This window comes from Solea solea, chromosome 3, assembly GCF_958295425.1.
Source record: "Solea solea chromosome 3, fSolSol10.1, whole genome shotgun sequence".
In the NCBI taxonomy this organism is placed as follows: Eukaryota; Metazoa; Chordata; class Actinopteri; order Pleuronectiformes; family Soleidae; genus Solea; species Solea solea.
In genome coordinates, this window is record NC_081136.1 from 5,356,851 (window position 1) to 5,583,174 (window position 226,324).

At 40.3% G+C, this 226,324-nt stretch overlaps 20 protein-coding genes and 3 long non-coding RNA genes across 42 annotated transcripts; 6 read left to right on the forward strand and 17 right to left on the reverse strand.

Annotated features, from left to right (window-relative positions):
• Positions 1–3,203: 3,203 nt before the first annotated feature.
• Positions 3,204–15,952, reverse strand: LOC131456667 (heterogeneous nuclear ribonucleoprotein C). 6 transcript variants are annotated; one of them, XM_058625181.1, is made up of 10 exons: positions 15,825–15,952; positions 14,333–14,366; positions 10,927–10,986; positions 8,717–8,994; positions 7,937–8,009; positions 7,789–7,836; positions 6,792–6,949; positions 6,484–6,702; positions 5,961–6,106; positions 3,204–5,124 (listed from the first exon to the last, which is right to left on the reverse strand). In XM_058625181.1, the coding sequence occupies exons 3-10, from the start codon at positions 10,929–10,931 to the stop codon at positions 5,023–5,025; spliced, it is 1,029 nt and encodes a 342-aa protein (XP_058481164.1). In that variant the 5' UTR covers positions 10,932–10,986; positions 14,333–14,366; positions 15,825–15,952; the 3' UTR covers positions 3,204–5,022. The 6 variants fall into 6 exon arrangements, with proteins under 6 accessions (XP_058481164.1, XP_058481168.1, XP_058481163.1 ...); XM_058625185.1 differs by having other exon boundaries at positions 6,589–6,702; positions 10,927–10,989; XM_058625180.1 differs by having other exon boundaries at positions 10,927–10,989.
• An 828-nt stretch (positions 15,953–16,780) lies between these two features.
• On the reverse strand, positions 16,781–17,322 carry LOC131456911 (uncharacterized). The gene is made up of 3 exons (XR_009239956.1): positions 17,235–17,322; positions 17,033–17,144; positions 16,781–16,938 (listed from the first exon to the last, which is right to left on the reverse strand). It is a non-coding gene; the product is annotated as an uncharacterized LOC131456911 (long non-coding RNA).
• Positions 17,323–23,712: 6,390 nt separating this feature from the next.
• si:ch211-63p21.1 (uncharacterized) lies at positions 23,713–31,399 on the forward strand. The gene is made up of 7 exons (XM_058623583.1): positions 23,713–23,953; positions 25,266–25,347; positions 26,973–27,065; positions 27,254–27,328; positions 27,860–27,930; positions 28,033–28,204; positions 28,909–31,399. Exons 2-7 carry the CDS (start codon positions 25,276–25,278, stop codon positions 29,128–29,130), a joined length of 705 nt encoding a protein of 234 aa, XP_058479566.1. The 5' UTR covers positions 23,713–23,953; positions 25,266–25,275; the 3' UTR covers positions 29,131–31,399.
• A 2,135-nt stretch (positions 31,400–33,534) lies between these two features.
• On the forward strand, positions 33,535–38,947 carry LOC131456730 (kelch-like protein 22). Its single transcript, XM_058625291.1, has 4 exons — positions 33,535–35,434; positions 35,618–36,557; positions 36,646–36,813; positions 37,284–38,947. The coding sequence occupies exons 1-4, from the start codon at positions 33,835–33,837 to the stop codon at positions 37,804–37,806; spliced, it is 3,231 nt and encodes a 1,076-aa protein (XP_058481274.1). The 5' UTR covers positions 33,535–33,834; the 3' UTR covers positions 37,807–38,947.
• A 451-nt stretch (positions 38,948–39,398) lies between these two features.
• On the reverse strand, positions 39,399–41,163 carry LOC131456823 (complement C1q-like protein 2). Its single transcript, XM_058625475.1, has 4 exons — positions 40,846–41,163; positions 40,702–40,764; positions 39,907–40,038; positions 39,399–39,783 (listed from the first exon to the last, which is right to left on the reverse strand). The coding sequence occupies exons 1-4, from the start codon at positions 41,102–41,104 to the stop codon at positions 39,503–39,505; spliced, it is 735 nt and encodes a 244-aa protein (XP_058481458.1). The 5' UTR covers positions 41,105–41,163; the 3' UTR covers positions 39,399–39,502.
• Positions 41,164–42,113: 950 nt separating this feature from the next.
• On the reverse strand, positions 42,114–49,303 carry si:ch211-63p21.8 (kelch-like protein 33). The gene is made up of 4 exons (XM_058625474.1): positions 45,689–49,303; positions 44,625–45,573; positions 44,341–44,511; positions 42,114–43,923 (listed from the first exon to the last, which is right to left on the reverse strand). Exons 1-4 carry the CDS (start codon positions 46,500–46,502, stop codon positions 43,404–43,406), a joined length of 2,454 nt encoding a protein of 817 aa, XP_058481457.1. The 5' UTR covers positions 46,503–49,303; the 3' UTR covers positions 42,114–43,403.
• A 1,661-nt stretch (positions 49,304–50,964) lies between these two features.
• LOC131456824 (protein mono-ADP-ribosyltransferase PARP14-like) lies at positions 50,965–61,339 on the reverse strand. Its single transcript, XM_058625476.1, has 15 exons — positions 61,055–61,339; positions 59,673–59,827; positions 57,290–59,413; positions 56,964–57,200; positions 56,634–56,858; positions 56,348–56,414; positions 55,994–56,140; positions 55,839–55,898; positions 55,527–55,703; positions 54,606–54,744; positions 54,466–54,518; positions 52,912–53,610; positions 52,638–52,771; positions 52,365–52,542; positions 50,965–51,881 (listed from the first exon to the last, which is right to left on the reverse strand). Exons 1-15 carry the CDS (start codon positions 61,236–61,238, stop codon positions 51,601–51,603), a joined length of 4,860 nt encoding a protein of 1,619 aa, XP_058481459.1. The 5' UTR covers positions 61,239–61,339; the 3' UTR covers positions 50,965–51,600.
• Positions 61,340–61,948: 609 nt separating this feature from the next.
• LOC131456925 (C-type mannose receptor 2-like) lies at positions 61,949–66,313 on the reverse strand. The gene is made up of 6 exons (XM_058625619.1): positions 66,140–66,313; positions 65,590–65,659; positions 64,972–65,325; positions 64,261–64,483; positions 63,687–63,784; positions 61,949–62,858 (listed from the first exon to the last, which is right to left on the reverse strand). The coding sequence occupies exons 2-6, from the start codon at positions 65,621–65,623 to the stop codon at positions 62,494–62,496; spliced, it is 1,074 nt and encodes a 357-aa protein (XP_058481602.1). The 5' UTR covers positions 65,624–65,659; positions 66,140–66,313; the 3' UTR covers positions 61,949–62,493.
• A 129-nt stretch (positions 66,314–66,442) lies between these two features.
• LOC131456403 (solute carrier family 12 member 3-like) lies at positions 66,443–80,602 on the reverse strand. 2 transcript variants are annotated; one of them, XM_058624702.1, is made up of 27 exons: positions 80,422–80,602; positions 79,499–79,655; positions 78,927–79,052; positions 78,763–78,838; positions 77,819–77,914; positions 77,571–77,710; positions 77,130–77,240; positions 76,916–77,030; positions 76,708–76,838; positions 76,524–76,608; positions 75,677–75,834; positions 75,426–75,533; positions 74,943–75,066; positions 74,764–74,865; positions 73,759–73,914; positions 73,569–73,668; positions 73,362–73,473; positions 73,112–73,240; positions 72,402–72,508; positions 72,134–72,216; positions 71,965–72,033; positions 71,647–71,751; positions 71,404–71,515; positions 70,600–70,686; positions 69,861–69,996; positions 69,703–69,770; positions 66,443–67,870 (listed from the first exon to the last, which is right to left on the reverse strand). In XM_058624702.1, exons 1-27 carry the CDS (start codon positions 80,586–80,588, stop codon positions 67,732–67,734), a joined length of 3,099 nt encoding a protein of 1,032 aa, XP_058480685.1. In that variant the 5' UTR covers positions 80,589–80,602; the 3' UTR covers positions 66,443–67,731. The 2 variants fall into 2 exon arrangements, with proteins under 2 accessions (XP_058480685.1, XP_058480684.1); XM_058624701.1 differs by having other exon boundaries at positions 73,112–73,246.
• A 3,181-nt stretch (positions 80,603–83,783) lies between these two features.
• On the reverse strand, positions 83,784–88,899 carry ltb4r (leukotriene B4 receptor). The gene is made up of 4 exons (XM_058624703.1): positions 88,607–88,899; positions 86,374–86,919; positions 84,827–85,103; positions 83,784–84,449 (listed from the first exon to the last, which is right to left on the reverse strand). The coding sequence occupies exons 2-4, from the start codon at positions 86,856–86,858 to the stop codon at positions 84,084–84,086; spliced, it is 1,128 nt and encodes a 375-aa protein (XP_058480686.1). The 5' UTR covers positions 86,859–86,919; positions 88,607–88,899; the 3' UTR covers positions 83,784–84,083.
• Positions 88,900–89,568: 669 nt separating this feature from the next.
• On the reverse strand, positions 89,569–107,225 carry ltb4r2a (leukotriene B4 receptor 2a). The gene is made up of 11 exons (XM_058624692.1): positions 106,844–107,225; positions 105,339–105,487; positions 103,171–105,159; positions 102,738–102,977; positions 102,381–102,608; positions 102,082–102,124; positions 101,281–101,927; positions 93,096–93,641; positions 92,023–92,223; positions 91,890–91,930; positions 89,569–91,141 (listed from the first exon to the last, which is right to left on the reverse strand). Exons 1-11 carry the CDS (start codon positions 107,019–107,021, stop codon positions 90,841–90,843), a joined length of 4,563 nt encoding a protein of 1,520 aa, XP_058480675.1. The 5' UTR covers positions 107,022–107,225; the 3' UTR covers positions 89,569–90,840.
• A 2,261-nt stretch (positions 107,226–109,486) lies between these two features.
• Positions 109,487–121,987, reverse strand: LOC131456406 (myeloid-associated differentiation marker homolog). 2 transcript variants are annotated; one of them, XM_058624705.1, is made up of 2 exons: positions 121,899–121,987; positions 109,487–111,662 (listed from the first exon to the last, which is right to left on the reverse strand). In XM_058624705.1, the coding sequence occupies exon 2, from the start codon at positions 111,545–111,547 to the stop codon at positions 110,696–110,698; it is 852 nt and encodes a 283-aa protein (XP_058480688.1). In that variant the 5' UTR covers positions 111,548–111,662; positions 121,899–121,987; the 3' UTR covers positions 109,487–110,695. The 2 variants fall into 2 exon arrangements, with proteins under 2 accessions (XP_058480688.1, XP_058480687.1); XM_058624704.1 differs by lacking the exon at positions 121,899–121,987 and adding an exon at positions 114,422–114,621.
• On the forward strand, positions 115,790–139,813 carry arhgef11 (Rho guanine nucleotide exchange factor (GEF) 11). Of its 7 annotated transcripts, XM_058624693.1 has the most exons (42): positions 115,790–117,335; positions 119,703–119,717; positions 119,948–120,039; positions 120,130–120,234; positions 121,181–121,230; positions 121,307–121,364; positions 121,458–121,657; positions 121,747–121,818; positions 121,960–122,067; positions 123,351–123,399; positions 123,524–123,561; positions 123,706–123,798; positions 124,509–124,574; positions 124,675–124,779; positions 125,346–125,444; positions 125,707–125,749; positions 125,841–125,937; positions 126,048–126,170; positions 126,818–126,841; positions 127,037–127,163; positions 127,732–127,825; positions 128,297–128,326; positions 128,453–128,582; positions 128,761–128,970; positions 129,656–129,703; positions 129,925–130,073; positions 130,155–130,295; positions 130,726–130,802; positions 130,906–131,031; positions 131,359–131,476; positions 131,550–131,698; positions 131,791–131,866; positions 131,959–132,141; positions 132,446–132,527; positions 132,621–132,701; positions 132,836–132,891; positions 132,990–133,142; positions 133,760–133,990; positions 134,305–134,427; positions 134,564–134,853; positions 135,314–135,446; positions 135,534–139,813. In XM_058624693.1, the coding sequence occupies exons 1-42, from the start codon at positions 117,301–117,303 to the stop codon at positions 135,581–135,583; spliced, it is 4,329 nt and encodes a 1,442-aa protein (XP_058480676.1). In that variant the 5' UTR covers positions 115,790–117,300; the 3' UTR covers positions 135,584–139,813. The 7 variants fall into 7 exon arrangements, with proteins under 7 accessions (XP_058480676.1, XP_058480682.1, XP_058480680.1 ...); XM_058624699.1 differs by lacking the exon at positions 134,305–134,427; XM_058624697.1 differs by lacking the exon at positions 129,656–129,703.
• A 1,074-nt stretch (positions 139,814–140,887) lies between these two features.
• vangl2 (VANGL planar cell polarity protein 2) lies at positions 140,888–149,850 on the forward strand. Its single transcript, XM_058626049.1, has 8 exons — positions 140,888–141,149; positions 144,640–144,881; positions 144,988–145,111; positions 145,322–145,929; positions 146,927–147,063; positions 147,161–147,296; positions 147,880–148,123; positions 148,250–149,850. The coding sequence occupies exons 2-8, from the start codon at positions 144,811–144,813 to the stop codon at positions 148,505–148,507; spliced, it is 1,578 nt and encodes a 525-aa protein (XP_058482032.1). The 5' UTR covers positions 140,888–141,149; positions 144,640–144,810; the 3' UTR covers positions 148,508–149,850.
• A 1,507-nt stretch (positions 149,851–151,357) lies between these two features.
• si:cabz01074946.1 (uncharacterized) lies at positions 151,358–154,616 on the forward strand. The gene is made up of 4 exons (XM_058623784.1): positions 151,358–152,386; positions 152,695–152,901; positions 153,999–154,109; positions 154,477–154,616. Exons 1-4 carry the CDS (start codon positions 152,350–152,352, stop codon positions 154,614–154,616), a joined length of 495 nt encoding a protein of 164 aa, XP_058479767.1. The 5' UTR covers positions 151,358–152,349.
• Positions 154,617–154,864: 248 nt separating this feature from the next.
• LOC131456594 (uncharacterized) lies at positions 154,865–157,165 on the forward strand. The gene is made up of 3 exons (XR_009239917.1): positions 154,865–155,075; positions 155,826–155,930; positions 156,908–157,165. It is a non-coding gene; the product is annotated as an uncharacterized LOC131456594 (long non-coding RNA).
• Positions 157,166–157,191: 26 nt separating this feature from the next.
• Positions 157,192–162,583, reverse strand: si:cabz01074944.1 (SLAM family member 9). Of its 4 annotated transcripts, none has more exons than XM_058625062.1 (7): positions 162,370–162,583; positions 159,474–159,776; positions 158,925–159,206; positions 158,348–158,467; positions 158,206–158,255; positions 158,014–158,082; positions 157,192–157,464 (listed from the first exon to the last, which is right to left on the reverse strand). In XM_058625062.1, the coding sequence occupies exons 1-7, from the start codon at positions 162,461–162,463 to the stop codon at positions 157,390–157,392; spliced, it is 993 nt and encodes a 330-aa protein (XP_058481045.1). In that variant the 5' UTR covers positions 162,464–162,583; the 3' UTR covers positions 157,192–157,389. The 4 variants fall into 4 exon arrangements, with proteins under 4 accessions (XP_058481045.1, XP_058481043.1, XP_058481044.1 ...); XM_058625060.1 differs by lacking the exon at positions 162,370–162,583 and adding an exon at positions 161,587–161,978 and having other exon boundaries at positions 158,206–158,252; XM_058625061.1 differs by lacking the exon at positions 162,370–162,583 and adding an exon at positions 161,587–161,976 and having other exon boundaries at positions 158,348–158,466; positions 158,942–159,206.
• Positions 162,584–162,635: 52 nt separating this feature from the next.
• LOC131456593 (signaling lymphocytic activation molecule-like) lies at positions 162,636–169,866 on the reverse strand. Of its 3 annotated transcripts, none has more exons than XM_058625064.1 (7): positions 169,419–169,866; positions 168,538–168,834; positions 167,912–168,181; positions 166,980–167,090; positions 166,289–166,304; positions 166,111–166,178; positions 162,636–162,718 (listed from the first exon to the last, which is right to left on the reverse strand). In XM_058625064.1, exons 1-7 carry the CDS (start codon positions 169,495–169,497, stop codon positions 162,696–162,698), a joined length of 864 nt encoding a protein of 287 aa, XP_058481047.1. In that variant the 5' UTR covers positions 169,498–169,866; the 3' UTR covers positions 162,636–162,695. The 3 variants fall into 3 exon arrangements, 2 of the variants coding, with proteins under 2 accessions (XP_058481047.1, XP_058481046.1); XM_058625063.1 differs by lacking the exon at positions 162,636–162,718 and adding an exon at positions 164,623–166,032; XR_009239916.1 differs by lacking the exons at positions 162,636–162,718; positions 166,289–166,304 and adding an exon at positions 166,021–166,032.
• Positions 169,867–170,069: 203 nt separating this feature from the next.
• On the reverse strand, positions 170,070–182,130 carry LOC131455914 (uncharacterized). Its single transcript, XM_058623789.1, has 18 exons — positions 181,884–182,130; positions 180,175–180,423; positions 179,696–180,016; positions 178,420–178,680; positions 177,062–177,310; positions 176,377–176,487; positions 176,207–176,273; positions 176,072–176,157; positions 175,909–175,959; positions 174,473–174,568; positions 172,911–173,186; positions 171,927–172,217; positions 171,724–171,762; positions 171,475–171,585; positions 171,165–171,180; positions 171,003–171,070; positions 170,448–170,498; positions 170,070–170,351 (listed from the first exon to the last, which is right to left on the reverse strand). The coding sequence occupies exons 1-18, from the start codon at positions 182,128–182,130 to the stop codon at positions 170,308–170,310; spliced, it is 2,634 nt and encodes an 877-aa protein (XP_058479772.1). The 3' UTR covers positions 170,070–170,307.
• Positions 182,131–192,994: 10,864 nt separating this feature from the next.
• LOC131456595 (uncharacterized) lies at positions 192,995–193,417 on the reverse strand. The gene is made up of 3 exons (XR_009239918.1): positions 193,291–193,417; positions 193,127–193,189; positions 192,995–193,040 (listed from the first exon to the last, which is right to left on the reverse strand). It is a non-coding gene; the product is annotated as an uncharacterized LOC131456595 (long non-coding RNA).
• A 699-nt stretch (positions 193,418–194,116) lies between these two features.
• Positions 194,117–199,362, reverse strand: LOC131455915 (uncharacterized). Its single transcript, XM_058623791.1, has 9 exons — positions 199,326–199,362; positions 199,191–199,226; positions 198,172–198,288; positions 197,268–197,522; positions 196,961–197,158; positions 195,787–195,999; positions 194,942–195,208; positions 194,384–194,638; positions 194,117–194,313 (listed from the first exon to the last, which is right to left on the reverse strand). Exons 1-9 carry the CDS (start codon positions 199,360–199,362, stop codon positions 194,138–194,140), a joined length of 1,554 nt encoding a protein of 517 aa, XP_058479774.1. The 3' UTR covers positions 194,117–194,137.
• Positions 199,363–204,184: 4,822 nt separating this feature from the next.
• Positions 204,185–214,779, reverse strand: LOC131456590 (uncharacterized). 2 transcript variants are annotated; one of them, XM_058625055.1, is made up of 18 exons: positions 214,466–214,779; positions 214,330–214,365; positions 213,183–213,416; positions 212,430–212,684; positions 212,063–212,320; positions 210,820–211,119; positions 210,070–210,339; positions 209,519–209,773; positions 209,323–209,448; positions 208,308–208,352; positions 208,169–208,219; positions 207,384–207,428; positions 207,201–207,251; positions 207,021–207,080; positions 206,857–206,919; positions 206,711–206,770; positions 205,950–206,015; positions 204,185–205,856 (listed from the first exon to the last, which is right to left on the reverse strand). In XM_058625055.1, the coding sequence occupies exons 1-18, from the start codon at positions 214,500–214,502 to the stop codon at positions 205,849–205,851; spliced, it is 2,220 nt and encodes a 739-aa protein (XP_058481038.1). In that variant the 5' UTR covers positions 214,503–214,779; the 3' UTR covers positions 204,185–205,848. The 2 variants fall into 2 exon arrangements, with proteins under 2 accessions (XP_058481038.1, XP_058481039.1); XM_058625056.1 differs by lacking the exons at positions 208,169–208,219; positions 208,308–208,352.
• Positions 214,780–217,488: 2,709 nt separating this feature from the next.
• Positions 217,489–224,571, reverse strand: LOC131456591 (hemicentin-1-like). The gene is made up of 12 exons (XM_058625057.1): positions 224,429–224,571; positions 224,294–224,329; positions 222,414–222,668; positions 222,044–222,304; positions 220,823–221,116; positions 220,226–220,492; positions 219,669–219,923; positions 219,485–219,598; positions 219,344–219,359; positions 219,143–219,216; positions 218,673–218,723; positions 217,489–217,955 (listed from the first exon to the last, which is right to left on the reverse strand). Exons 1-12 carry the CDS (start codon positions 224,463–224,465, stop codon positions 217,855–217,857), a joined length of 1,761 nt encoding a protein of 586 aa, XP_058481040.1. The 5' UTR covers positions 224,466–224,571; the 3' UTR covers positions 217,489–217,854.
• Positions 224,572–226,324: the final 1,753 nt, after the last annotated feature.

The window sequence follows — 226,324 nt, forward strand, 5'->3', positions numbered from 1 at the left end:
ACCCTGTGATTCCTCCTAGACAAAATGCATTCCCTAGCCCCCTTACCCTAACCTTAACCATCACATCTAAGTGCCTAACCCTTAAACCTAAACCCCAAAAAACAGGTCTTAAACCCGAAAAAGCCCCTTAAAGTTGTGGCGCCCAGACAAAGTGTCGCCACATGGATAGGTTTATGTGTTTTTTGGACCTCACAAAGACAGAAATACAAGTAAAAAACCAGGTCCTAACACAGAAAAAACCCTTCAAAGTGATGAGGACCAAACAAAATGTCCCCACAAAGACAGGTTTATGTTTTTTGGACCTCACAAAGATATAAATAGAAGTAAATACACACACGCAGTGACAGTGAAAGGCCTAACTATAGGGACAGGAGTTGCTAACAGCTATAATCTCTATGTGCAAAACCATCAGTAATGTACGTGGCAGTGTGAACTACTGCTGTGGTTACATAAATAAAATAAATAAATTTGTCTCACGGGTGGAACTAATCACATGATTAATGTCTTCAGCAGTGGAGCCAGCAGGGACACAGCAGGTCCAGCTGGTTCATTTCACACCAGTGAAGCTACACCTCAGGTAACTGAGGCTTTGCCTTGACGCGACGAGACGTTTCTGACGACCGCGACAAACGTCTGGGTCGACTGCGGGACAGAAATAACAGAAAACAGGCTTTTTCTTTTATTAAATTGTTATTGCACTTGACTAGGACTTCCTGTTTCGCCACCTGAGCAGCAGATTCTGCTGCAGTTCCTCAAAATGTCTGTGAATGTGTGTGGCAGAGTCAGAAAGGAAGAGAATCGGTGTGTGTGTGTGTGTGTGTGTGTATGTGATCCCTGCGTAATGAAGGAAAATAACTGCTTTTTTTGTTTATCAAAATAGTTGGCAATTCATTTAGCAATTGATTAATAATCATTAAATGCAGTCCGGGTGATGTCTGATTCCAGTATAAGCTTTGTTACTGTTATGTTATTTCATAGCAATGCAATTTTACACTTCACTATACATTTAATAACTTTCATGTGTATTTGTTAATGTCGTCTTCTTATTTATGCTTACAAATATATTGTTCTTTATTAATCTTTGTAAAAAATCTGACTTATTTCCAGCATTAAAGAAGTCTAAAATACCTTCAGACTATGTTCACTGCTTTATCTTAGAATTTTCCCACGAGAAAATGAAGTTTGTAAACCACTCACTCTCCTGCACCAAAGGCCAAAGAAATCTTGAAAACGCTGCCTCATTTTTTTTCACTTTGGTAAATCAGAGCAAAGTATTTCAAACCCCGAAATCACAGAAAGACACATTTGAAGTTACATATGGAGGCAGCAGTGGATCAACAACTCCTGTGTGCTATGATGTAAAGAAAATGATGATTTTCTCTATGGGATTAGTTGTGGGGAGTAAAAGGTTTACCAAAAGGTGGCAGGTTTTTCCTTGTGGGCACAGTACATGATACGATCACACTTAACTATGACTTTAAGTAAAATACCTTGAGCATGAGTTTAGATAATGTTTTGCCAAATGTATACAAAGCTGTCTTGACTCAGTTTAACAGCACTTTCCACAATCCTCATCCTCCCGGGCCACAAAACCTTCTCCACTCATCCCTGCCATATCTCCATCTGCCAGGCTTTCTTCCATCTGTCTTCTGTGGCCCGGTCATCCGTCCACCCTGTCTCCATGTTTCACTTACTCTCATTATCCATGTCCCTGAGCCCGTGTCTCTTGTCCCTGTGTCAATCTCAGTTCACCCTGAGTACTGCTGCTCGTTATTGATTAGTGATCCCTCTTCATTCATGCCACTTCTCTTCATCTACTGACCTCCCAGGCCTCAGCAGACTGACTCCCAGCAGGATAATGTATTTTAATAAGGAAGCTTGGTCATCGGTAATGGAGTTGTGCACAAACAAGCCTGTTAGCTGAAGAGGATTTATCTTAATATCCTTCTATAACCATGCCTGTATTGTCCATTATCATGCTATTAGCCGAATGCATAGGTAGTAAAAACAGTATTTACTTTGTTTAAAGAAGGAACTCTTTAATTATGTCTTATATTTTCAACCGTTTGAGACAAAATCGCACATACTTTTATATTAACTGACCAGATGTGTTGCATTCAGGAGAAAATTGTGTATTAGCAGCTGCCGAAATGAAAATTATCCGAAAACTCTACCGAGCCTGGTTTTTAGCACATAGCCTTAAATCTCTCACCGTTCTCACGGGAGTAACTCAGTCACGTATGATGACACAGAGCTCATTCATATATCTTCATGTTCAGTGTGACTTACCCTTTCAGGTGATAGCAAGTCATCCGATGTCCAGTGCGAACAAACGCCCATAAATCCGCTTAGAAAAGTGGCGCTTCATGTTACTCCAAAACTCGCCTGGGAAAAACCACGTTTTTAACTTTTCTTCGATGTCAAACTAGTCCAGTGACAGCTGCGTGGAAAAAAAATACTACACCGCAAATATGGAGTACCAACAGCTATTTCGGCATTGTCTTCATATCTGAAATATGTCTAAATATGAACAGTTTACACGCTTAAAGAAACGTTGAGCTTGTATTACACAGGGACCCCATAGCGAGATTGTATTCCCCGCCGGGTTAGAGCTCCCAAAGCATTATGGGATATGTTGTTCTGAAATCAAGAATCAAGTTATCCCCAGATTTAAAGACAGGATTATGTCAGGTTTAATGAAATATTAAAGTGTCTCACGTTGTAATGACTCAGACTATGTTTATTTATTTTTATATACCGAATTAAATCTGAATAAGGTCATACTTGGAATAATAATCAAGTATCTTAATCGTCTTACTCTGACTAAACTCTGTGCCATGTATTATTTTTACCGACATAATCTGAATGTCTTAATTAGAATTAAGCCTCAATGAGGTTACACTTGGAGTAAGAAATACTCAGATTAAAGTACTCTTTTAACTCTAAAGTACTTATTTTGTTCTTATATTTTATTCTAATTTTTTATAGCTATTACTTCATTTTTAACTGGTGCCCATCTATCTATGAATGGATTTTAATCAGATTGTAACATCGTATTGGAGTTCTGACAGCAGCTGCCATAGTAATAATAATATTATAATAATAATAATAAGTAATAATAATTATTAAAATATTGTTTTACTCCAATTAAAGTCACTGTAATCTGATTATTAGTGCCCACATAAACACATGTCACACACACGTTGTAGATGGAGGGATTTATTTTTACAGAAATATTAGAGAAAAGCATCATAATCAGTTGAAATAACAGTAAAAGTAACAACATGGACGTCTTAAAGGCAGGAGAGAAACTGACGCAGTAAAAGTTTATGACAAGACAATAAAAAAAAAAAACACTTTAATCCAGCCTCGACCCGTCTGTCCAACAATAAAAAACTACATCTACAGCACGATCACCCCCTTTTATGTCGTTCTCCACTGCACCTGAACCTGGTTTATGAGCCAAACGCATCCAGATGGGCTGTTTCCAAAGATGGACGTGAAAAAACAACAACAAAAAACATGTTTGTTTTTAACCTCAGAATTACAAACTGAAAACAAACATGGTGTAGCCCTGCATGAGGTCCATTAACGTCATAAGTAAGAGTTGTACGAGACACAAAGTGAGGATTTTGCTCAGTCCAACAACATGTTTTCTACACATTTGCTAAAAGGTGAACAGAGATGTGGTTGTCCGGTTGTTGGGACACGCTGCCACCTGCTGGTTAGGAAGCAGCTGCACAACCGTGGGATTAAGAAAGGAAATCTACCATGTCTGGTATTTTGTCTCTTTTCTTACTTTTATTATTTAAAATGTCTGCCAATGTAAATTTGAAATGTGTTAAGATTTTGGCAACAAATCATAACTCACTTGCTTAAAATGTTGTATTTTTTTTTATGCTGTAAAGGCTCCGAGTCCTGAGTTCAAATGCATGTCGCTTTTTCATTATACAGTTCGAGCTCGGCTCTACTCCCTTGTTTTGCTTTTCCATTAGCGTTAGTACCAGGTACCGATACTAAAATGTGACGTCAACAGACTGACAGCCACTGATGGGTCAGAGAGTCTGACACAAGAATCAAGCCGAACAATGCCGAACTGTAGATCAGTTAAAACGACTTAAAAATCCCAAAAACATGCGTTAATCTCCAACGTTTAGCAAAGGAAATGTCTAAAATCTCAGTATTTAACAGAGGAGTCTGGTGTAGTTAGCAACAGCACTACTGAAAGCTGGACGGAGTCTGCGCTCCGGGTCATGCAGGAAGTCCTGAACGATTCTGTGACGGATCTTTTGTGACCGTCATTATAATCAGGCCACCTGGATTTATTTAGATTTTATGGCTGGAGAATTGTCAAAAAAAATGTCAATGAGTGAGTGCTTCTGCCCCCTTTATCCAAGATAACTCATTATCTTGGAAAACCCTTTAGGGATTACAGTACTGAGAAGATGATGTCACAAACGGGCTTTCATGTAGGTCCTTAGGTTCTACCGTAATGACAAGTATATTTCTCTGCTTTCCGGTATCCATCCATCCATCTTCTACCGCTTTATCCTCTACATAGTTTTTGAATTTTCTAGATATCACAAACGGTCTAGGAGTTACGGTAATGATGACAAGATGGTAACAGAACGGGTAATCAACAGATTCTAATGATTCAATACACTGAAAACAACTGCTTGGAAAACAAAGTGACTGATATCAAGTTGAGAGTCAGGCCAAGAAGAGCAAGAACTATATAATGGAAAAGTTTTCCTACATGAGCACTTAATCTAAAAAAAAAAAAAATACTGCATTAATCCAGTGTCAGGAAAAGTCTAAAAAAAAAAAAGCATGAGGAAAAAAAACGAGTAAATAAAAAAAAATGAGTAAAAGAGACATATTAATGAATCTGTGCATCTACAGTTTCACTGTATACAAGTGTCCAGTCATCAGCTTGGAAATGTGCTACCACCGTGTACCAGTGTGCTGTGGGGGGGGAAAAAACCAAAAACGTGATGTGACACGTCATCTGCATGTGTAGCTTTAGGACTCGTCTCCATTGGCGCTGTCTCCGTCGTCCTCTCCTTCCTCATGCTCGCCTTCCTCCTCCTCCTCCTCGTCCTCGTCTCGCCCTCTGCTTTTCATCTGTCGGAAAGAAAACAGACAAATGAAACCTGGATATAAAAGAAAACCTTTAAAAAAATGACCATCAGGGGGCGACTTCATTCGTTTTCATGCAAGTCTATGAGGAAATTTGCTTCTTCTCACTTGATTTATGATATCCGCAAACATTTTCCTGAGAAGTAAATGGTCTGAAACATTAGTTTTGTAAATTACGAGTCCATCTCAAGACAAAAAGACTCTTCTTCTTTCCTAGCTCTACCTTCCCATCCAAATATGGTGTCTTCTGGTTTCAGAACACCATGAAGTGTCAGACAAACTGCAAAACTCTTTGTTACATGCTATGTAATGTTATTGTTATTAATTGCTCCTGGAAGAAACAGATTTTTCATTCATTTATTCATTGTCTGCCCCGCTTTATCCTCAATTCCAGCTGACAGTAAATCTAAATCTAAATATCTTGACTTGTGAGATCAGGACAGGATTCTTTTATTAGCCCTTTATTTTACGTTATATGAAGAACTGATTTATCGAAAAAATGCCTAAAAAAACACAGCAACATGCATACTTTTGAAAAAGCTGCTGCAAAATTGGGCGTTTTTGTTTGCAACAATGATTTAGATAAATTAATTAGATTACAGAGACCGACTGAATTTGGGAACTTTAACTGAATTCACCGAGGTGAGTCAGTCTGTGCTACTGCTGAGTGGAGCGGAAATGAACACCCGTAACCACGGCGACCGTACACAATCGTGACGACAGTTGTCGCCTGGAAGCGCACTGACGACATTAGCGCTAATAAAACGAGGTGACTCAGTCAGTGACCGCTCCTTCCTCCTCCTCCTCCTCCTCCTCCTCACCTCGTCTTCGTCCTCTAGCAGATCTCCGTCATCCTCGGAGTCGTTCAGCTCTCTGTCTCGCTTCATCAGGCCGTCGTCCTTCTTGCTGGAGGTGGACGAGTGGAGCGGGGACACCTCGCCGGGCTCGGGCTTGGAGCTCTTCATGTCTGGATAAGCAGAAAGACAGAAGGAGTCGTCTGAGTGGATCACATTGAATTTAATGAGTAAACTATGATTGATTCATTCATTTAGTCTACAAGCCACTTCATAACCCATTTGGAGTTAAAGGTCCACTGTGTAACATTTATTTTTTTTAGAAAAAAAATGAATAAAACTACCCATAAGTATGGTGGTAAAAGTGTAAAATCACTTCTAAATAGAAGTTGTTTGGTTTTAAGCCTGAGAATAAGCCTCATATTATGTTCTTTTAGCAATATATAGTGTCACACATTCAAGCGAAAGATTACTACAGGATCTAAGAACGACATCCTTTCTGGTAAACAAAGGCCTCCATAGTTCCCCTTGTTGCCATCTGCGGTCTCACCATTAGATATCGCCATGTAACTGCTCTCTTTGCTTTTTATTGCAATGTCCCTTCTTGAACCGTAAACATTCCGGTTTACGATCATCTGTCTTCGTTGAGGCTCACCCGACTTCTTGCTGTGGTCCTTCTCCATGCGCTCCAAGCTCTCCAGCAGGTCGTCCACCTTGTGTTTGATCTGCGTGAGCTCTCTCTTGATGTTCTGCAGATCGTCTACCCTCACTGCGGACACGGAGGCAGAGGGGGAGGAAAAACACGTCACACGAGGGCGTCTTCAGTGTGGACGTTGGGACGACAGATGAGGGACTTACTTGTGCGTGAGGTCCTCTGGTTGCCTTTGGAGGAGGAGCTGGTTTTGGTTCGCCTGCTCACTCCTCCACTCACGCTGACTCTGGGACGCTTTGAGGGGATGACGGCGCGGGACAGAGGTGGAGGTGGAGGAGGAACGCGGGACTGGTATGAGTACATCCTGACATGGAACATTCAGAACATACTTAATGACTTCACTATGAACAGATCCTTTGCTTCAGATTTGTATTTGCATTTATTCAACTATAACACTCTAGTGAAATACTTTGGTTAAATAACTCTATATTCAGACAACCATCATTGATCTACTGCTCTTGCTTTGTCGTGATCATGTATCCCACATTTTAATGAAAGAAAATGAGCATTTACGTGTGTTTCGATTCACGGCTGTGACCAAAATATTAGGATGCATGTTCAATGTGGTAAGCAGTAGGTGGCGCAAAAGCCAATATCTACTCTTGTAGAACTTTTTACTTTTTGCACTAAGTCGAGGAAGGTTGGGTTGTCCACGCATTTCTCCTCTTGTTCCCCTTTTAGAACAATTTTTAAATTGTAGCGAAACATGAGCTAGCGTGATTTTTTTTCCGCATTTTATCAATTCACCAACTTTTCTACCTCTATCAAGTGTAAAAAGCCTATTTTCTGTGTTTCCATTTCCAATTTTTCCGCAATATTTGCATAAAAAAACAGGTGGGTGAAAACCCAGCTAGTGAATGCGTCTCTCAGTTTCACAGCTCTGACAGTTGTTCCCCACATTGTATCCAACCAGGAGTCTAAACTACACAAAGAGACAGCAGAGACTGCATAAGATGTTAAGCCGTTTGTCTTTTCATAAAATTCTACTTTTACAATGCATGTTTATGAGGTGACAAAGGGAGCAGGAGGAGGGATGCTAACAGTGGCAACGGACGGAAGTTAGCTAATAAGCGGGATAACTGAAAGCTGCTTCAGTTTTATACGTAAGCTAAGAATTAAACACTTAATCTAGAGAGACCTTACCTGTCATAGTAATCTCTTTGAAAGTCATAGTCCAGATCAAAAGATGAACTGTGGGACAAAAAAAAAGGAGGAATGGAGGAGAAAGATTAGCATGAACATCACTATGACACAGCACTGTGTGACTTACGTGTTGCTACGGTAAACACACCTGTACATGTCTCCCGCTGAGCGCTTCCCCGTCTTCGATCTGTGAGGCTTCGGCTCACCTGCCAGGTTTATGTCTGAGGCAGGATAAAAGAAGAGTTAGAGCCTTTTTGACACTAAAATAAGCTGTTAGACCTGCTGTTTTTTATGGATTTCAACTGGGTGAACCCGTTACAAAAAGGTGATTAACGACGTTGCCATTGCCAAGAAGAGGAATTAAACACCAATAGAGAGTTGTTACTTTTTAGTATCTTTTACCCCATTCAATTCCAATGGTGAGTGAACAATTTTAAGGTGCTAATATAATGAAATGACAATAAAAACCCTGAATACTGTCCTTGTTGTATTAAAGTTAGCTAAAAAAACATTCTTGGCTAATGGCTAACAGCTATGATAACTATATTGGGTCTAATTGAGAATACTCTGCATTTACGACTATTTTTGTTCTGGGTTTTATTTGCAAAAAAATTAGAAATCAATATTTAAGTTGAAATTCAGGAAAGAATTTGAATTATTTAGCAGAAAAAAAACAAAAAAACAAACTGACACCTATTTGGGGTGGGTATCGCCAGAGACACCACAATACAATTATCATGATATTGAAGTAATGATACTATATATATAGTATATATAGTATATATATATATATATATATATATATATATATATATATATATATATATATATATATGTACACACACACACACACTTTTAACTGACTTTTTTTAGCATACCAAATCTCTAACATTAACTACAGTTCTGTCGCTGCAGTTTCATTCCTCACCTAGAACCTGTCCCACGATCATGCGTCCATCCTCGCCGGTCACAGCAGAGCGGGCGTTCCTCTCATTGGCGAACTGGACGAAGGCGTAGCCCTTGTGGACGGAGCAGCCCACGATCTTGCCATACTTGGAGAAGATGGCCTCCACGTCGCCCTTGGTGACCAGCAGGGTGTTGAGGTTGCCGATGAAGACGCGGGAGTTGAGGGAGCGCGGGTCCGTCTTGTTGGTCACGTTGCTGCTGGCCATGAGGCTGGAGGTGGTGGAGGAGGACGACGACCAACTGGAGAGAGATGGAGAGAGAGGAGGCGGGCGTGGAGGACGGGTGAGGACACAGGGAGGTAGATGAGGAGGAGATCCATGTTTAGAGGAAGAACATGGTAATATCTAAATTATTCTACATCAGCTTTGAAATTTGCTCATTTGCTTAATTTATGCACCATTTTCATCAGTTAACTGAGGTTTGTGGCTTAACCACAAAGCTAAAAGTGTCTCTCTCCATGATAAATAAACAATAAATCACAATTTAATTAATTAATTATTAAATCCTAGTTTTTTTTATCTTTAACACACAAGACAAGCAACTAACACCCCTTACCTTAAATGTATGATAAAACACTTCCAACATATTTATTTAAATGTTAAATTTGGCATTTATACTTATACCAACCAACAATTTAGGCATTACTTAACGTAATGTCCCTAATACTTGAAATCCGAGTCATCAAAGTTAAGTCTGAGTCAAGTTTTGAAATGGCCTCCAGTGTCTCATTTAGAACTTTCAGATAAATAAAAGATCAAATGACACGTATCACAGTTTTTATTAAGTTTATTAACTGTGTGACTGGAATTTTGAGTAAAATCTGTAAAATCCTTAATGTCCTCAACTTTTGAGTCCAAATGCAGTCAAGTTGTTGAGAAGAACACAAACGTTCTTAGACGTGGGTGCGTTGAGTGGTAGAAAGTTCAGTTTTGGTCTCTTCATATCGTTGTTAAATTGTTGAATTAATGAGTTGTGATAAAGGAAGAAGAGTGAGTGGGCTATTATGTTCCTGTAGTCCAAAGAAGTTTGAGTCATTCAAACTCAAGTCCACATAGTCTTAAAATAGTGTTTCACATACACTGTTACTCAAAAATACCTTTTCCCTAAATCTCATCCTTCTGTTAAAGGTGCAGTGTGTAGAATCTACTTTAAAATACTTTCTTTTGGCGGAAATAGAAGACAAAATTATTGTAATTAGAGTGTATAATCAACTAACTTGGATTGGAACTCGGATTGTTGGGTTTTATTACACCAGATTGAGCCGGGTCGGCTCTTTGTAGACGGCCATGATTTTACAGTAGTCCACAACGGACAAATTACAAATTAACCCTTTTAAGTTGTGCCATAATACAGGGAGCGTCACCTTTTACTAAAATCTAATGTGCTCCTTTTCTTCCAGTCAGTTGTCACTACTGGAAAACATGGGACTTTGTACCCATTAAAAAAAAAGTGATTAACGACATTCCCGTTGACCAGTGACAATTTTAAATTTGTTACTCTTCAGTCACTTTTACTTTGTTCTCCAATTCATTTTCAATGGTGGGTGAACAATTTTAAGGAGCTAATATAATGAAATGACAGTAAAAACTCAGAATACTGACGTAGTTGTATAAATGTTAGCTAAAAACATTCCGGGCTAACAGCTAACAACTATGCTAACAGTATTATTATAATCAACATTAAAGTTGAAATTAAGAAAAACAATTGGTGAGCACTTGGCACCATCTAGTGGACTGGAACGTTAACTGATAAACTTGGGACTTTTTAAATGTAACGTTACGATTACACTTGATTTTAACATGGCCTGAAATGAAAATAGCGTTCAATTTTCAGTGTTGTGAGTGGACAAAGGGGTCAGCTAAACACTTAACTTGTCTCTCAACTTTTATTTACCGTAAATATTCGGACTGGATTATTGACAACCACCAATGAATTTTGCCAAATTGTCGTACCATACCTTTAACGACATACTATTGTACTCATAATTCTGCACAGAAGCATATTTAACACTGTCATCTGTAGAGGAAGATTCAGTTAATAAGGGTGTTTTTCTACAATAACAGTACACAAACACACAAACACTTGGGTTTATAAAAGGGAGACCGGAGCCTCTACAGTCAGACATGAGAAATCAGAACAGTGTAATCGGGTCATGAAGCTTCCAGCACTCACTCCATTGTCTGTACTCGGCTCGGTGAAGGTCTGCCTGCCTGTCTGTCTGTCTGTCTGACTCTGCTGGAGAGAAGAGGGTTGTCGAGGGACTATGAGAGATGGAGTCAGTGACTGAGGAAACATCTACTACACCTCCAGGCCTGGCTGTACACCAACTTCACCAAATATATATATATATATATATATATATATATATATATATATATTTATATTTATATATATATATATATATATATATATATATATACATGTATATGTATATATATATATATATTTATATATATATATGTATACATGTATATGTATATATATATATATATATATATATATATAGATATATATATATACATACACACATATACATATATACGTACATACATATATATATACACATACATATAAAAAACATTTTATATATATCATTTTCTGGCTTTATTTTCAAATCATAGCAGAACCAAGCCTGTGGAGTTCCAAAAAAATGTGATTTCTGAAGGTTAAGAGGTGAGTAAGAGGTGGTACACTGCAAAATATTATATATATATATGATATTCCAGAAAGTAAAATAAGCCTCATTTTAGGGAAATTCTAATATTTTGCCACAAATATTTGGCGTATTTCTAGCAGTGCTGTTTTTGCAGTGTGAATAACATGATTCAGCAAGAAAGTGGGTGTCCAAAAAAAAATACCAAAAAACCCCTGTGGATAAATGGTGGTTCATTATGACAAAAAACAAATATTGTTTTAAGAGTTTTTTTGGAAATTGAAAAAACAAGGTGAAGACGATAATAATAAACGGTGTTGACGCAATAGAACCACATGGATGAAGCTTATGGAGACCAGCAGAAATATTCCTCGCATAAAGTAGTTTTACATTTTGTACAAATGTCCTCTCATTCAGTAATTGACTATTGCCATTTGTTTTGATCATAAATAAATCAATTAATGATTTAATCATATTATTTTTGCTATTTTGTTAGTTTGTCATTTTAAGGCTTAGGGAAGTAAAAATTAATTACTAAAACATTTTCACAATTTTAATGGGCCGCACAAGTAAACAGTTCATCAAAGAAATATCCAAAATAACCATTAAACGGTATAAACAGTTTTTTGGCTATTCTTGGAGATTTCAGAGGTGTTTTTCAGTGTCAAGTTGCACTTTTTATATTTATTTTTGGAGATATTGATCCTTCATCTGCTTTGGTACTTTTTGTGCCAATTGTGTGTTCCGTGTTTTTTCCACATAATTTGTGAAGATTGCAGCGGGAAAATCAGACGTCGGCAGCGGCTTCTTTCATGCGAGTCTAGACTGCGGCTGAATTGGGTTATGTAACGTTGCAGTCTTTCACGATAATCCAAACAGAGGGACTCGTTGTCCGTGTGTGAAGCACACCGCGTCATTACACTTAGATTTCATGACGTCAGAGGGGAGAAATACAACATTTCAGGGTCGTTTTCTTGAGCGTTTTGTGGATTTATTTGTCCACCAATGTCCTTTTTCTGTCTTTTAACAAGCTCTTCTTCTTCATATCAAACACTTCTTCGAGCCACACATCTACTGCCGTCTGGACTCTGACCAGTCCGCCACTGTGAGCAGGGATTACATGGTTTACAGCAGAATATCTGGACAAAGCTCTCTGTGCTCTCCTCGGCATAATTTGGCCCCAGGTTTTTATAACCTTGGACAGCTGAAGTGTTCAGGGACATCGGAGGGGAATATCCAGGATTTAGTGAAATCCTGGATATTCCCCTATCAATTAAATATTAATATTATATTAGAGTAGAGTATATTAGAGTATATTTCATTATTTTAATAACGATATTTTTCAGTTCAAGGAGGTTTATTCAGATATTTCATTGGGTTTTTTTTTTGCCTTTAAACATTATTGTATGACTTGTAGAGCTATACAGACGCATAGATTACTAATCAGTAACTGTTGTTATACACAATTATTCCGTTTGGGTGTTTTTATTGGTATTTTATTAGTCCTTTTTGCCTCAACTTAATCAGTGTATGATATGTAGAGCTACATAAACTGATCAGTTATCCATTGCAAACTATATTAATAAAAAATATTATTCTGCTTTGAGGAGTTTTGATGATGAAGATCATGTTTGTTTGTTCTGTATGTTCGGTTTCTTGAATGTGAAGATGGCCTGGATTCTAGTTTGAGGACAAAACAAGACATTTGAGGACGTTCTTCTGTACATAACACTTATTTTGTGACGATTCAAGGAAGAAACTGATTGATTGATAAGTAAATAAGGGGGAAAAAATCCCATAATAATTAAAAAAAACTATCATTAATGGCATCCCTGATACTAAATATGCAGAAATATCTCTTTCTGGAAGTGGAAAAGTAGCCAAAACATGAGTTTGTAATAATCTTAACCATCAGAACATAAGCTTCACACAGGCGGTGTTTATTGCCAGGCTGTTAACACTGTATGGCTTTATATTGTAAAGTCATTAATGTGTAAGTATGTGTGTGTGTGTTGGGGAGGGGCTCCATGCTCCTCACATTAAGAACAATCACTGCAGTGTGGATTTTTTTATATAGCACTTCCACTTTATCCTCTGCCTCATCTGGGCCTCATAGTGTGACAGATGTAGTTTTATTTTATTCTGTCTCGCTGGTGGTTTTACAGCAGGACGGACAATCGTGCCAGTGAATGATTGTGCTTGAACTGTGAAAGACACTGCTCCTGCAGTTCAATCAAAACATTTTAAAAATTGTAAAAAAAAAAAGAAAAAGAAAAAAAAGAGCAGCGTTGCAGTGGGAACACAAGGACGTCCCAAGGAAAAAGTGCTTTAACTTGATTTTAAAGGTCACATTGCTACTGACAGTGAGTGTATTTAATAAAAAAGGGAACAAAAATCACTGTAAATGTGAATAAAATTGATTCCATATTAGTGATTACTGTGGATTACTTAGGAATAATGATACTCGTGCTGGTTTAATGTGTCTCAAATTAGAGGGTGTGTTGTTGTTTATTTCAAATAGATACAAAAATATTTCCTTGATGCAGGTAATGGAACAAATCTGACTTCATCTAATCACATGCAAATACGAAAAAAAAGTCTGGATTCATTTTAGCTTTGTCGTCAGAGTAAGTCCTAAAATGATTTAGTGAAAAAAATGTCACGTAAAAAAAAAAAAAGGAAGAAAAAAATAAGGGGGCCACTACTTCCTCACAGTTTGAAGAAGAAGCAGGCGAATTTCTACTTTCACAGCACAAAATGTGATATAACATAAAACTCATGCTACTTCATTAAGGGGAAAGGGGGGGGGGGGGGTCACAAAGGGGTGAAAACAAAAGTGGAGTATTAAAAGAAAAACAATGCTAAAGTTGAGTTGAAAAATAAACCCAAAAAAAGAGAAAAAAAAAAAGATTGAGACCAACTTACGATTTGCCGCAGTTCAAAAAAGTGGCTTCAAAAACTAAACGGGGGGAAACAAAATGGTAAAAATTAGAAAAACAAATGCTTTTAAAATGAATGTCAATCTGTCACACAACAAGCAGGAGAAGGTGGTGGGAGGAAAATGTATTAAAAAGAAAGTAATAATAGGGAAAAATATATAAGACTCTCCTGTTCTTTATGTCTCCTATGACTCTGCTCATACATCCTCAGTCTCTCAAATTTGACTTATTTTCAAGTTAAGGTTTAAACAAACAAAAAAATTATAATTCTCTTCAGCAAACAGATACATATATGGTTTTGTGTCTTGTAAAAAAACAAAAATGTATACACATTAAATACATTTGACAGAAAAAATGTAATTGTCAATGTTTTCAAAATAAAAGCATTTAAGGCTGGTGCCAAATTACAAAAAGACTTTACTTGTTTTATGTCTTTTTAAAACGACTACATTGGTTTATCAAAGTTAACCACATTTTTCCTTCACCAGCAGCTGGCACCAGATCATCAGAGGTTGCAGAAGAGCACCCCCTGCAGTCTGGAGGAACACGGAAACTTCATCACACCCACTTCCTGTACACTGTACCTCCAATTTTGGGGATGTGAATTTGGCCCAGTTAAATTTGAGCACTTTAAATACTCTGATACTATTTTAATGTTTTGAAAAGGAACATTTTTAAGATTGAAAAATCAAAGAGATGTGAAAAATAGTTCAACTGAGAGGTACACTTTTGATTAAGCACTGTCCAGGCCATAATACTAAAGGTTTAAGAAATGGAAAAAGGTGATTTACTTCCAAAGTCCTGTGGCTTCTCAGGTATTTCAGCACAAATAATAATAACTAACTAACTGAGAAACCCAATGCAAAAGAAGTGAATTTCAATTCTGTATGAATCCCAGAAATAGACAACGAAATACATCAAAAAATGTGTTCATTGTCCTCTTTTCATGTATAAAAAACGCACCCACTTCTCCTTTTGAGGTAAAAACATCTTGCCTGAAAAATAACATCATTCCTCTGAGTTCAGCTGCGGATAATACGCAGTCACGTCACAGAAAATCTTATGAAAAATGGAAAAACCGGGAGCCTTTTTTTTTTTTTCTTTTTTACAAAACCCTGCAAAAACAGATTCCCAGAAAAAAGGCTTAACCGTCGGAAACACAGTCCAGAAACGACCGACATGGTCTTCCATAGCAAAGCAGACACACAACAACACAGCAGCCCTGTAAGGAAAAACCAGTCTTATTCGGAAAAATAAGAGCAAAAACATTGCTTTGTTAGCTACGTCATACTAGTTCCTGTGCCACAACAAAATATACGCCACTACAGCCAAACACAGTCTCAGGTATAATACCAGCCAGGAAAAAAACGCATTAAAAATAAAAACAAAAAACAAAAAAATCCACAGCCGATTAAAAGTCAGGAAAAAAAGAAAAAAAATATGGGGAAAAATAAAATCTCTCGTTTAAAAATACTCACCGGGAGCTTAATACTAAAAACGAGTAAAAGTCAACGCTGTTTTAACTTGAGTAGGAAACAATCCACTCGTTGCTCCGCAGCCTGATTCTATCACCTTGAAACCAGCGAACACAAAATGGCGACTACGGCACCGAGACAACACAAGCGACACGCCCACTCATGCGTCACAACGTCTTATTGGTCAGTAGCGCCGCCTCCCGTGGGTGTTCGCTTCAGCGATTGGTTGCGGCGATTGTCGATCCGGCTCGTGAATGACGTCAGCCGTCTGATGCCTATGAATGAGGCAGTCAGGGACATTGGAAAGACACTCGCCGCCCACTTTATTAGGTACAGTTAGCTAGTTGCGGATTTTGGAGTGTTTATTGGCAGAAATTGAATATATTACTGATTTCTACAAGTGTATAAACACTTTGAATTACAAAAGCGCTTGGTTTTTGTAGCCCTAGATTATGCATTGGATACACTGGCCATGTTACAACCCATAGAAACCAACTCCAGTGTGTATTTTGCGTTTATAAGTCAATGTTTACGACGTAAACTGAGAAGTAAGGCATGTTTTTTGGTATGTGTGGTGGAGCTGACGTCTTGTAGGTTCTATTGGAGTCAAACCCTGATAACCTGGATGTTGGAGCTATATTTTATGCATCCAAGTGAAGCACACGTTAAAATAAAATGAGAAGCCTGTTGAGACGGATTAATTTCCATAGATGGATTGACAGTCAAATAGTCAATTTGTGTTCACTTTTGGCGCTCTTCCACTGAACAGTTCTAACACGACTCGTCTCAGCACTACTCGTTTGTTTTTATTTTTCCATTAGTGATAGTACCTGATTAGAGTAGAGCCGAGTAGTGCCAAGAACTGTATCATGGAAAAGCATTGATTAGAGCATACAAAGACACAGCCGTTTAGCACGTTTCCTATTAAAACAGATTTTTAATACATCTTTGCTTTCAAAAATAATTTTTTACCATTAAACTAGTAAAGAAAAAAAAACAAACAGTCAGTCTAACAACCTATTCATTCATTTATTCCCCAGTGATTCTGTAATTGAACGGCGTCATATACAGGACGTCGGTCAACAGGGTCACCACTTCATTTTCCGAGAGAGAGGACCTGAGGAGTGAACAAATGTGGGTTCAGTATAACACATGTGATAGACTAAAAGATGAAGAATTAAGGGAGAGGTTAAATTTAAAACGTAAATCACCTTGGGTGTCAGCCATCCTCCTGCGGTTTCGAGGCAGAGTGGCGTCCGGCCTCGGCATGGATTCTGGCGTCCTTAGAACTTCCTCCAACTGACACTGCTCCTCACTTTTCTCCTGGTGAAAGAGAGGTATTTTATTTTTTTTTTAATTAAAATACTACATGTATTTTACACATCATCGTAAAAGCATTGTATATTAAAAAACCTGTATGGGAGTTTGTTGGCGTTTCCTCCAGCCGGTGGGAGTGTTGGGAGCTGGGCTTTCAGACCCATTTTTTTGTTGCTCCCGCTCTCTCTGGAGCAGAATGCTCTGCCGTGTGGATCTGTACTCCAGAGAAAAGTTACTAATGGTTTTACAGAAGTCTTCGGCTTTGGTGTCTCGCACCATAGTTCGGGAGTAGCCCAGGAATAACAGGAACGAGTGGAACCTAGAAATGCAAATACGAAACGTTTTAGGAATGCATCTAGATTCATCTGAGGAGTAACTGCGACGTGTTATTGCTTTAACTAAAACACCTGTTGATAACCCGACGGTGAACCGCACTGAGGACTTTCAGCTTCCCCTCACACTCTTTCAAAGTGTTCGGCAGCTGGTGACGGAGTGAACCCTCTGGGACTTCATCTCCTCCCCCTCCTCTCCATTTCTCCCCCTTCCCCACTTTCCTCTTTTCCTCAGCTTTATTCAGCATCTTCAGCTGCTCCCATGATGCTTTGCACGTGGCTTCTAGCTGAGAAAGGTTGGACTGGACTTGGGAGTAGTCGCACTGTGGAAAAAAAAAAAAAGCACAGGAGATGTTTGTGCACTTTGATGTGACTTGGTTTGAACACCACACACGTGCATATACGCACCTTTCCAGCTTTAGTGACAGAACTGATGTCGGAGTAGAGATCCGAGGATTGTGGGTAGAGCTGCAGGAGTAGCACACAGACGTGGTGCAGCAGAGGCTGGCGGGAGTGTGTGTCTCTCACCTGGGACAATTTGCCCAGGTAACTCAGCTCAAACCCGCGAGCCTTGACAAATACATTTTGTGGAAAAAACACTTAGTCATGTCGAAGACTGCACTGAGGAAGGCATACAGTATGAGGTCACAACACACCCACCTTACATCCGTTTAGAAAGTTACCGATCGCTAACACAGTTGCCAGAATACATCTGAATGTGTGGCTCGCTGCGAGCTGTTCCATAGCCAGCTTCAGATGGAAGAGAGGTTCCGCAATTTCCTGGTAGGACAGATATTTCATAATGTTTGTTTTGGGAACATTTTAGTCATGTTTACATTCTACCAATACTTATGTAACTATATCTTATCATTTAAAGGCACATTTCTACGTGACATATATTGTTCCACAGTGTTGTAGATAATGATTTCAATAAAGACCATTGTTCTGTGCCTATCAAATGTACCCATCTACCTTCTTCCCTACTTACCTACCAACCAACCAATCTTGTAACCTACCTTCTTGTTATCTACCTACCAACCTACCTACTTACCTTCTTGTCTGCCTGCCTAACTACCTACATTCTTGCCTCCTACTTTCCAACCTACCTACCTTTCAATTGCTTGCCTATCTACCTGCCTACAAACCTACGTTCATGCTATCAACCCTACAACCCACCTACCTACCTACCTACCTTCTTGCTTCCTACCTACCTTCTTGCTACCTACCTACCTTTCACTTTCTTGCCAATCTACCTGCCAACATACCGACCTTCTTGCTATCGACCCTACTACCTACCTACTGATGTTTTTGCCATCTACCTGCCTACCTACCTACCTACCTACCTAAAAACTACCTTCTTGCCTATCTATTTGCCTACTTCACCATCCAGGTTATCCAACAAAGGTTACATTTCTTTTTACTAGGTCAGTTTTTCAAATTTAAATGTGTTTTTTCTATTGTATATTTGTATTATATGCAGGTAAAACCCTGTGTCTGATTTTCTTTCAGCCTTGAAGTACTTGAAGTGTCTTCATGTGTAATTACCTCTGTATTCTGTTCTCTATTACTCTTTAATCCATGGCACTTACCCTCTCTAAGGAATCATAGTCCAGAGCGAAGGCCCACAGCTGAAGCCTGGAGCTCAGGTGAGAGATTCCCCCTAATGTGAGCAGGCACAACTCAGCCTGGGCTAGCGATGCCTGAGGGTTCTGGGCCTTGGCCTCCTTGATCAGAGAGAGCTCCTCTTCTGTTGGGATTAATGTTTCAAGACGCTGTTTTAGAAAGAAATGAGATTAGAGTGTTAACTGGTGTGGGACCCTCTGCTGCCTCTGCTCTCCCACAGTGTCCCGCTCAGGTTTCATTTTTCCATAATAGAGATACCATACACGGACAATAACCTGCCTATGCCCGGCAGAAGCAAATTTGACAAGGTTAATCGAATGCTGACTCTCAAATAAACTCCGGAGGACATGATGTCGGCTGTACCTGAACGTCCTCTCTGTCTAGCACGCTGCTGTCCATGCTGTAGATGGCAGGCGGGAGGAGGCGGGGTGGGGGCAGTCTGCTCAGTGCAATGGTTATGATGTTACTGCGCTTCATCCCCAACACTGAGAGAGATGGTTGCTTCTGTGTTGAGATGCAAAGACAAATATGAGGCATTTAAATCAGGTTGTTTTATGTAAATGATTTCAAACGTTTTAAAATCACATAGATTAAGCATTCTGCCACCGTTTCCATGTATCCATGGATGTACCACTCTATCTGGTCTGTCACACTTACCCTTTGGAGGATTGGGGGTGGGTGGATGGAGTGGACTTAATGCATATCTGTATGTGAAGTATAAGATGCAAAATAAGCAAGGTTTTTGTTCTAAATTCAGTTTTATTTTTAGGTTGGGAGGTGCCATTCTGTCCCGGGATTTGAGATGGACCTTCAGGGTCTACACTCATCCCAACGTAACCTATATTGATCATATAAACTTGAACTCTGCTATTGTACTGGAAGATTATTGGTCAGACTGTCTGCATGTGAGCTGCATTACAGTCCCTACAGTCCCTGAAGATCCATGCAGGCTACATCCTGGACCAGTTGCCAACCTATCACATGGTCTAAAAGGGCCAAATTACCATTTACACTCACATCCACACTAATAGGTGATTTAGTCTCTGATTAACTGAACCGGGAGCCACATCTTTGGACTTTGTGTGTGGACACTGACAGTTAGTGGTGGTTTACTAAGTGCCCAGTGTGTCAAAACTGTGGTTCCTTACCTGCCGCCAGGCTCCATTAAAGCAGGTGCTACTGCCTTTAGACTCAAAAAGGTACTCCAGTCGGTTTTTGTCTAAATGGACTGGTTCCAGAGCAGCCCAAATAGTTTGAGTCCCAAAGCGTGTCATCCGAGGAAGGGGTGTCAAACTCTCCATTTCCCTCCAGTGGAGCTTTAAGGTGCGAGATTTGTTTGCACATTTAAGGGACTGAGAGGACAAAGCTGGGGCAAGAGGAGGAGGAGGGGGAGGAAGAGGAGGTGGTGGAGGTGGGCATTGGAGACATGTTGATGAATCATTGAGTGAAGCTGTCCCCTCGTCCTCTGTGCTATCTTCCTCGTCCCAGAGGTCAGAGAAGTCCAAAGTGTTAAGGCACAGACGGGCTGCGGGTTTCAAGATTGAACTCCAGGGTTGGTCGAAATCCCACATCAGTGGGTTATCCTTGCTTTGATCTGCCTCCTTCATCGGCCCTTCACAGTTGCCTCCGACTCAATAAACAGACGTGATGATATTCAATGGCACTGCCATGACAAATAAGGCTATGGTCTCTTTTTTGAACTGAAGAAAAAGTCACTGCAAAACAAATACACTGCTTCTTTAGCGTAATAAATATAAAATTCCTATTCTGATCTGATCAAACGAAAGACATCTGAGTCCTGATGCGCCGTGCAGAAGCAAAACTTCCATCCTCGTCTCTTCTTCTCACTGAGCAGTCCCCACCACCTCACACAGCCTCTGAATTTCTGTGGATGCACTGCCTCACTTGTTGGCCACAGGAGCACATACCTCACACGACCAAATCACAATCTCCGAACCACCTCTGGGTGTTCTCGCTTCAGCGTACCCTGCAATTGCCTTGGGTGCAGCGTTTGTTCCCTTAAATCTAAAATGACGGAGCCGTATTTTTTAATCCAAAAGTCGCCCCGTAGCCCAGCTCGTGCGCCAGAGACCTGTGACCTCAGAGAAACATTTCATGTGAGCTGTGAAGGGTTGTGTTTAGTCTTGCATCCAAGTCTGATGGGAAAAAATCCAAGGAACGCATTTGCTCTTCCAGAAAATCCAAATGACAAGCTTCTGCAGCTATCCCTCCACTTTCATCCCCCCTCGCTCTCTTTCTGTGATAGTGAGTGAGGGATTCAGAGTCAAACTGGACCGTTGGTGCATCAGATTCGCTTTATTTGAGTTGCACCCTTTCCCTTAATTTCCTTATCGAGCCTTCATCTCCTGTTGGTATTGCTACTTGTGTATACACAAACCTCTCCATCTGCCCCTAATGATCTGTTACTTCCCTCTTCTGCTGCCTTTCCTTCTCCCCTGTGAGCACATAAAACAGCACAAGTGACCACATTTCACCCTGCGTCCCATTTTCCCCCACTCCTTCACTGCAGTCAGCAAAGGCGCCTTGATGAGCCAATACATGTTACAATGCTGAACTTCACGAAGAAACATTACTCTGCAGAGCTCATAAAGTAGCGCAGAGAACAATTATGGAGGGAGGTGTGGTGCAACGTCTTATAAAGGCCGAAACGCTGCAGCCTAACTTGGTAAAACGATAAAAAGGAGGAAACGTCATTTTGTCCAAAGCCTTTAGTATAGCGTACGTGATCAGAGGGGTCATTTGCATGGTCCACATGCAGCCATAATGAGGATCCCTCCCTTGGCCATTAGTCCTCCCCCTAATTATACTTTATCTCGTTCAGTGGCCCTGCCGTCTGCAGGCGGCAGCGGGGCTCATGGGACATTTAGGCTAAAATGTGCTTGTTTGGACTCTATTTGACATTCATTTATTGATCAACAGAAAGGATTTAAACATGTAGTTTCTGTAAATAAACACATTTCTTTGTATTCTTTTGAACTTGAAAGTTATATCCATGTGCTAAAACGACAGTATGCTGTAAAACAAAGTGTCTTTCGTTAGTTTTAATATATTGCAGATGGATTGTATTTGTATAATATTATTTTTTTTTATGCAGTATACATGAATGTCATCAACTTTTGAGATTTCTGATTTGAGATTTTTGGTTGCGAAATGAGTATATTCGAGGGACAGCTCAGGTTTTTGTTGGATGACAACGACGACGTTGTCGGCTTTCAGCAGCGCTGTCACCACACGTTGAGATTCTTAGAGATTCTTAGACATCTCCTGTTAAATGTTGGAGATTAACGCACGTTGTGCAGGAGGACATGAGGACACAAAGTAAGAGGACAAGATGGAGGCAGATGATCTGCTGTGGCGACCCCTGAAGGGAGAAGCCGGAAGAAGAAGAAGAAGAAGATATAAATGTCCTCAACCTACCAGGGAGGTGAAAATGAACCTGTATGAACCTGAAAGTTCATGCCAATAATGTAGACTAAAGAAAACTACAGTTAATATGGTGAGACAAACAGGTTTGAGACCTTATTTATGGCCTTCAAAGAAGAAGAATTGTGTTTTTTTTCGTAGAGTGACTTCAAGTTTCCTTCTTCCTGTGTACGTGCGGGTGTTTTTTGTATGTGCAAACATGTGCATCTCTTCTCATCTGTCTGTCTGTCTGTCTGTCTGTCTGTCCCACCATAACTGCTGAGTGCATCTCAACTCTGTCTCGGCCCCGGCAGCGCGAGATAACGATCAGAGAGAACATTACGCATAATCGCTACCAGTTTGCTTTGAGAATGTCGAGGCTTTTAAGTTGCTGGACAAACTAGAGCTTCTGCTTGTCCACTATGAGCTGAATTTTGCGCTGGAGGTTAAGGTAGGGGCATGCACATCTGACGAGGCAGCATTCAAGGCTCCAACTCTTGAATTCAATTTAATCAGTGCACATCTTCAAAATTTGTGTACCAATCTTCTCAGCTAAACGTCTCATTTCCCGAAAGACGAAAACATACTTGTGTACCACACATTCTGTGCAACAATGCAGTGGCAGACGGGATTTGTCATTGTCTGAATGATGATAATTGGTGGGTTAACAAAACCACTCACAGATTATAATCCAGCGTTAGAATCCTGTCTGGGGTAGAACAATATGAAGAGTCAACTCCAGGAACCCTGGAAACGCCAGAATCAATTTATGAACCTATGAATCAAAGTCCCAACAGATGTGATTTGGTCCATCAATTGCGTGTGCACTCAATTTTCAAATATATTAAATATGTAGAGTTAGATTTAGGGTGTAGCGATGGTGCGTTTCTCAGAAATCCGAGCTCAAGACCTCCAAAAGACCCCCAAAAAAATCAAAATCCAAAAATACAACAAATGTGGTATTTACGGTAAAAGTAGCAGCCATTTTGGAATCCTAACTCCGGGTATTTGAGGTTGCTCTGTTTCCAAGTTGAAAGTTTTCAGCAGGTTTAGATTTCATTGCGTCAAACCAGAACTACCCTTTTGACCTCACGCGCTTCAAAGACGCTTTTATTTTGAAGGTAAGTCTCAAACGGAAATTCTCCCCCCCCCCCCCCACCGCCCTTTTCCGCCGCTCGTGTCCGCGCTCCTGCCTTTTTCCCTCGGGAACACAGGGGCACGCGCGCGGACTCCCTCCGCGTGTCATCCGCTCGCGCTGACGTCACGTCACACTCGGGATCCGCTACAATGTCAAACATCCACACGAAGCAGCGGCGCGAGCTCATGGCTCCTTCATCTTCCTCTTCTTCCTCGCGCTACAATGAGCGTCGGCGGCGCGTGCTGCTCCTCATCCTTTAAGACACTCGGATCCATGTTCCCGCACAGGATGCGTTAAAGGTACGTCACTGTTTATTTTATTTATTCATAATATGAGTAATTATTTTTTATTTATTTGGACTTTTTTTTCCAATTCTTTTCTTCTCCACATTTATACAGAATAACCATATATTTATACATATATATGTATAAATATGATATGTTTATATTTGAACAACAGAAAATTCCTGTTTAAATCCTTCACTTCATCTTTTCCCTTGATGTGAAAAGTTGTCTGTTGTCGTAGGCTGTTACGTAACACACACACACACACACACACACACACACACACACACACACAGATGTTGCAGAGGTGGTGATGATGCTGCTGCTGCTGCTGATGATGATGATGCTGACAAATCTCTTTTTACAGCATCATCGCCAAACACTCAGCACTTCACTGATTCACCACCAGAGGAAAAAATAACATCACATGAAATAACTATCCTTCATAGTTCAGGGGGAAAAAAGACGTTACAATTGAAATTGTACGAATTTCATAAATAAAAAATATAATTTATTTCCCTCAAACGTTGTCTCAAAGTATCAAACCTTTGTTATATTCCTATTAAAGACATGTTTTTTTAATCGTTTTTTATATATTGTTGAATTATTATAATATATAATTAATAAATGTACTTAAATTTGTACCTTTTAATGACATTTTAAAATAACATAATAGTTGAATTCACTCGAGAACAGTGTTAAATATGGCTCTTTTAGTGTCATTTTAACATCAAAAGAGTTAAATACCCTTATAAATATTATAAACTTTGACTCTTTTGTGTAAATTTAACATGAAAAAAGATAAATACATTCAATAATAGTGTTAATTTGTACTTTTTTAGTGTAAATTTAACATAAAAAAGATAAATACACTTGAGAATATTGTTAAATTTGACTTATAGTGTACATTTAACATAAAAAAGCTAAATACACGCGAGAATAGTGTCAAATTGGACTTTTTTAGTGTAACTTTAGCACTAAAAGAGTGAAATGTTAACGTGTTAAATCTGACTCATATGATGTAAATCCAATATTAAAACAGCTCTATACACTCAAGAATAGTGTGAAATTATAGTACCGGTACATTTAACATTATTGCAAAGAGCATTTGGTTCTAATCATATCTTTAACCAAAATTTGGTGTTAAATTGACTTTTTCAGGGTTACTTCACTTTCAAGTTGAGTTACAAGGATATACACAGTTACAAAGCCATGACTTGAAATATAGAATAATACGTTAATTTGCTCATGTGTTGCAGTGTGAATAGTGAAATGATTAATTGTTTGTAAACAGGTGTGTGTGTGTGTGTGTGTGTGTGTGATCTAGCTCAGACGTCATGATGCTACAGAGAGAATCTGACTCCCGCCGCCTCTTCTCCTCCGGAGAGACGTTCGCCAACGACTGTGAGGTGAACTTATCGATTTCTGCTCAGATCAATAGTCTGTACGACGGGAAATGACACAATCTACATTCTTTTTTGATAAATCGTGACTAATGTGGGAAAGTCGAGGTGTAATTATGGCTCTGGTGTTTGTGACGTCTTTGCCTGAGTCACTTCAGGCTGCTCCATCACTCCTTCACTTCTCAGCAGTTTAAAAATGTGAGTAGGAGGAAAAGTTACAAAGCCACAAATGTCATTAGAATCCACTGAACCGGGATATTTTATTACATTTGATTTACGATCTTTCTTTTTTTTTAGTGCAGATTACTGCAGCCATTTTTAGACACTCTTCAACATTGTTAAATTTGATTCTTTAACTGTAAATTGAACATGAAAATAGTTCAGTTGACCCGAGAATATTGTAAAAAAGTGAGTCTTTTACTGTAAATTTACCTTGAAAAGATTTAAATATACTCGAGAGTGGTGTTAGAGTCGACTACTTTTGTCTTATTTTAACACTAATTATTAGTCTTGGATCATTGGTTTTATGTCATGATAACTCATTTAAGTTTTTATTGTCACGTTTAAATCGTTTATAGTCAATTGTATTGACTAGCGACTCCAATTTTAGTCGATTAACTTGCCTTAGATTAACACTGAACTCAATGGTAACCGCTACAGATATACATGCAGAGGTCATTAAGTTTCCTCTGTCTGTAGTTGAAATGTACATAATAAACAATAATAGTTAGAGAAGGGTCAAGGATGTAGCAGCCAGTTCAACCTACTGTTGTAATCGTTCGTCATATTTGGGGGATCTTGGTCTGTTTGCCGAAATACGATAATTAAATTAGTCCTTTATCAGAACCCGTAGGGTAAGTTTCCTTTCTGCTTTTAACCCATCCTCTACTAGAAACCCTCCCAAATTAGGAAGGTTGAGTACCTTGCTCAGGGACCTGTGGGAATTCGAACCGGCAACCCTTCGGTTACAAGCCAAGATCCGCTTTCCACTTGGCCATGGGCTGCCCGTCTGTTCAATGCATTTCAAAGCCAGTTTTATTGCTGACAAACCATATCGCAACGAGAGCAAAACAGTGATTCCCAAAGACTGGGTCGGGACCCACAAATAGGTCACGGCAGAATTTTTTGGGTCCCCTTCTTCAAACTTTTAGTCAGGGTTTTTTTGGTGCATATGTTTCAAATAACATGCATAAAAATTATTACGGTACGTTTAAATGAATTTACCAAACATTTCTTGGAAATGATTAATTTTCAAAAATGCAAAATTATCTATTTTAAGAAAAACTGGCGTTATGTCCATCAACAATATACAGTTTTTCTTTGTAATTGAAACAGATGCTTAAAATATGCTGCCATCTAGTGGTGTGAGGCCTTCATACAACATAAAACCACTGTCAAGAATATCTCCAAAGATAGTATCAAGCCAATATGTTTGTGTGTAGCCATTTTTTGAACCCTGATATTTTTTTTAATAGATGAATCAGCCATTTTGTGCATTTTAAATAATAATTAAAAAAAGTTGTAAAACAAATGCTTGGTAGGAAACAAAAGGAGGACAATAATCTTGTTGTTTATCCTCTCTCTCTCTCTCTCTGTCTCTCTCTGTGCCTCTGTGTTTTTTGTTCTCTCAGATGGGGGCGAGCTGTGTCGAGGTGGATGTGGTGTGTCTGTGCAAGGCCGGTCCCTGTACACTTTACTCAGAAGCACACACGCCGCCCACGGCGGTGAGTGCTCCGTCTTCCCACTTCAGCGTCTGAGGCCACAGAGTGTTCCTCCGTCTGTAATTGTGCTCTAAATACGCGCCTTTAACGTCCAACCGACCTGTCTGTGCGAATCAAAGGAAATGTCCAAAGTGTTTGTCAAATGATGATTTCTTACCCGTCTCCCCCTGACCTTTTTCCTCCCTCCTCAGGACACACTGCTGTGTGAACACTGTGGAAAGAGCAGAGTGACGGTAACCAGGTTCTCTGAGGGATACGGCACAGAGGTAACGTGTGCGTTACCTGTAGCCTGTTTTATCCTCGCCGTGCCACGTCTTTAACGACATGTTTTGCAGCTTCGTCCCACTGTTGGCCTTTAAACGGAAGTGAGCAAACCACGCTCTCACCTGTGCCAAACCCCATTGAGAAAATCATCATTTTTAGCACGTTGGAATGCAGGAGCTGCTGGTCTACTGCTGCATCGTTTGGTACGTTTTTGTCACTTGGGTCAATCAGAATGAAGGACTTAAAATGCCGAAGTTACAAGACGACATAGTTAAACCTACTGGTGGAAGTAACAGTGGATCAGCAACTCCTGTGTGTTGTGACGTAAAATTGATGATTTTCTCTATGGATTTTGGTGCAGGGAGAGAGTGACTTACAGAGTTTAGTTTCCAGCTATAAAAGGCTGTTTAACAGCAAAAAAAAGCTGCAAACTGCTCCTATAAGCACAATATATTTGTCACAACAGCTTGTGCGTTCACATGTGTTATATTTAATTATATATCATTTATGTTTCTGTCTAAATTCCTCTGCAGGAAGAGTGTTTGTTATCGGATCCTCAGGGGGAGAGTGACGCAGATGCAGATATAGAGGATACAGACTGCAGGTGTGGTGTGACGCGCTCATTAACACGTGAATGTTGTGGGTGCAGTGAATCTGGTGACGCCCTCTAACCCCTCGTACCTTTGCGATTTCAAAACCGGCTCAGACTCCACGAGCCTGGCTCTCTGCAGCGGATCAGCTCGCGGCGGCGCAAGCGGCCACGGGTGGCGCGGCAGGACACGACGGAGAGCGAGGACGACGGCGGGAGGAGCCACACGTCCCATCGCTGGAACCTGAGGCTGAGTCCTGACAGAGCACACAGCAGGACAATCCTGGAGGTAAAAGAAAAAGAGAGTCATGAGAAGGCCTTTGCCCTCTTTCCTGTCAAGCTTACTGACAGACGGATTGGATTGCCCCCTGGTGACTGGCTGCAGTATTGGTCATAAACCCAGAGTTTTACTTTGCTCTCCGCAACATTTTCCGTCACTTTGAGGCACATTTTCACGCCCGTATACTCTTTGACTTTGTCTGAGTAAATGTAATGATAAATACAATAAATGAAAATGGATATTTGAGCTAAAATAACATTAAAATGCGGACCAATGTATCCGTCAATTGCAGGGAAGTTGGAATTAAAGAGCACAATGAGACTTTTTCAGATGAAACTGCGACCCCTCTACTGTTGAAAAGTTTTTTCTAAGTTGTTTTACATATCTTACATACAAGTTCCAAATTCCAATTTTATAACCTTCATGGTCGACGGAGCCTTTAAACCCCGCCTCCTTTCCTAGAGGGGGGCGTGCCCTTTGACTTTTCAGGCGTGACTAAAAAGCGGAGTTGGCGATCATTTTCGTTCATTGCAGTCAAAAGGTTAGGTATCATTAAAGGGACACTGTGGTGTATTTTTACCACTAGGGGTGCTATAACAATATAAATGGTGTCGACGACTGACACGACGCCTTATCTAAATAAACAGTAGGAGGCAGTGTTTGGGGGGCGGGGGCTCAGTTTTTGTTTACAAAATGTTCTCTGTGTGTTTCAGGAGAGCATATCACAGGTCAGGCCGTTGATCATCTGCCGGCCAAACGCCGAGCGGCAGAGGAGCGAAGGGGACCTTCAGCGAGGCTCCAAACTGACGTCCCTGTGGCCGCCATCGCTCTCTCTTCCTCTCATCCTCCTCCTCCTCCTCTCTCTGCTGCTCTCCCTCTCCCTCATCATCATCCTCGTCCTGTCTTTCCTCCTGCCGTCCTGGGCCAGCGCTTGACCCCAAAATTCAATGAGAAACACATCCACAGTTTATTTCTTCCTAAAAAAAAGTCGCATCGAGATTAAAATCTTTTACAGGTAAGACATAGCTGCGACGCGAGAAGATGAAGAACAAAGCACAAGGCAGCAATAATACTTCATTCATTTATCTATTGATTAGTGGCTACTACCACTTCCTTTATTCTATGTTTTTTTTTAAAAAAGGTCTGGACCGGAGTAAGAGACATAGTACACTTTAAACTTAGGCCTCGTAAGAAGTCAACGCAAGGACGTGAATAAACGCGAAAAACTAAATGTTCAAAAAAAGTCGTTCAATTTACAATATTTGAATTTAGCGAGCGAGAACGGCGGTTTAGTTCACGCAAATATTCCGCACCGTCCACAGTTGCGCGTTAATTGGGTCGCACTTTCTGCTGCTTTGCACAAAGTCTAGACTGTGTTTAAAAAAATGGACACGGTCTTCCGGTTTAAAATGTGAAGCCGAGGAAAGTTCGACGAAAGGAGCAGTTAGCCACCAGGGGGCGACACCACCGGTTTCAATAAGAGCTCTGTTTGAAATGGAGGTCTAAGTTCCACTTAGGGTTATAGCACATATGAGTAGTGAGGTGGTGTTGTCCAACAGAAGGCTGGTTTCAGGTGACATCTGCTACTAGCGTTCCTCACACGAGTCCTCGATCTCAAATTCTAGCGATTTCTTGCCAGGAGATCGGCCTCACATGTCCTTCAGTTCTTTGAGCGACCAATTGTAGACGCGTGGGTCCCAGTGGACCTTCGAACAGAAACTCAAGTTGCCATGTTGCCTGAGTTCATTCCAGAACCAGGGACTGGAGTAAGAAAGGCTCAATTTGTGGGTCTCTGTTCTGACATAAGGCACTTTAAACCGAAGCCGACTGTGAGACTTCGCGACATCGGTGAGAAATCGCCACCGGGGAGTGCGGATTCTCTAAATGTGGGAAAAGATTTGAAGAATTGGAGCCAAATATTACTTTTTCAGACCATAACAACCTCGGTGTAATTATAGCTTTTTTTTTTTACTTCCTTCCAGAAGATATTAAACCACAATTCAGACGGATTTTAAACTTCTCGCCGCGTGTGAGTCGTTGCTCTCTATAAATTTACATCCACAGTGTTTCCATAATGAGCCTCAACTCGTCAAATCTCGCCTTCCGTCACACTTCCTCACCCCCTCGCTTGTATAAATAGACCTCTCATCTCGCTCCTTTTTATAAACGAGCGACGCGTGGAGGCGGAGAATGTTTCAGAGCCGCGCAGGTACACTCACCACAACCCCACAGCAGCCTCAATATGAAAACACGATACCACCCAACTATGCAACTCCTCTGCTCCTACTGTCTCCCGTGTCCTTGGCACTGTCGCCACCTTCTTGGCCACTATTCTCTCTCATGAATTTACTTCACAAATGCAGGGACTTCTAAAATAGAGCATGACCCAATTAGAAAAAGCAATATCAGGAGGGATGTGATATTGAGCCTGCGGTGTTAGATCTACCGTACATCTGCTACTTTTAATGAAGGGACTACTTGTGTTTTCTTAAAAACCGGTGGATCCTCTGTAGTCTTTGTCTTCTCTCTGGCTCTCTCACGTGCTTGTTTTTAGTCAAACACTGGCTCCCAGTCTTACACGTTGTGCTTGTGTTTTTAGCGGCACGTCCGTGTTTACGAATTATTATTTGAGAAGAGGCTTGACAATCAGTCATGTAACTTTAAAATACAAACAACATGTCCCGTTACATTCAAACCACAGTCAAATACGTCTCACCAGCTCTCTGTTTCTCAGTATGGCAGGGTTTAGCTCTCGTGTCGCCCGGCTACACAGGAGGCGAGTTGTTTACTGTTAAGACAGACGGCGGCAACAGAAACACTGTGTAAGCAAAGCAAGACGCGTTCTACTGCAGTCACAGACACTCCCTCGTTCAGGTCTGATAGTATTGCCTGACAGAGACAGCAATACAAGCATTCTTACGTCGATAATAGTATAAAAACATCAACAACAAAGCTCAATGAAGGTCAGGCACTGCAGCTTTAAGCTGAAATAACCCTAAAAAGCCATTTCCTCGTACTTTAGAAACAACCACAGCCATGCTCATTTCTAAAATGAACACCATTGAAATAATTGGGTTAATGTTCAGGAATGTTTTTCTTTTCCCTTTTGTTTCGTCTGTTGTTTTATTTCCACTTGTGTGTGTGTGTTTTTGTTTGCCTCTGTTTCATGAAAGTTCAATAAAACTAGATTGTATTTTGACAAAAGGTGTCCCTATTCCTTTAAGTCTATCTTCTTTAAACCAAAGTGGGAGTAAATGCTCAAATCAACAACGACGACACGGCGCTCGCTGCTCTTGAGGAACCGCTCGCTCCCCACTCCTCTCTTCAGCATTGGTGCGTTGTCACGGTAACCGTCACAAGTGCGGAGGAGAGCGACTTTTCATCTGCTGAGTGATTGCGTGACTTAGTCACATAATAGCATAACTCAGGATGCGTATGTAAAAATGAGATGCATTGCTAGGAAAGACAAACCAAACCAAACCATTTCACCAACAGGGACTGTAATGACGTATTCAAGTACTTATAGAGTACTTTAATATGGAGTTGTTCCAGACTTTTGCACCGATAACAGCTTCCACACTTCTTGGAAGACTTTCCTCAAGATTTTGAAGGGTTTCTCTGTGAATTTGTGTCCATTCAACAGGTGTGGCTTCTTTCCGGCATATTCAGAATTTTGTACCAGGTTTTCCTTTGCACACAACACACAACTGTACTTTGTCTTCAGTAGAGCAAACAAGGAGGATTCAAATAGGCTTGAAGGCCTCATACGAGCCAGGAGGCAGATCTCTACATGTACATGTTATGTTACAGTTTAAGTCGCCGCAGTGACTTCCTCTTTCCAAAACTGTCAGGTATGAAGCCAGTTGCTATTTCTGACAGTGTCAACACAAAGGGAGAGCATATCTGCGACGGGTCAGCTGCTTGAGACCCATGAAGCCATTCTCTGTTAAGTCAAGGTTACAGTGTGACCGAGCTGTTTGCTTTGTCTGTCGGCACAAAAGCCTGTAGACGTTGTTGTTTTGTCGGATCCCCTCCTCAGCCTCTTAACACTTGACCCAGATACCACTGTGTTTGGCCGTGGAGGAGTAACGTTATCACACTGTTGACCCTCAAGGCATTTAATACTGATCCCTGTGTCATATGGCTCTGGTTACAGATGCCTGCCAAGGCCTCTCCAGAGGTCTTGAGGCACTTGTATTGGTGCCTCGGGGGATTATTTTCTTGTTTATTACATGCTTGAGTCAAAACTTTACAGCATGAATTACAGAAACAGAAAGTGCAGTAACCACATCTTGGGCTTCACCTGACTCGGCATCACATGCATGGCCCATTGCCTTGCATATCCTCTCTCTATTGGCCCAACTGTCATGAAAGTTAGCAAAGGCCTCTGGTTTTTGATAAGGCAAGAGTTCGATGGGGCACTGTACGAGAGATGGGGCTGATTTAGCAGTTTATTTCGACCGATATCTCTTGCGTTCTTGCATTCTGCACTCTTGCAGCAAACGGCTGGACGGTTCTGCGGTTAACAGGTGGACGGACATCGAGAGATGTACAACAAAGTACGATATCTCAACTTTGAGTGTCTACCAATACCGTTATCAGTATGTTACAGTCTTCCCTCCAGTTTTAAACGACAGTAAATGTCACAGTTTCATCGATATACTTAACAACAAACTCAAACAAGGTTGAGCTGTGGTTGGCACAGCTCCTCCCCCACGACCCTCCTGTGGAGGATAAAAGTGGTAGAGAATGGATGGATAATACTCCAACCACAGGATAGACATGTGCAGCTCATCCCAAATCTCTACGATACAATACGATATGATACGATACACACTTTTAGTACTAGTCTGATACTTTCCAATTCGCAGGATCACATATTGGAAAAGAGGCAACACGTCGTATCTGTTATGATCCAAAAGTGCGAAGATTCCATTTACACAGTTATGTGGCTATATGGTTAAAAAAAACAAACCTGAATGTATTGGAGTGAGATTGGTATCTACCCTAAGCGGACAATGTCTTCACTACACTGCCAGACTGTGACACTAAACCGTTTCAGAACATGCAAGTTAAGTTAAAAGGAAATAAATTAAACAAGCATGGAAACTTAATTTTTAAGTGCTTGACCTCCACAAACCAATGTCATTTACTCACTGAAAAAACATTTACCTTATATGGACAATAGAGTCTCTAACCATCCATGTAAATAGTTGGGTGTTAGGCCGACACCCCCAAAACTGGCAAGAATTTCAAGTACTTAGTGACACAGAACACTGCATTACATCACGTTTGGTTATACAAGGATTTATGGGCACTCTGGCCCCTCTTAAACTTTCTAGAGGAGAGGGAGACAGAAAGAGAGAAGGAAAGAGAGAAATCAGAGATAGATAGAGAGAGAGAGAGACAGTGAGAGGTGGAGGAGAAAAAAACAGATGACACAGCTGGTGTCTGAGGAGAGGATAAAAAGTGGAGCTGCTTACACCAATAACTGCAAAGTGGATTAACTTTGGACACACATGATTTTCTCAGTGCAAAACAAAGTAAGTTGCTCAACAATCCTTTGTCCTCCAAGACTTGTTAATGTGTTAAGATTCAGGATTAGAGGGATAAGTAGAGGTTAAAGTAAACCGGTCAGTATGGCAGTAGCTAACCCATGCTTCCAGAAGGAAGGGTATGAAGTTAAGAACAAGAGGAGGGGGCGATGGAGGGAGAGGGTGAGCCAGAGGGCAAACTTGGAGGTGAATGGGGAAGATGGAGAAGAGGTGGAGGAGGGTGATGGGGAGGAAATGGAGGAGGATACAGGCAGTGAGGAAGTGAGAGAGGAGGCAAATGAAGCAGGTAGGAATGGAGAAGAAGAAGGGGGAAAAGAAGGGAAGAAGGTAAAGATGGAGGCAATAGTAAATGAGAAGGAGAAAGGGGAGGGGGGAGACAAGGGAGTGAAGACAGTTAAGGAAAAGCAGGTGGATTCAGAGGAGGAGAGTGAGGTGTCAGAGGCTGAAGAAATTGAGACAAAGAGTGAGGAGGTCGAGCAGGAGGATGGAGAGGAAGCCAGAGAAAATGAGGCAGAGATTGAGGTTTGGGTGGACAGGGTCGAGAGGGAGGTTGGAGGGAGTCAGGAAGGGCTTGATAAAGAGCTATGGGAGGAAGAAGGGGAAATGGAGGAAGAGGTAGAGATGAATGTGGACAAGGAAGAAGAAGAGGAGGAGACAATAGAGGGAGAGCAGGAAGAAGATGACCCAAATGAGCAAAATGTAGAAGACAGTGCAGCTCAAAGAGATGAAACAGTAGATGAAGAAAACCTTTTAGATTCAGCAAAATCTGATCATGAGGCTTTTGACTGGAGATCTGAGGGTGACAGTGATGATTCTGAAAGTGATGATGATGATCATGAAGAAGAAGAAAAAGCTTCAGAGAAACAGAGCGATGACCTGAAGGAACTGGACGATTTGCAGGAACACAGTACAAATGAAAGCAGTATCCGAGAAGCATGGACTTCCACTGAGGAAGATGTGAGTGAGAAGCTGCTGGATGAGGAAGAAACAGTGACAAGATCATGTTCAACGCATGAAGAACACTTTCTGGACTATCAGGAGGAAGAGGAAGACTCTACAGATGATGAGGAAGCAGAACATTCATTGTATGAAGACGTGGATTGTAGTGACGAAGGTGCCATGATGAAGATATTCCATGAAGATGATTATCCCACGGATATATTCCGGACTTTGACAGAGTTCAAGGACTCTTTCCTTCTCACTGACCTAATTTTTAGCACAAATGACGGGAAGACTTTCCAAGTACACTCCCTCGTTCTGGCAGCTGTCAGCTCCCTCATCTGGGAAACTCTGAGTAGAGGCAATATGGAAACTGATAACGTTGATGGCATAAAAGCCAGGGATACAATTAGTGTTGGAATCAACAGGTGGTCTCTCTGTCTGGGCCCAGAGGTGGACCATGTTGGGTTGGAGGCAATTGTGGAATTTGCCTATTCTGGACATGTATCTCAACTAAACAAGGACACCATGGAACAGATAAAGGCTGCAGCTCAAGCACTTGGTGCCCACAGGGTGATGGACCTCTGTCCTGAAGAAGGGTCCACACATACTGGAGAGAAGAAGAAAGAAAAAAGAATCTCTGCTGCGGAACAAATGAGGATCAGCCTTCAGTCCATCAGACAGATGTGGATGGACGGGGTAGGCTGCGATGTTATTTTGGACGGTATCGGGAAATCACTTCATGGTGAGTATCGTCCACCGATGTGTTTGTTTGGATCAACAACTTCAATGTGACATGATGTAAAATAGATGATTTTCTCTGTGGAATTTGGTGCGGGGAGTAAGTGGTTTACAAAGTGATGCTAACTTAAGTTTACGGTCAGAAAAGACGTATCCTTTTCTTGACATAATGTCATCCACTGTCCAGTCCACAGAATCATCCTTGCAGCAAGCAGTGACTATTTCCGTGGCATGTTCACCTTGGGAATGAAGGAGTCCTACCAGCCTCGCATAAACCTGCCCTTCTTGTTGGCTTCCGAGCTGGAGACTCTGATTGGCTGCTCCTATAGTGGGGCTTTGTCCCTCAGCTGGAGGTGTGTCTTTGAGCTCACCAGCACTGCTCTCCAGCTCCAATATCAACCAGCCCTCTCCTTATGTCTCAGCTTCCTGCAAAAGGAAATCAATCCCCAATCCTGCCTGGATGTGGCATCTTTTGCCGCAGCTTATGAGATGGCACACTTACTCGAAGTTGCGGACGATTATGTGTTGCGACAATTCCAAAAGGTTGCGTGCACCTTGAAGTTCAAGGATCTGCCAGCCCGACAACTTCTTAAGTACTTGAACAGTCGCTCACTCTGTGTCCAATCCGAGCTTGTTGTATTCAAAGCAGTGGTAGCATGGATTCAAGCTAAGCCCAAGACAAGGATTAGACTTACCAAGGAATTAATGAAAACAATCAATTTTCCCCTAATGACATTCAAGGAATTCAATGAGGTGCACTCTTTGAACATGTGGTCAGAGCACAGCCTAGATGAACTCTACAAAACAATTTTTGAGAATTTCTGTTCCTATGAGACTGCACCACATAGCCAATACCGCATCTATCTCCCAAAAGAGAGTCTGGTGTTGATTGGAGGTGACCAGATCACTGAAGACTTCGGAAGGCGAACAATCAGTAGGGAACTCTGGTTTGGGAATTCCCTTAGGAACCATACAGGAGTAAAAAAGGCCATGGAGTGGAGAAGGTTGGGAGAAATGCCAGAACCAGCTAGGTTCAGTCATGAGGTGGCGGTGATCAAAGGACAACTGTATGTGTTTGGGGGAAAGAAGTATTACGGCCTTGGTGACACACTGAATTCTGTTTTAAGGTAAAATATGGTTTTATTGAATTCCACATGAACATTCATGCACAGTGTTAAATATATGTTGTGTATCATTATTTCTACACATTTGTAGGTACAACCCCAATGAAAGCAGCTGGGAGAGTCTTCCTGAAATGCAGGAGAAGAGATGCTTTTTCTCTGTGGTTGTGCTGGATGGACAGATATACGCCATTGGTGGCCACTGTGAGCCAGAGTATAGGGATAGTGTGGAAAGATACTGCCCTGCTACAAACTCTTGGAGGTATGTATGTGTGTACAGGATATTTATTTTCAAAATAAGGTCCGCAAAAGTTTCCTCCTAACTGCCTACCAGTCCAGCAACTACCTTGTGCCATGTGCCAAATTCAATGTTTCCACAATCCAACACTGAGAACTCTGGACTGAAAGTTGTTTTAGAATGAAATTGTCCAGGATGTCTTTGTTTAAAGTGGCAGAACAAGAAAAACAATTTACTGGTTTGATCCAATATTTGGCTACCTTCAGTCGCTTTAAGTAAGATGTTTATATTTGAGCAAAAAAATGTGCACAATGACAGAATGAGAGAATGAAGGAGGAGAAAACTTGCTTGAAAGTGAGTGAGGAAGTCGTACCACTTTATTCTAACTGTTGGTTGAATGTTGGGACTTGGCTTTAGCATTAGCCCAAGGGGAAAATGGTCTCAGGTTGCACCATTAGTTTAAATATTGTACTCACTCCTGTTTTGTCCTTCAGCTTCACCCGGCCTTTGGACCTACCTCTGACTGGACATGTGGCAAAGGTTTCACAGGGGCAGATCTTCATCTCAGGAGGGGTGAACGATGACTACAGGTGTCTTGCAACCATGTTTCGTTACCATCCAGAAACAGGAAGCACACACCTCGCAAACATGACAAGACCTCGGGCTTATCACTGCATGGAGGCGCTGGGTGACTGCCTTTATGTCGCAGGTGGAAACACCATCGACGACCACATGACTGTTGTGGACCAGCTCACCTGTGAAGTGTACAGTCCAGCCGTGAACACGTGGACCGCCTTCATGTCTCTGCCGGTGCCACATGTCGGAGCAGGAAGTGCAGTTTTGGAGGGAAAGTTTTACGTGTTGGGTGGATACAGCCAGGAAGATTACAGCGACACTAAAATGGTGCACCGCTACGACCCTACCACACAGAGATGGGAGAACATTGGCAAGATGCCTGGGCCGAACAATGACATTCGAGCATGTGTGCTGTCCCTGCCGGAGCATTTAAGATTGTAAGAGCTGTTCTCATAAAATATCTGTACTATTGAGTTCAGATCATAGACAAGGATTTTTCTATTTTTTTATGAGGCAAGGCACATTTTTGAACAATTGCAGACAGTGACTACTTTATATAAGATGGATATAGTCTTCCATTTTGAAAACTAAAGAGCAGGAAGTTGGACGGAAGTAGTAGTTAGCCACCAGTTTGACTCCTCAGTTTGAATGGAAGCTTCTACTTTTCGTTATTCAATTGTAACAACAGTATACATTTTCCAGAGGAGTAAATGGTCTTGAATACCAGTTTTACATCTGTGAATTTCTGGTTTCAAAAACTGCCTGTCGAATTGTCCCGAGTCCCGAGGCCTCCCGATGGGAGTTCATTTTGCAACATTTTGCATTTTCCAGACTGTTACTGTTTGTATAAACATCAGACAGAAGAGAGTGATTCATACATGTTCACAACAGTTGGACTATTTCTGGAATATTTAAGCAAGGAGTGGTGCCTGGGTTGAGGAAGAAGATTCGCCCATAAATGACTTCGAATTTTGATATTTTCCCATAGTATTCTTATGTGTGTTTCACTGGGAAATTTGCCTGACATTTGAGGAGGTGACCAGCATGATAGTTTACGGAAAATATCCAGACAAAACATCTACGGTGAGATACAGTGTGTCAACTATTGCTTGATTATAACATGCAGTTATGAATTTCAGGCTTACTGCTAGGATGAGTATTAAGAATTCACTGCCACAATTGATATTGTTGTTTATTTTAGCTTTGCTAGAGTTTTCAAACCATTTCCTAATGATTGCATCAGGTAATGTAGGTGTTTAACTTGAGCGTTGTCGACACCAAATTATAGTCTATGTTGATAAATAAGAGTATCGGTATCAATTATCAGTACCTATATAAGTATCGGTATGGATATAATCCTAATGATACCCATCCCTACTCGGTGCATAATATTACAAGATTAAATCGTTGTAATATCATATTTAACAACCAAATGATGTGTATCTTGGAAAATGAATTGTATACTGGATTGACTTGAGAGGCGCCTTTAGCTGTGCCAAATGATAGAATATAAATATATTGTGATTTTTAGTGCTTTATGTGAATTGAAAAGGTGTTGGAATAAAAGTGCTAAATAACTCTTTTTTTTACGAGTAGTGCATTTTTACACTTGTACCACAGGGATCTGATTTAGGCCCCATCCTATTTTCTTTGTATATGCTGCCTCTAGGGTCAGTATTTAAAAAGAAATATAAACATTTTCAACCTTTATTTTTTGAGATTGAAATCTCTTTTCCAAGGGTGACCTAACCAAGTGGTCAGCAGCACACATCATAATAAATCCATCCATCCTCTACCGCTTTATCCTCCACTCACGGGGGGTGTGCCAATTTCAGCTGACATGAGGTGATTGGCGGGGTACACCCTGGACAGTTCGCTAGTTGATTGCAGGGCCACAAATAGAGACAAACAACCATTCACTCTCACACCTGCGGTCAATTTAGAGTGTCCAATTTACCTAATCCCCATTTTGCTTGTTTGCAACTGTGGAAGGAAAGGTGATGGAAGGTTGAACCACAGAGAACAGGAGCAGATGCAATGAAGACAAGGTCGTGAGTTTATTGTTTTTCCACTTCTTTGATAGACTATAAAACTTTTCCTAAAAGACTTTTAGGAAAGAACCACAGAGTTTGATCATCTACAGTGGGAAGAGGAGAAATCCGGTGAAGGTCGTGTGTCCGTTCATGTTATCAAACACTCGGCTGTTATCCCACAGTTCGACGTGCACCTTGTCTCCTGCAGCCAGTTGCAGAACAGCAGTGTTGCTGCCGCTGTCGGAGCCGTCAGTCGACGGGTAATCGTAGGTGGAAATTTGACGGACAGCGTTCTTCACTAATATGGCCCCCACTATATGAGTGTTGTAGCCGTAGGTGTTGAAGCTGAAGAAGTAGAGACCGTTTACTGGTGCTGTGAAGATTCCTGCAACACGGGAATAACAAAAACATTTTGACTTGAGCTTTTCAGAACCTGAAAAGAAACTCAAACTTTTAAAATACTAGAAGCAGGTGTTAAGCCTCAATTTACGGTGTAAAAGTGGCCTACCTGTGTTGTGATTGTAAGCATTGCCAACGTTTGAGAAGATCCTTTTAAAAATGAGTGTCTTGTCAGTGCAGGGCCCTTGGTAAATTTCACCAGAGTTTACCAAAGACACAGAGAAAGCGACCCGAGGAGCAGCTGTAGGTAAGAATATAGAATATATAATGTTAATGTGGTAGCAAATCACAGATATTGATGATCCACATCACTGAACCACCGATTACTTCAATGCAAAAATGTTTTACATGTAGAAATGCAAAGTCTCTTGACATGAAAATGTCAATTTTATCATTCTTTTCTAACATACTGGTAAAATGTAAGACTTATTTTAGTATGATACCATCAACTTTATTAAAATTATCAATTTCATGGTTTATTGTGCAATCGTATTTTGGAAATTGTGTCTTCTTTTAAAGTTTTTAAAGGATAATGTGTGTAATTTCTAACTTCTAACTTAAAAAAGTTTGTAACTGCATTGTCACACAATTGTTTGTTGGTTGAACCTATTTCTTGTTTGTAATCATAACACAATAACTTTCTTTTCTTTAAGTTCAATCAACTAAAAATTGTCTGACAAAAGTCAGTGAAAACAACGACTATTTTATTTACAGTGTATTTCAGCATCACTTCAAACCACAACATCAAATTCCCTAAATTGGGGGAATTGTTTTGCAGTACAGTTGGACCATTTTTGTCTTTTTATTGTTTAGGTCTTTACAGACTCATGTTAGTTCAATCACATCAATATATTTTGAACATTGTTAACACCTAAGAGTTTGTAAGTCATTTTATCTTACTTACCTTTGCTACTACGTTTCAGTTTATCAATCTCTCCCCCTGAGGCACTCAGTCTTGTTTGCAGGTCTGTACAAAAGACAAAAAACAACATGCATGACTTGATGTAGTACAGTGTATGTAGAACTAGTGACTTGATTATCTGGTAACCTTGGTTCTCTTTCTTCAGTTTGTCCATCTCGTCCTTCTGCCTCTCCAGCTCGTCCACAGTTGCGTTGAGTCTGGCCTCCAGAGCCAGGAGATCACTCTGTTGCCTTTCCACATCTTTCTGATTGCCCTGCAGTGTGTTGATCAACTTCTCCTGAGCTTTCATCCACTCACTCAGGTCCGTGTCGCCTCTTTGTCCAAACCCGGGCTCCACAAACAGGAATCCAAGAAGGGTGAACAGAACCAAAGCCTTTGAATCCATGTCTTTGTTTCTTTCCTCTCAGTTTGTGAAAGGAGATTTCCCTCTGAGGGTTATATATATATACACCTGCTCTTCTCACCTCATTTCATGTCCCAACAGGCCTATAGGTATGTAGGAGCATTATGCAACTACGTACATTTCTGGCAATTTCATGCAACGTAAATGCAGGCATTTAACTGTGTGAATATAAATGGTGAGTAAAAATGATTGAATATTGGTCCCATAATGCCCTCTCCATGAGGTATGATCAGTGTGTGAATTGGGCTGGTACTGTTTGGTTACGCAGTACTGTTGTGTTGTAATGTTACTGTTGTGAGAACCAGCACAGTTCTCTGTTTATCTGTCCAATTTGTTATTGCATCTCAGAATAACAATAATCCCAGGATGCACTATGTGACAGTCACCCACATTACCCAGATATTTCAGGCATGCAGGGAAATCAGGGTCACGAGATACTATCAGTGAAAAGCGCCCCGAGGCGACATGACTCATCACAGTCGGTCCAGTAAGACAGAATGATGACGCACAGAGGTGACCTTTCTGACATCTCAGTGTGACTCTGCCTTTTATGAATTTAGTTTCACTTGATTTTTTTTTTTTTTTTTTTGAACAGACCCAATACAGCTTTTACCCTACCATTTAAAAAATTAAATGCACTGTGCATTGTAAACATTACAAATGAGGTCCAGGTTGTATTTGTATAAAACAATAGGAAGCAAATTAAAGTGTTACTAAATTAATTACTAAATGCATCAAGACAAGCAAAACTACACTATATTATAAGTTGAATAAAGAAAATGTGCCATGATAGTTCAATAGGTTCAACTTAAATATTCAGTGACGCACAGAAAAAAATGTAAAAGAAATTAAGAGTCGTGTGGGTGTGCGTTCCATATATGGTGGACACAAACTGAAAGCTGCCTCAGCATGTGTTTAGTCTCAAAGACGAGTCCCAGACATTCTTGTGGAGACTGTGGAGATTCGAGTATTCAGAGCAGAAACAAAAATGTACACTCACAGGACACTTTATTAGGTACACTGGTTCAACTAGTCCATCCATGACATAAGGGTCGCTGTGCCAATCTCAGCTGACAAAGGGCAAAAGGCGGGTTTACACCCTGGACAGATCGCCAGTCCATCACAGGGGACACATAGAGACAAACAACCATTCACTCTCATGGTGAATTTAGAGTGTCCAATTTGTCTAAATCCCAAATGTGCATGTTTTTTGGACTGTGGGTGAGAACATGCAAACTCCATGCGGAAAGGCCCTTGAACAAGAGCCCTGGCACACGAGCACTACGGATAGTATTCCTTAACTTCCAACAAACTTCTGATGATCAAACCGGGCATCAGAATGAGAGAGAAAGGTGAGTTAAGTGACAAGCTTGGAAACTGCTGATCTACTGCGATATTCACGCCTAACCATGACCTAGGGTTCACAGATAATGGTGTGAAATAGAGGGGGGAAAAAACAGTGAGCAGCAACAAATTGATTTGAGGTGATAGAAAGTCAACAGGAACTCAAATGAGCGTGCGTTGCAACCAAAGTATGAAGAAGACCTTCTTTGAAAATGTCAAATGTACACTCCTGCCACTTTATTAGGCATCCTATTCATCTACACAAATGACAGGTCAGTGTATACTGTTATTATTGAGGACTTGTTCTATGACAGTAGCACACAAACCTATATTGAGCTCTTGAAGTAACACCATTATCACCAACCTTAAAATATATGATAACTTGCTCACTCCTCATCCTCCTCTTCCTAGCACTCTTCACACACTGGTATAGTAATATTAGATTAAGATGGAGCCAAAGATAAGGTGACTCTAATTATTATTATTTGTATTATTTTCTATGCACTCCGGTCAAAATTCCTCAGCTCTGCTCCGATCACATACCCTGGTATATACAGCAGAACAGCATTTCTGATTTAAAGTACCACCAAAGGAAGCTCACGTACCACAGTTTGAGAACCAGATACATCTGCAATCCACACTACCCCAAGCTCCAAAGACAAAGAAATCAGTCGTCTGGATGGGGAAAAACTAAGTCTTTTGAAAAGGATGAAGCACTTACCCACATTCACTTCCTGGTAGGCTCTCATTACCACCTCTCTGACGTGGAACTGAAACTCGAAGTGAGTCTGCACTGAGCTTTTTGTTTACAGCTAATAGTTGGGTTGAGGCCAATAAGAGCCAATCAGGAAGTCTTAGTTTTTGCCCATCCACACTACTGCCATCTTTGTCTTAATAGTGTGGATGGCAGATGTATCTGGAGCAGGAGCATGTAGCCTTAGTTCCTGAAGTGTTCAGGCAGTCGGAGCAGACATGCCCTAATGTCAGTAACAGCTGAAGGAAGTTTGCCCATGGTCTGCCATCGCTGTGTGCTGGTATCAAACCTGTGGACCAATCCAGACTCACTGTAATCCTCCTGGCAATATCCACCCAATATGTAGATCTTTTCTTCCAGGATGGCTGAGGCTGCGCCCACATGGGGCACAGGGAGTGAAGCAAAAGCAGTCCAGATATCAGTCACAGGATCATAAACCTCACAGGCTTGTTGATCAGTGTAATATGTCCTGAGGTTGCATACTCCACCACTGACGTAAAGGTGGCCACGCAGGGCCTCCATGCAATGCTGGGCCCGGTCATGGGCCATGTCCGCCAGGTAAGTGGTTCCCCTCTCTGGGTGGTACAGGAACATGGAAACAAGACACACATACTTACAGTCGAAACCTCCGGAAATGAAGATTCTCCCATCTACAGCAGTGGCAGCAAACCCACTCAGAGTCTGGTCTAGGGGCTTGACAAAGCTGAGGAAATCATAGCATCATCAACATCAGTTCATGATTCCTGAGCTCAGGTACTGAAATACACTTTGTAAATTTTTGTTGAAGTAAAAACCAAGAATCAAACAATCAGATGGTTAAGCAGGTACGCTAGCAGGTGATAAATGTTGAAATCTGGCTTTTAACCTGACAAATAAAGTCCTTCGATTGATAATGTCTTGTCCAAAATAATTAAGAAAATTCCAATTCTTTAGTGAAACCCAACATCATAATTGTGTAACTGCCCCATACTGGCATGGAATGTTAATTCTCGAAAAAACTAAAATCTAACAAAAGTCAGATATTTTACATTTCTGGTAAAGTAGTATTGTGTCAATATATTTTTCTATTTGCAGTTCTATTCGAAAATACATTAAAATATTTGTAACATAAATGTTGTACCTCCAGGAATCAGTGTCTGGGTTGTACATCTCAACACTATCTACGTTGGTGTTGATTTCTTTATCTCCACCAATAGCGTAGAAACGGCCACCATGTGCCACGACAGAGAAGTTGCTTCTTAACTCCTGCATGTCAGCCAGTCTCTTCCAGCTGTTCGGCACTGGGTCATAACTAGTAAAAAGGTAAAGATTGAGAAAAATTAGACCACAGTTTTGCATATGTGTAACAATTTGGGTTAATGACAGCATGAAGAAGACATGTGGGCAATGACTGTCTCATTTTACCTGTATGCAGATTTCATTATGTCATCCTTGGCATAGAAGTGACATCCTCCAAACACATATAACCTTCCATCCATTGCTGCAACTCCATGCCTGAACCTAGGCCTGCCTGGCATTTCCCCAAGACTCCTCCATTCGATATCCTTCACCAACCCTGTACCACTGCGTAGGGAGTTTGCAAACCAAAGTTCCCTGCTTGGTATATGCTGACCCATATCTTGATTCAGCTGATCTCCCCCGACCAGAACCAGAGCATCCTTGGGTCGCCTGATTCTCCACTGATCCAGGGTTTGTGAAAAGCTAAAACCAAATTCTTTCAGTGCTGAACTATAGAGTTCAACATCTTTGTTTCCAAAGCACTCCAGTCGCAGGTTAATAGCCCTAACCTCTCTGAACTCTCGAAATGTCATGAGGGGAAACCGGACTGCAGTCATCAATTGGCCAGCCTGGTCCAATCTCTTCTCAGGATCAGATTCAATCCATGAGATTACAGCTCGAAATACAGCCAACTCTGAGGGCACACACAGACCATCACAGCGGAGGAAATCCATAAGCTTCTCTGTTGGTAGGTCTTGAAACTTCTCTGTGGATGACACTTCCCAGAAGTTCCTCAGTACAAAGTCATTAGCTTCTTCAAGGAGTGCCGGTATCCCATACGCTTCAGCAAAAGACGCAATGTCCAGGCACGATCTTGCTTCCATTTCCTGACGCATGAAGTCGAGGCAAAGTGAGAGGGCCGGTTGGAACTGAAGCTGCATGGCAGTGCAGGTAATCTCAAAGACACAGTTCCAGTTGAGTAAGAGGTTCCCACCATATGAGTAGTCGATAAGTGCCTCTAATTCAGATGCTAACAGGAATGGAAGGGAAACACAGACCTGAAGGGATTCCTTCATTCCACAGGTGAACATGCTACGGAAGTAGTCACTGTTTGCTGCCAGGATAACTTTGTGAACTTCAGAGAGAGAGAGAGAGACGGAGAGAGAAGAAGATATAAAAACTGGACCACAATTAAATAATCAACACAATAATTAACCATTGCAGTTGTAGGCGTAATAGTGTCTACTCACCATGAAATAAAGTGCCATCCACATCCAAAATCACATCACATCCCACTCTGTCTGCCCACAGTTGCTCAACAGACTTAAGAGTTATCTTCATCTCTTCTAAAGCAGAAATATTTTTCTCTTCCATCTCGGTAGTTCCATTTTTCTTCATCCTTTCCTCTTTGTTGCAGAGATCCAGCAGTCTAGGGACCCCCAGTAGTTGAGCTGCAGCCTTGATCGGAGCCATGTTGTTCTCGTTTAAGGAAAATATAACCCCTTTGTAAGCAAACCCCACAATTGCCTGAATCCCGACACGATCCACCTCAGGTCCCAGGGAAAGTGACCACCCATATATTTGTATATCCTTATCCCCTTGTGATTGTTCTCCATTTTTCTCCCCAAGTTTCTCCAGGATGAAGGAGCTGATAGAAGCGAGGATAATGGAATGCACATGGAAGCTACTCCCGTCGTCAGTGGTCAGAGTCAGGTCTGTGAGAAGAGATGAATCCCAGAGTTCCTTCAGGGCCTTAACTATCTGTTTAGAAGATGTTTCGCTGTGGTAAACATGGATATCATCAACGTGTTCTTTCTCCTCAAATGTTTCCTCACTCGTATGCGGCGTGATTCCTTGCATGCTACTCATTTGGACCTCTGTCTCTTCTTTCTTACCCCTACTACTCAAAAGGCCCATCCTGGAGTCATTGTAAGCAACAATCCACCTCAGCTCCCGGTTGTCCTGCTCTATTCCTTCTTCTTCAGTCAGTCTTCTCCTCCTTTCCTTTTCTTTCCTCCATCGCTCTTCCCATTCCATTGGCAAGTAACGCCTGGTAAACTCCATGTCAGTAACTAGAACTTAAGTTTCCCTTTGATTTACTACTTACAGTTCTGTGGCACTGGTGATAGCTGATCTGTTAAAACCCTTATACCTTTGCCTTGAATTCATTACATATTTTCACATTTGTTATTTCTGCCTTTCATAATCTTTCTCTCTCCTTCAAATCCTATCTTTCCCCCCCACACAACTTTACTCACTGCACAAACAAGTAGCTATTTATAGCTACTGGGCCACAGACATTAAGTATCAGTTGCACCTTGGCACAAGCTCCTTGGTTAAGTTTATCAAGAAAACAAATGGAGATAAAACGCCTCACACGTGAAATGAAATAAAGGAGCCAGATTAAAATGTACCACCTAAGAATCTAGTTTTACCACTTTGACTGAAGAGTGGTTAAAGGTGTACAGCAACACAAACCAGCTAAAGTTGTACAGGAAAGTAGGGATTCCAAACTTTTAATCCTAAACGAATGAGATGGTGGGTGTATCTTTGTTTTGTTGTTGCTATCAAGATGTAAAGATGATTTCAAAATGAAATGAACATTTGGTCAAATTAGCCTTAGAATAACCTTTTTACGTGTTCTTTAGGGAAGACAAGGTCCTTACTTTACGGGCGATCATATTGCTCTGCCATGAATATATGCGGACCGTAAAGGACAACAGACTTGCAGGTCTGTCTGAATGCCAGACTGAAGGTGAAGTCATGTTCCACATCAGTTCCACATCACTGAGCTGACCCGTGAGGACCTGGTAGACCAGGACCTGCCAAGGTAGAGGACAACAAATGCAATTGCAGATGGATTTTAACTTGCTTTCTTGTTTGTCTGTGTGCAGCAAAACCTTAAACAGCAATGGATTTGGATGACATTTTCTGGATACTTTAGGTTATGGCACAAGGAAGAAAGGATTAGATTTTAGTGGCGATTCAGATCTGGATTTGGGAGTGTACTGATTCTGTTGGAAACTGAGTGGCCTTGATAAAGTTTGGTCTCACTGAGTGCCAAACATAAAACAACTGCCAGCAGGCCAAACAAAAACAAGATACAGTTTATTACAGTGCTTTATCACTATATATTATCACTTTATGTTGTTGTTGTTGTACCTGTGTTTGTTCAACACAGACTATCCTTGAAGCACGGACAATAATTAACCTGGGCTTTCTTATAAATAACGAGCTCTGTTCATGGTTGGCACACCGTCTTAGATATGCTGAAGCCTCAAAGGTTAAGAATGATGAGACTATCAATTGTGATGCTTTTGTATTTGCTCGCAGGTCTGTCTGAAGGCCAGGCTAAAGGTGAAGGCAATGAGATCCACATGTATGACCTGACACATGAGGACCTAGCAGACACCAAGGTAGAGGACAACAGTGGTTTGACAAAGAGTGCAACAACGGTCAACCAAAGCTGTGAACCACCCATCTACTCGGTACTGATGGAGCTGGGGGCTCTGCGAGAGAGGCTTTCAGCTACAGTGAGAGCATTGGAGGAAACCAACAAAAAGTTGGAGGCTAGTGAGAAGAATCTCTTTGCTCTAAACAAGACAGTTACTGAACTAACCAAAGTGGATCAAGGTAATTCAATTTACCATACTAAATTATTCCACAATGAGCACAGACTCTATGTTTTTAAAATCTGAAGAACAGGCAGTGTTGAATTCATTCTCTTGATAAACATGAAAGTGCTTTGTGTGTCCATTATTGGTCTACTACTTGGGCTGAGCTGATAGTAGATTGGTCTGATACTGGTCAAAATCAGTGAAGGGCTAGAATTGTTCATGTGTTGTTTTTTTTTAAACATTTTTCAGGCCAGTCCAAGGTTGCATTTTCTGTTGCACAGCCATTAGATGGAACCATTGGTCCTGTAAATGTTCTTCACCCTCTGGTGTACAAACGTGTTCTGTCCAATGTTGGAGGACATTACAACCAACATACAGGTCAGTATTCACTGTACCGTAATGCTATGTCTTCACTGGTAACTGTTATTTCACAACTAACAAATTCATTTCAATACAACTTCGGCTTTGTTTTATTTGTGCTTGTTAAATGCAGGTTACTTTACAGCGCCAGCGAGAGGAGTCTTCTATTTCACATTTACTTCTTTCTGCTGGGGAGGCAGTGAGGAATGTGGTGGTAGTCTGTACCACAATGGAAACCACCAAGTGTCATGGTACGGCAGTAGTCCAAATCACCCACTCTCTGCCTCTAACAGTGCTATCTTGTTGCTACAAGTTGGAGACAAGGTCAATGTTCATCTTTGGCGTAATATGAGGATCAGTGATAATGGACACTTGTACTCTTCGTTTAGTGGGTTTTTGATTTCCCATTTGTAATGTGTGTGAAAAATGACAATGGCTAACAAAATCACCTGCTCAGTGACCATGCTGGTTCTACACACTAAAAAATGATGGGTTAAAATAACCCAATTTGCTTTGTTTTTAACCCAATCACTGGGTCACTATTGCACCAGCCCATCAGTAGTTATTTTGACCCAGCAAGATGGGTTGTCCATTTTAACCCACCAGATGAGTTAAAATAATCTACCCAAATGCTGGGTCAAATTAACTATAATTATGGGTTGTCTTAACTACATATATTAGTTATATTCTACCCAAATGCTGGGTCAAATTAACTACAATTATGGGTTGTCTTAATACATATATTAGTTATATATTCTACCCAAATGCTGGGTCAAATATACCATATTAATTCTAACACATTACAGTACAATCTATAAGAAAATAAATTGCAATGCCAATATCTATAAAACTGTTAAACTACAAACCTATAACAAAATACATGCTAGATTTGGTCATGCAAAGCATATATTATGCAATAAACACTTAAACAATACTGGAATCTTGGATTTTTTTTTATTAATATCCACAATATATATGTTTTATAATTCAGTTAAAATCAGTGTCTTTCTTTGTCAATGCCCTCCTCTGAAAGACAAAAATAGAAAAAAAAGACATCTTTGTTTTTACAACAGAGGAGCAGAAAACAAAAATGTAACATGGCAGCTGCATATTCCATAATTTATTAATAAGAAATAGAATGAAGCACTGAAAGCCTACAAAAGGCATGTGCCCTCATTTATTCGAGTCACTTTAACACATTACATGGAGGCTATTGAAAAAATTACGAAATTATATTTCATAAGACTTTATACAAAAAGGAATGCAGTCAACTCAATGACTATCCAAATTATCACTATAAATAGCAATGTAGACATTGATATGCTGGGGATGGGGGAAAAAAATGTCTTACCTTTAAAGCTTTCAGTAAGGTCTGTCAGTTGCCACTCTGTCAAAATATTGGTGACAAAATGTCCATTGATCTGAAACAAACACAAAAAGAGCTTAAGCAAAAATAAAAGTGCTATTGTATTAACTATTCAGATATCATTATGCCAAAAGCAATGCAGAGAAGCAGCAGCATGTAATCCAATGACAACGAGCGTGAACAGTGAACTAATCCTCCCTCTCTCCCTATATATATATATATATATATATATATATGTATATATACATATACATATATATACACACACATACATACACACACACATATACATACATAGCGCAAAAACAGCCACATTATTACTGCCTAAAAACTTAAATTAGCGTTATAAATGAAACATAAATAGCATTGTTAGCTAGAATACATGTCAGAGAACAGCATATATTAAGAGTTTGACCGTAAACTGTACAATGACAGAGAAATGCATACCTGCAGAAGTACAGGCACAATAAATCTCAACATCGTCACGTAGCAACGAGTGGGGCAATTAAGCTAACTCGCGCCAAAACCGCCACATTAAAAGTGCCTATAAAACTTAAATTAGAGGTATAAATGACACATAAATAACATGGTTAGCGAGTATACATGTCAGAGAACAGCATACATTAAGAGTTTAACCGTAACTGTACAATGACAACCTAAAACAGTGCAAATGTGAAGCAGCATTGCAGCAGCACAACTTACTTACCCTCATCAATGCTCACAACACTGTGAGGGAGGGAGGGAGATATATAGATATATATACATACACATATATATATGTGTGACATGTAGTGTGTACAAACCTTTTATCATCTGCTTCACTAAGAAGATGCTGAGTCCAGGTTCTAGAGTTTTGAGCGCTTGGTGCTTGGCGTGTGGACCTTCGATCAACGTCACAAACAACCCAGGTGCTGAGTTAACCGATGTATGTTGGGTTGATAGATTTTGACCCACCACATGAGTCGCACAAAATAACCCCAAAAACATATAAATAACCCAAAATGGGTAAAACATTTCATAACCCAGCAGTTGGGTTGTTGAAATAACCCAGCATTTTTTAGGGTGTAGCCTCTGATGTGTGCTTTGGTTAATTTTAGGCATAAAAACCAATCATGTTGTAGGGAAAGACCAAGTTTTGTGTGCAATTATTAGTTAAGGTTGCTGTGGTCATGGATAAGAAAATAACATGATTACTGTTTTTCCTTCAGATTGTTTTATTGTTTGGATTATGATTATTTTAGATTCTAATATGTCACAGAAATCAAAATCTACATACAATTTATTACCTCATTTAACTGCATTGAGAAAAAAACACTTATAAATTATCAGCAAACCCTTACATTGACCCTTGTGCAAGTGTATTTTTTTCCTGTAAAAGTAATTTAAAATCAATATAATGGCTTTTTGACATCACAATAATCAATACAAAGAGTTCCATTCTAAAGGACAAATTTAGGTAAAACACACTGAATTATAAAGTGCAGTTATGGGATGTGGCTTAATTGGCTAACAAGCAAACCCAGCATCAGCACCATTCATTATATGAATCAACACTTTTGGGCACACCAAAAACATCTACCGGGAGTAGAATTTGGAAGTAAACACGTTCTACACGTATTCTTGTCACAGCACCTGATGTGATGGGGTGGAGTGGCTCAGTGGTTAAGACCGGTACCCTGTGTGTGAAAGACATCATGGTCGCAAGTCCGACTCCACCCCTGGCTGATTGTACTCAATTCCATTGTAAGCCGCTTTGGATAAAAGCATCTGCTAAATGACATGTAATGTAATGTAATGTAATGTGATCATGACTTCGCCCTCAGGTGAAAGTGACCAGGTATTCTGGGTAAGCCTGATCATCGCGGAAGATCACAAACATGGTGGGATGCTGCTGGTTGTCCACTAAACTGTCGAAGCAGTCCGTGTGGTCTGTGCCTCGAGGAGGGGGGGACTTCATGTTGGCATTACCGCGTGTGAACCGGCCAGTCAGGACACGAGCCACAAACAACCGCTTCACGCCTGAGGCGTCTGCTTGGGAAAATCTACTGGCCGAATACTGTGCATTTACAGCAAAGTAAACTCCATTTCCATACATGGCACCTGCGATAGAAATGCATAAAATAAGTCAACTTTTAAGCCATAATTCAACATTTCCAGATCTTGTACCAACGTGTACCAATGGTTCTTAGGTGTCTTCAGGTGGTTGTTGTCAGTTGTTGATATAATTCAGGAGCAAGTGATTTAAAATGAACTTTTACTTAAAGGATGACAGGAGCACAAGACATGGAGGTGGCACTGCAACATCATGGATGCAAGCTGCTGTTACATCAAGTAGAAGAAGAAGAAAGCTACAGGGAGAAGATGTTTTGGTCTGATAGCAACAAATCCTATTCGCTTTTTGAGAATTCTACAGATGCTCCAAATTAGACTATACTGATAAACTGCAGTAAGTATAGTAAGAGTTGGACATGGTGGTGGTGTAGGAAAATCCAGATGTGGCTTCTGGATTGGAATACATTTAAGACAAACAATTTTGCCTGTTTTTGTACATTTGAATGGCTTTTATACAACAGAACTCCTTACCATGTGTTCCTACAAAGCTCCGGTCAAATCTGTCCTTTTCTATAGATTTGCATGACTTTTCTGAGGTGCCGTGGTAGAGGATCTTCTCTCCAAGCTCATTTAGACCATTTTTGGAAAGTAGGCGCTGCTTACAGACACTAAAGGCTTGCCATAGGAAGTTGTTCTGCACTCGCTCAATCTGTCATCAGAAAACAAGCAATTTATTAGTCTACACGTTAGGTTTGAAATGCTTACACAGCTATGAAAAAGTGTGTTTTCATTTGCCAGACTCACCTTTTGAATCCTGTATTTAGCGGTTGCGAGGAAAGCCTGGGCTACAGACTTGTACTCATTTGTGTTTGGGTGTAGTTCAACCTTTTTAAAGGTTTCGTCTTGCATAGGTTCCCAGTATGCTGGATACTCAAATGCTGCAAAGTAGAAATTACACAAATAATTGCTGTGGTAACGTCAGTGTACTTAAACTTAAAAAGTAGCTTAAAAATAGAGAGGATTAAGTTTTACATAAAACATTTTAAGAAATAACTGGGAAGTATAAAATGTGACATACTTGCTCCCGTCTCCTTCCGTCTCACATTGTATTTGATCCCAGTTTGCAAATTTGTGGCCTTCAGTGTCCTGAGGTTTACACTTGCTATTGTTGCATCTGGTGCTGTGATGTCAACTAACAACTGTTTCATCCTATGAGCTTCCTCCAGCACGTAGTTGTCATGCTGGCTCAGCTCCTGCCAGACTTCATGAACATCCTGAATGGACCACTGGACAGCCAGGGACGTCATTGCTTCGTTTTTGTCTTGGATGTCTTCACACAGTGAATTGTGGATGGCTTTGCTGATTAGTTCAGTGACGCTCAAGACATCTTCTTTCAGGCCTCTCAGCACGCAGACCTCGTCTCCTGTACCTGACTGATCCCTGGCATTGGCTCTACCTGTGTCTCCTGCTCGCTTGCCTTTGGCAGGTTCATCACTTTGGCGCCTCTCGCGTTCCAGGCTTATTCCCAGGACTCTGACTTTCGATAGCACTGCCTCCAGCTCCATCTCTTCAAGCCTGGAAAAGTCATGCACATCCACCTCTCGCTGAATCAGCTGCTTCTGCAGGATCCCCTCGAAATCTCTCTTGATGGTCATGACGACGCCTGGACCACAGCAAATCACATTCAACACAGCCGGCTGAGGCTTTGAGGACATGAAGGTTTTGTCTTGTAGTGCTGAAGAGGGTCTTAAACTCTTCAACAACTCTTTAGCTTTTTCTAAAAAAAACAAAAAGCAAAGGCAGCTGATGATGCGACACCTTTTGACGTCAATGACTTCAGTCCAAATTGTCAAACAAATAATAAGGTGTAGAGGTCCTAACTGATGGTTCCATTAATATATCCGTTTCCATATCTAATGGCCACTACACTGTTTAAGGTCCACTGAGTCTTGGGCTGAGAGACATGATTATAAACGATACTGTAACACCACCTTGTGGCTGAAATGTATACTTCATGATGTAAAGAATAGAAGATCTAGTTGTTTGGGACCAGACTGAAACACTGTACATCAACTATTTAATTAAAACTGGTGGGTTTCTGGAGGATATAAGTGGTTGTCTATATTTTTCTATAGTAATACAAAAAAGCTGAGATTTATGCTTTACATCCATTGGATCAAGTGGGTTTCTGTCACATATATTTGAGTTCTCTGAAAAATAAAATGTATTAACCGTGACAATCCTCTCTCTGCCCTTTTGACTTTGAGAAGTAACACATTATTAATTAAGATGTATGACTATATAACTGCAAAAACATCGTTCCCCCCCCATCAGGGTTTCCCAAAGACTTAATTCAAAATGGTGGTCGCAAGATTTCATGCTACGCTACGCTACGCGAAAGAGTAAAAATACTTTAAGTTTGATAAGGAAACTGTGAACCTCATTTATTCTGTATTTAGTTTTTTTTTTTGTATTTTTTAAAAACACGCTAACACACAAGATCAATGCACAATGTTAGCATGATGATGTAGGCTTCAATCGAGGCTGTCTATGTGCAGCCTCAATTCATCCAAAAAGAAATACGACCACGAAGTGTTCATGAGGCGCACGTGAAGCAATTGTGATAACAAACCTCCAAGGGTGCGTTGAGGGGCGATTTGACCAAAGCGACTCTCCAGCTCTGATCTGCAAAGACACAGCTAGGCGATTAATATCCACACTTAGACCACTACTTTCCCTTTTGCTGTGTGGAAACGTTTCTTTACTACTGACCTGAAAATCTGGAAGATAGGTTGTTGCAGGATTACGATGCGGATGAGTGAGAGGGAGTTCGGCTTCAAGTCCCTAATTGCCGCTGCCATGCCGTCTAGCATGGCTTTACACACTCTAACGGAGTCCATACCGCCCAAACCTGTTGGGATATATTAGACAATGGGTTTGACTCCAGATGTCCCAATGGTCCGTAGCAGAAATGAACATTAAAGATCAGTAAAACACCTGAAAATATATAATTTGACCATTGCTACTTGGCAGATTTTTTTGCATCGGCATTTTTGGCTTTGTACCAGAAAGTTCTACCGCTGAGAAACAACAATGGTGACAAGTAAGTAAGAATTTCTGTTACGAGACCAATGGCAAAGGGTACGGTAGAGTTTGGTACAGTACGGTAAAGTTTGGAATATTCACACCTATCACAAGGGAGTGACTTTTTTCTGTCGCCCCAATCTGCTGACCACACCGAACCATTTTATTCTGATACTGCAAGGGAAGGGTGCCAAAAAAAATGGAACAGTTGGGGCCGATTATTTTGGTACCAGAAATTAGAAATGCAAAAAAATACAAGCTGCACTGTACCAGACCAAACTGTTTAATGGAGCTTCTCTTTCTTAGCCAATTGTCATGTGTTGGTCAGTACCAAGAAGTAAATGTGGGTAGTTGACCGTTTAGGCCACACCGGGCAACAATCAGGCCCCTGAGTTTATAAAGTTTGAGTGAAAAAACCTGTGAATCAAAAACACTGAGGTAGTGAGGACAACAGGCATTTTCATTTCATGTTTTTTTTTATCCTAGATTGGATTAGTACATATGCAGCTTTAGGAAGTAGAGTCCTATACTTTGTTATTGGATATTGTGTAAATGATATTTTTCATTAAACTTGAACAGTGAATGCAACCACATGTGTTCAGTACAAACCGGTATTGACGGCTGGGAAGGCCACTGACTGGTAGCCTTTGCTCTCACACTGCTTCAGTATCTTCTTGCAATTCTTCTGAATCACCTTTGGATCACAGCTGAAACTAGCATGGATGATTTCTCGGCAACTGAGCAACCCAGGTCCTGTGGTGCACATGTGGTCTGCTGGAGTGCCCACTGGCCAAAAAAAAAGCAAATGTAAGGAGAGAAAGAGATTTTTTTCACCTTGCAGCAATCACAATCCTATGAATATCACCCCATTTTTAAAGTGGTTTCACTGTGTTTTTTTAGTACATTTCTCAGGTGGCTTACGTTGTTTTAACTCTGCTTCAATAGAAGGTCCTGCTGCAGTCAGAATAGCTTTGGAAACACCTGTGGAGTTTGGGAATACACATAGACACAGACATGTGTTTGTGTTTAATGTGTAAATGAATCAAACATATGAATTAAATAATAAAAATGAGTACCAGAGTGATTGTTGGAGAAATCCGTTGTATTGACAAGGACATCAGTGCCCGCATTTACAATGTCTCCACAGAGCATTTGAAGTTTCACTCCACCCAGCATGGCTGTACTGTCAATATTAGACCTTGAGACATGGCGGTAAAAGGTAGCTATTAGAAAAAAACAACATTTATTAGCATTGAGCACTAATTAAAGAGCTGCTGAAAGTGACAACACCAAATAAAAATAAACCAGAATGTATTAAATTGAACAGACACAAGGTTTTAGCACTTTCTGTATAGCTATATAGGGATAGCTATATGTTTTTAGAGTTTTTGCATTAAACCTGAAAATTAAAAGGAAATATTCCCGCTGACCTTGATCAGGGTTGGCATCATTTGTGAATCCTTTGAGATGCAATGTTTGCTGAGCAGACTGGAACGCCTATAAAGACAAAAGTGAAGGATTTAAAGATAATTTATTATACAAAAATACAAGTAAAACGTGGTTTTTGTTTTCTGATGTATATGTCCAACAATTGTTATGTCTAGAGTAAAACTCCAGAAATCGTAGACAGAGGAAATAAACGGCAGTTAAGAATATTAACTTTATACTGCAGATTTGATTCTGCTCTCTTGTTTTGTACTGATGAATTAGTAGTACCTTGCTGGATTTTTTGTCTGTGGGGTGAATAACAATGCGAACCAGGAAAGGTAGCCCGCTGACTCGGTTCTGTTCAAAGTCATGGAGCTCCTCGAGTAGAACCCTGGTTGCTGTGGTGTGAGGAAACTGCAGGACAGCACCGGTCCCGAGGACAGGGAGAGCAAGTGAGGTAAAGACTCTAATCTCACAGGATGCAAGAATTTTTCTTATTCCTTGTCTCAGGGCCTGGCAAATTCAAGGATTATCAAGATTACAATATATTAAAAAAACATCCAAATTTGGTTGCATGCAAGTCAAAACCAAAATCATTAATCAATACACAAAAATCACCTGTACTGCAGTTCCATGTTCGTTGTTATCCCAGGGGAGAAGATTGAGGAAGAACACTGCTTTTGATGGGAGAGGAGCCAAGCCAACGAGCAGAACTATGTCCCCAGGCAGTGAAGCTCCACCTGCTTCTTTATGAAACTTGGCATTTAGCTGAGGCCCTACAATGTTGGACAAATCACATCCAATGCGGCTGGAGAGATGATCATGGCCAGACATGGGACATACCAAGCCATCAACCTATAGGAAATAACATAATTCCACATTGTCCAAACTGATACATGTAGACAAATCATCAGAATCTATAAAAAATATACAAAGATTCTCACCAGCTGGGTCTCAATTGTGCCCTCAACAAGCTCAACTTTAACTTCAGGGGGTCCACCAGTGGCTCCTCTTGCTGTGTCTTGGGCGGTAGCGTCCAACTGGAGCCCCAAATTACTAGGTGTACCTAATGTTGTGCCTGTTCCTTGGAAAAGCCGGTCACATGCTCCCTGCATGGCTCTCACCACCTCTTCTCTGTTATCAATCAAGGTTATTCTTCTCAGACTCCGACCTCCTTGACTACCAAACACTTTCACAGCAGTCACTATAGCCTCAGAGCACACAGTGACAGGGACACCAAACACACCAGAGCTGATACATGGTATTGCTATAGAGCTGATCTCCATCGATTCAGCCATATTCAGAGTAGAGTGCACAGCTTTTTCCAACAAGAACCTTTCATTGCCACCTGATTTCTTAGCTACAGGCCCAACAGCATGCAGCAGTGTCTTACAGCGCAAGCTCCCGCCTGTGGTCACGACCACATCACCTGTACGAATTTTCCCAGTTTGCTTGACAATCGCATTACTCTCCTTCTGTATTTTGGGTCCACCTGCTTTACTCAGAGCAGCAGCAACACCTCCACAGTGGTCCAGATCTTCATTAGCAGCGTTAACCAGGGCATCAGCATGCTGTTTGGTAATGTCACCCAGACACACCACTACCTGGAGTCCGTCACAAAGTGTGTAGCTGGCAACTGTGTTCCCTCCATTACTCAGTGTTGCACCAGATGTGAAAGTCCGACTAGCTTGAAGTTCTTCACAAAGCTTTATGAGACACTTCTGGGAACGGGCAACTTTTAAAATGGACTCTTGTCCTAAGGGACTTTCAAAATACCTCAATGCACCTGGCAGGTTGATGGTGACGTTGTCCTGAACGAGGGAATCTAGAAATGGACCCAGTCTGTTCCTAACCTCAGTCACCTTTCTGGATGGACCTTCCAGACACACCATGGACTTAGTGGAAAACGTTAGAGGATGGAAAGTAACCCCTGAATAATCAAACTTATGCAGCTGCAGCAGTTCTGGTAAGAGTTGTACTAACTCTGGAAAAGGGACAATTACTTTGCTGTTGATGCTTGTTTGGTCTAAAATGCATTCTTCAACAGTTTCATTTAGGTCTTCAACCTCTTTGGTGTGGCCCACTAAGCACACTGTGTTGGCTGGGCCAAACAGGACCTGAGCCCTATATTGTCCTTGGTTCAACTCATGTGACTTGAACTGAAGCTTGTTCCGAAGCTCTGGTGGAACAGTGGTGCAATGGGGCAGAAAAATCTTGATTTCCGTGAACTTTTCTTTCATTTTTTTTGCCGAGTCATCCAGGTTATCTGCAGACAGGGAGAGGAAACAGATCTCCGTGTCTCGTAACTCAATTTCAACCGCATCACCAACCCCTAAGATGTCACTTAGCATCCCCGGGCCTCCATAGGTTTTCCTTAGAAAGGCCAAAAGTTGTGGGCTCATGTCAGAAACTGTCCTTTTTGACACCAGACTCCCTGCTTTAGCGATCAATTCATCAGCCTCAACCATGTCCAACACAGCACCTTCCAAAACAACCTGACCTGCATCTCCCTGTGTGACCTTAATGCCTGGGCATTTTTGTCCCAAATCATGCTCAATTTTTTTCCAGAGGAGGCGCAGTTTTGCCTCACCAAGGCGTCGAGTGCAAGTTTCCTTCTTACAAAAACTTTGAGGTTTCACAACCAAGCCCTCAATGTCTGTCAGCCTGGCATTAACCTGGACACGTTTCCCAACCACGACAGCCATACCAACTTCATTGTAAACCTTCACCTGATCTAAGTCTTTGTGAGAGCTAGGAGGCTGAAGCAAAGCCTTGACTTTGTGGGGGTCCACCTCAAAGTGGCACAGGTAGCCATCGAAGAGCTTGTTCACCTCAGATTTCCACTTTGTGCCTTCATCTGCAGCATCAGGTTGAGCTAATCTCCTGACCAAAACCCTGCCCTCCTCTGGGTAAAACTGAGCAGTGCAGGCCATTGAGGCAAGTTCTGTCTCTAGCTCTTTCCCAGCCTTGTCACATTCCTTAAGATAATTCTGTAGGTAAGTATCACACTGTAGTTCATACTCCTCACCACTTGATGGAGGTATTGAGGCAGGAGTAGACTGTGAGCTCTGTCGGTGCAAACACATGAAATCAAATGTCAGTTTATAAGGAACACTGAGACAAAACAGTCTGTTACAGATGTTCTAAAGCAACCTTCGGGAATATTATAATGTTGACTTGTTTGCATTATTAAATGTTTCTATTTTGAACCGACCCCTTTCAAAATAACAAAAAAAATACAACTTTGTAATCCACATTCAGTGAGCTATGGGTATATTGCGCAACAGTTAGCGACTCTTGAAGCATTGGACAGGTTTCCATGCTGACCTGTGATGAGGTCAAGCTCAGTTTTGCACCAACTGATGTGGAGATGGAGGTGGGAGCTGAGCTGGGAGATCCTGGGCTGCTCTGGATGGTGAGGACCAGAGGACCATCTGCCAACTCCAACACATGTTCTGGCCTCTGCAGGACTCTTTGCTGAGCTAAAACACACACAAAAAAACACCATATTTGTTGGGGACTTCTTGCCTTCCCATAATATACCCTTTACCTTTCTGACTGGATGAAGAAGAAGAGTCGCTGAGGGCATCCAGATAAAATCTGCATCAGCTGAAGTCTATTATGTCTTTAAAGGCATGTTTGCTGCTTTATTGTTGCTGTTGGATAGGTAAACTCAACTTTGTGAACCACTTACTCTCACACACCAAAGTCCATAGAGAAAATCAGCATTTTAAGCTACTGTGGACACAGGGGCTGCTGATCTACTGCTGCCTCTTATGGTAAATGTGTGTACTTTCAGTAAAAGTGAACAAAAGGAAGTCACAAAATAACATCTTTGGACTCTTTTCTCTGGAATTTGGTGTGCGGGGAGTGAGCAGTTCAAACATTTTAGGTTCCAGCCAAAAGGAGGCTGTCTAACTGTGAGTAAACACATTAAACATGTTATTAAGACACCACAGGCATAAGTAAGGCGAGATTCTATAAGGCGAGCTTTTAGCAAAGTGGCTTTAAAATCTGTTTTCTCTTTCTGTCCCCACTGGCAGCCATGTCTTCAGTATCAACACCTCATCCAACACTGTCACCATCCCTTTAAAACCAACTTCCTGCTTTCATCATCAGCATGTACTAGAAATAGACCATATTTTCTTAATATGTCTTATATTGTGTCATCAATGTTATTTTCTACACACAGACAAGCACACAAAGCCACAGCTGCACTAAAATGTTTTAAACCCCTGAACAAATTATAGTTATTTACTCGCATTCCCTAAAGAGAATAATGTGTTTTAGTGGCTGAATGTTATTAACAAACATTTTATAGTTTGACTCAAGTTTTTGAAAGATGTTCTCGTGTTTAAGACAGGTGATCTAATACATGTGTTATTTATGGGGCCCTAAGGAGATTTTTATTTGCCCCACCTGTGGGGATCACTGTGAAAAGTGAAAGTGAAAGCAGCCAGTGAAACAGTAGGTTTCTGCCTTTTTTCTCTCCTTTTCAACAACAAACACACACAAAAAAGGTAATTTAGAACATAAATATATGAACAAACAAATAAATACATACGTACATAAATAAATAAATAAATAAAGGTAAATGAGGTAAAGCTGTTTTCAGTGCAGGCATACTTTCACTTTCACCAGTTACACAGCAACATAATAAGGAGACATTCAGGGGACAGACCCGCTCCTAAAGACACTTTCTGTCTCACCTTCTCGCTCTTTAAACGCGATGCTGTAAACTTTGTCGCCGACTTCGCTCACGGAGCCGCACTCTCCTCCACCGGACTTGCGGCGAATTTGGAAATAGTTTTCGACCCTGCGGACTTCTTGTCCGTCCAGACTGCGGCACTGGAAGACAACGACGTGCTGGTGCCGACGAGCCGCAGAGTCCATGGCGTGAGCGGCTTTAAAAATCAACCCGTGAATGAACTGAAGACGCGGGTTTCCGTGCGTCCTGACACGCAGAGTGCTGGTGGTGGACGAGGGTGGCGTTGTGGCTGTTGCCGGCTCAGGTGCGCCCTCTGGTGCTCATGCCTTGACATCTCTCAAACACACATACTTGTTTGTATCCCTCAGTGAGGACTCTCATAGACATAATGCAGTCCCCAGCCCCTTACCCTAACCTTAACCAACACAACAAAGTGACTAAACTTAAACTTTAACATACCCCTAACCTTAACTTAATTCTAACCCTTAACCCTTAAACATGGTCTTAACCCTGAAAAAGACAGGTTTGTAAGTTCTGGACCTGACACAGGCACACAACATCAGAGGACATTACATTCATTTCCTGGAGACGTACTCTCACCTTAACCATAACCTCACCTTAAAAAAATTAACGTGTCTTTACCTTAAAATGTAATAATTTATGCTATGGAGCCTTGATTTTTGTCCCCATTGACCGTGTTGACAGATTTAGGTCCCCACAACATGAGCTATACCTGGAAAACACACACACACACACCACAGTCTGCCCTCCAGTGATCACACCAGGGAAAAACAAAACAACATCAGCAGACATTTTAATGAGCTTTATTTTTTTTTTTTTTTTTTACTAATCTTTTACATTTTTTTTTATTTCTGTAAATAAAACACTTTGAATGACACCTTGGTATGATCATGTGATGCACAGACAAATTGTAAAGCCACCATATGTAACTCGTTATTTGAAAATGTGATCGATGTTGCCACCTTTTGTCACGACACACTTGTGTACGCTGTGTATGTTTTAAACAGAAATGTAACAAATAATTAGGCACGCTGCGTAAAAATCCACTAAAAACAATTCTCACAATAACAATACAACAATTTCTCACATTTATCGGCACTATTCTAGCATGAGTCTTGACTAAGAATAATAGAAAAACTGTTATTTAAGGTGATTAAATAAGTACACCAAGTGTAATTGTATTCAACAACAGAGGAACGTGTATGTGAGTGTTTTACACTGACTCAAACATTGGTGCACTGAAATGTCAGGAGACAGAAACACATGTAATCATGTAAAGCAAAGTGGACAAAAACAACAACAGACAAATATTATAGATTACATCTGTGCCCAGTAACATATATGAACGACCACATTTTGTATTAAACCACTGCAATACGTTATAAAATCTTACAAAATGTGGAAAAAGCTTTTAAAAGCTTAACGTTTTTTGACACAGATGACATTGAACTTGTCCTCATCAGGCATACGAAACCACTGATGGCCATTTCCTTTCTTCATGGCTACAGCAGTGTGACAAACGTCAGCGTCTAAATCCGGGGCCCAGTTTTCATAGGTCAGGTCCTCACCGGTGACCCAGAACCAGAACCCCAGAGTGCAGGTGTAGCGCAGTCCCAGCCAGATGTAGTCTGTGTCGGCTTCGTCAACTCGCTTTTGGACCCACCTCTGGTCGTGGAGGTTAGTGATGGAAACCATGTCCTCATATTTGTCTCTGCAGTGATCCAAGGCCTCCTGCCAGGTTTTGGTCTCCTTGGTCTCCTTGCTCTCCACTAGGGTCAACTTATCTGGCACAAAAAATGCAATGAAAAATGTAATAAATCACAACTATGCAGGATTTGTATCCTAATGTAACAGCTTCAGTGTCATTGTGATGGTTCAATAGAGATCGGGGACTGCCTCCACTGCCCCCTACTGGCTGTCAGTAGAAACCGAGTACAAATACTTTGTTACTGTACTTAAGTACAAAAATCACACACCTGTACTGTACTTTGTTTCTTTGTACTTCCAGCAACCTTTACTTTTACTCCAGCACATTTCCTCTAACTGGGGTATTGATTCTTTAGTACAGTGAAGGTCATATACTTTAAGACTTTTACCGAAGAAACATTAGGAAAAAAAAGAAGTGACTTCAACTTCTACCAAAGTCATTTTCTAGTAACATACTTGTACTTTTACTCAAGTATCCCTTTACGGTACTTGATACAAGACTGGAGTCTTGTAGTTTCTCGAAGTGAGAAACGAGGAAGGGGAAACGACAAGCTTTTTCCAAATAGCAAAAAAAAAAAACCTGGCATGGACACGTCATGTTCGCAGGCTCCGATGAAAACAAATGCACAAGGCCAGGAGAGGGGGAAGGGAGGGCGGAGCATCAGCGGGGAGTTTTTACAACAGTGGGGATAAAAGTGTATAGACAATACATGGACGTGCTGTAAACATAGGTACTGTCGAGAAAAAGGCGACCAGACTCGCACAATTCCGCTTCAATATATGGCACTAACAACACAACGATGAAATATTTGTTGTATAAACTCATAAAGTAAATAATTACACAATCTCAGCTCCATTTTCTAACTTGAACGCTGACGGTGACGCTCGATTGTCACAATACTCACCTTCGTAGCAGAAGAAGGTTTTGTTGTTTTTGCATTCATCACACATCCATTCTCCTGACTGAGTCATGTAAGCACAGTTCCGGTTATTACCAATTTCACTGAAAGAGAAATAGCTCCCACATGATTCACATAAAGACAAATTGTATTCCCTTTTTTTTTTTTTAAATGTGCAAGGTAACACTGAGTCCATTCAGTCAAATCACTAAAAACAAACGCAGTTGAAGAGAAGAGCGCTCCATGTGAAGCTACAAATGAAAAAGCTCAGACCCTGTGACTTTTATATGACACTGAACAAAGAGTCTGCGGGTTTTGGATCAGTGCTTGAGCAAATTCTTGACTTTTTAAAGAAATGTTTTTATCAAGGATCGTTTAGAAATTGACAACAAAATACACATATCTGTACTTTTTTATTTGCTCTTCATCCACCTGTGTGCAGCTGTCGGGCTTCTGCGTGGCCTCCGTCTATTGTGATGCACAGTGTGTGCGGGAAATGCAGCGCACGACACAAACACAGACACTGCTACGCTGAGAGAGAGAGAGACAGACACACACACACACACACACACAAACTCACCCGCAGGGACAACGCCAGTGTCTAAAAGAGAAAGTCCGTCCATCTGACCACTGCCAAAGATTTTTGAAGAGGCCAATCCAGAAGTGTTGATAACTCGGATTGAATGTTAAGTTTTTTAACTGATCGTGTCCACTGACGAGGTCTGTGTAGTTTGCTCTACAGTATTTCTGGGCATTGTACCAGTTCAATGTATAATTTATTGGGATGACTGTTTGGTTTCGTTCTGTAGAAAACACACACAAACAAGAATCATGTGAATTACAATTTTACAAAATGTGTGTGTGTACCAGTAGCGACAGCTTCCACTGTTCTCTATGGGACGACACAGACTAGGTTTTTTGTTTTGGTGAGCTCGACGCTGATTGAATAAATGCGGCATAAACGTCGTCACTTCCGCGGAAGCTCAGCGTCCCTGAAAGGCGGAGCCGTTTTTTTTGACTGACAGCGTTGCAGGGACATATGCTCCGGTTTTAAACTTCATGCGGGACCTCGTACCTCGGATTGCGACGCTTCACTAGCAGGATTCATGGATCGCCAGTAGAACAAAAACAACACACTATGCATTTATTGCAACGTCTAAATGTTCAATGGAGCATTATAAGGGTGAGTCTGCCGAGTTTAATGAGACTTCCAGAACTCTATGGAAGGCATGGAAGACTTTGAACAGGTGAACACATGCTTACAGTGTAAGAGGTTTTAAACTTAACTCACCGTTATAGCAGAAAAATGGGAACTTGCAATCGCTACAGTGCTTTGTATTTTTGTTGTTGTCTTTGTCAATCGTCACACAATGTTCAACATCAGCCAAATTCAATTGAGTTTCATTATACTCCACTCCAGGCAGAGACCAGTGCCACGTCCTGTTCTTCTTTCTGCTGAGCCCAATCCAGCTGTCTTGATGTTTATACCCTTCAGAAAGATTCAGTCTCTTGATGTCCGTCATGTTGTACACTGTGGCCAGGTCTGTGTGATGCTCTCGACAGTAATTCTGAGCATTTGTCCACGTCTTACTTATGTTAATGAATTTGTACTCATAGAGATCACACGTGAAGAGAGAGAACCCACCTTAACAGGCAGAATAAAGTACAGCGTTAGAGCAGTCAGTTTATTTACCCAATTTCTTTCATGAATCCAACATAGGCTTTGACTACATGGAGCGCTATATTCGGATGTAAACAACTGTCCAAATAAAACCCAGTGCATTCATCTGAATAAAAAGGATCGGATCTGGAGGATTGTGATGCGAGTCACATCCTGTGTAACCATCTTTGTCGGATCACATGATGCCATTTCTTTTGCCACTGGAGTTTCTGCCGAGTTGTCACTTACCCATCAGCAGAATGAGCAGAAACAGACTCAGCATCGTCGCTCTGTTGGATGAGACTTCTATCAACTTCCTCTGTGAGCATAAAACACAGGTTGTGCTCGTTATAATTTATCCATCATCAATGTGATAGCCTTTACTCTCATTAAAGTTGAAAAATAATTACAATTACAACGTGACATCGGGAGAAAAAAACTCCAATTAGTGGCCACGAAATACTAAGGAATAAGCAAAAATTTTGCATAAGCAAAAACAGCGTAAGAGGGCTAAAGCTGCACGATGGACAGAGATTATAGTGTGAGTGGGTTTTATTTTAGGTTGGGAATCTACATTTCATAGCCATTTCTACACCATAAACCATTTTTAATCATCGATAAATGAACACAACAAGCTGCTTGTCTACAAACATAAATACCAATAATACAAATATGGCTTAAAAGGCTGTCATTTCAAATTCATTCGTACATTAGCAGGTTAATTAACGCTAGAGTGGTTACAGATCATGTAAAATACTGCATTTGCTGGAGGAAATATGTAGTAAATGATGCAACTCACATCTATCAATGTTCCTTCCTCGGCTGCTCGCTGGTGATCGTCCTCGACAAGTACTGAAACTCGCAGCAGGTGGACGCTGCTTTGTAGCCGCCTTCAAGGTCAGAATTTCAATATTTAAAAACAGAGAGAATAGTGTCGATTCATGGTCAGGGTACGATTTACATACTGCAACAGAAAACAGACGTGTGAGGCCTGTTGAGAGAGAAGGATGCCACCCAAATACTAAGTAAATAAAACTCTATATCTATAACTAAAAAATTCAGCCATAATCTCACCACATGGATTAAGAAAAACGCTGTCATACTAAATTCCTTTTACTTTAATTTCATTTTATTTGGAGCAGGATTTCAGACATGGTTATCGTGAATATCTATATTATATGGACCTTTAGTTTCATGAGAAAATAAAACATAATAAAAATACTTTAATATTTTGTATTTAGTGAATATTTAAACACATTTAACCACTTTAACTACTTTTATATCCAAGACATAAAAAGTAACAAAGTACATTTATGTATTTATGTACATTATGTCAATTAAATTTGCGTCATCAATAACCAATGGGTTTACAGTAGAGTGAGTTCTCGTGAATATTTTCTTGCATATACAAATAAAAAAATAGGCTCTGACATTTTTTTTATATCATCTAAGTTACATTTCTTAGCATTAATCACCATGACTGATGTGCATTAACCTCTAAATGTCCAATGAAGGGGTTGATAAACGCCAAAATGGAATATGGACTTAACTATTTAAATCCCATTTACATTAACAATCCTTTTTAATTACAATAATGAAAATATCAACGTCAATATATTGCATTCATCTCACAAAAAAACAACGTTGTTTTTCAAAACAAAGGGGATCAAGTACAGAGCCTTGTGGGACACCATACAAATGTGGTTCAGACCCATTGAAAACTGTGAGTTCTACCAAAGGGAGAGTCATAAAATAAAAGTATGAACTGTGTATCTAGTCCTTCCAGGCCAATGTTTGAACTTCATGTCATCAAACCCTGGGGCTTTTTCCTCCTCAGTAAGACTTCTTTGAATGTAGTCCGAGACTTCTGATGCGGATCAGACAACCGAAGTCTGGTCTGGTTGAAAGAAGAGGTCTCACACCGCTTGCAAGTGAACTCTGAATCCGCACCTTTCACTGGAAGCGTAGTATTTATGGCTGACGCCTCATAGTTCTTTCTCATCCACGTCTGTAAGTGATGAGAAGGGAGGACCGTGATAGACGGAACTCAACTTGTCCTCCTCTGCTGGTAAACCAGCGCGTTTCCAAGGCGAGGCGGCTTCTCTCCTCTTCAATGGGAAACATGGATGAGAGTTCGGACCGGCCTTCAGGGTGCTGCTCATCACCAGAACAGATAAAGATAAACCTGCCAATGCTCCTTAACATAAACATCCAGAGAGATTTGAGTTTTTACTACATGTCTATATTATGTCTGACCTTTGACCGAGCGGTCACATGACTTTATAGTGTTTGAGATTTGCCTTTGTCAGTTGAACCGAACCAGCTGAAAAATGAATTTTCCCTCAGCTGAACTTTTATTGGGTGTGAATGCACCCTCAAATATTTTTTTTTTTACTGGCAGTAGAAAGTGAGGACGTCCTGCTGGTTTCCTCGTATCAGCACTGCGGGACAGTGGAGGCCGCAGGTCAGAGTGTCCAGCCAGGCCATGTACAGAGCACTGGGGCAGCCACACTGTGGTACGGGAAGGCTCCTATAAATAAATATATACAAAAATAAAAAAAACCATCTCATTTACATGCATCGAAGCACAGCGACACATCAGGAACAAACGCTGCTTGTTAACAGCACATTTATTCAAAACAAAAGCAAATAAGTTCTGGAGAACAAGAACACTGCTCAGAGATAGGACATTGATGCAGGATGCAAATATTTGCAGTCGAGTTCCAGGAAGAAAAAAATAAAAATAAACGCAATATATATTTTCTTAGTTTTATGTTGTCATAAATGATCTGATTATGGACAATAATATCATCCTAGCCTTGTCTGGATCCAGGCATCTTGAAAAACTATAGGCCAATTTCAAAACTTCTGTTCCTGTCAAACGTTCTGTAGCAGAGCAGCTCACTTCTTTTTTAGAGAAACACCAAATTTTAGATAAACGGCAGTCAGGGCCATTTTTTTTCCCCGCAAAATGCACTGGACAGAAACTGCTTGACTTAGGGTCTTTCGCGAGATTATTCGATCTCTCCGCCCCTTTTGACACTGTTGACCATAAGATTCTAATAAAGAGACTTGGAGATGTGGTTGGGCTTTTACAATGTTTCTCCTCAGACCTGTTTTTATAAATCAGTCTGAATCAAGACATCTTACATGTGGGGGTACCTCAGGGTTCTGTCTTGAGCCCAATACTCTACCCTACTTTTGAATTTTCTTCCTTTAAGACAGATAAATAGCAAGTACAGTGATGTTTCTCAATCTATCTTCGTTCACAAACTGCTTGTCGAACATCAGTCAATGGTTAAGTGATCCATTTTACAATTGAACCCTTATCGTTGCACATTGACAGTGTCAGTCGGCCCTTTAGCTATTTCTGTCCAGCCCTACGTTCGGAACCTTGTGTTATCATTGACTCCATGTTCCTTTGAGCAAGATTCTAAACAGTTTAATAAATTGCATCGCCAAACAAATGAAGTAAAAAGGTTAAATGGCAATTTAGACAGAAAGAAAACCCAAGGGCATAGATTTATTTCATCTTGCTGACTTCTTTCTGGAGAAATTCTCACAACTAGAGGACTTCCCCCATTCATTTGAATGGGACACATACACAAGGTGAATGGTGTACAGTCTGGTGTCTTGTGGATTAAAGTTTAAATAAAGCCTCTATAGTTTTAGAGGATTTGGAGCATTTGCCCCATTTATTCGAATGGAGCACATAAAGCTGCATATTCTTTTAAAAAGCTCAAAAGTCCCAAACAAGCAGAATTTTCTGACATTTAAATGTAAAATCTGTAGCTGAAAGTGTGAAGGAGGTGAATCTGGAGGATTTCCCCCATTCATTTGAATGGGACACGAGAAGCTGAACAGCGTATGGTCTTGTGGCAGGATTAATAAATTAAGTATTTTGAAGAAGTAGCGCTCAAAATATGTACACATTTAAGAGGATTTAAAGATTTAATCCATTCATTTGAATGGGACATAAAAGACAGAATTTTTTAAGTTCTGGAAAGTCGAAGTAAGTTGAATTTATTTTGATATTTAAATGGTTTCTGTTGCTGAGGTGAATATTCAAATAATAATCAAAGTTTAAATCAAGTCTCTAGCTCAAATAATTCTGCAGTAGTAGCGCTTAAAATATGTACAAGTTTTGGACGCTTTGCAGATTCCATCCATCCATTTAAATGGAGCAGATAAAGCTAAGTCTTTTAAAAGCTGAAGAGTCAAAATAAGTTGAATTTCCTGATATTCATTGAAAGTATGAAGGGGGTCGATTCTGGAGGATTTTCCGCCGAAACACAAACAGCAGAATCTTTAAAGAGAAGCTGAACAGTCTGATATATAAGAGTGGATGTAAAGTGTACTCACACAAGCACGAGTGCAGCGTGTTGTGAATTCCTGCGGATGATTTCATTCAGCCTCACTTTCCTCTCAGACTGACAGGGAAGAAAATCAAAGTGAGAACCTGACACCGAGTCACATTAAACAACAACAGCGACAACAAAAAGGTCCAGGTTTCCACGCACCCTCAGCTGGAAGGCCTCAAACTCCTTGTCTGACATTTTCCACGGCTCTCTTTGTCTCAGCTCATCGATCGAGACGTCTTCCTGTTGTTCATCATGCAGTCGGAAGGGGGCGACATTGTCCATAAACCTGCTCAGGCTGAGGAGTGGAAAACCCAGAGAAATTTGAATTTCAAGTTTGAATTTGGTGTTTTTTCGGCAATATTTCCCCAGCAGGGCCGGCCCAAGCCTTTATGGGGCCCTAAGCTCCAACCTTGGTTTTTAAAACATTACGTACAAAAATAAAACAAAATAACTCAAATAATATTTTAATTACATAAATGTATCTAAAGATTATTTTTAACATGTCACATCTCCATTTTTAATCTGATAATCATTAAAAGGGGGAACGAGAGTCAACTATGTGAACGGTAGATTTAAAAGTCACTCATCACTTTTCAGGGTGTGGTCTAAAGAGTTTTAAAGACACAGTACGTCATTTAAGAACTTGTTTGGTTCCCTGTGAGAAAGATTCTGTAAACTTGAAAAGACATATGGATTTCCATGACGGATTTGAAAGGGTGTTAAGAGACATTCTGGCTAGAGTTACTACTGAACAAATCTTATATACTCGATACTTGAAGTACATGTTGAAGAAATGTTACATATTATATCTTTATAAATCCTCATGGTCAAACTGTGTGAGTACAACATGACGAGTGACCGCATTTGTGGAAAAAAACGGACAATTGTGTGGACGTACTTTTTCGCATGTGGGTTCCTCTCGCTGTCTGTTAGGACTATGACGTCATCAAAGTCCAGACGGAACCTCTTCAGCAGAGCGATCATCCTAAAAGACAACAAAAATAATATTATGAGTAAAAAATTAGTTTAGGTAATATTTCGTGTAAGTGTGGATATGATGAAACACAGTATTGGCTTGTAAGGTATTTATAAGCACAAATAAATAAAATAAATAAATATATTATTATGTTTAGTTTTTTAACGAGACGGTTAGTAAAACGACTTAAGCATATATATTAAGGCCGAATAAAGGCTAATAAACCTTTTATTATGCAGTTAATAACAGTTAACAACGCCCCAATGCAAATACTTAATCTAAAGTGTTTTATTAACGTTATTAAACACTTTATTATGCACTTATTAACATTAATAAACACTTTATTATGTACTTATTAACAGTTGAAAAAAGCTAATTTGCAGCTAGTTAATCTAAAGAGGGAACAGTGTCTTATTGACGTTATCAAACACTTTATTATGCACTTATTAACAGTTAAAAAAGCTAATTTGCAGCTACTTAATCTGAAGAGGGAACAGTGTATTATTAGCGTTAATAAATACTTCACACTAAACACCACAGATCAAAGATAATGTGTTTCCAAAAAAAGATTATTGTTATCTATTAACTATAGAAGACCTTCACAACATTATCTTAGATCATATAGTTGTACATTTATTCACACTTGTATGAACTAATTCACGTTTATGAGAATCTTATAAAGTCTTATAAGCGGCTTGTTGTTGATTTTTCTGGTCAAAAACCTACTTGTTGCGTCCTTCCTCCATGTTGTGCTCGTCTCCCAAGATGAAGACCCTGACTTTGCTGTGGCGCCAGCATTTTCTCCTGGTGAGCAGGTGCGGCACGAGCAGGGTCAGACCTAAAAAGAAGAAGAAGAGCAGAGAGAGAGAGAGAGACGACAGTTTAGGAGGAGGAGGAGGAAACTCAAGCATCAGTGTATCGGGAGTGAATTAACCGGTGCTCGTTTGGTCAGGTCTAATTTGGACTCACCTCCATCGTCAGCTACCCAGTAGACGTCGATGGTCTTCTTCCCCTGGTCGTTCTGAAACACCGTCCTGACCTGGTCACCGTCACCTTGAGTGGGAATGTTGTCGACTGCAAAACAAGCAATTTTTGAAAAATAGCTATTCATAAAAAACTGTCACAACTCATATTCGGTCAAATAGATAGGTGCTCAACATTAAGATGATTATTATAATTTTATAATGATAGTAGAGTGTTGTCGATGTAAGACAGGGATTAAGAGGTGAATAAGAGGAAACCCAGAGTCATCAGATCATTTACGTGTGCATCCACGGGGGGGCTCACCTGATTCTATGTCAGGAAGTTGGTGTTTGTCGTCTGTCACAGTGTTGTCGGGTTCAAAGCCGTGGTTCACTGGAGGAAACGCGAGACATTCGGAATGACGCCATAGTTCAATTAATCAAATGAATATGTAGGATATGTAGGAACACGCGTATTTGTTTGGATTTTGCACCTTCAAAGTCAAAAGGATCGGAGATATCCAGGCCGTCCATCATCCTCAAGACACATACGCAGTGACTGGAGTCGAAGGTGTCACTGGAGAAAATTGAGGGAGACTGTGATTGGTGGATTTAAAGAAGATTCTGTAATATTTTATATATATATGTAGCTCTAATTGAAAAAGGGCTTGAAAGATCGTAAAAACAACATCGACTTTCAAGTGAATGCTATACGCTTCTGTAAGTATCAATACCGATGAGTTTTTTTAAATGTACACTTACTATAATGTGTTGGTATAATCTTCGATGCTTTCTGGAGAACTTTCCCTCCAGTTTGTCTTGAAGCCCAGGACCAGAGTGTTCGGCTTTAATTTGCCAAGACCTGAAGCCTTTGGAGTGGTGTAAAAAAAAAGAATAAGTCATATTTGAACAATTTTCAAAAAATAAAAATGAAAGTTACTTAATATAGATACACTATATTGAACAAAAGTATTTGGCCACACCTGTTATGTATTGAATTCAGGTGTTTCAATCACACTTTGGGCTCTAGGCCGCTTATCTCCAATTGAAGGACAATCTCACCGCTTCAGCAAACCAAGACATTTTGGACAATGGACAATAGTTTGAGGAAGACATGATTTGACTTGACTGGCCTAGCACAGAACCCTGATCTCAACCCCATCGAGCACCTTTGATATGAACTGGAACCAGAGATCGTGAGCCAGACCTTCTCGTCCAACATCAGTGCCTGACCTCATAAATGCTCTACAGAATGAATGGACACAAATCCCCATAGAAACCCTTTCAAATCTTGAGGAAAGTCTCCAAGAGGGGGATCAACTCCGTCATTACAGGCCCTGCTGGTCAGGCGTCCCAATTCTTTTGCCCATACACATATTTTCCCCAGATCATTAAATATATCAATGCATACATTAGATATCATTTTTCTGCACTCATTGGATGGAATGGGACAAAATTTACCGATTTTATACCTGCATTAGTTGTCGAGCGCCAACTCTGAGGCCGTCCGCACTGAAAGGAGTATAAAACGAGCGCACCCTCCTCCTGTTCAACCACTTCACCAGCCACTCAGTGGCATCCGGCAGCCGAGTCTGTCTGTCCTGCTCCTTAGGACATCAAGGACATAAACAAATAACAATAAAGTGTTTTTTTTAGCCCTTTGATTGGAAGATATTGGAAGATTTAATGTCAAGATCAAAATTTCAGCACTGATCAACTGACCATGATGATGTCTCCACAGATCATGAGGCTCATGTTCTTGGTGAAGGAGCTGACAAAGTCCACCAGAGCCGGTCGCTGGTTTGGTGGACCAGTCATGACGAGACACTGCGGTCTGAGAAATAAATGCAAGAATAGAAAAAAAATAATTACTATTTCTGAGAGACAGTATGTGTATAAATAAATATGTGGAGACATTTGACTGCTCACCTGAAGTTCTTGACATGATCCTCCACATCAGAGAGAGAGACAGAGTAGGACAAGGCCATGTTGTATATACTTGCCTGGACCGACGAGCCCCAATTCACCTCTGTGTATTTTAACACATAACACAAAGTCATTCTCCACGTCTGTACAGGAGGCATCACACTTTCAAAACGTCGTTTTTGTTCATGCTCACTTGGCTTGTTGTAGTTGACATATCCAAACAGGAAGAAGATAACACAGGCGGTGGTGAGAGCAGCCCACCAAGTGAACAGGAACATCAGCACCACAGAGCTCACTGCCCCAAACAAGGCCGTCCACTTTGTGTAATAGTGAAATGATGGCCTCCAACCTGAAGGGGGTGAGAGTGAGACTTCAGGAAACCACAGTGTATATATGTGAAATGGATAGAGACTTCCACTTTGAAAAGAAAAGCCAAGGAAGTAGGCAAGGCATAGCGGATAGCCAGAGGCAGTGAGAGGACGCCCAACTTTTTTCAAATGTTTCAAAGAAGGTTTTGTGGAATTAGTAGCCTCAATGATATCATAAGATAAAATAATTCCATGTTTAATAGTATTGGTCTAGGTGTCAAACTCACGGCCCTCCAATCCATTTCATGTGGCCCTCCAAGCAAAGTTTTTTTTTGGATCATAAGTATGTTCACTGAGCACCAGAGTAGGTGCTCAGTGGCCCCCAGGTCACTTGAGTTCAACACCCTTGATTTAAACCAGAGGTCTCAAACTTGTGGCCCTCCGATCCATTTCATGTGGCCCGCCACTTAATAGTAGTAGTATATTTTTTTAGTGAAGAGAGATTAGTTTTGCATCACTTTCACATTTTTATCCTGCGATAAATATTGTTCCATGTCAACACAGACACTTTTATTTTGAAATTCTGTGAACTATCAATCACTGCAATATCAGTGTCAAAAAAAGTTTTTCACTTGACTGGCCCCCTACTGGCCAGACTAGATGCTCAGTGGCCCCCAATTTCAGAAAATTCAGACTCATTGCTAACAGACTTAAATGAAGTAGAAACATCTAGAATGCTAGCACCAACCATGAAATGTCAATGTTCAGAAGAGTGAAATGGGTATTAACAAAAAGCTCGTCCAAAACAGTAACGTTTAATCAGTTACCCTTGGAAATCTAGTAAATCGGACTATAATTGATAAACTTTTAATAAAAAGCAGGTCACTCACCAGGTGAGTTGGTGATTGAAGCGTGAAAGCAGCTGAAGTTGATGAGGCAGTACGAACACAGGAAGAAGTTAGAGATCAAGACGGCGATTGTGTTCAGCTCAGCTGTGGAGATTGAAAAATCAGGAACCTTATGACCAATATTTAACTCTCAAACATCTGTCATGTTCGCCGGCACTCACCAATGAGTATGAAGGCCATAGCAACAAAGTAGCAAAGGATGTAGGCGCGAAGTGGCTTGTCATTTTTCCCATAACCCTTCGCAAAGAATCCAATGTATGGGTATAAGTTGTCTCTGCACAGATGCTGGCAAATAAAGAAGAAATAAAAAAGTCTTAATTTTATATACCGTTCTCATGAATACTTAAATCTGAAACACAAGCTTTAGGTGAAAGTTACATGAGAGTATAGTTAAATAAAAGACATATAATACCAGTATTTCAGTCTACTGAAAGTCTTTTTTGTATAAAAATTGCAAAGGTGTTTCTCACACAAACATAAAAAAGCAAATGTTAACGTTAACATTCATTTCATGCATACTGATGTGCTGAACTACAATCACCGTATCAAATCAAATATGAACTCTTCATTCATATTTGATGTATATTTGTTTATGACAATTAAAGTGACATTTACATCAATGCAAAATACACATGGTTTCTCACCTGAAAGATTTTAGGCGCCGAGACAAAAAAGCCAAGGGCAGACGACAAACTGGCCACAAAGATACCGGCTGTGCCGAGGTAGGAGTAACCTGACGCTTGCCCCAGTACCTGGTTACAAAGTCAAGAGGAAATCCAATTTATTTCATATACAAATTCCAGGTCTGTCAAGGCTGGTTATAAACATGCGTCAGGCGAAAAAGCTTTGCACATCAATGTGTCAGTGTTCAGTCAGAGGTTCTCTCCACTATTACCTTTAAACTGTTGGCCAGACCATATTTACAAGACTGCGACTCGATGCACGCCGTAAAGTTCCATCCCAGGTTACATCCCAGATCCACGCAGACATCGGTATTGTTTCCAGGCAGAATATCACTGATATTCCCGGAAGCATCTCGTATGACAAATGACCCTGGTGCCAGAGGAAGATCCAGATATTTAAGCAATGATTTGTTTTCATTTTTACTTTTTCATAGATTAATATGACTGGTAACATAATATGCACTTAAAACTACGACACGCCAAACATGTCGAGACCACAAGGACAAAACAAAAAGCAGCAGACTACATATATGTGATTTATGACATGTTTAAATCCAGATTTGGGGATTAGGCAAATTAGACACTCTAAATTGACCGTGAGAGTGAATGATTGTTTGTCTCTATGTGACCTGTCCAGGGTGTATGCCGACTTTTGCTGTATGTCAGCGGGGATTGGCCCCCCGCGACCCTCATGTGAAGGATAAAGCGGTAGAAGATTCATAATATTCATTGGCTGACACAGTATGCAGATGACACTGCTCTTTATATGAAAGATCAATTGGAACTAAGCTGTGTTCAGATGATTTACCAGTGAAATAATGGGAAAATCCAAACAATATATGACCATATTAAAAATGAATAGCACTCAATTTAGCACCATGTTTTTGATTTTCCCTGTAAACCAGATCCATAAAGAACACTTTCCCGCTGTGGACTATGGACCATACCGCCCATTATGTTTGATGCCAATCAGTTTTTCACTTTTAGCATATTCTTGCTAACAAATAAACAAACATGGGTAAAAGAAAAACACCTTGGTACAGATAATTAGCAACTTACCTGCAGTTGCAGAAATAGCTAAGTAGCTGATTGTGGTCCAGAAAATGGCCATGAGGCTGCCTTTGGGGATAGCAGTACTAGAGTCCTGCAAAAGTTAACAATACATCACAACAATACAACATATGTTCTGTTTGCAGCTGTCACGTTAGTCATACAGTACATCTCTCATTCTTTCCTGTCATACTTTGAGGTTTTCACAGATGTTTGCTCCACACAGGATGCCAATGGTGGAGGGGAAGAAAACGGCAAACATCTGGAAAAAGGTGCCTTCAGGTCCCCGCCAGTCTGGTTTCAGGTTTGATATGAAGACTTCACCTGTTGACAGGCAACGTTAAATGTATGCTGACGATGTTTAAAACTGACATTTACATTGCTTCCATCAGTAAACTCACTGCGATAACCAAAGATGCCCTGGGCCTGTTTCTCTTGACTGGGTGGAATGAATGTGCCCACAAAGTAGTTGGAAAAAGAGACTATATATACAAACATAAAAGCCAAAATATATGTCTAAAGGGGAAGAAATAAGAATGTAGGATTTAGAGTCAAACTTAGACAACTTGGACAACTCCAAAAACGAAAGAACGACATGTATCAGTATGTGCTCACCTTAGAATCCCACTTTATTCCAGCAAATGAAATGAGCAGAAGAGCCGTCACAGTGATAACACCCACAATTCGCACGTCATTGGTGGGGTCGACTATTGTGACACCAAACTCCTGCAAACATACATTTAAATAATTCATGTGAAATCCAAACATTATTTGTCATGTATATAAAAGCTATGTATGTTTTAATAATTGTACATTTAAACTCCTGGACACATGTACATATATATATATACATATATATGTGTTACACAGCAATGTGACACTGTTGTTTGTATTTAAATTCCCATTAATTTAATAAGTATAATAAGTGCAGCAAAAACAACAACACAAATTCACACCGTGATATCTGAACTTCTTGTCTTTTCAGAGACAAAGTTGATTTCTTGTTCTATGGATTATCTACACCCTCAAGAGTGTGAATGGATGAATTATCATTACCTGCATTAATTCACTGACCACTTCTGCAAATCCAACTGTGCTGAGCGCACAAGCCAGAGTGTTCGCGAATGAGAAGATCATCCCAACCGGGCCGCCAATTTCAGGACCCAGAGAGCGTGAGATCATGACGTAGGTTCCACCTTGAATTGTGCAGATTATTTTGTTTTATTATTATTATTATTGTTCTGAGTTTAATTCTTCTTTTTTTTAACACTAGATTGAAAGTGTTGACGCAGGAAGAGACTCACCTGAGGTCACTCTCCCGTTGGTGGCTATGGCAGAGATGGAGAGAGCTGTTACTGAGGTCACCATCATAGACAAGAGGATAATCAGCCAGGTCAATACTGAAACCACAAAAGAAAGGCAGAAATCATTATTAAAAAACAGTTTTTATTGTTCTGTAACAAGTTCTGCACACGGCTCTGAGTTCAGATAATGTGAATCTGTTATTTCATGTAGCCCATCCTTGACAATGGCTCGCTAACTTAGGTTCGTTGGACAAGATATATCTTTTTGAGAAACATATGAACATGCTGAAGAAAACTGCATCAATTACACCATGTTTTTAGCTGTGTGTCCATTGCAGTTCTTGCTAATCTCATCTCACCTCATGCAAGAGCTAGTACACGGTATGCGCAAGAAAATGAACACAGCTTATAGCTCAGAGGCTAAAGTGGACATTTAAGTGTGCTGTTTCAAGTAGAATTTGAGTGTTGTGGTTTTCAAACACTTTCTTAAATCTCTCTAAATAGATTTTGTGTCTGGGGAAAAAAAACAGGGACATTTTTATTACACAATATCCACCTCCAGTTTAGTTGGCCGCTAGTTGTTAGCATGTCGAGCACTATAAGCCAAGTCTTGCTACCGTCATTAAACTTAAAAATACTCAATTCTTTAAGATACTAGTGCATAAAATCAGTCTTCTTGACAGTCTAAAAATATGAACTGACATGGATTTTGATATGTCTTATTTCCAGGTTTAAGGTGGTGAGTTGGGAACTGTGGCACATGCTAACAATTGTGTTTAAATGTGTACATGTTTGTACTACTACTCGTGTATTTATTCACTTATTTTACAGTATATATTTTTCTACGAGAACAACCATCCTTGCATTTATTAAATGGATAATGTGCTTCTTTTTTTTAGTACCTTTTTTTTTTTTTTAAAGAAAACAAGAATGCAACAACTCACAGATTCCAGCCTGGGACGTGATCCACGACAGCCGGAGAAGCAGGATGACCCCCCACATATTCAACATGCAACGAAGCTGAAACAAGTTTTTATATATATCTGGTGTTAAAATCTAACAAAGCAACTCCTGGGTATGTTTTGGCGCCTGTGTGCCGACCACTTACCATGACCCCGATCACCCAACCAAACTGAACGGGAGCTTTCCCCTGGTGACCCTGTGATTCATTTCCACTGTCTGGCTGACTGCTCCCTGAGTCCGTGGTGGCGTTTGCTCTGCCTGCTTCCACCTCCTGCAGTCACATTTGTAATTTTTAACATCAGTGGCTCAGTTCAGACATGCTATTGACATCTGTCCTCAATGATCCGATCACATGTGGACAGCATTACGCAAGACTAGCATTAAAACACATCCCAGGTGCGTCTCCGGTGACCACATGAGATTGAATCTGGCTTTCCCCACCCCCATACTAGAATACAAAATTACGCCATGTGTGTTTGTAACTGTGAATCGAAGCACTACTTGTGCTGCTGTAACATGAAATAAGACTTTAACTACCTTCTGCAAATGTAGGATAGTTTGAGGACTTTCAGACCTGATTTGCATTAAATCAGTAACATATCCAGAGGAATTATTGACAAAACATCCATTTCAGCCAAGAATATTTAATGCTATTTCAAACACACCCACAAAGATATCTAGATAGAGAGATGCTGTGTTGAGAAGTTAAACACTTACATCAAATGTCTTGCGGAGAGCTACCAGAGAAGGTCGACTTATACGCTGCTGGCGCGGCAGCGTGCTAGCATAATACTCCAGCTGTGGCACCAGGTCTAAAGTGCTGTAGATAGAGGATCTGCGCAACTCCGCCCTCGAGCCCCGGCGCTCCAATTCACTAGCAAAAAGGAAGGTCACAAAAATCAGTGCAGCAAATATCACTTTAATGTCACGACCAACAGAATTGAATTGTGCATGCAACAAGAACAAAGTAATAGAGGAACGTTCGGCCTTGCCGTACTGCATCGTGGGTTCATACTTATCAGTTAAATATGCCAACTGACATGGTTCTAAGTACAGGGGAGCGAAGGGGAGTCCTGAGTAGGAGACAAGCTTCCCTAAACCCCTAAAATAAAGAACTCAATAACAGTAAAATACGCCAATATACGCCCATGGCCAAGCGGAAAGGGAACTTGGCGTATGACGGTTTGTGTCCCCACGATTGTATAGATGTGAGATGTTTAGTTGCATAGCCAACTGAAAATAGGGCTCCTCTAAATGTCACGGTTTAAAATAAACACTGCCAACAGGTGCTAGCCAATGAAATTATGCTTAAACCCTCAACCTTGGCTCACACAGAGACAAGGTTCTGCCTTCTGCAGGGGTTTACTGGTGGACAAAGTGCACCCAACAATGTGGGACATCACCATCACTTGAGCAAAAAATGTTCAACTCTTGTTAGCCATGACAGACACTCTTCTGCTAATCTCTGACAGCTGCTTCCAGAACTAAAGTGTCAGACCTGCCCACCATCAAGCATTAACGCCGTCATCTGCGATTAAAGATTCCTAAAGATCTACGGATACAGCAATTTTTACTGTGGTCTAATTTGGTTTGAGTTGAACTAGAAGAAAGGTAGAAGATTGTGATTTGGAAGCACCAACCTTGACTCCACGTTCATGACAGAAATGGGTGGAGGAATCGGGAAGTCACTGTCCCGTCTACTGCTAAAGTCCAGGTTGTTTGGAGGTTTGCCCTCGTTGAAGGAGAAATTAACCTGTCGGCGATTGCCTGAGCCCATCCTGTCACGTTTGGATGTGAACTGTCCCATGGCTGGATCTTATCTGACTCCTATATGAAATAATCATGAATGAACTTCAACATGAGACAGTGTATGAGAAGCCCTATAATACACGAGTAACTGTTTTACTTCTTTTCAAACAGTGAAACAATCAGAAAAGACAACATTTTACATAATATAATCAACTGTATTGTATCAAACAAATAATGAACGTTGAGTATTGTCGACTGATTCACCAGCTCTGATCGAAACCAGATATCTGACAACTAGGTTGTGATATAACAACTTTTACTTTACAGAACAAATTATTTCATATCATTACACTAAAAGACAAGTAGTAACACCTAAATTTAGTTAAAATAAAAGTAAATAAATATATTTCATTTGTATTTTGTAGTAATTTATACTTTTATAAATTAACTTTAGGGTAAACCATAAAATACCCAACCTCAATAAAAGCTTGAAACTGTTATTGTTCTGTATATATATATATATGTACACATATATATGTATATATATATATATTTATATATATACATATATATATAAACAATTGCAATTAAAATGTACATTATGGTCCTAAAGAGTTTAAAATCGCGTTAAGTAAATGAGATGATTTAAAAAATAATATGACTTTCTATTATGTATTTAGTAGAATGTTAAACAATTCAATTTCAAGGTTTTGGTACTCACTGTTGCAGCTGATGTCAGCAGATTTTCACACAGCGACTCTTTATATAGGTACTTTTAGTGAGGTGGGAGATGTCCCCACCCATCAACACACCCCAACAACAACACCCCCACCCCCCAGCTACACACACACACACACACACACACACACACACACACACATACAAACAGCCACCCTTTGAATTAATTAATTACTTCATAAGCTTCATTCTTACTGGTTCTCTTAAGTAATGATTTACTCTCGTGATAAAGAGAAATGAAGGAAATTACTCAAATTGAATCTTTTTCCAATTATTTTTTTTACAAGCATTAGAAAAAGGAAATTAAGTCCATCACAAATGTCAACTCTAAAAGTGTTAATTTGTTAAATATTGTGTTTTGCTTGTCCACTCTCCGCATCTGTTGGGAAAATAAATACATGACACGCTACTCACGACATGTGGCACGTTTTAACAATGGAGGTGTTTGGAGTAAACGAAGGCAAGTGTGGGTGGTCTGGAGTCGTCAGCCGGGTGAAAACACACTCCAAAAAAAGTGAAAGTACTTCACAGTGTACTCTAACTTCTCTCCTATTTCCCCCAAAGCCAGAAAATGTATTTATAAAAATGCACAAAATATAAAAATCTTTTTTTTACAATTGCCACATATAGCTTTTAACTACATGTGTCCTTACTGAACGCTGTAAAAACCAACAAACAATAAAAATAAACATGCAAGTACAACAGAAAACAACACACTAAAAGTATCATATTGTCCAAACAAATATAACTATTTAAAAAAAAGAGAATAAAAGAGAATTACTTTCTGGACAAAATTTAATTTTAATTTTAAGGCCATAAAAATCATATACCACTTTTTTTGAATTGCAATTTAAGTTGTTTTCAAAAAGAAGAAGTGTGTGAGAAAACAATAACTATTAGACAGGACATTTCAATAAAACTGGCACCACCTATTGTATGAATAGCAGTAACATTTGTTTTATTCTTATGGTTAAAAATTGGAGTATATAAATATCTAAATATAATATATTTACTGTGATTTTTATCCTTGAAATAACAAACTGGAGACTGTGCACTGACTCATTGACATTCATTTCACCTAAAGCCAAAGGCATCCATTACAAAGCCACTGTTGACACTTGATTTTGTAAACCCAAAAGTCCCCTCAGGGGCCACAAGGGCGTGCCCACACTGCCTCTTCTGTAAGTCCCTGCTCTTCCCTGTTTGTCCTTTCCCCAATATTTATTGACATAAAACTTAAAAGGTCATATTTTCTCACTAAACACATATTTCTTATGTTTATTTTTCACAATATTGTGTTCTTCTTAATAAAATAACTGACTCCTTCTCTTGTTTCCTGAGCTAATTTTGATTCCGAATACTACAAACTCGAGTATCTGCAGATACCACTATCAGCCCGATACAGTCATTTCAGACTTCTCAAACTAACACATTTGTGCCATTTCAAGCTCTTTCAAAGACATACCTTTTACACGTCTGTCATTTGTGACGACAAACAAGATCACAAACACTTTTGTCCTATTTGTCCGTAATGTAACAGCACATTCCCAAACAGCTTCCTGTCATCGGCATAGAGGTTGACTCCAGAAAAGACAACACGCACTTCGCCACACAGTCCCATCTAATCTCAGATATTTTACACCATTTATTGACCATCTCTATCATGTCATTTGTCTCTGATGTTGATTCAAACAAAGTCATTGACCCATGTGACACTGTTTTGACCTGCGGACGTTCAGTTTTTTTGTTTTTTTCTGGTTTATTTCATCAGCGAGCAGGAAACTGTTTAGATCAACAAACGGCTGCCACAGCATGGTTTCCTGCTTCCTCTACTGGGTGTAGCCTCATACACGATCATGGTTACCTTTAGTTTCCTCGGAACCACATACATTTACGTTATACTGTACGGGCCGAGATAAACAGCAAGCGAACTAATCATGTCTAATTACGTACATTCACTGTTGGATATATTAGATGTACTGTATATATACAGTATATACTGTGTATATACTGAATTTATTCTACTTATATCCACACGTTGCTGTCCTCCTTATTCCCACCAACATAAAGTGCTTAAATTGTAATACACAGCTGTTTAATAAAAAACAACAACCTTCTATTCTGTTTGAGAGCAGATACAGAAGTGTCACTATCTCAGATCACTCGATTTACATCTCACTATAATGTTATTATGGAACAATTGATGGGTAACCATGGAAATGATCCTGTCGACTGTAGCTGTATTGAACCTGAAGTGAGTTTACGCGCTCGCACAGCTGGTGAAATTGATCTTCACCGTGCAAAGTTTCCTGTAAATGATAACATCAAGCAAGAGCTGCAGATGTGACTATTTGTCATCTCAAGTATTCTCACACAGAAAGAAAAAAGAATCCGGCTTGTTTGACTGTTTGAATGTGATGAAATACACCTCATGCAATGTTCCATTTATGCTGCTGAACATTGCCTCAGCATCCGTACAGAGACAGACATTTCATAACCACTTTGAGTGCTTGTGTGAAAGTTTTATTAAATTGTAGTAGTTGCTTTTTGGCTAAATCCTCACCATTTTAGGACAATTAAAAGATTACAAATGATTTGTTATTATTTACACTGCTTTACATGACCAGGTCTTATAAATACAGAAACTGATTCAGTCATTATTTTTCTGTGTATTACTTTTCATTTCCGTGTTGGATTCAGATTTCGAACCATTTTTTGTTTCATGGCAGGCTTTTCTGTTTAATTCCAACAGTCATAAAACTTATATTTAAAGCAAAGTTTGAAATGATTTCACAAATATTGTCCGAGGTGAACTCTACTGGAGCGGCTCGACACCGGCCAGAGTCTCGACTGCGTTTCCCGCCTCGCTGTCGCTCCTCGCCTTCTTGCTCTTGAAAGGCTTGGTGAGTTTGACGGACAGCGAGTGCAGGGCAGTGCTCTCGTCCGGACAGCTGCTGCGGCCGCTGCGGCTGAAGGTGGACGTGCTCCTGCTCTCCGAGTTGGTGCCCTCAAACAGTTTACCCATGAAGCTGAGGCCGGCCTGGCGGATGTGGGAGCTGCCGGCGAACACGTAGAGGATGGGATTGACTGCGCTGCTGAAGTAGGCGAAGGCCGTGACGTTTGGTCGAGCGACTTTAGCCGCCACGATCAACGATTTGTTGTCTTGTAAAAGACCGACCACCTTAGGAAAGAGAGGAAAGAAGGCTGAATAAATGAGGGAAGGAAGGAAACCAGTGAGTAAGGCTATTATTGTTAGCATTAGTATTGCTTGTAATACTTTGTAATACTATAAAAATATCACGACTAGAGATGGCAAGATACCACTTTTCCTTGTATGATACCAATACCACAAACTTGAGTATCTACCAATACCGATATGTGTCCGGTACAGTCATTTTAGACCTTTCAAACTAAAAAGTGGTGTTAAAATGGTTTGTCGTAGCATCATTATAATTATTAGTGAAGTCAGTCATTTTGATTCAACATGTTTCAATCTCCGATGGTCGTTTTATCCCTTAAAAAAAATTGCCCTTGTCACAACAGTAACTCAAGCCAAACCTCTATGATGTTGACGATGTGATACGGCAGCCAGAACACGACAAAGGCACTAATGATCATCAGGATGAGGCGAGTGCCTCGGCCTTTGCGCTGGAACATGGCGCTCTGCAGGCGGCAGATGACGGAGGTGTAGCAGGTATTGATGAGGGTGAAGGGCACCACGCAGCCCATGATGGTCTCAAACAGGTACTGGAAGACTTTGTGACCGACGCTCTGCCAGTGGTAGGGAGCGCAGATGACCACAGTCATGTTGTTTGGTAGCTGCACCTTAAGGACGCTGTCGCCAAAAGGAAATGTTTGGACACAGTGGTTTGTTAGGTATTTATATAAGGAGAGTTGACCCAAAAAATGAAAATTCACTCATTATCTAGAGTACATACGGCGGAGTAGTGGTTATTGCACATCAAACTGCACATTTTTGAGTTTCAGAATTTGACTTGAAAGAGTGTTTATTTACACTAGGAATGGGTTCCAGGTTACATTAAATTAAATCCAGTGTGTCTCCACTGTCTAATATGTGGTACAGGTATTGCCACAAGGAGGCAGCAACAAGCATTTAGTTGGTGAACTGAGAAAATATACAGCTACTGACTTTGCACAGGAAGATAATTCACTCTCTCATCATCCTCCTCTTCCTCACATTTACACTGGTATATTGCAATTAGATTAAGATATAAGATAGAGATACAGTAAGGTGACTATTTTTATAAGTATTTATTTTTATTTGTTTTTCTTTTCCACACACTCTGACCAAAATTCCTCAGCTCCACTCCGATCACATATCCTGGTATACACCGGAGAACAGTATTTCTGATTGACCACCGGAGGAAGCTGACGTACCACTGGTGGTACACGTACCACAGTTTGAGAACCATGGATGAAAACGACGCTGTTTTGAGTCGGATTTGAATGCCAGCTCCTTTGGACACTTGGACGAAGACCTACATTTGGCGTCCACATTAATGGCAGCCCATGGCCAAGTGGAAGGGAATAAGGTTTGTAAGCGGAGGGTCAAATCAGTTCAAATCCCGCGACAGGTTGAGAGCTGGGGTGCCCCTGAGCAAAGTACCCAACCACCCTTGCTCTTGGACCCAGTTTGTGTGTGTGTGTTCACTGCTGGTGTGTAATCGGAATGAGTTAAATCAGAGGTCATACTATAGCTATCACTAATTCTTAGGGTGGCAACTCCATTGTGGTGCACAGTGGTGAGAACATCCCACTTTAAAAACACTTTCATTCCATTGCAATACACATTCTCCACTCTGAACACCCCTCAACAAGCACATGACATACATATTTTAACGCTTTATGCACGAGGCCTAAAGTGTTGTTTGTGTTGTGATGTTTAATGCTATTTAGTGTTGGAACCTGCTCAGGAAAAAAAGATCTATACTGAAAACAAATTCCACCAGCGTGGCTGTGGGGTCATTACAGAATCAATCAATTGATCTAAAACATGCAGGGCAGGGGTCCCTGAGGACCTGTATAGGGAAACACTGCCTTAAATATTACAGGCTCAAAGCTAAAAAAAGAGGTTTTCATCTCACCTGCGGTAAAAAGGCATCGGCAGAGCCAGGATGAACGCCACAGTCCACAACCCGAGCAGGAGAAACAGCAGTGAGCGCTTGGTCCGCATTCTCTGGGAGATGAAGGGCCTTGTGACAGCCAGCCATCGGTCCATGCTCATCAGGCAGATGAGGTAAATGGATACATACATGTTCACGTTCGACAGGTAGTGCACCAGCTTGCACGGCGCCGACCCAAACTCCCAGCCCCGGCCTCCGGCCAGGTACCGCAGGAGCATGGGCGCGCTGAGCAGCACAAAGGCGTCCGCCATTGCCAGGTTCAGAACCAACAAACAGGTTACTGAGCGCTTCTTCACTTTACAGAACACCGACCAAGCCACAAACAGGTTCCCGGGGAAGCCCAGCACGAACGCCAGGGTCAGGATGGCGATGCCGACCTGGGCCGAGACGCTGATGGGCAACGCCTGGGCGGCGGAGGTGGTGGTGGTGGTGATATTAGTCACCATCTCGAAACAAACCGTTCGAACGCTATCAGCTTGTCTCCCTTACAAGTGAAACAGAGTCAACCTTTCAAAAGACAAAAAGGAAGGAAACAGGATATGTCGTTTAAACATTTTTGCAAGCGTTGCACAACATACCCTCATTTTTATTTCTTTATCCACACAACGGAGAACACTCTTGCAAACGTCTTAAAATGATACGTTTACCGTTGTCACTGCATACACACAAAAAAAATGGGTTTCTGTTTTTTGTCATTTTGGTAACACAACTTTATGATTTCTCTCTGCCGTTTAACCCTTTGACACCTAAGCCTCAAGATGTCTATCCGAACGTTTTTGTGTGAGTAAGTGCTTTTGCCCATTTTTGTCCAGAAAAAAATTGTCGTTTTACAACATTTGTTTGAGTCAAAAAAGGCACATTATTCCATAGAATATTGCGTTTCGTGGTTCAAACAAAAACCTGAAACCTGCTCAGTACTTAACACAAAAACAAAGCCCAGCGACAGCACTGAGCAGTAACAATAGACCAAAATGTATGTCTTTTGCCTAAAAACACAAGAGCAATCGATGACGAACTATCTCTGATAATATGCCGATGACATGTTCACATCCTGTGCCAATTTTACAAAAAGAAAAACTGCTTTAAAAGAGGAAAATCCACGAAAGACACGGGCCTACACGCATGAAATGTGCTTTGTCTATTATTGTACATTCAAAATCAAGTGCGTCAAAAAAGGCACATTATTGCACAGGTGTTCCAATGCTTTCCTCTCTGGTGGCAAACACACAAGCAATAGTGGGAGTGAAATTAGGTAATGCAAAGTGTGCTTGTGCAAACGTGTCGTCTGCAATAAGCTCGGTGTTAAAGGGTTATTGTTCTACATGTTGAATGACAGAAAAATTGCCTGTTGGCTTTAATTTTCAGCGTTGTTTATTAATGTGTGCTGTCCTTGTTACAACTAAACCAATAAGCTTAACAATAAATCTAGTTTCAAAGTGATATCCTGGTATTAGTGCGGTAAAACTAAACTGAAATAGGCAAATGAAAATTTTTCATCCTAGATACCATGTGTCAAACTCCAGGCTTGTGGGCCCCATTCGGCCCGCCATCCAATCACATCATCGGCCCACAAGATTTCTTGCTTTCCTTCTCCCCCGATGAATACACTGATTAATAGTACACATCAAGGTACTACTATAAATCATAAAAGAAACAAAGAAATTAAATACGGACTTTAAAAACACAGAGCTGTAACCATTATTTTTGTACGCCAAATTAAAGATACACGTGACTACAGGCCTGCATGTGCTGTTCTATGGTTCATAAATGATCTACCACATTGGGAAAATCAAGTAGTTTCTTCATTTAATGAAAAATGTATTCACTAATTTTAACATTACGCATTTAAATTCGACCCCCCGAATGGTTACTAGGCAGAAATGAGCACAATACCTCTCTCAATAAAGTGGTATACCATAGTATCGCCTCCCTATTACATACTGTTAACATGTTATCAGAGTGTCACCATGAAAAAAAATACATTTTACGTTTTAGAGGTCAGTGTTCAGAGATATAAACATGTGCTGAAAAGTTATTTTTGGAAAATAAGCGTCAATTTTATAATTTCACAAAACTAATTCACAAATCCTGCTCTTGTGGGCACCTGCTTTCATAATTGAACAAACATAATTGTGACTAAAATCAAAACAGTACCCATTTCCAAACAGCTGTATCAAATAAAAATAAAACTGACCTTTAATTCCAGTTCTCTGTGTAAACCCGACACAATAAATCCACTTCACTCCACAGATTTGCCACTTCCGGAGTATTTTACACTGTATCTGTTACATCTTCAGCTTCCCCCTTTGATTTAAAGACTGTGTGGAGAGAAAAACACACAGAAAAATGATATTGTGAAAGAGTGAGGGGAAACCCAGTGACTACAGGAAACCAGAGTTTTCACACATCCTTTTGCATATCATACCACTGCATTATATCCTCAGTAGTAGAGGTGTGTGCAATCTCTTCTCAGGAAACTTTAATGATGTGGCATTCATTCCTTCATTCATGCAGCAAACTGAAACTTTGTTTCAAAACGTTGTGAAACTGTTGGCAACATAATTTGGGAAGACCAACACTTCATCATACTGTCATGGCGGTGAATAAGTGAGGGAAGCGGGGTGGGGAATGTTCCGGTAAAAAGCAACGAAAGACCTTGTTGGTACATGACATTAAATCCGTACCTTGATCGTGTTGCACCAGACCTCTTTTTCATCATATTTCCTCATAACTCAAGTGAAGAACACGACGTATTGAGTTGCAAAAACAACCTAACAAAACTCAGAGGTTTCAGGAAAAATATTGCCTGTATCTGCTTGTCGAATAATCACAAAAAAAAAAAAAAAAAAAAGTTTAAAGCTATAATTACTCATATCTTCAAGTTAAAGGGATGGTCTAATGGCACTGGGACTCAGACAGACACTTGCACCAAAGTCCATTTGTGCCATTGACTGAATCTGAACAACACATTTTAAAACACCATAGTGACAAGATGACATGACATGATCTTACTGATGGAGGCAGCAGTGGCTCGTTGATTTCCTCTATGAACTAAGGTGACAGGAGAAAGTGATGAACAAACAATTTCAATTTCCAGCCAGAGAAGGCGATCTATAGCCCCAAGAAAAAGCAGCAAAAGAATTCCCTAAGATGTCGAAGACTTACAAAGGTGTAGATTTTATTTAGTGAGCCTTTGGTCAAGTGATTACAACATCGTTATGTCCCCCTGCGAGCAGTCATTTTATCAGTGTGAGCAGGTGTCCAGGTCCCTGCTGGTTCAATGATAAGATGTTTTTTTTTGTAAAGTGACCAAATGACAATATTCTGCATGATTAATCATCATCCAAGTCTTTTCTTCCCATTAACACTTATGGACAATTTCCTGGCCCAGATTTTTCCACATACTGGTTCAAGTGCTTTCATGCGAGCCGGGCTACTATGACAGAACTTCTGACCTCCTTCTTGTACACTCAAAGTACCACCAGTAACAAGTCTTGGTACCTTGGTATAGATAACCACTGAACATCTCTTAATGCCCCTCCCCCATGTCAGCGTGTTCTAAAAGTTGCATTTTTTCATGTTTGTATTTCTATTCGCCTCGCACACTCCCTTTCCATAGAATATTTCGAGCGTTTCGTGTTCAAACAAAAACCTGAAACCTGCTCAGTACTTAACACAAAAACAAAGCCCAGCGACAGCACTGAGCAGTAACAATAGACCAAAATGTATGTCTTTTGCCTAAAAACACAAGAGCAATCGATGACGAACTATCTCTGATAATATGCCGATGACATGTTCACATCCTGTGCCAATTTTACAAAAAGAAAAACTGCTTTAAAAGAGGAAAATCCATGAAAGACACGTGCCTACACGCATGAAATGTGCTTTGTCTATTATTGTACATTCAAAATCAAGTGCCTTTGTCAACATTGAACTCTCAACTTCACTCACTCATTCAAGTCATCACCGAGATATAACAGCATGTTGCCGTTGCAGTTCAATTTAAACATTTCGCTTATGTTATGCGTTTTTTATAACATTACACAAAGAATATTACACACACAGTAAAAACAGAGTTCCCACTCTCTTTGGATGGATGTCCTAGTAAATGTACTTCTTATGAAGTTGAGTGATAAAATGTCCATAGTTTGTCTTTATGAGCTGTTCGAGGCTCTTTTCTCTTTATGCATGTTCACCACAAACAAAACAGTGTGATTTAGTGGTGCCTCGGGCAGCTAGCTGTCCCAGGAGCAGCGTGCCAGGTCACGTTTCTCCCCGTTTTCAAAAGTCTGTCTGAATTCATGTTCTGCTGCAGCAACAGAACATGTCAAAGAACCACTCTTCTTGAAATTGAAAGTTGAAATTTGCTTGTGACCCAGAGGAGGAGTAATTTACATTTTCCGTCCAGAGGAACACCAAACCAGTCCCCTACTTGCCGTTGTTCACCGGTTTGACATTAGAGCCGGAGTTGGTGAGAGAGTTTTTCTCCTTTAGCATGACAGAATCTGCTTCTTTGTCCTTGTCTTTGTCGCGACTGTTCTGGCTGCTCCGGCTCTTCCTGGTGCCTGGGTCTATCCCCGCGCCCTCAAACAAGCGCGCCATAAACGCCAGCCCCTCTCTGCGAATGTACGACTTTCCAGCGAAGAAGTAAAGCACTGGGTTCACACTGCTGCTGATGAAGGCGATGGAGGCGGTGACAGCGCGGCTGCTGTGCCATATTTTACTCAGCCTGATGAATGAAAACATGTTTTTCATCGTGATACACTTAAAGACCTAGCTTAGGCTTAGCATAGCATAAAACAGTGGATGGAAAGGGAAGCTTCTAGCTTGCTTTTATGAATTCAAAAACATACCTAGCACTTGAGGCTAGCATAGCATAAAAAAGTAGATGGAAAGGGAAGCTTCTAGCTTGCTTTTTTGAAATTAAAAAACATACCTAGCACTTGAACTTAGCATAGCATAAAAAAGTAGATGGAAAGGGAAGCAGCTAGGTTGCTTTTACAAATTGAAATACACTTAATTTTAGCATAGCATAAAACATGGATGAAAAGGGAAACAGCTTGTTTTAATTAATTAAATGCATCTAGCACTTTAGCGCTAATTTAGCCCCAAGGTAACAGAAAACACACATTTACACTCAATATTATATGGATAAAAGACTCTGCTTTCCTTTTTTATGTATGGATGAAACTAAAACCACTGAAAATCATGAGACTAGGAGATTGTAAGTAAATAAACAAGGACAGCTACATTAGCTGATTTCTTTAGAGGTAGAAACACATCATCCTCTATGACTGTCATGTTTGTAAGAAACTGCTGACTTTAGAGCAAGTCAGGCTACCACTTTCTAAGTGCTATCTGTATGCTAAAATAAAATAATCCCCAGATTTATAGTAAACAACCAGGATTAGGATTAGAATTAAAATTATCTTCAACAATTACAACATATGGACCAAATGGGTACAATCATCACTTACGTGTTTTTCACTGCACCTTCAGGACACAAGGCCCATGAAACCTGAGAGCAAATCAAAATGACTGGATTAATAACAGTGAAAAACAGTTTCTCTTGTTTTACTTTTGTAGGGTTAGACAAGATACTCAGCATACTTGCACCATGTTGATGAGATGGTAGGGCAACCAGAGGAGGCAGAAAGTCAGCACAATGGCCAGGATGAGCTTCTCGCTCCGAATTCGACGGCGGAACTTGGTCTGTCGTATCCGACGTAAGATGCACAGGTAGCTGACTAAAATGACGCTGTAGGGGATGAAACAGCCCAACACGAGCTCCAGCGAGTACTGCAGGATCGTCTGTGAAGGTTAAGATAGAGCCACACAGAGGTGAATTAGTTATGTAGTTGACACCTTGTATGACCTTGTTGATTAATTGTGATGACACCTTCCACTGGTCAGAAAATCTGGTCGTTTAGCAGTTTGATCGAAAATTGCTTCCCTGTGCCCGCTCGCTCCTGCGCTACAGGTATATACACACAAACCTTCCTCATCAGGTCTGATAATATTGCTTTACAATGCCCATTTTTCATTTGGTAAAAATGATTTGTTGCCCACTCAGTAGCGAGCTTATCCTCTGCAGGTGGTTTTCACACCCTCAGCACTTCTGAAACCTTTCATGGGTTCATCTTTAGCAGTGTTTCCACAGAGTGAAACGGTTCCATTTGGTAAGGTACATATTTCTTTTTTGCCTTTCCGTATAGGTAGATCCATGACAGTAGGCTGATTGTGCAACAGAAAAGTATCACTCCCTTGCGACCAGCGTGTCTTCAATGCCATCGGGCAAGTAACGGTACTGTTTTCAGTCCAAACCATGACTGAACCATACCATGACGTGTTTTCAGTTATACCTTCTGTCCAACCTGTTTACAGTCCTCTTTGCTTTACTAGCACAGTGTTTCCATTGTCTGTCTTAACATAAAACAAATCCCTTCCTGCGTGCAGCGCAGGAATGTCTCAGGATGACAGGAGGTCCAAAGTCTGCTACAGTAAGAAACACAGTCCTGTGAAGCTGACTCAGTATTGTGTGAACAGATCTAACATATATGAAAATGTTATGCACTACAGCTTTAATTAGAAATGAATCTTGCTCAGTTAAAGGTTTGAGGACTGAAGAGCCTCAATGGCCTACTTTTAAAGACTTTTTAAGACAATGTACAATGTTCACTCACATCCTTGGCTTTCAGGTGGAATGAGTCGCACACCACAGTTTTCCCCATAGTCTTCGTTTCTCTGTAGATAACTGCCGGAATGGAGGCGACGATCACTACCACCCACACCCCCGCCAGCACCCGCAGCACAGTCCTCCGTCCAGTGATGACACTGATGCGCTGTGGCCACAGGATGGCCACAAACCTGTAGAGGCTCATCAGCATGATGAGATGAATGGAGGCATACATGTTGGCCAGGCACAGATAGAAAAGGATCTTGCACATTGTTCTCTGGAACACCCATTTCTTCAGAGCCAGGTAGACAATGAAGAATGGCGTGAGAGCCATAAGGGAGCCATCGGCGATGGCGAGGTTGAGGATGAGGAGAGTGGTGATAGACTGCTTTCGAGCGCGGGCGAGGATGCTCCAGATGACAAAGACGTTTCCGGGGAGTCCCACGAGGAAGACGAGGCTCAGGATGAGGGCGCCTGTGGTGGTTCCGACTCTGTCATCCACGATGGTGTCGTTGACGGATGGAGTGGTGCTGTTCTGGGCCATTTTTGTTACCTGTCAAAGAGAGAAAAATAGTGAATGGTCTTTTTCAAAATGTCCAGGGTCTTACTGCTGCATAAGCAATGTCATCTTTTAGCCAGCTTTTGGCTAGCTTTGGCTTTTCTCTACCCCTTCATGTTGTTTCTGCACAAGCCTCAGTCTGACAATGCAAGTTTGTATTTCTGGAAAAGCGTGGTGCAAGCGTAACAGGTCGTGACGAGGGTTTTAATTCCTGAGCGACGAGACCAGGCATGAGAGGAGAACAAGAGTCACCATGTTGTATTATCCAAACACCAAACCAATGGAATATAATACGTCATATCACATGGCAACGACATGATGTTTGAGACAGAATAACATGAACTAAAATGTAAGTACAAGAACAAAAGACAAGAAACACAGAATTAACCACACATATGTGTAGCCTACTCCATTCAAATATTTCCTTTTACAGTTATTTTTCACTTGTTTAAATACAAAATATCACCTCATTATTCAGTAAAATACCACGTACACAACGTAACAACACAAATGGTAGCAGTTACAATCACAGCTCGGCAGAAAATGCTACATTCACTTTGCAGAACAATTGGTTGATTTTTTTATCACGTAAAACGCGTAAAAAGCCTTGGTACGCTTCTTAAACATGTCGCCGTGGATACTTTTCTACAGGGCGGGGAAACAAAACTATTGTCTAACCATTATTGTCATCTCATTTCATCATCTGATAATTCAAAGCCGCTACTTCACTTTCACTTTCAATCGCCGCCTATTGCTGGCACACTAAAATTAACCAAACTGGTTTTACATACACTATATGGACAAAAGTATTTGGCCACACCTGTTACAGTAAGCATTAAAATCTGTTTCAATCAGGCTTTGGGCTCTAGGGCCCTTATCTCCAATAAAGGACAATCTTAATGCTTCAGCAAACCAGGACATTTTGGACCATGCTATGCTTCCAACTTTGTTTTGCAACAGTTTGAGGAAGTCCCTTTTCTATTCCGACATGACTATGTCCCAGTGCACAAAACAAGGACGATAAAGATATGGTTTGACGTGGGGTTTGGTGTGGGTGAACTTAACTGACCCGCACAGACACCCAACCTCAACCCTATTGAGCGCCTTTGGGACAAACTGGAACAGAGATTGTGGGCCAGGCCTTCTCGTCCAACATCAGTGTCTGACCTCATCAAACTTTCAAGAAGTGTAGAAGCTGTTATAGCTGCAAAAGGGATCCGTTCCATATTAAAGTCCCATATATGCATTTGTATATGTCATTATCAGTCCCTGTTGATGTAATAATATGTTATCTGAATACTTTTGTCGGGTAAAAGACATTGGCTATAAGTACGCAACATTTTTCAAACATTAAAGGTTGGTGTTGAACATATTTGACCTGATTTCACCTTTAAAAACGCATAACTGTTAATTGAGTCAATCCACCAAATTCTACAAACAAAGAAATGTATCCAGAGCGTGATGATTATTTCTAGTGTGCTGGGGAAAAAAAACAACCCAAAACAATAAAACCACACCAATGAGCCAAAGTGTTGCACACCACACATGTATCTATACACAAGCTGAAAGTAGACACAAACAAAGGCACTATTTACCCTTGTTTGATGCCAGAGAAGTCAGAGGAGAACGGGCCGACCGGTTTGAAGACACAAAGGCAACAGAAACTCGCAACAATAACTGATCAATCAAAACATGCAGAACGCATCAAACCTTGGCTCCTGCCTGTTTATTATGTACCTAATAAACTGGCTGGTTAGTATATACAAATACATACATTTGGGACTGATTTAAAAAGAAGGGTATTCAAAAACACATGTAGCGTAGGTTAGCATAACAAAAAAAATGCATGAAAAGGGAAACGGCTAGCTTGATTTTACGAATTCACATCTAGCATTTAATTCTAGTTTTAGTATAAAACGTGCATATAAAAGGGAAGCAGCTAGCTTGCTTATATGAGTTGAAAAACACATGTCACACTTAAGGTTAGCATAGCAAAACAAATGTGGATGAAAAGGGGAAGTGGCTTACTTCTACAAATTCAAAAACATATATAGCACTTCATTTAGCATAGCATATAAAGTGCGTGCAAAAAGAAGCAGCGATAGCTTTCTTTTATGTAGCAGTTACGGTCGGCATAGCATAAAAAGTGGATCCAGAGGGGAAACAGCTAGCTTGTTTTAATGAATAAAATAAACTGTGTCTAGCAATAAAGGTAGCGTAGTTAGCACCAAGGTACCAGTAGACATACATTTACTGTTAAGACTCATTTAAACTCAATATTATATGGAAAAAAGACTCTGCTAAACTGGCAGGTATACACACACACATGTATTCTTTTAAAAAGTGAACCATCTGCCATCATCTTACGGGAGATACAGTTCATACAGAGGATAATTGGCTCCCGTTAAGCAACATATGTATTTATTGTCATTTCATGTCACTGGAAAAAAAAATGTTTTTAAAAAACTGACGTGCCATCGCTTGTTCGACAGAACTTTGTTAGTGCAAGATCACGCCCTGAAGACTGCCGACGCGCAAAACTATGCAATGTCAGTTCACCCTCGCATCCATTAGTCACACCCGCGTCTGCCAAAAAAACCTGTTGTGCTGTAACTACTGATTGTTACAGTATAATTCAGAGAAATCATGCTGTCGTTAAAGTGATAAACTATAGTGGTAGAGAAATGTATAAAAGAAATGTGTTTATTACATTAGTAAATCCTGAATAAGCAAATTTGGTTTGAATTAAAATAACTTATTCAGGTGTTGCAAAGTGAAGTCATATTTTTTAAGGTAGTCAACATTCTTTTCTTTTTTTTACAGCATTAAGCATTCATTAGAGTTTCTCCGTTTATTTGTAGGGTAAAAGTTGACCAAATAAAAAATATATATAAACATAAATACCTAAAATACAAGAATATAGAGCAGAGAAAACCAGTTTTTTCAGCAGCAACACCTGAGGTTATCATGCAATCGATCTATACTTGTTTTGATTAAGTAAGCGTTCACTGAGGTTCGGTAATTATTTGTTTATTTTAAGTGTTTGACACTAAATATTCCCACATTTTTTTTCCTGAATTATAGATCATAATCAGGTTATGTCAGTTCAGTTATATAGGGCATTTTTAATTGTTCAATTTTGACAAGAATGCAATGTGTACACATAAGGTGTAACATGTGTACACAGGTGTGGCCTTTTCACTATTTTAGAAAGAAACACTAGAATAATGTGGAGTCAAAAATATAAAAATACACCAAAGTGAAGCCAGTAACTTTAAAGAGCCGTTCCATTTTGTTGTGTGTTTCTCACGATGGTTGTGTTCAAAGTGCATTAGTGACGCACTGCTTTCAAAGAAGATTCTTGTTCTCGTTGTTGAAGATTCTTTTTTCTTTCTTCTTCAAAGGTTCACAGAGGCGTAACCACATGGCCAGTGTTTACACAAAGCCGGTCAAACCACACTAAAAAAAAAACCACGTCAAAGGGCACAACAATGAGACATTTTACCAAGTAAACTCATGTCAGTGTCTCCCGTTTTTAAAATCTCAAAAAAAAAAATAATTCCTGTATTTCTCCACATTTTATTGGCATTTTTGCAGTTTTTGTACAAACATAACTCATTTGACGTGAATCATTGCACAACCTCATTTACTCAAAAGGTGTGTGTGTGTGTGTGTGTGAGACTCATGCATCGACATGCTAAAACACTCCCCATACACACAGACACACACGCTACACATATGACACATAATGAATAACAGACTGGTTGAGAAATACAAGCCATACATTAAACTTAATAAATTAAAAACATATTTGCTGTGAACAGCAGCAGCGGGGAGCGTTTGACTGACTGCAGTGATTCCCTGCAGCTGTGACCGCAGTGTTTGCTCCTAACAGAAACTAAAACAGAGACACTCGTGAATGAGAGACAACTCACCTGTACGCATTAAATCACAGGAGGCCAAAAAAAATAATAAGAAAAAAAGCAAAAACGAACCCAACAACTGCCAGAAAGCTAGAGACTGAAAGTGTTTCAGTATTTTCTTGCTCTTCTTTTTATCTTTTCTTTGCCCCCCACATTTTCCACCCACACTCTCGGTCTCTCTCTCTCTCTCTCTCTCTGTCTCTCTTCATTGATTTGTCATACTTGCTGTAACATGCAGTGAACTGAAGGCGTGTCACGTCTGTCCTGGCAGTCAGTCAGTCAGATCCTCATGTGTTGAGTAAGGAATTCCACCTGCAGTCAAATTAAAGGAATAGTTCAAGTGTTTTGTTTTCTTTATCCAATGCCAATGTCAAATGTATTTCTATAGCACACCTTATGGTGTTCTTTTCCATCAAGGTACAGTCTGGTACAATTAAGAAGGGTAAAGCCCGCTGGGTCAGGCTTGTCTTTCGTCAGAGACAACAAGCATCAAACGCGACACAACGGACAACGGAGCTCCGTTTGTGTCCGTTTGTCTCAACAAACAAATTGATGTTTTTTCTGTCGCCCAATCAGCTTGATTGTCGTGGTTCTAGCTCCGCCGGCACCATACCGTACCATCACTCTGGTACCTCAAGAAAAGGGTACCGAAAAATGGAACGGTTGGGGGTGGTTATCTCGGTACAGGAACCAAGGAACCGTTCCACTCTATAGAAACACGCCATTAGTTGCCCATAGTGCTGCACAGGCGCAACAAATAATAGACAATAGAAATGATTGACTCTTACATGATAAGGTAAACTATTCCAAAGACTCAGGGCAGCCTCTGCCAAGGCTCCATCACATCCAGGAGCAACTGCTTTGAGGATCTTGTTACTCTAACAAATCACATGAATATGTTGAGGCCAGCCCTTTTAAAACCTTAAAAACAAGCAATAATATCTTTCAAATCAACCCTGAATCGTGCAGGAAGTGGTGCAACGTTATCTTGCTTTGTTTTTCCGGTTAGAAGACAAGCTGCTGCATTTTGTCTGCAGACGATGAGACGACATACATGGCGCCTTTTCATTTCAGTTCTACCACGACTCGGTTCCATAAGCGAAGGTACCTGGTGCTTTTTTTAGTACCTGCTCTGTTGAGGTTCCAAGTGAGCTGAGCCGACACTTAAACACGACATTAACAGACTGATTGGTCAGAGAGTGTCGTCACTGGAAGAGTCGTGAGCCTGACGTCGGACACGAGAATCAAACCAAACAATGCCGAACTGTAGATCAATTAAAAAAGACTTGAAACCTGAAAATATGTGTTCATCGCCAACAATTAGCAAATGAAATGTCTAAAATCTCAACATTTAACAGAGGAGTCTGGCGTACTTAGCGACAGCACTGCCGAAAGCCCACGATCGTGAGCCTGAATCAAGACCGGTTCAGTCGTATTAAAACTATAAATCAACCCCTTAAATCTGCAGTGCGTAACTTTTATTTGTTTTTAATTGCTGATATTATTCTGCCTCTCTTTTGGCCTTGATGTAAAATTTATGTTTTTCTTCACGGACTTTGGTGCGGTTTGGTGAGTGGTTTACAAAGCAACAGAAGCTCCAGTTTCCAGTTGGGAAAGGCTGCTTAATATTGAGACGAAGCAGCAATATTGAGGCTACTGTGAATAACTAAAGAGAAACATTCAAATCTATACTATCTTGTAAATGTGGTTTTGCCCATATTGAAAAGACTCATGTAAGATAATGTCCCGGAAGGTTGTTTTTTTTGGAATCTTGATTGCCTCTTTATCTTTTTGTGTCTGGTGGAAACTTTGTACTTTGTGAAGGCAAAATATTATTTGTCAGGTCTTGCTGTTTCCTCGTTTCAGTGCCAGTGTGTTTTCGTCCATGCCAGATCACCAGAGCTCCTCGTCACAGCCACAGATTCCACAAATTTTCGATCCTCTTAGTGAGCGATGCTTTTATTTGTACGTTTTCTCGTCATAGCCTTTCTGCTGATACCTTAGTTAGGATTTATAGCCCTTTTGTTTTCCTCCTTGGGAGAGATTTCAGTTTATAAATTTTCACAGTCATTTTAGGAACTCCAATCACTAGGATTGTGATTTATTTTTTATTAGATAGATTGATTAGATCCAATCATTTAGATTGCGTTTTGTTTTCGACCACATTCTCGGTTAGTTAAAGATCGCCAATCAATAGGATTGTGCTTTTGAGTTAATTTCCATTTTGAAGTGTTTAGAGCTTTGTTTTCCTCCGTTTGGAGAGTTTTCTGTTTTGAGTTTTAGGTGTTAACCATAGTTTGAGTTAGTTTCCTCTTCGGAGTGATTTTTTGTTTCCCGTTCATAGTTCCGCAGCGTTTCTTTTGAAGAGGGCTGCGTTCCCCATTTGTGGTAGTTCTTCATAGCCCTGCTTTTGTTTTCCCTCAGTAAGAGGATCTGTCTTGTGTTTTGCTAACGAGTGCCAATAAAGACTATTAAAAGGCCTCTGCGTCTGAGTCCTCTCTGAACCATCTTGTCACAAGCTGCAGAAATAATGCCAGGTTTTTCTTTGCTTCTGATATCAGTGATTGTCACTTTATTAATCTCTACATTTGTGTACATCCGCATCCAGGTTGGCAAAAGATGATACAATTAAAGTTCAAATCAAAATATGGACTTAATAGATGGCAGGTGATTCCCTCAGGCAAAGATGACAATACTGAGCAGTGCAAACATGGATACGACGATACTGCAATACTGTCATTCTCAGATAGTGATCTGACAGTCTGTTTCATAACAACGCAGCGCGTTTTATTACAAAATCAACTGCAATTGCCTTCAGGTTATAAAGTTTCATCTTTGCCTGAAAGTTTCATGGCATCCGATGAAACAAAGAAGCATTTCTCGGAGCATGTGAGTGCAAGTAAACACTGCATTTAGTGCTTTTTGATTGAAGACACCAGTGGTATTAAGAAGCAGATCATTATGCAGTATGCAGTACAAGTTTGGAAAAATCATTGAAAAAACATGAACATTTGGTTAAAAGTTAGATATACAATATTAATGGACACAAGGGTCCGTGTTAAGTGAACATTTACAAAAATTTAAAAAACAAAAACATTTTCTGCTCAAAAATATCAATTTTCAAAAAAAAGTTACCGATTATGTAGTCAGCTATGAAAGGAGCCTCTCTCGCTCGTAGTAAGAGCAAACTCTAGCTGCTTCCTGGCTGAAACTGGGCTAAGTCAATACAACCACAGATCTATAAACCTGCACGATCACTTAAAGATGTTTTTGGCGTTGTTCGGCTACAAAAACAGCTACTTCCTCGTCAAAGACTTGCCTTGTTCAAAGACCTTATTGAACGCCATCTCAGCTGCCTCCTGTGGCGTGTTCGCATCTTTGCCCGCATTGTATCCGGCGACACCACCTACTATTGCTCCTGTTCCCAACACTGCTGTGGCACCTATTAGTTTCATTTTTCCCCCGGTTGCTACTCCTACGGCTTTCTTTGCTGCCGTTTGGAGGCCTTTGGCTTGAACTAACTGTGAAAGGCAGCCCACAGACGACACATCGAATCCTACCATAAATGCTGCGGCAAAAAACACTCCTAGTACTGCTCCTGTTGCAATTGCTGCCATTTTAATCAAAAGTCTGTTAGATACATTGATTTTAGCTTGGTTCAATATTACTTCCTGAGACATGTTTGGGGATGACTGTCTAATGCAATCTACCTCATTCCGTATGTCGTCCCTCACTTCTTGCAGCATCTTGTTGGTGTAGTAGCCTCCATTATTTTCTATCATCATCTTGTAAATTGTGCTCAGAAGGTCTTCCACCTGCTTGCTGCTGTAGTTGCCCTGCGGTTTGTTCTTTTGGGGGTTATTATTGAAGACAATGTACCGGCCACCACACTTCTGCACCAGAAAATCCAGATTCCTATTCTCACGGATCAAGTCCTGAATCTTACTCCCTTCAGCGAGTTGGTCACCATGAGTGAAGACGACAACAGCAAACTTCAGAGCATCTTCAGAGAAGGTTTTTTGGATTTCGGCGATGACTTCCTGCTCCTGCTGAGTGAATCTCTCACTTTTAAGCACAATGAGAAAAACGTGAGGCCCTGGCGCGCATTCTGTGATACCCCTCATCATCTGAGATCTAATCTCCTCCTCCTGTCTGTCTGTATCAAAGTAACCAGGGGTGTCGATCAAAGTGATGTCTCTTCCATTGACAGTTCTTGTTTCAACCTTACATTTACTTGTTTTCGAAGTGAATGAAGAGCTTGTGGGGAACAAATTCTCCTCCCCAAATATGCTGTTAGCTAGAGTGCTTTTCCCGGATCCAGTCTTTCCAAGCAAGAAAATCCTCGTTGGAGTCGACACTGGAGAAAAAAAAATTTATTCAGTATTGTACATTTGTTTTTTCTTGTCTGTGTACCGGATTCATGTCAAATATGTCAGCAATGCGTGATTTATTTACCTCTTGTGCAATATATCTTGCACAAGAGGGACTTTAATGTAAAGATCTATACTCACCTTGGTCAGGCTGATCAGTATCTTTTAGAAATTCTTTGAAGACCTGCAGAGACAAGGATCACTAGTGTGAAATGAAAATTCCAGGTATACACACCAATGCAGAGTAAATGTTAACTAATATTTAGCGCTTGCTGGATTGAAATTAGGACTGTTGTGAGCTCTACATTTAATCTCGCAATCATTTACGTTTACATAAATGTCTATATTCACAAATCAGTGTGGAAAAGACTTACTGCTTACTGAATTTTGACCAATTAAAGGTTTCACCCATGATTTATGGTACAATGCATTTCCATTACCTCGGTAGCCTCTGTGTCATTGGGGTGGATGGCAATTCGAATCAGGAATTCAGGTGTTCTGTTCAGTTGGTTCTGTTTAAATTCCCGAATTTCCTCCAGTAGAACCCTGGCCACCAAGTTTCTGGGAAACTCCAAGAGCATCCCAGCTCCGACTACAGGGAAAGCAACGGATCCAAACCTGTGATTCTCACAGGAAGATAGGACTTGTTTGATGCCCATTCTCAAAACCTGCAAATGGTCAGAATTTAATGATTTCTGATGGTACATGCTTGTTATTGTGTATAATTTTTTTTTTTCCAAAGGAAAATAGCTCATGAAAGCAGTGAGACACATTAGAAAACTCCTTCATTGTTTCACCTGGACTGCACCTCCGTCTTCATCGCCATCATAGGAACATAGGTTGAGGAAGGACACTGCATTGAATGGATGTCCTCTAAAGCCCTGGTGAACCAGAACTGCATCACCAGGGAACGAATCAAGTCCTGCTTCCCTTTTGAACTCAGCGTTCAACTGGGATCCGACAATTTCAGCCAAAGTCCTTCCAATATTGGTGGAGAAAGGATTGTTTTCAACCATGGGACATACCACAACATCCACCTAAGAGGAAACCAGAGGATTAAACTGGAAATTGAACGCAGATCTAGACCAATTTTTACTGAAAGGGCAAGGCTGAGACCAGCATGCAGCCGCACTGTTGGGCCATCTGTAGAACTGTTTCTTCTGAACACACACACACTTGTTATTTGCTTTCATTTATTTAAATTAATTTAATCAGATTCACAATACTCACCCTCTGTTTTTCAATGACTTCCTGAACAACCTCGAAACGGACACTGTCTGCAGGAGGTCCAGCAGTGGCTCCTCTGTCTGTGTATTGGGAGTCAACATCCATATGAAACTCCGACTCACTAGGTGGACCAAATCTGGAACTATTCCTTTGCAAAAGCCTGTCACATGCTTCTTGCATGGCCCTCACCACCTCTTCTCTGTTATCAATCAAGATGATTTTTCTCAGACTCTCACACTCTTCCTGATTACCAAACTCTTTCACAGCAGTCGCAATAGCCTCAGAGCAGATAGGAGCACCAAACACCCCCGAGCTGATACAGGGTATGGCAATAGAGTACATCGCCATTCCTTCAGCCTTATTCAGAGCGGAGTGTATAGTTTTTTCCAGCAAAAGCCTTCCTCTGCCAGCTGTGTCTCCAGCTACAGGACCAACAGCATGCAGCAGTCTCCGACAGCGCAGGTCCCCCCCTGTGGTCGCTACCACTTCACCTATGGGAATTTTCCCATTCCGCTTTACTATGTCATTACTCTCCCTCTGTACTTCAGGTCCGCCTGCTTCACTCAGAGCAGCAGCAAGACCTCGGCAGTGATCCAGATCTTCATTGGCAGCATTAACCAGGGCTTCAGCATCCTGTTTGGTGATGTCACCATGACACACCACTACCTGGAGCCCATCACAAAGGGTGTAGCTGGCAACTATTCCTTCATTCAAAGAAGATGCCACCTGTTTGGAATTGTTTTGCCCCTGAACTGGGTGCATTTCTGATGGGACAAGAAATTCATCCAGCAGGTTTCTGAGTTCAGTCACTTTGCTGGAAGGCCCTTCCAGCACCAACCTGGGCTCAGAGGAAAGTGTGAAAGGGTGGAAGGTAACCTCTGAGAAATCTGAGCCCTGCTGCAACAGCAGTTCTGGTAGCTCTTGTGCCAACTCTGAGAAAGGGATTGATTTTAGCAAAATAAACTCTGTGACAGTTTGATTCAGGTCTTCAACCTCTTTGGTGTGGCCCAGTAAGCATATAGTGCTGTTAGAATTAAACAGGACATTGGCCCTACATTGCCACTGGTTCATCTCATTTGTCTTGGACTTAAGTATCCTCCGAAGTTCCACTGACAAATTATAGCAGTTAGGAACATCAATATCTACTTCCTTGAATTCAGCCTGCAGTGCTGCCTCTGCAACATCTAGTTTATCTACAAAGACGGAGAAGAAACAAAGCTCCCTGTCTTGCAACTCTATTTCCACATCATCACCAAGCTGTAAGAAGTCGCCTAGCATCCCTTGGCCTCCATAAGCTTTCCTAAGAAAGGCCAAAAGATGTGGGCTCAACTTAGAAACTGTCCTTTCTGACACCAGACTCGCTTTTTCAGATATCCAATCACCAGCCTTGAGAATTTCCCTCACAGGACCTTCCAAAACTACCTGAGCTGCATCTCTCTGTGTGACCTTAACACCTGGAAATTTTTCTCTCAAACCGTTCTCCAATTCTCTCCACAGAAGGCGGAGTTTGGCCTCACCAAGTCGCCGAGTGGTAGTGTGCTTCTCATTTAAAAAGGACCCTTGAAATTTAAGAGCATAGTCCTCTACATCCATTAATACAGCAGTAACCTGGGCATGTTTTCCAACCACAACAGCCATACCAATTTCATCGTACACTTTCACCTGATCTGAGGAGAGGTGAGAGCTGCAATACTTAAGCAAAGCCTTGATTTTGTGGGAATCCACCTCAAAGTGGCACAGGTAGCCATCAAAGAGCCGGTCCACCTCAGCTTTCCAGTTTGTGCCTTCATCTGCAGCAGCAGGATGAGCTAATCTCCTGACTAAAACCCTGCCCTTCTCTGGGTAAAACTGAGCAGTGCAGGCCATTGAGGCAAGTTCTGTCTCTAGCTCTTTCCCAGCCTTGTCACATTCCTTAAGATAATTCTGTAGGTAATTATCACACTGTAGTTCATACTCTTCACCACTTGATGGAGGTATTGAGGCAGGAGTAGACTGAGGGGAAAAAGAATGAAACACATTTTTAGTGAACTCCTTTTTGACTTGATGCAGTTAATATATTAGAAAAAATTTTCCTGTAGCTCATTTGACTGATGTTATGTTTTTATGGCCCCACAGGTTTCATTCAACAACATGAAATGCAGAAATGATGAAGTCATTTCTTTTACTCTTACCTTAGCAGGAAGTGTTAAATGAGGGTTCATGGTGGAAGTGGTGATGGGAGCAGAGGTGTCAGGTTCAAGGCTGGCTCGCACAGTGAAAACTAGAGGCCCATCTGAGAGCTCTACAACATGCTCACATTTCTGCAGGACGCGTTGTTGATCTAAGAAAAGAAGAACATTATAATCCAGTTTACTGACTTTGAAAAACAGATTTTAGCCACACAAAAAAGGGTGTCACCTTAGAGAATCTAAACCTACGTTCACTGCTTTATCTTGCCATTAGACAACCTTTTCTGAATGGAAACCGACGTTTGTAAACTGCTCAATCCCCTTCCCAAAGTCCATTGTGAAAATCAGACATTTTACAGTACGGCACAGAGGAGCAGTTGATCCACTGGTGCCTCCATCAGTATGTAAAAGTGTGTTGTTTTCCTGTTTCGCGGATTGAAACCCTTCATTTTAATTTAAAGTGACACTTATTTACCATACAAGGTGGCAGTAGACCAGCGGCTCCCGTGTGTCCCTGTGATCTAAAAACGCTGATTTACTCTATGGAATGTAGCGCAGGAGAAGAAGGCAGTTAATAAAGTGACGTTTCCAGCAAAAAGACAAGTCAACATTGTCATTTTAAACCAGTCGTTCTTTGTGTCTTTTATCTAGCCTTAGTGACAGCTAGCACACATCAAAGTCAGTTGGATTATTTTTTATTCCTTTATTTATCTTTCTTTCTATATGTGTATATATATATATATTTATATATATGTATATATATATATATATACACACACACACACACACACACGTACATACACATATGTATATACACATATACACACACATAGTATTTTGTGTTGAGGGAAAATTCACTAATCCTTGTAAAAAAAAAAAAAACAATTTCCAAAGTTTTAACACTAGTACAGTGAATGGGATACGGAAACCTTTGTCCCTTTCCCTCTGTCTCTTTATCTTTTCTCTCTTCTCACTTAGTTTCACTTTCACGTGAAAGTGAAACTAACAATAGGCGACCATCCGTCCTCACAAAAGCCAGGGAACCTGAAACACGGGGCGTTTTGACATGGTGAATGTTGATTTAATTTAACTTAATTTAATCCAGCAAACTGTGAAAACACTGTGAGGACACAATGTGTTGTGTCCGACACATCACAGACGTACAGCAATGCAGTCCCTAGCCCCCTTACCCTAACCCAGACAAAATGTCCCCACAAATGCATAAATACAAGTATGCACACACACGCGCGGTGTGGTTTTCCGTAACTTCAGAGGACATTGACTTTCTCTCATTACCCTGGGTACTTCCGCTTACCTGAACCATAACTTCTAAAACATTCCTCTTAAAATTAAATGATTTACAAAATGAGGACTCGCTTTGTGTCCCCATAAGAAGGAGCGGTCTCCTGGATGTGGGTGTGTAAACAATTGTAGGTGACCCACAACATGACACACAGACACACACAAACAAAACACACCACGGTGTACACACCGTTCCATACACTTACGCTTTTGCCTCCTGTACGCAACACTGTAGACTGTGTCGTTGACTCTGGTCAGTCGCCCACAGTCACCCCCGCCAGACTTGTTTTGCAGACTGAGATAGTTCTGTACTCTCTGCCTCTGCCGCTCCTCCAGCGGAACGGGACAGTCAAAGAAAACAGGATACTGGTAAATATCTGCCATGTTCGCCGTGTGGAGTGCGATCTGCTCCGCTGAGTCACTCAGCAGTGTGCAGCTATGTTTAGGAAGTGCTGCTGCAGGGAAGGAAAGAGGAGGTTCATACTGTGGAGGATGACTGAGTTGTCTGGTCTGTTGTTAACCCTAGAGTGTCACTGAGGTTGGGGAAATCTTTGCTCTGCTATCAGCTGTAATAAACACTCACATGTTCCAAAGTGCAAGACTATATGTAGAAGTTCTTGATTATTATATATATATTTTTTTTACCCTAACAAAGTGACATTAGTGGCATTTATTTGGTTTTGCCGAGGTTTTCAAACTTGGCAGTCGAAAAAAGGAGACGCCATCATCAAGAACATGAATAATAGTCAAACAATAACGCAAGAGAAATTATGGAAAAGTCACAAAACGAGAACACACGACTACACCACACTACAATTTGTCCACGATAACGACGGTACATGATGATACAGTGATTATGAGATACTCTATTTGCAGGGGTGTCAAACATACGGCTCGCAGGCCAGAACCCAACCCACCCAAGGGTCCAATTCGGCCCACGGGATGAATTTGTTCAAATTTAAAATTACATTTGTCAGTTTCAGACACTTTGTATTTACTCACAAAACATCCGGTTTGAAGACCTGACAACTGAGAACTTAAATCTGTATCATATTACATTACATTTCAATTAGAAGACGCTTTTATCCAAAGCGACTTACAATGGAACTGAGTACAATCGAGCCACTCCACCTCATATCAAATAAATGCATAGTTGTTAATGTAAATATGCAATATTTCTGCTCTTTCCTGGCAACATTCAGGAGTTTTTTGTCGCGGTGGAAAGGTGAAATTGACAGAAACCATGTTTTACGTTATGGTATTATCTTTTCCGTGCGTACCCAACACGTGGAAGCCTTGTTTACGTTTTTTTTGACCAATGATATAGCAGACAGATTTGATCGACACCCCTTTTAGCCAATTATTTGTTAAACCATAGGGCAGTGGAAGTTATGTTTCCAGGGCAACTCCAAAGAGGAGGACGGGGTATTCCGGACATATGGCCACCCTAGTAATGTCAGTTTTTCCCTTATAGACTTTGGTGTAGGAGAGTTAGTGATGTACAACCTTTAGTTTCCACCACATAAAACATCTGTATATGAATAAATTAATAAGTTACATCACAGACTTAAATCTGAATGTGTGCGTGGCGAAGGCCGACGTTTCTCATACAACCACACATTTAGAAAAAAACGAAACAAAAAACGAAACAGCTTGATGTCGACACAAAACCTGACATACCTGTCCTCTTTGACAAAGCAGGGTTTGTTTGATTATGAATATTTTTAGCTTCTTGGCACCAAAACATGCTAATGATGTCTAAGCTGAGGTCCAGTGTGGAAAATTGAACCGAAAATTTTTACAATAGCCCACAGTGGACACATCTTTTGAGCAATAAAGGTTGCTAGACTGTACCTTTAAATATTTGTGATGCATCTCCAGGATTTTCAGCTTTTAAAAAGGTTAAAGTAAATGCCTCCCACATTTCAAACCCAAACTAAAAAGTCACCTGTTCAGAATGGCATCCCAACGACCACACAGCAGACGCCAATAAATAAAATTTCTTATTACCATTATTATTGTTCAACAGAAAATTTTTACAAAAACTACAAGGCAGTTTAGAGCGAGGGCTACAAACTTGGCGACTTTCAATTTCAAGAATTTAGTTTTCATGCAGCCCTCAAAAATGACCGCAAAACCACAGAATAATCATAATAATCTGAACAATAACCAATTTCGTTTTCCTTTTCTGTTCAGTGCATAAAGGCCTGTTTGTGCGACGAGTGACTTATGCCACAGGTGTTTCCTCGCAGCTGCAGGGTGACTCACCTGCTGTGTGAAAGATAATGCGTAAGGCGGGGTCATTAATAATAAAAGAGTTTTATTTGTTTTTGTTTTTACCAGGCAGTGACTCGGCATGTAGACAAAAACAACCTGTTGAAGTTTGAACCCAGCATCACGCTGAGAAGGTGCAATATGGAACATTTAGTTGGGTTTATCGGCAGGAATCAAGTGACTACTGGTTGCAACTCTCATTTTGAAGCCTCCAGACTTTCAATTTGGCCAAGCGCCATGTTCAGTGTCTCACAGCAGGATGTTCCAGCAACCAGGCTCCAATTGGACACAAGCGTCCACTCACGTGTGTCTTATTTAAATCGCCTATTTTCCCCTAAATGGGAACAATATTTACAAAATGCCGGCTTCCTGCAACAGCGCGAGTGAAATGCCCGTAATAACCACACGTTGGCTTTGACATGCAACTTCTCAGCTTTCAGACACCACTTAAATTTTTCCAATACCACAAACCGTCGCATAATTATGGTGATGCTTAATTGTTGGTTAATTAGGCGTCCTCTGTACCTAATAAAGTGGCCACGTTTTGACAGCGCAAATAGAGCCGTGTCATTAGATCATTTCACACAATATTTATTGGTTTGCCAATAAACAAAAGCATTCAAAAGTGTCAATACTGTTGTTTTTCACATATTTCTCCCAAACTCTGACGCAAGAAAGACAAGACAGAAACTAAACAAATGTGAGCGATGGGTGTTTGCACAAGAGGCTTTCACCATCACAAACCAAACAAAAAAATGCCAGTCTATGATAAAAAAAAGTTTTGGTTTTTTTCTTATTCCTTGTGTTTTCCAGTGTGTTTGACTTAATTTAAATGTAAACACACGTCCTCTATAACTCTCGTTTGGACCTTCAGCCTCATACTCGTGTTGCACACTTAACAAAAGTCACATCTGAGGTTAAATACTGTCATTATGGATAAATGAAAAATACAAAACATGCACTGTGCACATGATAAAACACATATATGGCAAGTGAGCAAACAAGCATTTAAAAAGGGATAGTTCAGGTTTTTTTTTGCAGTGTGTTTTTATGAAGTTCTACACCTGCTTAATGCTTGGATGTTTTCAGAATATGTCCTTTACTTTTACTTTTCTCTCTGGACTTTTGTGCCCGAATGAGCAGTTTAAAAACTTCAAAACTTAAGATACTGTGGATGATTTTAGGTGAGGTATTGTTAGCAATACCAGTTCTACACCGGACTTCTTGCACACAAACCGCATAGCAACCTGCCAAGGATAAAAACTGATCAAAACAAATACGACTGAGGTTGAGTCAAGGGGGCGTTCCCTTGGAAATTCCGACTTAATTTGGAATCCACCCCAGTATCCCACACCCACTGGTCAAAAACCTGTTTAATCAGGTAGTTTTTTGACTTCGGCTCCAATTGGCATTCCTGGGAATAAAAAACCCTGGGTGAAGACGCCAATTTCTTCTTCCCCTGCATCACTTTTTGGCAGTGACGCTGATTCAGGTGTCATTTCTGGTGCTGTGCTAAGGCATGACATTAATATTCCAGCTGTTAGCATAGAAGCTAGTTACTTCACTGTATAGGTGCCTTAAAGCCAAACGAGCCAAACAAATTAATTGGCTCGTGATGCATCAATCAATCAATCTTTGTCTGTTATTTTAGAAGCCTATGTGGAAATCCCTCATAGAAGCACACAAAAAACCTGAAATGTCCCTTTAAGCAGAGCATTTCACTATTAAGCAGCAAAAGTTTTGAGTCTTTTCCCTGTGTGTTTCCCCTCCTTCACCTCATCGTCTCACACACTGACAAACACTAGTCTGGCGGTGTAGACCAGGTCGGCCAGGTAAAGCAGGAAGTTGAGGGCAGTGAGCACAGCCACGGCGATCAGGTTCGACGATGCCCGGCTTCTGCCCTGGTACTGTTTGTCAAACTGGAACACGGGCCAAATGATGGTAGCGGTCAGGTACATGATGACCGCCAGGAGGCCGTACGCCGACAGGAACTTGGAGAACGGGATGGGCAGGCAGCCGGTGCACTCTCCCAAACACAGCACCACCACGGCCATGGAGAGGATGAAGCAGATGCAGTACACGGCCATGCACCACTTGAGCGCCGCGTGCTGGTCGTACGACACGGGGTCGCTGACCAGGATGAAGATGACGCAGGCCACGAAGGTCTGACACACCTTCAGTAATCCTGGCGCTGTAGCCATGTAGCCTGCCACCTCTCCTGGTCTTGCTCTGGTGAGGCTCACCTCGGCTATGTAGACCACCGTCGCAAGGCAGGAGAAGACGGTGGAGGCAATGCGGTGGTCGCGGACCTCTTTGTTATAATGCTGGTCCTTGAGGAAAAAGACTGGGAAGATGATAGAGGCCGAGAAGCAAAGGAGGGCGGCGTAGCAGGCGATGGTGATGGGGAAATTGGACCAGGACACCGGGATTCGCGCCTGGAGGCCAAACTGCTCCACCAGCAGCACCAGCAGGGTGCACGCAAAGCTGAACGCCCAGCAGAAGATGCACCAGTCGGCCATGCCTCCGTGGGGCAGCGCGCCGCTGTGTGCCACGACACTGAACGCCACGCAGGTGAAGAGGATGGCAACGACTCGCACCCATAGCAGCTGGGACGTGGGAAACGTAATCAGAGGCATGATGGGATATACGGTATCACGGTCAGTCAGATAACCTTCTATGAATCCAACACAGATCTAGATGAGTCTTTAAAATTGGAATTGGAGATCCTGCTTTGGCGGCAAATCACGTTCTCTGAAACAAAAGACAGAAAGATTAGGTGCTAAAAGTGAATGAGGATGTGATTTTTTCCAATATTTAGATGCAGAATGTAAACAAGGGAGCAAAGAAGAAATAAAAATAAATAGGAATACAGGCTTTATATTGTCACATTGTGAAAAAACTTCAACATTTTGCTGCTGCTTTTGGATATGGATTAGTTTTTCATCACTGGCTGACATGTCCAGACTCACAATGACTAATAATAATGATAATAAAATATAAAAGTGATAAACTTTTGGTGCAAGTGTTCATGCTGTGACCTGCGCAGGTAACCAAGAGTGAAGGAAATGGAAAATCCCTCAGTCTACATCAGAGTATGGATGCCTGGTGCCCTTTAGTGGTCAAAGTGTGGCAGTCTTTAAGTTCATGTCAGTTTTAGTTTAAAAATAAACAAACGGAAAACTTTTAAATTTGGCTTCCAGCAGTGGATCAACTTAAAATTTATGATTTGTTCTTCTTGCTTAATTTTGTCCCCAATAAACCAGACAACTCTTTATATTGGATTTCAGTGGTGTTCTTTTTCTTTTTTCACATTAAATTAGTTATGTAAATATTTAGAGTTTTCTCAGAAGCTTTCATGTCATGCCTTCATGACTCCAAACCAATAACACATTGTATTACAACTCGATATTAAACATAACATATACAACTTCTTGAGGTTTTTTTTAAAGGCTTTCTTTTCTTTTTTTATGTACAGTGCCTAGAGATAATGTTTGTCGTGATTTGGCATTATACAAATACAATTGAATTGAACTTTGTATTGGATTTCCTTGAATAATATTTATTTATAATTGCTGATTTAATTCCATATTAATACAAACTATCAAGGAAATTACACTTTTCAATCTTGCTTTCCCTTTGGTATTTCATATACATATTTACATGAATATTTCACACTGTTGTGAGAGCTACAGCCAACCAGAATTCACCACCACTGCTTCTAATGTCTAACTGTAAATTGTAACTGTAATAAAGCCGACTTTCCATAAAACAAATAAATCGTTCAAACTGAATCTTTTTGGTTTGTGGACAAAACAAGACATTTGAGAACGTCATCATTTCCAGGTTTGAGAAACCCTGATCAACATTTTATGGACCAAACAAGTATCCAATAAAATGAAATTGTATATTAATTGTTACTTGCAGCCCTAGATGCGGGTAGATTCTTACCAAAATTGAACGTGAACATACTTAGGTGATCACCTACCCTATAAAAAAATAAAAGTAAAATCTATCAAAAACAGACAGGATGTTGCTAAACCTACAACACAAACCTACAGATAAACCTCAAATGCAAAGCCTTGATTCTACAAACATAATGAGTTCATGAAGTTCACTGCCACATTTCCTGTTCTGTGTAATAAGATTGACTCGCATGCAGGAAGGAGCTTAATGGGTTTTGCAGGAACTAGCAGGAACTCAAACAACAAGCAGGAGACGGTCTCAAAAATCAGGAGGTTTTCCCCTCGACTTCAAGTGTTTATAAGAACCACCCTAAAGGATACATGCTACAGATACCACTTTTTAAAGAAAGCTATAAAATTATAAAACATACTTTCATTGAGCTGATTTTTACATGCAAAGTACATTTCTTTTGGTTGAATTATTACAGTCTAGGCTATGTCAAAAACGGGGAGAGAATTTTGACAATGCTATCTCGTGGAAATAGCATGATTTTTCTCAATATCCCGTATACGGCCAGAAAACACCACCTGATGGAGTAGTTACATGATCAATTCCAAGGCAAAAGTCCAGGTTGACATCCAGTTATAATAAAATTCATGTATTATGCGTCAATGGAAGTGAGATGGAAAAACTGCAGTATGAATGGGACATTTTTTGCACTTAACGTTATGAGTGTGACACTTGTTTGTACCGTGTATTTTAGCTTCACTGTAGGAGCTGAGCTGCAATTAACACGATTAGCAGCAAAGACGTCATTGACTTTGACTGTCCCGACATGATTAGAGTGTACCACTTCCAATTTTCCACGTCCAATCAGACAAATTTCCCACCAGGCCTGATGTGGTCGCAAGTTTCATGAGTTTACGGGCATGCTTAGGAACTCAAAAACGCAAAATTATTCTGAGGAAAAAAATAATTCCTTCAGTTTCAATAATTACAACTGAATTAAAGTACTAATTAAAACACACACACTTCATGTGCCACATGCATGTAATTCCCTAACCTTTAAATCTGATAGTTTTAGCTGAATAATGTTTGGTCACAAGCTTTGGACACTGACACATGTGAGAACTGAATGAAAAATCTTACACATGGGAAGGATGTGGTTGTAGGATCTGCTGCTGACAGGAAACCAACCGTTGGTTGACTCTAAGTTTCTAATGTGCATACCACACATACCAAAGCGACCAAATTTAAAATAAACAAAGCTGAGTGCTTCTGCCACTGCTACGCTTTCATATACTCTGGAATTAGTTGTAATTCGGGGCATATTGACAAAAACTTACATCTCCACACACTTTTAAATATTTTTCTTGTTGGGGTGGGGAAGAATTTACAGCACTATACTGAAACCAGATGAGTTATATTTACTTTTACTCCTGTTAAATGGATACAATAAGACATGAATAGCGGACATACCGCGCCCATTTACAGCGCGGCCCTGTGCCAACGTTAACATAACAGTTCCAAAAATAAAAACATGATTGACAGTGGGTATCTTCGACATTTATTCCCACGGAGACAAAGAACGTTTGGTTTGAACTCACCTTCAGAGGCTCGGTGTTTACTTTCATGTTTTCCTTTTTGTCCTGGGCTTTAAAAGTTCTTGTTGCAACTTGGCGGTGCCTGTGCCTCTTATCATACCTCAGCTGCACGTTCGTTCCTCAGTCTGCACACGGCCCACGCTGGCCATATTTGGTCATAAGTGGTGAAACCCTCTCTCTGTATCATCCAATGAAGTGCGTTTCACATTGCTTCCATCCATGTAAAAAAAAAAATTAAAAAAAATATTGGCCTATTTTTTCCTTTAAAAAAAAAAAAAAAAAGTAATGTACGGAAGCCCACTTGAGATAGTAAGTCATGATTTCAAAATAGTATCTCATTATGACATAGCATCTCAATATTACTTAGCATCTCAATTATGACTTTGTCTTAGCATCTCAATTATGATTTAGCATCTCAATTATGATTTAGCATCACATAGGTATGACTTAGCATCTCGGCATCTGATAAATATGACTTAGCATCTCAATTATGACTTAGCATCTCAACTATGACTTAGCATCGCATTAATATGACTTAGCATCTCATAATCACTTCACCCCACGGAGTGAGAGTGAAGTATTGTTTTTAGTGGCTCTATGTGTCTGTCCGCACTTCCGCACTTGTCCAACAGAGGCAACATTTACCATTCACGCAACAAGCCTCTGGGGCTTGTTGTGTCTCTGATTGCCTTGTTATGACTTAGCATGTCAATTATGACTTAGCATCTCATAATTATGACAGCATCTCGAATTTGACTTAGCATCTCAATTATAACTTAGCGTCTGATAAATGACTTGGATAAAAGGCATAGATATGACTTAGCATCTCAGCATCTGATAAATATGACTTAGCATCGCATAGTTATGATTTAGCATCTTATCATCTCATACTTGTGACTTAGCATCTCTTATGACCTGGGTATGCAAAACCCTAATGAAAATAAAAATATATACTATTTTAGGTTTAGGTTTTTGCATACCCAAGTCATAATTATGTACACAACAGTAAAAGTTTCATTGTGTGGTGAACGCCCCCTCAATTTAGACTAGATTAACATGGACACCAATAATCAAAATATTGACCTTATTTTCAATAGATATGCATGTCAAGAAAAAAAATGCTAGTCACAATTGTTGGGTGTGATTCACTGATTATTCCCGGTCAGTTTAATCCCATTAGGACGTCTTCATAATTTGAATATGAACATATCTTAATCTGGTTATTTATCCAGATTATGAGTTCGAGTCAGTAGAGTCTCAATCAGAAATAATTTTAGTTCCTAAACTATATGTAATTATGTTGCAGTACCTCGTTTTAGACACACGGGGGCGCTGTTAAGCCCAGATTTCCTCTTGTGTGATCTTTGAGGACATGGTGGTGGATCAGCAGCCAGTCAAGACAGCAGGAATAACAACACAGCAGAGATCGTGAATCACAAGAATCGGGTGTTAAGGCCAATAATTATATGCTGCTAAATACGCGACTTGACTCCGGATCCTCTGCTCGACCAGGAAAGAGCCAAAGCAAATCCAAACCGGACCTATGTGACTTGTTTTGGGGAGAAGAAGATCTGAGGTGGAGCTCTGCTGGAGCCGCAGTGCCTTTAGCTAGCCGGCTAACATGTAGCTTTAATACCTGGATTTTTGCACCATAAATCGGATTTATCGAGCTGGAATTTACCCGGACTGCTATCACATCTACCACCATAACACCCTACTATTGGAATGTAGTTGAAAGATTGCTCAAGCCTTTAATTTTTGCAGACTTAGCTTACTAGTTAGCTAGCTCCGAGGAAGGACCAACTCGTCGGTACAGCTGAAGGCCGCATAAATTGTTCTTCGAGACGGCGTGAGCACCAACGCGATGCCGCGGCTTCACGTCGGCCTGCGCATGAAAACATTCGTAAGATAACGCTAGCTTTATATAACAGGCCGCCTCAGGTAGTCGGTATAATCTATTGGGTCTGCTAATTAGGCAAATCACACCTCTAGGCACCTTTTATATTTTTTGTTATTATTCCACGTTATTTTAAGCCCAGGGATCGAACTAGCTAAAGCCGGGTAACCTGAACATTTGTTTACAGTGTGTTAGCATGTATATGTGTGCCAGGTACAGTGGAGGGCAAGGAAATACATTTTAAATCCACTTTAGGTACAGGTTTTTTGCAATTATTAGCCACGGCAATGTAGATAAGATGACTTTAGAAGTTGACGTGATCTATAGTTAAGGTAAATGACTGAAACGAATATTCATGGTAGTTTAGCTAATCTTAGGTTAGTTGGCACATCTGTTAAAGCCACACATGTAAACAAGAGCCATTTATGTATTAGTCTGTGTTTCTTTTTATGCAAGCTGTCACTAAATACTCAATTCGTTAAGACACTAAAATAATAGTTGTTGTTTTTTTGCTCTGGAGCACAACGCGACATATCAGCCATTCATTCATGATTGATGACCCTTGAGGAAGCAGACTGTCCTTTATCTCCCCCCCACTACAGCTCAACCACTGCATCCAGTTGGGCTATCACTAACAGTCTGTGCTAGAGTATTTATGTCAAACCACTAATGTGACCAGGTAAAGGAGGACATGGAGGACTTTTTTCTATTTTGAATGTTAGTTTTAGCAGCACTTTTCTTCGTTATCCTACTGACACCTCACTGGAAACAGCTTGGGGTTGGACTGGGAACATGAGGAGCACGCTGTTTGATCAGACCAGCTTCCACGTATCTTGAGGATTTTATCAGAGAGCACAAACAAAGAGCCCCGATTGTGTGGACCCGAGACCTGAGGAGGAACGAGATGGGGATGGTGATAAAAGAGGCTCAGTGACGGTGCCAATCCCCACAGCAGGAAGCAGAGGAGTGAGACAAGGCTACAGACATGAGTCTACGCCAACCCACCTCTACCTTGGACAGGTATGAGCTTCCTGGTCCCCTATACCCAGACAAGTATCTGTTAAACATCTAAGCAACTTCCACATTGTTGGGCTCTCAGTTGAGCCACTTGACGTCTTTATCTCACTTCCCAGTCAGGTCAAAGAAAAACAAGTCAGACAAGCTGTTTACGGGGAGGTGATAAAACTGCAGCCTGAGAATCTGACCTGGAACCAAGTTTAAGCAAAATATCTCACAATATTTACTATTTTCTCGCTTAATCAATATGTGTTTGGATGTCAGAAAATGTTGAAAAACGATCCCAAACCTCAAAATGATCATGTTCTCAAATGTCTTGTCCAAAAGCCAAAAATAATTAATTTTAATGATTTTTTTTCCCTATATGGCGCAAGGGAACCAGAAGCTGATAGAATAGATTATCAAAATAATAATAATAATAATAATAATAACAATATTAGGAATGGCTTGATATCACTTTTCTGGACCCATGCAGTGCACATATCTATCAGTGAATTAGTTTTTTTACCTCTTTGAAATTCATAAGCTGTTAACCACACAGTTCTAAAGTCATAACTAGACATTTCAAAAGCAAATAACACTCCAGTAGCATAACAAATATCCTGCTCCCACAAATGAACACATTACCAGGCTAAAGTTTATCTTATCCATCCACACAGTTGATATCAACATCCAATCCAATCTTGTCCAGTATTGGTCTGATAACAATACTTAGTATCATATGGGCCCATCCCTGTTTCCATTTAAAACTGAATTTCTGAGTCTGTGTGGCTTCCTTCACCTGCTGTGTTTTAGCTTTGCATGTGCTAAAACACACTTCACCAACTGTACTTCATTTCTATGTCACTGCTGTTCACCACATTGGCCTGACACCGTTTCTGCAATTGTTTGTCTGATGCTCCTTTGTCTTGATCACGTCTTTCCTGTTTTGCCTGCTGTCAAACTTGTGTCTCTCTCTCTCTGTGTCTGTGTTATTCTTTTGCACATGCCCTCTGTCTGTCTGTCTGTCTGTCTGTGTCATGTGACTGCAGGGAAGTCAATAAGAAAAATGCCCACCTGTTCAGGTAGGACAGCGTTTCAGTCAGAGCTCATGTCTGGGTCTGGGGGTTTAATGTCATGGAAAGATTGTGGTACCGCTTTGCATATGGCATGAAATTAGCCAAAGATTTGGTATTATAATTTTTTAAACTTCTATTCCAATAATGTGTCACTGTGTAAAGCAAGCTAACACTCAGAACCTTACGTACAAAAATGTAAACTTTAAAGCCTAAAACACTGTTGAGATCATTTTGAGATTTGGGGAACACTGATCGACATTTTTTAAATCATATTATGGACCAAACAACTAATCAGTTAATTGAGAAAATATACAGATATACATGAATTTCATATCTTTTAAAAATTGTTTTGAGGCATGTGCCAATTCATTACTGCTGTAAAATTATACAAATGTGGATCAGTCCCATCATAGGTTATACCTGATCCGATTAAAGCATGGGTAGGCGACATATTTGTTTGTTTAATTGATCAATAACTCCATAATATCTTAGAAAAGCAACCTAAAATAGGCTGATAATTAAATGGTATCAAATGTGGGCGGAGCTTTGGTTGTCTTTCAGGTATGAATTTCGTCTGTTCCAACTCATCTGACACGATGGAGCTCAGGACCAAGAGTCTCTGTGCCGAATTGTTAGCATTTGACGGCTAATCTTCCTACTGTAGCTTTAATTGGGCCAATATTGGTGATTATACTGTTGGAGTGTACTGAAAAAAAGATCAATTATAAAACTGATTTACAAAGTAATACTAGATTTACTCAAACTCTGTCCACTTGATAGTTTTGGTTTGAAATACATAATAGATTTCAATTGACCTCCCTTCATTTTCATTGTCGGATAAACTCTTTCAAAAAAAATTCTTCTTGAATCCTCACATTCAAAAGGCTAAAATCAATCAATATTCCACCAATATTTAACAATAGAACCCAGAGGTGAGACAGCCTTGTTTGATTTGTTGCCATCTTAAATCAATATGAATAGTTTAATTACACTGTCACATTTGAAATATGTTCTATACTGTTTGCAAGTTCACTGTTTACATTGTGTTCCTGTGCTATTCACCCTTAAATAAATATATTCTTGGGAGAGTTTGTGGCTTTTGTCAATGTTTACAATGTGTACGAGTAAAGAGGGCGTTGGGATCATGTGAACTCCCACTTTCTTTTGAATAGTTTTGCATCAATACTCTGCTTCATACTTGTTGTAACGTTAACTGGGATATTATAGGATAAGTGCAATTATAAAGTCTTTTTTTCTCTGTTTCCTTCTCCCCTCTGTCTGTTCTTTCTTCCTTGACACGCTTCGCTTTCAGCCCCTTTGCTGCTTGGTGAGTTTGTCCGTCAACTGTTTTCTTGGTGCCTCTTATTAACTCATCTTCCTGACCAAATGAATCTTTTCCTCCCGAGTCACTCTTTTCTCTATCGTTGCTGTCTTTGTTAGTTTTCCTTTTTTCTTCCGGCCCTGATCCGATCACTGTTTATTGCTCCTTTACTGATGCTTCATGTCTTTTTATAACGTCATGTAAAAGCCCCTTTCCCCCACGTACCTCCCTCACAGGCTCAGCAGTCTAACCATTGGAGACTCTGAACGCAAATCTTCGACCACCCAGCAGAGGGAGCCACTGGCCGACATCTCTTTAGAGAGTGCGGGTAATTGCGATTTCAGAATCAATGTGATATGAACATATTTAATATCCTCCTGAAGCACTCATTATATATTTCTGTGTCTTCCTCACACAGGTACTGGTCTCGTGCAGAGATGTGTGGTCGTACAGAAGGACCAGCTCGGTTTTGGCTTTACAGTGTGTGGAGAGAGGGTCAAGCTAGTGCAGAATGTGCGACCAGGTGAGACATGTGCCCACGAGAGCTGTTTTTTATTCGTTACGCTGTTATCCTGCTATTTTTTGCTTAAGTTTGGTATAAATATGACAAAAAAGTAGTTATTTTGGAAGTTAACTCTCATGTGTCCATCAGGTCCTCTTATAACTATAACTGTTAAAGGTTTAGTGCTTTTGTAAGTTTATAATTCCATATTTTCTTTACTGTATATACTAAAATACTAACACTCAGAATCTTAAGGACAAAATTGTGCAAATTAAAACATAAACTGAAGGTATTTTTTCCCCACAAAACATTCCTGACCTCACATTTATTTTTACTATTTATTTTCATCAGACTCTTTCTCCTCTGCTTGAATGCATGTAACATCCCAGGTAATCCAGGAGGTGGCAGTGCTGCATTATAAATGCTCAATGAGAAATAAATTAACAGGATAACCCCTTGTTTTAAAAGGGTGTCCAAAAGTTAAAACCTTTCATTGAAAATGTATTTTTCCTCAATAAAGGGGCAGACTAATAATTAAAAATTCTAATGATTAACTATTCACTAGTTGATACAGATGCTGTGTTTCTTGCAGATAAGTAGTGACACTACACAATGAAAAATATTAATAGAAATCATTGGCTTTAATTTAGTATGTGAAAAATATGACATGCTTTGTAAGCTAAGAATTGTGGAAATACATTTTAGGCAAAAAAAAAAACCCATTGGCATTTAAGGATTTAAAATGCAAAATGATCTTGGATTTTTGTAATCATCAGTTTTGATGTTGCTTTAAGAATGAACCCATTGAATAAATACTCAAATAGGCATCTTTTTTTTACACTGTTCCCAGGTGATAACAGAAACTCAGCCAGAGGAAAAGTGTTGGAAAATACATACAAGTCTCATTTTACAGCTATGTACTGTTTTAAATCATCTTATTTTACCTATAAATGTTTCATTTTCACAGGTGGTGCTGCAGTCAAGGCCGGAGTCCAAGAAGGAGACCGCATCATAAAGGTATTTATTTACTACGGTCATATGACTGAATGTAAAATGTCTTCCTTCACTGACATTTCCCCCCTTCTTGTCTCAGGTGAATGGCTTGTTGGTGTCCTCCATGTCCCATCAGGAGGTGGTAAAGCTCATCAAATGTGAGTTTTTAATACATTTCTCATCGTTTTTTTCTTTTTAAGTTTCATTTTTCTATTCTCTTAATTCGGCATCTTCTTTGCATTGACCTATAGCTGGACCGTACGTAGCTCTGACACTACAGGGACCTCCCCCACTAGCTGCTACCTTGCCCTTAGAGCCCCTCCCTACTGACCTCACACCCAATCAAAGAACCTCTCTTGGTGGGGAAGCTCCGCCTCCTCCATCACCACCTCTGCCCTCTGGACTGAGCAGCAACTCTTCCCAAAGAATCACAGGACCCAAACCACTACAGGTAAGTTAAATATCAGCATTTAAGAGCTTATTTCAAATACAGAAAGCACATTCTACATGTTTTTAATTTGGTGATGCGTTTCATTTCAGGACCCAGAAGTACAAAAACATGCCACTCAGATACTCAGGAAAATGCTGGAGCAGGAAGAAGCTGAACTGCAGGTAACACACTCGTGCATTCACAAATTAGGTGTTCCAGGAGAGAACACTCGCCTCAGGCTGCCGCCTGCTCTTGCTCCTACCTGACGTCATGTTGTCGCTGACATCTGCCGCTAATAACCCAGACCTGACCCCGGTTTACAGGACCTGATGGAGGAGCACTTGAGGAACCCTTCACCGTCGCTGGAGGAGCGGATTGAAAGTGCCAAGAGGAGGGCGCGCCAAGTCAGGGTGAAGATTCAGCAAGATGTGGTGAGGAGATCCTTTTCTAGTACAAGTAAAAGTAGAAAATAACCACCCATAAAATTAGTCACATGATGGAAAATAAAATGTGCGAGTGAAGGTGAGATATAAACTTTGGAACACACTACCCATAGATATCAGATATCTTTTAAAAGAAGACTTTAAACTTATCTTTTTACTCGAGCCTTCAACAAGCTCCTTTTTAGTCTACCCTGTGTTGTTTTTTACAGTTTTATTTGCTTTTTAAATTTTATTTTCCTTTTATTGCAAAGCACTTTAAGCTGCAATCCTTGCATGAAAAGGTGCTATACAAATAAAGTTTATTATTAAACGTGTACAGGGTTTAGCCAAAAAACAAATACACCAGTACATTTTAAAAATATTAAATAGAAGAAGAATATATGTAAAAATACGGCTGATATACATAGTAGTGGTTTGTTTTACCCGTTTGGAGGAAAAACAAACGGCACATTATAAAGTTAAAAAGTTAAACAGATAAAAATTGATGAATAAATGTCTCAGGCGATTCATTATGATGAAGTTTGACACAAAGGAAGAAGGCTTTTCATTGAACATGGAACATATACACAGTCAAACAAATGGAGATTATCCTTAATCTAAAGCAATTTTCCACATTTACACAAGGATTAGATCGTAGAATTCGAACTACATGGAGGGACAACTTGGTATTTTCACTTAAACATACACCTGTTCTTGTTTAATTTGAGCAGAATTGCAAGAAACTGCATTTTAAACAACTTTAAACCAGACAGAAAGGTTTGGTACTCACACTCCAGCAAGCTGCTTCTCTCCCACTGCAGGAAGTCGCTCACCTGCTTGTCGACCATGTGCTCGTTAAGAGTCCAACCCGATTGGCTGTCGCTGATTGTGGAAAAGATGGCTCCCAGGTTTTGCTGAATGCCAGTCAAGACTCAAAAATGCCCATTGTAGTAATAGTAATGAAGCTCAGTATCGATTCTATTAATTTTTCGAATGAAAACTCTTCATCGAAACGATCCGATATCAAAAGATCTTTTAATATGCGTCCAATTAAATTTTCTCCCCAGAGGAAAATACAAAGAATAAAAGCAAGTTACAACTAAGCCAGTATAATTTGCTGCACCACTGTTTTGCAAGATGTGGTCATGCAAACCCTGAAAGCACCGCTGTCAAACACAAGGACAGGACATGCGGCTTTTATTTTGGATTTAAAATCCACAAATTCTGTCATATTTAGGCAAAAAAAACGAGTTTTCACATTTGTACACATTTTTTTTAATCTGCTTCTCCAGGAGGGAACACGAACTGAGTCTGTCACGAGCTACGTCAAAGCAGGGGAAGGTTTGTATCGCTTCACATCAATATTACACCTTTGTTGTACAGCCACGGAAAAGTTTTCTGAATTCAGTCCCATTTTTTTTGATGTCGTATCAGTTGTTCAAATCTTCCTGTTTTTTTCCGTCAGGTCGACTGTCGGTGGACTCGGGCGAAGGCGACATCGAGGTAAGATGCTCGCCCTTGGCTTTTTCATGAACCGGTGAGATTGGCTCTGCGCGTGTTTGTGTGATGCGATGGTCCCACTCATCCCGTCCCCTCCTCGTCCTCCCTGCCTACCTCCCTCCCTTTCTCCTTCCCCCTCCTCCCCAGGCCTTTGAGAGTCCCCACTCCTCCCCCTCATCTTCCTTCAGGACCCCCCTTCACCGACGGCAGAGCTCCGACACACACACCCTCTCTGATTCGGTGAGACGGACACACACACACACACACACGCCTTTGCATTTACTTCACTTGCTCAAGAGTTTGTCTGGACAAGCTTTTCAGCGCTGTATCAGAAGAAATCTGTGACTCTACTAAATGTTGACACCATTCCGGTTTTATGAACATCATGATATTCAGGCCGCCTGGATTTATTTAGATTTTATTGCTGCGATGGTGCCTCTGCTCCATCGCAAGATAACTTTCACTTTCGATATCTGGCAGTTATTTAACCGTTTAGGAATTGCCGTACTGAGAAGCTGACATCACAAATGTGTGACGTGCTGGTGAATCTTGTCTGTGATTGGGGCGGAAGTCCTGAGGGCTACCGTAATGACAAGTATATGGGCTCAAAGCTCTATTTCTCTGCTTCCCGGTATCCATCCATCCATCCTCTACTGCTTTACCCTGCACATGAGGGTCGCACGGGGGGATGCTGTGACAATCTCAGCCAGGGCAGATCGCCAGTCCATAGTTTTTTTGTATTTTCTAGATATCACAAGCGGTCTAGGAGTTACGGTAATGAGAAGGCATATCCAGATGGAATTATTTACCTCTTTGTAAATGATGCTCAGTCCTCACTTTATCACGTGATGATGCTTTATCACCACGACCTTTTGTTCTTAATCGCGTCTTATAGTCGTTCTGTGTCGAGCAGCGTGTTTAAAAAAAAAAACCTACGTTTGTGTTCAAAGGGCGGCAAAGCCCAGATCATCGGCCCCGAGGAGGAATATGAAGATGACGGCTACGCATTCAATGAAGTGAGACGGACATTTAAAGCACATTCACTCTGTTTTACACTTTCTTCATTGAACTTTTTTCTTTATTTTACTTTGCTTTTTGCTTCTGTTGCACGTTCAGATGGACGGGCCATTCCAGGACATCGAGTTGTTGAAATCGCGACCAGCGCACATGACGGTCTTCATGAGATACATCTTCACTCAACTCCTGGACCCCAACCCTCTGGTCAGTCCCGGTTATATTCTGACTTTGGTTTGAACTAATGTGAAATAATAACTTACTGAACTTGATGCAGCACTTATTTTCAAAATTGATTAATCTGTCGAGTGCTTGTTTGTCAGGAAATGTTGAAAAATATTGATCATTGTTTACCAAACCTGGATATTATGATGTTCTTGAATATCTTGTTTTGTCCACAAACTAAAATTATTTAAAGGTTTTTTTATCATTTCTTTCTTTTATGGAGGAAAGAAACTGGGAAATATTAACATTTTAGAAGCTGTAAAATCAGGGAACTTATTATTATTGAAAAAACACTCAAACCGCTTAATCAAAATAGTTAAAGTTAGTCCAGTGAACAAAAAACAACAATGGGTGTTTGACCACATATGAAAAGTCAATTTTCATATGTATACAGCCCCCCTCTGCAGCTGTATACACACAAACGCTCCCTCAGTCAGGTCTGATAGTTTTGCTTGATGGCCTGTTTTCTGATGACAGTGTCACTTCATTGTCACTTCATTGAGGCGCCGCTAACCCAAACCATGCGCGGTTGTTTGTGTCTGTTGCAGCTGTTTTACTTGTCTGTGGAGGCGTATCTGGGCTCCAGTTCGAAAGACGCCCGAGCTCTTGCACCGCAGATCTGCTCCCATTTTCTGGACCCAGACGCTGTAAGTGCCAACATGAATTTTTCATAATTTTACTTTTATTTCACTTATCCATTGAAAGTAGGACTGAACAATTCATCGAAATTCAATTGAAAAATCACAATAATTTCCGCAATTCCTCAAAATAATAGAAATTAAATATTTATTCAGACCCGTTCAGCCCTAATTGACAGTATTTTATACTGTTACTTTATCATACAGCAATGACGAACATCAGTATCTGACCTTTTTCAAATAGAATGCAATTTCCTTCCTTTTCTCGCAGCCCCTGAAAATCAAAGTACGAGAGGATTATCTCGCAGATATCGGTAAGAAAATCGAACGGCTATGTTTATGACAGACTTGCCTGTTTATTGTCCCGTGTGTCCACTCAATGCCCACTGTCTGTCCTCCCATCAGAGAGTCGATTACATGTCCAGGAGGACATCAGAGGACCTCTGTCTGAGCTGCAGCAGCTGGTCCTACCGGACATCCAGGACCAGATACAGGACTACAGGTACATTTTCTGTGTTTAGAGCAGCAGCAAGAGACGTTAACTTCATTATAAGTTCATCATTTTCTTCAGAGGCTCATTTAAACCTGTGGAGTTTTTCCTGTGTCTCGCAGGAGCAAGCAGATGATGGGTCTGGGCTCGTTGTTTGGAGAAGGAGACCTGCAGCACCTGGACGGAGACCCGGTGAAGGAGAGACAGGTGGTGGACAAACAGGTCACCGCCCTCTGGGAGATACTGTGAGTGCAGGGCACCTCACGATACGATTACTAATAAGATAAAAATAGCAGGGTTAAATAGTTAAGTTATAGATTAATCACTGCTAAATCTGTCGTCGCAGTCCAGAGTAATTTGATTCTGGTGTGAATTCCGCTGCAGACATAAACCCAGACAGTAGTGGGTGTTATTGGAATTTCTAAACCCAGTGGGAAAGTGGCTTTTCTCAGATGTGACCATTGCATTAATCGTTATCTTACAAGAAATTCCGTTCACACATTAACTACATCTTTTCTATCTAAATGACTTCAAGACACAGAAGATCGGGGTTGTCTTTTTCTTTGTCTTAATCCACCGTTTAAATATTATTTACATGAGTGCTGCCCAGCGCGTCGCTCTGATTATGAACACGTTCGGTCGGGTTTGCTTAGCAACAGCGGGCCAATAAAACTGTAATTACAAAGTGACAGACGGAGCTCAACCGGGATCGCCATAACAAAGGTCGCCGCTGAAGCCGCAAACCCAGAAAACCACCTGGCGTTGACACCCGCGCGTCGATTCCCGTCACGTGACTGTGACACTGCTCTCTCTATCTTTGAGATGGAGAGAGTGCACTTGCTATTTGTGGGAGTTAAAAGCTGTTTGTTTTTGTGTCTCCCTTTCTGTCCAGATCAAAGCACGAAGAAGACAGAAGGTAAAATGTTGTCTCTATTTCATTTTCATTCCTATTCCTTACCTATTATTTGCGTCTTTTCTTTTGTTCACTCTTCCTTCTCCTTATCGCCTCATCCCTCCGTGACACTGACCATCATGTTTGTTCCATCTCTCCTCTCCTCTCTCTCTGTCTGTCTGTCTCTGTCTCCTCCCCCTTCGTTCGTCTCCCCCACAGTTCTCCTCTGGCATCGGCGGTCCTCCTCTACCTGCGTCACTCTGGCATCAAACTAAGAGACTCCAAGGTTTTCCCCGGTCTGAGCACAGAAAAGGAGAAGTGGCTCGCTTTCTTAAAGACAAAAAAGGTAAGAGCGACAGAGGAAACAGTCTGGTAAAAAAATGCTAATTAACTCTTGAGCAGCAGGTCTGGTAAATATACAGTTGTGAGTATAGCTAATGAAATACAATAAGAAATCATGCTCAGGTGTGAAATTGTGGCTGATACTGATGTGGATGTTTTGTGTTGCCGTTTGTTTCACAGCTGTGTATAGTTGTTTTTTTTTGTCATTGGCGCAGAGAATGACAGGCTCTTGAATTTCCCCTTGGGGATCAATAAAGTTTTTTGAATTGAATTGAATTGAAATCTTCAATATAAACCCTAAAATAACGCATCACACTACCTCACTAGCTTTGAATGAAAAACACTGCTTTACATCCCATACGACTTAAGCTTTACAGACTCTTCTTTGTCTACAATACAACAATTTATTCAATTAAAGGTTTGATTTACATTTACACAGATGATATTGGGTGTTGATGGAAAATTTAAGCTGGTAGAAGTCACTTTTCTTATTCCCAAATGAATCCCCCTATAATAAGGTATCAACATTGATTATGTGGCATAAACTAACTGTACGGTTCTTCTCTCTGCAGCTGACTGGCACCAAGAAAGAGAAAGATGGAGAGGATAAGAAGAGAAATCCCATCTTGAAATACATCGGCAAACCCCGGAGCACATCCCAGTCCAGTAAATACACACACACACACACTCACACACACACACTCACACTCACACTCACGTAGAAAGGAGATGAAGAAAAAAAGCAGTAAAAAAATCCCTCTGTTAATAATTATCTTGACCTACTTGACAAAATGCTGAAAAGCTAATGCTCATACGTAGGGCTGCAATAGTAATTTGATTATTAATCGTCAATTTAAACTGCTTTTAATAATTGATCAATGATTTTTTGGAATATGTTCCAAGTTTTTTCCTCACGTAACAAAAGAAGTCATTAAAACTCAATCAATGGAGAAAATAATGCAGCCCTAGTTATTATCACACAACGGAACACAACACACATGCTCACATTGACAACACTGGTTTGTTTTTGTCCTCTGTTTGCCCTTTAATTGTCATTTATTGATTTATGGACTTCCCATCGAGTTGCCATTGTTCTGATTTCATTTCTTTTTTTGTGGTTCATTTTGGTTTTCATAGCATTCCATGTCCCGTTGTCACCCAACGAAGGTACATTCTTTTCTTTTTTTTTCTTTGTTTTGCTTTCTTACTCTTCAGTGACTTTAGACGTTTGTTTGTTTTTTGTTCGGATCAAACAAACGATTTTACCTCTCGTGTGTGTGTGTGTGCGTGCAGTCCGTCCCGGCAGTGTGAGGAACATCATTCAGCATTTTGAGAATCACACGGAGACGGGAGAGGAGGGAGACGACGCTGCCGACCCTCAGAGGCTCTCCACCAGCAGCCTGGGAGAAGACAGCATGGACAGGTAGGGCGTTATCACCTGGATGTGGGTTTGCCCGGAGAAGCTTTTGTCCTTCCTCATAAAGAAAGAACCCGCTGCTGGATCTTAAAGGGTCAATATGCGATCTAACCAACTTGAAACTGACTTCACAGAGATAAAATGCTGTTTTTTTGTGTTTGTTTTTTTTTTTGCTTCCCTGCAGCAGCCCGACAGTCTCGGTGCGTCTGGCACGCAGCGAGTCACTGAAGGCACAGGGGGAAGGGCGCCGGCGGGGCGCCGCCTCGGGAACGGAGTCCGTGCCCCGCTCGCGCAGCGACGTGGACATGGAGGACTGCGGGGACGAGAGGGAGGGGCCGGGTCTCAGGCCGCTGCAGCACAGCGCTTCGTCGTCGGCATCCAGCAGCTCTGCGCGGTAAAGATTCACTGACCTACATGCGACCGAAGATGCCGTAGCGACAGACTTTTTTTTTGTAGAACCCTGTAAAGGATATTTCAGCTTGAGAGCATGAGACACCCTCGCGAGAAAACATGGCTACAAGGAAAAACTCATATTAGCCACTTAAAAAAAAGGCTAAAATCCTCATTCACTGCACCAAAGTCCATGGAGAAAATCTGCAATTTAATAACTCAGCACACAGGCGTCGTTACCCCACTGCTGCCTCCATCAGCAAGTCAAAATGTACCCGCAGGACATAAACTGACCAAACAGGACCACAGTAGACCAGCAGCTCCCGTCACTGATTTTCTCTATGGACTTTGGTGCAGGAGAGTGAGTCGTTAACAAATGCCAGTTTCCAGCTGGAAAATGCTGTCAAATGGCAAGAAAAAGAGTAAATATAATTTTTAAATACCACAGATTTAGGCGGAGGTGTAGATTTGAGCATGTTTTCACCCCGAAGGATAAATGTCTATATCTCCGACTGTTTTCATTACATAACACAATCAAACTAACTTTCCTTTTAAGATCAGGGAAAAGTAAGGATGCTAAAAGTGCTCCCCCCCACCCCGTAGGAAAAGATTGACATCCCATAAAACACATCTGAACGTGTAGGTTTTCATCTCATGCCATCTCTCTCTCCACTCTCTCTCAAACTCAGGTCTCTAGAGAACCCTACACCCCCATACACCCCGCGGTCTCGACGCAGGTGAGTCTCCACGCTGCCCCGTAGATGAGTGACGATCGGTATAATAAATAAAAAACAATTGTCTGACAGGAAGTGGAGATAGCGACGGTTGGACGCTTTTCCCACATGCAGTTTGTCACGTTGAAGCTTGAAAGCATCTCCGTTAGGGACGTTGCTCTTACGTATTCAGTCGTCCCGTGTGCGTTTAAGCTCATGCTGTTCTCGTGTGTGTGACGGCGCAGGAGCGTGGACTCTCCGCTGGCCCTGCTGCCGGACGCCGCGGCGCTAGAAGAGGAGGTGTGTGACGCGCAGAACTGGCAGGACACGGTGTCTCCTCAGCTCCTGGCCACGCTCAGCCCCAGAGAAGTGGACAGACAGGCCGTTATATATGGTATGTAAGACCGAGTTGGAACTGTAGTGTGAGTGTATCACCGTCGATGACGTGCTGTTTATTCCCGTCTCGTTTCTCCAGAGCTCTTCACCACGGAAGTGTCCCACCTGAGGACCTTGCGCGTCCTTGACCAGGTCTTTTTCCAGAAGATGAGGTCGGTCCTGAACTCCGATGAGCTGGCGTGCATCTTTCCGAACCTGCCGCAGGTCTACGAGCTCCATGGTCAGTCCGCCGTCTCAATTCGTCACTTACAGAACTAAACGTCTCTGTTGTGAGATTGTTTCTGCTTTTTTTTTTTTTTCTTGCTTCTCTCTCTTGTTTGTTTTGCTCGACCAATTGACTTGTACTTGGAGTCCGTGTGTGTTCAGGCCTGTGTGTTGCTAGGTAAATAATAATAAGCAAAGCAAATACTAAGCAAAGGTCGTAACTGTTGAGCGTAAACTCGGCTGCAGCTCCACTGTGTCAATATGTATTTTAGCCTTTATTCTCTGCCGCAGTGACTTGATTGGAGTTTGGTTTTAAAGGTTTTAAAGCATGTAGGACACAATCTTACACACTGGACCTTTGAAAGTCGATTCTTTTGTGAGACATTTAATGAATAAATAAGCAGAAACGTCACCCCAGCGTTGCATCTGTGTGCATATTTCTGCAGCAAGTCTGTGCGAGGCGATGAAGAAGCGAAGAGAAACTGCCGTCGTTCAGGACATCGGGGACGTCATGTTGGCCAGGGTGAGTTGGATTTAGATTCCTCTGCCTCCCACTTCCTTCTCGCCATGTTTGCTGTGCGCTGCCTTGTTAAAGCCTAAGGTGTTCGATGGGTGTGCGTTTGTAGTTTGAAGGCGCAGCCGGAGAAGAGTTTCAGGAGCAGGCGTCCCAGCTGTGCAGTCAGCAGTCTCAGGCTCTGGAGCTCATCAAGAACAAGAAGCGCAAAGACTCTCGCTTCACCCAGGTCATCCAGGTACGCACACGCTAGACTGGGAGTGCAGTTCAGGAATACGAGTCGACGGACTCTCTTTGCACCACCATCTATTTCCCCCGTCTATCTTTGAGCGCGATGTGATACAAGTGTACCACACTAAGGCCGTACTAAAGTCACGTAGCTCTCTATGTGTTGCTCTGAAGGTCCAGCAATCTGTTGTTAAGGTCACTAAATCTGACCTCTGACCTCAGCGTGGTTCCAGTGCGTTAATGAAATCTTTAAATCCAGGGTTTTCAAGGTCACATGCTACAAACGCGTCCATGCGCGTTTTTAACCCGCTTGATCTCTTTTTTTTTTATTATTCAGGAGTGTGAGTCGAGTCGACACTGTCGCAGGCTGCAGCTCAAAGACATGCTGGTGTCGGAGATGCAGAGACTCACGAAATATCCTCTGCTGCTGGACAACATCATCAAACACACAGAAGGTGAGAATCGCCGCCCTTCAAAGTTCCACCGTCCGTCCTTTTTCATTTCTTTCAATTTCTGACTCTCCTTCAGCGGCTTCGTCGGACTTTCCCTCGCTGCAGCGCGCCCAGGCTTGTTGCCGAGGGATACTGCAGGATGTCAACAAGGCCGTCGGGGAAACGGAACAGCGGCAGCGCCTCAGCCAATATCAGCGCAGGCTGGATGTGGCCCCTCAATTCAAGGTAATGGACTAATTCTTGTTTGTTTGTTTTTTCTGGTTCTAAATGTAACGAAAGATGCAAATTGTGACATTTTGTATTGATCTTTCTCTCAGAGTTTGGACCTGAACTCAAAGAGACTGATCCATGAAGGTCCTCTCACCTGGAAAGTGAGCAAAGATAAACAGATAGGTCTGTACCCGCACGTGTTGGACACACACACAGTCTTCTTTAGCGTCAGTTCCCGGGTCCCTCAGTCACTCACCTCGCTTTGCCTCCTCCAGAGATCCAAGCGCTGCTGCTGTCCGACTGCCTCGTCCTCCTTCAGCGAGGCCCAGACGACCGGCTGCAGCTGCGGTATCCATCCCGCTGGCTGGGAGGAGGCGGGGGAGGAGGCGGGGACAGCAAGACCTCCTTCAGCCCGGTGGTGAAGTTGGACTCGCTGCTGGTCCGCTCGGTAGCCACAGGTACAGACAGCTACAGGCAAAACACACGACACTGAGAACATGACTGCCAGCCAGTTGAAGCATTGCAAGTTGTAGTATATGCTAACCACTTTTTCTCGCTAAAAATGCTGGTTTTCTCAATGGACTTTGGTGCAGGGTAGTGTGTGGTTTCAAAACATAGGTTTCAAGTTAAAAAATTGACCATCTGATGGCTCGTCAAAGCGTCCTCAAGGTTCTTTCTTGTGTCTTGGCTGGCACCGGCACTAAATTATCCCTTCAACCACTCTTTTTCTCCACTGTTGTGCTTGGTCAAATGTCTCCTCAGACAACAAAGCGCTGTACATCATCAGCACCGCAGAGAGGCAGATCTATGAGCTGGTGGCCGGGACAGCGTCAGAGAAAAACATGTGAGCTCCACCTGCATTTCACCTCGGGGCTTTTTTTTTCTCGTGCGTTGCCGTGCGATTGCTTCATACACCGCGTGGCTCTTTCTCATCCAGGTGGAAAGAATTACTCGAAAAGACTGTCTCGTCTGCGGATGGCTCGTCACCTCTGATCAATCATGGATCCATACCAATACCGTGAGTACATCTAAATCTTTCACGAGTGATTAATAAATGATTCAAGGCCAAGGCCTTGTCATACGTTTAGTTATTTATAATTTCCATCTTGAGAGACATTGATTAAAGCGTCTGTTGTGTGTGTGTGTGTGTAGTTCCCCCAGTACACGCAGTGCATCGCCAGTCTCAACGGGCAGCAACGTCTACGCAGGTAATAACCACCATAACTGTTTTTCCTCGTACATGTTTGCGTAAGAAAGTAAAGCTCAGTTACTTACCACCCTCTCCAAACTGTATTAAATCCTCCAGAGAGCTCAATGACGGAGCAGTCAGATTCCATGGAGACTCATTCCTCCAACAACGACGTGGGGCTCTCCGACGACACCTCCATGGACCAATCGGGAGCCTTCATCTGCGGAGAAAGGCCGGCAGCGTGTGTAGCAGAGGCTGCTTTGCAGGACGGTGAGCAGAGAGCAGAGAATATCACTTTTTACAAACTTTAGGATTTTTGACCAGATTTTGGATTGAAATTGGCAGCAGATGTTTGCAAAAGAGAAATCGCGTCTTTTAGATTGTGCATTTAGGAGGTTTTTGTCTGTGCTGCGGCGCCAGAAGTGATGCGGAGTAGGTGCACTGAAGGAGGGCCACAGCTCTCTCTGAACTGCCCGGTGACTGGTCAGAACGTCCCGTCACGCGACAGATTTAGTTTAACACAGAGATGATTCGATACGATATTTACCCTTAGCGCTCACACGGCACAGATCAGTTGCCGCAGGAGGGAATAATACACAACGCCTTATATGGACATCCTGGGGTGTGTTTATGGGTCATAGCTTCATGCTTTACAAAATGCATTTTTTCGTCTTCTTAAGTCAAAGTTATGATTAATTTTTTATCGCATATTGTTCTTTAAAAAATAAATAATTGTGCAAGAGACACTTTTTCCAATTTTTTACAATTTCAATCTGATTTAAAAACAATTTTAAGTACTTTTTGCTCAGGTGTGTTTATATAGATGGTGAATCTGAACATTTTAGCTATAGGTGAATTTGGAATTGTTTTTCGGTGCTACGCTACAGTGGAAACGTTGCGGCGGCTCATACTGCGAGACCTGGAAGACGATGGTTGGAGCCACGACTCGGACGACACGCCCACCAACGAGACGGCCAACGAGGGCGAGAGACAGCGACCCGAGTCTTCCGAGACGGTCCTCAGCTGCGACGGCACCGACGTCTTGGAGGCAGAGGAGGCACCAGAAGAGGCTCCGCCCCCGCACCGCGAGCAGCCCATCGTTCAGGTCGTGAGGAAAGGTAACGGGTCAGGATTTTGCTCATCACACCGTCGCGCCTGACATACGTTGAAGTTAAAGGTGTTAACAACATCTGGGTGTTTCTCATGGTTGCTTTCCTTTGCATGTTTTTTTCTGCACACTTTGAATCGTTTTTAATTTATTTTTTCTTACTCACTGTATCCTCTTTCTTTTTTTTGTCCGCTTTCCTTCCACAACACAACAACAAACACACTCTACACTGGCTCTTTTTTTCAACTTCTCCCTCACTCATACACTCTTCTCATTCCTCTTCCACACACTTTTCCTCCTCACACGTCTGTCATCTTTACATAGCTGTGGTTGTGGGTCCTACTCCGCCTCCTCCTTCTTCTTCTTCTGTCCCTGACGGCATCACTGATGATGTTACCCTCCCCTCCGACCAGTCGTCCAAGCCGAGAGGCGGGGCCACTACGCAGGGTAATGCAGACAAATTCAGTCCAGTTTCACATTCTCTCATCAATAACGAGTCGACAGATATTGATTGATATAATGTGTGATTGATGTTAATGTAGCCTCTCAACGTCACTCACCGCCTCATCTGTGTGGTCTTCAGGCAACATGTTCTACTTGGTGATGCCGACAGAGCAGGGTGAAAGCGTCACCGATGACCTCAGCGTTCCACCCGCGCCCACCGCCGCTAACTCCCCTCGGCCTGTGGAGGGAGTGACGTCGCCGGTCTGCGGTCCACCGGAGCGCGACCGATCGGAGGCTATGCAACTGGAGCAGGAAGAAGAAGAAGAAACGGGTCGATTTCTGACCGGGAACCAGAGTCACATGATCAAGAACGTGGACGAGATTTTCCACACGATTGAGGGGTTGATGAGCAAGTTGCGTCAGCTGAAGGTGGAGTGATTATATGTCTTTTAACCAAACCTACTAATGACTGATCAACTATTATTTACTTTTCTGTTATCAGTTTTTCCTGTAGCTGAAGTTCAAATATAGAGTAAACTCACGTCCCAATGGAATGGAGAAGATTGGGTTTATTTGCATAATTTAACCATAATAAATCTGCACTTTTGTTGTCACACAAAAACGGTAAACTACTAAAATGCAGATTTAAAAATGGTACAATATGCCCAAAGTTCTCAATTTAAACCAAGATGACTTGCGAGAATAAATACACAACAGTTGACTTACGGCACTTGTCTAGTACCAGTCAATTTGTACTCGTTCAGTACCATTAAAAGTACTGAGTTTGGTACTTGACCCTAGTTTTCACTTTACCATCATTTTTGAGATACTTATTATTATTATTTTTTTACGCCTTCCATTATTATCTTTGATGAAAATCTCTCAACAGGAAATAGAGAAGGCTCATCACAAGCTCTTGAAAACCCTCACCGAGCCGTCTGTCAATCAGGAGTCAGGGGACCAACAGTGTCACTCGGCAACCGTCTCCAGGACGCCGTCTCTGGATCGTGGCTCAGGCGATGGTGAGCGGGGGATGAATTTTCTTTTTTATCCAAATTTTTCTATTTTATTACACATTAAATCTGTTTTTCTTTTCCTCCTTTGAACAGGAAAAGAAGGAAGTCCGGCAGAACCCAGGATTCAGTCGACAGGATTCTGATGGATTCTTATGCGGAGTGGATTTACTCGCAGACGGACATATCTACATATGCAACTACTGTCAGACTTGGCCGCTGTAGCTCCGCCTCCCTTTGCCCCCTTGTCCCTGCATGCGCCGACCAGTGAAGCGGAACCTTGCGGAACGACTGCAGCCGTTTTTTCTTTCCGTTTTTGTTTCCCACCGTTCACCGAGAATCTGGTCAGACTCATTTAAGGAGCGTCGACGCAAAACTACGCAACGTAGACTTCTACCGCAGCAAGAGGGAGTCGAGGGGGATGTGAAGGATGAAGGAACAAAAAAAAGGGCAGAAGACAAGTTGAGGAAAGCGAAGCGATGGAGGAACTGAAAGTAAGAGGGAGGGAAAAAAAATGACCAAGTTGGATATTTGTGAAGGAAAGACAGACGTGTAGAGAAGCAGGGACGTGTTGAAAATGTTAATTTAAGGAGAAAAAAAAAATATATCCAAGGGACCACCACCCCAGCACTTTACCCACAATGCATCCCTCTGGCATGCGCATCCTCTGCAGCAGACAGATCAGGAACTGAACGCACCTTGGGCTGCATTTAGGGACCGACACTTGAGCGAAAGACGGCCCACCGAGGGTCCACCGCCATCACTTCTCCACTGGACGCTTTACACTGAGTTCACCTGTCGCTGCGGCCGACGGACTGTGTCTATATAATATAATTAAATATAATTCAGGTTATTTGCACTGGGTAAGGAAACCAATACCACAAACACATGCGTAATTTTAGCCACAGCAGCCCCCCCCCCCCCACTATGGTTGACCCATCTGTGGGAACAGTTGCGGCCATTTTGTTATTTCCTAAAGCCTTTCTTTTAAGCTACAAAATGGCTGTCCGTCACCACATTAGTTTCTTTTTCATCATTACATGGTTGTTTTTCTTATCGATTGTTATGTTTTAAGTTCTGAAAAAGAAAAAAAAACACTACTCTGCTGTTTACTACTGAAATGCTGGCAGGTTTTTTTATTTTACTTTTCATTTCCAGTGCTGCTTCACAAAGGTGTACAGGGATCTCAACGGATTCACGCGACTGTGGGAGATTTGAGACGGGCAATGTCAACGTCGAGCGTCAAAGAAACGGATGCAAAAAAAACAGATTCGAACATAGAAACTTGAACTTTTCAGCCAGAAAAAAAAAGAACCTGTTAGTTTATCACATTGCTGCCAAATATTGCCGCTGACATTGCCCGTCTGCGTTTTGACTTTTGTGTGTGAATGCCACAGTAAACACTGTGAACCAGCATCTCTTTTTGCCGTAGAGTGTTTCCATCCCATCATCTCACATCCAAAAAACGTGAATGGACTCTTTACACCAAGCAGATTCCCGATAAGAGATCCCCGTGATACTGTATTTATGGCGAGGAAAGAAAAGCTTTTTTTTTTTTTTTTTTTTTCTTAAAGATAATTTTTATAAATGCAAGGACACGCAGTTAGATTAGACAATTTTTTTTTTAAACGAAATTATTTCATCTGCTTTCTTGCTGAGAGTTAGCCCAGAGGATCAAAACCACTCTCGTGTAGGTGTGTTAGCTATGAGTTCACTGTATGCTGCTAGTTAGCTTAGCATAGCATAATCAGACCACGGCTGTAGCCAATTTGCCTCCGTTTCCTGTCTCGATGCTAAACTAAGCTAACCCGCACAACATGTTCACACAAGATGTTGGGAGCAACATTGCTAGTCTTTATGCTAAGCTAACATAGGGTTGTCTCCTCCACACACATGTGGGGTGTGATAGAAATTCTAATGTGTGCTAAGCTAACATGCTGTTTGCTACTTCACACATACACATACATGTGGGGTGTGAAGTCTGCAGGAAAAAAAGCTTAGCTTAGCTTAGCACAGAATGTGGCTGTAGCCCATTGTCCCTCTCTTTCCCATCTTTATGCTAAGCTAAACCAGCTAATGCCGCTGGCTGCTTCACACACACACACACACACACACACACACAAGTGGGATATGTGTGAAAATAAGAAAAAATGTCAAACTTAGCATAAACAAAGCCCAGGTGCAGTTTCTATTCATGCTAAGCTAACATGATGTTGGCTACCTCACACACACATGTGGGGTATTATTTCTGTGTGAAAATGAGAAAAAATTGTCAAACTTAGCTTAGCATAAATAGAGTCCGGCTATAGTCCCGTTTCCTGCCATTATGCTAAGCTAAGCTAACATGCGGTTCACACGCAGACATGGGAAGCCGTGCTGATTTTAATTCTTTGCATGAAAGCAAAAAAAGAATTCTAGCTGGACTGAAAAGTATTTTTGGATACTATGTAGGAAAAGTTTCTTGACACTAAGAAATTTTTTTTTGTTAGCCTGAGTTGAGGCTCCTATAACCAGCAAAGACTGACACTGCAGCCACTCTTCCTTTTTTTCCTAATGCTAAATAGACACTAGGCAGTAATGTCGCTGCATAGAACCACACTGGACAGAATTTTATTTGAGCTGGTTTCAAATACTTGCACCCGACGATATACTACCAAACTAAAACCACAATAGGAGCCTAGTACCTTTTACGCAATGTCAAAAAAGATATTTCACTTCCTGGTGGAAAGTTTCCACTGTTTAACCAGCGAAATGACGATCAGGACCTCGTTCAGACCTGTCGTTAACATCCGTGCCGAGCAATTTGATAACATCCAAAGTGAAGGTCAAACAATAGGTGGCCTCCTCATTCCTGATCTTTCAATCCATCCTCTAGACGAATTATGGCGCTTTTCCATTATACACTTCTATTACGGCTCAGTTCTACTCTGGTTTTTCTTTTCTTTCCAATTAGGGTTAGTACCTGGTACATTTTTTTCCGAATGGAACGGTTTAGTACAATGCGTATTTTTTTGTGTTTTCTTTAGGAATAGTACCAAAATAACCCTCAACCCAACCGGCCCCAGCCCATTCCTTTTTTTGGCACCCTTCCCTTGGGTTACCAGAGTAGTGGTATGGTATGGGTGGAGCTAGACCAACGACAGTCAGCTGATTTGGTGACAAAAAAGCGTCACTCTGAATTGTACCATGGTGGAAACGTGGCTTTTGTGCGTTAGTGTCTCACCCGCTCATGGAAAACAACATTCCCCGAAGCCAAACCAAGGAGAACCGAGTAGTACTGGAACTGTGTAATAGATAAGAGCCATTAGAGATCACCTCCTCACCTAACCTCCTCTGATTCGCAGCATTTTCAAGTTTATTTTGTACACTAATCAACACTCTAATGTGATTTATTTGTTGCCGCAATATCAACACTCACACCTACACTCCTAAATACGTCTATATAGCCAGACACATTAGAAACATGATTTTTATGACGAGATGTGATATTTAAAAGTGTGAGGGACGTCAGATTACTGAGGACGGATGTTAACACCAGGTTTGAACGGTGCAGAAGCGGCACAACTTGGATTTTAATGTGTGTAAAAATGTACTAAATGCGTAAAATAATTTTAAAAAAAGTCAGGACTGCTGATTTTTATGCACACAGAGTGACTCAAGTGCTAAAATGTAAAAAAAGAAAAGAAACTGTTTTACCAAAGTGAATTATCTCATCATTCGTGTCGAAGGTGACACTTTCCTGTTCCTTCACATTGTCGCTGCTGTTCTTCGACCAACTCGAACCGGGAAGCGGAACATTTTGTCCATAAAAAGCTCTATTTCCTCCACATCTTCTCTTCTACCAGCATTTTTCTCTCCGACTTCTACCTCCACACACTCAATTTCTCTCTTTCCTTCACTGTTTTTCTCTCCTCACACATTGACATCAGCATCGCGGCTCCAACTGGGCTGTGAAGAAAGCTATAACTGATTCCTCTTGTTTAAATAATAATAATAATAATAATGATAATGATGTTGCACAAACTAAACTTCCCTGCACGGTGCAAACTACTGTATGCATACACACATCTTTATCATCTCATTTATTGTCTTTATTCTAATTTTATTCTTTTATCTTGTTCACTCATGTAATATAGAGAAATCAGACCCACTTGGTTTATATATGTTAATTTCTTTTTTTTTTGTAAAGCCTTAGTCATTGTATTTGATTTTATTTTTGTAGATATGATTTTTTTTAAGGATGTATAAATTATTGTTTCCTTTGCCCTTGTTTTTAAAATTGGTGAGATTGTTAGCTGCACAGAAAGGAAAAAGAACTCGTGTTTTTCGGATACATGTGTTTTGTGAAAATAAAAAAAGAAACTGGATGAAGAAAATTGTGCGGAAATTGAGTCATTGATTTTTAAACATGAAGTATTTATCTTATTTATTGTTATTATTTATTCTACCACATTTTGTAATAAAGGAGTTAGAAAGGAACTTCATTTCTATGCTAAGCTAGTTAGCCAGCTCTACTTCACACACACACAAGGATTTAGAGCTTCTAAAGCTAAAGTGTAGCATAAACAAAGCCCTACTGTAACCCATCTCCAATGTTTATGCAAAGCTATGCTACTGCTTGATGCTAGCTCTGTATTTTACACACAGCAAAAATAAATACTCTCACCCATTTCCAGTCTATGTGCTACGTTTACTAAGCTAACCTGTGGCTGTTGCTACATCAAACAGATGAGGAGAGCTACTGGCAGTAGCCCATTTCCAGTCTCTATGCTAAATTAAGCTAGTCTTCTGCTGAGCTTAGCAAGTACAAGTTGTACTTTAAGTTAAGCATAAACACAGCCCCACTGTCGCCCATTTCCAGTCATTGTGCTAAGCAATGTTAACCTGCCGCTTGTCCTAGCTCTGTATTTCACACACACACGGGTGGGAGTTAAGTTTTTGCTTTTAAGCCTAGCTTAGCATTCACAGAGGCCAACTGGCTCTATGCGAAGCTAAGGTAGTCTGCTGCTAGCTCTAAACTTCACAGCAAAATATGGCTTTAACATACATAAAAGTTGAATATATATATACACAGTATATATATATATATATTTACACAAACATATATATGTATATATGACTTCACTATTTACAATGTGGTCCACTCCTCTGTTTGCTGTCCCATCCATTATTAATGGGTTCAACCACTTCATTCAATATTTAAATGGTAATTTAGTCAGTTTGCTGACAACAATCCATCAACTTGTATTTATTCATGTATGTATTTTAAATTAAATTAGAGGGACAAAGGGTTTTTCTGATTTCGTCGGGCGTGTTCTCTGTAGTGCTGGTTTTATTTTGATAGTCACTATCCCCGGAAACGCTGGATGATGTGAGCCGGTGCTGGACAACTCCCTCCCCCCGCAGCTCAGCGGGGGCTCGTCTCTGTCCCTCCCTCTCAACAGATGAGGAGCCGGGGATGAGCTGTTGCGTGCAGCTGCCTTTTGTGCGCCGCGATACAGACCGAGAAACCTCCTTCCAGGCGAAACACGCACGAAAAAACAGTTCGAAAAGGGACTGAAACAAAACGGAAAGTGCATCCACGGATTACACTCTGCTGGAGATGAGATTGTGGACAAAGGGGATTTGACGCGATTGGGGAAACTTCGTGTTTTTTGGAGACGTTCCGCTCTTTGTGCTTCGGGCTGTAGATGTTTCTCTCTGGGCAGAAAGGTGAGACTTCTCAGAGCTGCAGGCCTGAAAAATCACAGATAAAAGAAGTATTTTTTTCTATCCCTCCACTTTCTTTTTCAAGCAGTCCACGAAGGAGTTGACAGATTACGTGACCGATCTTTCATTTCTTGATTCCACCAGGCAGTTGGAGCTTGTTCTTGTCCTTTTTCCTTTCACCGCGCGCTTTAATCCATGTTGCGTTTTTACGCACAAACGTGCCAAATGGAGCACTTGGTACACACAGCGAGCGTGCGTGTTTGGTGTATATTTATTTGTTATTTTTTGGCGAGTTTCCTGCTCAGTCACCAGTGTGATGCTCTTCAGTCTGGGTGTGTTCTGCTTTGTTCTCACTGGATGTGAAATCAGAAGTAGCATCATCTTGATTTTGGTCGCAGGCAGTTACCTTAAACTGTGACGTTTGTAATAAATAATAAAAAAAATCCTTCACGCTTGTTGAGCATCTACAGCCACACCTCATTGGCTCACTGCCACCATGTGGCCTGGAGGACCCCAGGGGCCACACAAGGGAACCACAACCTTTCCTGGGTGTTATAAATGTTATTATATTAGGTGTTGTCCACACGGAAGTGGGTGTAGATGAATACACATACTTTCTTTTTTGTCAAATTGGCATTTTGTCCGCACAGAAACTGCGTTTTAGGAGACCTGGAATGGTGACGGTGACCACTCAAAGCTGCTTTAGACTACAGTTTTGCCATTCGCCCATTCCCATTTTCTTACAGCGCATCTATTGTATTGGCGCTTTTCCAGTACCCAGTTCCAGCGTGGCTCAACTCGGCGCGGTTTGGTATGGTTTTCCATTACAATAGCACCTCCTCAGCGAAACTGCTGTGGCGTCGTTTTATACGCGACACACACAAACTACTGACTTGTTAAGCCGTTGTTTTCGGTTTACTGAATCATTAAAAAGATTAGTTCAGTACTTCCTGCATGACACAGTCACTGAACTGAAACACGGATGAACGGGTTGAAATTTGGCTCACGATCGCCAACTTTCATCAGTGCTGTTACTAAATACACTCTCTCCTCTGTTAGATATTGAGATTTTAGACATTTCCTTGCTGAAAGTTGGAGATTAAAGCCATTTCAGGATTTCTACAGTTTTGGCATTGTTCGGTTTGATTCTTGTGTTGGACGTCGCGCTCATGACTCTTCCAATGACGACACTCTGTCTTTTGGTATCACATTGTAGCATCGGCCTAGCTCGGTTTGGAACAGACATCTGTTTCAAAGTTACACACATATTACTTCTTAGATTTCACAATATAAGGCTGCATTTGTGTGTTTTATTGTGGCTTTGACAGGAAATACACTATTTCTACAGGAGTACTCATGTTTTTTATCCATTTATTGCCAATTTACAATCATTTACAATAAAATGATGACGTAACCTGGTGTGATTTAATCACAGAATCACCAGAGAGAGAGAGACATTTTCTGTTCCATTTCCTCTCGACACATTAAGGATTTCTCTCATATCCCAGATGACGCTGGGAACAGTGTTCATCATGAGGGTGTGGATTGATTACAGTGGGAGCGGCTCATTGGAGTCGATCGATGGCATTGACTGTCTCAGACAGGCCGGGCGGGTGAGAGAGAGAGACAGAGAGTGACGTTGAGTGTGGTGTTATGTTTTTGAACTCGCACAAGCATTGGTGTGTTGTTCTGTGTCCTGTATAGCTGAACTGATGCATGTACGTATGTGAGACGTACAGTATGTGCAGGGAATGGGAAACGGAAAACTAAGAAAACTAGACACTTCAAAGTACGATTTTAGTCGGACTAAGACAATAATTTGGTTAGTTAGTCTAAAATCCAGCTGGTCTTAGTCAGACTAACATACCTGGATAATTCGATTCATAGTCCGATTACTCCTGCATGTATACTCTAAGTCGGACTTGTCGTTCTGCACATGTGCCAAAATGTCTTCCCCGGTCTTTGACCTGGAAATAGAAGGAGGCGACATATAAAGTGCAGTGCTGTTGCCGGAAATCAGGCGGCGGTGGCGTCTTTCTTTGGATAACACGGCAACCGCTACAGCAGATACGAAACATACAGAACTACATCGCGATCCATCGCACCGTTCAACTATGGAGGCGGACCTACCCGACAAATAAACCGATTTTCTCCTCCGCGCGTATACTAGGACTCGTCGAGCTGTCCGATTGACGGACTTAGTCGGACTATGGCTGCGTTGATAAACAGTAGAAAATCTGTAGTTTGAGGTCTTCAAAAGGGCATTGTGTTCCATTTAGAGTCAAATGATATCAGCACAGCCTAGAATGCTAACCTCTGGCACAACACTTGGGTTGATGCATCTTCTCTGAATCATTATTACTAGCTTTTGAAGCACCTGGTAAATGCCCGGAGATTTGCGTACAAATCTAGCAGGATATAAGGTGCAGAGGAATCCCCAGAGGATCGCGCGAACTCATTTGGACATGAACCGGGGATTAGACGAAGGATCTGGCAGCAAGATCGTCTGTGGGGACATGTATCCTGGGCTGCTGTAACTGGAACCGACCTTTACTCGCGCACATCCTTGTAAGCCCTACGCATGTGTTTGCCTGGATCTGAAGAGTCCGTATATAAAAATCACATGAAAAGCATTACTGAAATCTGAAGTGACAAATAGGGAGCGCGAGGAGATGTGTTATTAGATTAGGAGTGTGCTTGTTTGACAGCCAGAGTTTGGAAAGTACCCAACTTTGTTTTGACCCATCAACTCAAACGCAAAAAGGATCAGAAATCTGAATTTTAGCCTGGTAAATGATTTGCCGTCTGAGGTGTAGTTTAGGGATTGGGGGGGGGGGGGTTGGGTGTGTATCGATGTTGTGGTTCCCATGGAGATACACACACACCTCCCTTTCTGACTTTTCTCACCCACTGCCTCCCATTCATCCCCATTGTAGTAGTTAAGCTCTGTTGCCCCTGGAGATCACGGGGGACTGTTAGAGAATGCAAGAAACACTGTTGAAAAATGAGGCATGGCCATAGTACCATAGTGTTTTCAAGTGATTATGATTCAGTTGGAACACAGTCCACAGTTTTAGCTTGGCCTGTGTCTTCTCTCACAAAAACAAAAAAAAACTGGGACATTTTCGAGCTGCGCTGGTGCTGTGCATGTGCGTTGCATGTCGTCTACACTGCAGCCCAGAATAGAAGGCCCTTTATTGGCTGAGAATGCACTCAGGGGACAAATCACTTGAGTTTGCTTATAAAAAAAAAAAAAGTCCCTCAAAGCAAAAGAAAAGGCTCAGTTGTGTCCTGTGTGCGGCTGGAACCTCATTCACGCTCCTCGCTGTTCTACCAATGCAATAATGTGCTTGCTCTTTGTGCTGCAGTTGTTTTCCACGTTGTCCTTGTTACCCTGTTGTTACCCGTTAACTCCTGCTTGATTTGACAAATTATATTTTTGCCTTTCGCGTTCTCCTCCTCACAGTTCACTCTTTATCCTTTCTTTACCCAGGCCTCCAAGATAGATTCCCTCAGGAGTAAAGTGGACTTGCTGCGCCTCCCTCTGGCCCTCTCCTCCAAGTCCATCGGTGACTGCAAGAGCCAGCTGGGCGTGGTCTGGGAGAAGGGCGGCGGCTCAGGGGCAGGAGGGGCTCGGAAACCCCGCCCACCGCCAGCCTCCGACATGGACAGCGAGTCGGTGTACTCGGCGTACTCCTACAAGTCGTCCCACTCGCGAACGTCCCGCAAACACAGGTACACATGTCTCACGTCAAGTCAAGGGTAACCGTCCAGGACAGGACGTATGAAACCGTTATTGTCGATAAGTAATTTTTTTTCACTTTCTGTCACGTCGCTCCAGAGAGAGGAGGGACAAGCATCGCGCAAAGAGCCGTGATGGAAGCGTCCGTGGAGACAAAACGGTCAGCATCCTGGCTCCTGGCGAGCCGCTGCTGGATGCTGAGTCCACCAGGGGAGACGACAGGGTGAGATTTTAATTTGTGCATTTGCCCCAAAAAAGTATTCATGATATAGTATTGATCTCCGCATGAGCCTCAGCATTCCCAAATAATGAGAAACCAGGACAACAATAGTATGAAGTACTGACTCAGCATTCCCAACAAATTATTCTGATGAGGTTTATCGTGTAGAACCTTCTATAATCAGTGGTTTCCCGTGTCCACTTCTGCCCACAGGACGACAACTGGGGCGAGACCACCACAGTGGTCACTGGTACCTCCGTGGACAGCATCTCCAACGAGGATCTGACACGTGTCTCTAAGGACTTGGAGGACACCTCGCCGCTGGAGTGTCGCCGTTACTTTGGCGTCGTGTTGACCGCCATCCTGGGGCTCTTTGCTATGGTCACTCCTCTGGCCTTTTTGGCACTCCCACAGCTGCTGTGGCGGGACAAACTAGACCCTTGTGGAACTCCATGCGAGGGTCTTTACATCTCTCTGGCGTTTAAGCTCCTGATCCTGCTCATCTCCACCTGGGCGCTTTTCCTCCGCCCATCTAGAGCTACTCTCCCGCGATTCTTCGTCTTCCGGTGTCTGCTGCTGGTGCTGGTCTTCCTCTTTGTGGCGTCCTACTGGCTCTTCTATGGGGTGCGGGTGCTGGAGCCCAGAGAGACGGACTACAGGGGCATTGTGGGATACGCGGCCTCTTTGGTGGATGCGTTGCTGTTCATTCAGTACCTGGCCCTGGTGCTGCTGGAGATCAGACAACTGCAGCCTGCTTTCTCGCTGAAAGTCGTGAGGACAACAGACGGAGCAAGTCGCTTCTACAGTGTGGGACATCTCAGGTAAATTAAGGAATCTTGTCTTTTTTGGTTTTCAGTAGTTCTTGACTTATGTAGAGATTTTTCAACGACACATAAGTTACCTGAACATTTAGTATCGACCGATAACAATTACCAATTCGATGGGACTGAAATCCAGAAACTGATTTAAGCCACTTTTATGCCACTTTCTGTCTATAATGTACATTCTAAATTCTATTTTTAACTACTTTTTATAGTCTGAGTGTTAATATCTTTGTATATTGTATTTTTCTTTATTTGTTTTTATGTTAATTATCTTTATCGTCTTGCTGCTGTAACAATGCAAATTTCCCCACTGGGAAACAAATAAAGGACTATCTTATCTTATCTTAATTTATCTCACTGTTTAGGCTAAAGAGCTAACTAGCATCTTGTGAAGCCACTTTCTTAAGATCTCTACTACTTACTACTAATAATAAATACTGCTTCTTTTTTTTTACCATCAGACTTTATTCAAGATCATTTTGGATGTTTTCTCTCTGTCTTGCTAGTCTTGACTCCTTTCTGTAGCTGAACCCACATTTAAGTCACAGCCAAAACCTTTCGCAGACATTGCTAATGCTGCTGCTTATACTAGCTTTTTATGCTATTTTCTGACTTTTAAGTCACAGCCAAAACCTTTCGCAGACATTGCTAATGCTGCTGCTTATACTAGCTTTTTATGCTATTTTCTGACTTTTAAGTCACAGCCAAAACCTTTCGCAGACATTGCTAATACTGCTGCTTATACTAGCTTTTTATGCTATTTTCTGACTTTTAGACCTAATTTGACATGTTACAAGAGATGGTCAACACATTTGGTGCGGCGTTGTGGATTTTTATCACACAGCAGATATTTCCTCTAAATCCACGCAGGCCTCGGGGAAGTTCCCGCTCTGCCTCTGGTGGTTTACCACTTCCCTTATGTACATGTTCTTGTGGTCATTGTGCCGTGACGGTGCATGACGGTTAAATAACCACTGTGTTTTGAACTTTGCAGTATTCAGAGGGCAGCAGTGTGGCTTCTGGACCAGTACTACAATGACTTCCCGGTCCATAATCCAGCTCTGCTTAACCTGCCCAAGTCCATCCTCACTAGAAAGATGTCGGCCTTCAAGGTCTACAATCTCGGAGAAGGTACTTCACATTTTTCTGTGATGTCAAGGACAGTTCAGATTCCTCTTCCTGTCAGTTAGATGGTCAGGTTATCTTAAACTTAAACTGGTGTTTGCAGAGAACGGCACCAATGCTTCCACGGGTCAGTCCAGAGCCGTGATCGCAGCCACCTCTCGGAAAAGAGACAACTCCTACAGCGAGTACTACTACGAGGAGGCCGAGGTGGAGCGGAGGGTCCGCAAGCGCAAGGCCCGGTAAAGAGGGACATACACAAATATATGCAGAGAGTTTTTACGAAATAAAACTATACAAAAAAAAAAACTAACCACTATACAGTTCTAGCATTGCTCGACTTGCTTTTGCATTAGGGATAGTACTGTATGTCGTTTTATAAGCGTTAAAACTAGTGCCTAGTGATCAGTCCAGTGCTTCCTGCACTGACACCACTGAACTGAAATACGGCTGAACAGGTTGTGATTTCGGCTCACGATCGCCGACTTTCGGCAGTTAAATGTTGAGATTTCAGACATTTCGTTCGTTAAATGTTGGAGATTCACGCACGTTTTCAGGCTTTTCAAGTCTTTTTAACTGATCTACAGTTTGGCATTGTTCGGTTTGATTTGTGTGTCGGACGTCGTGCTCGTGACTCTTCCAGTGGCCAGCAGTCTGTCCACGTCAAATTTAAGTATTGAATCAGAAGCAGGTACTTAAACAAAACACCAGGTACTATCACTAATGGAAAAGCCAAAAAAGAAAAAAAACTGGACAGTGGAAAAGCGCCAAAAGTATTGAATGGGGCATTTGGTGTGTCACTCACACTGGAATTTCTTCCCCCAGACTGGTGGTGTCAGTAGAGGAAGCCTTCACCCACATCAAGCGCCACCAGGAAGAAGAGGCGACGGTGTCACCGAAACACCCACGAGAGGTCATGGACCCGAGGGAGGCGGCTCAGGCCATCTTCGCTCCCATGGCGCGGGCCATGCAGAAGTACTTGCGAGCCACCAGGCAGCAGTCCTACCACAGCATGGAGAACATCATCAACCACCTGCAGTTCTGCATCACGCACAACATGACCCCCAAGGTAACTAAATGGCACATTGCAGGCCTCAGATTGAGGTGTAAGTATGAACAGAAGAGACTGTATGACCAGAATATAATTGAATAATAGCTAAAAGCTTATTCTAAAACTATGTGTTATGTGTTCAAGGCTTTCCTTGAGTGTTACCTCAGCCCAGGTCCCACCCTCCAGTACCAGGACGCCAGCAGGGGGCGCCAGTGGACACTAGTGAGTGAGGAGCCAGTGACGGCGTCTCTACGTCAGGGCCAGGTCTTCACACTGAAACGCACGGACTTCTCCTTGGTCGTCACGGTGACGGCGCTGCCCTTCCTGCATCTGGCCGAGGAATTCGTTGACCCCAAGAATCACAAGTTTGTCATGAAGCTGCAGTCAGAAACATCGGTGTAGGAGGAGAGAGAGGAAATAGATGTTTTAAAGTGTACATGCAGGGTATCCTTTTATCTTTTTTTTTTTTTTTTAATAAACATTTTGGTATCTTACTATACAAAACGTCTGAAATCAAAACGTGTTAAAATGTGGATTATTTGAGTAGTTGAAATCACAGTCATGTGTCTAAAATGTGATATTTTCACCTCGTTTGCCCTGTAATCTCTCTTTAAGGTGATTTTGTTTGGACAGTTGATCACATTTAATGAACCCAACAGTCACTACTTTAGGCGAGGCCACAATGACTAGTCACTGACTTTGTTCCTTTTTTGTACCTCAAAGTACTGACTGTTTACTTGTGATAAAGCACATCACGCTGCTTCCACTTCCCATTGTATCAAAAGCTGTTAACAGACGTAACAGCTCCTCTCAGGAGAAAAGACGGGGGGGAGAAGCTGCCTTCTCTTAACTCTGACGTGTCTAAATATGAAACTCTTACAGGATAGTTTTGCTGTGATATGAGGTCACGGCTATTGTTCTCTTCTTACCTGGTTTTTTTTCGTTGGCTCTGTTTGGTACGGTGGCTGGCAGTGGGCAAACGCACCGCCATGACCCAAAACCCACGCGGGAGGAGCGACGAGCTGCATATACACAAACGCTGCAGATTCAAATCGGCAGTAGTTTGCACTGGGCGTAGAAAAGTAAAAAGGGGGTTATCTGGACTTTTTAATTAGATTTTTTTCTCTTTTCCAAACATCGTACAGTACAACTGGTTCACAGCACACTATCAGATATCAATGTACACAGTAATTCAGGCGTTAAAATCCAACGTCAGATAGTTTGACTACGGAAAACGAGTGCGGGATCGCTTGACCTCTTGGGAAAGGTCTTTTAATAAAGTAAGAATTAAGCAGTGGCTGGTCGTAGAGCTGCACGGCGGCGAGCGCTCGCACGGACCCCGGAGCATTTCCGTTATTGCTTGTGTTGTGGGGTTGGGTTTGTCACGTTGCGTGTGTTTTTGTTTTCCTTTGTGCTCGTGAATCGGCGGCGTCTGTGAACACGCAGCTCGTTTCTCCTCCTGCGCGTGTTTTGGCTCGTTGCGGTGCGTTTGTCCCCCGTCGGCCACCGTAGCTTTGAGCATCAATGGAGTCAAAAGTGCAAAAAAAAAAAAAAAAAAAAAAGGTTCCCCTGAACAAAACACTGGATGGACTTTGATTGTAACTGCTCCTTGTTGTCGCCTACATGGATGTTATGTCGTGGTTACCCATGCACTGGTAACACAAGTATACATAATGTAGAATAAAGCACCATTGCTGTGGGCGTAGACTGTAAATAAAGATGGAAAAAAATGAACTCTGAAGCCACGACATTTGCCATGACCGTTTTATTTTTTTAATTCCCAGGCGTCATCACCTGCACTTCTGGGCCACCGTATATAGGAGGGAGGGATATTTCTATTGTAAAAATATTGCTTGCAAAATGTATTTCTTGTGGCTGGAAGTTGGTTCCACAGGCGAGGATTGATATGGCCTCTCTTTCTAGTTCCTGTCAGAACTCGTGCTGCAGCATTTAAGATGGAAAATCTTTTTTTTAATTTTTCATTTGAGCACAATATCGGAAATTTTTTTTTTTTTTTTCATTCTATTGTGAAAATCAAAAGAACAGTTTGTCTGGATTTTTTTTGAATGCGACAGATTTATATATCAGCTATTTTCTTTTTTCAGTTGTAATCCAATTTTTTTTTTTTTTAGAGTATTATGCCACATTGAGTAAAAATTTATTTCATAGACTTCGAGACTAAAGAAATTTCACAAAGTGCTCTCATTTGAACAACACCTAAAACAAGTTAGAATATTACGACTTTATTCTCGGAAATGTCGATTTTATCCTCATAAATTTACAATTTTAATCTCGTAAATTGAGATTTTAATCTTGTGGCCATCTCAATGTGGCCCTAATACTGTGTTGTACTTAACAGCCTCTTTCTGGTTCATCATATGTCTTATCAACTTTTTAACCATTTTAATACTTATATTTGGGACTCTGGAGGCCCTACCAGTCGCCAAAGTGTGGAAAAAGTATACTCAGTCATGTTTTCGTGGTTCCCCTTCAGTGCCGGCCCTGAGTAATTTGGTGCCCTAGGCAAGATTTTAGCTAGCGCCCCCTTGCATCGCAACTTTAACAAAGATAAACTGTGACACATAAAACCAAAGGCTTACAACCACCCTATTACAAAGGGGATGGACAACTAAAAGCATTTTAACTGACATACAAGCAGGAAAGACACCTGTAAATTAACACCTGAACAGGCCTAACGTTAAGTTTCCAAACGCCCTTGATGAATTTAAGGTGGAGTAACATTAACACACGTCGACTCAGCTATTTATTGATTATTAAACAATGTTGCTATCGTCCGAAGTAAGCTAGCAAGCTAACACTCTGCTCCAACAACGGTAACTACGATGCATTAAACTATTAATTTCATGAACTTCATCACATTGACATTACTGTACCTCTATCTTTTTAGTTTTTTGGACATAATTCCGATACAGTGTCCTTAATCTTTTTCTTCGTCTCTGGGTCACTGTCCGGTCAGATTCAGGCAGCTGGCCTCTTGACCCCGCCCCCCTCACAGAGGGCAGGTACAGAGCGACGGCTCGTTGCACCCAGAAAAAAGGCTTCTGCATTATTTAATAGTCTTTGCTATGACTTTATGTTGCTGTGGGCTTATATAATATTTCGAAATAATAGTAATAATGGCACAAAAAAAGTAGTATTTATAATAAAAAAAAAATATAATATTATTTTTTTTCCTCCGTTTTCGGCGCCCCCTGCGGATGACGGCGCCCCTAGCATTTGCCTATACTGCCTATGCCCAGGGCCGGCTCTGTACAAACACACACATTGTTAAGTAAAGGTCACATAGAGCTCATAACTGACCATTCTGACACGTCCTAATTAAAAATATTTGTTCAGTACGTCCTCCATGACGGGAGCACAGACTCAGCTTGCCGCGCGCCGCTGGTGATCAGCGGTGGTGATCAGCGGTGCTGTCCCTAAGTGTTTTTAACTGATTTACAGTTCGGCACTGTTCGGCTCGATCTATGTAGGACGTCTCTTCCTGTGACGGCACTCTCGCTGTTTTCCACGCACGCTGCCATGTTGATATTGTTAGAGAACTAGTGGAGGGAGGGGGTGAGGAATGGAGCGGAGGGAACAGGAAATGAGCGAGTGAGCGCTGTAAAGAGGACAAATCAGAAACCCCCTGGAAGAAGTGGGTGTGTGTTTGCCTGTGTCTCATTTGCATGTAAAGGGACCATGCACCAAACCGAGCGTTCTGAAAGGGGCGGGTTTAGCAGGGTTATTGAACTGCTATGGTGCTTCATCCTTGTCACAGACATGTTCATTAGGACACCAGGGAACTATTTTAATTGGGGAAATAGGGTATAATATGTCTCCTTTAAAGACATTTTAAAGACTAGACTTTAAAATGTTACTTTTTAGATTCAGCAAAGGAAGCTTGTACTTTTTTGCTCGTCATTTTCTCACACTGTAAACTTACGGGTAAATGACAGTCACGTGTCATCTTTTTTTCTTTTTCTTTCTTTTTGGTTGTCTGTGTGTGAGAGGAATTGTCACGAAGTGAGCACAAAGTGTGAGTTGGCGGAGTATGTAAAGCTTATTTTCTTTTTCTCAAATAAAATGGGGTTTCATTTGAGGTTCCAATGAGGTGTCCTCAGTGATGACCAAAGAATATTGTTCCTAATCTATGGGGAAATTTACAGTACAAAAACTAAACCACAACGTCAGCCCTGTCAGTTACCAGGAACTCACCATCTTCCTGTTTTAACTGCGCCTCCACGATGTTGAGACCAACGTTCGTCTTCCTAATTCTCAAAGGTAGGTTTTTTATTTCTGTTTTCTGAAAATATCCCCAGAACGTTAAAAATGTGTAAAGTCAGGTTTGGACTGTAACGTCGTGTTGGTACGATAGAGTCTGAAGAAGGTTGAAGAGAACTCTCTCAGATCACTCACTTAGTTTACACCGTACAGACAACTGTTATCACAAAACTATTAGTCAGTAACCCTAAATGTTTCCCGTCTAACTTTATGACCAAGTTACGCCTCAAAACGTTTTTGAGGCGTTTTTAGCCGTTTTTGAGGCGTTTTTGAGGCTTTGAAGAAAGAAAAAAAAAATGTTTTCACAGTGGCTCTGACTCGTGCTGCTGAAGTCATCGTGTTCCACGGGGAAACCGCCTTCTTGCCCTCGAGAGCAGACCCAGCGTGGACTCTCGAGACAATTGAGTGGTCAACGTTCGGCAACGACACCCACATTGCCACCTATCGCAAGAGAGTCATGAACTTGAACCGCACGAAGCAGTTTCGCGGAAGACTAAGTCTCAACATCTCCACAGGTGAGCGATAGACACCAGGCACTTCAGTCTAAAGGTCCATTTATACTCCATCTTTGTCCATTTTACATCTGTCCGTCCAAAATGCTGTCTCCATCACTACCCTATGTACTTACATGCAGAGGTGGAAAAATAACTCAAGTATTCTACTCAAGTACCACTGTTTTGATCAAATTGTATCTCAGTACAAGTAAAAGTACTGGTCTAAAAATTTACTCGTGCAAGAAGTACATAGGGACACAAATCTCACATTATTTTTTTTTTTTAAAGGCAAACCTTTACAAATGAAAGTGCTGACAAAATAAAATATGTAAATCAGTCAAAGGTCACAAATGCTTTAACTTTCTCACCTTAATTAGTTCCAGTTCACCTGTCCCTGTCCAGTCACCTTTCCTCGTCATTCACCTGTCCAAAGTACCTAAAGGGGATACATGAGTACAAGTAAAAGTATCTTAGTAGAAAATGACTTTGGTAGAAGTTGAAGTAAAAGGATTGGGTCATGGTGGCTCAGTGGTAAAGCGAGTTGTCTTTCAACTGGAAGGCTGTGGGCTTAATTCCTGGCTCTGCTGGTCTCTGTGTGTACTTGAGCAAGACACTTAACCCCATGTTGCAGTATGTGTATATGGGAGAAAACTGTAGTGTGAAGCAGCTCATCAAGACTAGAAAAGCTCTATATAAATACAGACCATAATACCAACTCTTCTTCTTCTTCTGATTTTATTTGGTAGTCACGAGTAACAAAGATAGTTAGACGAAATGTAGTGATGTGAACTATAACACCTTGAATTCTCTTTTGACTAAAACTCAAACAAAAATGGTATGTGAATGATTAAATATGACAAAGACTAATAAGGACATTTGAAACAAGACTAAATTAAAACATTTTTACAAAATTAACACTAACGACGAGCAGCATTTCTGATATTTCTGTACGTCAACTGCAAATTTGACAACTTTCTTTGTCGGACAGCCCCTGGAATCAAACATGGACTCAATACTGACCACAACACAATACTGAACACAATGGACGTAACGAAAACGTAGTACGGACGAGTTAACATCTTAACATTGTTTTTTTCCCCCAATTTTCCTCCGTGCAGGTGACTTAACAATTTATAATGTGACTGAACAAGACGCCATGGAATACAGTGTGCGCCTCAAGAACACATTGAAAGAAAACTCAATAAACAGTAACCAGCTCACAATTCGACGTAAGTTGGGGTTGCTACCATTCTATAATTTGTCTTTTGAGATGGTTAAAAAGATAGAGATAATTCTTTCTACTTTATCTGGAGTGGGCATTTGGTTAATTCCACGAAACACAGTCCAGTTGCAGATTACTTAAAATCAACGATGGTACGACCACCAATGATATCATTTCACATGCAGTGGATTCCCTTTGATCGGGGCAGCATCAAATTGTGTGGTTGGTCAGTTATTCTTTAGTTTTATTTTTTAGCTTTTAGTTTTGTGCCAATAAATGACATGTTTTCAGAAAAGTCCCTGTGTGGTCGTGGGTAGTTGACTTGATATGCTAAGCTAACTCAACCACAAACACAGACCCTAAATGTCACGCAGGTTTGGCAGAAAAAGAAAGAAACAAGGAAACTTACCCAACTGTTGAGACACAGAATCCAAAAACACCAGGGGAGAAACCTCACCAGACACAGGTGAACCACATCAGGGTGCAGCAGACAATCATGAAGGCGGGACAATAAGACAGGAAGTTAAGGAAGACAAGGGCAGGCACCTATGAAATAAAACAGGAAATCACGCCTGACAAAACAACAAAAACAACCAAGAAATATACGTACACTCTACCAAGTTTTAACAATCTTCATTTTGAGTATTTTGTCGTCAACATGTTAGCGTGAAATTCTGTCGAGGATATAGAATGTAAATTGCACGTCATCATCTCTCCTGCACAGAGCGCCTTCGTGAACCGTCCGTGACACACGTAATTGGCAATTCCACAGATGGACACTGCACTGTGAAGCTGAAATGCTCGTCTCTGGATGAAGGTGTGGACTTCTCCTGGGAGGTGAAGCATCCACTGACCGACGCGTGGTCTTATAAAAAGTCGGAGATCCTCGTACCATTTCTCAACAACACGGAATTCACCTGCACCAGCAGCAGACCCGGGGAGAGGACTTCACGCACTGTCACTCTAAACTGTGGTAAAACCACTTGTGATTATTATTCGCTCGCAAACGTCATGTCGACTTTAATCTCGACATGTCGAGTTTAATCTCGACAAATTTTATTCTCAAAATATTGAATTTAATCTCGACATATCAAGTTTAATCTCAATACATCGACTTTAATCTCGACAAACTTTATTCTTGACAAATTTTATTCTCGAAATATTGAATTTGACCTCGACATGAATCTTTATTCCCGAAACAACAAGTTCAATCTCGAAATGTCGAGTTCAATCTTGAAATGTCGAGTTCAATCTCGAAATATCAAGTTTAATCTTGATATGTCGACTTAATCCCGACATGAAACTTTATTCTCAAAATATCTCTTTAACCTCAACACGTCGACTTTAATCTCGACAAACTTTATTCTCGACAAATTTTATTCTCGAAATATTGAATTTAATCTCGACATGAATCTTTGTTCCCGAAACAACAAGTTTAATCTCGAAATGTCGAGTTCAATCTCGACATGTCGAGTTTAAGCTTGACATATTGAGTTCAATCTCGACATTCATTCTTTATTCTTGAAATATCGAGTTTAATCTTGATATGTCGACTTAATCCCGACATGAAACTTTATTCTCAAAATATCTCGTTTAATCTCGACACGTCGACTTTAAACTCGGAGTTTGTGATTTGCGACTCAAACTTTGAGAGTCAATCCATTGTGAGGAGAAAACTAACTTCAGATTTTGTCTCTTTTGTGTTTTTTTCCCTTGTGTACAGTTGCAGGAAATCCGCCTATCAAGGTGAACTGCAATTGCAGATATGGTGTTTGTACTTCCGTTGCACTGATTGTGGGCTTCTGCACAGCATTCGGGATTCAAAGCAGTGAGAGCAAATAACTTCATTCTTTGACCTAACTCTCTTCCACAGGCATCTCAACTAAGTCACTTAAAATTCGAAGTGACTAAGTGTTATGATGGAGAACAAGCATCAAGCACTCATACAACACAATGAGTATAGGTTGTTGTTTGAGGTAGAGATACATTCATTATGTTTACATGAACAGTTTAATCAAGCTAAGGCTGTAGTCTGACTAAGACAAGCAATCGGACAACTCCGAGTATACATTTGGAGGAAAAAACTATTTATTTCCCACGTACATCTGACTCCACGTCCGTAGGTGGCACTGTGTCTCTCTGTAAGCAAGTGCACATTGAATCAGTTTCCTGTTGACCTTTACGTCACAGAAATGTTCTGTATGTTTCGTACCTGCTTTACCGTCTCCTACTTCTGGTTCAAAAACTGGGGGTGAAAATTTTTTGGTGCATGCGCAGAACGCCAAGTCCAACTCCAGTCCGACTAAGCGTGTACATGTGAGAGTAATCAGACTATGAATCGCGTTATCCAGGTATTAGACAGCCTTTTTCAGCCACACACTGACGTTTGCACGACACAATCTTGCCAAACAAGGCAGCAGTAGACCAGCCGCTGCAGATTTCCTCTGCGGACTCTGGTGCGGGGAGAGTGACTTGTATTTCTGGTGAGAAAACACAGGTCTAACTGTGAGAAATGTGTATAAAACATATGATTGAGGTATCACACTTACGCAGGTGTGGATTTTATTAGATGAGCCTTTTATTTAGCAGCAAAAATCTGGTTTCCCTGTTTTCAGTGAGGGTGAGCGTCCAGCTTTTGGGCTTTTTTGGAAGTAGACGAGACAACATTTTTTTGTTCGTCTGTAAATCCACCCTCAACGTCAACCAAACAAATGACAATATCATGAAACTGTCTCATTGTGTCTCAGGTTTTTATATATATATATATATATATATATATGACTGACACAAAGTCTTTTATTACAGAAAAATTCAAAAAAGCACTCAACTACCTTAAAGGTATGTATTCATCGTGATCATCATTCATCACTTTCAGATGGAAATGTCGTTTGTTACACAAAATAATTTCTCCTTTTCCATTTTGTTTTAGGCAAATGTGTCCGAAATGCATTAGAGCAAGATAACCCAGAGACATCGAATCCAGAATGACGACACCATGAACACCATCTATACTTTTTATGAACATTGCACGAAACACAAGAAAATACACACACACACACACATATATATATATATATATATACATATATATATATATACGAAAATACAGTTTACGAGAGTAAATTCTGAGAATATAGTTAAAAATTAAATACACATGACACAAGAACGTGATGTTTTCCTGGTCTGCTGTGGGCTCTGGGCTTTTGTCAAACTTCGGAAAATGTTGCATCTTGGCGAGGCAGCGGGATTCTTGCAAATCTTGCAAAAAGTTTTTGCACAGAGGTCACTTAAATGTCTTGGTAGGGCGATTCAGGGGGCGTCCTCACACGACTGAGCTGGATCTTGTCGTACACTGAATGGGGCTAGATGTGCGGGAGTGGGGGAAAAAAAGGAAAAACGTCAAAAGGCAATAATTCACTTCCAAAACACTTCAGCTGCTTGAGCTGTGGAGCAAAGTTTGCCCTGATACAGTCAGTATTCACAGAATCATCTACTCTGGTCAAGCGGGGGCCGACATAGAGTTAAAAAAAGTGAAAAAAACAACTATTTTAGTAGCCGGTGGGCAATATAAGATATTTATTATGATATTAAAAAGTGCTTGTTTTGATATAAAATGATTCACAATAAAAACATATTTATGATGCACAAAAACGGAGAATTCAATTGAAAATTTAGCAAATATTGACAAGGATAATTGTGATTAAAACAGCTTAAATATATGTAATTTCATGTTGAGTGTAATACCTTTAATAAAGCAATGATTACAACCGAATGTCTTATTACTATTGTAAAAATATTGCCAGCAAATACAATCTGCTTGTCTGAACTGTGGAAGGAAGCCGGAGAACCTGCAAAAAAAGCCACACACACACGGAGAACATGCAACATGCAGCTCTTACTATTGGTCTTACCATTAGTGTGACCTGGTTGGGTCTGTGGTCTCTTATGAAGTCATACACCGATGGTACGTGAGCGGGTTTCTGGAGATTGTACATGAACATTAAATGCATCGATTTCTGGTACGATTCGGGTAGCGACATGCGTCTCAGAGCGCGACAAAGATGATTTTTAACGGAGTGTAAAAGCAAAACCTCAATACTTACATTATCCACTACATAATCAGAGATATCGGCATACTCGGTTTCGATTTCTGCTGTAGATTTAAAGAAGGAGATGAGGTTAAAGGAGAAAGAAACTTTTTCAGGTGCTGAAATAAAAGGGCATAATAATGTAAATAATATATACCTTGAGAAATGTCTTCAGTTTGTCTCCGCTTGCAGACGCAGATAACCGTTATGATGACGACGATGATGATCAGCAGCAAACAAGCTCCTGCTGACACCACGGTCCACAAAGGAAATTTTTCTGCGGGAATAATTCAAATGTCAAAATGGCTCTTCAAAGCTGCTGTCAGTCAAATATCTGTTCAATGTGGAAAATGTCAGGCCGAGCAGTGAGATGAAAGTGAAAATGAAAACAAGGGCTAACGGAGGACTTTGTCTCAACCAAATAGTTGTGGACGATCACAACAAAGGGGTGTGGCTAATTGGCTTTGATCTACACAAAAAAGTTGCTAACACCAAATTAAGTTAATTCAGATTTTAAGAAGCCAGTCATCTGCATATAATTTGCTATCTTTAGTTTGAACTTAATTCATTTAGGCGTAATTATTCAAAGATTGTAAAAACATTTTTTTTTCCATTTTTCCAATCAGGAGCCAGAAGTTGACATAAAAGCGTATATTTTGTATTTATTAGATTCTAAATGCTGGGCTATTTTGATATGTGTACCATCACCTGATTCATCCATCAACTCGACTCACCTCCTTTTGAGATCTCATCTGTGATGTTGTCACACTTCACTGCTTTTTCCGCGAAAGATTGTTCGCCGATACTATTCAAAATGGTGCAGGTGAATATGGTCCCTCCCTCCTGTGGCCTGATGGTGTACTGCAGCCTGGAGCCACTGTAGATCTGGCTCTTTACCGTCCAGTTGTAGGTGATGTTGCTGTCAGACATGGAATTGCAATCCAGCACAACAGTACAGGATTCGTTTGAGGCGCTCCAGCTGGAGTTGAGAGTCAGGATGGGCGGAGTTAGGAGTGCTAACGGAGGCAACAGGGCGAGAGAAAAAGAGGCCATTTGAATTTGTAGTGAATTGACTTTGTACTAGAGCACGATTTCACAGTCAGTCTGATGGGATATGACGTGTTGTGGGGAGATTGGGGGCCGGAATGTTATTAAATGTTGTTATAGATTAAAGCCCGCTGTAGATATATATTATTAACTCTCCATTTGTAGGCTTTTGAAAACAGGACACAGACAAATCTTACATTTTAGCAATCACCATCACTGAACAAAAAGCCTCTCACCATGAACGTGCAGAGTGATGGTGACTGTTGTCCTTTGTACTTCATTTACTTCAGATTTAAAACGGTAAACACCAGAATCTTGAAGAGTCAGACGTCTCACTGTTAGACTCAAGTTTATGCGGTTTAGACTCGTTCGGCCTCTGAATTGAGCTCCTTTTTGACTTTTTTCCAAATCTTCAACAATTTGATCTTTATAAATCCAATCAGCATTGGTGACGCCTTCAGATGGTAAACATGATGAAAGCACCACGGTGTCTCCCACTTGTTTATGGACGACACTAGGACACTCGGACGCCTCCACATCTGAAACACAAAAGCAAACAAAGTAGCAATAAATGACTCCAGTTCATTGGTGTAGTGCCTGCTCATTGTGTGAATTATTGGGTTTCTCTGCTCTCCATGATGTTGTCTATGTACAGTGCCTTGAGATAATGTATGTTATGATTTGGCGCAATACAAATAAAATTGAATTTAATTGAATTTCACTCGTGCTGTTGCCTGTATTTGCACATTGACACAAAGACTCAAACAAATGTTATTTTTTGTTATGTACAACTGCAGTTTTTTTTCTTTCTAAATAAAACTCATTTTAAATTGTTAATACACTATTTTAATATGGAGTCAATTGCAAATAACTGCCAGATACTGAAAGTTATTCTGGAAAAATGGGCAAAAGCGTTTAGTTAACACACTGACTGTAACACCAATGCCAGTAACTCTGGAATAAGGACAATTGAAAGTGTTGAATACACCTACGAGTGTGGCTTTAACACGTGATGTACTCATGCGTGCTACAACATAAAGGCAGAGAATTTCTCTGTGTGTGTGTGGTGACAAAACACAGACAGAATATTACAAGTACAATATAATTTCTTTGTTTTTTTGCCACCTCTTTCCTGTCAACAGTCAGCGCTCGTTTCCTTCGCTTGACATCTCCGCAACCTCAGACACTAATTTTAGGTTCCTGACTCAGCCGTATAGTAAAGTGAGAGGATCCTGAAAACGCTCATATGAGTCAGTGTGTGTTAAAGTCGACCACTTGTTGATAATCGCTACTTTATAACTCTATTTACCACGAACAACATCCTAGGTTCGTCTTGTTTTACATTGTATTTGGAAGTGTTCTCAATGTACTTCTTGAAAGAAGAAACAGCACAAGTGTGAGACACTGACCTCGATGAAAGTGGAAATTAGAATCGTGACTCACTGTTGCTGCTGTCGCCGCTACTCAGGAAATCTATGGCTAAACTGTGTCTGTGGTGCCACAAACCTTTCCACACTGCACTTGTTAGAACAGCATGCAGACCACTTGACTTCAAACACAAGTTCCTGCAGAATATGTGTTAGTTCAACATATTTAACAAATAAATAGGAAGCGCAAAAGCTATTTTTGTTCTAGCTATATTTTTTGTCTTGGTATGGGCAACCAAAGGTGACGCAACTGTCGAATGCGTGCATTCCAAGCAACTCATTTGTTTACGTTGGGCAATTTCCCGGCCGTTTTCACACTTGGCAGCAATCAAATAATGTTTGTTCAAAATTAAATTGAATGAAAAAAAAGTAGTAACTTATTAAAAAAGTAAAAAGGTCTTAAAAAGAGAAGAGGTTTTTGCCTCAGTAAAGGCAACTCAAGATTTCTAAGTTATTGTTATGTTGACTGTGTGTGTATTCCAACTAGCTCATTTATTTAAGTCAGTTCTTCATCGTATTGACACAAAAAGATTGTTGATCGTTTAGAAATAACATTTTGGAAAATAAAATTTAATAAGGGATGTATGCACTCTGAGGTTTTTCACAAATGATTGAAAGTTTAAGCCAGGGACGTATGATCTAGCCTTCAAAGACGCAAAAAGGTGTGACAGCAGTATGTAGTTTCGGAGAGGTGGGGGAATATCTAAGTTTCTAAGATCTAAAGACAAAGTACGGCCTCAAAAACAAAGACTTCTCTAGCTACAGGCAGTTGTATTTAGAGAAGGTCAAATGAAACTATAAAGAAGGTGATTGGTGGTTATTATGGATTCATACAAAGAGAGCAGGGGGGGGAATCAGCATTTTATATAAAAGCAAAATGGGAAGCAGAACTATAAATCCAAATACAAGAATGAAAATGTACCTGACTTGCTACGAGTATTACTCGTAGCAAGTAAGAAAGAAGTCACAAGAAACTGGCTCAGTAGTATGAATACTCCAAAACGGGAACAGTGGTTGGAAATTGTCCCGGAAATCCTCGTTATGGATAAATTGACTATTACTTTAACTTGAATTGTTTTGCCTACATGCATGTGAAAACTCAATCAAAATTTAAGTTGTTAAGAGTGTTACCAAAGAAAGTTTTTGTGCACGTTACACATGCACTTGGGTTCAAGTAACCTAAAATAAAGTTACTTAAGCTATATTTTGTCTCAGTGAATGCAATTCAAGACAAACTACTGTCAACAACTAAATTATTTCTAAGTTGGGCAATCAAAAACAAAAGGAAACATGGGTGATAACATTTGGAATGCTAACCGACACATTTTTGTAACACATCTGTACATTAAAGACACTTCTGCAAACAAACTCCCCACTCCCAGTTATGTAAAAAAAGAGACACAAATATCGAATGTTTTGAATTAAAGCATCAAAGCAACACAAACCCTACAAAATTGACACTTTACCCAGCTTCAGATTCCAATGAATGCTGCACATTGCCGGTGAGTTTTAACTGTTTGAGTGTGTTTAAGTGTACAAGCCTTGTCTTCAGTTATTCTATGTCGATGTCTCAGTTAAAAAAGCTTTAAAGGCACAGCATTAGTGCCACGTAAAGTAAAGGCACAGTAGTCGTTAAACAAGGCAAAACGTGTCAGTGCAATCTTACGAATAATCACTTCACAGCAAAAGTCAGTAACGAACGTACCATGGAGGCAAAACCAAAGGAGCAGCAGGGGAAGCAGCAGCTCGGCGTGAGAGGCCAAGAAGCAGGTCAAGCGGTGGAGGCGACCACCAACCATCTCTGTGAGAGGAGAGAGGAACCACGTCTGCTTCCTCTTCTGCTCGATCAAACTGTGACAAGTCAGCAGCTGAAATTAAAAAAAAAAAAAAAAAAGAGAGAGAAACAAGGAGGAGGGGGAGGAGGGGGAGGAGGAGGCGGTTTCGGTCAGCAAAGAAGCAGACGGAGTTGCCTGGCCTCGTTTACTAGTGTGAGCACATCAGTAACTGTGGTGCCAAAGAAGATCCTTCAGGTTAAGGAATTGACCCCGGGTTCTCTGAAAACAAATGTTGACAAAGAACATGAGGTTATATTAGACATAATAGCTGTAAGAAAACATACATTAAAATGTGAACAATACACACTAAGAGCAGAAGGAAAGTGTTTCAAAACAAAGCCATGCTAAATCAGAAGGTTTTGCGTTTAGATTTATATTGAAATATTTGCGGGTAACGCGAGTGCAGTGAGTGCGGCGTTGCTGCTGCAGAGGTGGGTGGTCTGTGCACGGCCTGCGGAGAAACACTGTGTCACTTCCTACTAATGTTTGTCAAGCGTTCACATGAAAGCAGTGAGGTTTCAGGCAGCGTCACACTCAAAGACCCTGAAAAAAGAACGAAACCAACAATCCCCTTTCTTTATTTTGACAGTCCGCCTGTTCAGCCATCAACAGATTTCCAGTAGTTTAAGTTATTCAACTGATATTGACTATAACTTTACAAAACTGCCTGTTGTCTAGAAATCATATTTTTACAGTGTCATTAACCAACATTTAATGAGTTCTCTGTAGATTCTGTCAGCATTTTTATTCTCTGACTATCTACTACCTACTATTGGAAAGAAAATTGGATGATAGAGCAGGGCCAGGTCAAGCCTTTATAGGGCCCTTTAAAGGGGCCCAACCACCATCTCAGAGTAGCTGGTGCTTGACTATTATTGCTACTAGTGAAACTAGTTTGCATTAATTTTAGTTGTGTTAGTTATGCAAATTATTTTTCTTTTCTACTTTAGAGGGAAGTAAAATCACAAAAGTGGCTGGGTACTAATTTGCACTTTTGTATTTAAAGTCAAACCTATAAACTGAAACCAACAACATTATTAAAATATTGAAATAGATCTAAAAAATAACTAGATTTCTTTAATCCTAAGGGCCGGCTCTAATATTACTCACACTCGTAGCGCTAAGCACAAAAAATGTGCTTTTTAAGAGCAAGCTGTAGTGGAGAGTGGTAAATAATGATCACTTCCAAGGCAAAAGCCCAGATTGATGCCCAGATATAATAAATATGTGTATTATGCGTTAATGGAAGTGAGATCAAAAACAGCAGTTTAAATGGGACATTTTTTGCACTTAATGGTATGAGTGTAACACTTGTTTGTACACAGTGTAATGTAGCTTTAATGTAGGAGCTGAGCTGGAAAAAACAAGATTAAATGAAATACACAATCTTATTTTCATAACCAAAATTATGAAAGGGCCACCCCTGGAGATCAGGGAGCCCCCAATCAGCCGCTTAGTTCGCTAATGGGTCAGCATGGGCCGGGTTCTCTGAAAACAATGTTTTCAGTAGTAGGGTATGATCATTTCTTAATTGATTATCTGTTGATGTGATTTTTGTTGCAGAATTTGATATGGGCCAGAAAAACATGTTGTTTTTCAAATGACAGTGAAGTCTGCATAAGGAAAACCACAAGATTGAAAGGAAATGTCAAAAACATGTGACGCTTTTCCCAACGAACCCACACTCCCTCACACTGGCCGTTGCCATAACTTCACACCATGTGGTTTTTAATTCTGATAACTGAGTACTTTTTTTTTAATGACACGGAAATCTCCCTGTAGTCTCTGAGATCACTTCCCCCAAACTAAAAAAAAATGATAAACCAAAGAGCAATGATGAAATTGTTTATAAAACCACATGGTATTTAACAATATTTCAAAAATAAAGCTACAGAAACTTTTATTTTTTTGTTGGCTTTTTTCATCTTTACCACTTTTAGGATATATTTTAAAATAGTCCGAGACTCTTGCTGACCATTTAGGGAGATTCTTGGTAAAACTTACCCTTACACATTCGCTGGCATTAATTTTGAAAGAGGAAATGAATCACCAAAGAAACAGAACTGTAAAAATGCACCCGCACTCTTTAAACACTGTAGACAATCTCACAAACAACAACCAGACAAGTTTAAATGTATTTATTTCACACTAATGCATTGTAACAACTCCCTAGTTTTGGATAGGAACCTAGATTAAAAATGAGTTTACATAGATTCTTGCATTATTTAAGAATCCGAAAGGTGAAAATGTGTTTGGTTCTTCCCAAAATGAAGCAAAAAAGATTTTCATAACAAGAGTTTAAACAGTCAAATTCATTCTGAGCAGCCGAGTACAGGAACTGAAAGGGAAACATACGCAGAGCGCCATCAAGTGGCAAAAAAAAAACTACATATGCAAATGTGGTAACATTATATATACATATACATATAAATATATATATATTTACATATATATATACACACACACATATATACACACATATACATATATACACACACACACACATATATACATATACATATATACACATGTACATATATACATAAATATATAAATATACACAGACATTTGGAGAGCTAAAAGAATACATTTTTAAAGTAAACATAATTAAAAACTCAGTAAATAAAAACAAAAAATTCCATATTTTCAACTTTCATAATTTGAGGCTACAAAACACAGCAGAGAACTTTAAAAGCTTTGATGTATGACCATGTGCGGCCTATATGCAGAGCCTTCCCAGTTTACCACCGGGCCGCGCCCCACATTTTGGGAATCACCGCTACATACGGTGCAATGTAAAATGAAAAGCATAAATATGCGTCATAACTCAAACACTCACACGAAAACCAAAAATGACGACGTATACTAACTTTGGCACAAAAAAGTCTTTAACATTAAAGGAATAATTCATGTTTTTTGAACTGCTGCTTCTATCATTGACTTCAAATGCATTGCTTTGTGATTTCTGTGTTTGAAATCCTTTATCCGGATTGACCGAAGTGACACAAACTTCCCACAAGAGGCAGCGGTAGACCAGCAGCTCCAGTGTCCCTGTAAGCTAAAAACACAGATTTTCTCTATGGACTTTGGTGCAGGAGCGTGAGCAGTTTATAAACTTCACTTTCCAGTCAGAAAAGCTCGTCTTACAGAAGATAAAGTGACAAACATATTCTTAGGACTTAAGCAGGTGCATATTTCATTAAGTGACCTCCTTTTTAAATGGCCAAAATCAGTTTTTGCCTCTTTCCAGGACTAGGACTCATGTTGATTTATCAATATGAAATGGGGTTCGAAAGAGTAATTGTTAAAGTTTCATTACCTTACAACCACATTACAGAAACAAACCATTATTCCGTTATTTTTTCCAGGTTTGAAAATGAGCAAATCCATGTTCACTAAAACAAACAACAAAGAAAGACAAGTCCTGCAAATTAGAGTTTCCATCCATCCAGTTATTTGTTGCTCTCATTCCACACGTAATACGTTTCCAGCATTTTCAGAGACTCTTAGCATTTCGTAGACAGAGCCATCACCTACAAACGAGTGGTAACAAAGTCATTGTTTGTGGTCAGAAATCGTGTGAAAGAAAGTGAAATGGATGGAGGACTGACCGTGGAGAAGAGAGCAGTACACGTGTTGTTGGGTTTCATCCTGGTTGACCGACTGTGACTGATTCATCCTGTCATTTAAATATGTTTATTAATGGTATGAATACATATATATATATATATATAAAAAATGCAAATGAAGTGTATTTTTGCTTTTAATAAATAGAAGAGTCACACCAACCTGTTGCGATATCCACCTGTAAAAACAGGTTTTGGATTAATTTAAATTTTATTGAAACTAACTTCACAGTCATGTACCTTCAGGCCCATTCACACGGATACAGAGAGCGACAAAGTCTTTCGACCGTACTTCGCTTTAATTTCGACCGTCATTGTGCGCCTAAGCAGTTGAGCAATGCCACCGGAAATCGTGGGGGCAGTAGAGAGTCAATGGTCCAGTGATCAGTCAGGAAAACGACGGAGAGGAAACCTACAGTTGCAGCGAAACAACTGTAAAACATCCTCTCCAGAGTCGTCGAAAGTCACGGTGGACATACGGAAATATTGACAATCCCTCTCACTATCGACCTCTCTCATCAACAATCCCAAATCCTCATTAATGGGATGGCTTACATTTAATGGTCTTACATTCCACCGCCACGAAATCCGCTTGTATATTTCGGATCAAACCCACTTCTAGAGGAAGTATTGTGTGAGTGAAACGTTCAGTGAAGGTAGTGACGAAGACAACGTTTTGGACCGACGGACGTGTAAATGGGCCTTGAGTTGAGAAAAATCACGTCATATTCATACATTTTTGGTAAAACTGACCTATTAATAGAGTAGAAGTAGCCACTGATTCATAATTCTGTGTGAATCTGGACTCGTCGCCATGATCACGTTCGGCTCAGATGAAAATGAGGACGACTCACCTTTCGACTGCGAGCAGAAAACAAGCGGGAGCAGCAGGAGAATGATCAGCAAACTCCCGATGATCAGCCCACTCATCAGTGGGAGAAGAAGAAGACTGGGAGAGCTGTCCTCTGCAGTCACAATACAATACAGTAACAGTAACAAGGTCAATCATCTGTTTTGAACACTTTCCACAGGGGTGTGTGCGTGTGTGTGGGTTTTCTCGGGGTTCTCTGGTTTCCTCCCACAGTTTAAGGACATTCAGATTTGGGAATTAGCAAATTGGACACTCTAAATTGAGTGTCCAATTTGTCCAGTTGTGCGAGAGTGGATGGTTGGTGACAGCTTTCCAGGGTGTACCCCACCTATCCACCTATCCACCTATCCACCTATCGTCCTATGTCAGCTGGGATTGGCACCAGCGCTCCCCGTGACCCTCATGTGGAGGATAAAGCGGTAGAACATGGATGATGGAAGGTCCAGTGTGTAAGAATTAGTGACATCTAATGGTGAGACTGCAGATTGCGACGGAGGCCTCCTCGGGCTGATTGCGTGCCATCAGCTACCAGAGCTCTAGCGAACATGTCGTCAGTTTTGTCAACCATGTTCCCATTTAGAGGGGAGATGATAGCTGATAAAGTACAGCACATATGAGTGGACACCAGTGTGAGTGACAGCTCGTATCGTCCAATAGGAGACTGGTTCCGGTTAAGGAGGCCTCAAAACGGAAGATCAGATTCCTACGGGTCACGACTGGTGGGATTCACTCTCCGTCCAAATGTGACACAAAACGGTGGCTTCGGTTTTCTTTCTGTGTGTGACGAAACATTTCTACAACCATACTGTATTTATGGGTACCATGTTCAATTTCTGCCAGTAAATCCACCTAAATGTTACACACTGGACCTTTAAACATAGAATTATAGAATTAAAAGTAATTTTCTCTACACACCTGTCATGTTGGCGTTGCCATTACACTTCACCGTTATCAAGGCAGATTGTTCACTGATAAAGTTAAATATGGTGCAGGTGAATGTGGTTTCGGCCTCCCGCGGCCAGATGGTGAACTGCAGCCTGGAGCCGTTGAGAGTCTGGTTCTTCACAGTCCAGTTGTAGGTGACTTCGCTGCCAGACGGCGAGTTGCAATCCAGCAAAACTGTGCAGGACTCAGATGAGGTGTTCCACGTGGAGGCGACAGTGAGGACGGGCGGAGTTAGGTACGCTAATGAGTTACAGAGCAAAAGACAGCAACAAGGTGTCAATTTCATTCGGACACTTTCATTCTGTAAATAATGTCAAATGACGGAACCACAGTTTGGACACATCTGTGCTTTAGGAATAAATACGAAAAAGCACATACTCTCATCAGATCAACAATTTCAAAGCAAAGAGTAAACTTTCATAGGATTTACATGTTTCAAATATGCACCTTGATCAGGATTTCAATTTAATTATATACATTTTTGGCAAAGAAAATAGTGAAAATTTTAACTATTAACTTTTGGAGTCATATCATTCAGGCAAAAACTTTTAAATTCCATTTGCTGTATTAAAAAGTTTGAAGAAGAGGATTCTCACCGTGAACGTGCAGAGTGATGGTGACGTTGTTTACTTCGGAGTAAAAACGGTAAACACCAGAATCTTGAAGAGTCAGACGTCTCACTGTTAGACTAAAGTTTGCACAGTTTAGACTCGTTCTGCCTTTGAACTGATAACGTTCAAATCCTTTTCGATCTTCATCCAATTCTGCAACAATCTCATCTTTATATGTCCAAAGAGCATTGGTGACGCCTTGAGGTGGTAAACACGAAGAAAACTCCACGGTGTCTCCCACTCGTTTGTGGACGACACTCGGACACTCGAACGCCTCCGTATCTGAAACAAAAACGCCAATGAGGACAGGAAGACACTTTGGGCACTTGTTTGGCTCTTTATGTCACTGTTATACAGCCTTTTCTGACTGGAAACTGGAATTTGCCAATCGTTCACTGCCCTGAACCAAAGTCCAGAGAGAAAATGAGCATTTTTTTGGCTAACTTGGGTCGACCAGAATGAAGGACGAAGTCTCAAAATTATTAATTTGACCTTGAACAACAACTCCTGTGCGCTGTGATGCAAAATTGGCAAATGTTCTCTACGGAGTTTGGTGCATGGAGAAAATGATTGACACCTCAGTTTCATGCCAAATAAGACGGTGAAAGAAAAAAAAATAACAAACTGAATGATACTTACATTTTCAGACGTTTTCATGCATGATATCTCAGTGTGACTAAACAGGAAACTCTCAATCTGAGATACCTCTCAAAATATTGGTGTGAACCAATTTTTTTTTTTTTATCAGTGACAGAACAGCATCCCATGTCACATTTTAATGACATTAAACTTTTACTTAACAGTACAAGCTTGATCTACACACACAACTCACCTAATCTCATCAATATTGAGAATAACAAACGTACCATGGAAGAAGGAACAAGAAATCAACAGCAGCAGCATAGACGTGCAGGCAAAGAGACTTAAACAGCGAGGGCGAGCCATCAGTCATGTTTGAAGGGGAGACGTTGGGTGTCCTCTTCTTGTTTATCATCTTCTTCTTGTCATTTATTTATCTCTGCTTACGATTGAGAAATCGTTTCTAAGAAATGCCAGCGAATTATCTTGCGTTTCCTGTTTCACACGTCACAGAGTGAAGATTAAATGACATGCCCCGCTATACCGCCTATCGCAGACGTGAACTCCACGAGCATAAACGACGCACTGGCAAATGACAAAGGAACTGGGGACACTATATAGGCGAGAGGGAATCAAGGGCAGGTGCGAGTGATTACTTAAGGATTACCAGGTGAAGTGCATGAGGGAATTTAGGGGAGATGTGTCAAAACAACTGAAGGAACCACGCGACAGGAAGACATGACATTTACCAAAATAAAAGGGGAAGTGAAAATCACAAAATCAAGTGAAAATGGGGGGGTGGGGGGGTGGGTCGACCAGAATGATCGAGGGTGGGGGTGTGTGATTTCAAAATAAAACCGAAGAATCTATATTCTTATGTCCTTTTTATTACAAATTACTACAAATATTACAAATATCATTTACAAATGAAGCCGCACCAAAGCAGTTTGGTTTTTTTAAAGTTACGCTGTACAAAACAAATTAATTTGTCAGATTCTCCTTAAAAACAAAAACAAAACACGGTGACTTAACTTAAACAGAACTTTAACAAACCTAAACCGCCTTTAGAAATGCAGGTTTAATAGGGAAAATAACAAGGGAAATACACATCTATGACACTACAGCTGTTGGACGGGCTGCAATTTGCACTTAGGCCACCAGGGGGACAAATCGGATTCAGATTTTCTCCGGAAACAGTGCCACTGCGTTCTTTACTCCATCTAAAAAAGAAGAATGTCTGAGATATGAATCACTCAATCAGCTTTTTTTTTTTTTTTAAAACTGCTTCCATTCTTTCCCGCCACGTTATACCGTACCATGTCCAGATCTTTTGAAACCTTTGATCGTTTCGTAGACACAAGTGTCGCCTGGAAGAAAAGGAAAATCGAGACATGACTGAGGCTGCACTTTGAACCGACAAAAAGCTTTGACAACCTTGTGTGAGCGCTCCATCCATCCGTCCTCTACCACTTTATCCCCCACATGAGGATCACAGGAAACCCGGAGAACCTGGAGAACTTGCAAAGTCCAGAAACTGCAGAAAGACCCTTGTTTTCCGACTGGTTCGCGAACGCGGGTTTGCAAGAACTCCATTTGAGCGATATAGAGTTTGAGCTTTGGCTAGCACCTGTGTTGGTATAATAAGTCTTGGTTGCCACTTGGAAAGTTGAACGTTTCTCAACTTCTACTTTGCACTATGACAGGTAAGTGATGTAACGCCTTCAGCGTGTGCGTGGTGTTTGCAGTGAGAAGTCAATCAAAGAAATAATAAAATTAGGGGTACGATTGTGAGTGTGAGTGGACGTGCTGTGGATGATTTCTTAGTCCAAGAACTAACAGTGATATTGGAACAAGAAATGAAGAAAGCTGACCTTCAAGGAGAGAGGAATATATGTGCTGCTGGGTTGGATTGACCGGTTGGTCCTGCTCAGTGCTGCACCTGAAACGTCGAGGATCACTATACATTACAGTGTCAGCATCAGAAATAGTATGGCATGTGCGGTCAAAATGAGCAGAGAGTAACTTGCACCAACCTGTTCCTGCTTGTATCTGTGAAGAAAAACACATTTGTCATTATGGGTTGTGTCTACTGCAACATGGCTACGATCAGATTACCAGCTACGTTGTTCAGACGAACCTTTGACAGTCAAGATAAATGCATAAACGGAAGTAGTGACTCAAATCTGACGTCAGTGTCCACACAGTCCTGAGGAAAAACGTCAGATCTGAATCACATCAACGCAAAACCTCAGTTTGGTAATCCGACCATAGCCTATGTTTAACTTGTCTTCAGTGTCATGATTTTCCAAAAACATTTCTGTTACTTTAACGTAATATTCTCACCGGGGAACCTTAGGAGGCGATACAGCAACATCAGGAGGACCATCAGTACAACTCCAGAGACTAACCCAGCAAACAGTGCTGCAACTACTGAGGACGTCTCAGGGTTGGGCCCTGTGGAAACCATGTAGTTAAAATGATCATATGCACATTGATATTGATATTTAATGTGATGTAAAATCATGTACATCCACCAGGAACTGTACACAATTTATATGTAATGTATATGGTTAGATTTTACATTATACGCACTGTTCGTGGTGAGGTTGATGGTGTTCCCAAACTCTCCTGCTAGGGACAAAGTTAAGCCAAGTTTAATGTTAAGAAGGGTGAAGTATCTATCTATCTATCAGACTGTCTGTTTGTCTATCCAGCCGTCCATCCATTCATTCCATACATTGTTTCCGGGCGTGTCTCCGCCTGTGAATAAAGGTCAAAGCCAAAAACAAACTAACCTTGAGCCCAGGTCCGTTTACTCAACTCAGAGTAATACATGGGTTCTCCTCTTCCAGCTCGACACACGTATGACGTGGTGTTTGACGTCGGCATGTCAACGACGTAGGAATTTTCTTCATTTCCATTTCCAGGCATCATATTGTATTGAATTTCATATCTTCCATGTTGAAGAACCTCATACCAGTAGAACCTCCATCCCGCAGATGGATATTCCATCTGACAGGTTAGCATAATTGGTGCTCCAGCACTCTGCCATATTGGAGCCACAGTGAGGACTGGTATTGGCACATCTATTGGAAAGACATACATCGATTTTTTATCACACTCTCGACCTTCAAAAGCAAAGGTGGAATCGACGATCTAACCACACCCCCATTGGGACGTCCTACAGGCGTGCCAGAGGAGAAAACAAACAGTGCTGTGGTTGTAGCCGTTGTAGTGCAACTCCACGTTAGCTTCTCCCACTAACCGGGTTAGTTAGTTAACTCAAGGCAGCCCGTGGACAAGTGGAAAGGGGACTTGGCTTGTAACTGGAGGGTTGCTGGTACAAATCCCCACCCGGCCAAAAGGGCTGGGGTACCTCTGAGCAAGCTACCCAACCCCCATTGCTCCCCGGGCGCTACTCAGTGTGGCAGCCCACTGCTCCTAATTCTAGGATGGGTCAAATGCAGAGGAATAATTTCCCTAAGGGGATTAAAAAAATAACCCTAAGCTTCTGCCAATTATAGTAACCAAGGCAACTGTTGAACACATCGACCAAACTTGAACCCCCTCCCTCTTCACTGAAAGCACCAGTGTGGAGATGTTTTGTCTCAAAATGGCTGACCCATCTGTGCTCAAACACAGAAAAAAAGATGGAGAATCAAATTGAATGGAGAATTTGGAGACTCATGACACCCCTACTGTCTATCTACCTGTCTATGTGCTTGTACGGCTGTAGCACAGCACAACAAAGGCCTGATATAAAATGCACTGCATCTTACAGTTGTGTATCTCCAGTTTGAAAGGATCACTCCACTCTGTTGTAAAACCTTTGCTCTGGCCTCTGCACTTGTAGAATCCACTGTGGGACGCTTCTGCCTCCATGGGGTAACTGTCCGAATCTGGAGGTGACACTGAGCTGCTTGTTTGCCAGGAGTACGTCCACTCTGCGTCCCCGCCACCCTGAATCACACACGTCAGTGTGATCATCTCTTGTTCGTATAACTTTGGCCACTCTGGTGTCAGGGTCACGACGGGCGTCTGTGCCAGTGCTTCTACTGGAGTAGAAGCAAGAGAAAAACGGATTTAAAAATGCATGGAAATGTTGATTAATCAGAATATGAAATACTCTATTAGGGCCATACTCTATTAGAGTGTTAGGGCCATGTATGAAGAAAACATTTTCTTTTGCCATGACGAGACTTCAAAAAAGTTACACTAACACACCAAGAGCACAAAAATGTCTTCATAAAAAATTAAGTTATAAAAATTGGATTTTTTTTATTATTGTTTTAAACCAACATCAGTCTGTTCCATATATATATCAAATATTAATTATTTTTTAAAAAAAAACAACCTTTAACCCTTAGATTGATGCACCTTCTTTTTATGGTCTAAAAAACAGAATGCATTAATTATTTTCAATATACTTCATGCAAACTGGATTATGTCTGGTTTGATCATTGCAGCCTGGTATATGTGAAAGATTAGCAGAAGCAGTTTATATGCAGTATTTCTTTATATATATATATATATATATGTGTGTATATTTCATGCAATACTCACGGTTAACACAGATAGAGCACCAAAATGTGCTCATAAAAAGGGAAGCTATAAAAATTGTATAAATTATTATTAAATTAATATCAGTCCTCATCATACATATCAAATATTAATGAATTTTTTTAAATGTTTTTAACCCTTAAAGTTTTTTTTCTTCCAGAAGTTTTTGTCAAGATGCATCAAAAATAGTGATTTGAATGGGTTTCAACAAGGACATTTTTGTGCGTAGGCGTGTTAGTGTGAGTATTGCATGAAAAAAGTTGAGAACACTGAAAAATGCACATACATGGGCATATATATATTTTGGAAATTAAAAGCCGAAAACACAAAAAAGTCTAGGTGTGTTTTAGGGCTAATCTCAACATGTCAAGTTTAAACTAAGTTCGAATAAAGGTGGACACAGGGAGAACCTGCAAAACTCCACACAGAAAAGATCCTAGAGCGGGAATTGAACCCAGCATCTTCTTGCTGTAAGGCACCAGTGCTAAGCACTACGACACTGTGACATTTCTTGTTGTAGGTGGTCACAATTTGCGAGTGATTCATTTAATTCTGCATTTCAGAATTATAATAAGAAAAACAAATAAAATCTACATACGAATCATCGTCAACCAAACCTCGTCTTTTCTATAACTGCTGGCCGAAATCATGTCAGAAGGTCAAAGATCACATATAAGTAAATGGCGTCATGGTTTTGTTGTTGTAAACTAACATTAATGCTAGACAACTTTCCTTCATCTGAACCATTTAAAAGCAAGTAAAAGTTGATGTTAACACTCACGGCATGAGCCCAGCACACACAGCAAAATGTGTCTCATCCTGGCCAAAGACTGAAACTTGCAGCACGTACAGAAACACTGACCTGACAACACATTTCATATCAGCGAGGATCTGACTTAACCTCCCCTCCTTTCCTCCCCTCGTGCTATATTTTTCTAACAGCGCTCTCAAGGACATAGGCAGCGGATATAAGGTTAAAAAGAGATCATGTCATACTTTATTGGTTATCAGTTACTCATTGGAACTCAAGTTCCTTCCTGCTGATATGATCATCCTGATCATATCACCAGGAAGGAACTTGAGTTTGAAATCACCGTGCTAGCCTATAGACTATAAAATAAATATGAGCTATAAAAATGAAGGCAGGCATGCACATTGTTGGTGCAGTCAATGTTTTGAAGATGTATTTACAAACCAAAAAAATAATAATAATAATAATTAAAAACATGTGCACAAAACCTAAACACCTAAAATTCAAATTGTATTCAATAATCAAGCAAAAACTGTTTTGTTATTTGCTGCAGCTGTAAAAGAGACACACACAATCATTTATAGATAAAAACAAGAGGAAGCGACTCTGTTTCACGGTGTTTTCCATCACGACGTGCATCTGCTCATGAACCTGGAACAAAATCAAAATGAAATAAAACCAATGGTGAGAAAACAAACAGAGTTGACAAAAAAACAATATGACAGTAATTACAGAAAACTATAAAAAAAATGTTATATGTATATTATACCAGATACTTTGAAGGGATATGTGTTTTTGGGAAAGTTACATACATACATACATACATACATACATACATACATACATGCATGCATACATGCATGCTTGCATACATGCATACACATATGCATACATACCTATGGTTGGAAGTGGATTCATATTCATATAGTCACACCGCCCCCTCGGATGATTGTGTTGCCCTGTTAAGAAAATCATATATTCACCTTTTAAGTCTCAAAATGTCCGTCTTTTTTGCTTATTTTAACCATAAAAAGGGCCAGAAAATGTCCTGTGACTAAATGCTTTTGCCCATTTTTCCAGAATAACTTTCAATATCTGGCAGTTTTTTTTTTTTGTTTTTACTATTCACTGCATGTTAAAATGGTGTACTAACAATTTAAAATGAAGAAAAAACACTGTAGTTATACACGAACATCAGATTTCTCCAATGTCCAAAAACTGTGCAGGTGTTTTTCCAACTCTCTTCCTGAAATTACCGCAACAATCACATCGGCTTTGACGTGCAACTTCTCAGCTTTCAGAAACTGCTGGAATTTTTCCGACAGCACAAACCGTTGCGTAACTATAGCGATACGTTTCTCCTGCGATGCGCTCGGTGTTAAAGGGTTAAAAACACACACTTTCTTTTTGATCCACAAAAAGGAATTATTGATTGCTCTAAAAACGAATCAGAGGTGGAACTCTACCTTCTCTGGTGTTTTCAGAGCGTCGGAGTGAGTCGTAGACACAAACCTCTCCTACACATCGGTGAGAAACGGTCAGAAACTGAGAGCGGAACGACAACAACAACAACAACAACAACAACAACACGTGAGGATTTGACACGAAAACATTGTACTGAAAACTGACCTTGGAGGAGCACCGAATAGAGATGCTGTTGGTTTTCTTCATGGTTGGCTGTTGGCTGGTCTGTGGCAGTGCTGGGGTCCTCCCTCCTGCAAAGTGCATTTCAACAGTAGCGCGTTTTAGTCGTAAACCGTCGACTGCATGACACGTAGAATTGAAAGTGCAGGTCGGTGTGATGCTGCTGCAAACCTGTTACAGCACAGACCTGTGAAAGAACAGAGGAATGTTTGTGTTAAATCCGCCGATGAATAACATTAGGCATATATTAACTGGATATAGTTGCACTGTATTCCTCAGAATGCACTGACTTGTTGGTTTTAGGTCGCAACGATACTGCAGCAGCAGCAGCAGCAGAATAATCAGCAATGTTCCACAAATCAGTAAAATGATGGGGAATGACAAGCTTTCCTTCACGTTCTCTGCAAATGTAAAAGAACACACTGCACTGACCCTCAGTCAGTGCGTTTATGTGCAGGTTAAAAGCCTGATTGTAGTCGGTCTAAGACAACAATTCAGTTTTCTTAACCCTTTGACACCGAGCGTATTGCACAAGCGCAATTTGCATCACCGTAGTTACGCAACGGTTTGTGCCGTCGGACAAATTCCAGCGGTTTCCGAAAGCTGAGAAGTGGCACGTCAAAGCCAACGAGTGGTTATTACGGTAATTTCACTCGCGCTGTTGCAGGAAGTCTGCGAAATCAGCGTCTTTGTCACCAGAAGGAGAGAGTTGGAAGAAAAAAAACGCCTGGACATAGGTTTCCATTTTGAGACAAAAACTCAAACAAATGTGATTTCACATTTGTTAAACTGTTCATATTTCAGAGATACAGCGCCACCTACGGAGGCGGAGTCAGATGTATGCGGCCAATATCTCCTCCGCGTGCATTCTCGGACTCTGCCGGTCTTAGTTATTAAACTGTGCACGTGCAACACACTGAGAACCCGATATTGCATCAATTAAAGGGCGGCGACGTGAAAAAGAGAAACACGAACCCTTCACCGACATCCAGCTCTGCGCTGACACGGATCCCTTGTGCCGACACTTGTAGAAACCTTCGTCTGACTTCGACACTGCTGGGATTTTCAGCTCACGGGAATCACTTTGGATGAGTTTGTCGTTGCGATAGAAAGCCACGGCGGAGGAGGGAGTGTTTCCTGTGTTTGATGTGCAGCGAAGAGTCACAGAATCTCCCTGGGACACAGGATGGGCAGGGCTTACCAGGATAATGTCACAGTATTCATCTGTAAAACAGACATCGCACATTTAGAAACATCTTAACGTCACGAGTATTGGAGGAAATCTCTTGGGGAGAGTGGTTTTTTTATTGGACTTTTTGTTGAGACCAATAGAGCTCTGATCGCTAAACTCGGTACCAAAAGAACGCCGTTTTGGCAGGAAGTCAAATCCAAGAGCATTTTAGCTGAGTCGTGTTATGGGAGAAGAATATTTGTGACACAGTTGGAGAATTATGTCTTTGAAATATAGCTTGACAGCACAAACGTGGTGTCAACAGATAATCGAGCTTGAGATATTGGTGTCGGACACAAAAAGTGCTATCGTGCCATCCCTTATCTTCACCAGCTGTTGTCCACAGTAGGATGAGGGACAGTTTATCAGGAAATTGAAGATGTCGGAACACTCCAGTTTCCATACTTGTGAAAAGCACCAGGGGGCAGTATGAGGGTCAGCTATATTAAGGCTGTCAAGTTCTGCTATGTTATATCATACTGCCACTGCAAATACAGCCCTTTGACTTAGAAATAGCTTGTAAATGTGGTTATTTATCGCAAGCAAAGAAATTCTGTCATGTAAGCAATGTTTCCTTAAGATGAGTCTCCCTCGACATGATCCGGCCGACTATAAGAATGTATACCTTAGAACAGGGGTGTCAAACATACGGCCCGGGGGGAAGAACCGGCCCGCCAGAGGGTCCAATCCGGCCCACAGGATGAATTTGTTAAAATTTCACACTAATCTAAACGTAATGTCAAATGCTCCAGATACCCGTGACTAAATGTTTGTGCCTTTATAGATCCAGTGTGCTGTGTAAATAGTAAATTTAGGCATGATATTGTTGAAATTGCACTTATATTTCTCAAGAAATTTCATGTTTTGTAAAATTAAATGTAAAACAAAGGAGAAAAAACTAAGGAGTTCTTGTTGTTCATAGGTTATTATTCTATTATTTTACTATTTTTACTGGTCCGGCCCCCTTGAGATCAAATTGTGATGAATGTGGCCCCTGAACAAAAATGAGTTTGACACCCCTGCCTTAGAACCAAGGTAGTGAAACTGAGTCCCACGACACCTGAGACCTGACACCCTTTATCAGCTCATCATAAAGTCATACCCGAAACAGTGATGTTGACTGCATTGCTGAACTCTCCCGATGCCGACTCACACCAGTGCACTGCACTTCCACGCCGTAACTGTAGCGTGGTACATATGGCTCCTCTCATTGTCCTCGCAGAACAATCGTGTAGGGTGCTTTCCGGAGATGTCCTCACCCTCCACTGATCAGAGTTTCCTTGACAGATCAGTATGACCTCCTCATAGCGAAAGTGCTGCACACTGTTGATCGCCATTGTTAAAGACACTGCTGACTGAACATCTAGGGGGAAGAAATGACAATTTTTTGTAACATATTCCTAAGTTTCCAAATTGAAGGTACGCACTGAAAAGTGGCTAAAGTTTATTGAGTGGTTGTCTGCTCGGCCTTCATCTGAAAAACAGGCTCTGTGAAACCAAAACCTAGCGTTTATCCTGCTGATTGACTAGGTTTTTCGAGACTTACACACTAACACAACGTTGCTGCTGCCTCCGTCTGCCTTGGCATTACATGAATCACTTGAACACAGCATTACAGGCAGTGGAGTCAGCCCCCAATCTCCCTAACCATCACAATGACTCCGAAGCTGTACAACTCGGGTAAAAATCAGCTATAAAGGTCACACACTACAGCTTTAACTAGTCAACGTGAATGGGAAAGACAGCGGTAAGTAAAGAGAGAGTGGTTCTCTAACGGCCAATAACGTAATAACGGCCAACAACGTAATAATTTAAATGTAATAAAACCAATAACGTAATAAATTGCCAATGTAATAAAGTTGTTGAGCCAATAACGTAATAACTTATTACGTTATTGGCTGGTTATTACGTTATTGGCCTTGCATAAAGGCCATAAAATAAAAAAATCCTTTGATAATGTAATAACTGAGCCAATAATGTAATAACTGAGGTATTACTTTATTTTATTTTCAATTTCTGGAGAGAAAGTGCCACAATTAGCCTTAATATTGCATCTTGCAACAGATATCCGACCTTATAGATACCCCTCCACCCTCAAACCCCCCTCCACAGGAGGCCTAAAGGAGCAATTAGGAATCATTTTGGATTTATCTGTCACTCTTAGGGTTCCATTATAGTACCCTGTGTATCCAACTCTGTAACCATACAGACGCTTTGACGGGGTGGTACGTTGCAGTTTTCAGTATGGTATTGCAATTCACCGCCAGAGCGCTAGTGGCTGCGGGAATGAGTCGTTAACTGATCAATCGTTTTATTGGCCGTTTTTACATTATTGGCCGTTATTACGTTATCAAAGCCAACGAGAACAACATTCTCACCTCCAGACCAGACAAACTTTACTTCACTGTACTGGGTGAAATACACTGGGTTTGCTCTTCCAGCTTTGCACATGTATCCCACTGTGTTTGTCTGTCCATGGATAATGAAGACATTCTGTTTGGTCCCGTTGGTGCTGCCAGGCAGATGCTCGTACACGTAGCTGCTGCCATACACTTGGGGAACAGCCTTGTACCAGTAGAACTTCCAGCCTGTAGATGGAAATGGGACCATGCAGGTCAGAGTCACCGAGGCTCCAGGACTCAGCCACGATGGTGTCACGTTGAGGACGGCCTGAGTTTGACCCTCTGGCAAGGGATTTCCTTTGGACAAAGATTTATTTATTTTTATTTAAATGTACAACTCGCACAACTCAATCAGTAAGTTAGTCAACTTCACCAGTAAATACTGAATCAGTAAATCATTGAACTTTCAGAGCCCACTGAACCCTTCAAGGTTCAGTGTTTAACCTTTAACTCACCTGTTTTCTCAACCACTACTTCATTGCTTACGTCTGTGAAGAACACCGGGGTTCCTCTTCCTCCCCTGCAACTGTACGCGCCTTCTTCAGTTACGACGGCGTGCTGTCTGTCCATTACTCTCTCAGTGTGGGAGTAGGGGTCAACTCTGGATAAATAGTACGTCCAGCCAGTGGAATTGGACACATCACAGGCGAGTTTCTTCCCCCCGCTCACCGATTCTGATGTTAGAGTGGCCTGGGGTTTCTTTTCTGTAGGTTTAAACAAACATCTGATATTATTTACATCCCAGATGTAAATATCTACATCAGAGGTGAACAGATTGAGACTGTCAGCGAGTTCAAATATTTTGGTGTGCTACTTGATCCAAATTTGAGTTTCAAGAAACATATCAAAAAGATGACAAAAACTATCAAATACAACTTGGCTAACTTCAGGCAGATTAGATCCTCCCTATCCACAGAGGTTGCAAAAATATTTCTGCATGCTCTTATTTTATCTCACATCTCCTATTGTATCACTTGTTGGGGGCAGGCTAGTCAAACAACAATCGGGCCCTGTATAAACAGGGACTGAAAATATTTGACAAAAAGACACTTAGGTACCATCACTGTGACATACTACACAGGCACAATCTTCTATCTTTTGAAAATTTCAGATTTTTGTCAAACGTATGCACAGTCTACAAAATCCTAAAAGGCTTGGCTCCCATCTGTCTGCAAAGGTTTGTTTGTTACCGTGGCTCTGTAAGGTCCACTAGAACAGCATCTGTACATAGCTGCACTGTTCCCTTTCGCTACTCAGCATTTGGACAGGCAGCCTTTTCTGTTAAAGCTGTCACACAATGGAACACCATTCCAGATAATATAAAAAAACTGACCTGCTTGGTGGGTTTAAAGCTAAAATAAAAAAAAAAGCCCTAAAACTCTCACAACAATGCACCCACTAATTTGCCAGTGGCTATTTGTGTGAGTGTATGTATGTGTGTGTGTGTGTGTGTGTGTGTGCGCACCTGTGAGGGGCACTTCCTACATTGCTGTATGTTCTTACTTGTTGTGTAATGTTTTATCTGTGCTGTATTTATTTGTCCTTCTACATGACATTACCTGCTGAGTGATATTTGATGTTTAATCTGTGTTGTATTTATCTTTAGGTAGGGACTGCAGATGTAAATTAGCCCAGGGCTAACTCTGGTGTAATGCGTCAAATGGTGACATTTATGTTTTTAGTTGCACATGGTCCCTTTCAAATAAAATCACATCAAATCAAAATCAAAATTTCAGGGGTAGTTTTTCTTTTAAAACAAACCGACTGGGCTTTATAGAAGATATTCAAAAATGATTTTTGCTAAGTCATTCAATTTTTATACCAATTTGTTTTCTTAAATTTGTCCTCGCAATCTCAATATTAAATGTAAAATCGTACTTATCCTTTTCACGCAATATTAACTTTTTTTGTGTGTATAATGATTTTTAATAATGCTGCAATTGTGTAAATAAACCTCTCATCTCATCGTGTTGTAATTTTAAGTTATATTATGTGTATTTAAATGTGTCTGGTATCACATCGTACGGTATCATCTCATTGTAGTTCACCTCATTTTATCTCATCTTCAGCAATCTATTTCTCATGTTGTATCTCATCTCCTACCATCTTAATCAGTTAGTCATCTTCTATATTGTACCTTGAGTAATAAATGTGTCTAACTTACGAATCACTTTCAGTTTAAAGGGCAAGCTCCACTGTGTTGAGTATTTCTCTCTACACCAGTATGGTCCACTGTCAGACTGTGTGACCCTGCTGAGAACATATTGTCTCTGCATGGACTGAAATCTTTTCCTGGGATTTTCCCTGGGTGTCCTCCATTCCACTTCCAACTCCCATTCAGGGTCTCCATTATCTTCTTCGATATTGCACGCGAGTATGACGGTCTCGCCACTGAAGGTCTCAGACCACATGGTCGTCACTGTGGTCCGAGGGTAATCTGTGGACACCAATAATACCCAGTGAGAATACATCACATACAATATATTTAAATGTGGTATTAACATCAAGATCTGATTGTTATCCATTTATGGTACTTACAGAAAACGCATTTTAATGCCAGATGTGAAGCTGGCCAAAGAGTATACAGATAAACATACCTACCTACCTACCTAACTAAGCTGGTTCTTTCTTTAGCTTTCTAGTTAGCTTAGCTCGCTCTCGTACTTTAAAAGCTATTCTCCATTCAGCTAATGTCTTATTTTTGTTCAAAATTTGTTCAAACTTGGGTCGGGAAGTTAAAACTTGTGCCACAGGATGTAAATGTGGCCTGGGACTACAGATGGTCACAAATCTGGGTTTTAAGTTGTTTTTTTTCTCTAGAGATTTTAAATTGGACCGTCAAATTGGTGCCCGTGCATTTAAAAAAAAAAAAATGCTTTATAAATAAAGTTGGACTGGATTGGATTGGATATTTTGTGTATAAAAAATAAACTAAGCCAAACTCAAACTTTCATGCAAAAAATAACTAGGTGAATACATTGAAGGAAAAAAAACCCCATAAACACTGATACAATATGAGCAGTTTTCTTACATTATTTGCATAGATACAGAAAATATACACAATGAACTTTTAATTAATAGTGATAAATATAAATGAAATTAAAAAAACCTAAAAAAAATCATTACCTCCAATTTTCCCGTAGATCGTTCCCAGCACTAAAATAAAGATTAATAAAGATTAAGATTTTAACAGTTGTGATCAGTCTGACAAATCAAAATCAATCAATTCTAAATCATGGGAAACTAGATCATTTCTGATAGTAGAGATATAGGATGAAATTTGAAATCAGTTCCTTAAAGTAGCTGTGCACATTAAAGTAGAATCAGGATCGGTTGTGAAAATGAACGATGTACTTACAGAATAATGAGCTCACACAGAGCAACACAGTGTGTCCCATCTTCACTTCCCCAACAATGTAATGCTGTTGCTGGGGAAGTTCAATTGAATATATAAATACAGTATGATGGCAGATTTTATTCCCCTCCTCCAAAACCTCTCAGTCGAGCCTGTCATTTCCTTCGCTGTCAAAATAAACTGAGGTGAATGCAATGACCCTGACCACAAATTTTAATTTTCTCTTCCTGCCAGCAGAAATAAATAGATCATCTTGTGCAAGAGTTTCACTGCCCTTGCATCCACACTGCCTTCAGGTTGTCAGTAATTCACGCATCTAATTTTTGTCCTGGTAAAAATGCCACAATTTTCTGTCTAATTTGACCCATGTCACAACTTTACAAAAGTACAAATAATGGGGTTTTTTTGCCTCAAGAACTTAGCTTGGGTGAACCCAACTGAATCTGCCGGCCATTTGGTTTCACTCTGCAGACAAGTCTGGCAAGGACAACGTTTCGGCCCAATCCAGAATATCCAAATAAACATTTTTCGATCCTCTGGCGCTCTAGAGGCGGGGTTAACGCAATCTAGCAGCTTTTGTAACGTCGTGTCTTGCATTTTGAGCCACGCATACATCCTCTGGATCTTTGGTCTGACTGGTTGTCAGTCAATCCAATTGCGTACAGAGACGCTATACAGTTGATGAAATTAGCAACCCCCCATGAAAATGTCATTTTTTTAAAAAAAGATGACAATTATTAGCCCGCCTGATGCTAATTTGTATGCTAATGCTAATTGTGTATGCTAATGATAATTGTGTATGCTTTTTTGCTGGACAACAGCCTGCAGTTTGTTTGTTTGTTTTTGTTTGTTTGGAATCCCAGCCCTTTCTTCTTTGGCAAATCTCTCAAACTCCTCCAGATTAACGGGGCTAATAATTTTGACCCATGGTAGTTTTAGTTTTTTGTGGAATAATTTCATTCCTGTGTGCAAAGTCAAATCATGGAAGCATCCAAAAATAAACCTAGGATGTTTGAAAAGCTGTGTTAAAAAGGATTTGCTCTGTTTAACAGCTCTGTTGGTCACGCTTCTTGGAAGTGGGAAATGACTACACCCTTTCTAGACCCATACTCAATTGGGAATGAGATGAAGTCGGGTGTTAGCCAGGCTACGAGAACTAATGGCATCCTAGCACTCGATAAGTTTTGAATGCTTCATTCCCACACCTTTAGTCTCATGAAATAAGTGTTTTTTTCTAAAAACATCACTGGTTTAGAAGAGAACGCAGCAGGAAAAGCTACGAGTGAAAGAAAACAAGTCGGACATCAAACATCTGCCGTTTCCATCTTCTTGAATGTACGAATAAGCATTTATTGGTGAAGTTGCAGTCGAATATACCTCATCTCACTCTACCCTTCACAAGTGTTCAGTTTGTCCGTTATGGGCTACTGTAAAAATGTAGTGGTCCAAACTGGCCACTTCCATAGCACTGACTCTGCTCCTGATATAAAAGAATAATTCGCAGATTGTACACTTTAAAAAAAAAAAAAAAAAAAAAAAAAAAAAAAAACAACATTTAACATTAGTCACCAGCAATTGTAAAAGTGTGTGGGGGGGCTGAGAAAGTCCCAGAGACTGGCGACAAGAATGAAGGACTTAATCAGGAAGTCATCATGCACCAATATAATCATCAGCATGTGTGAAAGGATGCAGACCTAAAAACAGAGATGCATGACCACATTCAGCTTAGCGGTGTATAGGGACATGGTGTCAGTTATGAGATCATCTGTGTCAAGTCCCTCACTATGGCAAGGCTTTAGTGTGCAAAACTCCCCACTTGATAAGGCTGCTAATTTTCAGGATTCCACTCGTCACACTTCTGCTCTCTTTTTCTTCTTTCTTTTATTTAGAAGATTGATGCGATGTTTACAGCCAGGTGAAAAACCTTTGCACACAAACAAAATACCATTTTAATAAATGAAACCAAGATAAACACACTCAGTGAAACACCTGAGAATTAAGTTCTCAATACCAAGAAATAAACCTTGTAAATAAGTAGTAAATAATCTAGCAATATCTTAATAAACAAGTTAAATACAGAAATCACATGCAATATGGCAGTATGGAATTGGACTTGACCTCATGATTTTAACTATGAAATGAATTAATCATCTTTTAATACATAACATTTAAATTGCATTCAGCTCAGATGATTTTAAGAGGCATTCGTTTTAACTGTATTTAACTACCATGAAATCATTTTTAACTATATTTCCCAACATAGTTTTACCCACTTACATGTATAGTTCACAATCAGATCATTAAAATGACTTGCAAACAATGGACTACGACGATGCAACAAGCTCACCGGCTGTGTCTTCCTTGAAAGATTTGTTTTGCACAGTCTTGGTGTTTCAGTCCAATCCACCAGATCTCATTCCTCCTCTCATACTGCTTGCTTCCACTGCTGCTCTGTAGTGATTCTGTGTGTGTGTGTGTGACTCCAAACTCACTTGATTAGTGAATCACCTTCACCTGTTGCACTCAGGCTGGGAGAGGCTCCAACCTGGTGTATCCAGGCTGGAGGGGCGTGGCCCACAGTTCAGCTCAACAATATGTGAGGCGTAAATGTGAGTCAAACATTCCTATTAAGCCTTTAAAGAGTGCAGCAACTGTTTTTTTTGTATGTAGAAAATACATGGATTTTGAAGTGTGTGGCGCATTCTTTTTGTACTGTTTGGAATAAAACATGCCAACTGCGAGAAAGACTCTTGACAGTAACGCACCCAAAAGTGTTTCCTTCACCTTCTTTTTACCAAAGATTTTTATTGAAAGAAAGAAGCGATTATAATGAAATAATAATCAACAAGCTTTGTACATCATGAGCCTCGTCCAGTGATGACCTACAGACCAACAGAGGGTTCCACACGGTAGAGTAGGTCAAGAAGGTCATCGGTTCGAATCCTGGTTCGACTGAGGGCCTTTGTCTATGTGGACTTTGCATGTTCTCCCTGTGTGCGTTTGGGTTCTGGCGACCAGTCCAGCATGTACCAAACCAATCCTGGTGTAACAGGCCATAGTATACCGCCAGTCCAGAATAAACTGGGGTTAAAGCGACCTATGCTAGATTATACCCCGGGTAAATTAGTAAAATAGAGTACAAATTAGCCTAAAGAGATTTTGATTGTATTTACAGAGTATATTCACTCACTTATATTTATAAACAGCAACAGGAACATGTATTTAAATAACCAACCTAACAAAATATAAGAAGTCATTAACTACTTTAGTAAGTTTCATACATTTATCCAAACCAATCTTTTATGGTCTTTTATGGTCCAAGAAGCTTTTTTATGTTGAGCTTAATGAGCTGGACTTGAAGTTTCAAGTCAATCTGAGTTGCAGTTTTCAATGTTCACCAATTTTGCCTTTTTTTTTTCCTGGGAACCTAATGTACACATTTCACAGTTTGAGCAGTCGCATAAATACTACTAATAACAACAACAGCAATAATAATAATGATCATCAAGCAAAATAAAACAGGACATTTTAAGAAATCAAATAAGAAACAAAAATGAATCAAGAAATTAAACACAGGTTGATTCCGTCATCAGCTCTCATGCCATCATGTAGTCGTTTTTCACGTCAGGTGTCCTTTTTTTTGTTCTCTTGGCGAAGCGCTTGTATTTGTGGACCTGAAAACAAGGACAATCACTGCAAATGGAGAAATAGTCCCTTGATGCTTTCACTCGATAAAAATGAGACACCAACAGTGTTGGATTTCCACAAGCCAAATTGCTAATATCTGTACCTGCATCTGGATTTACATAGTTGCAGTCAAGCTCCTCCTCTTCATTATGTTGGCATCTTGCAAGAAAAAATCAATTAAAATACATAAAGCCATGTATAAACTTTACCTGACTTCATATTTAATTTCCCAAAAACAAAATCTCAAATAACAATATTTAACCAGCAGAAAATGCGAACATTTAAGTTGTATTTCCAGATTACAAAATAAATCCCTGTATAAATTGTCTGTAATGTTCATTGTCCCCCATAAACATAATGATCTTTCATTTTTACAGGACTAAAAATAGGGCCCACGTACAGTACCTTCACAGCCCACTAGGGCACACACCACTCAACAGAAAGAGTACCAAACAACAACAATTTTATTTTGTAGCGAAAAATACAGCAACATTGACGGAAGTTAGCTGAACTGCCTCTACACTGCCCCTACTGGTCATGTTAGTATTGCATCTTTCAAGTCACGGAGCAAGATACATTCAAACTTCTTACACAGTGGCATGCTGATGCAGGGTATTAACATAGTTTTAATGTGAAGTCATAATCATACAATGCTTCCTCTGTTCTATTTCTCTTTTCTAAGTTCTAGGTATTAGCATTAACAAGTAAGCATATCTCTACAAAAATAGTAGTACTTCCCTAGCAGCTGCTTTTGGGTATGATTACCATAAAAACATCCCCTTTGCTTGGCCTTGACCTCATCATTTTTGTGCCTAACCCTCTAAAATGTGATAATTTCCGAGTTCCATGTTTAACATGACCTTTTTCCACCCCTTAGCCTTAAACATGACCTTTAGAAGCCTAGTCCTGTGCCTATCCCCAACTCTAAAATCATGAAAATGTCCAAGTAGTTTGTGTGCTTATCCCTAATCCAGTAGTTTTGACCAGGTACTTTTGTGCCTATCCCTAAAATTTTACCTGACACTGACAGAGTGACCGTGTTGCTCTGTTTCGTGAACTTCGTCGAGTTTCGACCGGTGCACTGATAAACGCCACCCGAGTCCGGCGTTATGGTTAGCGAGTGCGAGTTGTTTGGACTGAAGGAGGTCATTTGTTGACCGTTCCATGTGAATTTGTATTGCCAGTCATCGTCATTTCCATTTCTCAGGCTACAATTGAAGGTAAGAAATTCTCCAGAATAAAACTGCCGTGAGTTGGGTTCAAGGGTCAGCTCGATGTCTATATACAAACACAATACACAGTTGGAGAAGGTACAAGTCAGAATTGTTCACATTAAAGCAACATAGGAGATACTAAATAGAAGTTCAATCACCTTCAGCGTGTCCACAGTAGAGGAGTATATTGAGCACTAAAGTGAGACGTTATAAAACACAGTAAAACATCAAATACAGTCGAGAAGAATTGTAAGACACACAAATCTGATTTCATAAAAAATGTTCATCAAGATACGGAAGAGTTTTAGGGCCCAGCACACGCCACGATAAAGCGGTAGAAAATGGATGGATGGATGGATTCTGAGATTAAAGTCAGAATTCTGACTTAAATCTTGAATTCTGACTTTTCTTTCATCTCAGCATTCTGGCTTTTTTTCTCAGAATTCATGCTGTTTTATGTATTTATTTATTTATTGGCCCTAATACTACTTCCGTATCAAGACAACTGCTTGAGAACTAATGTAGGAAAAAGTTTACTGGCAACATTTCAACCTCAAGACTACTTCTCATACAAAACAAAACCACACAACAGAAGTGTAGTAACACCTCCGGCCAATCCCTCTACGAAACAGTTTGAAACCAGGTCAAGACCAATGTTTGCATCTGCATCAGTATATATTCAAGCCACTATGAGGACATTTAATTTGTTTGTTGTTAGTGTTAGCAACATTGAGGTTTCTTTCAAAAGATATTACATTATGCAGCAGGTTCACCTTGTGGTAACTTGAGTAAAGTTTTTGGGTGACTAAAATTCCCATTAAATTTCACATTAACACAAATTACATGTAATACTGGGGTAAAAACAGTCTCTGATGTACCTTACATCATATTATATTTGGGCAAATAAGAGGTGAATCCAGTATTAAAGCGTTATTATGTATGTATTTTTGTAATAAATCTAATCAATGATAGAGATATTTTTTAGACAAAAACTCACACCCACATCTGTAAAGCAATAATAATTAGACATTTTATAATGAACTCACAGAATAAAAACAGCGCACGGAGCAGAGTGTGCCCCATCTTCACACCCAACACCAAACAACTAAACCTGCAACGGGGGATGATGTGTTGATTTTTCCTATACGTGAGAAAAGGTCTTCTACTCAGGTTCCTTCCCTTTTTTTATTGTACAGAAACTACACTTTGAAAAAACATTTTGACGCCCTTGTACTTCCTGTCCATACAACAGCAATAGCAGGCGCCACATGGTCTCTGCACAGCGCACACTGTAGTTAGAGCAAATTTTGTGTTGCATGCTACGTGTTATAGTAGTGAATGCAATCGTTGAAATTATAATATTAATACAATACAGATTTGCAATATAGTATGTTTTTGTAATAGGTGTAGGCACCCACATGCGGCCCCACCACTTAATTTCATGTGAAAACATGGCCCACGACCTCGAGGTGGTAGAATATCGACAGAATATAGAAGATATATTATCTTCTATATTCTGTCTGTTTGCTAGCAAACAGTTATAGTAAGACATTCGATCACATACAACATTCAAGTACATAAATAAATAACTAAGCTTGTTTTTGGTGTTTTAATTGCAGTTGTCTACGTCATTATTTACGTCATTTTAAATAATTGTCTCCGTTTCTGATCTTAATAGGTTCATTATGGATCATAAATATGTTTTTATTGTCAAGTTTACGTCGTTCCATAGCGATACAAGCACTTTTACTAAAAGTAGTAGTAAAACTACTAATACTGAACAGTTGTAGTAGAACTTTTTGTTCTCTAGACCGACTTCCTCTTGACCAGACTGAACGCGTTTTCTCTGGCAGCTCACGCACAGAGCTGTAATACTTTTCATTTGATAATGTCATTCAGATAGGTGCAGTTCATTTTAAAGATGCAGTTTTATTTATTCATTTAGTTTGTTTTTTATTTTTGGGTGCTCAACGTTTTCAGTGCACCCACGGGATTGGCGCCTATGCCTATAATTATTGTACGCAGTCAATGTGTTACTTCTGCTTTTGGTTTTGAGAACGCAGGACATTCAAGTAAATGAACCAAACTGATCAGTCACATGTTTTGGGCTCGTTTGGCACTTTTATTTGCAGTTTCTCTTGATTTCATAATTTCCATGAGTGGTTGAAGAGATGGGGCCCGGACTACAAAATCTCCTCCTTCACCTGCACTCTGAGCTTCCTCCTCGCCTTTCCAAACAAATCCGGTGTCTGTGTCATTGTAAAAGCGTTGAAAGTAGTTATTAGTCGTGGTGAGTGAAGATTAGATCATTAAGTTGCTGTATGGCTTATGGTGTTTGTTACCAAGTAGGCGAGCGAAGCCATTTTGTTTCACCTTTCCTTTCTCCTGTTTGGTTTGTTATTTCGGCCTTGTTCCTCTTTGAAATTAATAAAACTGCTACACTTGGTTGAACAGACTTTGGATTTATTTGGCTTTATTTGGAAAGAGGAGGTGGAAGACACACACACATAGGTTACACCTGGTTTCCCTAGGCCAGGGACATAACAGTAATATTATATTGTAAAAAGTTACAATTTGTATCAATACAAAAAATAGAAATAAAAAAAACAGCTACTATTCATGCAATGTTAAAAAAAAAATTGAGCTTTTTCCACAAGTAGAATGTGTTTTTAAATGAGAGAAATATTTGCTAAAAAGCTATGTGATTATGTTGCGCTGTTGCTGCTTCAACATGAATGCAATTATATACATTTGCCATTCGGGGAATCAATCCCTATGCTGATGACTCACTGCTCTCTGTGGAACTTCAACAAAAATCTAATAAAGGCATTGAAAACTGCACTCGTGGCGCATGAGCTGTTTATTTGTTTATTATGTCTATATGTACATAGTTCATGGAAAATATGTTTAAATAAAATCTTTTTTTGTATTTGAGGAGATGGAAGATAAAACAAAACTTTGTTAACTGCCGTGTCACCAAGAAAAGACAGAACTTGACTTCTCATTTCCTTTTTGCAGCCAAGGCACACAGAGACGTGTTGCTGTGACGGACATATTTAGACAGTAGTGACACCAACAAGCGACCGGAACTGTAATGTGAGAGGCTTTTAGTGACAAACAGACACAATAAAATGATAGAAATAAATAAAACAACACACCAGCTATGTCATAGTACCAAATAATTCCTTCCTCACTCTGATGCCGCAGAAGTTAATACAACTAAAATAAAACAGTCCATTAAATTGAAAAGAAATATGGATTTCCATGTATTTAAAGGGTGTTAGATACATTTTGGTGTTAACAAAACCTGTAACATAAGTCTCATTGTTTTTAGCTATTGTCGTGCAGACATGTTGCATATACGTAAATGGCTACAGTCATGTAATGTAAAAATGTAATATACAGTAGAACAGTGTTTATGAATTTACCACCAGAGGAGGTTTGCGTACCACAGTTTGAGAACCATTTCTCAAAGGACTAAAAATATGTTACTTCTCATGTTTGTAATGTGCACAGTAGGGGTGGGTCAAATTAATGTGGAACTTACATGGCCCAAAGAAGAGGGAGTTTCATCCACGTTCATCATGTACCAAACTCTGCACTTTTAACTGTTCATGTTAAACTTTTTGTTTCCGTCACTTAGACAGATATCGTGACGTATCTCTACAAGATTGTCTTGCAATATATTGATTATCACAGAATCGTTGTATCGTGATGTCATTGGTATCGAGTATCGTATCGTGACTAATATTTGAATCATCATAACACACGGACTATGTGCACATGACAAGAGAAGAGAGTTTTTCTCGATTTACCTTTGGTCTTTATTACTATTGTAGCTATTTTTACCCAAAAACTATAGTGTGGAGAAACATAAATTCTGACTCAGTTATCACTTGTCGGTGCATTCCCTTTTCAAGTTTGACGTTAACTCCTTAAAGTCAGACTGACTTATGAATACTTATACTTATACTTATGTTCAGTATGTGATATGTATGTAATTTCAGTATTTCAAATGTTCCTTCTGCATGCGGACGCATGCTAAACTCCTGTATAATGTACTATTTTTGTCTCTTTTGCGCATTTCCAATAGTAACGGTGCAAAAGAGAACCTCTTCTGGTCCAGTGCTTGGGTTTATTACTGATCTGGAAGCAAAGGGGAAGAAAAAAACAAAACAAACTGAGGATGTTGTCTTTCATTTTAGTACCATGTACACAGCATTTTGCCAAGGATATTACCACTAGATTTTCCAGGGTTAATTTCAGAATATACAGTTTCCTCGGCCACAGCAGGAGTTGATTTTCCTATGAATGGAGACATGAGCAGATTGAAATGTCTATTATTATGCAGATAATTTTCCATGTAAAATCTTTAAAAACAAATCACAGATTATGAAATTAAATGTTGTCTAACATGTTTAGAAATAATAACACTAATAACTAATCTGACCTAATGGTAAGAACTACAAATATAGTTAATCAATGTGATGAAAAATAAGGTTTGTTTAATTTGACTACAACTATTATCAGTTAATTGTATTACTTTTCTCTATTTACTATTTGTTGTTATTAGTGATTTGTTGATTCAAATGTTGTATTTAGTCATTTAATTTCACAATTATTCTGCTCGTGTGTGTATGTATGGGGGGGTCCAGAGGTTAATTGGACAATTTAAATGAAATGAGAGGTCATAAACTCGCAGCCCAAGGGCCACATGTGGCCCCCTGATCAACTTCAAGTTGTGAATTTTTTCTGTATTTCTGTCTGGGTTATTTTTTGGTTTTATAGAATTATTTTTACGTTATAAATATATATTCTTTTGTTTACTATGTATCGTTCCATGTCGAAATTCCAAACTCTACTTTTGAATCAATCAGTTGATCGCTAAACACAGCAAATATCAACAAATATTTTCCCATGAATGATTATTATATTAGACACAAATGTTTATAACAACAACTATTTATAAGAACAACATATGTGAGTTGGTGTAGAGTTTAATTACTTGTGTTGTTTTTTTTGTCTTTACTGCATGACTGCACTTGGGCGTACATCTGATCATCATCTACAACAGAAACCACATGTCAGGTTATACGGATGATTGATGGATGGATGAATGAATGGGTGATTAGATGAATGGATGGATGGTACCTGCATGTGATCGTATCTTCAAATTCGAGTAAACACACCCTTTGTCTGGTTTACTTTTCTCTCCTGTTAAATGGAAAATATTAATGAATAATATAATATAATATAAATGATGAACATTTTTCTTTCCATTCTCTATGAATTAGATGTGGTTCATATGTACTTACCATTGATTTCATGGCGTTTTTTAATCTCAATCAAAGAATATACAACACCCCTGGCTTCATCTGAAACACATACATTTTTTAGAATATAATCATTATAATCATTAACAATCTCCATAAATTATACATTTTTGGGGTAATCATTTCTAATCACAGGTTTAACACAAAAAGAAATAACTTCATCATCTACTGTGTCCACACGCAGTTTCACTGTTTCATAGTGACAAGCATCATCTATGGGTTAAAGTCAAGCCAAGGTCAAAATAATCACTTTAATTATATTTATGTGTATGTGTATGTATGTATATATACATATATGTGTGTATATATATATACATACATATATACATATATATATATGACCAACCATGTTGAGGAGATGCATATTCACTGCTCTGGGTTTCTTTAGTTTCTGTAAAAAAAACAACAACACGCACACACATTTGCTTTCACATGGTTTTTGCTTGGCAAGTTATTGTACTGCTATGGCGCCTGGGTCGGGTCATGGTGGGAAATATTTCAGACCAAACTTTTTGCATTAAGCATTGCAAGATAAGGCAAAAAAGATAGCGAGGAAATGCAAAAGTTATTGTGAGGGAATACAAAAAATACTGCAAAAGAGTGCAAAAATATTGCAAAGGAAACGCAAATGTATTGTGTGGGAAACAGTTATTGCAAGTGCACACAAACTGTTATTGCAAGGGAAAGCAAAAAGTATTGCAAGGAGGGAACGGAAAATGTTTCACAAGGGAATGCAAATAGTATTGTGAAGGAAAGGAAAAAAGCTAATGTGATCGAACGCAAAAGTTGTGTGTAAAAGTAATTCCCGGCATGACCTGACCCGGGCTCCCTATAATGGTGATGTAGTACATGAAACGACATTAAAAAAGAAAAACATCTCACCTTTAGACTTTCTGTAGCAAAAGACCAGCAGCAGCAGCAGCAGAGGAATTATTACTAAAACTCCACAAACCAATCCACCAATCAGAGGCAAATGACCTGGAGAGCTTTCTGGTTTGGACAAAGCTGTAACAAAATAATCATTGTTATTTGTTTGATGATATTGTCACATAAAAAAAGCTTAAATCATACCTACATTTGACTGAAATCCAACTCTGTGGTGAAGTCAGAGTCTGCTGAGAATATTTTCCTTCACATCTGTAAAAGCCTTCATGTGACTCTGACAGCGCAGGGATCGTCAGCTCCCATCTCGTGTCATTCTGGACGACTTTGTCGTTTTGATAGAAGACAACATTAGCAACAAAGTTCCCCGTCTTCAGCTTGCAGCGAAGAGTAACAGCTGCTCCTTCAGCCACAGGATGTGCCGGACTCTCAAGTAGAATACCTTTGACTAAACAACCAAAAGGAAGAATGTGAAGTTTTATTTGCACCATTTTTAACAAACATTCTTCAAGTTCAAGCCCAAGTCGAGTCACCAAAGGTCATCGAGGATGAGCTTAAATAATGTTGCAAGGTTTTAACCTTTGCTCATTGGTTTAATCTCAGTTTCTAAGAAAAAAATTCATAATTCTGACTTTAATCTCAAAATTCTGCGGAGAAAAAAAACAGAATTCTGAGAAAAAAACGTGTCCGTCTTCAGCGACTTATATTCAGAATATAAACAATACACAGAATTAATAAAGGGGAAACTCACGTGATGTACTGATGTTGACAGCGCTGCTGAATTGTCCTGACTTAGACTCGCACCAGTACACTGCATGTTGCTCATTTAACTTAGTGATGCATGTTGATCCATTCAGTGTCCCAAAACTGGAGCATCGCTGACTCATAAAACCGTCTTTAAACTTCACCACTGTCCACTGTGTGGACGAGTTTCCCTCACAGGTCAGTGACACAGAGTCTGACCTGAAGTGTTGAACTTTGTCAGGACTCACTCTGAGAGACGGTGGTGACTGAAACTCTGAAAAACAAATATCATTTATAACTTTTTTTTTCAGAAGTCAGAATTGAAAAACAAATCAGAATACTGACTTTAATCTCAGAATCTCTAAGAAAAAAAAATCAGAATTTTGAGATTTAAATCAGAATTTGGGAATTTTTTATTCAGAATTCAGAATTGAAAAAAATCCAAATTCTGACTTTAATCTCAAAATTCTGTGAAAAAGTCAGAATTCTGATTTTTTTTCTATTCTGACATTTTTGTTTGTTTTTAAGTAAAGTCAGATGTGGCCCTACTATCCTCAACCACAACAGAAACATAAAAAAAATATTTTGATAATTACCAATGCTGTTATTTAGGACAGCTCTGTTTTTAGGTGGTGGTCTAATACATTTGTTAAGAACTGTATGTTATGGTGAAATTAAATCATTAATGCCAAAAACATGTTGCCTATCCCAGCTTTAACTAATTGGTCCACTATCAACCAGACACAGATGACATTGTTGAGGTCGGAATGAAACAAAAACATGAATAAAAATGTAAATGATCATTGGAACAAGGAGAAGAGGGAAAGCAAATACACAAGTACGCAAACTGACCTCTGGACCAGACAAATTTGGGATTACTGTAAAACGTGTAATGCACTGGGTCTCCTCTTCCTGCTCTGCATGCATACCCTGCTGTATTTGTGTGATTGTAGACGACATAGGAATCCTGTGTGGTCCCGTTTGTGCTTCCAGGGAGCAGCTCATATCCGTAGAGGTATGCTTTATCTATGTCAGGAATAAGCTTGTACCAGTAGAACCTCAAGCCTGCAGACGGATGTTCAGCAGCACAGTTCAGATTAACCGATGCCCCGGGATTTGGCCACAATGACGACACAGAGAGTTTAGGTGAACCTGTTGGAAGATTAAAAAACTGATTTGAAGGTTTTTGTCTATCCATCTCCAAATATAAATCATATGATGCAAATATTATATATTTTAAGTGTGGTTATCAAAATGAATTTAAACCCCCAAACGATACGATACTTCATGGGAGAAGAATATTTGTTACACAGTTACACAGTTTGCCCTTTAATCTCATTGTTTGACAGAGAAAATTAGCAATTTTATTTTGTGGGAAGAAGAGATTTTAACAACTTAACAAAACACACACCAACCAAGACCTATGTCAGCTTAGGTCTACCTTGCCACTCTATCTCACAGTTTGACAGACTTGTCCAACAGAAAACTGAAGTTAAAAACCATTTACTCTCCCACACCAATGTCCATAGAGAAAATCAGCAATTTTAGCTGCTGCTCTACTTCTGCTTCAAGTGGTCAGTTTGTGTCACTGAGATAAATCCAAACACAGGAGTTTAAACACAGAAGTCACAAAATAACACATTAGAACTTACTAATGGAGGCAGCATTGGATCAGAAACTCCTGTGGGCTGTGATGTAAAATCACTGCTTTTCTCTATGGGCTTTGGTGTGGGAGAGGGAGATTTAATTAATTTAATTTCCCAGCCTCTATCACAGTGAGACAAAGTGGCAAACACATTCTTAAGCAGATGTAGATTTGATTCGTGAGACTTGTTCTTTTCTTTAATGATTTCATTTTCAGTGAGGGTGATTATCTCTGTCCCTCTCCCAAGCGATCCCTTATTAATGCATTATCTTACACTTAAATAAAAACAATTTTATATCCAGCAAAACAAAAACATACCAATTACTGTCAGTGTGAAAGCTTTACTCCACCGCGTTTGGCCATATGTACTTCTGGCCCTACACATGTAGTCTGATGATGTTGTAGCATAGACAACTACATGTTCCGTTTTCTTTTCTGGAAGAACAACTTGCTGTTTCATCCACTCATACCCCCACATGACGTTTTCTCCACCCTTCATCTCACACGTGAGCCTGGTCTTCTCTCGGTAGAAAACCTCAGGCCAATTGTGGTTCAGCTTCACAACAGGTGTGATGGCAACTTGCAATTGAAGCAGCAGAAAAGGTCAAATACACATACGTGTCGACAGCTAAAAACGCAGTGTCTCACTTTTAATTTTTTCATTTAAAATAAAAAAGTTTGCTCATACCAAATGTGTCACTCTGCTTGGTGTAGTAACGTGGAGTTCCTCGTCCTCCTGCGCACCGGTAAAGTCCTTCCTGTGAGACACTGATTCTGTCATTCGAGTGGAAAACGACGCCCCCTGCAGTCAGAGGTTGGGCGTTTGTGCCACTGTACCAGGAATATTCCCAGCCAGATGTTGATGGGCTCACAGAGCAGGTCAACATCACAGTGCCCACTGTTGAACTGTTGCCTTCCAAAATCACTGCCTTAGGTTTGTACGCTGTTCAATTTGGAATAAAAGTATATAAATGGACATAATTATTCTCATAGAAAAAAAAATTATTATTTTGTGGCTTTATAACCAGCTGCAGAACAAGTTTATATATAAACATTTTAAAATCGTCAAGCAAAACACAAAATGTTGAAATATCTCTAATCTCTAATATTTTAGGGGGGTTTTAAAGTTAGAAAAAAACAAGAAAATGTTTCTTTTTCAAATCATTTGCTTTAACTAAAAAGAAATGAAATCACTGAGCGTCATCATTTACCTCAAGACAGATGAAGTTGCCAAAGTCGCACTTACTGCTAAAAAATATCAATTACTTTTATTATTATTATTATTATTATTACTAAAATTATTGACGTTTCACAATCAAAAAAGTGTACAATTTATGTCCTTTGTTCATTTTTAACATGTTGTACTTCAATTTCCCCTCCATTATAATTTCTCATTTCCATTTTAAGCTTTAAATACACATAGATGAAATAAAGGTGTAAATATAGACACTTACCTGAAAATGTTAGATGAACCTTATTACTTTCCTCCTCATTTCTTAAGAGTTTATTTTGACCAGTGCAAGAGTAGTGTCCTGTTTGTATGAAGTATGTCTGATATTTCTTATTTGATCTGTACTTGGTTAGACGTTGACCTTCTCTGTTGTAAGAATACAACCAGTCCGTCTCTTCTCCTTCCTTCACGTCACATATGAGGGTGACAGACTCGCTTTCGAAAAATACTGACGAGTTTGGTTCAACATTCAGAACAACTACAACAAAAGAAGCAAATGTTTTAAAAATTGAAATACAATTAAAAAACCAGTAGAACAAATCCACACGCTAAAGAAACTTGTTCTTTTATTAGGGTTTGAGCACAAGGAGCGTAGAACCCCGTTGAAACTCAAGGAGTTATTCTTCTTCTTCTCCCTCTCAAAAAACAACTTTATTTGTAGTTTAGAATCTCAAGAAAGAAACAGAATAAATAAATTATTAAGTGCGTGTTCGGTCTAAACCTAACATAACATGTACTGTCATGATAAATTCAACTATTTTACCCACAAAGTAAAATAAGATGGTGAAATTTGCTAATCTTTTGGAAAAAGAATAAAGAAAGAAATAATCTCGGCAGGCTTGTTTTGCAATAGAAATTTAAGAAGCAAAAATCCAACTTTGTTTTAAGATAATACAGCTCATTTTAAGTGAATTTAATCTCATTTAAGGGAATATTTCTCACATGAGAGAATTTCTTTGCTTGTGATAAGAACAACTTTGTTAGATTTTGGCCAGTTTTGTACACTTTCTTGTTTTTCCTCGTTTTAGTGCACATTACAGTCTGAAAGTTAACAAAGTTTTCAATATTCTAGCCAAGCAACATTTGCCAGATTAAAACAATAAAATTGAATGGAGCATTTGTCTTATTTTGTCTTAAACCAATTCTCTTCAAGAAGTTCAAAACTTAACATTTTGACATTAAATTTGAGTATGTAAAGGTTAAACCTCATCTGTGTCACAGAACTGCTCTTTGACTGAGATTACTAGATTACCACTGCTCATTCTTCACAGAATCAACTATTTTATGAATCCAAAATCAGTATTGGAGCCCACATTGATACAGATAGTGTATCAAAAGATCAATAAATCAGCACTAATAAAAGAAAAGGTTGAGACTTACCTTCAGCTTGTCCACAGTACAAGAGAAGATTCAGTGCTTCAAGTGAAAAATAGAAAGTCAGACATGATTAAACTGACAAAGAAACAATGAAAACTAAAGCGTAAGTGAGCGACTCGGAAAAATAAAGTGACTTACAGAATAATCCCAGCACGCAGACCAAAGTCTGTTCCATCCTAACGTCCAAAAACCGACGCTCTGTTAATCTCCTGATGGAAATTTCTCCTCAAACTTGAACGTGTACAAAGAGAAAACAAGAAGCTTTGAGAAACAAAAGTGCAGTATCATTTCAATATCTAAAAATTGGACTTCTTCTTCTTCTTCTGAGCTGATCTGGGCTGTGAGCGCTTCCTTCCCTTTTGCACAAAACGAACACGTCTTGAGCAGTTTGACCAGCACTAATGCACAGGCTCATTCACTTCACTTTTACCACACAAGTTTCAAGTCCAGATGAGTCCATTTGGATCACTCATGAACCTCTAATATTGTTTAAAGGCCACATAGACCGGAAGCTCCAATTAACGCTGCGTTTGTGTGTGTGTATCTGCGTCATTACCTCGTTTATGAAACCCTAAAGTTTTAGAACAACAGTTCAGCCACTGCTGAGAAAATAGTGTTGTATTGTTTTCCTGGGCTCTGCGAAGCGGATCGGCACTTCCGTAGTTTGATGTCGTCATCAGAAATCCTCACCACTCCTCTCACCACCGTAGCGCCTCCCGGTGCGGGCACTAGTCCGGGCACATCCGGTTGCGTACATTCAACCGCAGAAGAAGAAGAACTACTCTCGTTGTAGCTGCTGAGATGCAGAGCATCCACCGTGCCAGAGGGGGAGCTGTGTATCTCAGAGCTGGCCTATCTATTACGTCACTTCCAGGTACCTGGCCAATCACAGGACAGTGGGAAAGCTCTCGTTGGCTGGCCAATCCCAACACAGTCCACGTTCTGGGGGTGTGGTTTTGGTCTGAAACAGCGCGGCTGACGAGAGCGTCAGTGAGGAGATATTTTGATCGGCTCGTTTGCAGCGATAAGGAGGTTTTTAACCATGAAAACAAGTTAATATATGTAAGTAGACCTCCATAACTAACATATATGTCTGATACAAGCATTCTATGTCGCCTTTAATTTGGCTTGTTGTATTAGATTAGGTGGGTTTTATTTGGTTGTATGAGTGGCACACCTAAAATAGGGTCACCACAATTTTTTTTTATTTTTATGATTGCAATTATTTTGTGCAAAGTATTGTTTTTTTAATGATTTATTATTTTGGTGGTGCAACACGAATGTTGAGATGGGGAGGGCGGAACCTTTGTTTCCCAAGAGTTGCCCGGGAAATGGTTAGGGGTGTGCAACCGCTGCCGCTCTCAGAGACAACCTGTTATGGGGAAAACAACAACCTGGTCTTCATGTGTCTCTCCTTTACCTGCTTAACACAGGTCAGTGTGTTGGTACACCGCGATTTTGTCATCTGTTGGCATCCTGCGAGAAAAAAAGAAAATTTAAAATCTATTTTCACATAAAACAAAATCTCAAATAACAATATTTAACAATCAGAAAATCCCTGTGTAAATTGTCAGTAACATTTATTGTCCCCTTAGATATAATAATCTTTCATCTTTTTCCCACAATAACCATTTCTTTACAATTATTTTAAACGTAATTACAGATTTAAAAAAATAGGGCCCATGTGCAGTACTGTCACAGCCCACTAGGGTGACTTCCCCAGCTGAACTGCCTCTACACTGCCCCTACTGGTCATGTGAGTATTGCATCTTTCTGGTCACTGAGCAAACGCTGTCGATTAGCGATAGCGTTCGTAACATTTAACAGGAATTTTGACTAAAATATGTCAGTGACAACAACGTTTCTTACTAAGAGAGCGCACAATAAAAGCTAATAGCGGCCTCATGCTTTTGTGGCTTAATAAAAATAAGGAACTTTAGTTTTAAGTTTTCAAGGCAACTTTAGCAATCAAAACATCTGGTACTGATCTGAAACATTTGCATTGTCTTTTAGAACTTGTTTTAGCAGTTGGCCCTGAGGGAATTAACATGGCATAAGATGAAAAATGGGTAAAATACCAGGCGACAGTCTACCGGAAATATCACAATCACAAGTCACAATCACATTAGTCTATGTAGGAGCCTAAATTGAAAATACCATACCAGTCCCAATGTTTCCAGAGCCTCCAACTGTTTCATAGATACAAACGTCACCTACAAATACAGCACAGGGTGTAAATGTTATTCTCACAAATGTAATAACCGGACAAAGAAAAGGGGACTGTCCTCCAACGAAAGATAAGTATGTGTCGTATGCAGGAATTACGACCCATAAATAACAGCCTTGGATGTGTCGATGTCGAGTAGCTTCGTTGAGGTTTCCAATGTGTGGGGATTAGGAGCGTGATTGGTTATGAATTTAGAATATTAATAATTAATTAATTATGGAATAATTAATTTCTTATAAAAAGTTGAGTCAAATCCTCACACGTGGCAACAACATGTTGGGGATCAACTATAGTGGCAATAATTTGATTGATAAAAATAAAGTAATAAAATATTTTGGAAAATTAATTAAATGTTAATTAATTCTAGAACGGGGCACCACCCTGAAAACAGGGAAAAGACAATCAATATATGCCTTTAAAATCAGCCTTAAATAATCACTGTAATTGACTATGATATCAAAGATATCCCAATTTAACAGTATCGAAGGTATGAATCCGAGCACAGACCCTCTCAACCCCCATTTGTCATAGTATTCATGTACAAAAGACATAGAGCATTCCTTCAGGTTAATAAAAGTAACAATTTATTTAATCAAACATTGAAATTAATTAAACAATCATGTTCACTAAAAGTAAACATTATTGAGAACGAAAATCTATTGGTTGAATCAACAAATATCACTTGCTAAGCTACAACAACACAGGCTATATACAACATAAACACCAATGTGTGTGTGTGTGTGTGTGTGTGTGTGTGTGTGTGTGTGTGTGTGTGTGAGTGTAACATGAGACAAAGATAAGACAGGGGAGTGACGCGGTTGGCCGAGCAAAGCCACTCCCACTTCCAACACCAAAGTGGAGAAAGCATGCGCAGTAGCAGTGACGGTAGACGCACGCTTCCACCAAAGATGGCACCAGAAACACATTAACACGAGGTCGCAGACCTTGGGTCGAACATGTGATAGCATGGCTGTAGAGACATGCGTTCGACGCAAGATGGCGCCTATGAGGAGACTCTCATTCATGAATGAAAGAGAGTGAGTGAGTGAGTGAGTGAGAAAGAGAGAGAGGTGTGTTTCAAAGCACAGTGTGTTCAGTGAATGAAACAAAAGTATCGTGTACGTGAGAGTTTATGTCAGTTTAAACCACACAGACTTGACACAGGCAAAGCCAGGCCAGTCTGTGAATCTTAACGTTTATGCCGACATTCTCTCACCACGTGATTTGTCTCTGCGCTCACAGCGGGAGAAGACAAGTCACGGCAGGGTGAGCGGTGAGCTCTACTTTCAGCGGCACATTTAAACATACAGGGCGATCAAAGAAAACTATCTCACTGCGTGATCGCATGGCATGAGAGGAGAATTAATAACGTGTAAACAAATACAAACAGTTAACAACAGTAAAACAAATACGAACGTGTGTCACAACCGAACAAGGACTTGAACCCAATAGCACGACTCGAAGACAACTTCCAAAAATATTCCAATTTATTGGACAAAGTAACAAATGAAAATCACTCTCAAAGGAGGAAAAGTAACAACAGAAAATCACTCTATCGAGGAATCACTAAATAAGCAAAAGGCAAAAATAACAAATTATAATCACTCACTGGGAGGAGACAAAAGGTTCGGGCAAGGTGCCAAATCAAAATCACTCTTCACGAGGAAAAAACTCTGATGACTCAAAAAGGGACAAAACAAAGTAGCAACTAAGAAACTCAAAAACTTTACAAACAATTGACGTGGCGTGGATTGGCGTGGGTTCTCTGGCATGACAGACAAGACGAACTGGCACAGGGCAGAGGGAAGCACAGGCTATATCTAAACTCAAAGTAATGGGGAACAGGTGGAAACAATCAGGGCGGGGAAGATAATCAGACTGGCGGGAAAACTACAGGGGAAGGGCAAGTTATCTGAAACAAGAGGAAAGAGAGATGTCAAAATAAAACAGGAAGTCACAAGACAACAAATAGAAGGCAAAACTAAACATAACTTAACACAACTTTCTAGATATGACAACGTGTGGGTGCGCAGTCCAACACGTTCAACACAAAGGAAAGTTTACAAAACACAGAACCTTAACCTTACTCTGCCCAGAACACTTTGCCTCTTACTGTGAGCTGATAACACGTTTTGCGGTCCGTCGGGTCCGGTCCAGTTCGTTGGAGTCGCGGAGTGTGGATGGGCCGTGGTGTGGGTCACAGCGGACAGCTGCTGATTCTATGCAGGATGGAGGACAGCAGTTTGTGCTTCAAGTCCGGAGAGAGATGTCGGCCCAGGTGCGGACATCGTGGGTCGGAGGATGGCAGCTGGCGGCTGCAGCGTCTCCATTTCAGTTCTGGAAGGATGCGTGGTTAGACGCGAATCAAGTTTCTCACTCGGGCAGTGAGGCCAATGAGATTCACTGACCCTATGGAACGCTGACCAGTCGTAAAACCAAGAATGTCTCAAATGGTGGACTGAGACTTTGTTGAAAACTCAAATCAGGCTTTTGAAACTGCAAGTAGGCCTTACCCATGGAGAACAATAGAATAATGGATTACAGTAGACTTCTCGGCCCCAACACCAAGTAGGAGAGCGAAGCCATTTTGTTTCACCTTTCCTTTCTCCTGTTTTAAGTTAGGAGCTGAGGTAAGTTATTTGTCATTTATTATCTGTTTTCTTTTTTTAGGTAAGATTAGGTTTAAAAGGAGACGTTTTGCTTTATAATTTCGGCCTTGTTCCTCTCTGAAATTAATAAAACTGCTACACTTGGTTGAACAGACTTTTGATTTATTTGGAAAGAGGAGCTGGAAGACACACACACACACACACACATAGGTAACCCCTGGTTTCCCTAGGCCAGGGACATAACAGTAATATTATATTGTAAAAAGTTACAATTTGTATCAATAAAAAATATAGAAATAAAAAAACAGCTATTATTCATGCAATGTTAAAAAACAGGTAGAATGAGAGAAATATTTGCTAAAAAGCTATGTGATTGTGTTGCGCTGTTGCTGCTTCAACATGAATGCAATTGTATACATTTGCCATTCGGGGAATCAATCCCTATGCTGATGACTCACTGCTCTCCGTGGAACTTCACCAAAAATCTAATAAAGGCATTGAAAACTGCCTAGTGGCGCATGAGCTGTTTATTTGTTTATTATGTCTATATGTACATAGTTCATGGAAAATATGTTTAAAGAAAATCTGATTTTGTTAAAGACTTGAATCCTTTTTTTGTATTTGAGGAGCCCACACAACAGAGTAGAAGATAAAACAAAACTTTGTTAACGGCCGTGTCTCCAAGAAAAGACAGAACTTGACTTCTCATTTCCTTTTTGCAGCCAAGGCACACAGAGACGTGTTGCTGTGACGGACATATTTAGACAGTAGTGACACCAACAAGTACCGGAACTGTAATGTGAGAGGCTTTTAGTGACAAACAGACACAATAAAATGATAGAAATAAATAAAACAACACACCAGCTATGTAATAGTACCAAATAATTCCTTCCTCACTCTGATGCCCCAGAAGTTAATACAACTAAAATAAAACAGTCCATTAAATTGAAAAGAAATATGGATTTCCATGTATTTAAAGGGTGTTAGATACATTTTGGTGTAAAACCTGTAACATAAGTCTCATTGTTTTTAGCTATTGTCGTGCAGACATGTTGCATATACGTAAATGGCTACAGTCATGTAATGTAGAACAGTGTTTACGAATTTACCACCAGAGGAGGTTTGCGTACCACAGTTTGAGAACCATTTCTCAAAGGATTAAAAATATGTTCTTTCTCATGTTTCTAATGTGCACAGTAGGGGTGGGTCAAATTAATGTGGGACTTACGTGGCCCAAAGAAGAGGGAGTTTCATCCACGTTCATCACGTACCAAACTCTGCACTTTTAACTGTTCATGTTAAACTTTTTGTTTCCGTCACTTAGACAGATATCGTGACGTATCTCTACAAGATTGTCTTGCAACATATTGATTATCCCAGAATCGTTGTATCGTGATGTCATTGGTATCGAGTATCGTATCGTGCCTCTAATATTTGAATTATCGTAAAACACAGACTATGTGCACATGACAAGAGAAGAGAGTTTTTCTCGATTTACCTTTGGTCTTTATTACTATTGTAGCTATTTTTACCCAAAAACTATAGAGTGGAGAAACATAAATCCTGACTCAGTTATCACTTGTCGGTGCATTTCCTTTTCAAGTTTGACGTTAACTCCTTAAAGTCAGACTGACTTATGAATACTTATACTTATTCATGCTTAGGTTCAGTATGTGATATGTATGTAATTTCAGTATTTCAAATGTTCCTTCTGCATGCGGACGCATGCTAAACTCCTGTATAATGTACTATTTTTGTCTCTTTTGCGCATTTCCAATAGTAACGGTGCAAAAGAGAACTTCTTCTGTTCCAGTGCTTGGGTTGATTACTGATCTGGAAGCAAAGGGGAAGAAAAAAACAAAACAAACTAAGGATGTTGTCTTTCATTTTAGTACCATGTACACAGCATTTTGCCAAGGATATTACCACTAGATTTTCCAGGGTTAATTTCAGAATATACAGTTTCCTCGGCCACAGCAGGAGTTGATTTTCCTGTGAATGGAGACATGAGCAGATTGAAATGTCACTGTTATTATGCAGATGATTTTCCATGTAAAATCTTTAAAAACAAATCACAGATTATGAAATTAAATGTTGTCTAACATGTTTGGAAATAATAACACTAATAACTAATCTGACCTAATGGTAAGAACTACAAATATAGTTAATCAGTGTGATGAAAAATAAGGTTTGTTTAATTTGACTACAACTATAATCAGTTAATTTAATTACTTTTCTCTATCGATTTGTTGATTCAAATGTTGTATTTAGTCATTTAATTTCACAATTATTCTGCTCGTGTGTGTATGTATGGGCGGGTCCAGAGGTTAATTGGACAATTTAAATGAAATAAGAGGTCATAAACTTGCTGCCCGAGGGCCACATGTGGCCCCCTGATCATTTTCATGCGGCCCAACACCAGATATCAAGTAGTGAATGATTTCTGGCTGGGTTTTATTTTGGTTTTATAGAATTATTTTTACGTTATAAATATATATTCTTTTGTTTACTATGTATCGTTCCATGTCGAACTCCAAACTCTACTTTTGAATCAATCAGTCGATCGCTAAACACATCAAATATCAACAATTATATTCCCATGAATGATTATTATATTAGACACAAATGTTTATGACAACAACTATTTATAAGAACAACAGCTGTGAGTTGGTGTAGAGTTTAATTACTTTTGTTGTTTTTTTTGTCTTTACTGCATGACTGCACTTGGGCGTACATCTGATCATCATCTACAACGGAAACCACATGTCAGGTTATACGGATGATTGATGGATGGATGAATGAATGGGTGATTAGATGAATGGATGGATGGTACCTGCATCTGATCGTATCTTCAAATCCGAGTAAACACACCCTTTGTCTGGTTTACTTTTCTCTCCTGTTAAATGGAAAATATGAATGACTAATATAATATAATATAAATGATGAACATTTTTCTTTCCATTCTCTATGAATTGGATGTGGTTCATATGTACTTACCATTGATTTCATGGCGTTTTTTAATCTCAATCAAAGAATATACAACACCCCTGGCTTCATCTGAAACACATACAATTTTTAGAATATAATCATTATAATCATTAACAATCTCCATAAATTATACATTTTTGGGGTAATAATTTCTAATCACAGGTTTAACACAAAAAGAAAAAACTTTACCATCTTCTGTGTCCACACGCGGTTTCACTGTTTCATAGTGACAAGCATCATCTATGGGTTAAAGTCAAGCCAAGGTCAAAATAATCACTTTAATTATATTTATGTGTATGTGTATATATATATATATATATATTTAAAGACTTGTTACACTTAAAGACCAAATGACAAATAAATCAGGCCAACCATGTTGAGGAGATGCATATTCGCTGCTCTGGGTTTCTTTATTTTCTGTAAAAAAAAAAAAAAAACACGCACACACACTATCATTTGCTGTCACATGGTTTTTGCTTGGCAAGTTATTGTACTGCTATGGTGCCTGGGTCGGGTCATGGTGGGAAATATTTCAGACCAAACCTTTTGCATTCCCTCGGGGAACACAAGGGAACACAAAAAGCATTGCAAGATAAGGCAAAAAAGATAGCGAGGAAATGCAAAAGTTATTGTGAGGGAACACAAAACATACTGCAAAAGAGCGCAAAAATATTGCAACGGAATCCAAATAGTATTGTGAGGGAACAAGATGCAAGGGATGGAACACAAAAAATTTGCAAGGGAACCCATAAAATACTGCGAGGGAACTCAAAAATATTGTGTGGGAACTCAAAGAGTATTGCGATGGAACGCAAAAGTTATTGCATGGAGGGAACAGAAAAGTTTTTGCGATGGAACGCAAAAAGCTATTTTGCAACAGAACACAAAAAATATACAAATAATAATACAAAAAATAATACTGCGAGGTAATGCAAAACGTAGTGCAAGCGAAAACAAAAAATGTAGCGAGGAACTGCAAAGTTATTGCGAGGAAACACAAAAAGTATTGCATGAGGGAACGCAAAAAAAATTTGCGAGGGACGGCAAAGTGTTTCGTAAGGGAACAAAATGTTTTGCAAGAGGGAATGGAAAAATTTTGCAATGGAACTCACATGTTTTCTACTCACAGGTTTAACACAAAAACGAAAACACTTTACCATCTTCTGTGTCCTCACGGTGTTTGACTGTTTCATAGTGACTAGCATCACCTATAGGTTAAAGTGAAGCCAAGGTCAAACTAATCAATAGCATACATATATTTAAGCTAATGACAAATAAATCAGGATAAAGGCCAACCGTGGAGAGGAGATGCATATTCGCTGCTTTGGGTTTCTTTAGTTTCTGTATACAAAAAACACATTTGCTATCACATGGTTTTTGTTTGGCAGGTTATTGTACTGCTATGGAGGTTGGGGCGGGTCATGGTGGGAAATATTTCAGACCGAAATTCGCTCGAACGCAATGTGTATTGCAAGGGAACACAAAAAGCATTGTGAGGTAACAGGAAAAATATTGCAAGGAAATGCAAACGTTATTCTGAGGGAACCCCGAAAAATACTGCGAGGGTACTCAAAAATATTGTGTGGGGAAAGCAAATAATTATTGCGAGTTAATGCAAAAAGTTATTGCAAAAGAACGCAAAAAATTATTGCGAGTTATTGCAAAATGTTATTGCAAGGGAACGCAAAAAGTTATTGCGAAGGAAAGCAGAAAATATTGCTAGGGACCGCAAAAGGTTATTGCAAGGGAACGCAACAAATAATACTGCAAAGTAACACAAGCAGTATTGCAAAGGAACAAAAAAATATTGCAAGGAAACGCAAAAGTATTGTGTAGGAAAGCAAAAAGCTATTGCGCGTTAATACAAAAAATATTGCAAGGGAGCGCACAAAGTTATTGCAATGGAATGAAAAAAGTTATTGTGCGAGTTAATGCAAAATGTTATTAAAAAGTAATGCAAAGATAATTGCAAGGAGGGAACGTAAAAAAAAAAAAGCAAGGGAAAGCAAAAGTTATTGCGAGGGAACGCAGAAAAATTGCAAGGAAATGCAAATGTATTGTGTGGGAAAGCAAACAGTTATTGCAAGTTAACACAAACTGTTATTGCAAGGGAAAGCAAAAAGTATTGCAAGGAGGGAACGGACAATGTTTCACAAGGGAATGCAAATAGTATTGTGAAGGAAAGGAAAAAGCTAATGTGATCGAACGCAAAAGTTGTGTCTAAAAGGAATTCCCAGCATGACCTGACCCGGGCTCCTTGTAATGGTGATGTAGTACATGAAAACAACATTAAAAAAGAAAAACATCTCACCTTTAGACATTCTGTAGCAAAAGACCAGCAGCAGCAGCAGCAGCAGAGGAATTATTACTAAAACTCCACAAACCAATCCAACAATCAGAGGCATATGACCTGGAGAGTGTTCTGGTTTGGACAAAGCTGTAACAATATAATCCGTGTTATTTGTGTGATGATATTGTCACATAAAAAAAGCTTAAATCATACCTACATTTAACTGAAATCCAACTCTGTGGTGAAGTCAGAGTCTGCTGAGAATATTTTCCTTCACATCTGTAAAAGCCTTCATGTGACTCTGACACCGCAGGGATCGTCAGCTCCCATCTCGTGTCATTTTGGACGACTTTGTCGTTTTTATAGAAGAAAACATCAGCAACAAAGTTCCCCGTCTTCAGCTTGCAGCGAAGAGTAACAGCTGCTCCTTCAGCCACAGGATGTGCCGGACTCTCAAGTAGAATACCTTCGCCTGTACAACCAAAAGGAAGAATGTGAAGTTTTATTTGCACCATTTTTAACAAACGTTCTTCAAGTTCAAGCCAAAGTCGAGTCACCAAAGGTCATCGAGGATGAGCTTAAATAATGTTGCAAGGTTTTATCCTTTGCTCATTTGTTTAATCTCAGTTTCTAAGAAAAAAGGCATAATTCTGACTTTAATCTCAAAATTCTGCGGAGAAAAAAAAACAGAATTCTGACAAAAAACAGCGTCAGCGACTTATATTCAGAATATAAACAATACACAGAATTAATAAAGGGGAAACTCACGTGATGTACTGATGTTGACAGCGCTACTGAATTGTCCTGACTTAGACTCGCACCAGTACACTGCATGTTGATCATTTAACTCAGTGATGCATGTTGATCCAGTCAGTGTCCCAAAGCCGGAGCATCGCTGACTCATAAAACCGTCTTGACGAAACTTCACCACTGTCCACTGTGTGGACGAGTTTCCCTCACAGGTCAGTGACACAGAGTCTGACCTGAAGTGTTGAACTTTGTCAGGACTCACTCTGAGAGACGGTGGTGACTGAAACTCTGAAAAACAAATATCATTTAGAACTTTTTCTCAGAATTACAATCTGACTATTTTCAATTCTGACTTTTTCTATTGAAAAAAATCAAAATTCTGACTTTAATCTCAAAATTCTGTGAAAAAGTCAGAATTCTGAGATTTTTTGTTTGTTTTTAAGTAAAGTCAGATGTGGCCCTACTATCCTCAACCACAACAGAAACATAAAAAAAATATTTTGATAATTACCAATGCTGTTAATTTAGGGCGGCTCTGTCTTTAGGTGGTGGTCTAATACATTTGTTAAGAACTGTATGTTATGGTGAAATGAAATCATTAATGCCAAAAACATGTTGCCTATCCCAGCTTTAACTAATTGGTCCACTATCAACCAGACACAGATGACATTGTTGAGGTCGGAATGAAACAAAAACATAAATAAAAATGTAAATGATCATTGGAACAAGGAGAAGAGGGAAAGCAAATAAACAAGTACGCAAACTGACCTCTGGACCAGACAAACTTGGGATTACTGTAAGACGTGTAATGCACTGGGTCTCCTCTTCCTGCTCTGCATGTATACCCTGCTGTATTTGTGTGATTATAGACGACATAGGAATCCTTTGTGGTCCCGTTTGTGCTTCCAGGGAGCAGCTCATAGTCGTATATGTATTCTCGGGCTATGTTAGGAATAAGCTTGTACCAGTAGAACCTCCAGCCTGCAGATGGATGTTCAGCAGCACAGTTCAGATTAACTGACGCTCCGTGATTTGGCCACAATGACGACACAGAGAGTTTAGGTAAATCTGTTGGAAGATTAAAAAACTGATTTGAAGGTTTTTGTCTATTCATCTCCAAATATAAATCATATGATGCAAATATTATATATTTTAAGTGTGGTTATCAAAATGAACTTAAACCCCCAAACGATACGATACTTCATGGGAGAAGAATATTTGTTACACAGTTGAAAGGACTAAAATGACTGTATCCGACTGATATCGGTATTGGCAGGTACTTCGGTTTATATCGGTATCGTGACATCCCTACTGAAAACATAGCTGCTCGCAGATTGATACCATTCATCACCAAAAATAATCTATGTCAAATGTGTTTGCCCTTTAATCTCATTGTTTGACAGAGAAAATTAGCAATTTTATCTTGTGGGAAGAAGAGATTTTAACAACTTAACAAAACACGCACCAACCAAGACCTATGTTAGCTTAGGTCTACCTTGCCCCTCTATCTCACAGTTTGACAGACTTGTCCAACAGAAAACTGAAGTTAAAAACCATTTACTCTCCCACACCAATGTCCATAGAGAAAATCAGCAATTTTAGCTGCTGCTCTACTTCAAGTGGTCAGTTTGTGTCACTGAGGTAAATCCAAACACAGGAGTTTAAACACAGAAGTCACAAAATAACACATTAGAATGTACTAATGGAGGCAGCAGTGGATCAGAAACTCCTGTGTGCTGTGATGTAAAATCACTGCTTTTCTCTATGGGCTTTGGTGTGGGAGAGGGAGATTTAATGAATTTAATTTCCCAGCCTCTATCACAGTGAGACAAAGTGGCAAACACATTCTTAAGCAGATGTAGATTTGATTCGTGAGACTTGTTCTTTTCTTTAATGATTTCATTTTCAGTGAGGGTGATTATCTCTGTCCCTCTCCCAAACGATCCCTTATTAATGCATTATCTTACACTTAAATAAAAACAATTTTATATCCAGCAAAACAAAAACATACCAATTACTGTCAGTGTGAAAGCTTTACTCCACCGTGTTTGGCCATATATACTTCTGGCCCTACACATGTAGTCTGATGTTGTAGCATGGACAACTACATGTTCCTTTTTGTTTTCTGGAAGAACAACTTGCTGTTTCATCCACTCATACTCCCACATGACGTTTTCACCACCCTTCATCTCACACGTGAGCCTGGTCTTCTCTCTGTAGAAAACCTCAGGCCAGTTGTGGTTCAGCTTCACAACAGGTGTGATGGCAACTTGCAATTGAAGCAGCAGAAAAGGTCAAATACACACACGTGTCAACAGCTAAAAACGCAGTGTTTCACTTTGAATTTTTTCATTTAAAATAAAAAAGTTTGCTCATACCAAATGTGTCACTCTGCTTGGTGTAGTAACGTGGAGTTCCTCGTCCTCCTACGCACCAGTAAAGTCCTTCCTGTGAGACACTGATTCTGTCATTCGAGTGGAAAATGGCGCCCCCTGCAGTCAGACGTTGGGCGTTTGTGCCACTGTACCAGGAATATTCCCAGCCAGGTGTTGATGGGCTCACAGAGCAGGTCAACATCACAGCGCCCACTGTTGAACTGTTGCCTTCCAAAATCACTGCCTTAGGTGTGTACACTGTTCAATTTGGAATAAAAGTATATAAATGGACATAATTATTCTCATAGGATAAAAAAATATTATTTTGTGGCTTTATAACCAGCTGCAGAACAAGTTTATATGTAAACACTTTTAAAATCGTCAAGCAAAAACACAAAATCTTGAAATATCTCTTAATTTTAGGGGGGTTTTAAAGTTAGAAAAAAACAAGAAAATGTTTATTTTTCAAATCATTTGCTTTAACTAAAAAGAAACGAAATCACAGACTGAACGTCATCATTTACCTCGAGACAGATGAAGTTGCCAAAGTCGCACTTACTGTTAAAAAATATCAATTACTTTTATTATTACTAAAATTATTGACGTTTCACAATCAAAAAAGTGTACAATTCATTGTCCTTTGTTAATTTTTAACATATTTTGTACTTCAATTTCCCCTCCATTATAATTTCTCATTTCCATTTTAAGCTTTAAATACACTTAGATAAAATAAATGTGTTAAATATAGACACTTACCTGAAAGTGTTAGATGAACCTTATTACTTTCCTCCTGATTACAAGTGCAAGAGTAGTGTCCTGTTCGTATGTATGTCTGAATTTTCTTATTTGAACTGTACTCGGTTAGATGTTGACCGTCTCTGTTGAATAAATACCACCAGTCTGTCTCTTGTCCTTCCTTCCCGTCACATATGAGGGTGACAGACTCTCCAAGGAAAAATACTGACCAGTTTGGTTCAACAGTCAGAACAACTAAAACAAAAGAAGCAAATGTTTTAAAAATTGAAATACAATTAAAAAACCAGTAGAACAAATCCACACGCTAAAGAAACTTGTTCTTTTATTAGGGTTTGAGCACAAGGAGCGTAGAACCCTGTTGAAACTCAAGGAGTTATTCTTCTTCTTCTTTCTCGAAAAAAAACCCAACTTTATTTGTAGTTTAGAATCTCAAGAAAGAAACAGAATAAATAAATAATAAGTGCGTGTTCGGTCTAAATCTAACATAACATGTACTGTCATGATAAGTTCAACTATATAAGTATAATAAGATGGGGAAATTTGCTAATCTTTTGAAAAAAGAAAGAAGAAAGAAAAAAGAAATAATCCTGGCAGGCTTGTTTTGCAATAGAAAAATAATCTCCATTTAAGAAACAACTTTGTCTTAATAACATATTACATCTTATTTTAAGTGAATTTAATCTCATTTAAGTGAATATTTCTCACATAACAGAATTTCTTTGCTTGTGATAAGAACAACTTTGTTAGATTTTGGCCAGTTTTGTACACTTTGTTGTTGTTTTTCCTCGTTTTAGTGCACATTACAGTCTGAAAGTTAACAAACTAGTTTTCAATATTCTAGCCAAGCAACATTTGCCAGATTAAAACAATAAAATTGAATGGAGCATTTGTCTTATTTTGTCTTAAACCAATTCTCTTCAAGAAGTTCAAAACTTAACATTTTGACATCAAATTTGAGTATGTAAAGGTTAAACCTCATCTGTCACAGAACTGCTCTTTGACTGAGATTACTAGATTACCACTGCTCATCATTTGCAGAATCAACTATTTTATGAATCCAAAATCAGTATTGGAGCCCACATTGATACAGTTAGTGTATCAAAAGATCAATAAATCAGCACTAATAAAAGAAAAGGTTGAGACTTACCTTGAGCTTGTCCACAGTACAAGAGAAGATTCAGTGCTTCAAGTGAAAAATAGAAAGTCAGACATGATCAAACTGACAAAAAAAAACGATGAAAACTGAAGAGTAAATGAGTGACTCGGAAAAGATAGTGACTCACAGAATAATCCCAGCACGCAGAGCAAAGTCTGTTCCATCCTCACGTCCAAGAAACCGACGCTCTGTTAATCTCCTTGTGGAAATTTCTTCTCAAACTTGAACGTGTACAAAAAGAAACCAAGAAGCTTTGAGAAACAGAAGTGCAGTATCATTTCAATATCTAAAAGCTGGACTTCTTCTTCTTCTGAGCTTATCTGGGCTGTGAGCACTTCCTTCCCTTTTGCACAAAACAAACATGTTTTGAGCAGATTTGACCGCAGTAACGCACAGGCGTGTTCACTTCACTTTTACCACACAAGTTTCCAGTCCAGATGAGTCCGTTTGGATATCTCATGAACCTCTAATATTGTTTAATTTGGCTTGTTGTATTAGATTAGGTGGGATTTAATTGGTTGTATGCATTAGTGTGGACTGTGGTGAAACCACAGCTCTACATGGGGAGTAGACGTCACACAAACAGGATGTTCTGCACAGACACACCCACATGTCACAGAGAAGCAACTGTTTCTTAATCTATAAATTGTATAAAAGCAGATTTGCTAATAACAACATGTTGTGGTTTGACTTCATCCACATAAATGTCATGTGACAAAAGTGGGCGACGAGGCCATTAAAAACGGGTCAGAACTAGAAAGTGCAAGTTTATTTTTAAACGACAAGGTATTTCAAAGTGCTTTACACTAAACAGCAGTGGCGATAATCATATTTTTATATAACCTTCAACACCTAAGCCTCAAAATGTCCTTTTTTGCTCATTTTAACCATAAAAAGGGCCAGAAAATGTCCTGTGAGTAAGGGCTTTTGCCTAATAACAATGCCAATATCGGGCAGTTATTTACAATTTACTGCATGTAAAAAAGTTTTTAGAAAATCCACAGTACTTGTACACGAACACCGGATTTTGCGTGTCAAATTTGAAATTTCAACATCTTCGCAGCCAATTTAGAGTGTCCAATTTCCCCAAATCTGCATGTTATTGGACTGTGGGAGGAAACCAGAGAACCTGGAGAAAACCTATTGCGGATGACGGACCGTCTTGCGCGATTTTCAGATTCCCGTAGCAGCCTCCGCATGCAAACCACTTGAAGCTCAGCTTCATCTGGTTGTAGCGACTGTCAAATACGTCACTTCCACGGAAACTCAGCTTCTCTGTGGAGTCAGTGGAGCAGTGGGCGGACACTGGGCTTCTGATGGCTGATGATTGGAGGAAGGGTGTGACTGTCCCACTCGTTCTTCTCCTGCATCTACGGTAATATCACAAAAACAAATGGTAAGCTAATGGCGTGTTGTCCCCAAGGACCAGGATTGGTCAACACTGTTCTAAAATAATGTTCCTCTCACTTTATTTGTGTTTTTCTTGTACATTCTTATGTATTTACTTTTTCTGGAGTGCCACAGATGGACAAGGAACCATATATGGTACCTTCAAGTCTTGTTCTATCCTCCAATAACAAGGGTTCTCAATCCTGGTCCTGGGGACCCACTGCCCTGTATGTTTTAGAAGTTTCCTTGCTCCAACACACCTGATTCAAAAGCTCAGCTCATCAGCAAACACTGGAGAAGCCTGATAACTATCCATTTATTTGATTCAGGTAGTGGTCCCCAGGACCAGGATTGAGAACCCCTGCTCTAGGGTTTAAGTATTTCAATGAGTTAAGGGTTAAGGCCATGTTATCATTTGGTTTTCTTTCTATTCTTATACATATGTAAGGATAGGAAGTGACAGAAAATGGCAGTGTTACACCCCTCGGTGTAGGTACAGCCTGCCGGAAATAATCAGAATTAGTAATAGTAGCAATGATTCTGTAATGTTTTCATCACACAGGCTTCTGTCAGACTTCCTCTCCCCAGTCCTGTTCTCTATTATAGAGAAACAGCTTTGACGGGTGGTTTCTTAAGAAACCAGAAGAAAAGTACAAATGATTTAAGAGTCTATGGTGACATCTGTGTACCATGATGCAGCGGTACACTATGTGTAACACTATAGAGATATAAAAAAAATGTACTAGCTCTAGTGCCGTGGTTCTCCAACTGTGGTACATAAGCTTCCTCTGGTGGTACTTGAGGGAAATGCTTTTCTACCAGGAGATTCTCACTCCATCTTAATCTAATAATCTAGTATATGTGAGGAAGAGGAGGATGATGAGAGAGCAGATGATCTTATTGGGAATAAATCTGCCTCCTGTGAAAAGTCTGTAGCCAACTTTGCTCGGCCTTTTTACGCCACTGTGTTTTTAACGTTGGTGATCATGGTGTTACTGAGAGAGCTCAGTGTTTTCTCAGGTGGTACTTGGGAGACTATTTGTGCTTTTCTAAAAGTAAATGTTTACCTCCCTCTTGTTGTGGGAAAAGTTGGAGTCAGTCACAAATGATACACATTTTGAAAAGATTTTAAGGTGAAGAAATAATGAAAAAATACAACAAAGGAAAAGGAAACTACCCCCAACTGGGTGAAGCAGCGGAAGGACATTTTTAGACTATGACTGCAGTTATGTCGGTGAAGGTTCTCAGTCATCCAGATCGTAATCTTCTTCAGTAGTGAGCTGTGGGCTACTGGACTCTGATCCAAGAGGCTTCTTTAGTTCTGACTAACAAGTGGGAAGAACCAGGTACTTAACCCTTGAGGCCGATACCGGTCTAGAGAGTCGTTCGGTTGAACAATTCAGATCGTTCACCAAGGAGCCATCGATGAGTCTGACTTTCACACACACACACACATAAACACACTGTATATAGTTACATTTAGTAGATATTGTTTCAATCTTTGATGCCTTTTTAATAATAATAATTGAAGTCCGTCAAGCAAACTGTTGTACTGTTATGCCATTAAAAGACAGACGGTTCCCTGCATTTATAGTTAATAAAGCCATAAAATCTAATAATGATTTTTCATTGCATTTTCATGCTTTGAGAATTATTTCAGTCATTTCCACTTGTGTGTGGCGCAAAACATGCCAACTGCGAGAAAGACTCTTGACAATAATGCACCCAAAAGTGTTTCCTTCTCCTTTTTTTTTTTAAACAAAGATTTTTATTAAAAGAAAAAGATGAGATGATAATGAAATAATTAATCAACAAGCTTTGTACATCAGGAGCCTTGTTCCAGTGATGACCTACAGACCAACAGAGGGTCCACACGGTAGAGTAGGTCAAGAAGGTCGTAGGTTCGATTCCTGGTTCAACTGAGGGCCTTTGTCTGTGTGGACTTTGCATGTTCTCCCTGTGTGTGTTTGGGTTCTTTATGGGTTCTCCAGTTTCATCCCGCACTCCACAAACATGCAGTGGTTAATTTTACACTGAGTACCAAGCCAATCCCGGCTGACATTAAAAAAGAAAATTGTTCATGGAGGTCTTTTATGGTTAACGTTGAGCGTCATCTGGTCAATTTGGCTAATTGCTGATTTGCCTATCCATGCTAATATTTCTACATGCACCTGAATCTAGATTTTCATAGTTGCAGTCAAGCTCCTCCCCTTTATGATGTTGGCGTCCTGTGAGAAAAAAAGAAAATTTAAAATATATTTTCACATAAAACAAAATCTCAAATAACAATATTTAACAATCAGAAAATCACTGCGTAAATTGTCCGTAACAATTATTGTCCCCTTAGATATAATAATCTTTCATCTTTTTCCCACAATAACCATTTCTTTACAATTATTTTAAACGTAATTACAGATATAAAAAAATAGGGCCCACGTGCAGTACCGTCACAGCCCAGTAGGGTGACTTCCCCAGCTGAGCTGCCTCTACACTGGCCCTACTTGTCATGTTAGTATTGCATCTTTCAGGTCACTGAGCAAACGCTGTCGATTAGCGATAGCGTTCGTAACATTTAACTAGAATTTTGACTAAAATATGTCAGTGACAACAACGTTTCTTACTAAGAGAGCGCACGATAAAAGCATCACAATTTCTGACACTGCTTTGATGCATTCGCGCTATTAGTGGGCTCATGCTTTTGTGGCTAAATAAAAATAAGAAACTTAAGACTTTTTAAGGACGCTTTAGCGATCAAAACATCTGGTACTGACCAAAAACATTTGCATTGTCTTTTAGAACTTGTTTTAGTAGTTGGCCCTGAGGGAATTAACATGGCATAAGATAAAAAATGGGTAAAATTTCAGGCGACAGTCTACCGAAAATATCACAATCACAAGTCACAATCACATTAGTCTATGTAGGAGCCTAAATTGAAAATACCCTACCAGTCCCAGTGTTTCCAGAGCCTCCAACTGTTTCATAGATACAAACGTCACCTACAAATACAGCACAGGGTGTAAATGTTATTCTCACAAATGTAATAACCGGACAAAGAAAATGGGACTGTCCTCCAACGAAAGATAAGTATGTGTCGTATGCAGGAATTACGACCCATAAATAACAGCAGGTACCTTGGATGTGTCGACGTTGAGTAGCTTCGTTGAGGTTTCCAATGGCAGTTCGCTTAGTGGTTAAAGCACTGTACTTTCATGTGATTGACACAGATTTAAATCCCACATTAAGGCCCTGGTATATTGTGCAACCGAGATTATGGAACCGCGTGCAAGGAGCTCGTTTGGTGCGAGTGGACAGCAAATGAATTTCGGAAAAATGTCGGTGCCAAAAAAAAACATAATTACGTTTCAGTTGGAGGACAGGTTGAAGAAAATGGCTGTGAAAACATTGGAAGCCTGACCGTGAAGAAGAGTCGAGTACACCTGCTGTTGATTTTCACCTTGATTGACAGTTTGGTCTGTGGCAAATGTCTGACTGTTGAAAATATGCATTCAAAAATAAGTATGTAATATAAAAATCTTATTACAGTATGTATATATCTGCCGCAGTATTAGGAATTGCTGTGATGATGGAGACAAAACAATGGAGTGCCTTTACCAACCTGTTACCATTTGAGTCTGTGGGGAAAAATATACAGTAATTATTATATATTACATGGTTTTGTGTAAAGTTGAAGCACTGCTCCATGTTACTCATCTAAAAAATAATGCCCTGTATTACTTTAAAAAGAAAAACATCCCACCTTTAGACTTTCTGTAGCAAAAAAACAGCAGCAGAGGAATTATTACTAAAACTCCACAAACCAATCCACCAATCAGAGGCAAATGACCTGGAGAACTTTCTGGTTTGGACCATGCTGTAACAAAATAATCACTGTTATTTGTGTGATGATATTGTCACATAAAAAAAGCTTAAATCATACCCACATTTGACTGAAATCCAACTCTGTGGTGAAGTCAGAGTCTGCTGAGAATATTTTCCTTCACATCTGTAAAAGCCTTCATGTGACTCTGACACCGCAGGGATCGTCAGCTCCCATCTCGTGTCATTCTGGACGACTTTGTCGTTTTGATAGAAGACAACATTAGCAACAAAGTTCCCCGTCTTCAGCTTGCAGCGAAGAGTAACAGCTGCTCCTTCAGCCACAGGATGTGCCGGACTCTCAAGTAGAATACCTTTGACTAAACAACCAAAAGGAAGAATGTGAAGTTTTATTTGCACCATTTTTAACAAACGTTCTTCAAGTTCAAGCCCAAGTCGAGTCACCAAAGGTCATCGAGGATGAGCTTAAATGATGTTGCAAGGTTTTAACCTTTGCTCATTGGTTTAATCTCAGTTTCTAAGAAAAAAGTCATAATTCTGACTTTAATCTCAAAATTCTGCGGAGAAAAAAAACAGAATTCTGAGAAAAAACTGTGTCCGTCTTCAGCGACTTATATTCAGAATATAAACAATACACAGAATTAATAAAGGGGAAACTTACGTGATGTACTGATGTTGACAGCGCTGCTGAATTGTCCTGACTTAGACTCGCACCAGTACACTGCATGTTGCTCATTTAACTTAGTGATGCATGTTGATCCATTCAGTGTCCCAAAGCTGGAGCATCGCTGACTCATAAAACCGTCTTTAAACTTCACCACTGTCCACTGTGTGGACGAGTTTCCCTCACAGGTCAGTGACACAGAGTCTGACTTGAAGTGTTGAACTTTGTCAGGACTCACTCTGAGAGACGGTGGTGACTGAAACTCTGAAAAACAAATATCATTTATAACATTTTCTCAGAATTACAATCTGATTATTTTCAATTCTGACTTTTTCCATTCTGCTTTTTTTTCAGAATTCAGAATTGAAAAAAATCCAAATTCTGATTTTAATCTCAAAATTCTGTGAAAAAGTCAGAATTCTGATTTTTTTTTCTGTTCTGACATTTTTTGTTTGTTTTTAAGTAAAGTCAGATGTGGCCCTACTATCCTCAACCACAACAGAAACATAAAAAAATGATTCTTTTTTTTTAAATGTAAATGATCATTGGAACAAGAAGAAGAGGGAAAGCAAATAAACAAGTACGCAAACTGACCTCTGGACCAGACAAATTTGGGATTACTGTAAAATGTGTAATTCACTGGGTCTCCTCTTCCTGCTCTGCATGTATACCCTGCTGTATTTGTGTGATTATAGACGACATAGGAATCCTGTGTGGTCCCGTTTGTGCTTCCAGGGAGCAGCTCATAGTCATAGAAGTCTGCTTTATCAGGAATAAGCTTGTACCAGTAGAACCTCCAGCCTGCAGATGGATGTTCAGCAGCACAGTTCAGATTAACTGACGCTCCGGGATTTGGCCACAATGACGACACAGAGAGTTTAGGTGAACCTGTCGGAAGATTAAAAAACTGATTTGAAGGTTTTTGTCAATCCATCTCCAAATATAAATCATATCATGCAAATATTATATATTTTAAGTGTGGTTATCAAAATGAACTTAAACCCCCAAACGATACGATACTTCATGGGAGAAGAATATTTGTTACACAGTTGAAAGGACTAAAATGACTGTATCCGACTGATATCGGTATTGGCAGGTACTTCGGTTTATATCGGTATCGTGACATCCCTACTGAAAACATAGCTGCTCGCAGATTGATACCATTCATCACCAAAAATAATCTACGTCAAATGTGTTTGCCCTTTAATCTCATTGTTTGACAGAGAAAATTAGCAATTTTATCTTGTGGGAAGAAGAGATTTTAACAATTTAACAAAACACGCACCAACCAAGACCTATGTTAGCTTAGGTCTACCTTGCCACTCTATCTCACAGTTTGACAGACTTGTCCAACAGAAAACTGAAGTTAAAAACCATTTACTCTCCCACACCAATGTCCATAGAGAAAATCAGCAATTTTAGCTGCTGCTCTACTTCTGCTTCAAGTGGTCAGTTTGTGTCACTGAGGTAAATCCAAACACAGGAGTTTAAACACAGAAGTCACAAAATAACACATTAGAACTTACTAATGGAGGCAGCAGTGGATCAGAAACTCCTGTGTGCTGTGATGTAAAATCACTGCTTTTCTCTATGGGCTTTGGTGTGGGAGAGGGAGATTAAATGAATTTAATTTCCCAGCCTCTATCACAGTGAGACAACGTGGCAAACACATTCTTAAGCAGATGTAGATTTGATTCGTGAGACTTGTTCTTTTCTTTAATGATTTCATTTTCAGTGAGGGTGATTATCCCTTATTAATGCATTATTTTACACTTAAATAAAAACAATTTTATATCCAGCAAAACAAAAACATACCAATTACTGTCAGTGTGAAAGCTTTACTCCACCGCGTTTGGCCATATGTACTTCTGGCCCTACACATGTAGTCTGATGATGTTGTAGCATTGACAACTTCATGTTCCGTTTTATTTTCTGGAAGATCAACTTGCTGTTTCATCCACTCATACTCCCATATGACGTTTTCTCCACCCTTCATCTCACACGTGAGCCTGGTCTTCTCTCCGTAGAAAACCTCAGGCCAGTTGTGGTTCAGCTTCACAACAGGTGTGATTGCAACTTGCAATTAAAGCAGCAGAAAAGGTCAAATACACATACGTGTCGACAGCTAAAAACGCAGTGTTTCACTTTGAATTTTTTCATTTAAAATAAAAAAGTTTGCTCATACCAAATGTGTCACTCTGCTTGGTGTAGTAACGTGGAGTTCCTCGTCCTCCTGCGCACCAGTAAAGTCCTTCCTGTGAGACACTGATTCTGTCATTCGAGTGGAAAATGGCGCCCCCTGCAGTCAGAGGTTGGGCGTTTGTGCCACTGTACCAGGAATATTCCCAGCCAGGTGTTGATGGGCTCACAGAGCAGGTCAACATCACAGCGCCCACTGTTGAACTGTTGCCTTCCAAAATCACTGCCTTAGGTCTGTACGCTGTTCAATTTGGAATAAAAGTATATAAATGGACATAATTATTCTCATAGAAAAAAAAAAAATTATTTTGTGGCTTTATAACCAGCTGCAGAACAAGTTTATATGTAAACACTTTTAAAATCGTCAAGCAAAAACACAAAATCTTGAAATATCTCTTAATTTTAGGGGGGTTTTAAAGTTAGAAAAAAACAAGAAAATGTTTATTTTTCAAATCATTTGCTTTAACTAAAAAGAAACAAAATCACAGACTGAACGTCATCATTTACCTCGAGACAGATGAAGTTGCCAAAGTCGCACTTACTGTTAAAAAATATCAATTACTTTTATTATTATTATTATTATTATTACTAAAATGATTGACGTTTCACAATCAAAAAAGTGTACAAATCATTGTCCTTTGTTAATTTTTAACATATTTTGTACTTTAATTTCCCCTCCATTATAATTTCTCATTTCCATTTTAAGCTTTAAATACACATAGATGAAATAAAGGTGTAAATATAGACACTTACCTAAAACTGTTAGATGAACCTTATTACTTTCCTCCTGATTTTCTGATTGTTTATTATGAACAGTGCAAGAGTAGTGTCCTGTTAGTATGTATTGTGTGTTTATCTGATATTTCTTAATGTAACTGTACCCGGTTAGACGTTGACCGTCTCTGTTGAATAAATACCACCAGTCGGTCTCTTGTCCCTCCTTCACGTCACATATGAGGGTGACAGACTCTCCATAGAAAAATACTGACCAGTTTGGTTCAACGGTCAGAACAACTAAAACAAAAGAAACAAATGTTTTAAAAATTGAAATACAATTAAAAAACCAGTAGAACAAATCCACACGCTAAAGAAACTTGTTCTTTTATTAGGGTTTGAGCACAAGGAGCGTAGAACCCTGTTGAAACTCAAGGAGTTATTCTTCTTCTTCTTCCTCGAAAAAAACCCAACTTTATTTTTAGTTTAGAATCTCAAGAAAGAAACAGAATAAATAAAGAATAAGTGCGTGTTCGGTCTAAATCTAACATAACATGTACTGTCATGATAAGTTCAACTATATAAGTAAAATAAGATGGGGAAATTTGCTAATCTTTTGAAAAAAGAAAGAAAGAAAGAAATAATCTTGGCAGGCTTGTTTTGCAATAGAAAAAAAATCTCCATTTAAGAAACAACTTTGTCTTAATAACATATTACATCTTATTTTAAGTGAATTTAATCTCATTTAAGTGAATATTTCTCACATAACAGAATTTCTTTGCTTGTGATAAGAACAACTTTGTTAGATTTTGGCCAGTTTTGTACACTTTCTTGTTGTTTTTCCTCGTTTTAGGGCACATTACAGTCTGAAAGTTAACAAACTAGTTTTCAATATTCTAGCCAAGCAACATTTGCCAGATTAAAACAATAAAATTGAATGGAGCATTTGTCTTATTTTGTCTTAATCCAATTCTCTTCAAGAAGTTCAAAACTTAACATTTTGACATCAAATTTGAGTATTCCATTAACATTATTCTTCGCAGAATCAACTATTTTATGAATCCAAAATCAGTATTGGAGCCCACATTGATACAGATAGTGTATCCAAAGATCAATAAATCGGCAATAATAAAAGAAAAGGTTGAGACTTACCTTCAGCTTGTCCACAGTACAAGAGAAGATTCAGTGCTTCAAGTGAAAAATAGAAAGTCAGACATGATCAAACTGACAAAGAAACGATGAAAACTAAAGCGTAAGTGAGCGACTTGGAAAAATTAAGTGACTCACAGAATAATCCCAGCACGCAGAGCAAAGTCTGTTCCATCCTAACGTCCAAAAACCGATGCTCTGTTAATCTCCTGATGGAAATTTCTCCTCAAACTTGAACGTGTACAAAGAGAAAACAAGAAGCTTTGAGAAACAGAAGTGCAGTATCATTTCAATATCTAAAAGCTGGACTTCTTCTTCTTCTGAGCTTATCTGGGCTGTGAGCACTTCCTTCCCTTTTGCACAAAACAAACACGTCTTGAGCAGATTTGACCGCAGTAACGCACAGGCGTGTTCACTTCACTTTTACCACACAAGTTTCCAGTCCAGATGAGTCCGTTTGGATCTCTCATGAACCTCTAATATTGTTTAATTTGGCTTGTTGTATTAGATTAGGTGGGATTTAATTGGTTGTATGCATTAGTGTGGACTGTGGTGAAACCACAGCTCTACATGGGGAGTAGACGTCACACAAACAGGATGTTCTGCACAGACACACCCACATGTCACAGAGAAGCAACTGTTTCTTAATCTATAAATTGTATAAAAGCAGATTTGCTAATAACAACATGTTGTGGTTTGACTTCATCCACATAAATGTCATGTGACAAAAGTGGGCGACGAGGCCATTAAAAACGGGTCAGAACTAGAAAGTGCAAGTTTATTTTTAAACGACAAGGTATTTCAAAGTGCTTTACACTAAAAAGCAGTGGCGATAATCATATTTTTATATAACCTTCAACACCTAAGCCTCAAAATGTCCTTTTTTGCTCATTGTAACCATAAAAAGGGCCAGAAAATGTCCTGTGAGTAAGGGCTTTTGCCTAATAACAATGCCAATATCGGGCAGTTATTTACAATTTACTGCATGTTAAAAAAGTTTTTAGAAAATCCACAGTACTTGTACACGAACACCGGATTTTGCGTGTCAAATTTGAAATTTCAACATCTTCGCAGCCAATTTAGAGTGTCCAATTTCCCCAAATCTGCATGTTATAGGACTGTGGGAGGAAACCAGAGAACCTGGAGAAAACCTATTGCGGATGACGGACAGTCTTGCATGATTTTCGGATTCCCGTAGCAGCCTCCGCTTGCAAACCACTTGAAGCTCAGCTTCATCTGGTTGTAGCGACTGTCAAATACGTCACTTCCACGGAAGCTCAGCTTCTCTGGGGAGTCAGTGGAGCAGTGGGCGGACACTGGGCTTCTGCGTGATGATTGGAGGAAGTGTCTGACTGTCCCACTCGTTCTTCTCCTGCATCTACGGTAATATCACAAAAACAAATGGTAAGCTAATGGCGTGTTGTCCCTGAGGACCAGGATTGGTCAACACTGTTCTAAAATAATGTTCCTCTCACTTTATTTGTGTTTTTCTTGTACATTCTTATGTATTTACTTTTTCTGGATTGCCACAGATGGACAAGGAACCATATATGGTACCTTCAAGTCTTGTTCTATCCTCCAATAACAAGGGTTCTCAATCCTGGTCCTAGGGACACACTGCCCTGTATGTTTTAGAAGTTTCCTTGCTCCAACACACCTGATTCAAAAGCTCAGCTCATCAGCAAACACTGGAGAAGACTGATAACGATCCATTTATTTGATTCAGGTAGTGGTCCCCAGGACCAGGATTGAGAACCCCTGCTCTAGGGTTTAAGTATTTCAATGAGTTAAGGGTTAAGGCCATGTTATCATTTGGTTTTCTTTCTATTCTTATACATATGTAAGGATAGGAAGTGACAGAAACTGGCAGTGTTACACCCCTCAGTGTAGGTACAGCCTGCCGGAAATAATCAGAATTAGTAATAGTAACAATGATTTTGTAATGTTTTCATCACACAGGCTTGTGTCAGACTTCCTCTCCCCAGTCCTGTTCTCTATTATAGAGAAACAGCTTTGACGGGTGGTTTCTTAAGA

Excerpts from the sequence above, each read along its gene's own strand:
- LOC131456590 (XM_058625055.1), bottom strand. The coding sequence starts at position 214,502 with ATGGAACAGACTTTGCTCTGCGTGCTGGGATTATTCT. Across the intron at positions 212,321-212,429 it reads CAAGCAGAGTGACACATTTG|TTGCCATCACACCTGTTGTG; the intron begins GTATGAGCAAAC and ends TTCAATTGCAAG. Across the intron at positions 208,220-208,307 it reads ATATGCATCTCCTCTCCACG|GTGATGCTAGTCACTATGAA; the intron begins GTTGGCCTTTAT and ends TTTAACCTATAG.
- LOC131455915 (XM_058623791.1), bottom strand. The coding sequence starts at position 199,362 with ATGGAACAGACTTTGGTCTGCGTGCTGGGATTATTCT. Across the intron at positions 196,000-196,960 it reads AACATCATCAGACTACATGT|GCTTGAGGTTCTACTGGTAC; the intron begins GTAGGGCCAGAA and ends ATCCGTCTGCAG. Across the intron at positions 194,639-194,941 it reads TGTCAACATCAGTACATCAC|TCAAAGGTATTCTACTTGAG; the intron begins GTGAGTTTCCCC and ends TTGGTTGTTTAG.
- si:cabz01074944.1 (XM_058625059.1), bottom strand. The coding sequence starts at position 161,755 with ATGCATGTAGGCAAAACAATTCAAGTTAAAGTAATAGTCAATTTATCC. Across the intron at positions 159,777-161,586 it reads TAATACTCGTAGCAAGTCAG|ATGTGGAGGCGTCCGAGTGT; the intron begins GTACATTTTCAT and ends TTTGTGTTTCAG. Across the intron at positions 157,465-158,013 it reads CCAACCAGGTCACACTAATG|CCCCATTCAGTGTACGACAA; the intron begins GTAAGACCAATA and ends CCGCACATCTAG.
- si:ch211-63p21.1 (XM_058623583.1), top strand. The coding sequence starts at position 25,276 with ATGATGCTACAGAGAGAATCTGACTCCCGCCGCCTCTTCTCCTCCGGA. Across the intron at positions 27,066-27,253 it reads CACACACGCCGCCCACGGCG|GACACACTGCTGTGTGAACA; the intron begins GTGAGTGCTCCG and ends CTCCCTCCTCAG. Across the intron at positions 27,931-28,032 it reads ATAGAGGATACAGACTGCAG|ACTCCACGAGCCTGGCTCTC; the intron begins GTGTGGTGTGAC and ends AAACCGGCTCAG.
- vangl2 (XM_058626049.1), top strand. The coding sequence starts at position 144,811 with ATGGACAGCGAGTCGGTGTACTCGGCGTACTCCTACAAGTCGTCCCAC. Across the intron at positions 144,882-144,987 it reads CGAACGTCCCGCAAACACAG|AGAGAGGAGGGACAAGCATC; the intron begins GTACACATGTCT and ends ACGTCGCTCCAG. Across the intron at positions 148,124-148,249 it reads CGCACAACATGACCCCCAAG|GCTTTCCTTGAGTGTTACCT; the intron begins GTAACTAAATGG and ends TATGTGTTCAAG.
- ltb4r2a (XM_058624692.1), bottom strand. The coding sequence starts at position 107,021 with ATGGCAGATATTTACCAGTATCCTGTTTTCTTTGACTGTCCCGTTCCG. Across the intron at positions 102,125-102,380 it reads ATGACACAGAGGCTACCGAG|GTCTTCAAAGAATTTCTAAA; the intron begins GTAATGGAAATG and ends TTGTCTCTGCAG. Across the intron at positions 91,931-92,022 it reads ATCTCATCAACATGGTGCAA|GTTTCATGGGCCTTGTGTCC; the intron begins GTATGCTGAGTA and ends ATTTGCTCTCAG.
- LOC131456824 (XM_058625476.1), bottom strand. The coding sequence starts at position 61,238 with ATGGACTCTGCGGCTCGTCGGCACCAGCACGTCGTTGTCTTCCAGTGC. Across the intron at positions 57,201-57,289 it reads GCACAATTGAGACCCAGCTG|GTTGATGGCTTGGTATGTCC; the intron begins GTGAGAATCTTT and ends TATTTCCTATAG. Across the intron at positions 56,141-56,347 it reads TGATGCCAACCCTGATCAAG|CTACCTTTTACCGCCATGTC; the intron begins GTCAGCGGGAAT and ends TTTTTCTAATAG.
- LOC131455914 (XM_058623789.1), bottom strand. The coding sequence starts at position 182,130 with ATGTGGTCTGAGACCTTCAGTGGCGAGACCGTCATACTCGCGTGCAAT. Across the intron at positions 175,960-176,071 it reads CTATTCGGTGCTCCTCCAAG|GAGAGGTTTGTGTCTACGAC; the intron begins GTCAGTTTTCAG and ends ACCGATGTGTAG. Across the intron at positions 171,586-171,723 it reads CATCAACCTCACCACGAACA|GGCCCAACCCTGAGACGTCC; the intron begins GTGCGTATAATG and ends TGGTTTCCACAG.
- ltb4r (XM_058624703.1), bottom strand. The coding sequence starts at position 86,858 with ATGGTGACTAATATCACCACCACCACCACCTCCGCCGCCCAGGCGTTG. Across the intron at positions 85,104-86,373 it reads CCGATGCCTTTTTACCGCAG|CGTCCTTAAGGTGCAGCTAC; the intron begins GTGAGATGAAAA and ends TTTTGGCGACAG. Across the intron at positions 84,450-84,826 it reads ACATCGTCAACATCATAGAG|GTGGTCGGTCTTTTACAAGA; the intron begins GTTTGGCTTGAG and ends CTCTTTCCTAAG.
- arhgef11 (XM_058624693.1), top strand. The coding sequence starts at position 117,301 with ATGAGTCTACGCCAACCCACCTCTACCTTGGACAG. Across the intron at positions 127,826-128,296 it reads CCGGAGCACATCCCAGTCCA|CATTCCATGTCCCGTTGTCA; the intron begins GTAAATACACAC and ends TGGTTTTCATAG. Across the intron at positions 130,074-130,154 it reads CAGACAGGCCGTTATATATG|AGCTCTTCACCACGGAAGTG; the intron begins GTATGTAAGACC and ends TCGTTTCTCCAG.
- si:cabz01074946.1 (XM_058623784.1), top strand. The coding sequence starts at position 152,350 with ATGTTGAGACCAACGTTCGTCTTCCTAATTCTCAAAG. Across the intron at positions 152,902-153,998 it reads AAGTCTCAACATCTCCACAG|GTGACTTAACAATTTATAAT; the intron begins GTGAGCGATAGA and ends TCCTCCGTGCAG. Across the intron at positions 154,110-154,476 it reads TAACCAGCTCACAATTCGAC|GTTTGGCAGAAAAAGAAAGA; the intron begins GTAAGTTGGGGT and ends AATGTCACGCAG.
- si:ch211-63p21.8 (XM_058625474.1), bottom strand. The coding sequence starts at position 46,502 with ATGGAGTTTACCAGGCGTTACTTGCCAATGGAATGGGAAGAGCGATGG. Across the intron at positions 44,512-44,624 it reads ATAATGAAATCTGCATACAG|TTATGACCCAGTGCCGAACA; the intron begins GTAAAATGAGAC and ends CCTTTTTACTAG. Across the intron at positions 43,924-44,340 it reads CCAGACACTGATTCCTGGAG|CTTTGTCAAGCCCCTAGACC; the intron begins GTACAACATTTA and ends TGATTTCCTCAG.
- LOC131456667 (XM_058625181.1), bottom strand. Across the intron at positions 6,950-7,788 it reads CAAAGAGATTACTATGACAG|GATGTACTCATACCAGTCCC; the intron begins GTAAGGTCTCTC and ends GTTCCATGTCAG. Across the intron at positions 5,125-5,960 it reads TGCTAGAGGACGAAGACGAG|ATGAAAAGCAGAGGGCGAGA; the intron begins GTGAGGAGGAGG and ends TCTTTCCGACAG.
- LOC131456925 (XM_058625619.1), bottom strand. The coding sequence starts at position 65,623 with ATGCTGAGTCTGTTTCTGCTCATTCTGCTGATGG. Across the intron at positions 64,484-64,971 it reads CCCATTTTTCTGCTATAACG|AACGAAACCAAACAGTCATC; the intron begins GTGAGTTAAGTT and ends TGTTTTCTACAG. Across the intron at positions 63,785-64,260 it reads CACTGGCGTTGTCCCTGCGG|TGAAATTGGTAATAACCGGA; the intron begins GTGAGTTTGTGT and ends TTTCTCTTTCAG.
- LOC131456403 (XM_058624701.1), bottom strand. The coding sequence starts at position 80,588 with ATGGGACAGTTCACATCCAAACGTGACAGGATGGGCTCAGGCAATCGC. Across the intron at positions 79,053-79,498 it reads CTCTCCGCAAGACATTTGAT|GAGGTGGAAGCAGGCAGAGC; the intron begins GTAAGTGTTTAA and ends ATGTGACTGCAG. Across the intron at positions 72,217-72,401 it reads GATTATACCAACACATTATA|TGACACCTTCGACTCCAGTC; the intron begins GTAAGTGTACAT and ends AATTTTCTCCAG.
- LOC131456406 (XM_058624705.1), bottom strand. The coding sequence starts at position 111,547 with ATGCCTCTGATTACGTTTCCCACGTCCCAGCTGCTATGGGTGCGAGTC.
- LOC131456593 (XM_058625063.1), bottom strand. The coding sequence starts at position 169,497 with ATGGCTCGCCCTCGCTGTTTAAGTCTCTTTGCCTGCACGTCTATGCTG. Across the intron at positions 168,835-169,418 it reads TTCTTGTTCCTTCTTCCATG|ATACGGAGGCGTTCGAGTGT; the intron begins GTACGTTTGTTA and ends TTTTTGTTTCAG. Across the intron at positions 167,091-167,911 it reads TGGCAACGCCAACATGACAG|AGGACAGCTCTCCCAGTCTT; the intron begins GTGTGTAGAGAA and ends TTGTGACTGCAG.
- LOC131456823 (XM_058625475.1), bottom strand. The coding sequence starts at position 41,104 with ATGGATTCAAAGGCTTTGGTTCTGTTCACCCTTCTTGGATTCCTGTTT. Across the intron at positions 40,765-40,845 it reads ACTGAAGAAAGAGAACCAAG|ACCTGCAAACAAGACTGAGT; the intron begins GTTACCAGATAA and ends TCTTTTGTACAG. Across the intron at positions 40,039-40,701 it reads ACTGAAACGTAGTAGCAAAG|CTGCTCCTCGGGTCGCTTTC; the intron begins GTAAGTAAGATA and ends TCTTACCTACAG.
- LOC131456730 (XM_058625291.1), top strand. The coding sequence starts at position 33,835 with ATGGCAGTAGCTAACCCATGCTTCCAGAAGGAAGGGTATGAAGTTAAG. Across the intron at positions 35,435-35,617 it reads TATCGGGAAATCACTTCATG|TCCACAGAATCATCCTTGCA; the intron begins GTGAGTATCGTC and ends TCCACTGTCCAG. Across the intron at positions 36,814-37,283 it reads CCTGCTACAAACTCTTGGAG|CTTCACCCGGCCTTTGGACC; the intron begins GTATGTATGTGT and ends TTTGTCCTTCAG.
- LOC131456591 (XM_058625057.1), bottom strand. The coding sequence starts at position 224,465 with ATGGAACAGACTTTGCTCTGCGTGCTGGGATTATTCT. Across the intron at positions 220,493-220,822 it reads CAAATTTGTCTGGTCCAGAG|AGTTTCAGTCACCACCGTCT; the intron begins GTCAGTTTGCGT and ends TTTGTTTTTCAG. Across the intron at positions 217,956-218,672 it reads CTCTGGAAACACTGGGACTG|GACGCCAACATCATAAAGGG; the intron begins GTAGGGTATTTT and ends TTTTTCTCACAG.